We start from the raw sequence: 288,358 nt of genomic DNA, 5'->3' as shown, positions 1-288,358 counted from the left end.
TGGTTCATGTGTTGTATTGACATGGGAAAATAAAACCTGGCTATTTCATTGTCATCCTGTCATTCAATCAGGAAAAACATGTTTCGACTGAAAGGATGACGGGCTGTCATCTCCGTCACTCACAGGTAGAGTCTGTATCCAGAAGCTCTCCAGAGCTCTCATTGTTATTTTCAAACGAAAGGATCCACTCTGGCGTGCTCTCTGTAATTCTCAGAGTAATGTGCCTAGCGGTCTCAGAGCCAATAGTTAGTATATATTCTCAGCAAAACAGAACAAAAAGAAGCTCTCCTTTCTCCTGCAGATTGGCTTCGACCTAGTATCTCATCTGCACATGCCTATTTAACCCTGCATCCATGTTTTATTGTACCAGCAGTTGAAATTCAGACATTTACAAGCTTTCTGCCCACACATACATACGCTAGGTCCCGTAGCACTGGCAAATATCAATGTAGTTCCTTCATCCGTCCAGGGGAAACACATTATAATCGTCCACATAGTCCATAGCGGCTCCTTTCTTTTTACTGTCTCATTGCGTTTTGTTTCTGAATTATTGCAGTTGCAAAATTTTATTTGAAAAGGTAAAATTAATGTAATAAAAATTGCAAATTTATTGCAAAACCGAACCCGAGACTATTCTGTTTCGCAGAGGAGCAGAGCAGCTTAATATTTGTCTCACGCCTCGGACACGCTACGTACTACACAGTGACCACTTTGCCAAGCACAAATTTTGCCTTTGAGGTCTGTTTAAATCCATACTAAATGGGCACAGGAATGTCTGATTTGAATGAAGATGAATTTAGTAAAAAATTGTCTTTTACTATGAACTGTAGTGTATATATAGATGGACGGATCCTTCTAAGATACCAGCCAAGGGATTCTTGAAGAGCAGACTTGAAGCACAGTGTGGCTGAGCCAGACGACTCCTCCTAACTCCCAGCTGCTTGAAAAATGGACAATGGCACGAGTAATTCTATGGTAGCTGGGCGACTCTGAGGCACATAGCTGTCAACCCACCCATCACTCACAGAGAATACTCTGTAATTATGTATAACTTTAGGCTTTGATTCAAATTAATCAGGTGAGTTAAAAAGAGCTTTACAATTACAGTTACAATGAATGGAAAAAAAAGCTATACAGACCAACTCCCACCTCCAAAGACATGCTCGTTAGGCTAATTGGTGACTCTAAATTGACCCTAAGTGTGCGTGTGAGTGTGAATGGTTGTTTGTCTCTGTGTTAGCCCTGCGATAGGCTGGCGACCTGTCAAAGGGGTGTACCCCGCCTCTCGCCCGATGACAGCTGGGATAAGCTCCCAGCAACCCCTGTGACCCAGTGAGGATAAGCGGTATGTATGGAGATGAGATGAGATGAGATGAGACCCATACTCAGATTTAACATTTATTTCTACTATAAAATTGAACATTTTAACGTAAAGGTCAATAGAGATTGACAGCCTCAAGTGGCCATTCAAGAAACTGCAGCAAATTTTCTCTGCTTTGTTCAAACTTCAGAATACTTGTTATTTGGTCCAGAAGGGGATTTTGGCCAGTAAAAAGAAACTTGACTGTTTATCTGACCTTAGAGAAGACAAAATTCAATAAAAGTTAGATGTTCCACTCTCTTTCCTTCTCTTTTGTCTTTTTTCCTTGCTCGGGAAAGGGTCGGAATTCACATTCATTATTAAACACACATCCGCCCTTCCCACCGAAATACCAGCGCTGCATTAAATACTTTTGTGTCAGTAGCAAATTCACCACATTACTTATGTCCGGCACACTTGTTTATACATTACTCAAAGCGTTTGACTACAGTGAAAATACACTTCCAGAGGTCTTACTTCTTTCATACAAAAACCCAAGTAGAAAGCCAAGTGGATGGGAGCACTGATTCATGGGGCAGCTCTCGACATGTTTTGGATCTCCAATCCCCTGCAGTGATGATTGATCTGCATGATAAGCGGTGCATTGAGCGTATTCAGAGCATATCTTTTGCCATAGCGAGTGTTATGATGGTGCAAATATATATCTATACAGGCAACAAAACAAAATTTGAAATAAACATGTCTACAAAGTAATTAGTTCTCCCCGCTATGTATGTGTGTGCACTCTGCCACCACGAACGACCAAACTGCCCTGACAGCAGAGCTAAGAACCCTCAGTATCAAATGTTCAATGCTATTACCTCATGTTTCAATTAATGTTGTACATGTCGTCCTCTTTGTTTATTGCCCCTTACTCTTCATAATAAACCATGTGTTTGGTGAATAAAGACGCTGCCATGCCATGCTCGTAGGACAAAGCAAATAATGTGAGAGACATAAAAAGAATCTGGCTCGACTCATGTTAGGACAAAAAGACTAAACGCATAGACACACACACATGCACCCAAGAGGGCCAAAGGGCAATCACAATACTCAGCATTGACTTGCTCTCATTAGCTGCCGTTAATGGCTGTGCTGGGCAGCCATAGCAACCGCGGCTAACACCATTAATTATTGTCTTGCTCCTCTGACGGGTCTTTAATATCTGTTCAAGCTCATTTTTGCCTTTGCTTGTGGACTTGAAACAGAATCTGAACTGAAACCCAGGTCTTTCAGGGCTTTTTGTTTGGCTAATTTTAAATGATACAGCTTTAATGCGCTGCAATTATCCATCTCATTACAGCGGTGCCACAGACTTTGGATTGCAGTGGGCAGCTTTACAGTGTCAGCAAGTTTGAGAAACAGAGCTCTTTTTATAATGTAAACCTCACCGCTGATGTCTTTTACATTGATGTCAGCAAAGTGAGAGAGAAAAAAAAACACTAAACAGAGCATGAAAAACATAATTTGGGCAAGCAAGGCACATCTACAGGGTCTAATTTAACACAGACACATTTTTGACTCAAGCTCCGAAGAAATAACTGAATACTGCAGAGGATTAAGGGCACAAAGCACCGACTGGCTGTATATTTCTTACTGGTTTAATATTACTTCAAGTAATATTTTTCGCCTAGTGCAGCTTTAACAAAGATGTTACAGTCAGTTTGATTTATCACAATATGAAACACATCTCAAAATATGCTGATCAAACTCCTTTAGAAAAACAGAGTGATTTATACACAGTATAATCTCGCCAACTTTGCACAGTGTTAAATTAATTATACTCTCCTGATGTACAATAAAGAGAAAATTGAAACCGGAATAAAGTGCGGGATGATTCATCACCGAGCTGTCCATTTCTTTCAGGGGTAGGAGAGATGTACTAGCTGCGGTGCTGCATTATAGAGTCCTTCGCAGATTTATTGAAACATCGAGCTGAAACTGTGTAAGTGTAGTGCTTGCTCTGCAGGAAACGGATGTGGCAGCAAGTATATGATAGCGTGTATATTAAATGTTGAACATCTTTATGGAGCAGGGCGTTCTGCACTGTGAAATCTAAATGAAAGCGGAGGACAAGTCAGAATTAGAACTATAGAAACAATTTTGAGTTGATTTGTATTCTCACTCCTCTGTCACACAAACTGTTTGAATCTTTATTCTGTTTCTTCTTTCTGCTCTTTGTTGCATTATAATCCAATACTTTTTTTTGTTGTTGTGTGCATTTTTTTTTTTTTAAAGAAAAAAAATCTTTTGTTTCCTTTAAACCACTTCTTGACAAATCTGTTTTAAGTGCTTTGGGAATTGATTCAACCTAATTTGAGTTGACTGGTGGATTGGTAGCCCCGCGGGCTGCATTTAGCTCTCCAAATGAGAGTGAAAACATTTCATTGAAGGGTGATACTGCACACGGATAAACTCCGATATTAAATTGCATTCCATCGTTCGCCTGAATTGCTTGTCCTCTTCAGCCGCGGCGCGGAAATTAACGCATTCTCGCGAGGGTGGTTTCGGCACTGATCACACACATCCAGTTCAATTTGACTTCATCTCTGAAGGTTTTTCACATCTTGAAAAATGGACAAGGTTTCACCCAAATCAAATGCCTGCATCTCATAGACCGTCTTTAAAAGTGAATTACACATCGCATTCATGTATGTTGATCCTTTTGTTGTACTGTTAAAAAAGCAATAAAAAGTAAATTACAAAAAATAAATAAATGAATTACACAAAGTGGAGACCGTAGAAGAAGACAGAAGAAAAATTGCAGAGTTGAAGATACATGAATTGGACTGTAAATAAACCAAAATGTTACATAAAATGTAAACACAAGTACGGGCATGAGAAAGAACGTGAGGTATTATAAAAAACAGCTTTCTTCCTTCACAAGAGAACCTTTAATTGCATGCAATTAAAGGATAAGCATGCTCCACCTTGTGGGTGTTAAGTATATGACCACAGACTCCGTGCCGTGCAGAACAAGGAAATATGGGAGCACCTGAGGTTTTTCAATACCTGCAAATCACTGTCTCTGCGAGCGGCTCATGGACTTTCTGTCAACTTCTGAAAAGAAAAAGGCAAGTCTTTTATCATCGCTGCGAGAATTAACCACAACTCATGGCAATATGTGTGACTCTGATTTTTAAGAAAGAAAAGAAAAAGCTTTTCCCACTCTCTGTGGACACTTATCCTATATATGTGTGTTCCAAAAGTGAAACCGCTCCCACATTATGTGCACATCAGTGTTTTTTAAAAAAAAAAAAAAAAAAAGTGGAAGGGAATGATTTTTCCTGTGTGTCAACTTGTTTGTTTCTTCTTTTAGTGGATGTTAAATTGTATTGTATTATTTTCCAGAAACAGAACACACAGTCTACATACAATCTTACACACTACATGTTCCCTGGTAATTACTAATTCTGATGAGCTCTGACCCCTCTACAATATATATATATATATATGTGTGTGTGTGTGTGTGTGTGTATATATATATATATATATATATAATATTACAGAAGCACAGAATGATACAGACATGATACCAAGCTGTGCTGGTCATGTAACGTTGCATGCACTAGCGAGCATCAGTATGTCCAGCTGTTTATCCAGTTCACTTCTTATGTGTCAAAACCAATAGTTTGTAGCCACTCGCATCCCAATTAATATTTCCATTTTGGAAAGTGACCTGGCGTGTGGGAGGAGAAGCTGTTTTTAAAAGGTATATATGGATTCTGGCTTATTTGTCTCCTGACAATTCACGGCTCTGTGACACAGAACGAGAGGAAATTGCGACATAAACGCTGAAGAATATATTATAGTTACTTAGTATCTATATATTATAGTTACTATGGGTAACAATCGGGACCTGAGGGCATCATTCCGTTCCACCTCATGCTTCTGTATGGTTGCGAATGACAAATAAAATTCTATGAATCCTTGAGTGGGTTGCAAGTGTCACCTTTGCTTTTATTATTCAAGAAGACAGGGATACATGTAGTGCTGCCAGCTCGCAAATGTTCTCACTGACATGGGAAGAGTCAAAAAACTGAAGGTTCTGTTACTGTGACGACTGACTGTAGAGTTCTAGACCGTTAGAAATGTAGAAGAAACACTTCAAAGCTGATGTGTCCGACAGTCCACGTAGTCTGCAGGTTGCATTTCTCACACGCACTGTTTCGCCCCCTCCCAGAACTCTGAGACAGTTTATGGAAGAGTCAAGACGATTGCACGCAATCATCCATTAACATGTGCAACAAACGAGGCTGCTTTCCATGCATGTCAACGACTGAGAGAAGAAATTTGGCGAATCAAAGCTTTAGTTATGAAACAGTTTTTCATTCGGATAAGTTTGTTTTAGGCCACGGAAGTTCATCCTGGTGGGAGGTTTCAACTTTGGCTTCCTTGATTGTTGTTTTGTTTTATTCCATTGTTGAAATTACATGTTGCTGTATCTTGTTTGGGTAATTGCTTTTCCCACTCTCCTTGAACATCGCAAGCACACAAAGTAAAATATGTCCCATCTTGTGATCAATCCAATACGCCCCCGGAAAGATTTAAAAAAAAAAAAAAAAAAAAAACTAAAGACCTAGCACCTTATTCAGTCTTGTTATTCAAGTAGTTACGTGAAACCGTGATTAGATTATCAGTAGGAGGACGAAATCACATTGCACTGACTCCGAGCCATGTGAGCTCTCTGTGAATAAAGACCGGAAGAAGACCGAACAGTATTAATATAACATGCTACATGCTACATGATTTTTTTTTTTTTTTTGTCCTCTGTTTAGCAGTGGATAATCTCATTGCACACCTTCTGACTGCATTATATAATACGGGCACGCAAAGCAGTATTGAAGCTGAATTCAACAGAGCAGCTCATCTAAATGCTCCAGATGAATGAAGAGAAGCTCATTAGGGTCGTCGGGCCTGGAAAACCAAATCCTGTCTGCTAATTGACGACAGCTGTGTGGACGACGGTGCCATTTTATTATATATATTTTTAATTTAATTCTGGCCTCTATCATAATGAAATAAAAGCAAAGCCAACACTGCGGCTCGGAAATTCGTGAAACAACACTATTAAGTAATTATGAAATATAATTCAGTCAGTTGGAGCCCTCAGACGGATTTGTTTTGACGACAGTTAGAAGTGATACAAATGCTACAGGATCTGTGTTTGACAGCAGTTACAGTACAATATCATCCTTCAAGAGATGCTTTGGCTCCCTCAACAATGTCAACATCCTGGGTTCATCCTGGGATAAAAAGAAGAGATAGAAGGTGCAAAGACGGACTGAATCCACAGAACAGTCCTCCGAGATTCTTAGAGGAAGATCTTAACCTGACACAGCCATGAAACTTTTATTATGGGCCGTGTTTCAACTGAAACGCTGGATTGTCTTACCACTGGTCACCAGTCCACCTGACAAACATCTTGAAAAACTCTTCTTCATAGAAATATGAGTTGATAACATAGACTGTGTGAAGATGGAGAACGGAGCAACTCCTCAAAAGTGAAGCCAAAGCAAGTAGACCTCCCCCTGGTGACTGGCTGCAGTATAGCTCGTAAGCTCCACCTCCTCTATGTACAAATTAAAACTCGAAAAGAACACGTCATGTACATTTCTATTTTTTTTTTTTTTAAGATGGTTTCTGTCATTTTACGTAGTTAATATGGTGTTGTTGCATACTCAAGTTTCATTTTAGTTTTTGGAACATATAAAAATAGCATGTCACATTGTGATGACTAGAATTTGCCACACCAACCCTCTCAGTGAAGCGGTGCTGAAGGACTGTGAAAGTTGGAAACTTGTAACTGTTGGAGGTAGAGCAAAGTGCAGAATTAATTAATTAATTAAACAAAAACGCAGAGTGAGTCTAGCATCAATTTCGCCAATGCAAGGAAGTGGAGAAGCATTGTCCATATTTATGTACAGTCTATGGTTGGTAACATGTCATTTGGATGTGACAGGGTTTCAACCAATACAGAGAAAAAAAAATACCTGTGTCAGTGCTTCTCTTCTGTTCATCACTGCAGTGTCTTTGATGGGACATAATCCGTTGGCGCGTCCTAGACAAACTTTCCATTGGCAGGGGAAATCAAGCTGGCTTCCAGTATAGCGCTTAAAAGATTAATTGATAAATTTGACTAAAATATTTGCATTTTTCTGTGTGCATTGCATCTGAGAAGTTCATTTCATCATCATCATTTCATCTTTTGCAGCATTGTTGTTTTGTATTTGAAAGTCAAAGTGTATTTTTTTTTATCTCCCTTGAGAGAAATTTGTGTTGGGCAGGGGGCACAGACAACACATTCAACACATTCAACACATTCAACACATCCAACACATCCCACTCATGTGTCCAGACTCAGTTAAATTACATAATAAATAAAAACACATAATCAACGGGATCAGGTAAAAAGTGAACTCTTTTCTGTCCATCCTGGGCAAATCTGCCCACTAATGAGCTTCACTGACAGTAGGATGAATGAGATTTTGTATCTGTTGTGTTCACATAGAGAAACTCTGTAGCTCCTTACCGCGTTGCGTAAAACATATTCAGAGTGCAGTGCATGAGATGTATCAGGTAGAATATTGTCTGCAAGTATGAGAGTTGTTTGTTCAAACAGATCTTGGGAAGTTACTGGTGATGCCACACCAGTGATATTTCTTGCTGTTTTATCAGATTTAGTATTTGAGTTTTTGGTTTAACAGCAAAGTTGCCGAACCAGTTGGTAATGCTGTGCTGTAACACGGACTCAATAGCTGCACTGTAGAAAATCAACATAACATTCCTACACACAGCAAACACCCTGAGTCGACAGAGAAAAAGCATGCGCCGGTGGATTTGGCCATACACTTGCTACTTGCGTACGCCAGCTTAAGTTGTTATCAATGAGAATTCCTAGATATTTGTATGAATTGACCTGCTCAGTGTGTTTGAATTTACGGCCTGGTGCAAGGAATCCTTCTTAGAAATGAACACCTCAAAAACTAAAAAGATGGTTATTGATTTTGGGAAATCTCCCTCATCCCTCTACCCAACCGGCATTGGAAATAATTAAGCAGCACAAATATTTAGGTGTCATCTTCGATGATAAACTGACTCTTCAGCATCAGGTGGATGCTGTCTGCAAAAAGGCGAACCAGTGGATGCACTTCCTTCACAGATGGCACGGTTTTAACATGGACTGTACTCATATGGGAATGTTCTACTCATGATTTATTGAATCTGTTTTAACATTTTCTTTCATATGCTGGTGTGTCATACTCTCCCTGCGCAACAGATACATGATCCAGAGCATTAAAAAGGTATGCACAAAGATTATAGGGATGTCTGTTGATTATATATTGGACCTGTAAAACCACTCGTCTTAAAAACTCTTGCCTCAACAGTGATTGCATTATTGAACTCTCCTGATTCTTAATTTTAATTGACTTATCTTACCCTCTGTGTAGGTATTCAATCATTATTTGTTGTCTATGTTTTGTCGAATTGCTCTATTTTGTATTTTTTTTTCCTTATATCCCTCTTTTTGAGTATGTATTTATTCATTTATTTGCTTAGTCCCATGGCAGTCTTCTTTGTTATGCTCTGTATGGGTGACTGTGTTGTTTAACCACTGGCTGCATAGATAATTACTCCCTTTGGGGAGTAAAAGATTTGACTGATTGATTGATGTTACGTCCGTGTACGGCTAATGAGCTGCGGCCCCACCAACATCTCCACTGTTTTCTCCGTATTAATCTGCAGTTGGTGAGCCTCACACCAGCTCGGCAGTGTGGCTGCTTTAGCTGGTATAAGTTTTTAGCAGACTAAGCATTACAGTGTCGTCTGAAAATTTCACCACATACTGGTCCGGCCGGGCGCTGACACAATCATTAGTGAGCAGTATAAATATAAATGGCGAACTGACACAGCCCTGCGGGGCCCCTGTGCTGCTTAATGCAGTATCAGAAAGGACAGAGTTAAGTTTCGCCTGCTGTGGCCTGTTTGACAGAACGAGTGATACCACTTAATTAGGAGAGGGTTCTCGTCCAGCTGAGTCAGTTTTTGAAGAACGACGTGCGGCTGAATACAGTTATCAGAGCTAAAATCAATGAAAACTAATTTGGCATATGCAGAGGAACTCTCAATATGTTTTAAAAACTAGATGCATACCCCATTTCCTTCTGGCATCGATATTAATCCAGGTGTGGCTCCACCTCTGTGCGAAGCTCCTGAATTAACAGTTTCTCCAATTCTTTCATCAGGTTAGAGGTTAGAGCCACCAGCCTGAAGTCGTTCTTCACTTGGGGGCATGTTTTCTCTGGGACTGGAATAATAACTTACATGCCACTCACTACATTCTGTGCACAGGCGTCTAAATAAGATATATGTGTCTGGGAATAGGGCCCAGCAGCTGTCAGTCAGCCTCCTCTTCTCTCTCCCCCTTGCCTTGCAGTGCCTCGGTGGAACAACGAGCTTAGTGCGGCATTTTCCATGCCATTTTCAATTAAAGTCATCCTCATCAAATCTGGTCTGCTTGATTCTTCTTGCTCAATATCACGGTGCCTGGCAGCGCTCTTGTGTTAAAAGCAGACCTCCCCTGCTACGCATTGCCAGTTTCAAGAAAAATGTCTGTACATGTGTATTTGTTTTCTGTGTAATGGGCGACAAGAAAAGGAAAAAAAAAATGGGAAAGGGAAAGACTATATATCACAGCTTTAGTGTGGAAAAACAATTACTGATCAGTGGTGTAGAGTGCAGGATCTCATAGAAAAAGATAGATCTGCTTAGCGAAAAAAAACAAATGTTTCCTTGAAATTAAACAGCTGCCTGCTGGTGACTAAATTTGCTAATATGCTAAAACATTCAAAATACTCTCACACATCAAATTCGCTCTCGCTTCGAGTCCCGCTCTCATACATACACAAGTGTGAGCTGCGAAAGCGGCACACGGCTATAGTTTTTATCCACGACATTACAAGCAAGCATTTTAATAGAATTTAAATGGCCTTATTAAAAAAGTGAATGGTTGTGTCCACTCATGTGTGTGATGTATGTTGTATCCTAAGACGCCACTGCAAGGTGAATTTCTTTCAAACTGGCAAAGGTGTGTAAATCAGGGGGGGCTATTATCATTAGTCAGGCTTTGGGTCAGATCTTCAAAAATATGTATTTCAGGTTAGAAAAGTGTTCGTTCTTGTTGTAAGATCGGGAGGACCGATGGGGCCAGTATTACCACACACACCAGCTTGTTGCACATGTGCTGCATGACCATAACAACAGACTTTGTTTTATTACAGCAGGTGTAGCCTGGAAGTGAGAGCGAACTTCCCTCCCCCCAAAAATATTTGATGGGGGGAGACTTGGTTGGAAATTGCTCCGCTTGTAACTGATAGTACTCAAGCAAACATCTGCTGGGTCAATCAAATCCTCTGGGCAAGTTATATTCCCTGATGGACAGAGGCGTAACGGCGGCATGGTCATGGCATAGGCTGTAAATAAACATGGATGACGTAACAGTTCCTCCAAAGTGAAGCCAAAGCAAGTAGAGCTCCCCCTGGTGGATGGCTGCAGTATACGTCATAACGTCCTCCATGATGGTGGATGGTACTTCCGCCAAACAAGTGGACATCAAGTAAATAAATAAATAAATAAAATCAAGGATAATTTCTGTCGTTTTATGTGGTAAATATAATACTGATGACACTGAAGTGTCCATTTTTCTGAGAAGTTTAATTTTAATTAGTTATTTGATACTATCAAAACTGGATGTGACATCACAACAACTAAAAGTTGCTATGCAAAATAGGCAAAAGTAAGTAAATAAATCAGTACAGTGTATAGTCCAATTTTTCTTAGAGCAGAGCGCAGTATTAATTAAACAAAAATGCAAGTGAGTCTAAAGGGAGTGTGGACAGGTCATCAATATCGCTGGCTCAACAGGCAAGATGGCGACATCTGTATCCTCGGGAAAATAGCATCAGTTTGGCCAATCCAACGAATTCAGGGCGCATTGTCCACACTTATATACAGTCTATGAGTCATGGCTATAGAGTTGATTTTGATTTCAACAAAATGGCTGTGATCGGTTTTAGGACTACACAATTGCGTGCATCCTATAATAAAATCCAAATGGTGTGTTGCCAGACTCCACAACTGGTGCGTAGGACAGGATAAACTAAGCAATGTGATGGACCTAGAATGGTTTACTGAAAATGGCCTCAGTGACAAGCAAAATTTAGTCAATCAACAAGAGATTGTGAGATTAAATGTTTAGACGAGAAGTGTTATCACGGAGTGAAGTCCAAGACGAAGGTAGCACACAGGGAAAGGACAACCTGAAGCCGACACGCTTGTGGTGTGGGTAGAAGATGAGATTGATGGAGGCTCCGGATGAGACGCCACATCCCCACAACCAGGATAAGGTGGAGATTGGAAGGCAACATACGGTCTGCAAAGGCAGTGTGACAGGACGGCAATGGATTTAAAGGACAAAAAAACTCGGAGCTGATTGGCTCGGAGAACGCCGACAAACAGATCATTCGACAAGAGTAGTGGCGTTGCAATTGGGAATGAAGTGGTTTTGACAGCGTGGAAAAGGAGAAGTGATGGAAGCGAGGAGCAGCAGAGACGGCCCCGGCTGACTGGCTCTAGAGGAACAGAGACAGAACCTGTGGCAAAAGAACATTCGCCTGAGCCTAATTCTGTAATCTAAATATGTTCTGACTCCTCTGAACCTCTGCTTTTATTAACTGACAACCGTAATGAGAGCCACAGTTATTTTTTTTAAAACTTAAAATTGCGAATTAAGAGAGTAGGCTTTAAAAGAGAGCAGGGCATTTTCCAGATGATGATTCTGTAATGAGAGAACAGAGAAAATGTGCTGATCTGTCAGAGAAAACCACATTAGACAGTTAATGACTTAAGAGTCATTGAACACGCATCCCGCGGCGTTTGGTTTACATTTAAGCCATCTAATAAGGGACTGATTTATGCCAGTGGTGCAAAGTGAACGCACTTTGAAGGGAGAAATATGTTTTACCTATTTCTACTCTTCCCCAAGTAACTTTGAAGACACCGTGTGTGAAATGCTTGTGGCAGTAATTTTGGTAAAACCAAACCTTAAGAACTGAAAGGAAAGGAAAATATGTCACATTCTTAGAAGGAAAAAAAAAAAAGGAGACAAATATGTGCAAGCCAAATGTTGCTGGAGCCATTACACACTAGTGTGTCATTTTCTTAATTTCAGCAACCAAATAGACAATTTTAACCTTGTCACATTTTGACAGGTAACAACAATGTTCACTAAACGTTTCATGTTTGCGAGGTAGAACTTTCAATTTTACCCTGTGGTCAAAATGTTGAGACAGACGCTTCATGCCTGCTTTAAATAACTTTATTTCCATGCAAATGCTACCTGTACCAACGTGTAAAAATGATTCACAGGCATTTGTGTGACTCAGAAGCCGATGCAGACGCTGGATTTTTTCCTTTCAGGAGACAGAATTAGTCATCGTTCCTTCGCAATCATTCTTTAATCGCTTTTGAGGGTTTCAAGAGCTGTGAACAAAATCTCCCGACGCATTGCTCACAATATCAAACACCAGTCCGTGTGAGAGAAAGAAACAAAAAAAAAAAGACAAGACTATAGTTTTGTGTGTTTTGCACAGTGAGTGGTTTGGAAATCTCAAGTGACAGCTACATGCAACTACTATGATTAAGGTTTGGCTGGCTGAAGGCAAACAACAAGAGCTGGAGAGGACAAATATGAACAGTTAACAGCAGATTGCAAAATGAAAGTTCTTCTTGGACAAAACTAAAACATGAGAGAAATGAAGCAGCAGTGTAGGGCTGGTGAACAGAAAGAATGACAAAGGATCCAAGTGAAGCACACGAAGTGAACTAAAGAAGCAGCTTTTATTGTGTCTGAGGACACGTTGGGCTTTTATAAATAGCGAGTATGGCAGCTTCAGACTCTGGATGTGGTAGCTTGGACTTAACACATTTGACTTTCAAGTACAAACTGTGCTGAACACGAGGACACAGTGTGGTCAGTCTGTAAGTGGAACAGCAGTATAACTGAAAAAAACAAACACATAACTGTTGCAAGTCCACACAAATGACCTTCTGTTGCATTCCTCAATACCTAAAAGAGTCTACAAGAACACAGGTATGTGAACTTAAGACTTGGCAAAATGAAAATGGTCGAAATAAGAAATAAAAACCTGAATCATGTGTGTCAAAAGGGATATCGGGGAAGTTTAGTTGCAGATGAGGAGAAACTGTCCCTGTGGTGCAATGTTTTGGTCCTGTTGGACCGTAGCCTCTTTCCAAAGGAGCAGGAGCTCAGAAAGTTTGTGTCCGGGGTGAGAGGGGTCGGCTGCAATCTCTCCCTCCCCGGAGCGGACTTGGTCAAATGGGTATTTTAAATTGGAACAGCACTTGGGCAGCAACTGATGACTTTACACAAGTTCACAAGAACAGGAGAGCACAGGCGTAGAACACGTACTGATAAACACCCAGGCACGGACGAGAACGCAGACTGCTCCCAGTCGGACGTTCGGCCCTGTCCACCAATTACCTGCAGAACGAGCCACTCTGGTACACCTGCAAAATGTGGCATTATTGCAGTCCCAAGACACAAACAGAAATTTGTAAACCTTTCATTGAAAATTTCTTCTCAAATCATTTGTAAAATATCCGTGCGGGACAACGATCAGATGTCAACGTATCATAAAGGCCGTGCACCAAGCTCCACGTCCTTTCCATTTAATATAAAGTACACACATGCTTAAATATAAATTAAAATGTACACATGGGCTAAAGCTGATAGCATTTTATCTAGTTTAATTGATTGTAAGGTACATTATTTTTGACTATCACCACAGCTTTCAAAAGTATACAAATCAGTGTTTTTAAAAAAATTGATATTCTATTGTTTTTCTGTTTATGTTGCAGATATACATTCATGTGGAGACTTGGCTTAATTGTTGGTGACACTTTTTTGATGCTTGATACATCCGATGATAACCTGATGCTGAAGGGGTTTTAAATACACGCGACCATGGTTAGACCAAATGCCACTACCATTAATTGCAGGGTTGGTTGATTGGACGCTTTAATGTTTTTTTTTTTAGTTTGCATAATCGGTCATGCTGAGAGTTGGTGTGCTGTGTTTTTTTTTTGTTTTTTTTTATAGCTAAGCAAGGGAACAGCTTACCGCTTTCTGTGACAATGATTAAACAAAGAAAAAATGCCCAACTGGTCCAGCTGTCACATCTGGTCAAATAAAACAATGCGCTAATATCAATCACAATAACAGCCGCGGCCATGGCAGAAGGTTTTTTTTTTGGGGATGGGAACAAAAAGGCAAAAATAATAATAATAATAATGAACTGAGCCGGAATGACGTGTGTAACGTTGGGGCAGGTCATACATCAATTACAATAACAAATACCCCCCTTATGTAGCATTTTACAGCAGCCTTGGCTAATGGATAGTGACAATAAATAAATAAAAATAATGTTCATGAGCCACCAGTTGCTCATTGCAGCACAGGCGCAAGGGTCACAGGTGATGCGAGAGAAGTTCACAAGCTCACACCTTGCTATCATTAGTGCCTGATTGCTCCCCGCAGCCTGATACGAGGCAGACAGCTGAAGTCACTTCTGACCCTTCCCCGTGCTGACTGAACGTCCCCACTTTGCTAACTATGTCTCCCAGGCAAACGTCTGTCACCCAGCTCAATTGGCCGAGAGATGTGCAAGCGGGGCTCGCCCATACATGTTACCACGATTACATGCAAGGTGGAAATAGAGTCCGATATTCTGTTACAGTCTTCTTCTTTGTCCGGCTTTAATTTTTATGTTATAAGTAACTTTTTTTGGTGCGAGTAAGTACATGCAACTGCATGTAAATCACACATCTTCCCTCGCCCTTGCACGAAAGTGGAACACTGTGATGGAAATGAAGAGAGGAAAGAGGAAAGTGCAACATAAATAGAAGGGTTGGCTGCTCACATCACTTTGGTCCTGAATCAAATATTGATCACTATCAGCTAAGGAAAGGGGGAAGAGGGGAGGGGGGTCGAGGGGGTGGGCTGCAAAGACACTGATGGACCCTTTTAGGAAATGGAATTTTAATTCTGGGTAAACAGCCTGAAACGTTTCTGACAAGATGAATTGTAATAATTATCCCCCTTCGCCTAGCACAATGGGAAGGTCAAAATTTCAGTTGAGAGTTTCTGGAACGGGAGAATAATATTCGCACATCTGCTCCACTTGCATTCATTTTTAATTTGCATTTAGTGGTTTTCCCTGCTCACCCGTGCTACGCGAAGATTATACCTGCTACACATCACAATGCACGGTTCAGTTTCTCCGTTAGGGGAAAGAAAGGATTGTGAGGAGTGAGTACCAAAGTAGCGGCCTATACATCCAGAGGTGGTGGACTGAACACTCACCAAGCGGGTAGTGCTACCACAGCACAGGCTTCAAACAAGCGTTAAACGCGACGTGACATTGTGTAGTGTAACCGCGGTTAATTGAGAGATTCAGAAGGAGGACGTTGTCGCGGCGAGCGGGTTACAACCACAGCAGTTCATTGTACATGACAGCAAACAAACAGCCGGCCACTTTGATTCCACTGGAACCGCGGAGCTGCTGTTTTTTGATGAACTGATCTTGTTTTGCATCCGCTGCAGACTAAAACTTTCACGAGATACAGCAAACGAGCCACGCAGCGTGTTGATATCGTTGTGGGTCACGCAGGAAAAGAAGCGGCAAGGATTCTCTGACCTTTTGAAGCTTGCGAGGTGTTAAGAGCACAAAACTTTCCAGACTCGCCGAATGGTTTTGGGTTGGCTCCCCCGTGTGATTATACTAATTCTGCGATAAAGCATGTGAAAAAACCTGAAACGTATTTGTACGAAAATGTCATGAAATTCAATTAACTACAAAGCATAAAGTTCAGGTGCCGCATGCCCAGGTTTCCTTATTCTTGTCTCCTTTCTTTTTTACATCTTAGCCATAATCTCAAAGCTGAAGAAAAATATGTCCTCTTGGGGCGGAAAAAAAGGAGGGGGGGGGGCATTCCATCAAAAACACACACACACACACGCAGTAGCTTCAATATACACACCCACACACATAAAAGCCACAATGTTTATGGATGATACAATCTCGGTATGATTGAGCCATAGGTAAGGAGGAGAGGATTTAGAAAACCTCAATTAGGTGCGGGTGCCGTGTGGGATGATTCCGTGGGGAGAATTGCACTCGGAGTGGAGGGCTAATGCTTTTTACACTGGGTCACAAATGAAGGAGAGGGGAGGGCAAAGACGTAGGGGCCTGATGCCACTGATTGGCCTCAATCATCGTGGGTGATTGAGAGACGGGATGATGGAGAGCTCGCAAGAGAGAGCCCCGCTCCTTCCTCGCCCATCATTCCTTTGCCTTGTACAGATTAATTTATTTGTGACAGTGACATTCAGTGCACTGAGTAGGTTGAGTGGATGTATGGATGCGGGGAGTACAAAAGCAATCTCGGTTGTAGTTTGCAACATGGGCTGCAGCGTAGTTTAAATGCGCTGTCCTGTCAATACCGAGAAGAGCAATAAAGCTAAACTGACAAGAGGAGGGGCGTTTACAGAGCATGGTCACTTCATGGTCATTTCAGTCATTACGTTCAAACCGTTCAGTAATCATTGGCTAAGTTCTGTGGAACAAGGTGGTTGCACGCCTAATGGAAGACAATCAGCGCAGGAAAAAAAAAAGAAAAAAAGAACAGTGCAGACAGTGACCTTGATGGAGTCTGGGGAGAGCAGGCAGAATACACAACACACCCAGTCACTCCACAGCTAATGAGTGAGTGCATTGCTCAGCTTTATCTTCGTAATTAATGACCGAGACGTGACTGCTGGGCTCCTCGTGGATATGCTCGCGTCAACTCTCCGGGAGCGTAGCAGCAGCGGCTGGAACAGTGGAGCAGGACTTTAATTTGGAAACAAAAACAATTATGGGCGCAAGGTATTTTCCACTGAAGTGCAAATTTGGGTCTTGATTAATACGCGCGCGAGTGCGTTCGCACACAATTTGCATCTCTGTATTTAGTTTATTAAGGCGCACATATCCCAATTACAAGCGGAGCTGTGCTTGTAAACAAAAGTCACATGGACCTAACAAGGATCTTATTTATTAACAATTTTTAATATAGAAATTAGGGTTTGAGCACCCAGGGGAGCAAATCCACCTCCTGTTGATTACTGATGTTAAAATTTTTGCCATTAATTACCTTCTCTATGGAATTGCAATGTGCAAGTGGTATGAATAATTATGATCATTTATTGTACTTCTCGAGCTGACCCAGACCTAATTTTACTGTGACTTTGTAGCAAAAAAATAACATTTTTTTTTTCCATAATGGCTCTGCATCCAAACATGCTGAAGGTGACAATGCGGCATTTAGATAAGTCATCAAAATGATGAGTGGAATTCTCCAGTGTTATGCAGATGAGCCATATGTGTAATCTGAGATGCCTTCTTGCAGGGTTAGGTGTTAGTTGGGGCTGTCAGTACATATGGCTGAGCCTTCTGGGAAGGGTCATGAAGTGAATTCAGTAGAAAAATATTTAGTTCTCTACTCAGTGGTGCTTTTAGAATGAATAACGCGTTTGTATTATTATTATGATTCAGTGCATTTACATGCAATCGAACTATGCTCAAAATTCGACTGTCTGACTACAGTCCTGGTCCCAGTTTACGTGCAGTGCAAGAAAATCGATTAACTGTTCTCCTCCTCCACACTAGGTGGCGATATGTGTCTTTCCATAGGGTAAATACCACGTCAATACGGCTCGCTTTCCGGTTAACCAATTACGTCGTATAATGAAGTAAAATACTAAAGAGTCGTTCAGCGGCAGACCGACGTTTCAAACAACAACCAGACGGATAATACTACATTTTTTAATCTCATATGTAATGTGCACGTTAATTCTGGTGCAGGTAAGATATGCGCGTAACGTGTTTACATGCACTTAAGTTCTCCTGTTATAGTCCGATTAAGGCAATAATTAGTTTTTGTTTTTTTTGTTTTTTCACGTGCGTGTAAATGCACTGACTTGTTTCAGGTGGGGTGTAGAGTAGTCCTGCCTTTTGAAACGTTCCACATTCAAGAATTCGATTGCACAAACTGTAGTTGATTGGTTGTTGGACGATATAGTCGCACGCAAAGGTACACAGATCAGGCATAACATTATGACCACCTTCTTCCTTGGTCTTCCTTGTGCCATCAAAACAGTTGTGGCTCATCAGAGAATGGACGTGGGCCTTCTGAGGGTGTCCTGTGCCGTTTGGCAACACAGTGTTGTTATTGGGGGCCTTTGAGTGCTGTGGGTTGAGGGGAGGGGACTCTGGGTCAGACTTGTTCCAGTGCATCTCACCAATCATCTTAATCAGTTTTGGATCTAGTAAATTTGAAGGCCAGGTCAGCACCTGCTGTTTTTCATGTCTTTTGAGTTGTACCTAAACCGTTTTTGTGTGTGTGTGTGTGTGTCTGTGTCAGGCTGCATCCTGCTGAGGATGGCTGCTGCCACCAAGGAGTGTCATTGCTATGGAGCGGCGGTGCCTGGTCTGATCTAGGTGGGTGCTACACATCTAAGTAACATCCACAGGAATGCCAGGTCCAAAAGTTTCCCAGCAGAGCACTGAATTGTCACAAGATGGTCACTGACTTTACCTTTCAGTGATATATTTTTATGCTCTGCACCGGCGGAAAGACACCCAAATGGCTTTTTACCAGATTCATATTCCGACAAGAATTAAACACGTTTTTTCCAACTGCAACTACAACTCCAAACGGGCATAATCAGTTGCGAATGCAGCGATCCCAAACTGAATGCCTCCCCCCACCAACATGTTGTGGCTGTGGGAACTTCAAGCTTGCTTCCAAGTCTGGTATATATTAGAAGACAGTATTGTCAGTGCAGCAGGGTACACTGTCTCACAATCTGTTTCTGTTTCCAGAGCTGTAGAGAGGCAGGCACGGCTTACTGTGCCAAGCATTATTGCCACACATCTATCTGCTGCGGCATTTACTCTGCTTGAGTGGAACTGACAGCAAGTTCAATGTCAGCAGCACTGACTGTTCTCTCGCTCTCTCTCTCGCTTTTTTTTTTTTTTTTAAAAAGAAATCTCACTAGTTTCCACCTCTGTTTTACAAACTGATTCTGACTGGGCATTGAGTATGAGGCATTTCACACCAAGGTAAACACAGGCGTCCCCCGGCTGCGTTAATCTGCTTGGTTTCAGAGTGTGGGTTTAAAGTGGTGCGCCGCGTTATTTATTAGCCGCCTACACATAAAGCTTAGGAAAAGGTAAATTAGGTAGTCTATCTTTACGCCGCGCTGCCTGTGAGCCAGTGAGCCAGTGATTTTGCAACTGTCAGTTTCTTTTCTGCTGTTTCTTTGCTGTCGTCATTTTGGTGCCGGGTGGATGCAACCCTCCTCCACTCCTCCATTGTTATTTATTTATTTATTTTTTTTTTTATCAAAGCCTGAATCATGGGTGCTTCCACTGAGCTCATCAGAGGTGTTGTTCTATCACATCCATCCAGATCTCTAGAGACTGTGCTTCATTCCTTGAACAACCAGTGCTCAGACTTCATCAGGGTGAATGTCCCAGATTGTTGGGTTAATAATCAAAGAGTCCTCACTTCTCATATTTCTCCACCTTCCCCTAATGTGTACCCAATACCAATAAATTTATTACATTAATATTTAAGCTTTAATATCCTCTCATTCTCTCCTTGTCCTCAGTGTTTCAGAAATGCCTAGAGTATTAAGACTTCTTATCTGCAACAATGTCAGCGTTTAAATACGTGAATTATTTATCCTTTTCTGCTACTTTATTCAACACTGCACATTTCCCTACTTTGAGAGCAATAGAAGATGATCTTGTCAAAAACTAATACAAGCAAACTAAATGAAGAAAAAACATATACATGCTATTAATCTAACACAGATATATTGTTTTGTTGGTTTCCTGTTTCATTTTCATTTTCATACATACACCACTTTTCCAAACTTCCAAACTTGCTCAAAAATGTATATATTTGATAAACGAAGAGGGAACTAGCAACTAGAATATCTCTTTCCAGTAATGCAGTGTCAGCCCAGAACCTCTAGAAAATCCCTGAACAACATCTGAACCATTACCGTACCAAGAATACTGCTAATAAATGGGCACATAGAAGTTTGAGAGGGGGCTTAGTTGGGACAAAAACTTTGAAGAACCTCTCCAAATTTGATATTTTGGCACATTTTTGGACCACGCAGTTAATCTATAAGACTAACAATCTTCTGAGATCTGGAAATCTGCAGTGTGAACTAACCTCTGGGATGTTTTGTGTGGATGGGTTGTCAGTCATACATTCTAGAAAAGAGTGGGCTATTTTATTCTGTTGCATATTCTTGCAAACCCATTGGTCCATTTGAATCAGTGACGCAAACAAAATTGAGGGAGGCCGTCCAAATGTACACGTCCATGGATAGAGGCCACGCCTACTTAGAAAACCTCTCTTGGAAGGAACTGAAATTTGTGAGCTTCCTAGAATGACAACAACGTAGTGAAATTCAGTGGATCAGTTGTTTTGCAGCAGTGTTGTGCACTCTAAAGCAATGTATCATGAAATAGCAGGTTCAAAAAAAATAAAATAAATTGACTTCTCCTCAGCTGCTTGTTCAGCTTTTGGTCAAGAATGTTATGACAACTTGCATTGTTCAATGAGTTTTGTCCCAGTACTGGGAGAGCTAAGGAGGCTAACTACCTCAAGTTTCCATATATATATAATGTGTGTGTGTGTGTGTGTGTGTGTGCACCATGTAGCATTGTCAGTTTGGTATTTTGTGCTGTGCTGGAACACAACCTAAAGAAACTTAAGCAGGGATCATGAACAGAAATAAAATCTCGAAATGTTTGTTCTGCAAGGCGAATACGTGCTGAGCTGTGATCCTTCCTTGCAGAGCACCGAGGCACCAAAATAAATGTGAGGAACCCAGTGACAAACAGTGATTAAGGCAGAAAGTCAATATACCAACCGAGTGAGACACTTGACTCAAGTATCTTCTTTCATCTTTATTCAGCTGCTCGGGTGAAAATTCCCAATATGTCTATACGCCAGCAAGTCAGGTCTCTTCAACAATTAAATTTAAATTTCTGTTTATCGATTGGAACGGGTATCCAGAACTAAAACATGCCTGTTCTGAGAATATATCAATGTCTTATAATATATCAGTGTCTACCTGCAGACAGATAGAAGAGACACCATAAAAAGCTGTAAAATGCTTTAATTTTGTGCCAGCTGCGTTGAATAGAAATCACATTTTATCTGAATCAATAAATGTTCCACTGAGTCTTCTTACAGGTCTCAGTTACACCGTGTCCCCAGAGCAATAGTGCACTTCAGAAGTTGCACATAGCTGGCTCCCAGACTTTCCCGGCGAGAAAGTCAGACAGTTCGTAACCCGTATCGACGGCTCAGGCTTCACTATCAGACGTCATTTTTCATATCAAGTCAGCGGCGTAATGCAATATCACATGGTTACACTGTTTTGGATCTGCGTTAGTGTGGATTAATTGATCATTAAAATGATGCTGTGGGGAAAGATTAGCATTTATTCGCCTGTGAGAGATGATTAATAATACAAAGTAATGCCAAAAAAGGGTGAAAGGGTGAAGGAGACCTTCTATAATAATTTTTATATCAGGACCCTGTGGAGTGTATAATTGAAAACCACCTACACAGGTCAAAGCAGCTTTATTGCATTTGTATTATTTTTTTTTTTCTTTGTCAAAGGCATTTTATATACTTGTGACATCAGGGCCAGATGGTTCTTCGTTGTCAGATTTAAAGAAAAGGAGTGAAGAGGGAAAAGGGCGACCTTCATTGTGAATATACATCCTCTTTACTCAGTTTCTTTAAGACATACTGTACATGCATGCATATGGTGTATACCTGCCAGCCCTGTCAGCCAAGTTGCTTAGACGTGCAGAAGGAGGAAGCTGAGTGTGCAGGTCTCCAGCTTCTAAATATAACAGTTACTGAAATTTGAATACAAAAAGCGAAGGAAACAGATTTGAAAATGCACTCCTCGGTGTAAAGTAAACAATGGGCGGTTGTAGTGGACTACAGTGAATGCGGATGCGGTTCAGGTGGGCAGAAATCCAGGCCATCTTACTGAGAGGAGAAAAAAAAAGAAAGAAAAGAAAACTGGTAGAATCAGCCTGGAGTTGTATCAAATATGTTTTTACGGTTTCATTGTTCACACAGGCGAAGCAGCTGAAGTGGCAGTTGCTAGATGCAGGCTTTGTTTTGACGGCAATCCCGAAACCTTTGTGGAAATTAATTTGGTTGTGTGTTGATCATTTCCCAGATGGATTGAGCGACTCTTTCATCAACCTCAGCACTGCATTATGAGTCGGTGCATCATTAGAGTGAGAGCTTTGCTTCTTCCGTCGCGAGGTAATATTCAGCTCTAAAATAGGTACCACATTATGCAAATGGAGAGAAAGGACATCATCCATGTAAATCCTTTTTTTTTTTTTTTTTTGCCCTAAAACAACCTGAGGGTTGTTTTACAAGGAGCGAGAACATGCGCCCGTGCCGCTGTGCTGGCGCGCGTATCACCCGCTCTCTGTGCATTATCCATTCTGCTGCTGGATTAATGGGGCAATTGATCAACGGCAGACTTGTGTATCCCGGAGAACAGCTGATCACTCACCTACAGCAGGGCCTGACACGGGAGCACCAATCAGCGCCGCAACAGCCAGAATGATTACAGACGCATGGCTGGGCTGAGACCTGTCGCCGACTCCCTCCTCCTCCTCCTCCTCCTCCTCCTGCTGACAGCCTGACGTTGATAGGAGAAGGAGCGGCGGCGGCGGCAGGGTTCGCACGCGAGGAGCCGGGGATAGGTTCAGCAAGGCGGAAACCTGACGGGGATGGAAACACAGGTGTAGAGCTCAATCACGGAGCCAAGGGCACGCTCAGAGGGAGACGGATGCTCCTCCGAGCCGTCGATATAATGACGTGCACTGGAAAAGACATAGCAGCTGATTGTATAGATCGCCATAGAGATAAAGTTTGCGTCAGTGGCTCCTGCAGAGCGCTTATTCCGCGTATTGGCATTCAGCCGGCACTCGTGTCCAGCTGTCTCTTAAAACGCAGACTGCAATCAGCTCAATCACTTGCTGTCACGGTAAATAAGAGAAAAGAGATTCAGAGCGCTGGAAATGTGACTCATACAGTTGTTTCCTTTCAGCGCACACAACTGATAAGTGCTGATGGTCTTCCCTCCATTGTTCTGACAAGCCTACAGCTGTGGAGGAAGTGTAAAGGGGGGGTTATCATTTAACATATCTGCACGGCACTTCAGCAAACCTTTAAACACAGAAGCACTAAAACAGATTCCAAGTGGTCGCAAGAGTTTTTTGTGTGTATGTTTTTTTTTTCCCTTCCCGCCTCCCTCCCTGCTCTTTGCCGTGGTGTCCTTGCACTGCACTTCCCAGCCATCATTTGTCCATCACCCGTGAAAATATCGGTGCCCGCCGCCGAATATTGCTCTGAGACGCGAGGCAGAGAGCTGTAGCCCCCACAATGCACTCCTGTAATGCTCTCGAGTTGTCGGAGCGTTCAATCAGTGCGGGGAAAGGATCACTTGAATTTTATTCCGCTGTAAATCATAGCTCTCACGCCGAGCACGGGTGGAGACGGTGAAGCTGTAGGATAATGCAGCGTGATGAAGGTAACGCTGAAACGGGAGAAGACACGGAGGCTTTGAGCTGCAGACCACATTACCGCTTTGTCTGGGACCAGCACTTCACTGTAGTCGAGATGAATATTTAGCTTCAAGTTTTTTGCAGGAGATGAGGCTAAACAAAGGGGCTCAAGGACCTCTGATTCCAAATCAGGCTTGGCAAGGGGCTCAACTTTGTTTTCAGATTGTAGGTGCCACATGAAGGTGCATGACTCTGAATGGGGCTTTGGAGGGATTGGATCCTTATCAGATACGGCTGGTGGTTTTTCATGAGCTCGGCTGTCATATTTGAGCTGCACTAATTCATCTGCTGTGTGAGATGACCCCCACTGCGAATCGCCAGCTGACAGTTTTCTTCTAGTTTGCAAAGATTTTTTCTTTTTGCATCTTTCAGCAAAACTGGTTTCACAGCATGCAGCGTACTGTTTATTAGCCATAAAATGCAGCTATTTGAATGAACTGATTTATCTGGAAGTGACAGCGAACTTAGTAGTTCCAACACGGAGCATGGGAGCTTAAAGCTACTGCTAATTCTCAGCCCTCGTCCACAGCCTTGTAGCAATTACATACAAAATTAGAAATGTGGTAAAAATGTGTTCATTTAAAAATGCGTACAATCAATTACAAACATGGACGCACAATGAAATACAGATTGTACACAGGTTGAACCAGATAACAGTTAGCACAGATAGCTAAAGATGACCACAGCTTTGGTTTGATTTTAGCTTGTGTTTGCCTGTGACTGTGCTCTTGAACTATCTTGTGAAAGACATTACAACAATCAGGCGTAACATTGTGACCAGCTGCCTAATATTGTGTAGGTCTTCCTAGTGTCTCTCCAAAACAGCTGACTCATCAGAGAGTGGACATTGGCCTTCTGAGGGTGTCCTGTCATGTCTGGAAACACGATGTTGTTATAGGGCCCTTTGGGTCCTATTGGCTGAGGTGAGGAGTCTCTGTGGATCAGCCCTGTTCTAGTACATCCCACAGATACTTGATCAGTTTGGGATCTTAGCACGTTTTAATGTTGTGACTAATCTGTGTATATCCGAAGTTAATCTAAATTCAGTTGGCAGTGCTTTATAGTCAAAGCTGGCTAAATGTGGAACCAAGACGGGAGAGTTTACAGATCACTGTTCACTGTGCTTCTAGTCTCTCTGTGACTTACTGCCTTTGACAAGAGAAAAACTGTGATAAAGCCACTACTTCACTGCTCCAAATAGCACAAAGAGATAAAGTTAGTTGTGTGGAGCATAGTGGAGCATTTGGCAGCTGCAGTGTAGCTCCAAAGGATTCTCTTAATAGTGAGGTCACTAGTGCCAAAATATATAAATGAATAGGCTAGAGTTGATCCGTGTGTGCTAGGTAGCAGATTGCTTGCTTATTAGACATTTCGTTTCGAAATTTCGAGCAGTTTTTAGTGTTTCAGTGCCTCGCTTTTCATTTGAAACTTAAACAGTGGATGGTAGGAGGGATTCAAACCAGTGAACCTATATCAGTTGGTCTATGCTCTCTAGGCCACAGCTCAACTAGAAATTCTGTGTCATGTTTATATGTGTTATTAATATGTACGTGGCATGTATACAGCTTCCTAGCTGTAAAAGGGCTGTTGAAGAGAGAGTGTGTTATTCACATTCTTAATAAGGAATAGTGTATGAGCACCCTACAGTTGTCATTGATTCTTTAAACCCGCAAAACCCTCTCACACGGTCAGTATTGTGTAAACAATTGGCATTTGTAACTGAATCTTTTATGTACAAGGGGATGGACGTGGTTTGGTAATAAAGTGTGCTAAAGAGCAGCAGTATGGCTAGTAATACTAATGGAAATGGTCACTCAGAAATGATAGGCCCTTCGGAAACCAATCCTTAAGGCAAGCTAATATTAGTCAGGCAAGAACTTGAGCTTCAAAATTCACCAAAGATAAGGGAAGCTATTTGATTCCAATTCACCTGAGCACAAATTTCTAATGACAAACACTGTTGTGATTCTGTAATCTCATTAGCCGCCAGGGTAACAAAGACATACGATGCGAAAACAAAGATGAGTATCGGCTTGTTTTGTGTCAGATAAGAAGACACGAAGATTAATATAAATATGGAAACTGGAAAAAAAAAGGGGGGGGGGGGCTGGCTTTAAACATTGACAAGATAAGAAATAATTGGGAAGATGCAAAGCAGCCGTGGCCGAGAGGAGGATTCAGAGGCTGTAATGCGATGTAAAAACCAACGCCGTGAACATAAGTACATGCAAGTGAATGAATAAAAGGAGTAGAAATCAGGACCCAGTTTGCCACATTTCATATGGAATGTTATGCAAAAGCAAAGAACGTGTGAAGAGAAGAGGCAGAATAATTTGTTGAAGACGGAGGCACGGCGTGTCGAAGGGCAGCTGCCATAAAGAATCCCAGGTATTGATTAGCTGATTAAATAGAGTACCGCTGGCTGCAGTCAGAGTATAAACTGATTAGACGGACGATGAAGATTGACTCTGCATGTGCGCGCTGAGAGAGGAAACGAAAGAACCTCTTTAGCAGCTGCTGAGTGTTTAAGCTGAAGAATGCTTCTGTGTACTATCTAACCTTCCTCTGCCGCGCTGCTCCTCGCATAGCATAACTCTCGCCCTGCCTCCCCTCGTTACTACCCAGCCCAGCCTCGGCAGATACCCTCTGCTCCGCTCACTGTGCCGACCCAGCCCTTCAGTGGACCGTGCCATTTGATCCATGGAGGAGATGATTCACGCTCTGCGATCCGGGGAGCAAGAGCACCAGAGGAATCCCTTTCTCTCCCCCCGTCCACATCCATAATTCAGCATTTGCGCCTTCTTCTTCTTCTTTTTCCTCCTCCTCCTCCTCTTCCTTCCCCTTTTTCCTCCCTCCTGTCTCCCTTTTTCCTCCTGCTTCTGCTGCTGCTGCTGCTGCTGCTAACGCCTGCACTCCAGCACAGCATCCTGAGGTATCAGTCATCTGTAAATCATCCATCTGGAACTGTGCGTCAAGCTGAACAGGTAAGGTGAGAGGAGAAAAAAAAAAGTGTTACTTTGCCTCCATAAGTATCAGTTTGTGGTGTGTGGAACATATGCCGGGTGCATGCATATTTTTAAGTCTAGTGGATGACATATTTCAGCTTCTTTTTTTTTTTTTATGAAATTGGACGATTTTGGAGCAAAGACAGGGTGAAACTGTTGCTATGGCAGCTTAGTCAGCCAGCCTCAATAAAAAAAAAATAAAAAAAATAAATAACATCAGGGGGTACATTAGAAACTGCCGGCGCGTTAGTCGTTGGCATGCAATAAAGTTTAATGTTCCTGTGCGAGTTGCTAATCCTCCTGCCCCACCCCTCGCACACGCCGCTCCACCCACTCTGCAGGCTGCTCTAACCTCATAAAGAGAAACCGTGAAGCTTATCATGTGAGTTCAATCACTGGACTCTTGGTGGAGCTCAAAGGAAACTGGAAGGTGTTACTTTTGCCAATAGAAGCACATGAACAGCCTGGTGTACAGCTATTTCTTTTTCTTTTTTTTTTAAAGATATGTGCCAGGATGACATTGCACAAAAACATTTGAGCAGAAAGCTTTTTTTTCTCTTTTTTTTTGAACCATATTTTGTTGGTATGGATGGGACGTGTCCAGGGTATTAGTCAGCCATTTATTTTCCTTCTTGCAGACTGTGTTTAAGCGAGGAAGATTGAAATCACTTGCAAAGATTTGGATTTTGCCAAAGCTAACAGGCATAGTGCATGACGGAACCTTTATTCATTTATTTTCTGATGCCTCTAATTCTATCACAAAGCAATACGTGGCCCGGGGTTGATATGCAGCCCCAGACCATGGGGCTTGTCGAGTTGATTCGATGCTTTGTGGCATAGCTTTGAGTTGATTTCATGTTGGGCTTTCTTTTTCAAAACGCGGCGGGTGTAGAACAAGCCAGTGGAAAGAGCAAAAAAAGAAAAAAAAAATAGAAAATAAGGGAAACTCACAGAGACAAAGGCTGTGTAACATCTCAGTGAGACTGGCTGTTGATGTGCTCTTACATAAAAAAAAGGATTGAAGTGCACTGAGGCTGAAGTCTGACGCAAGATTGTCAACACAGCTGGATTTCAAAGAGGCTGGTGCAGTGAGGGATAACGTAGAGATTTTTGGAATGAGAGAAATGGAACTCAGAGAGCGATGCCAACCCATGAGAAAGCAGATTTAACTGCTCGCGCTCCATAATTGATTTGGACTCTTTGTCATCTTAGCTGGATTAAACAATTCCATTTCATTGTTTTCTGTGACATTTGTTCCTTCCCACGTTCGCTGCGCCTCGCTCGCACTGGAACGCTTCTCCACTGCTGGCGAAAGGCATCGTTTAAGGCTGATGCTTGTTGATAGATGATATGAATGAGACACAAGCAGCACAGCGGGGGGAAAATAGCGCGCTGCCTTATGGAAGATGCTACAGCAAGATTTTTGGTTAAGCTGAAAAACATTTATATTACTCAAGTGCTTTGAGTAGCTTATACTCTGTGTAATGAGGCAGCATCGGGATTTGTCACGCAGAAATACAGACAGCAAATTAGCCAATAAAAACAAAGACGTATTCTGTCACCATTTTGCCGATACGCTTTCACTGAGCTGCTAACCTGTGTGCTACTTTCAGTCAGCTGGTGTTGGAAGGTTTTGCTTCTATTTCCAGCATATTTTACACCACATCAATACAATTAACCGTATTTTCCTGTTCCCCAGAATAGTTTTAGCTTATCTTGTTATCTGTTGTCATGTTAATAAGATTGTTATACAGTAAAGTGACAGCAGTAGGGCCTTGTTTTTAGCTCACAAATAAATGTGAAGTAAATACGTTGGCGACAACCAGGCGGCAACCTCCAGGTCTGAACAATGAAGTGCAAAAAACTGCAGTTCATCGAGTGGCCGGCAAAGACCCCCATAGGCCCCCCATGTTAAAAAGACCATTTTACAGTGATATTAAACATGTTTACAGCCTGGAACAATAAAGATTTTGGTCTCAATAGTTTATTTCACTATGACAACTCATGCCAACTTTAAAGGGGTGAATTTTTTTCTAACTAATTTGTTTATTTTTTATTAAGGTTTAAAATTCTGCATAATTAAGGGCTTTCCTGCTTTGAGTGACAGCTGATAGCCTGAGCTAACAGATAGCAGAGAGTTGGGTGGGCCGGTCTTGGCTGCCATAGCTCCGCCCTAATACGACCCCCATGTCAATATGTAGACTATCTGAACGTGGGCTGAGTAAAGCTCATCCAACATAGTATTGTCCATAGTATATACAGTACAGTACAGTCCAGTTATCACAATCTTTATTGGTTTAAGCAACTGTTTCAACAATCAACATTTTAACTTCAAGGTTGCATAACTCGTTCCAATGCAGTACATTCATTCATGCATTTATTTTCTGTAACTGCTTGTCTTATGGAGGGTTAATGCAATGCATCCTTGGTCTTAATAGTGGACAACCCATGGTCTGCTTGCTGTCGTCTATGCGTGTGCACAACCCTCATTCTGTAAATGGAAAATAAACAAGTGGCTCTGACACATACAGGTGCTGGCCAGTAAATTAGAATATCATCAAAAAGTTGAATTATTTCAGTAATTCCATTCAAAAGGTGAAACTTGTATACTGTATACTTTCCTTCCACACATAGTGATATATTTCAAGTGTTTATTCATTTTCATTTTTATTATTACAACTGACAGCTAATGAAAACACCAAATTCAGTATCTCAGAAAATTAGAATATTCTGAAAAGGCTCAATATAGAAGACACCTGGTGCCACACTAATCAGCTGATTAACTCAAAACGCCTGCAAAGGCCTTTAAAAGGTTCCTCAGTCTTGTTCTGAAGGCTCCACAATCATGGGGAAGACTTCTGACTTAACAGTTGTCCAAAAGACGACCATTGACACCTTGTACAAGGAGGGCAAGACACAAAAGTTGATTGCTAAAGAAGCTGGCTGTTCGCAGAGCTCTGTGTCCAAGCACATTAACAGACAGGCGAAGGGACGGAAAAAATGTGGTAGAAAAAAGTGTACAAGCTCTAGGGATAACCGCACCCTGCAGAGAATTGTGACGACAAACCCATTCAAAAATGTGGGGGAGATCCACAAAGAGTGGACTGCAGCTGGAGTCAGCGCTTCAAGAACCACCACGAAGAGACGCATGAAAGACATGGGATTCAGCTGTCGCATTCCGTGTGTCAAGCCACTCTTGAACAAGAAACAGCGTAAGAAGCGTCTCGCCTGGGCCAAGGACTGGACTGCTGCTGAGTGGTCCAAAGTTATGTTTTCTGATGAAAGCAAATTTTGCATTTCCTTTGGAAATCAAGGACCCAGAGTCTGGAGGAAGAGCGGAGAAGCACAGAATCCACGTTGCATGAGGTCCAGTGTAAAGTTTCCACCGTCAGTGATGGTGTGGGGTGCCATGTCATCTGCCGGTGTTGGCCCACTCTGTTTCCTGAGGTCCAAGGTCAATGCAGCTGTCTACCAGGAAGTTTTAGAGCACTTCATGCTTCCTGCTGCTGACCAACTTTATGGAGATGCAGATTTCACTTTTCAACAGGACTTGGCACCTGCACACAGTGCCAAAACCACCAGTACCTGGTTCAAGGACCATGGTATCCCTGTCCTTGATTGGCCAGCAAACTCGCCTGACCTTAACCCCATAGAAAATCTATGGGGTATTGTGAAGCGGAAGATGCAATGCGCTAGACCCAACAATGCAGAGGAGCTGAAGACGACTATCAGAGCAACCTGGGCTCTCATAACACCTGAGCAGTGCCACAGACTGATCGAGTCCATGCCACGCCGCATTAATGCAGTGATTGAGGCAAAAGGAGCCCCGACTAAGTATTGAGTGCTATACATGCGCATGCTTTTCATGTTCATTCTTTTCAGTTGGCCAACATTTCTAAAAAAAACATTTTTTTCATTGGCCTTTTCAGAATATTCTAATTTTCTGAGATACTGAATTTGGTGTTTTCATTAGCTGTCAGTTGTAATAATAAAAATGAAAATGAATAAACACTTGAAATATATCACTATGTGTGGAAGGAAAGTATACAGTATACAAGTTTCACCTTTTGAATGGAATTACTGAAATAATTCAACTTTTTGATGATATTCTAATTTACTGGCCAGCACCTGTATATGCACAATGTGTCAGCAGATTTGTGAGTACGGCTGTCCAGAGCTGGCGTGCTGGCCCTGGGAAATCATATTGTCCTCTCTCCATCTTAAATTTACAGAAGTATCCGTAGCACCCTTTTGCTAACCTTCTGCCTGGCTACAGTATTTGCTGTGTCATTATTGGTCGTCTCTTTTTAGTGTTGTTATGGGCCAAGCAATGAGGCAACGTGGACACTGGAGTTTCTGATTGGAAAAAGTGGGTTTTACTCAACATATAGAGAAAATAAATAAAACGACCAACGTAATAAGCATGCCCATAATAGAGGGCAACCAAATACAATATAATTATAGTCAAACAGCAACAAAGTGAGGTGTGAATTTAACAAATTGACCTAACACAGTGGCACACAGGGGAAATAGGTCAATTATATCGTCAATAACTTGACAATGTAACCTCATAATGCTAATTTGTACACTCCATTTAACATCGCATTTATAAAAACAAGTAGAAGCTTAAACAGACCACACAGACATTGTGTATTGTTAAATGAGTTTTGCATTAAGTGTGGTTGACTCCACATGAAAGTAATGAGGTGAGAGCGTGGGCTGCGGTGGTTTTATGTGATAGCGTGTGTCCATGACGGTGTTGTTGCCTTGTCAGCGTGTGTCCATGATTCTTCAGAAGGAGCTCTGAAAGGGGGGGTTGTGTTGGATTGTCTTTTTTTTTTCAGGAAATGGTTTTCACAACCTTTGATGTATCCTTTTGGAAGCTGGCTCTTGACATAATACCTGGCCTCGTCGTCTGGTCTAATCAACCTTTCTGTAGGTTGTAATGTTAAGGAATTTGTAACATTTGGTTGAGGGTTACTCCGGCTTCTCCCCACCATCCAAAGACATGCCCAATAGGTTAATTAAGTGATTCTAAATTGACCGTATTTGTGAGTGTGAATTGTTGCCTATCTCTGTGTGTTAGCCCCGTGATAGACTGGTGACCTGTCCAGGGTGCACCCTGCCTTTCGCCCCAGTGACAGCTGAGACATACTCCAGCGTCTTCCAGGGGACAAGTGGTTACAGAAAATGAATGAATGTTTAAGGGTTGGAGAACTCTCACTTTCTGCTTGAACACAGAAGAAGCCCAGGGTGACTTGAGACATATTTAACCACAAGAGCCATTTACTTTAGTCCCATTAATTTTCTGAAGAACTGTTTTGAAGCTCAGTGTGGTGTCTCCAGCCATCGCCATCATGGCGCTCTGTCAAACCCTCGTCAGTCAAAGTGACCAAACCCATGCATAATTTTGCCATTGATTCTATGGACTTTTGCAGAAGTTAACTTGTTTTTAAAGCTCAAGTTTCCATTTGAGGGCGTAAAGGTTTTGGCATTAAATGTATGTGCTATACTTTTAGCCCCAAATCTGCAGCTTTCCTAAAGCTTAAATGGCCAGTGTCTGAATACAAGCTTTTTCCCCGGCTTTGTTGGGCCTTCATCCACCCCAACAACCTCCTTCTGACACTAATGAAGTTAATAAATATGATGCTTATCAATTAAATGTTATAAGGCCAGCATTTGTCTTGCACCTAAATTCAACTGGGAACCATGTACATGATCTATGTCTGATTCTGACTGGGTAGTTGTTGAAGTGGCTGAATGATGTCAGTATATATAGAAAAGTAATACATACATATATAGAAAGTAAATGTTTTCCTAGAAAACAGAAATGAGGACACAAATCATAAAATCTTGACATTGCACAGTGGTACACAGGCCATGAGAGGCTCAGGAAATTTAATTATGTGAATGAAATCACGAAACACAGGCTGAGGCGTAATTCATTAATAATAAACACAATGCTGCCCTTGTTTAAATAGGGCCATTACAAAAGCATGGTCTGCATCTGGGTTTCTGCACTAACTGGATTTCATTGTTGCACTCTCCATATAGCTGTTGATTAAAAATGCCTTGGGCAGATAGGTGTGATTACCCAGCTGCTACCTGATACTGGAATACAATAAGCATAATGGAGGCATTTCTGAGTCACTTTCATGTCGCAGATTGAACTCTGCTTGAAATGAACGTTTAAATGAGAACAAAATGAGACATTCAGTGTTCTCTGACGGCTCGAGATACAATGTGGAACGGCTTTCGGATTTTCAAGATTGTACGATTTTTGCCTCATCGGATTTTATAGTCGTTGACTAAAAATAAAACAATCTTCCATTCACACTGTGGTTATATTTAGTCATCAGTAAAGGTCCTATTGACTTTTTTTTATCTTCTACGTGCAATCACAGGACTAATGCTCCCTTGTCTCTCGTCACTCTGTGCACAATAGATGGAAAAGCTGCCAAACGCATTTCAACTGACATGTCAAACTGCATTCAGAAGGAATTCTAGCCTCTGTTTGAAAGCCTGGCTGACATCTGCTTCACTTGCCTGCTTTTAAAAATATTTTTATGGGTGTTTTCCCAGACATACTTTTAGAAAAATACAAATACGAGGACTTAAAATGCTTCTGTACTTTCAGCAGCTTGATGTACCATAGATTTGCCTTTAATTGTTAAGGGAAAAAATATGGTAAATGGTGACAAAACGTGCAGTTAATATTATAATTTCTACATTAAAAGTGTGATTTTGCATTTGATTCTGCATTTAAATACCAGCTGTCATATTTTCATTAATGTGAGGTAGAAATGTAAAAAAAAAACTGCAGGGAACTTAATAAAGCTTCCACAAGGATAAAAAAAAAATAAATAAATAAATAAAAGTCTGAAAATGTTAGCTGCCTCGTATTGTTTTCCACCTTTGAGGTTTTGCTCACTTTAACAGCAGGTTTTTAAAACGACATCAATATGTCTCCCCGGGGAGCGTCATGACACCAAATCCTCCGATTGTGTCTAGGGAAGTGCCCTTCAAGTGATTACTTTGATGGTGTTTCTTTATCATTAGAGAAGCGTCAGAAAAGCCGCGTGTGAGCGAGGGTAGGGTAACGAAGCGGAAGCTGTTCCAGGCTAAACCGAGATGCCACCTTTACCTTGTAAACACCTTCTCCAGCTGAGCCTCAGTGAATCATACGGCTGTTTGTCTCCAGTTTAGAGGAAACGTCGATGCTTAGAAATGAACGCCAAGGATTCTGTTTTTTAAACTTTTCTTATTAAGAATTTGAATTTGTTGGCTTTACAGCAGGTTTCTGACAAAATTCTGTGTTTTTTTGTGTTTGTTTTTTTTGTTTTGTTTGTTTTAGTTGGGAAACATTTCTGGCCAGAACAGAATCAACCTTTGATATTTACATTCTCCAGCCTGCTTGGTCTGATTCCATTGATCACCATTGATTCTTTCCACATGGGGCGTCTCCCTGAATGTGTTTGCTTTGATCAATGGGTCCGATGGGTAAATACAAACATCTGCTATCTTTCTCCCACTCCAACTACTCCATACTAATTTCCTTGTGTGGTCTAAAGGTGATAATACAAGTTGCTAAGCTACCGATTGCCCAAATATAGAGACTAACCATTAAGTTCTTCACATCTGTGAAGTCGTGTCCTCTTAAGATAATTCTCTTAGAGATGTCACAAGGTGGTAGTTTACCAAAGACATGTATTAGCTCAATGTGGAGGAAGAAAATCACAGTATATATATATATATATATATATATGTGTGTATATATATGTATATATGATGAAGTAAAAGTAGATAATTTGGTAATATTCCCAGAGAAGTTTAAGCTGTTTCAAAGTTGTACTTTTGTCTGTGGAGAGATCTAAAACCCACTGAGCTGTTTGAGGAGAAAAAAAAAAAATAGTAAAAAGAGCAATATAGCTATACATATATAACGTATATGTAAATATAGAGGAAATGGAGAAGAGAGACGGATGTCCCAAATGTCTTAGAAAAATGGGATGCAAACATTTTGATCTCAGTCTGTTATTTCATTAGCATTTCACAAAACAGCACCCATTCAAACACTGACAGATTGGGCTCATCCATAAACACAAAGTTGTGTTCTCTCTTCACAGTATGAAAGTGACGGCGGCAGTCGTCTGTGGGGATTCCAGGAAAAGTGACAGCTTTAACGTAAACTCCGGTTTCACAGCACAGGCTTTAAAAATAGTCCAGCTCATTGGGGATTTGATGAAAATGAAGAGGGTCCGCTATGATTACGTGTAAGGCGAGACTGTTACTTTCTTTTTTTTTTATTGCTTTTTGGGCTTTGAAGTCATCACAAAACACCTTGAACATGCAGATTGCCACTGAGTTGAATACTGCGTTTACTCCAGGTGCACTTTCGCATCTACTTGGAAATCTGAAAAATCTAGAAACACAAGGCCAGTTCACCACTGATACAACTGAAAGCGAAAGTGGACCAACACCATCAGCGTATGCACAAATTACTCTGGTCTCACAGAAAGCATTTATTTTTAAATGCAGCAAGAGAAGAAGAGGGTGAGCATGTGGTACTTAACCCTGCCTTAGAGACATAAAAGCTGTCATGATCAGCCTTGACAGCATAAGGTTATTTAACGTATACCCCTGACATCTCAAATGCTGCACCGGTGAGATAAAGTCACAGTATAAATTGCTTCCAATTCTAAATTAGCACGGATTCTCATGAGGACTTCCACATTTTCTTTTCTCCACATGAGGAAAGTTATTATCCAGTATTATCAGTGCAGCATGTTGGCAATATTGCCTCCGGTGGCAATGAAGCATTTTTTGGTGTGTGGTCAGGGGCTTTTGGCAGAACCTGGCTATCAGTCAATTAAAAATTGTTCTGGCTCAAAAATGTGGCAGGGAGCAAAAAAAAAAAAAAACCCCAGCAACAAACAGCAACACTTAGATGATATGCGTGACCTAATTTTATCATAATCTGCCCCGCACCGAGCCGGATCCCCAAAAGGCACCGCGGAATAACTACATTTGTGAACATGGAAATTGAAAGGCTGCCACATTTGGAGGAGCAAAGCAAACCTGCTCATCTTAACAAGTCACATTCTGCTCCCGCAGCCGAACACAAGTGACCGATGTCATCTTGTTTCCAAGGCAATTTGACTTGAACAAAGGGGCCTTGTGGATCAATTGGAGTCTTGAAACTAGTGGAGTGGTCTGCCTTATTTCAAGACACTGACATAACAGAAAAGAAATAAGAAATCACTGCATTGTAAATGCAGAGAAACTGATTTCCACTTGTGAGTGGACTTTCTTTTCGAACTCGAGTTGAGTGATTTGCTGTAACTTTCCTTCCTTCAGGATTTCAATATTTATTATGGCTAGGATATATTTTAAAAATATTTTGCAGTTCTCTCTGATCCTCCCCCCAAGACACAGATTCTCATGGATTCTCAGTTATTAAGTTAGTGCTATACCTACCTACTTCTCTCTATGTTCTATAACAGGGACATTTTTCAGGCCAAGGACCCACCAAAGTGATAAAGAGATTAAGTAGGGACCCCCTAATTACCATATGTGTTCATTATTGACCTCGACCCAGTGCTGTATCTAAATATACATTATTATCATTGTGCGTTCAATATTAAGCTATTCAAATAATACAGGTCCAAATAGCAAATGTGCAAGAGCAGGGTGGCTGTGTAACTCCCATAAACTTACATACCTTTACCTTGGAACATAAATGTAGTAGGGACAGTGAATCACCAAAACATTTTGGCCTCAGTAGTTGGCTGATGTGAGCGAGCTGGACTGTTAGCTTCTCTTCTGCAACATGCGTTTGGCTCTCAGACAACTGCGGGGAACCTGACAGAGTCAGCGTGCAATACTACTTTATAATGAGTAAATCCCCCTATATCCTCACTCATGTAGTTCTCTGTATTCGATAATATTTTCAATCATTGCATTTCATTTATTTCACAACCCAAGTCCCTCTGTCAGATGTTCTTTAGAATATTGTTACATGTCTCCTTAATGTATTTATACTCACTCTGTAACAGCAACACCCAGACACTAGTCTGCGCTGTGTCTTTTGTTGTCCGTCAGGTTAATTTTGTTTCAACCTCCTGCTTCGCGTTCCACTTCCTGCATCGCTTTCAACAACGACGACTGAAACTTTCATTGATATTTCGCCAAAGTCGAGTCATACATATGTTTGCAGCTCCGAACGTTTCTCAGTTAACCTTTCCTCTATGTGTTCCATCTGTACTGATCTAAAGCGATTCATTTGAAGCAACATGAAAGAGTAAAGCAGAAACATGCTGCTGCCAAGCGGACAAACCACAGCAGTCTGTGTTGCCACGACACGTAGTTACATTTCTGAGGTGGTGCGCGTCGGGCTACGGCAGAAGGGTCTGACGCAGAAGTTTAAATGACCTATTAGTCTCAAAACAAGCAAAACTATGTTGTTATACAACAAAAAAAATCCCTAAATGGATTCACAATATCTCCCAATGAATGAATTGACAGAATCTGTATTTCAACCTTTTTCATATTTATATAATTAGGGCATCAAATTAGCTGCTATTGATGGAACATTCCAATTTTAAGAAGCTAGGAAAGCTTTGACTCCTGTGTGGCCAATTTGTCACTATTGTTCTCTTTAATTCTGACAACTACAAATCAGGTAATTTCACAGGACCGCCGCTGCAAATAAGCCCAAACAGCCTTGAGTAGGTGCAAAGGGAATGCATATTCACCGCCAGTGTGAAGGTACAGTCTCTAGCCATGACCTATTCTTTTTTGGCCAATGGGAAAGAGAAGTGTGCCAGCATGATTAATGGACATGATTACCTACTCAGAAAATGTGGTTTTCTGGCCCAGCAGCTTCACTTTTATGACTTAAACCCGCGGCGAGACGTTTCATCATGCAGGCAAAGCTGCACACGGGGGCCGCACGGACAGCGTGCGGCTACGACCGAAACATATCGCGGACAGAGTGTTTACCATCATCTGTTGAGACAGCGGGGGGCGAAGTGTCCCGCGGACTCCTCCGTCGACGTTTAAGGGTGACGTTTAACATCAATACTGACCCCGGGGGTTTGTAGCCAGTGTCGGCCCAAATTTCAATCTCTCGCGCTCGCGCGTGTAGCTTTTTTGAGAACAACACAGACTAATTCAATTACAGATGGCACTGAGGAGCGAAGCGCTCTGAGGTTAAAACACTTCCAAAACCTGATCCGAATCTAGAGGGCCTGCTCTATATCGCAGAGAACCTACTGACCAAATAGTCCAAACGAGCCCCGGGGGATCCACTGATGAAACCGCACCGCGGTGCTACGTATTTATCAAATGCCTCATGGTGGTCGGGTGAATATGCAGAAACTCGCGGGCCCGCTTGCTTTTTGCAGCACTCGCGCGCCAAAGAGCTCCCACATGACGCAGCCTAATCATTAACCGAAAGTTAATTTCTGTCACAAACACCAGAGCGGCCCCCATTACGACTCGGCACTCCTCCACCTCCATCAAATGACTCTCCATCTCGCCACTAAGCCTCAAAGGTTAGCCTCTGTAAAAAGGTCGCGGCTCCCTCTGACATTTTCCTTGATGACTTATGCGGCTCTTTGTTTTTGATAAATATCAACGAGGTCGCTGTTGCCACTTGGATCTACTCGCTCGTTATGCCAGAGCATTTGTCCTGGATTAAAGTGAACTATTAATGAGGAAAGCGGACCTGTGATTAATCGATGGTGTAAATTAGCAGGCTTTTTCATCTGGGGCCCTCTGCGCTTGTGGTGACCTACTGCCGCGAGGAACGGAGGAATTTTGCGGATTTCATCAACAGCTTGCAGCAGAGTTCACCGTGAACCGCGACTGACATAAATATTAAAGTCACAATAATGAGAGCGGATAACACAAACATCAAGTGAAGAGGAAATATATCAAAAGCTAAGTACTCTAATAGGCCTCCCCCCTCCCACCCTCTCCCCTCCCAGTTCGCTGTTTTTGGCTCGGCCGCAACACTTCTTGTGGCACTCACACCATCATCCATCACTGAGCAGCTGAAAATATGAGCGCTGTGGAAGATGTTCCAACAGTGCAGGCAGAGATTTTTATTTTTTATTTTTTATTTTTTTTTTGTAAGTGAGAAAAGCTCAGTTCCTGGCTCGGTAGCGGCTGACTCGCTTGTTATGATCAACAGCCCCATCGAACCCCACAGATATATCAGAGTCATTTTTGTGCCTCGGAACCTTAAAATCTTCTTTATTGCGCCTCCAACGCCTTTAAATATGTCAGTGGAGTCCCATTACGTCTGTCGGGTTGAAGATTATGGGATTTAAATGCGGCCTGAAATTCACCTGGACAAACGGCGGCGCCTCCACTGCGAGGGAGGGAGTGGCTGCATGAATCACGGAGCGGAGTGACATGCCAACGAGGAAAGAATGTTCGCGTTTGGAGATATTTCATGTCTACAAACTGGATGGACTATGCGGTGCTATGCAATGCTACGCAAGTATGGTAAAGCTAGATGTAGGATCTGCGTTGTAGCTCTGTGGCAGGAGCACCCTGTGGTCGAAAAAGGCATTTCCTCGTTCTCTCACCCTTCACCCTTCTTCCGCCTGAATCAACCCGGCGGTCGTGTGACATCTACTCCGTGGTGTTGTGGTCTGGTGGCTCCGGCCGAATCTCTTTTAACCATTACATCCATTTATTAGTGAAGTGTCCTCGGATGTGAAGGCGGGGTGTTTTAGCTTTCATTAAAAATTAACTGACTCCTCACAATCACCTGATTTAGTTAATTGTAGACGTAGCAGATCCAGGGTAAAGAGCAGTGGCGCTGTGGCTAATAATGGGAAGTTCATTTAAACATTCTTGATTTGCCCGCTGAACTTATTCAGTAAGTGCGCTCGCAAAAATGACCTTGTATCCAACTTTTGGTCATTTCTCTTTCAAAGAATCAAGATGACCATTTGCCTCCCCTTTGAAATCAGCTTTGGAGAGCGTGGCCAGTGCATTCATGGCGGGTTGCATCTCATAGGAATGTGTCAAAAACAAACAAACAAAAATTAGTGTTGCATTACAACATCTGCAAAAGAGTGGTGATGATTAGCCACTGTGGTCAGTGGCTAAATCAGTGGCTATCACAGTTTCTCACTGTGGTCGAGTGCGGTGGATGTTTTTCCTTCTTTTCATTCTTTCAAACCACATATTCTCTTTTCTCCTTTCAGCGTGGCAGTGGTTTCAGGAAACTGTGGTTCAACATTTATTAGGGCCAACTCCAACAAGAGGAGTACACAGAGAAACTCGACAGAGTGGCCCAGAAATCACAGACGCAGACGAGCTTCAGTGGCGTGAACGATGTCGACGTAACCGGCACGCGCGCGCGTAAATACGCTCACAGCGGCGTAGGTCACCGTTGTAGACGTAGATCTGTCACAGAAAATAAGCTTAAGGTGTCGCGGCTGCTAGAGGTGGTCACATCGAATGGTATTTACTAGAATAATAGTAGCTCGTGATGCATCATAAATGCCTTATGATCCATGCAAGCAGCGTTTTCCAGCATCAAATGGATTCCTCATTAAAAATGTGTTTCAGAGAATAAAAATCCGACAGTGCGCATGGAATGTAGCACACAGAGGAGTGAAATGTGTCACGTCCCCAGTCCCCATCATTTTTGGAATGAATAAACCTGTCATTTCTATGCAGACTCAGTCATTTCTGTAATGACTGGCAGCTCCTTTGCTGCTGCCAGGAGACCCGCTGCAGCAGCAGCAGCAGCGGCGGCTCAGCTTTTGGGGCTTTTCGTGCTGCAGAGTCACTGGGGCAATGGAGTGCATTGCCGCCATGCGTCTGGTGTGTAACCCCAGCGGTGATGTTGTGGTCTCACTCCTTCCTTGCCAAAGATTCTTTGCCTTTCTCGCAGCTGTGAGCAAAACAAAGATATTCTAATAGCCCCCCTCAGTAGAGTGGCTCAGACACTGGGTTGTTTTAAGATTAAATAGACAAGGGGTTCCTAGATTAAGCCCTTGCACCGCGAGGAGTGACTCGTGTGCTTTTTGTGCGAGGGACACGTCCCAAAGTGCTACTCTGTGGAACTGCTCTGTGGCCTCGAGCTTTGTGGTTTTCCTAAAGAGCTCAGAAGCACTATATCGAGCCTGCGTGTGACTGTCGAGCGGGGCAATGCTGGAAAACAGGAATGCCTACTCGGCAAAAACCTTCCCTAGATTGAAAAACATTATTGAGGTGTTTAATTCTGGAGCTCATTGCACACGCCCGAACCAGTCAGCGATCAGTTTGGGGCGTAAATTGATGTTCCGGGAAAGTATTTGTTTGTTGTTTTTTTTCCCGTGAAGGAGATTAAAAACTGCACAGCAGTTTGTAAGTGTAGGTAAAGTTGTGTATGGATGCTGGAATTTATAGCCATCACCAATCAGAGGTAATTTAGCACATTTATCATAAAACTCGTGTGATCTCACCGTCGACAGCTTTCTTAGAAACAGAACACATCGATTTTGCCAAGTGAAATAAATTGCGATGCCTTCGCATTTAGCGCTGGGGTGGAGTCGTGCGTCATGCTTATACCACGGTCTCACTCGTGACCCACAGTCTTGCACACATCATTGAGTGCTGTGAATAGGTACATCTGAACAAGGCGTGCGGCGGCGTGCATGCTGATGTGGAATAAAAAGGTGTAGCTGGAACTCCATCTGCCCCACGGTGTGTTTGCTTTAACCGCATCACACGGACCGTGAAGTTGGAGTCTGTTGTTACAGCCTTGCTGTTACGCCTCTAATCTCGTTGTAGAGTGCGGTCACGTCCGAGGTGTTGAGGCTCATTGGGGCTTCGCGTTAGTTATGTGCCATCTATATATTAAAAATGTTTTACTGCACGGTTAAGAAGTTAGGACATCAGAAGAGATGCCATCAGAAGAATAGCTTACTGTAGTGAGGTTGTTTGATGAGGGGTTGCAAATCTCAGAAATGCCAGTATGTCAGGAGGCAATGCCCCCTTGTTTGTAGTTTATTAGCTGGATGAGCTATCTTCGCGGTTTTATAGGCATACTTATATGATTTGGTTGGCTTTTGGTTGGCTTTCAGTTCTCTTGAGCTACCTGAACTTTGGACTGTGTGGAATCTGTTGTTGAATTTTCTCCAGTACAATGCACGACAACACACAATTTAGTTGAACCTAGTATAAAGCTTAAGATTTAAGTCTGGTTGCCTACATTGAATTCATCTCCTTTTTACGTTCGGTATGTTCTGGTGCTGTCCTCGTTAAGCCTGAGGGATTCATCTAATTGCTGTGACTGTGTGGTCACACCCTTGCACCTTGAACTTTCCCCCCTTCGACTTCGCATTTGTTGCGGAGGCATCAAAACGCTGTTTGTGCTGTCATGTGTTATTGCCGTGGTTATCGTTGCGCTGTTGCCTTGTCCGTGCTCTCTGAACAGCTCCAGTCATGTGAAGTATCTCCTGCAGGGGAGATGGCAGGCGGTAAGAATGGCCGGAAAAACACGTTGGCTTAGAAACTGAGAGATGCGACCAGGTGAAGTAGGACGTCGTGCTACATACTTTGGGTGTACTGCATCTGACTTGCTGTGTTAGGACATAGTGACTAGTTTTCCTGGTGTATTAAATAGGATGGTGATGTGGGAAGCAGATCACAGTCCATCCATGTCTTCCCATCCATAACACTGAGGAAGTGACAAAAATCTCTGTCCAAGGTGCTGAAGCTGTGTAGTTCACTCAGTTCATGTGTCTCTATCCATGGTCCTGAAATCACATGGCTCGTTCTCTGTGTGTTATACTGTCCATGCAGCACAGTGTGTACACACTGCATATCACTACCTCAGATAATATAAATGTGTTTTTCAAATTAAAAGATGACATGACATGACACGGCTTGACATGTCAATTCCCTCTGGTATTAGACACCTCCTCAAATCCTCAAATGCAGCCGACTTTCCAGAAGTGACTGAAACAAAATGTTCCAAATAGGAAGAAAAGACGGTTTTGGCAGTTTGTGCAGTTCCTTGTGCGAAAGCGTGCTAACACTGGTGATTTACTGTATTATTGCACACTCAGTGAAACTGCTGGTGTATGGCGGCAAGCAAACTGCGTTGTCAGGGAACGCTGACAACACATTTGTTTGTCAGCATTTAACAATTATAGATTTCAACAGATGGAAAAGTCTGCGTTTTATCACGCAGGAATCAAAGAGACTGATGTTTATCTCACTAGTTGTGCTGGGGATTACAGTGTGTGTTATGTGCCGCACATATGGACGTCTGCAGGTTACAGTCTTGAAGGCCTTTATGGTGAAGGAGTCCTGTTAATTTAAAAGTCCCATTTGCTTTTAAATCTAAACCTCTCTTAAATAAAATAAAATAAGAAATAATGTATAAACATTATCTAAATTCCCATGAAGGACTGAATCCAGCTGAAACCTTTTTAAATGGCACTTGTAGCTTTGCCCTAATGAAGCAATAAACCTCTCGACAGGCACACTAATACACCAGATAGAGCATTGCTTTCTCTTGAATTAATACTTATCTATGAAAGCCACATTTAAAACTTTACAATTATAACCTTAGTGCAATGAAACTATATATTACTACTCTTGGTAAAATAACAAAATCCTAAAAAAGTCCCTCATGCAAAGATTTTTAATAAGCTCCGTGCACAGCACGGGCTGACTGAAATCCAAATGAAGCTTTATGGCTCCTTTCCAAGTGAAATCTTGACAAAACACTATAAATCAGGGGCATTACCCTTAAAGTGCTGATGATGCGTTTCCACCACTCTGAAACCGTCCTTTTGAGGTTTGAGGACCTGGGGTGGAAAATGAAACTGACGACCCAAACTTTAATTATTTGGACGTAATGTGGAGTCATTATAAGTCGTCTGTGTCTCGGACTAATGTCTGTGACAGGCATGCGAAAGTCAAGGTTACATTAGTGAAGATTAACCGTCAGTCTTGGGCGCAATGATCTGTTGGCGTAGAGGGCGCCATTAAAGTGTCCGTTAATGCTGCGCAATTAATGCATCGAACGCATTAATCATGGATAACTGATCAAAGCAATTTTATGAACAGATCTGCGCTATTTATTTGCATCAGTTGATCAATACGTGCAATACAGCGATGGTCTCCTACTGACGGCGTGCGTGACCACTCTGAGACAGAGAGTCTTTGTCTGTTTGAATAATTTCCTTGTTCAGTGATTGCCGCCTCAAGTCTTTGAGCAGCCTAAATATTTCCCACTTTATTACTCATGAAGCACTACTGATTGTATTGCTCATATCTGGGCAGACTGGATTAAGGTAAAGCCCTTTGACTCTATCACTGTTGATTTCCCTCGAGGCATTCGAATGAACTTTAATGAATCTCCATTTTTTAGCGAAACCCTCGCCGCGAGGTGCTTTAATTTCGCATGCCATGGGCAATAAATGAGTCAAATGCGCAGACATATCAAATGACTAAAGGTGGCGGGTCAGTAGTTTTAAGGAATTTGTCTTGATGGATCTGACTCCAAAACATTTTTATTTTACTAAAGGAAAGGACTCTGTGGATTTCTTTCCAGTGAGTTCTGACGTCTTGTACCTAGAAAGCGGAAAGATAGAGGATAGACATATTTTTTTTGAAAGGCACGTATGTGTAGATATTGAACTAAACATAAAATGTCCAGATTTGACAACTAATATCAATAAAATACATATTTACACGGTCAGATTCTTTCTACTTTATTCAGCCTTTTCTGAACAGACACACAGCTACCTAAATGTATTTATAAATTTTTTCGTGTTCCGTGTCTTAATAAAACAACAGAAAACTTCATACATGATTCATACTTGTGTATCCACCTTCCGTTTTGCCGTTTACAGACGGCGCTTATTTCGTACGGGATTGAAAGAAAATGTTTAAGTTCAAAATGCCTCCAGGGAACTGCTGGAGGAAACAGAAATGCTCGATGTGTTTGGCAGTCTGTGCAGTTCTTTGTGGAAAAAGCCCGTCAGCATTGGTGATTTGCGGCATTATTGTATCGAGTCAGTGAAACTACCGGTGTATGACGGAAAATCATGTTGTCGGGGGACTGTGGAGAATCTGTGTTGGTCAGCGTTTAACAATTATGGATTTGAGCTGATAGAAAGGTCTGTGTTTAATGACCAGTAAAGGAAAGACACATTCCACTGCTCATTTTTGGAGGGTGAGTGTATGTGGCTCACAGTTCTGCGGGCCTGTTTGGCACTGTTCACTTCAGACTGGCCTCCAGCAAATTCACTCTGTATCACAGGTGTCAAACATACGGCCCAAGGACAGAAAGTGGTCCACCAGAGGGTCTAATCTGGCCCGCACTGACCCCGGATTTACTAAAATAAATGGACAGAACACAACACTGAGACCAAGTGAAACTAAACAGCAGAGACCACAAAGATTTCTTTATTAATTGTAAGCGGGAGTTGTTGTTACTTATAGGCTTTTATGTTACTGTTCTTGCCTGCTTGAGATCAAAGTGAGCTGCACGTGGCCCCCTAACGAACCGCAGTTTGACACCCCTGCCTTTTATTTTCCTGTCATACAATACTTTGCATATGGAAGCTGGTGAGATCTAGATGGAATCCCCAAGCTGCAGCCATCATTCATCACCAACCACATTTTCACGGTTCATGCGCAGAGAGGAGGTCTGATGTATTCTCACTGGTTCTGACTCCTTCTGTTCGTTTTTCCTACTGTTGCTTGTCATTGATGAGGAAAGTCAGGACTCACTTTGTCTGCTTCCGTGTCCGGCGTTGCCATAATTCTTTGAGTTTAAAATGCAAAAATCCGTAACTGAAATCTAATCAAACAGACAGCAGTAACCTGAGATTATTCGTCTGCATGACGCAACGCGGCTGCAATGAGGCCTAAAATCGAGCACATTCTGACGACTGGATTACGTCAGCGCTGAGTGAACCATCGGTGGCCGCTCTTCCACTGACCTCCGCAGAGCGCGCTAAGGTTACGCCTTAATTCAATAGTTGAATCGTTGGCAAGTTGAATTTTTTCCACTTCTATAATCGCGGCATGTCCTTGATGTCATTTATAGTCGAAAGGCAGTCGATAGAAGATACTACACGATTCCTTGTTTGAATGTTCACCCCACAGAAATTAAATCCTTTAGGCAAATTTCACAGTTCCTAAAATATTTTACGGTTACAGAGAGCGGTGCTTTTGTTCTTTTTAAAAATATTACATTTTTAACAATCTTTTAAGCTCTTGACAAACACAGAACCAATAAGATTTCCTGGAACCACGCTGTCAAAGCCGAAGGTGTTCTGTGGCAACACACATTCATATGCATCAGTATAATGCCTACAAAAATCTTGGAAGAACAGGAATGATAAATAGTGAACAGTCTTGTTTTTATATAGCGTCTTTCTACCTTTTGGTACTCAAAGTGCTTTAGACGCATCTATCCATGCGCTCACACAAGCACACACGCATTCGCACACCAGTGCCACGCACACGGAGCGTCGATATAATGCCTACAAAAATCTTGGAAGAACAGGAGGAGGAGGCGTTCTTTATTTCAAATGCGAGACTGACTCTATTTATATCTAATTCTCAGCATTTCATTTATTTACCGTCTCTCTAGGGATTGCTGCTCTATCATCTTGACCTTGACACAGCTTAAAAACCAGACGCGCTACAGAAAAATATGTCTGATTTGCATAGAATAGGCACCGTATAAAGAAGCATCTTAATGATTACTTCCACCTGTATTCACCCGCTGTATGCTGATGTGTTTCAACCATTATGACCTTAAGCTAAATAAATAAATAAATGAAAAGCTGAGCGTCAAAATATATATATATATTTTTTTTTCCCCTGCATTTCCTGTGTCTCTTTTGAAACGCATTAATTTTTACAGATGCTGAACCTCGCTGTAGTTTGAACAAACCCCAGCATTTCTGTTTCTTTAGAAAGCACTTACTTTTCAATCAGATAACTTCATAGAAAATGATCATTTCGCCGACTTTCAAGGCTGAGAATGCGGAATTGATTGTGCTTTTTTTTTTTTCTTGCTTTTTTTTTTCCGCGGCACATTTGTTTATCTCAATGGAGTAGAGACCGGTCACGGTGACAGCATGTCAATTCCGAGATCAATTGTTCGCTCCTTGCCTCTGGCCTTTGCATTGCATTACCATAGTAATGACTTTCTGACCCTGCGTCTTAAAGCGGGAATCTACATGCAGAGCTGTGGAGACAAATGGGGTACCTGAAACTCATTTGAGGTGTGTAATAGATTATACTGTACAGGAGTTAGTATATTCACATATCAAGTGTCATTACTTACGTGCACCACTGAGTGATTATAATTGACTGAGAAGGTTGCGGCCTCAAAGTGTGTTGCTGTTGAATGTGCAATGTTGTTGTCGCTCCTGTTTTTGTTGTTGTCATTACCGCCCCATTCAGTTACGTGCTTGTATTTCCTCTCAGTTTTTTGACACTGAACTCTAATAAGTTTTCAAAACTTAAAACGTAAAGTGATCCGTTTGCCCCAACTTCTCTAGAGTTTTGTCTGTGTCATCAATGTTCATTTAACTCGTGTCTTTTAGTTCTGAGATGAAAAAAAAAAGTAACGGGGACGGAGGAAGATTTGAAATGCTGCGAAATATAGAGGCTGCTGCAATTTTCGCATTCTTTTTAATTCGATAGAGCTATTACAATAAATTGATGATACCTTTGAAACAAGGCTCCACAAAAGAGGATTAAAGCCCGCTATTATGGCGTCAGCAAAAATATTGCCTCCATAAGTGTAATGGATGGGTGGACTGTAGAAGGAAGGAATGAATTCCAAAGAGGCTGTTTTTGGTGGATCGAGCTTTAATTTCCTCCTTTCTAAACGGCCGAAATAAAATAAATGTTAAATTTGTGGCGAGATTTGAGTTCAGCTTTCTGAAGTTTATATAAACTTTAAAACTTGCCATTAGTCATCAAGATTAGAACATTCAATTAAAATGGCAGTTAATAAGAATATGGTTACATTTATCTTAACTCTCAACATTAACTTAATTGTGAGTTCATTTGGCGAGATAAAATTAAATGGATAATGTAATGTAATAAGTTGTTTTCATATATAATTGGTTACAACTTCTCTTCAGGTTGAGTTTATTCTCATTTTTAAGGCAGCAGGTGAACTTTTGTTTCTAAGTAAGTTACTCACTTGAAACGGTTTGGTGTACTTATGAGTACGTTGCGGTTCTTTATCTGTGTAGTGTCACTTTTTTGCACATAAGAGAACATATGTAGGGTTTTAGCCAACCAGAGAAAATCCACTCCAAATTGTTTGTGCGCTTTTAGCAGCTGACTGGCCATGGAGGAAAAGCTAAATAAGATGGGCACCTTTTCTCTGGATTCAATATGTAAATTAACAAAATTCACCACGGTGGACTGAGTGCATCCCATCTGGGAGCCTTATGAGACAAAAGACCAACATCCAGCCAGCACGCACCTTGAGTGAATAGTAATTTCGAAAAAAGATGGTCCATCGGTTTCAAATGACATCCAGCGTTGGTTAACCAGATTGAAGAAAGTGGTGGCCACCCAGGAAAGATGACATTAAGTTTGGAGGTGAATCATGTTAAAAATGCTAAATAAACATGTAGACAGATTAAAAGATCTCTTTACTCTCTTCGCCGTCTAAAAGTGACAATGGCGGCGCACCAACCGAGGACAATTTGATCAGAGTAAAGCAACCGCTCGACCAGGAGACTACATCCCTTAAATGAATGCCATGCAACATTAGAAAAATCCAACACTGAGCTACTATTATATGAGATTCCATTTTTCTTTTAGTCTAGATATTTCTCAAAAATGTTTTTCCTTTCCAAACAGGGCACCCTGCAGGTTTTGGAATTAGGATGCCAACCATTAACCAAATTCCCCCGTTTGCATCTGGCTGGGAGTCCTTGTTTCATACCATTCCTCACCTTTTAATTTCCAGACAGCTCCTTATTAATGACAACAAACTAAACGTACCCCGAAGAAGGTAGACGGTTCGTTTCAACCCAGTGAAACTAGGACAAGCTCTTGGTCCTCTTGGTGATTGCATTACCTTTCATTGTAGAACAAACGTGCGCATATTGTCTTGAGCAAGGCAGCAGTTGTAGGTAGGAAACTGCTTTTGCGTTAACATCCGAGTCTACGCGAACGATGGCAGCAGCCATCCCCAGCAGGAGCCTGACACAGGCACACTATTAGGCAGATGGCCATAATGTTAGGCCTGATCCATGTACATGTTTCACCGAATGGGCACAGAGCAAACATGGCAATAGTTCCAACATTTAGCCTCTCAGGAGCTCAGTAACGCTGTATGAAATAAGTCACGTAGTGAGTTTCCATGGGAGCTGTCATATAAGCAGGAACACTTTGTATAGTTTGGACAGTTGACATGTTGGCTGAGAGCGGGGAGAGAGACCCTAATTAACAAATAAATAAATAAACAAATAAGTAAATGGATCCCCTATTCACAGATGGCTGAGAGCCTGCCATGCAAAATGTCCCTCAGGAATGCAACTTGTCGCCAGTGCCAGGCAGATACTTGGCATTGTGAAAACTCTCAGCAAGCCTCATTTGCCCGCCCGCCACCCCGTGCTCATATACACGGTCACGAACCGTGCAGCCCCGGCTGGGTGAAGGTAAGTCCTTCCTCTGCAGAGCAGGGTGAAATGGTCAGGAAAATGGTCTCGCCTCAGTTAAAATCTTTCGTGACGTGCAGGAAGGAAGAAAAAAAAAAATTGGTCTGTGGCGGATATTGAGTCTTAACATGAGCTACTGATACACAACAGCTGGATGGAAATTATTGCCGCTGTTGAATAAAAGTCAACAACCAGCTCCAGAGACAACCAAATGTTATGGGGGATTTTATTGCACTGTTTCCAGCAGATTTAAAGTCTCATAAAACCTTCTTATTCTCATTGCGTTGTAATATTTCCCTAAACATTAAATGACAAATTCTGTTATTTCTTCAAAAGACGAATCATTTGCTCCGTGCCGCTGATCGGCTGAGCAAACAAGTGATATCGTTGATCAGCCAGACTCTCTGCTTTGGCTGAGTAGCAGAGAAGATTGGCAAAAAATTGCTTTCTTGTAATTTTAACAGCTTAACCGATTATCTGTCTGCGCTCTGTTTCACTTGGACAGTAATATCTGACGGTGCGTTGTCCCTGTGTCTCCGCTACCTGTTGAGGGTGAGCGACTGGAGCTGTATTTTCCGGGGCGTCCGGAGCCATCACTTTGTGTCGCCCTAAACCAGAACGACTGGCTGATTGATTTTCCTCTGGCAAATCGATGCTGTCCTTACCCGTCCAGTCAGGGTGAAAGTTACAAAAGAGCTGTTTTAAGGGAATGCTCACCTCAAAATTGAAACTCTGTCGTTTGCTGCTCACCCTGATGCAAACTGATTATCCAGTGGAGTTTGTGTGGTTACTAAACACACCATTGGTCATTAAACCATCGCAAGTCAACTGTAAAATGCTCCCTCTTTGACAGTGTCATGTTTTGGACTCCCTCACTTAACTCCTTAATAACCTATTGCTGCATTACCCCTTTAATATATACACTCAATAATGTCTTGTCCATCAGACCTGACATTATGGTTGGTGGACACCAAATACTGCACATCACGACAAACTCACCATACCCACCTTGAAGCATGGCAGTGGCAGCATCATGCTGTGGGGGCTCTTCTTGGGAAATCCTGATCCTGAAAGACCTACGATTTAATTTCCCAGGACAGCAATGGCTCAAAGCGTACAGTAAGAGCTAAGTCAATATTTAGCAGATACCGACTGACATTTAGCAATAGCTTGTTTACATTATATTATGTATATTCCATCAATTGACTTTTTTTGTTTTTGACAAAAAATTCACTTGCTGGCAAAGATGTTGATGTGTTTCTCGAACGCAGGTTTTGTTCTTTGAAGCAGATTCCAGGTTCCTTGCAGCCAAATGATTAAAGTGTACCCAAAGTTCCTTGTTTTTCTCATTAATTTGTTTCTGTCACCGGCATTTATCGAACTATCGTGAGTCTCACTGCACGGATCACCTGTTAGCAACCAATTAGGCCACCGCTGCAGCAACTTTCTTTTATTTTACAGTCATGATATTTGATTTTTTTTTTTTTGGGTTTGGCAGTTCAGTAACAAACCAGTTCCACTGGTGCTGGAAGCATAACAATGTTAATTTCCTGTGTGCCACAGGAAACCCTTCCTCTGAAAGATGCAGCAGACAGTGGGTGGTTAGAACAGTAAATGAAAGCTTTCGGAAAGCTTTGATTTACTTCAGTTCTGTGTTGAACTACTCTTCCTGAAGGTACAGTGGCTTGATAACAGCCTTGTGTTTGCCAGTGTCTGCATGTTTCCAACCATGAATAGAAACCACATCGATAGCACTTTGCCAAAAAAGCCAGAGGATTCATTTCTGTTTTTTTTAGAACTTAAAAATTCATTCAACATTTTTTTTTTTTTTTTTTGATGGGATTATCCTCATTGTTCCTTCATGCAAGTTTAAAATTACAGTTCTGGCCATGAAACTAGCTGTGGTCTAAACTAAATGAAGCCCCGGTGGCAATGTTTCAATCCACTAATGAAGCGGGTTCAGTGAATGACAATGAGTACACCTTTACTCATCTCAAATTCAACAGCACGTATAACCCAGGGCTTGTCTTCACAGTGTCATTAAAGAAATGTTCTTGTTTGCCGAAAATATTGAACAGTCTCATTACAAGTGCATTGCGGTGAGACTAACCGAGCACTATAGATACTTTCCAGCTGTGCCTTGATGAATATGGAATACATTTAAATTACCATAATAGCTCAGTTTTACTGAGCAATTTTTTTTCATTACAGTCAACTTAATATTTAGTGATAAATTAATATTAACTATGCCACGATGTTGCCACCGGTTCTGCATAAACTATGGCTCGCCGTCCTCCATTGGAAATATAAGGCTCAGGAACGTTCATGCTCAAACTAAATGCATTTGTTTTGTGCTTCTTCTGGGCTTGAGATGTTCTTTGAGAAAGAAAAAGTTTTATACTGCGCAAGTAATTGATTGGGGGGGGACAGTTCAAAGCAAAATTTTTAAAATTCAATATGTTTTAGTGCAATGTGAAAATAAAAAGATTTCAAATGCTTTGCTCTTGGCAATCTCTTTCAATTTTGATGCAATGTTTCAGCAAGTCTTGACGCAACATGATGGCGGCTGGAGTTTTTTTTTTTTCCACCAGCAACACAATACTTTTTTTTTAACGAATAAATCTGCATAAAATAGGAATCACTTTTATATGTATGGTGCATACTGAATTCACAGTATACTATGATAGATGAGAATTGATTTTGCTTCCTGTAATGATGATCATTAAAAAAAATCCAATATGTTTCTCCCCGATTCATGCATCACTTGAGCATCTTAGAAACAGGAGATAACAACATGGTAAATAATTTCCTGCTCTCTGATGCAAAGCTTTATTATTTTACTGCGTTTTAAATGTATTTTATTTTGATCCACGTTTAGTGACCTCGTGGGAGTTCAGAGAACGGTTTGCAGATTGCCGTCTCTGCGCCGGCTTCCACAGGAAATGAACACAAAAATGAGAGAGAAGAGAGGACAAAAAAAAAAGCAGAATTGCATTTTATAAATAAAAAAAAATAAAAAAATACCACCTCACAAGTTTGAGAAGGTAACTGCTGTTTCAGTTGATGAAAAATACGGACCATGTAGCAGGTGAAACTATAGAGGCAGTAAATATTCAATTGGCGGCAGCTGGGGAAGTGATGTCTCCCTCCATTTCAGTTTACAGCTTGCCTTTTCTCAGCTGATTGTTCCGGAATAACGGATGTTTCAAATTACACAGACTTTTCGTTTAGGTGAAACACAGAGAGTACTTTTTTTAAACTGCTTGACTTCTGTTGCCATTCTGCATAACCGCATTCCTTGGCTTTACAGTGCGTCATCTGCTGTATCATTTGCATATGTCAATGTTGAAACTAAACATACATATTAACACACTGATCAGGCATAAAACTATGACCAGTCCCTTATATTATGCAGGTCTGTCTCGTTCCTTCAAAACATCAAAGAATGGACATGGGCCTTCTGATGTTGTCCTGTAGTGTCTGGCAACGCAGCGTTGTTAGTGGGGGGCCTTTGAGTCCTACAGGTTGAGGGTAGGGGCCTTGGTGGATCAGGCTTGTTCCAGTGCATCCCACAGATACAGTGAATTTGTAGAACTACTACTGAATTTGTTTTTCATGTTTTCTGAGTTGCTCTCAAACCATTTTTGTGTGTGTGTGTTGCCTGTGTCGGGCTACATCCTGCTGGGAATGGCTGCTGCCATCAAAGAGCGTCATTGCTGTGGGGTGGGGGTGCCTGGTCTGGTCTGGGTACATGTCTAAACAACCTCATAGGCTCAAACATTTTCCTAGCAGAACATTTTCATTGTCATAAGCTGGTCAGTGCTATTCTACTTATCTGAAGTTCCACCATCCCAAATATTCCACAGCGAAACAAGCAAAACAGAAAGCCATTGCTAGTGTATGGTCAGAAATATCCAACATTTCAACAAGACTCAAGCACGCTTCTTAGATTTTTGGGAATTGTGAGTGGAAAGATGAGCTGCGTGAGTCAACATACGATTTGCTTCCCTCTGTGTCATGGTTCTTCCTTCTTGTCCTGTCTTACTTCTCGTGTTTTCCCCAATTGATTGGTTTTATTGGTTTCTCCTTGCATGTCCCGCCCTCATTAGTTTCACCTGTGTCTCGTTAGACCCTATGCCCATACACGCATATATATAGCCCTGCCTTGTCTTCTGTTCTCCATTTGTCTTACACTAGTGCTTCATTGCGTATCTGTGTCCTCATCCTAGTTTTTGTTCTTACCTGATTCTGGAGTAGTTCTTTTTGCATATCCTGCCTTTACTGCAGCACATTTTGTTCCCTCATTTGTGAGTTCCAACTCCGGTGTCCCCTTAATGCCTTGCATTTGACTTCTACATCACCAGAAACTGTGACACTTGCTCGCCTTAGATTAAGATGTGTTCAAAGACTGTTTTGTAGACCATTGGCAAACTCTGACTTTCATTAAAATCCTGTGGTTTTGTGCCACCGCGTCACCGCTAGTCTCACGCCAATATGACATTTTATAGCCTATTTTTGGATTCTCACTCACTCGATCGATTTATCCTTTACACTGCGTCATCAATGTGAGCTAGTCCGTGTTCCACTCTTGCTGGCTTGGCGGTGGAATCCTGATGCAAATTATGAATTCTATTTCAATGCAGCTTTGAGCGAGGCAGCCCAGCCTATTGTGTGCAGCCTCCCAGGTCGATCTCCACGGCCGTCTTACATTAAATAAATATTCTGCTCAGAGTCTGAACTGTGCGACCTCTCCTTTTATTTATTTTTTTTAACCCAAGTCGTGGGAACTATAGAGTCTGATTATGCTTCGGCCTGTGGTGGCACACACATTAGTGAACACCTACAGTGACTTTCGGTGCCATTGATTTTCACTTGTGCGCACGCCTCTGTTTCTAATAGGCAATCTCAGCTACCACAAGGAAAGGCGCATCATATTAACAGAATAATTCATTTATTGCTTTTCACCCGCTGTTATTTATTTATTCTATGTGAGGTTTAAGGCACGAGGGATGATCCTCGCGGTGTTTAACTCTATCTAAATGGAACATCTGACGGCAAACTATAGACTACACATCTGTGCATTTGATAGAAACATATTTCAGCAGAGTGGATGGGTAAAGATAGAAATTTTCATGTTGTTCGTCTATGGAGTGTCACACGTGGCAAAGCGTGTATATATATGTATATATATATATATATATATATATATAAATATATATATATATTCTGGTTATGATTACATTCGTGCCGCCCTTTCACCATCTACTGCGCCGCTTTAAAAATGACACTTTGCTGAGGGACAACAATCAATAGTACGCATTATGCACGCGGTGGATGACTGGGGAACAGCTCAAAGTCACTCGGACTTGCTGGAGACAGGGGAAACAAAAGCGTGACAAGTTTGTTGATTCATTCCACTCGGGACCCTCCTTGACTGTTGGAGTTCAGGACGGGATTAATGGCAATATTCTGTAAGAGTCTGGATTTGCAAAGCCTGTGCGATATTATAAGAAAGTATAATATGGAGCAGAGTTTGACAAGAGAAAATAAAAGTCAGTTTGCTTGACAGGAAATGGAAACCATCTCAGCATCCATCTTTGGTTCGAATGCATCATAAAGTGTTTAAGTGAATTTAGTAAATAACGTTGACTATCTTGTGACAATACAATATTCTGCTGGGAAGCTTTCGGGACTTGGCTTCCAAATTCACTAGATCCCGAACTCAACCCCCCTCGTGACCGTGTCAATTCCTTAATGAATCCCAACTGATTTGGAGGCACAGGGGAGACCTACACAAGATTAGACTGGTGGTCATAATGTTGTGCCTGATCAGCATGAATATTATTTGCACAGTCGTGAAAAAACTGACAGTGAAAGCTCCTGGCTGAAGTATTGATATTATTGGAGCTTTCCTGTGCAACTCAATGCATCTAAGTAAGAAAGCTCACAGAAGACATGTGGCGTCGGTCCATATTGGTGAAGGCTGCGTTGCGAAACATCAAGCTGCTTTAAATGACACCGTCTTCAATACGTATTTAACTGATTTAACTTCCACACAGACTCAAGTATTGACAGGCTTGTGGTTTCAAGCCACTGCTAGCATATGTAGTTTGCGGTACTTTTTGTGGACGTCATTTTAATCTGTTTAAACTTGAAAGAGCTAGTGAGAAGAAGCTGTTTCACATGCCGTTGGATCTATAAATCGACATTCATGTCCTGCATATATATTAACAATATTGTACATATGCTCCAGGGCTCAAAACGTGATGCAAAGTCCATCCACTTAAGTCTAAACGTTAGCTCTAAGGCAACTGAAGGCAAATGTAAAGCATTTCACAGTAGTTGCCTTTCTCTCTCTCTTTTTTTGGACTACTGCAAAACTTTTGTTCGGCTATAATAGCTCTGAAGTTCATTAAGTTGTCTATTGCAGGTGCTGTATGAATTATGAACCAAAGGGCAGTTCATGTTTTAGCTTGTGCTACTGATATTTTCCTTCCCTGCAAGTGACTAGACTGAAAAATATTGTTAGAACCTTGAAAGCAAAGGAGCGGGCGCGGTTAAGATAGATTAATGTCTGCGGTTTTCCAATGAGATGCTGTGGTCATAGTTCACAAGCTTTGTTTTGTCCGTGTAAATTTTTGTACGCACACATTAAAACTCGCTGGTACTACTGCGCCAACTCTTCCCCTTGCAAGCAAATTATCCGTCTTGGGAAGGGGCGAGTGAGAGACATCTCAACAAATTTGCACTGAATATGCCACAAAATCCAAAACACATTTGACCTGGATGAAAAGCTTCCTCTTCCTAATAGCTCACACTCAACAAGCAGCCGTACAAACAGCGATAAGTCAAAACTGTGTCAGGAACTTTCCTTCTGGGCCTCACCTTTTACTGTGATGGATTGTAGCCGCTGAGTTATGATCTGTCACAGCCGAGAATTTTTGATTTTTCCTGAGCTGCATTGGGTCATGCCCTACTGTCACTGTCTGCGTGAAATATTGATGGCAATTATCTCAGATGCTGGTGGCCACAGCGAGATGGTGGGCGTCTCGGTGACAACTTCTTACATCTGCCGCCGAGGTGGCTCTAGCTTTCTGCTCAGGCTGTTTTTTTTTTTTTTTCTTTTTGCCGCGGTTCATTTGTACCGTCTTCCCGGAGAATCACTTGTCAATTAAGAACAGTGTGGGTGGTGCTGCTTTGTATTCTTCTTCCTGTCTCTTGATGAAGTTTATGTTTCTGTGGGTGGCAGCGTTCTTTTCATTGTCTCTTCAGCATGTGTGGCTATTCCTGCTCAGGATAAACATGTCACCTCCTGCTTCAGTTCATGCAAAGCTGTGTACTGTGTGTTGAAAACTAGGTGTTATGATGAGAATGTGAGCTGTGTAAAAGTTAAATCACCAGAAACGCTGGAATGGTGCGGGATTCAGTGCAGAATCTAAGGACCAGAATGGCAAAAGAAATGATTTATAAGCAGATTCAGTTTGTACTTTAAGAATGACAACCAATTATGTTACATGTAGGCTAGACCATGATGAAGAATAAAAGAAGGATAACAATTACCTTAAGGATTTTAAAGCTTATGTAGTATACTTTTCCACCTGATAGAAATTATAGCAAAACCTAGTTATAAACAATTTAATTGTAAATCCAAGAACATTGTGTTACTGTTTTGTTTTATCATTTTGCTCATTAAACAAAGAACACTTTCAAAAATGGAAGTATTAATAATTTATTTTCACCAATTAACAAAACGCAGTGAATGAGCAGAAGAAAAATCAAAATCAAATCAATATGTGGTGTGACCACCCTCTGCCTTCAAGACAGCATCAATTCTTCTAGGTCCACTTGCACACAGTTTTTGAAGGAACTCAGCTGGTAGCTTCTTCCAAACATCTTGGAGAACTAACCACAGAATTCCTGTGGATGTAGGCTTCCTTAAATCCTTCTGTCTCTTCATGTAATCCCAGGCACGCTCCATGATGTTGAGACCAGGGCTCTGTGGGGGCCATGCCGTCACTTCCAGGACTTCTTGTTCTTCTTTACTCTGAAGATAGTTCCTAATGACCTTGGCTGTATGTTTGGGCTCTCAGCCCGCCTGACTTTTGTATTGGGATTTAATTATGGGGCGTGAAAAAAGACAAACTCTGTTTTGTTGTGCACAAATTCAACTCCATGGATGTCAGAGGAGCTTTCTGCTGTCTAAGCTGCATAGCCATGCCCAAGCAATATGAATGGTCCAGCATCTCTTTTCCATAATCAGACCTAGATTTACCCTCAAATGTCTCAAGAAAATCGCAGTTCAAGCTAAATTCCAGCTTAACAAACAACACTAACCTCACTGGTACATTAAAACAGCCTTATTCCCTCATATAACAAACAAAATTACAAGTATCCACAAACTCCACAACTACAACAAAGAACATTATGACGGTGTGTTTCCCACTTGACTTGCCATTTGGATGCATAATGGCCCATACTGGGGAAACACATATTGAAAATCCCCATCTTTTATAGAGATAAAGAATGGAGGAAGCTGCGAATGGCAACATTCTGCTTGCCTCGACGGTCCTGGCTCGTCCTATGACTTTAACGAACGGCCGAGAAAGCAAATTCTACTAAAAAAAAAAAGTTGAGGAAACTTGTGTTTGCTCGCACACAGGCGCACGAAAACACACACGCAGGCCGGAGGTCAAAACAAAGTAGTAACGCCGGAGGAAAAGATTAGAATGACAAAGGAGAATGGCACTGAGTCGGGAGAGCTGCAAGGAGGAGGAGGAGGACAACGGAGATGGAGACGCTAAATAATGACTCTCTTGTGGATAAAATATAACCTCTGCCGAAAGAGGGAAGTAACCATAACATTTTAAAAGGCAGTGTGAGGAAAAAGAAAACATGGCGTTCAGACTGTAAAATAACCCCTAAATCAACATTTTATTTTACTCAGTGCGATACAAACCAGCATGAGCAGCGTCCCTCTGAAAGCCTCTGCATAATCACATTTCCTGTCAACATATTCCATCCCGATCATAATATTCATTTTATGTAAATTTTTAAAGTTAACATATGATTCAAAACAGAGCCGGCGTGGATGGAAATCGGGGCAGGAGGTTCTTTATTCATGCCAGCAATTATTTCGTATGAGATTCACATATTTCTTTAATATTTTGGATGGAAGCTGTGCACATGCAGGTTTAATAGCAGACAGACACTCCAGGCTGAGAGCATCTAGTGCCTTTCATCATCATAAGCCCCATACTGCAGCCTGCACTTAGAGAACATAAATGAATTGGTGCCTGCAAATAAAAAAAAAAGAAAGAAAAGCATAATTTATTTATTTATTTGTTACTAACTGGGGATCTACCGTAATATTACAGCAAAACCAACATAAATGCGAGAGCCTGCAATACATTGAAGAACTTTTACTTTTAATTAATGAACACTGTCCATATATTGCTGAAGGCAGGTTAAAAGAAGGTCAGCCCTCTATTGTCTGCATGTCCAACAGGAGTAATAAGGTTATTAATCCCCTCACGTGACCCGGGAGTAATGAATGCTCAGTCGCACTGCTTTCAAATGTGAAGAGGAGCCGGGCTATGACCCTCGAGTCCTATGCCACCGGCAGGGAGGTGTCGTCAGGAAAAAAAGAGGCTGTGGTTGGGAAAAGCTGAAACAACTGATCCTGCATGGGGGAAAAAAAAAAGTTTCAAAACCGGTATTTGGCTTAACACTAATGGAGATTGGCTTATGACAAAAGAATCGGCGCAATTATCTGAAACACAATTTTATTCGGAAACAATGAAAATTTGCAGAATAGGGGAAGAACAAGCGGACCTTGAACCAAATTTAATCGTGCTAATGTTTTATTTTTTTCTTTAGTGGGCTTTGTGGGTATATTTGGAAAGCATCATAATAACATTCAGGCTAACATTCAGATGAAATGCCTGCTAATGTTTGACAATTAGTTTGGATATGTCAACTTTAACTTGCAGGAAATCTAGTGGATCTCTGAAATGACAGAAATGTACATATGTGCACGATGTATGTCAGCTGTTTATTTTATATTCGTATCATAGGAGAAAAAAAAAATTACTCGGCAAAAGATGAGTGTCTCATCACGCGAGAGCGCCTCTGTTTGACGGCCCTGTAAAGTCAGCCGATGCTAATCTGCACCTCCCGAATTCTCCCTCTGCGACTCAACGTGGTCCTCTGTGTCACTTCAACATGATTAACCGGTGACCTAACACATGACCTCCCATAATTGCCAGTATTAGCCCACCCAGGTGCAGACCCCTGACATGACCATGTGGACTCCATAGATAGGCCCCCACTTGGCAACTGGAGACCAAAACAGAGCCAGAGCGAAGGAATTAATAATATTGTAATAAAGTGTAAAAAAAAAAAAAAAAAAAGGAAAGGAAAAAAAGAAGCTGTGATATTATGCATGCGCGGTGGGAGCACATTTCCCCGTCGCGGTTAAGCCGCTTGTCAGCTCCACCCTCAGCAGAGCGGGGTGGTGGGAACGGTGAGCCTGTCTGGATACAACAACAACAAGGTCAACTGCCGTTTAGCGGCGCAGCATTACTCGAATGCCAGTGAAACACATCCCTCTGCCCAGGCTGCTGACCTTGTCTTGTTTAATGAAATGTAGTGACCATGCGTAACTTTGCAGCCTGTTACACAGTCCATAGACTCGCCTGCATGTGAGCAGCACCCACTGTGCTTCCTGCCCACTAGTCTGTGATAACAACCTGTGTCACAGAATGTAGCATGGGTAACGCTGACATGTAAGGGAAGTGTTTGACGTTTTGAAATGTTTTAAAATGAAAATGTGTCCGATGCTGAGGGAGAGAAGAGGTGTAGTCGGCACCGCTGCTGCTCACTAATCAGATGTTAAAAGACCAGTACATGAATGTTTTAACCTGCTTATTAATAATGCTGAGAATATACTTTTAAGAATACCCACTATGCTTTTCAAATACAATTCGTCTTCCTTGACATCTTCTTTACTCTGGAAACGTGCCCACACATACCAGAGAATAAGCGCTGCCATACTGTCATGTGTGTACTTGACAACAGGAAGCAATCCGATTTGATTTTGATTGAACAACTCAGTCCAAACTGACAATTAATCCGCTCACAATTGGGTCAAAAATGCCTCTGCACCACAGTTAGCACCTTCTGTTCAAGCGGAACGAACGGCTGATTGAACTGAAAGTCTTACTTTAAAAAGGATGTGAATTATTCATCTCTTCATCTCAGCGTTTCCTTATCTTGAGTTCCAGTGGAACAGATTCATGGAAATGGTGCTTTATTTGTTTTTTGTTTTTTTTATTTCTTTCTTTTTTTTTTTTGTTGAAAAAATGTATAACACTTAATTAGTAAGCTTAGAACCTCTGGTATAGGTGAAGAGATTGCCCTCGTAACTCTCCTGTTTCCAGTCTTGGCTAGGCTACACTAGGCTAGCCTAGGCTAGGCTAACTGTTGACTGGGCTCCATTAATCTACTCTTGTAAATTTAAGCCAGAAAATTAAGAAAAATCACAACCTGTCAAAAAAATTTCGACTCCATTGAATCCATTCAAACAACATTTATGTGTGACATTTTCCTGTACTGCAAAACAATTTGTTAAGCATGATAAGACTTTAAAGCAAACGTATGATCTTTAGTTTCATCCTGGAGTTCCTCAAGGACGCTGAAGACGTCCGTAGATTTGTACAGCGCTGAAAGTTCGAGCTGAAGCAGCAGTTTCACTTAGAACCGTTGTCCTCTCTACAGCTCTTAAATTCTTTGGCCTATATGCTCTTGAGTCAAATGATGCCGCCGTTTATTCACAAGTGTTAAGTGCTACATTTGATGAATGTTATAGAATTCTTCTTGTCCAGGTTCTTCTGACCACTGGGGGGCCTCGCCTTCACGTCCCCTGGGCTCTCCCCCCGCTGGTGTGGCAATCCATCAATGGATGTCGCCCGTGAACATCATTCAAGCATAAAGCATATATAGTTACCTAAATAGCCAATGAAGGAGGTGTTGACCAGGCTGGATGAATTTAATTAATTATGGATTATGTAAATTTTTAGAAGAGAGGCATGTTTGTTCTTGTGAGCTGATATTTTTACATATTTTTTTTCTCTGAACAGACAGAGAATGTTAGCCATTAACATCTGCACGCCTAACTCCAATCATGAGAAGAAGCAAAGACTAATTACGCCAAATATTAAGTATGAACCATTGATTAAATCAGATCTCGGCGCCAAACAATGAACTCTCTGCTGCTGCCGCCGCCGCTGTCACCTTCCGCCTTTTGAGATGTGAATATTCCCACGACATGTGCCTCATCCCATTGCAGCATTAGCCTTGAGAAGCAGTGGGGGAAAAAAAAAATAATAGTTTGAATGTAATGTAATTTTGCCCAGCATGTCAGCCTCATTGATGGGTGCATCCATCATTGTCAGCGAGGGCTGCATCAGTGCCTGCCCCAAGGTTTCGCCAAAGGATACTTGAATTGTGAATGTCTCACTCAGGTGTCTCAAGTCATTGCGGGGAGGAAAAGACAAGTCTAAGTGGAAGTGGCAGGGAACACCATGCCCTGCTTATTTTGAACGAGGAATATCTTAGAGTCTGGGAACAGCAATGATACAGACACGCGGGTTATGAAATACCCACAGATGGGGGGGAAAAAAAAGTTTAGATTTGCTGCGCCGTGACGTCACGAGAAACTTTCAAGTTTGGGTTTTTATGTAGTGTGGGTGTCAAGGTAAGATGGAATATTTCCATACCATGCACTCGGTGAGCAGGCTCATAGAAGAGGGGGGGAAAAAAGAAGGTCTGTCTGTGTTTTGTTTACTGTTGACATTTAAGCTGGGTAATGGCTAAGCCCGTGGTATTCAGTGGGATGCCATTTTATCATATTTCATTAGCATGGCTCATTAGGATCAGATGAAGGCTCCGGATCAGGCGGAGATTCCCGGCCACTGAGTGATGTCTGTGACTTCTCACCCCCGCCCCCCCCACCTCAGACTTCAAGTAAAGTGAAAAAGCATCAAAGGCTTTTTATCTGCCTTTCATCATGTGGAGGTAGGCAATCTCACAAACCAGTCAATTAGAGCTTATTACGGCCATCGCGCCGCCGCTGTTCCACATGCAACCATTTAACAGATAGCTGTGCGCGTGTGTGTGTGTTTATACCGCGTTGTGTTTTATTCATTTGAGTTTATGACATTATCGATGCTTTATGGTTATTGATCAAAACCGGAGAGTGTTGTGTTGGGGTCACATTTGTGGCCTCGGGCCGTTGCACAGAATGGAATGCGTTTGGCTTCCCGCAAATCCCACGTCAGCCTCGATTTTCGTGACGGGAAGGGAGGACGCGAAACTAAATTAACCCCCGGCCCCGGCCACCAACCCACCGCCCGCAAAATTGCTTGAAATAATAAAGAGATGAAATGATCAAGCGTTTGCCTTGCATGGGATTAGTATTATCAGGGGATGTCTGTCAAAAAGATGTAGTAGATTTACAAGTAGCAGGTATGGCAGCTCCTCCTCGTGGGATTGTACTAATCAACTCTTCATGATTATTATAAATCACTTGATCACCTTGGGGAATATTAGCCCTCAGCACATACAGATTCCCTCACTTTAGTAGCTTGTTTTGATGCACTTGTGCCGAGCATAATGAGGATAACTTTAAAAGAAGCACACCAATTCCTTTAAAGAGGCCATATTATGCTTATTTCAGGGGCTTTTGAAATGATGTTGGACCCCAGCGCTGCACTGTTGAAAAAATCGATCACATATGAGCGGTCTGTATGCTCCTCTGTTCTGCCTGTTTCCTGCTTTTTTCTGAAACGCTCAGAAACGCACACACCTTCTCCACCGGGCCCTCTCTGCTGAGATTGGTCAATGTGCCGAGGGGCCATACGTCTTGAACCCGGAATCTGACCCAGTCACCATGGCCTGACACAAAACTTCAGCAAAGTCTCTAACTGCTATCTACTGTGTGTGCCCGCTGCTTGTATTTATACTGAGAGCAATTCTTTAACCACAGTTCAGACCAGAGCTAGGTGAGTCGCCATATATGGAGCTTCCCCTGAATTCGTGATGTAACAAAATGAAACTTTTGAAAATAAAAAAAAAAACTCCAAATTCGAGTGCTTCCAGCGGCGTATATAGCTACCTGAAACCACCCTGGGATTACTCCAGCACACGCCTACCTCATGATATAACACATCCACGTCCTCTAGAACAAGTATCCAAAATTTTAAACACATTCGTGAGTCTGAAAAGCAGGAAAAGGTCCCCTTTAAGGTGGAGCAGAACATTTTAAACGTCTGCGTCTTAAATTAGAAATGGACACGCAGCATTTTCCCATCCAACTTTTTTTTTTTTTTTCTCCGCACTTCACCACGGCCGTCCTCCAGCAGAGCCAGCGTGTGTCGTCCCCTTTGATGAATGTTAATGTGCCCTCTGCTGGTTCGTCAATTTCTGGGACTTTGGTCTTATATTGGTTCCACCTTGAACTGGTTTCTCGGCCCAGTGCGAGACAGGAGGCAGATTAATGCCACTTCTTTGAAATCTCAGTCACATAGCAGAGCAGCAGCAGCAGCAGCGGCGGCGGCGGCGCCAGCTCAACCATGGAAATAAGTCTAGAGTTTGCCATCTGTCACTGACTAATGTCCGAGTCCAAAAACTGGGCCTGAGTTTTACCCAAATCGAAAAGGAGAAAGGAGACGGAGGGGGTGAATCTGCAAAAGCAGGAGTCATTCGGTTGCCTCGGTCAGTGTCGGCATATTTCATGAGACAGGTTTATGCGGGTTTCATAGCATTTTTACTCCCCTGGTTGCCAGAAGAAACTCTACAAAACTCTGACTGCCAGGGAGGGAGGGAATTTATGCAGCCACGTTCGGTTAAGTAGTAAAGAAAGAGCCAACGTCTGCTGTTGCTACATGTGTAATTTTTATGGTATTTACATAAAAAATGAACACGTATTCATATGAAATCAATAGGCTCCAGGGAGCTTGTCTTCATCTTCCAGGAACGCATAGAATGTATTAGCTTTCCCGTTCCTATATTTAGCATGTACGTATGTATTTTGATGATCCATATGCATGTGCTTTGACCAGAGGCATATGTGACTAATGTTGTTAGTCATTGTAAAAGAGATGCAGAGGACTACTAGGCAGACGAGAATGAAGGCGCTCACAATAAAACACGCCTTTGTTAACTTGCCAGCTGTTAGATGTGGTTACTCGCGCTTATACATATAAGTTCAGAAGGACAGAAAGGTGCAGAACTGTGGAGGCGTCTGTCGGTCCTGGTGCTTGTTTTGCCTACTTCCAAGATGTATGATGATACTGTACTGCAGAGGGGCAGACAGTCTTTATTTCACTGCTGCGGGTGCACATTACAGACCGCTGGAAAGCCGGCCGCTGACAGTTTTATGGATCCATTTGAAGGTCCTGTGCAAACCCGAGACGAAGCGAGCTTTATTTGTCCGTGGAAGCGGATGGCTGTGTTGCCAAACAGTCTTAAATGTGCACATTGTTTGTCTGCGGATCCTCTGAGAGATCTGTGCTGCTCTGAGACTCAGAGACTCCACAAACGGCCTCGTTCACAGCGCGAGAGTGCGAGTTTGCGGCGTGCGCGTCAGTGTGTGTCTCTTTGTACTTGCTTGCAGCACTCCTTCATAGCTACCGCGGCCTACCTGGGCATGTTAATGTGTCATACACTGTGCGATGATGAGTGTTCTGCATGTGCATTTGTCCGTGTAATATACCGTATGTTGGGTGCATGCTGATTCGCCCACACAGCCGGGACGTTTCGGAGTGCTGCGTGATGTGGCCGTTCATGCAAACGATTTGCACGTACCCCCCTCCACCGCACCACACCCCACCCCATCGCAAGTAGCGAAGCTCTTAATTATTAAAGACGAATGATTCACTTCATGAATTAGAAAACAAAGGCGAGACGTGAGAAGACTCAGCCCTGTGGTGTGAAGATGTGCGTTGATCCTACGCGAGCTGTTTTTGGTGGTTTTGCTGTCGGTTTTGAATCACTGAAATGAAACATTACTTCCTTGTTTTCTTCTGCAAGTCAATGGGTAGCCTTACCTGGTTTGTGAGTAAGTGAAAAAAACAAACTGTGACGCCAACTCTAGTCTTCTTTGTAAATCTGAAAATAGCAATATAAGATCCTTTTTTCAGGTGCCACGCATCTGAATCAGTTCTTGCATTTTGCCTGTAAAAGTACCCAGTGTGTGTCAGTGCTCAGCTGTACTGGAAATGGGAAAATGTGTCTCTACTGAAAATTTTTGCAAACTTAATGGCAGCGGAGAGAGCAGCTCATTTATTACCCAGCGATGTCTGCTCGAACTTGAGCCACGACACTTGAGCTCCTGTAGATGTGCAAGACATTAGAGAGCGTTCTGCGACAGTCTTAGGAATTAAATGAGTGATTAAAGCGAGTTCAGTAATCCAAATTTCACACTCATGAGCATTTCTGGAGCGATGTCTACAAGTCGCCTGAGGGACCAGATGGAGAATACCGAAAAATAAAAAAATAAGCTTACAGCGGCCTCAGTTTACTTTAATTTAATTTTGCGTGCCGCGTGAATTGCCTTTAGTTCCATAGTTCAGTTTATTAATGGGAACAGAAAACATTATGGCCAGTGTGCGCTTCATATTTAATGTATGAAATTACAATAAAGTACCATTGCAGTCATCCTTGCGAGTAGAGCCATTGCACTTGTCTATAATTATAGATGAGACTTCTGACTGTGATATCCATATCAGAGGAATAAAATGGGGAAAATAATTAAAAACCGCGTGCAAAGAACTGAGGAACGCACAACTGTTCGCTTGTTTCATCTAAAGTAGTTGGCAAACGAGACCCATATGTCCGCCCTAATTTCACCTGTCACCCTTCGATTTGCACAAATACAATTCACATTAGTTGCACATGCAACTTAATAAAGTTGCCGGATACAAAAATGTATATTAATCACTTGTGATTAACAATCATTTCCCGCACAGCTGTCAGGAAAGCTCAGGTGTTTAATAGACCTGATGGGTTGGTGCAGGTGGGAATAGAAGTTGGGGGAAAGTAAGATGCTGTTAAATTCAAGAGAATCCAGTGGTTACAAAGTACTAAGGTAGTCAAGTTAAGAGGCCATAAATCAAATGCATGTGTGACATACTGCATTGGAAGTGTGCACATGCACGAAGAATTTTAGTGTTCAGCACCTGAGATGCCAACGATATGTTTTTTTTTTTTTCAACTGACATTAACAGATGGCAGCATTATTAGCACTTTATTTATCTATTTACCAGCAAAGGCAAAGGAAAGTCAAACCGACAGTTAAGTGAAGCCGACTTTGGAATCGCACACGGACACCTGCAATTATGTCCGTGCTTCAAGCAACTGTGAAACGCATCCTTCCACTTAATCAGACAAAACAACCGTATTAATCTTTTTCCGCCATGGAGGAGTGTTTTTTTTTTTGTTTGTTTGTTTTACTATTATTCAGCCATCTGCCCTCGCGTTAGCTTGCTGAGTCGCAGAACCTCCCTCACGAGACCATTCATCTTCGGCCGGTGTGAAGGTTAAGGGCCCCGATCACCTGACCACCGCGTATCATTGATCGAGGCGCGACCGCGTGAGAATGCGTGTCCCGCGTTGGGTGCACACCGCCGCTTCAGCTGGCGTAGTGTGAAAACATTTACAGTTTAAGGGTCCGCTGGGAGCCCCACTTCTCAGAGCCGGCTTCATTTCCCTCTTATTTCGAATGGAAATTGGAGAGAGAAAGAGAAGCTCAAACTGCAAGTTTGCAAATGCGATTTGGTACGTTGAATCTTATATTTATGGATGACTGTCCATGTTGTGTTTTACAAGGCACTAGATTGAGTTTGCGGGCTTCAACTGTATATTCTGCTGTCACTGTCACACCAGTGCAAATGTTAGTCTGCTGGAGGATGCCAGCGACTAAACAAGAAACAAGAAAATGTAATGTGGCTGTTGCTGTTTTCTTCTAGTTTAAACAATAAAAATCACATCAACTCTCTGTGACTTCCGATCTCCATGACCCACGCTGCTAGAGGCACGCCGAACACATCAAGGAGTGCCAGTTATTCCTGTGGCGTTAGGTGTGTTTTCACATAACACGGTCAAGTGCCAGAAATTATGGTGTAAAAAAACAGAAAGAGGGGAAAAAAAGAATCAAACTTTAAGTAAAAGAGCATCACTATTCAAGCGGTCTTTATATAGTCGCATAGCAACCACGAGAGCCATTGGCACCATCGCTTTCCACATACAGCCCATTAGCACTGCTAGCTAAAAAGTGGCACCCTGTGGACACAGCCATTGCAGGAAAGGCTGCTGCAGGTCAAGGCCACATTTAATGGCGTGATTAAATAGTTTTTACAAATTGTATGTGCAACATGGATGGATGCATGGATGCACGGTTAGATGAATGGATATTCTGTGTGCTCTGTATTACCCTCTTCATAATCATGCTTTTCATTCAGGGCCACATTACCATGGCACACACCCTACAGGCAGCCTGATTTCTCAAAGGGCCTTTGCATATTGAATCAAATCAAGTGAAACAGCGCCAGCACAACTTAATGGGAAACGCTGCTCCTCCACACAGACAGAAAGATGCTGTCGTCACTTTATACATCACAGAGTCTTCTGTATGACCCAAATGTTATTCCTATTTTGACTACAGAAGAAGATGATAATAAATATAAATAAAACCATATTTATGGCTGTCGCATTCCGTCTGCGCTCAAATGTTGTCTGGGCATTTAATAGTAGAAGTGAAAATGAGGGTCTTATCAGGACAAATGAAGGCTTTGTTCTGCTTTCATCTTACTTAACTAGCATTATAGTTAGTCTGCCCCTCATTCCTACATTTCCCAGAAACTGTGACTTTACTTATAAATGAGGGAAGCTCTTGAAGTAAACATGTCACGATTACTGCTGTGCCGTCTCTTTCCGAAGAATTGCACAATATTTGACCTTTACCTTTGTTTTTTGATGCAAACATGGGCGAACTGTCTGGCAGCCCTTGTTTAGTAGGAGCATATTTCCATGGAAAAAAATAATATATTTTTTTTGTTATTTAGGGTGTTATTTAAAGCCAATTATTATCATTCATTATTACACAGGATAAGATGTTACAATCCCTTTTGCCAAGATCCAAGGCAAAACGCATTTAGAAGCCGAGTCCAGCTGAAAAACCGACCAGCAGGCTAGCAGTCAGCTAACAGCTAGCAACCAACAAGATGACACCAGCTAACTAGCCTAGCCAACAGCAGTAGGCCTACGTAATCCCTAGTATAATAATGTTGGCATATGTAAAATTTTAAATTATAATGTATCTTTGACAGGGAGCCACGGCCTGCCTCGTCAATCCAACTACACATTTATATGTCAGCAGCAGATCTGAGTCACTGTATCTTTCCATTGTGGTGATGGTGGCACCGCAGTATGACAGATTTGTCTCATTACAGCCCTTTAAATTGACACCATGTGCTCAGAGCATAGACTGTATGAAAATGGAGGTGGAACAGCTCCTCTAAGGTGAAGCCAAAGCAAGTAGAGCTCCTCCTTATTTGTGGACCTGTTGTCCATATTTATATACAGTCTATGGTTCAGAGTGGATATTTCTGTGAGCCATATCTACTTGTATTTTAGTTTCTCTTTAGTATTTGATGCTTCAAACTGTGGTTAAAAAAACAAACAAAACAAAAAAACAAAAAACAAAGAAGTCATCTCTACCTCTTTCAACCAATATTTCTCTGTGTTTGACTTCATGTGCAAACTTCACCAATTCAGTTGAGTGAATGTTCAAAAGCATTAATCAGGAAATGTGTGAAAGTTCTTCTGACATGAGATGAAACTGCAGGGATGCTGAGCTCCGCACAGTTATAAAGACAAATACTCAAGACTTATGGTCATATTTCTCACTACCTCGACTACCTCAACTAGACACCATAACTATTTAGCTGCCGTTAAACTACTAATTATTCAAGTCATTTGTAGAGGAAATAGCTGAAACTACTTTTCTAGGACCCTGCACTGCAAACATCAGCGTGAATACCTTTTGAAGTTGACTTCTAACGTCATAGTTATCAAGCTCTTAAATGACAGCGTGTCACTCTTTAAACCTCTTTTCTTCTTTCTCGTCCAGCTAATGTATCGAGCCTGCACAAGGAATAAAAAGAGACTTCAATACATGAGATGAAACACTGAATATTACAATAGTATGCCAAGTGTGTTCTTAAAACGCTGGACATTACATCACCAGATGGCACAGGGACAGTGCAGGCATGCCAGTGCTAAATACTAAATGTTCATATTTTTCTCAGTTAAATATCCATCCACTTGGTTTCATCACTGCTCCTTTTCGCTGTCTTTCATGGTGGCATTTATTTCATGCGCACTGCAGAATGCATTTGTCACACTAGGCAAACATCGGTGAAGACGACGGCTGAAATCTGACGTGCTGTTTAGAACTCAAACATCGCCCTTTGTAAAAGATTTATTTTTGTCTTTTACTTTTCTTTTTTTTTTTTAATTTACAGCTCACTCACCTGCACCTTGTTTGCACCTTGAGTTCCTGTAGGTGACATCAGCGGTGTTTAAAATCAACACCATCTCATAGCGTGACGAGATAGAATTTCATATTTTCTCTGAGGGGCAAGTTTTCTTTGTGCAGGGACTCTTTGAATCGAACTTCTTGAGAGACGGGTATTAAGAACTTTTCTCTCTGTGTGTCCTCTTTCACTCCCTGGCACTGGTTTATCTTCTCCTCTCCACTGCTCCCCGCTGTGTTCTTAAACATTGGCATCTGTGTTTCTGTGGCAGGGTCGGTGGATCAGCCCAGCCGCCGCGGTGGCGGTCGGAGCGAAGCTGTGTGCTCCATGTCAATAAGACCTCAGCTCAGCTTCGACACCCCAGGCTGTCGGAGCGCAATTCTCATCAGACCACAGTGGGACCAAAGAAAACCTCAACAGCTCATGCAAATGCCCTCTGGTTTGGTTTCTCTCAGCGGTCGTACAGTTTGCGTGCGCAAACACAGATTATAATGATTCTGAATCCTCACTGCGCCTCCGTGGTCCCGCAAGATTAATTCATTACCTGCTCAGAATTGACAACAACTAGTGGTCAGAGAGATGATTTAAACGGTGGACGAGTGTTGATTGAGGCAACAATCTGGGAGACAGAGGGACTGTTTCCCTTCCAGGTCTGTTTATGGTGCAGACACAGCTCAGGAAAAAGACCAAATCGATGTAGACTCCAATTACCCTAACAGGAGAATGATGATGGGGATCATCTGTTGTGCCACACAAACCCAGTGAGGGTCACGCCGGCCACATCGGCTACTCATTTTCTCATTTTTCACTCTGGATCTCATGGACTCCAAATTACTCCGAGCCGATGCTGATACTGAGTAATCCAGTCTTCCCGGCACCGTGGCCCCGGTGCTGATTTGGAAGCAGAAGATTGTTTCTTGTAGGGCTGTGCTTGTTTAATGAATGATTGTTTACAGAGCGTAGAGCAGCTGGTTGGCGGGGGGAAAAAAAATGAAATGTCACATTTTGCTTCCAGCGATGCACAGTCACAAGTCTGTAACGCCAAACCAGATGGGCGACATATACTGGAATAAATAATATTTTACATTCGTGCATGAAGTGGTCATGTGTTTTGGAAGTGAAGGATAAAAGGTGTCACACTGACGACCGGGCACACAGGTTGGAAAAGTGACTCACTGTACTTCGTAATTTGCACTTTCAATTTGTTGAATTTGTTTGTTGTTGCTCGAATACCATGGTCTGCCAGGATGCAAGAAAAGTTGGAATAATAATAAAAAAAAAGGTTTTATTCTGTTTTTATTGACCTGTTTTTTTATAGACAGTGTCGATGCTGTAAACTGCTTCAGCCATATTTCTATGGTTGGCAGTACTGCCTCTTCTAAACTTTATCATCTGGTGCACCGGGACTAGTCTAGGTTGTACTGAAAGTTCCACCAAGCAGTCTGTGCCCTCTAATGTCGATGGCATTTAAACTATATTAGCCAGCGGGGCAGTCACCAGGGGTGGCGCTCGCCCTCACATCTAACTCATGTCTCGAAAACCGGTGTCAGCTCCACGCGGGGCCCAAAGTCTGCTCAAATTCAGCTCCCCCAGTCACAGACTACAGCACATCTAATGGTTATACCTCCTCTACTGAAGTGAATTTTTAAGGACAACTTGAATACCTGACTACTGCCACTTGCCTGTGTGGCATTAATATTGTAATTGTTTGCTTCCTCGTGTAATTATTTGATATCCCCGGTAATTCTGAGGGGTCCATCTTCCAAAAAATTTGGGAAAAAAAAGTCACAACTGAACTAAATAGCTGCAGATACAAAGAATTAGTTTGAAGTGTTCCAAGTTTAAAGTGTGCAGTTTAGTACATATAAAACCAGGGCAACTGGACTCGTTTGTGTTTTCTAGGTTATTTCCAAACAGCTGTGGGTAGCGCCCGTCTGAAAAGCACACGACGAAGGGTCGCTGATGACCGAATCCCCGCTTGAGTTAAAGGGATGTTGTTCACATTAACCTGGGTCCTTGTCTTCTTTGAACCGTCGGTTCTCTAATGACCCATTAACAGACAGAAACTCTTCATGGCATCAAAGTGGGAATAGGGGGTGAAACTTTCTGGGGATTGATGTTAAGACCGTGCTCTAAGCAGCTGAGCGTCTCGGTCCACCTCCCACCGTGGAGAGAAGTGGTTTCCAATTTAACAGTCCTTTTACTCTTCTTTCAGACGAGGCTAAAATCTGTACGCTGTTGTTCTCAAGAAAGTGCCCCCCGTCCTTCAAGTGTACGTGGACTGATGTTGGGAACTTGGCTCTCCTCTGTTCAGCCCAAGAGTTTGGGAAGTGGTGGTATTTGCTTCTCCAGCGAACAAGTCCGTGCATTCTCCAAGCACTGCAGTTTTCTACACAAGCCAAAACATCCATTGGTCATGACCTGATGTACAGCCGTGCGTACCTTGCATTCAGCAGCTTTATGTGTCAACGAGAGCCTGTCCGTTGGACTACCACAGAGCAGAGCAGCATGTGCGAACAAATAAACTCTGCTTTTTTATTACACAAGTAACCATGGTAATGGGACATAAAGATGGCAACGGCAGAGAGCCTCGAAATACTGAGGTTTAATGAATTAAAAATGCGACAATTAAGCTGTCACTGGTGCTGGACAAAAAGCACACTAAAACTAACACACGATAGCAATTTGACTAAAACGAATGCACGTTCTTTCAAACGACAGCTAAACGATGTTCGTCAGAGAAGAAAGGCTGATATTATTTTTCTTTGCTCTGCTTATAAAAAAAAAATAATAAAAAAAATAGACAGAGAACAGAGAAACCTGACAATATTCTAAAGACAGCACAGCTGACATTAGCGGAGCGCGGAAAGTGGTGCCAGAATTCATGTGGAGCAAACCAGGAGGAGATTTCTTGATTTAACAAACTGTAAACACGACAGCTTGTGGCTTCTGTGTTGTGGAATGAGATGACATCTATCAGTAGGAGAGGAATTAAACAGAACAATCCAACAGAATGATTGCACTTATTTGGAGCCAACCTACTGGGTTCATAGCATGTGTCTGCGGAGCACAAACAAACACACACACACATACACACACACAGACATACAAACACACAAATTGCCTAGTGCTGTCACAGAGGTCCTAAGGCTAAGAAGCTTTCTGATTTACTTTGGTAATCCCAGCTGTAAGTCCCCTTATGACTGTCAGTGTGCACTGCAGATGCTAAATAAGAGAACGAAGTGGTAAAAATGTAATTACTCTAAATCTTTATTTTCATTTGGAGGTAATTAGCGATGTAACATCACAAACTTGGGAAGATTTGCTTTTGTGCCAATAATCTGAAGTGAAGAAATATTTACTGTACGTTTAAGGGCTTAGCCATGCCTGCTTACCATAACCAATTACATCTGATTAACACATTTTGCGCATGTGATATAAATTCCACTGTTGAAGCCACGGAGCAACCTAATTACTGTATGACTTCTGAAAATGTGTCAGTGGCACATATTGCCCTTAGTTACGTTGCTCGCTTTTCCGATTTTAAATGGAAAAAAACGAAATAAACAAACTACAAAAAATAATAGTTTTTTATGTTTTCATATGTGGTGAATAATTATAATGAATACAAATCCTCCATTCTCGAAGAGCACGGACGCAAAGAGGTTAATAAGATACAAAATGTTCCCTTTTTTCAATTGAGCGTTGTTACGTCTCCCCATGCAGGAACAATCAGGCTTGCGTGTAGGAAATTATGATTCTGAGATTGGAAACATAATGCACTTCAGCTATGTGCTGCACAGGCTTTCATTAAATTGCACTGAAGTTTATATACCGGTTATGATAAGCTCTGCTGTAGGAAGTGTGTCTCACTCAATATAAGGATCATTTTCTAATAATGCGTATGTAAAGGGGAAATTATGTCAGTGTGCGGAAAAGACAAAGTGACAGAAACTATTCACATTGTGCATCGTAAACAGTTGGCACATTTTACTGCGGCAAGATACAAACACAAGCAACCTAACTGTTTGCACAGTTTACCTCTCGTTGCACAGTGAAGCTTAATAAGTGTTATTACGAAGACCAGATGTTCAGCTGGTCATCCGTCTTCTAATTTGATTAGCAGATTGTCAATACAAAGTCAGGTTCTTTGGGGAGGTTAGATCGAGTTGCATTCAGCACTAATTTAGCTGTCTGGTAACCACTGCAGCTTGTAGCGGTGCAGGCACTGGGTCACAAGCATCTGCCAGCCTGTTCTTTACAGCCCTAACAGTAATTTCAAGCATATGGTCCAACAGCGGTGCTCTTGCAAAGCCATGCAGGGAGCAAACAGCGGTCACCCTGGATGCTTGTGACAGTGACCGTCCCGCAGTCAGTTAAAGTGCAGGTTCTTTTATTGAGAAGAATGAATTCCACAATTAAAGCTAGCTTTCCTTGAGATGCTGCTTCCACGGTTAAATTTTAACCAGTTAAATCAAGTTGACTTTCTGCCGGTTTGATTGTCAGTTACACAGCTTGCACTGGATCTTCATCAGCACTAACTGCACTTCAAAGAAGGTATACAAGTCGGAGATCCACCGTGACAGCTAAGGACACGGGTAGTAGGCTTGCATCCAAAACGCAGTAGTGGGAAGTAAAGTAAGAAAAAAAAAAATCTTTGCATGCAAGATGAGGCAAAGAAAAAAAAAATCATGTTTCACACTCCAGTTCCTCATCAGAAAAACAAAGAGGCATATCTGACATGCTCTGAGTGGTTAAAGCGATCTTAACAAGCCAGCCTTGGGAAGAATTACTAAATGTTAAAACACTTGGCTACCATTTGGACATTGTGAATTAGAAGCATCTCAATTACTCTCTGCAGTTCAGGAAAATAGAGGATGGATGGTTGAATCCAAAAGCTTTATGACTCAGTTTTGCAGTAAGGACATAAGTGTTCTTTTTCTGTGTTAGGAAAACACAATTTTTCCTACCAACATGCTTTCCAGAGCAGCTTCACATAAACCATATCTGGAGAAGAATTGATAGCGCCAAGGGTATGACATGATAACATGCAAATGTGCCACTCAGCTTTCTAATGCATTAGTTCCAAGACCAATAAATAGCATAGTAACAGCAGTGATTGAATGGTGAGAAGATGTAACTACTGGCCGCTAAGGCCAACTGTGACATCTTCTCACATTGCATGTATCTGCACCAAGAAGTTGCATTTGAACACACAGCAATGGCTACAGCCAACTAGAAAGCACATTTGGGGCCTGCATGAGAGGAGATAAGACGTGAAATCCAGGAAGTGATGCTTGTATTCATCATTCATAAGGTGAAACCAGAAGGCCTTTGACGAGCTGGGTCGCTATTAACAGGCTAGGCTAGCACGTTTCACATAGCTAACCTCTGAATCAAGCTCATTATTTAGTATTATTTTATTTGTTGCCGGAGACCACGTTATTCTGAAAATATTAGCACACTGAGAGGCTCAGATGACCTGAAGACGTTCCATCTTCGTATGTACAGTTGTTCCGCTCTTCAACTCTTCAACCCTATCAATGCTGGTTGACATAAAATGTGGTGCACAGAGTAGGAATGTTGCCTCAGACACCAAATTCAAAAGTACGACGTACTGTGAAAGGCACAAAGATTGGCCTGATGCCATTAAGCTTAGTTAGCACTGTCTTAACTTGCTTGCCAAGGGCTTGAATGTAACCAATGTTCCATTTTATGTAAAGGTGGTTTCCTCCTTGGTGATGCTATGCCAGGCCTTTGCTGCAGCTGTCTTCAGTTGTTGCTGGTTTTAGTATTCCTGCCTCAAGTTTTGTCTTAAGGCAAGTGAAACGCATGTTCAAGGTCGAGATCTGGAGAATGACTCGGCCATTGCAGAATATTCCAAATCTTTGCCAAAAAAATTCCTGGGTTGCTTTTGCGGTATGTTTTGGGTCATTGTCCATTGGTACTGTGAATCAAGCTCATTATTTAGTATTATTTTATTTTTATTTATTTACACATTTACACTTACACTAAACAAAGCAGAATGTATGTCCCTATATTCTTTAGAATTTATCGGGCTGGTTTTGTCTTCTGTCACATCAATAAACACTAGTGACCCAGTCTCATTAGAAGTCCTGCATGCCCATAACCTCACGTTGTGCCCACCATGTTTTACAGACGACGAGTTGTGGTTTGGAGTGTTCTGCATAATTCTCTATTCCCATCATTCTGGTACAGGTTGATCTTAGTTTCATTTGTCCAAAAAATGCTGTTCTGGAACTGGCTTCTTCAGAAGATTTTTTTATTTTTTTTTGCTAAGTCTAAGAGAGCCTTTCTATTTTTGCGGCTGATCGATGGTTTGCACCTTGTGGTGAACCCTCTGTATTTGCTCTCTATGAAATCTTTTCCATATGGTAGACTTAGATATTGATACACCTACTTATTCACTTGGGTGGGTGTTTCTTCACGGTCAGTCAATTCCTGAAGTCACCACTGTGACTTCTCTTTTCTCAGAATGTACCAAACTGTTGATTTGGCCACTCCAAACATTTCCTCTATTCCTCTGATGGATTTCTTCTTTTCGTTCAATTTAAGGATGGCCTGTTGCATTTTCCTGAGATGTTCCTTGTGAACCAGAAGTCAAATTCCAGCTGAAAGTCTGCACTTGAAGCCCATATTGAATATACAAGTGTATCTTGAACATGTTTTGGTAAACAGTAAATTTAACAAAACTGTCCAAATATATATGGATCTAACAGTAATTGGATTCCATTTAACTCGCAGCGCAAACTTAAGTGACAGTTTTACAAGTTAATTGGGGAAATGACATTGTTGAAGCCCACAGCTCAGATCACTAATGAGGATTTGGCTTTGTTCAGATTCAGGCATCCACGTTCTGAACCAAACAATCGCACATCAAATGGATGATGTTGTTTGCATTTGTCGCTTTGCTTGATGAGGGGGCAGGAAAACAACAGAATCTGTTTGTGTTTGAGTCATTTAACAGCCAATTAGTCATAAAGCTTAAGCTTTAAGCACAATTCAAATGGACAAACTGAGAGCTCGCAATTCTCAACGCCATGCCAAATTAAAAGAGCTGTCTAACTTCTGAGGCTATTTCATTGCATGCCAAAATAACATTACCATGAATAATAATAGACTCAGGCCATCCTATATAAATGAAGTAGCCACATGAGTGCTGTGCACACCGTATTCTGACCATTGTAGATGTCACGCAAGACCCTCATTCGGCTTCTATTTCAGAGTCGGTGTGACATGACTTAAATTCTCCCTCTTCATCTCAGTGCAGGGGATAACGTGTTAGGGCTGTCGCAGCAAATTGCAACTTTGTGGAGAGGAAACGAGCGTGAGCAACACTTAGGCGGTGTAGAGAAATAAATCAGTTCAACTCACTCATGTGGCAGGAGCACCCCTGAAAACAGGCGGTTCTGGAAATTACGGAAATTAAAATGTTAAAAAGAAAGTCACTGGATAGTGCAAACGCAGTCGTCTTCCTTTTTTGACGGTGGAAAATGTACAGTGCACGGACAGAAAATTCCATTTTTAAGCCTGACTGCGAGATGAGATTATTTTTTAAGTTGATTTTCACAGCTAAAGGCATTTGTTATCACTGACTCAAGAGATCTCTATCTCTCGAGTACTATCTTGTTAGTCTCTATCATGTTTCTTATTTGACAGTTGTGCTAAGTACAGTAGGAGCAGCAGCGAAAGAGCCTCAGTAAGAATTGGTGATGTAAGGCTCAATGAACATTTAAGTGTTGCTATGTAAATAGCAATGATGATGATTACTGTCGTTATTTTTTGCATTTGCCACCTCACAAATGTGTTTCGATGTTACGTTTAAAATGTTTTGCTGGCGGTATGATTCAAAGCTCCCCCCATTATCGCAAGGCCAAACGCGGCCCCTCTTGGGAGCAACCTTGGTGCAGTGCACTGTAATTTTTTATGGCCCCCCCCCCCCCCCCGTATAAGATCTTCGCCCAAAGTTCCTGCTTTCATTAAAATAGCTGCCACGTTCATCACAACAGATGCTCCTGCACTCAGCATATGTCCAAGGTCATAAATCCAGATTACCTACTACTTGTGTCGCTTCTTGAGCCATCTGGTGTGATTTAGGTGGCGACACCCGCTCCTCCCTGACCGAAGAAAAGAATGGCAGCTGGTCAGAAATGCCTCGGCCGCAGCGGTAGTCGATTAAAAAAAGAGCTGAACGCCATTAGTGGTTATTATTATCCATAGATTTAGATTCATTCATTCATAGATTGTTGATGGTGTGAATTAATATGAAATGTATCGTTGCTCTAAGGATTTCATTTTTTATTTATTTTCACGTTCTTTTAATTATACTATTATAACTATATGGATGATTTTTTTGTTGCTGTTTTTCTCACAAAAAGGCTTAAAGTTGAAGAATATGCACATTATGGATGTGCTGTGTTGATTGCCTGTGTGACTCCATGTATAGTAATGGTATTATAGTTAGAGCAACTGTGTAGTGTGCAGTTAACTGTTTATAGTGAAAACAGAATATAAGTTTTTTTTAAATGTCAATTAATAAATTATTGTTAATATTATTTTATGAACTTAAAAAGTAGAGAACCTTTTATTTAGAGACTCGTATTTGTTTCCATCCACCAGCTGTTCTTTTTTTCTTTTCACTGTCCTTAGCCCAAGCGGAAGTTATAATCCGCCAAAAATTCCTAGAAATTCCCTCAAAATCTCCTTGATGTGTTCACAGGCAGAAGAATTTTTTCGGCTTCGCTTGCAGATCATTGCAGATATTTTCATTCTGCGTGGCAGTAACATTTTAAGATAAACCCACAGAGGGACCTTTCCAAAGGGATTTTCTCAATGCTGGCCTGCGTGACATTTGTGGCTGCGTGTGGGACATTTCTATTGGATAGAAATGTGAATGTCATGGAATTCAAGACTCGAATTTATGTATTTTTAGTTTTTAGTATTTTTTTATTTAAGCTACAATTCTCGAAACTTCTTGAAGGATTTTTGAAGAGCACATTTGCATCCTCCTGCAGAGTGCCACATATGTTTCCCCCTGGCTATTGTGTGCTGACTGAGGTAGATCCAATGAATTCAAAAAGAATATATATATATATATATATATATCTGACAGCCGGTAATGTTGCCCTCACATATAGTGGTGTGTAATCTCTCTCTTTATTCATGTAACGGCATGTTTTAAAATAACTCATTGTGTGCATGTGTGTCAAGTGGAAATCCTTTCATTCCTGTGGAAACCTTTTTGATCGCCTGTGTGTCCGAACAGGCTGTGGGGACAGTCCAAACGATCAAATATTTATTAAAAAGAAGTTAGTTTACCAACACAACATGGCACTCGTCACGCCATGCTATAAAAAGATTCAAGTATTTAGTTTATATGGTCCTTTATGATGCTAGACATGATGGGTCGGGGTCATGTGCAGTTTATGCCTCTGTCTCAATTTGTTTTAGCTGTGGTGACAGCCCAGACCCTACGCCCCTCCCCAGAGATGTGACTACTGAAAGGGCTGTGATTGAGTATTTCACAGTATTTCTGACTCCTTTGCATTTATTGTTTTGGATTAATAAAGATTAGGAAAGGTTAACTGGGGAGGTTCGGAGACACATACATTAGCTTGACTTGTCTTCGGCGAAATTGCAGCAAAACTTCGGCAACGGTTTCAGTCGCCAAAATTAACCCCACTGCGTCTGGGTGCCATTGTTACAGAGCGAGCAGGACTGACAAGTGCACAAGTATATTGGCTCACACCGGCATTGGCTACATGCGTAAGTTCCGGCTCTACTCTATAAACCGTGCTTTAGCCTCTCTCCCTGGCTACACTGAGTAAATTTCTTTCCTCAAATTGAACACCAGGGGGTACACGAAGCGGAGTGGAAATGAGAAACACATCGTAAGACAGTTTTTTTTTCGCTCTGTCCTCCAACCCAATCTCCTCTATATAAATGGAGCGCTACCCCGATGCCCTCCTGGGCCTAGTTTCTGATCCTGTACCTCATGACACCGTGTCCTTGTTAAGTTACATTCTTGCTTAATGCGGCTTTAATTTTGGACTGACTTCAGTATAAAATCAGACCATGCAGTCAGCGGCTATAGCTGCGCCATGCTGTCTTGTGTATCTGCCAAGGACCACTGAGGATGTGGCACTCGTTCAGTGTTGCAGACCGGGAGAGCCACTGACACCTCAGTAACCCTAGGCCCTGTGATGGAGCATCTCGCCTTTCCAGGTGGACATGCTCATTGTCCGGCTGCCTTATCTCTTCAGGGCCATTCCTCCTGAAGATCACTGGGACTGACAGAGCAGAAGCATAGGCATTCCTACAGAAATTTCTGGAGCAGGCAAAGCCCTGGGGAGAGTGCTGTTGATGCAGGCGGGGCGAAATCTAAGGCGTCTGGATTAAAGGCTGCCTTGAGTATCCTAAACAGTCTCACTGAGATTCAAGATCCGGCTCATTAATTGCCATTGCGGGGATATATTAAGGGTGTTTCACCGATAAGGCAAGAGAGAATCTGCCCTCCATTCGGCATCCTTAACTGCCATAGTGCTATGTAAGGGTCGCGGAACAATTTAAAGCACCCTTGGGACCAGATCGATCAGATGGCCCGTTTGTGTCCTAATCCATTATATCTGACAAGTGATTCCATATCTCAGGATGGATTGTTATTTTGTGACCAGAGCAGGAGTGTCGTTTGATGTAATGGCGAAATCATTCCTCGAGAGCGGAGGAAAAAAAAAAAAAATAGAAAATGATGGAAAATTGTTCGACTTTGTGGCAGCACCCTCTGCAAAGCATTTTGCCTTAACGGTAATTTTGTACATTGGTAATAATAAAGTCAAATACATTTTCTAAGTGCGGTCAAACGCGGCGCTGAAGCAGAGATAAATGGTTTTTCCCGTAACCAGCAGATGTTTATGAACCCTAAGCCCCTTTCCAACCACACATGCTCCTTCTCATAGATTTCATTAAATGAAATTGCTGAAGGGAGTCAAACACAAATGTTTGAACGTCCGCACAAAAAGAGGCATGTTAGAAATAGCAATCTCTCTATATGTGTTTACATCCCTAAATTGATAAGAAGGGTTGATAAGAAGGGATTATCCAGCTATTAGCATAAAGCCTGGACGAGAGCGCATGGTCTTACACATGCTGTTCTGCTTTTCACACCTGCTGCTGCCCATGTGGGATTTAACCATCGCCGGTGCTGGCTGTAACTCTGGAGTCTGAAGTCTAAACTCATCGCTTCTCTGTCTGGAATGAGAATTTTATTGCACATTACACAGTGTAATGAGGTAAGAGATTAAGACGTCGCCCTCGCATCTCGATGGTTGTGTTAGCAAGTTGGTTTCGAAATGACTCCGCTCCGCAGCCACCTCTCGTGGCATTGTTAATGGTGAGAGTGATAGAGAGGTTTGTGGCTGCTCTACAAATCTCTAATTTAGATGTAATTTCTACCTGTGGACAGAGATTCCTTGTGGCCTCTTAGGGTGGCCAGAGCGCTTCCTTTTGATTTCAGTCAAAAATTGCAGAGTGATGCAGTTAAAGTATAGATGATGGGCCGGTACTTTTAAAGGAACCTGTACCATATGTAGGCCAAGATGAGTTTTTAATTCAATAAGATAACGGATAATGTAATTTTCATTTATTTAAGTTGTTTTTAATTTACATTTTCATTTTACACAATGTCTTGAGAAAAGAAAAACTTGGCATCACTTATTTTTTATTGCCTTCAGTTTTTCAATAAAAGCAATTCCACCTATTTCACACAAATTACATTAAATTGTAGCAGCTCTGATTTTTAGTGAATAAATAATGTGTCGAGTGCAAATTGTTGCTCTACAAACAGACCTGTTGATCTTATGTTGTTTTTCTAACAGTAAGGAGCCGCTGGAGTAATTTAATCTGTAATAGTAATCGCCACATGCTGTTACCACGGTAACCACAAATATCACCGACTTCACCCAGATGGAAATTTTTACAAGTTTAAGGATTTTAAGGACCTTGTGTGACAAAAACACTGTCAATGAATTTCAGGTTACAGTGAAATATATAGGGTCTATTTTTTTTTTTTTTTTTTTGCTGGAGTGTCAGAGATGCTACATTAAATCCTGCCTTTGTTTGTGTGTGAGTCGGAAAACGTGGATGTGCGTGGAAAGCGTGCTATTTCAGAGCCGTGGTTGTGCGCTGAAGAAATGATTTATTACAGCTCCAGTGTTAACCTAGGAAGTAATGGCCTCTGCCTCACCGGGTCGGCGTGCTATCTGGTGTCCGTGCTACCACGCTGCAGGGCTCTTATTGGTGGGCAGTATCGATCGCGCTTGGTGTGAGGGCAACTGGCATGGGAGTTCACAATCAAGATACTGTAATTCTCCCATCTTGATCCAGATGCTCACCATAGCCTCCAGTTTGACGTCTGGAGGTCGGAATTTCTTGTAACGGGGGGGTTGTAAGGAGACACTTGACCCTTGGGTCAGATGTGGATTCTTGATCCTTCTGACAGTGCGGAGGGGGATCTTGCATCTTTCCAGGAATCTGTGCGAGACTGTTGCTTGGGCTGTTTGACCTCATAAACCCACACGTTGGTTACATGTTATTAGATGTTTATAGCCTCTGTGAGTGCAGCACACACGCTTATGGAATTCCCAAGTGGCGATCGGTGATGTCAGAGAAGAGGAGAATAGTCGAATCTTCACCTGAAGGACCACAATAAATCTACTAGTGGATAAACCAACATAACCAGCTTCAATGAACTGACTTAAAAGCACTGCTTGTTAGGAACGAAGTGAAGCTTATCCCACCGGATTGTAGCTGCCATTCTGCAGCGCGCCGGCTGGAGGCCATATTTAGCAGCAGGCGCTGACATCCTTGACCTCTGCCAGTGAGACACACAAGCTGGATTACCTGGTGATACGCTCCTGATTCTCTAATCCCAGATCTGTCTCGCGAAGATTAGCGCTGAGGAAATCAAGCACATGCAAGTCTGAGAAGTGACGCGCCTGAACTGCCCACCCAGCAGCCTCCCAACCTGCTGTTTGCAGATTTTTGTTTCTCTTAAACCGCACTGAAACTGGCTCTTAGTAAATAGCTGCTGTAACTTTGAAATATTCGAGTTATTTCCAGCTTTCCCAAATATTGCTTTCATCAGATAATGATTTCTTTTTTTTTAACCCCTAAATACGCAGAGCAAGGAGGTACTTGTTTCCTGGGTTTCATCAGAGTGAAAACGAAGCATAAATAGGCTGATCTGCCACAACATTAAAACCACTGAGAGGAGATGTAACTGACAATGCGATGTTCTGCTGGCAAGTGGATGGTTTATGCATTTGCAGATCCCACCACCATGCGGTGTGATGCTGCGGTGACTTCGCTCGTGACACGGCTGGTGACTTATTTGCGATTCGAGTCACACGTGGAGAATGATCCCACACACACTTCCAGGCTGTGTAAGGGCTATTTTACATAAAGGGAACGTGATGGAGGGCCGCGTCAGATGACCTGGCCTCCACAATCGCACGGCCTGAACCCGAAATGAGATGGATCAGAACGAGCTGGACCACAGGGTGAAGCAGCCAACACGTGTCCAACGCATCTGCGGACCACTCTAGGTGACACCCATGTGAGGCTGATTGAGAGACAGATAGATTCTGCTTCTGGCAGAAATAGAGACAGTCTGACCTTTGTTTACTGAGTCGATGTTAGAGGACCAATTGTGATCCAGCTGTAGACCCAGTACAGGCTGCAGATGGGGCCACGACCTCCTGAAATCCACTACCGTCTCCTTGGTTTTAGCTGTTTTGATGAAAATGCGGTTCTCTCCACATCATCTACAATGTAGAAAATGATAAAACATTGAATGAAGATCTTTTTTGACAAGAACAGCGTGTATCATATCATATCATATCATATCATATCATCAAAACCTGTGTTCCTGCTATTGTGCTGGGAAAACAAATGATTTCACTTGTACATGAGACACATGTCCCATGGATTTGGAGTTTACTTTGGTGTTATTGAAGGTAATGAGTGCTACCTCCCGAGGAACGCTCTGTGTGGGAGAGGAGATGCTGAGGCAGGACCTGCATACAGATTGAGACACTTGCAACATTTGCGAGCAGCCTCCCTTCTCAGCAGGGCGGAGGGCTGTGTTGCTCCCAGATTATGAAGCCCTTACTCTCAAAGGGAGAGATAGCGTATTGTGCCAAAACAACCATGACTGAAGCAGAAAATAATTCTTCCACTCTAGTTACAAGGTAGATTTTAACCATGCCTGATTTGCACAAAAAATAAATTACTATGCACTGAAATAAACTTCCTCTGTGCAGGCCGTCTTCTTAGATCTAGAATTTTGCTCAAAATGCAAAATTATCATCACAGAATAAAGTGAAGGGGTCATCATATTAGTTTAAATATGAACCATCTTTTTTACATGAGAGCACCACGTACATAAAAGTGTGTTTTCTCCATTTTTGGTGCAATACCTGGTGCACACACTCGGGCGCCTTGTCTCCTGTGCACTCAGTGCAGGTAAGCTGACTTTGCTGTCCATCTGACCCTACAGCTCCTGATAATATTGCACTTAATAGACAGCTTGTGGTTACAAGTCAGTGAACTCTGCTGCTGCACTTTATTTTGTGCCGTAACTCAGAGGGGTTTGAGGTGTGATATAGACATGGTAGGCACAAGGTCAGAAAACACAGTTGATCTTGATACCCGCCGCCGTCACAGAGCCCTGGGTCTCGTTCGATAAACACTTACAGACACCGCTCTGTAATACCGCTGTGAATGAATACCTGTGAATGGAGGTGATTGCATGTGGCACCCTCCCAGGCTGACATACCAGGAGCCAAAACGTGCAGTTCCTCAAGCGACCACTTGAGCCTCAGCCACAAAGACCTCCATGTTAAAACTTGTTTGGGCATTTGTTATCCCTGATCATTGGTTGGATGAAGCACGTTTCGTTAATACAAGATTTCGTAGAGGCAGAGTTGTGCTGATGGTAGCAATAATCTAGTAGAGAAACTTGGTGTTCAACAAATTTGAAATACACTTTTTCAGGTAGTAGTAACGTTCCTGTTCCAGATTTGCTTCAGTCTAAGTTCACTACATTTTGGTGCCTCAAATTCCAACTTTGTATAGTATTTGTGTAGCAGAGACTCTGTATAACTGTCCGTCATCATCTCCCGCCTGCGGGCATCTATAGTCTTAGAGTGTAAGACAATCGGAGTGACGCAGGTGTCTCAGCATTGCTCCCTCTTCCTGTGAATGACATCTGACAGTGTTGATTTCCACTAAACAGTTTGGTTCAAGCTCCGGGCGCCTTTTGGGACGGCTCGTGTGCAGCAACTCCCTGTCAGATATTTAGTCGGTTCTGCTGCCAAAAACACACTTGTCACTTCACGTTTTATCAAATGCTCTTGACTCGGCATAATGAGAGAAGCACTTAAACCCACTACTAAAACACAGCTCGTATCCATGCCGGTGAGCGCCTTTGAACGCACCGTGTTTAACCAGCTCAGACCGCGTAAAAGATATTGAAAGTGATCCTCGGGCCCATTAGCGTTGGTATAGGTTTTTAGCAGTGACTGGGACACAATCTGACTCAGACTTCAGCGGTAAAAGGAGATTATTCTAATTGGTCCCTTGAATGCAACAATCCCCCATGTACCCTTGCAGTTCTAAGAAACGTTTGCAATTTCACCTGTCACAAAATATTACCTTCATTTTGTTTGTGCCACAAAATACCCATCCTTTGAGAAACCCCCCTTTATTCTGTTATAAGTCTCCCACATAAAAAGGGTTATAGTAGAGTTTGCATACCATGCAATTTTCTGTAAAATTGTGTTGACTTACACCATGTTTAATGAACAGTAATTTATCTGCAATATAACAAGTTCACCAAGGTTAAATATGTGTCCATCAAGTAGGCTTAGGGGTAAGAAAAGAATTAATCTATCTGGACAAAGCTGAGCTGCAAAGCCTATGGTGACAGAGAAATCTTGAATCTTGAATTTTGACGAGGGACTTTCTGCAAACTCCATCCATAAATATTACCGTACTGTGGGTAGATTCCTCTCCTAATTGCCTGTTCTAGGAATCATGAGCAATACCCTCTGTTTAAAGCCTTTAGAAAATAGGTCAGTTTCTGGATTTATATACTGTTTCAATTGTATTGGGCATTTTTAGTTTTATTCAGTGTAGTACACTTACGAGAAAGTGGTGGGAGATCAGTGGTTCCAATGACAGTGCAGATTGATCTCAATATGAACACCGTCTAATAGATTAGCGTCTTTTTTTTTTATCATAATTGGCGCATTTGCAAACATAGAAATGAAATGTTAATTACTATTTCAGGCATTTCTCAACTATAGTCGCAAAATGGCCAGGTTTAACTAAACACAAAGGTACTGAACAGCGGTGTTAAAGCAATTCTTCAACTCAATCTGATGGGGGGGGGGGCAAGAAGTTAACAGAACCTCCAAAGAAACTTGTGCAATCGCTCATGGATAATAATACACTTATTGATTTAGCTGCAACGGTACAAAACTAAAACTGGAGCAGGTTGCTCGGGGAGGCACAGAGGTCCATCCACAATCTGTCTCTCACCAATAGGCAGTCCATATAGGCTTTCAGGATTTATTCAGGCTGTCAAGCTTTGGCATATTTCCTCCAGGACATCCCACAAACTAAGAAACGGCTCAAACTTGGGCGTGTCTTGATGTCATGACTGCAATAATATTAAGTGATCAATCAGAAAATACCTGGTCAGAGCAATAACATGAAAGTACTTTACTGCCCATTTGATAAATCAAATAATCAAAGTTAGGCTCAGATGTTACACGTTGTGTAAATGTGAGAATGTCGGGATTCTTTATATATGGACCTTACATAGCTGGTGTATAGATCTAGTGCCCTAGCTCAGAGTAAAACCTTGGCAGCGCCCTTTAAAAGTGATTCTAATTCCATAAATCAGTCACCTTCAGCGTCACCACATCAATAGGGGAGAGCTCATCACACGACGTCTGATATCAATCTTCTCGTTTAATCTTCTCACGCTAATGAGCTAGCCTGGGTTGCTGCTCAGGCATTAGCTCAACTTGCTCTTTCTACGCTTTTCTTATACAAGTGCCCCAAAAGTGTGCACTGTGTCCACGCACATGCAGTGCATGGGTGGAGTCACCTCTCATCTCATCCGAACCTCGTCGAGTCATCTGGTAACAGATATGAACTATTACTGGCTGTCCCATGAGGCCGCTGACCCAAAAGATGAAATGAATCCATGTTTTCGGCCCTAACTTCATCTCCAGCATCCTTCTCAGAGCGCTGGTTGTTAACCATTATTCGCCATGCAGTCTCTCATCCTGCTATTATTATGGATGATTCAATGCCTTGTGGTCACCCTGCCTGCCCTGATATTAAAGTTCCGACTTGGATTTCATCCACAGCTGCAGCACTCGGACAGAGTATTGATCACATCAATGATTCAAAGGGCAAAGTGAGTCACAAGCAGCTGACAAATGGCTATAATAAAATAATAAATTCCATTGTTCTTAGTATTTAAACTGAGGCCGGCCCTTTTATTTTTATTTGGAGCTGTCAGAAATAACATAGCTATACTTTGTCTTTATGGCATTAAAAGATTAATTAAGTGGCGCTTAATGGATCATGTCAGAAGACAAATGGTGGTTGTTGTTTGCTGAGGCTGTGACTTCCCAGGAAAGTAATTGTCTAAGTTGTACAAACACTGAGTTTTTTTTTTTTCCCAATTCCATCATTCCTCAAAAAAGTACAGCCGTGCAAACTGTCCTCCAGTAGCTCAAGTAAGTCCTTTGTGTTTTTTAGGTCAGACACGCTCCTAAAAAAAAAAAAAAATGGAAGTGTAAGTCTCTTTATTCTGCAAACTGAGATCCATCTTCTTCATTTTCACGCAGCAGTACCCAGCAGAATTATAACCGAGAATTTTTAAAAAACAAAGTCATTATAAATCCACACTTAGTGTCTTTATAATTACAGTATAGCATATTGTTTTATTTGCAGCAAGGTGTGATCTACTATTTTTTCGTAAAAAAATAATTCTAACATAACAGGCAGTGAAGTGGGAACATCAGGCAGCACTGGTGTTGCAATGTGTGATTAAAAACCATCTCACATATGATCAGAATATTAGATATATATGTGGCTATCATGTTGTGAAACTAGGCTGGATTCTTTACATGACCAACACACCCACAGAGGCTAGTGTGGGTTGATAATACATTGGTGGACATCTGTCAGTCTGTGACCTACCTGTACACTGACCACGCTCTTAAAGATGTAAAACATGAAGCCTTAATATAATTTAAACAGCTGATTTATATTTAAGAAAAAAGCCCTTGCACAGTTCTCATGGGTGGAAAAACTTGCCACGGACACCAAAGCTGCTTGTTGTTCCAGGCTGTAAACATGTACACCTGTAAAGTTGGTCTGATGAGATTGAATTGCTTTTCCAGCCATCCTAGTGGCCATTTGAGTAACTGCAGTTTTTCTTTTTTTCGAAAAATCTTTGGTTGATTAGACATTTTTATATATTTTTTTTTTAATTTCCCCCCACAAATTTAAATTTCTTTAAATAGACATTAATATGAATCCAACATATTTTAGTAAAGGGTTAAATGGAGGCAGAAGATGTTGTCTTTCAGTCAGCACTTCACTCATTAAACGATACAGGAGCCGTCCTACACAGTTTCGCACAGAGCGCCACACTAGCTGAGCCAATGACAAGGCCGCATATTACACGCTGACTGTCAGGTTCCCCGCAATTAGCCAGATATTATTAATTTAAGTTACACTGACAATATGACTATGTATAAAAACTATGTGGCAGAGTCATTACTCATAGTCAAACCTATTGTATAATGTATAAAAGTCACATGCATTTCGCAGCTGCCATCCAAAACAGAATTGTATGTATTTTAGTTCAAGCAGGTGCCACTTCCCCTCTTTGAGCCAATCCTGATTGGTTCTATAAATGAGATCCATATGCATGGGAGGGCAGAGATCCTCGGGGCGCAGCCAGAGGCAGGAGCACACAGTGGAGAGGACTTTCCAACATTAACCTGCAATACATGTATAGTTTGTGACACACTGTTATCAATTTTTATTTTCATCATGCTGCCAACGCACTGTTATCCACTCTCATGTAGTGTGAGCCTGACTTGCAAGAGAGCAAGACGTCCACATGCAACGCCACACAGGGGTGCCCAGCACCACAGTGCATATATAATGGTGTATAGCTCACCATGTGAAATGTTAAATAATTCATCCAAGGCTACATTTCAGTCTTGTCAGACAGAAACTGGAAGAGACAAGTTTTCAACAAATCAATGGGTAAGAGCCGGATACCATGTAACAGAAATAACAGTGTGACCTTTCAATTTGAGGTGGAAAAGGAAAACAGTACAACTGTTAATGTTTGTTTTTTTTCTTTTCCAGACAGAATAAAATTTCAGACTGTTCACATAATACATCAAGGACGAATACATATTTTTTATGCTTTACTTAGCAAAAATAATAGTAATGCCACAATGTAAAAAAAATACCACAAAAAGTACGCACAAACCGTATTTACTGGGCCGATTGGACCCTTTCAGAGAACATTTTAGAAAACTCGTAACCACATGTGGCTGCGAGTATATAGCCACCACAAACTAAAACCAGAAAACCGACAGAAACGGTAAACATTGCATTTCAAAAGATGCACATTAATTTGCCTCCAGAGAGATACTACTCTTATGGGAGGGCAGCCCAGACTCAGAGGCTTTTTTTTTCCTTCTTTTTTTTTCATCACTCTGTGAGCAACTGAAATCTAATTCTATCCGCACATCGCATGAGTCTGGTTGGTTTCCTCCATAAGAAGCTGGAGGTGTGCAATCTACAGCAATCTTCATCGAGCAGCCCGCTATAGTAGATTCATTACTCAATCCACTCTGACTGCGATATTTCAAACTCAGCTGACGTCAAAAAGATATTACTGTAATGACTGTTGTATTGCTCTGTCGACACATTTTTGGTTAATGATAGCGGTGCATGCCATTCTCACTGACAAAACCGGTGACTACTGAAAGCGTTATTGCTTTTATTGTGACGCTGCAGCATAAGGGAACTTTCAGTTTGGGTCGTCTCATTTATTACTTTGCATTCCCATTCAGATATCGGCTCATAAACTTAAAGTGACATTGCTTTTGCAAATGTTGCCCAAACACAGTTCATAATGTCACTTATCTTGGGGCCATAGGTTGAAATAGGTTGTTACCTTATTCAAAAGACACTGAGCCGGCACTAACTAACTAAAATATTTTTGTTTTGATTCCATTCAGTGACTCAGCTGTAATTACAGAGCCACGCTGTCCTCAGTGGATGGAGCCAAATGCTTAAAACAGATCTTTACTCTTCTGATCTAATACCCACACTTGCATAACCGTGCGAAACTCTTACTGTTAGCATATTCTCATTTCCACTCCTTATGTTTGTGCAGCGTGTGCACAATTTTCACCTTTTCCCGTTTGTGCAGCAGAACACGGCAGAAAAAGCTGCTAATTACACATGAAATAACACAAAATAACAGTTGCTTTTTCGCACCTTCCCTGTGATCGGAGAATAACGAGATCTGAAACCCCACCCTCCCCCTGGGTTAATTGAAAATGGGGAACGGCATTCCGCAAATGTGTGCAATTCCACCCCGCCCAATGCGCAGGTTAATCGTGTGTTTATAAAGGTTACCATAGTATTTCCAAGGGTGGAAAAATAATGTCCTGCGGAGAGACCTCTGCACACTCAGTTAAGCCTTAAAATGGGTGGTTGAGAATGAACGAAAACCTCACTTATCATGGAGTTATTGAGAGGTCATTCTGAACCAACAATATCTAATTTTCCTCCATGCATTTGTGCACATATATTACACTTGATGGCTTAGTACAGTCAGCACTTTAAATGTGTAGTGACTCTCTTCGGCACGCACAAATGAAACTGGTTTTCTAAAACGATCTCCGTGATCTCTGTATTATATGTTTTCTATGACAATTCAGCAGACGGAAATATTCTACATAGTTTCTGCTTCTCGGAGGAGAGCATTTGCTCCTTTTTCTAAAACCAACATTTTTGGGAATTAAATGGCTGAACTGCTACAGCCTTGGGAATTATGGTGGATTTTTTCAACCTCGCCTTTGAAACGCAACATTTGTGTCACATGTAAGGGGAAATGGAAGATACCGCACAGTGTGTTCTCCTCCTCAAAGCACCGTGACCCAAAAACCAGATGAAGTAAGGACATATGCAAGGTTCTGGTTACGGTATTCGTACACTGCACATTGAAACACTGCCCTGCCTTGTGTCACCGTACAACTTGATATTGTGGAATTGTGTATAAATAGCATGCCCTTGTGGTACACATTACAAGCTTTTTATGTGCTATTCGGTTCCACAAAATGATGGTTATGGGTCAGGTTGGCATCGAGACTACGCGGCGTGAAATGCCACACCGAAACCACAAAATGCTTGCCGATACTAAGCAACGTTGACTTGGCACCTTCAGCAAAGTGCATCATCTTTTCCCAGAATCTGTTGCCTGAAATTATCAATAAAACTGGTCACTGTGTTGATGATTTTTACGGCCATCAGCAGATGACAGGTGATTTCAGCAGATGCTTTCCACTTGAAGACTAACTAGTATATGCCTGTTAAAACGAGTAGTAGTTGTAGGGGAAAGCAATTTACTCCTTACTGATACTTGCCCTGGTTTGACGCACATCAGTCATTTATTTGAATCATTTTCCACACTTGGATATAGGTTTTAAACGTCTCGACCCTCTCCCCTGATTGTACCTCTTGTTTTTATTAGCAGCTGGTCTACTGCTCAGTCGGAGAGCACTCGTCCCATTAGGAGCTATAACTCTTGTCTCTTTACTCACACCATTTCCTGTGTTTAGTCATCACTCAAAGCAATGGAGCCGAGCTGAGCCGCCACTCGATACACAAGTGCGAAGCAACATGGCTCTGAAAGTCAATGACTCCGTTCCATCGCACGATTTTTTTATTTTTGCTACCCCCTCTCCTTTTGTTGTTTTTTTTTTTTTTTTTTGCTCGCTCTTTCTCACCCGTTCCTCTGTTTACATTCCCACTTTGCCGCTAATATTTCACGTCGGACGTCGTGATTTCTTGTTCATTTCGGTTTCCCGTACTGTGTCTGAGCTGGATATAAGTAAGCCGCATGTAAACTTCCCCGTGTGTAAACAGACTGACTCCTGATCCGGCGAATGCAAAATTAATGAGAGTACAAATGTGTGAAGTGGGATGTGGAACCCTTGTGTGTTCTCATTACTATAAAGAGAGCGAAAAAATAGAAGCGCTGTTTTTTATTCATGCATTTAATTAGAGGCACTCTTTTGTTTATTCTAAACCAATATAGTCACCAATATCCTCCTAAATCTCTTATAAAGACTTTAGCAAATTGTTAACTGCGTTCCTTGTGCATATAGTCGTTGGTCATATCTAACCATTGCGCGTGAGGCAGTGTAGCAGCTTTTGAGAGGCAGCATATTCTTCAGCAGGACGTTTGATGCATTCTAATGAGGAAGAAATAGGCTTTCAGAGTCGGCGGCAAAAACAACGTTTTGTTTGATTCCTGAGCAGCAATTTGTTTTGGGTGGCTAAATGCTCATGGGTAAGAGTGCTCGGCATATTCTCCGCTGAGGGAAAGAGTAGTACATGGATTTTTAATGGCGGGGGCCCAGTGTAACCTTGATGCTCGTCAACCACATATAAATTAGATGTGTTGCGGGAGCCAAACAAATTCCCAGTCCTAGCCTGCAGTGGTGATATGTGTCTCCCAGGCTCCAACACAGCTCGCCGCCTCAGCCATTTGTCTGTGTCCACGGCAGTTCCCATGCACACACCCACCCAAACCAGCAGCTTGAAATGAGATTCACTCAAGTGCATAATCCTTCAGTTCTGCTTAGCTGTGATTAAATGACCAAATATCTCTTATGCACTATATGGAGGGTCCGTATTTCCACGATTAAAAATCTAGCGCGCCACAACAATGTCCCCGCGTCCTAATCGCCTGCAAACTTGTCCAAGGAGCACATCGTAATCTGGGAGTATTGTTAAAGGCTCGCCAGCAATTAGCCCCTCTGGCAAAATGATTTACTGACATGTCATTAAAAACCCGTCAGGGAAATAGACATCATGCAGAGAAATGGCCCTTTGGATCAATACCCAAGTAACCACCGAAGCACTGTGCAGCTCGACATTAGGGAGAGGCATTCGTGTTTCAAACTCATGTGCGAGGAAATTCTCTAGTGCCCCATTAATAAGCCATTAGTAAAATCATGCACTACTTATCTGTCCGTCTTATATGTTTTGCAGCAGCTTTCACGAAATTCATCCTACAGGCTTTCAAGTTGTACCTAAAGGCAACAGCTTCAAACCCACACTGAAAATTAAATGCACGCTAATAATAAACAGTGGGGTGACAGTGTCAGGTGATTGACGGGAAGCTGTGTGTGAAGAAGTCACAACGGATGTCAGCTGTCAGTGCGAGGTTTTCTTTTCTATCCATACAGGAGGCTTCCTCTGTGACACACACACACATCTTTATTTAACCACGACTGCTGTAAACCTTTGATCTTATTGACGTGCAGATTTAAAGGGAATAATGAAGGAGCGGCGGCCTCATACCTTAATGTGAGGTTTAGGAACTGAATAAATAAATAGTCGTTGAGAGTAGCTTACAGAATACTACACAAGGAACGGAATTTCCTTGCAAAAGGGGATCCCGCCAGAAAAAGATGAGATTGTACTTTTTTTTCCCCCCACACATGATTTCATAACATTGCAATCTTTTGGGAAGTTTGTCAAAGTCACCTTGCACATAAAATCTCAATTTTTGGCTTGTGTAAATTAAAGCAATATAAAATGCCAAATGCTAAAGGTTGAAGGCAGTGTTACCAGATGGGAAATGAAGAAATATCGTACTACAGTCTTAAAACTATCTATCGTAAGTACTAAAACTGGAATAAACGCTAAGGCTTGATCATTTCAATGAATGAATTTCAACTGCTTTATTCAGTCAAATTGTATATTAGGCCCAGAAACCATTGTATAAATACGATAATTATCATGTATCTGGTAACTCTGGTTGAAGGATGCAACAAATCACGCGTAGCATCTCTCCATCCCCCCACGCTGGACGTACAGTGTCGAAGCAATTTGTTTTCCCACTTATTGAGTGCTACTCCCCTCTGCAACCTTCACTGGCTTTGCAGTGCTTGTGCTTAATTACCTTAACCAGCCTCACCTGAGAAGATGTGAATAAATGGCATTGTTGAAGACGACCGCTTTTCACCTGCCGAGGCTCACCGTGTCTCATCGGTTGCTCTTTTTAAGCCCTTATTTTTGTAATTCCGTCATTTGTCCCCGCTTTATGTTGTTCCCGTCGAGCTGGGTCGTAACTTAAATGGGGTCTCGTTCTGGATATCTTTTGGAAATTATTGTGGAGACTGTATGCGGGAGTTCTTTTTTCTCACGTTGAGAATGGGGATTATCCAAAGCTTAACTGGCTCCATGGCCCCCTTCATGGACTCACTGCAGTTTGCCTATTGTCCTAATGTCGGAGTGGAGGACGCGGTTTTCTTCCTGCTACATCAAACACTTTCTCACCTGGAAGTGCCCGGCAGCACTGTGAGAATCACCTTTTTTGATTTCTCAAGTGCTTTCAACACCATCCAGCCGGTAATTCTGAAGGATAAACTCGAGAGGATGGGTGTGGACCGATGTCCAAGTAGATCCTGGACTACCTCACAAATCGACCACAGTTAGTGAGAGCCAGGAACTGTGTGTCTGAACTGCTCACCAGGAACACCGGTGCCCCCCAGGGAACTGTCCTGGCTCCCCTTCTTTTCACCCTGTACACAACACACTTCAGACACAACTACAACAGAGTGAAAGGAGCACTCCTGAAGACCTGCTGGAACAGTAGCATCACAGAAATGGAAAGGAAGAAGCTGGACAACATCATCGGGAAGTCCAGCTCTGTCCTGGGTGACCTGACAGCAATGAGGAGCAGCTTCAGTGACAGTCTTTTTCACCCTTGCTGTGTGAATGAAAGATGCTGTTAGGCTCCACAATGAACATTTGTAATATATGCAGTATTATTACACTACATTTCAAGGTTCAACACTTTCACCCTTCACTACTTACTATGTACTGCAAAATATGTGCAATATCCGATTACCTTCATCTGTGCAGTTTAATACTTTTTGTATATATGCCAATAGTTGTATTTGTTTTGTTCTATTTTATTTTATTACTTATCTTTTTAACAGTCCACTCTGTACTCTCGTGATTTTTCTGCCCCTTTGTATGCTGTTGCAAACTGCAATTTCCCGATTGTGGGACAAATAAAGGTTTCTCATTTCTAATGCTTTATAACTCACTTGGTGTAGAAAGCCTCCAGGTGTTGGCGTGACCATCACCACTCTATTATTTCTTTGTGGTAACCCTGGGGTGGCCCCTGGCGTGATTGAGAGAGCCGAGGAGGAGTAGTTGAGGTGTAGCTAGTGGTTCAGTGTTTCCGGTAGAGAGGAAACTAGGTACGTTTGTAATGGTATGTGGTAACATTCAATGGCCTTTGTTTTTACAGTGTTCTTTGTTAAAATGTGGATATTTTGGGTGAGCTCGTGGGAGCTTTTATGTGTGAACATGCCCACTGTGTAAACTGCATTTACAGGTGTGATCTTTGGTGTGGGAAGTCGGCCCGATTTTGATGTTACTAGCTGGTTGAAAACAGTAAATTTGTGTGGTGTAATTTTTGGCTGTGGTGAGGACAGTTCCCCATGTTGGGATTACTAGCTAACCTTGCTCTAAGGTAGCAACTTGGTGTACTTAATCATTTAGCTTGCGGCTTGGCTCATGTGTTCCTTGTATTTTCATAAAAGAAAGAAGTGGCCTCTCTACCACCCAACTACAATCAGCACATGTACGTAAGTGGTACGACTAGCGTCTGTGCAGAACATAACAAAAAGACTTTCTAACTTGAGTCTTTTCATCTGTCTGGCTTTCCCCAATGCATCTGTCTCATGAATTAATTCTGAGACCACACAGTGCGTGTTTGATGAAAAATGGGCAAAGAGGAGATTAAGCAGGAGTGTAGCTGCGATGACCATGTGACAGTCAAACCTGTCACGCAAAGCCACTGCACCCTTAATTATACATGACATTAGGCCATCATGCAATGAAGAAATCAGCTATGAAATCTGGTTGTTTCCCTACCAGGCTTCACATTTTCAGCTTTAAAATTGGTAGTCCGTGGGGGCTGACTCCCTTGTGGAGACAGCCTCAAGTGAAAATTCGAGGAACTGCAGTTTTTGGCGCCACAGCATTGGCTTCCTTTTTCAAGCCCAGAGGCTTTTTGGACTTAAGGTTAGCGAAATACTGTGGTTTTAGTTAGATTCCAAGAGTAAACTCTGGTAACTGGTGACTTCATTCACAGTATTTTCTGTGAGTTCCTAAACGTAACTTTGAGAAACAACTTAATTATTCTTTAGTGGGCACATGGGAATATTACTCTACAAAACCAGATATAAATAGATTAGAAACATATGACACTAAAATTGTTGTCTGGCATAGCGTAAGCTGAGCAAGTGTGCAAAGGTGATCTACAATGTGTTGCAAAATTAAATACTTTTGCTTAGTACTGAAATAAGTGACACGAAACTGCTTCAACTTTTTAAAGCTTAACCAGTTATAATTTCATGAAGAGGCGCTAATTAGATGACGTGCTCAAAGAGACACCAGCATTATGATTGCGCCCATGTAAATAAAGCCCTTATAAAATGTAACCTTAACATCTGGCAGTGCCGTGAATTTGAATGTGTGATTCTTTTTCCTTTTTTTTTTTTTTGTTTATTGCTAAGAATGAAAACACCTGTCTTCAGTTTCAAGGAGACTCATTACTTTGTTTAATACACCGAGCACATCCACTTTAGAGTGTTTTTCAAGCAGCATGCCAACTCTGGATGCGGACCAGAGACACGGTTGTGTTGGCAGGAAGAACTAGGTTTGGATGATAGATGAAGCTGGAGGCAGTGTGCAGAGAAGCCGCTGACGCCTGCGAGACCCCATGTCTCCCTGTGTCCACTTCCTTCTTGCTCTCATCTCGCCACTCACCTCCTCGCCTAATCTGTCTCCTCAGCTAGCACGCTCCCTCGTTCGCAGCCCCCCCCCTCCAGGTCCCCTTTTCCATGACGCATCAGCCTCCATTCCCTTCATGTCTCCTAGGCGGCCTAATTGATGGGTGAACACTAACAAGTTGCCCTCCCTCAATCTCCCCATCGTGTCCTGGTCCTGAAGGGCCTCTCTCCCTCACTCTTGCGCTCATCCTCCACTCGCACTCGCCCATTTCACCGCCCTGTTCATTATTCATTAAGTTTCCCTTCAGATCCAGAGAGAGCAAAAGCATGGCTGAATTCATAGGCAGACTCAACAGCTGGCCCAAGGGTACCTGAGTGATGTGGATGTTTGTCAGTCAGTCACTCTCCTTCCATCTCCCCCCACCTCCCCCTCCGCACAGACAAAAGCCAGACAGAGGGGGATAGGTAAGAAGTGAAAGACGAAGAAGCTGAGTGCATGCTTCGAAAAGGCTTTTGAAACACCGTAACGTCGCTTTAAAACAAATGAGCAAAGTGTAACCAAGGTCACGGAAAGGGATTGTAGTCCAAAACCATAGAACGAAACGGGTGCTTACACCCTGAGCTAGCTGTTAGCATCTGCTCTAGTTGTTAGCATCTGGTCTAGACGAGTCTTTGTTAAGTTATTCTCTTAAGCTGAAGACACGGATGCAGCAATGACTGGAAGGCACTGACCACCAATCAAGACTCTAGCAGACCGAATACTGACTCTGGAATCTTGTTTTATGAAGCCACGCAGTCCCAGCAGGATTCCTGTTGAGATGTTCAGACGTAGCGGTTGTGCTGCTATGGTAGGCCATTTCAGTTTTAGCTCTCTGTTCAAAGAATTCCCACCCTTTTGATATCAAATCACACACATCAATCAATTTACATGAATCATTTACATTAAGTCGTTGTTGCAGCCTTAGGTTATACGACGAAAAGTCAAAAACATCTTTTTTTTTTCAATCTAATTTGGCAATGACATCACAGTTACGGGATTTTTTTTTAAATGTCTGGCAATAGTAATATACACCAATCAGGTTTAACATTATGACCACCTTCTTAATATTGTGCAGGTCTCTCTTGTGCTTACAAAACTGTTGCGTCTCATCAGAGAATGGACATAAGCCTTCTGAGGGTGTCCTGTGGTGTCTGGCAACAGAATGTTGTTAGTGGAGGTCTTAAGGTCCTATGGGTTGAGGGGAGGGTTCTCTGTAAACTGGACAGAATGATATACATACAGTCAGTGATCAGTCATTTGAATATATACAATACATAAACTATACAGTTTTAGTCATTCTACATCCGAAGGCTGATGGTTTTATTCATGCTACATCTGAAGGTTGAGGGTTTTATTCACTCTACATCTTAAGGTTGAAAGTAGGACAGTGTAACGGTACCGCAACGATTCCTCTTTGGAATATTTCATGTTAAGAAAGAAACAGATCAACTATTTCTTTGAGCATATAAAATGTAGCCCTATAATGTAGCCCTGCAATTCATGAAAATGAAGAATAGCCTTCAGATTTTTCAATTTTTGCTTAAAACTTTCAGTGAAGGAAACATTCAGTTTACCCCTGAATGGAACGCTGCTTAGAGTTTTCTTTTCACCTAATATTTTACTGTGTCCGACAGCTGCTAAAGTGCAACTCCGCACAGTAACATTTTAGATATTCTACGGCTCCATTTGCCTGTTGCTACCATGCTTGCGAGTCTGCGCATTCAATCCCTGGTTTAGATTATCACCAGACACAGAACACCTAAAAGCCCCAGGGGAATAGACCCCTGTGACAGACTGTCAGTGACACGCAATGTGCAAACACTTGAGGACGGAGAGTGTTTTTATAGATGCATACATGGCCGCAAAAACACCTTTGAATTTCATTGGGGGGGAAAAAAAAGTGGTTCAAAACAAAATGTCACCTTTTATTGAAAGCTTCAGTGCACTTCGAAGCGAACTGACTGATGCATCCATCACATAGAGTGGAAACAGAAGCTAAAGTAGCTATATATTGTACTCAGATAGATAAATTTAGTTGATGTGGTAGCGTGGATACTGTAATGCTACAACAAGAGCTGGACAGTTTGATTTAGTTTTTGTTTATGCAGCTTAGTTTCAATAATGAACATATTTTATAATAAAATAGATCTGATTAGATGTACAGTATATTTATTTACTAAGTAAGGAAATAAAGATTATAGACCAGATTATTGTAAGTCCAATGTCTTTCGAAGACCAGTAGGCGCTTTTGACTTCTGTGTCAATTTGACGGCGTAGCTATAGCGACAGTGCAGAGCATATGCAGAGCTGTTAGAGAGCGAGCCAGACTGACGAGCGCACCAGTATAAGTGGCTAGCACTGATGTTGGCTACATACGTAAGTTATGGCTTTACTCTAAAAGAGCCTTAGCTCTGACTTTTAAGTTTCTGTTTAAAGAGTCTTACTGCTCAAAACCTTTCCGATAGCTACACAAGCCTCTAAAGCTAAATGCATGAATTTAGTAATACAAGTGAATTCTTTACTATCGAAAACTGCCAATTTTCTTCTTGAAAAAGGCCAAACAAGCAAATTAACTATGATGAATTTTTAGAGAGGGTTTTTTTTTTCCTCAGTTCCACTACTTAGATGTTGACCTCAGTCTAGCAACTCTTCTGAACTCACTGGAATAATTGGTGCTTCGCTGTTGGCGCTGTTAAGATTCAGCCTGATAAAAGTAACACTCAACTCTCAGAGACTCTCGACCAGAGAACCTGAAAGCCACTCTGTGTTTTTAAAATATGCTTTATTCTTAGACAGTGTTTTATTCTTAGACTTGTTGGGCTATTTTTAAAGCTTCTGAAAAAGGTTCCTAATTTCCACCTTAGGGGGGAAAAAAACAGATGCCACTGCTTCTCCCTAAGAGTTGAATGGACACAGGCTACTTCCATGGATCAGAATGAGAGTCTTTGCCCAACACATTTACTGTGTGTGTGTGTGTGTGTGTGTGTGTGTGTGTGTGTGTGTGTGTGTGTGTATGTATATATATGTAGATTGTTAATTAAGTGTCCATCAATGTGCTAAAAACTTCATTCAGAAGAAAATGTAAAATATTAAACTTGGTTATAATCTCTACTTGGGTGTGAATGGTAGCTGCACAACACATACATCAATAAATAACTCTTTGTTTTTAATGATTTTTATCGACTATCCACATTGATTGGATGGTGAAAGTGTGACAAAACATCCCAAGAGCATGCCAAGAAGCATTTGCTTTCATTACAAAATAGGAAACATGGATAACGAGGATTCGTACAAAAACATACATTTGGAAGGGAAAGGTTTTCAAACTCTGAATATATATAAAAAAAAAAAAAAAAAACTGTAACAAATTTAGTCTGTAGTGCCCACAGTCCTGAGCATCAGTGTGATTTGTTGCCCAGGATTGGATCCGGAGTCTCTTGTGGTTTTAAAATGAAACTTTGGTTTAATATTAAAAACAAAACGCCTTGCGCTGTATCATTTTGTTGGAGGAGAGGAGTGTTTTATACCATTTCCACATGGAAATGATAAACTGATATACAGAGCGAATCCTTTTTTTTAAGCTATTAAATTGTAAATTTCTCTATTTCCCTGTTTCAAAGCACATCTTTCTCTTGCTATGCAGTTTCCCCTCATTGTCCATGCTCTATATTCTGTTGGGACACTGAGGAGGAGGAGGTGGGTTCTGTCTGGCATTGTGCGTGTTCTTCCGCGTGTGCGTGCGTGTCCGGGAAAATGAGAATGGGATAACGTATCACTTCCTGATCACTATCTTATATAATCACGTGTTAACAGAGAAAGACAGCAGCAGCAGAGGAGGAGAGGGAGATAATGGAGAGAGGTAGAGGGGAGCTCTGGGAGGCTGGTCCCGAGCTCGGGAGCCGTGGATTGATCTGGAAGCCGACCAATCGGGCGCATTCCTCGGCCTGAGCCGCCGCAGTAACCGGGCGCGATTGGAGGATGCCCTCGGCGGAGAGACGCGCACACACGCACTGGCTCGGCTCGCTCCGTCCGGTCGGTCGCTCGCACGCACACGCATAGCGAGGCAGAGTATCCGTCTCTCCGCAAGCCGTGCAGCGAAGCTTCGCTCCGGAGAGGATGACTGGGGAAGGGGGAGGAAATTGACAGGTACGGACGAAGGAGGAGAAAATGAGGAACAAACTCAAAGTCGAGCGTCTTTTTCGCCGTTAATCAGCTGCTGTGATGTGCGCGCGGGGGGCTTCACGCGGACAGGTAAGAAGGAGAAGTTTGCGTGGCTTTCTCGCTGTTACCTTTACATGGGAAGTTGTTGTGCGCGTGTGGCTCGCGGTGTCGGGCGTTTGCCTCCTCACATACTGTCTAGGTGCTTGAGAGAAATTGCGAATAAACAGGAGTCTCGCGCGCATGAGCACGCGCTTTCTTAGCCTTTAGTTGGACCGTGCGCGCATTTGCAATTGCGCGCCACGAAATTGGGCACTTAGCAGAGAGGAACAGACATGAGTGGAAAAGAGTAGAAGAGTGCGCACCAGTCACAATTTGGGCTACATTTGATGTATTTGACTGCAAAACGCGTGTTATTGTTTTCTGATTGTTTGATTCTTTTTTGTTTTTTGGGATCTCTCGAGGTGTTGTTGTCCACGATGCCTCTATGGAGTTATGAATCATAGACACACTGCTATAACAGAGAGGGAGTTGGAGGCTACCCGATCCTTCTGATGCCTGTGCCGCACCAGTGTAGCCAGACTGGAATTTACGCGCACTGCAGGAAACAGGAGTCCACTCATTGACTGCAGCCTCTTTATAAGTCGAGCTTTCTCTCTCGGCAGTTGAGGCGGGGAAAGGGGGGGGGGGGGGAAGAAAAAAAATCAAGAACACACAGACGCGTTTTGAGCGAATGACATCTGAATTCTGTGAAACGTCTTGACAGTCGCTCGCGCGTGTGTATGTGTGCGTGTGGAAAGATGCGTGAGGCAAGTGCCAGCTGCTTAGCTGTCCCCGGTAATGTTGCATTGATTGGATTCTGGTGAGCGCAGGGGAGAATTGTACGGCTGCCAGTCTTGCGCGTTGCATATTTTAAAGGTGCTCACCTCCCTGATGTGTTAGCAAATGTTTTGGAAAAAGGATGCCAAGTGTCACGTAATTCAGCAGCATGTTATGGGCTAGGCAAAAAAAAAAAAAATAAAAGAGGGAAGAAGAAGAAAAACAGACCAATGGATGCTGCTTCCCCTATAGCTGAATAGTTTACAGTCTTCTACTGGATCCATTTGGCTGCTACTGTATGGGGCTTTGGCGCTGGTGCAGGTGAATCCTCTTTATATACACAGTATGTGACTGAAAAAGCTGTGCTGAGGGAGAAGTTGGATTTCCTTATTCTTTTATTTAATTGGGGCCTGAAGCTTAAATGGATTCCTGTGTATGGTCTTACTAAGCCAGGTGGTGAACTAGGGAAGAGGGGCCAAATTTTTAATATCTGATCACCTCTCCACTATTAATTATTTAGGTTCCAAATGTTCCAGAACATATTCCAGAATACATTTATTCAAAACTATATAAAAAAACAAAAACATAATAAACCTGTAAATGTGATATTTCTGCTGCAGTCATCAAATGTGTCGATTAGTTTCAGAAAAAGACCAAACCTAAGACCCTAGGAGACACTGTCCTGCAATATTTTAGTATCCCCCCCACGTGAAGGCTTGCACGCCATGCAGTGAAGATCTGAGCATTAGAAGGCCCTCTGCTAAACGTCCACCAATCATCTCAACCACTTCTCACCGTGCAATTCGTTTGACTGCAGAAACCATTATGACCCATTTTTCTCCTTTTTGTCAGAATATGGTACACGAGCACCATTATTGACCTCGCTTAACTTTGAATACACCATCAAGAAACCACCAAATGAAATCCAGAATGGAGTAGGTGTCTTTTCATGGATGTTATCATAATAAGGCAACCGTCTGGGTTTCCAGCAACCCTGGAAAAACGCTTAAGAGAAGCAGGAATATATTATCTTTAACAATAGGTTTTTGGTGTAAAAGCACAGTTTAATGTTCAACCTATAGGTAGAAAAAAATGTTATAGAGCTAGCCAAAGAGTAAAAAAAAAACACACACACAGTGACTTAGGCTTTTCACCTACAAGAACGATGGAGTACCCCAATATACAGGGGTCACCACCTGTGTGTTACTCCAAGATAAATAACCAATGTTCTGAAATGACACAGTAGCCTCAGTAGCCTTTATAAGGCCATCTCTGTTGATTTAATAGCATGCATGTTTGTTCATAGATGCCTTTTTGCCTGAAAGGGTCTCAGAGCTAACTGCACCATTATCAATGTCAGCGAAGTCACAATAATGCCCGTTTCACATGACCCAGGCTTGGAGTGTCTGAATATCACTTTGCATGTGATGCAGACATTGTGATAAGCGCGTAAAGGCCAAGCTATGTTAATCACTGGAATCCCGCTTGACACCAGTTACACAAACATTGCCCTGCAGTGTTGTGTCGACTGAAGTGCGAGCAGTTGTGCCAGTCATTGCAGCTGCACTCGCACCAGAGCAGACATCTTAAACTGAGCAAATTGATCAGTAGCAACACTACAGGATGGCAGAATCTCAAACTAGGTTTTAATTTTGTATCACAAGCGTGAATCATTGTAAAAAAAAAAAAAATATTGAAAATAGTCCGGTTTATCCAGTGTCACAGCATGCTAACCACAGACAACTGTACAAAAGATCCTCTGTGGGATGCACAGGCTTGTTCCAGTGCATCCCACAGATTTGAATTTAGAGGCCAGGTCAACACCTTGTGATGTTTTTCATGTTTTTTAAGTTGTTCCTAAAGCGTTTTTGTGTGTGTGTCAGCCTGGATTCTGCTGGATGATGGCTGCTGCTGTCAAAGAGTGTCATTGCTGTGGGGTGGGGGTGTCTGGTCTGGTCTAAACGAGTGGTACATGTCATCCACACAAATGCCAAGTCCAAAGGTTTCCCAGCAGAATGTGGGCCTAGCCACAGATTTCTCTTTATTTGAAAACTGCAAATTTGTTGCAAACAATGAAAAAATAACCAAACATCATGACACAATCAAAAGGGTTTAACCACACGAAGAGTTCACACCTCACAATTCCAAGTGTTATACCTCTTCTTTTTGTATGTTATGTACAACAGAATTCATTGCCTGGCATTATTCCGCACACTATTTATTCTATTGGGACACACTACGTTGTCACAACATTATCTTGACCTTTGCCCCTCATACTCTAATCTGTCACCACGTACAGAACCAGATTTAGCACCAATAACGACAACTGCCATTAATGTCATTACTGTTGGGTTGTCTCATTGGTGTTCAGCCAGCCGCTCAGTCATTTGACACATCTTTTGTTGCTCAGAGGATTGTGACTCAGAATAGCCAGAAAAAGTATGTGTGTGTGGATGTACAGCAGTAGGACATGTTAGCACTAGGTACTGTTCATTTATTGTAATTTACTTGTGCAGAGTTTTATTTTGTAGTATGTCTGACAAAGATATTGAATCTACTCCTTAAGCGAATAGTTTGTGTACATAAATGACCATGTTGTAATAATGAGCTTCTATTTGAGGGCAGCATTAGAGCTTGGTGGTTTAGCTTTCTCTAGAATTTACTAAATCGGTCTTTAAAGCAAGCGAGGTGTACGGAAGATTCGTAGTAGCTCCAGGTTTGGCTCATCCCAACTGGCGACCATGATATTATCAGTGCTATCACCAACAGACAATTCAGAAATAAGAATGTTGAGTTTACTGTTTCAGCAGCAGTCAAAAGGTCCATTAAAAAGATGAATCATGCTTTCCTCCAAACATTAATAATCTCCTCCCACATAACAAAGTGCCCCAGTCTGCCAACCAGGGCACAATGAGTTTTTTTTTATTTAAGTAAGAATTATAGCCAAAAAAAAAAAAAGAAAGAGTTGATGAGTCTTGTCAGTGGTGCCATCCAGTATGTGACAAGGTAAAATAATCCCCTGCCTCTAATGCAGCAGAGTGTTGTTATTGCATGGCTAACAGAGATAAATGATACATGGAGTTTTAAATTTCATATATGCACATCTCAAACAAAACTGGGTTCTCTTATTGAGCATTGAATACCCACTAAATTTTGTATCAAAATCCTGGCAGGGGCACCAGTAATTGCAATGGAATAAGTTGAAGAGGAAATGGGTGGCATAAACACAGCTAAGGGCAAAAACTGAGCACCACCGATTTGCAGCAAAATCAACGGAGGCCCTTAAAGATTTGACAAAATCAGCCAGAAAAGGAAAGTTTAACACTCTAACTCTTTTGCAATGCAGCCAAAAAGAAGAATTATCACACAGGAATCTTTCAGAATACAGTGTTTGTACACTACCTTATCGCTATCATTTAAAACTTGTCGGGGAAAAAGCTTCTCTGACCACATACAGCTGCTGGTGCCACAGTGAATCAAACATTGTTCGCCAACAAAACTGTATTTGTCACTGAGATTCTGATAAAATATTATCAATGTACCTGCCATGCTGTGCTATTAAGACTTATTAGTAAGTATTCAGTGGTATTGACATTCCGATACCGCTTTCTACTGGGCTACTTTCCGTGCTTCTGTCATCCGTTATGCAATTATGAATAAAGTGGATTTGTCACCATTATTTTTTTTTATCCCAATGGAAATTATTGACATACTCTGCTTTCTAAATGCCACCAACAGAATTGTGTTTCAAGGGGTCCTTTTCATACAAATTATTCAGTCTTCAGCATTTTGCTTTGCACCAGTGTGTTTAGAATTATTATCCCCTGTTGAGAATTTTTGCATTTAGTGCCATCACATAGAATAACAGCCCACAGACTGTATTCTCAAAAGTTCCTCTACCGCACTCTAACTTCCAAAATCACAGTGTTATTTGGCCACCATTAGAACTACTTACAGACTTGCAGACTGGCTATTTCTGTAGACTTAAAGCTGTTACATACTCGGCAAGAAGCGAGGAATTATCGTTCTCGCACCTTGTTCTCGGCACATCAACCGGTCAAAAGCTATTCTGTGATTGGTCAAAAACTAGAGGCGGCTGTGGCACTCGGTGAGCACCCAGATTCTAATATCCGCAGTGTGACCGTTAATCTCTCCTGGGAAGAGATTGGCATACTGTGTGTGGGTGCATGCTGAATGAACGGCGCGATCCAACAGACACGGTTGTCAAAACTACTGGTCGTAATGCAGAAATAATAAGAAAAGTGTCTCTCGTCGTCCATCTCCCGCAATTCCCACAATGCTCAGCCCATGTGACGTGTGGCGCAGTGGGAGGGCCCTACGGGACTTCTGCACTTGAGTTTCTTGTGAAGTATAAATGACCTAGCCAGAGCGGACTCTTGTTCATGCTCACCTTCGGGAGTATGTAACAAACTAAATAGATTTTGAAGAGGCAGGTGGATGCAAGGTGTTTCTCCTCATCAGCTGGTTAGGTGTGGTCAAGGGGCACCTATCACCAAGCGCTTACTTTCGGACTCCTGTATTTGGTAGTTCAGACTTGACAATTTGACTCTTAAGTGTGGACTCTTGGGTATGGGAGGACAGAGGACGGTCATTCTGTAATTTAGAACAGCAGTGTACTTGATGATGCCCGCAGAATATATTCTGGGATACCTGGCTGTCCAAAGCCCACACAAGTTACCTGGGCGGGGAAAGAACACATCTGGGAATTTGAACCGCATTCGGTCAGATGCTTTGAATTGGAACAGTACTTGGGTAGCAAGTGATGACATTTCACAAGAACACAAGAATGCAAGCACAGACTTGGGGGAGTTTGTCTTGCCCTGCTTTGAGGAGAACAAAAAGTGAGTCAACAAAACATAAGCACTGAGTTCATCGATGCAGTTTGGGACACAGAGTCACAAAGTCTTATACTTTTAAAACACAGTTCTAGGTTGCCATTTAGCATTTGGTTTTACATGCAGCGTTGTGTTGCTTAAAGTGGAACACTGAGGCGTCTATATCACACTGGCACTGTGGGTTTATTCAGCATGGGTGAAAGCAACGTGATTCATCCACTCTCACTGTCAGTGATGAATGGACGACAAAGCATTTCCTTAAAGAGCGCTCAGCACTATGTGGGCAAGAATCTAGGCCATGGCATTGTGATTTTGACCTCAGAAAGACACAATGAGTGATGCCCCTAATTCGCTGAAATTAAATAATCGTCGTGTTTTAACAACTCTTAAGGATTTCTTAATGGCGAAATTATCAGACTAACTAATTTGAAGATTTTCAGTTTTTTTGTGTTTTGTTTAGCTTGACAATAGATTTCTCAAAGTATAAAATAAAAAAGAAATACCTGAATTCAGAAATAGTAGGGAGTGGTAGGATGTTTTTGTTATCAACTACATGAACTAAAATAAATAATGTAGAATGTAAATAATAAATAAGTACATGAATAAAATAAAGTCTCACATAAAATAGGGAAACTGACACTGCAGTGGTCTGCATTTCGCCATAATTTTCCACTGGAAGAAGGATTTCGCAAACCATGAAAACAGAGGCATTAGATTGCCAATCTGCTGCATGAATACTTAATGTACTATTAGAGGAGGTGGATTTCCATCTCACATTTGTGAGTGTTTGCTCAGAGACTTTCCCTTTTTTAAATAGCTCTTAAGGGTGAACCGCTCTTATGTAATCGCTGTGTGTTTCTACCAGGGATCCTGGGGGCTACCTCCGAGTATTCTATTCTGTTCTCTGCTTGAAAGTGTCGGGGATGTGGGTATGCCTTTCGGTCACATTCGGGATGTTTCAGCATCCACAGCAAAGCTATTTTATTCACCTGGGCACAATCTTTATTAAACTTATCCCCCTCTAGATTTACATTCTCGAGCTTGAGGCGTTTCCCTTGCACTTTTGTTCTCTGTAATTTGCACGGCATAAAGAGGTAGACACTCAGCATTATGCTCAGGGGGAGTTCAGCAGTGTGTGTGCATGTTGATGGACAATATTCAGATTAAACTTGTGATGATGGGACAGCTTCCCCCCAGGGGACTTTCACTAGGACATCAATTTTACAAGGAAATGTGCAACGTCTTTAAAACAAATTGCTTTCCTTAACTAGTCCTCTATGTTTCCGTGGCTGACAGGCTCCCCATTTACAGCCTTACAAATATTACTTTCAGCGGAGTACGGACTCCTAACTCAAAAGTCGTGTTGCACCCTGACGGACTGGAAGGGCGAGTCACGTCAGTTAGTTGTCGATGTCACAGTGCAAAGAGAAACCCTGATGTGTGGCACTGATAAAACATTAGTGTGCTCTGTGCCTGTCAGACCTTTTCACCCCGCACGTGCATTGCAGAGATGCAAGAGACATATTAATTGGACCAGACCATGCCAACGCTTTACGAGAGAGGGAGAGGGGGGTAGGGGGAGTGGGGGGGTTGAGATGGACGGGGCATCCATACTGATTCACAGATCTGAGGTGGATGAGCCGCAGGGGGCTGTCCGGCAGAGTTAACACGACAAATGGAATTTTAATTCCACTTGGATGCTTCTGGAGAAGGTTAAATTCGATACAGTTTCATAAACAAGCAACTTGAACCTGAAGTAAATTGAAATCTAAATCCCAACATCCCATCCGGAAGCCTTAAATTATTTAAACCCGTGTGTAGCGGAGCCAGCTTAAGTAGACGGGTGGTGTGAACATGCATTTTTGTTTGCATCTTGTTTTAGACAAGGCATGGGGTCATCCAAACCGCCACTCAACACCGCATGCAGTCCATCACCAGCACGGCTCTTAGTGCTTCAGTTAAGTCACGTCGTGTATTACCAGATTGTCTCCAGAATCGTGATTGATCCATTCACACTGTAGCAACATCTGCCTTCTGCCTTCCTCCCCCCAAGGACGGTGCTGGTGAGCTAGCACGCCGTTGCCAAACTGTCAACCTAAGTGCCAACGAGTCAAATAGCTCTCCAAGTTCTGAAGTGAGTCTCACTATGCCCAAACAAGAAACAACAGCCCCGTGCCAGGAGGTTAATTTTACGCCTGACATCTTATTGATTCACGTGTTTATTTAGTTGTATGTGTTTGTTGCGTTGCACCAAGTGATACTGTATCCACTGTCCAGCTAAGTCGACTTAGCGTGAACATTTTCCAGTCTCACGATCAAAGGATGGATTAAAACTCGGCTTTACGCATAATGTACAAAGACTTCTCACCATCAAGCAGGGCTGGGTGTCCGTGCTGATTTCCCGAATCGTAAAAGTGACGGGCATTTTAAAAAATCAGTCTGATGATTTTAGTCGATATCAGATTGTTTTAAATAGGAACATTTAATTCTTTAAATCTGACACAAACCATTTCTCTAAAAGTGTTTTTATTGCCTAAATTGAAAAAAAAATTGTCTAAAAAATTTGTCTAAACTATTAAAAAACAATAAAGAATCTTTGGAGGAACAACAAAAACAAAAATGAGCGAGCATCAAGGCGACACTGGCAGTTTTGAGGTAGAGGAAAAACATTAGTCCTGAATCATAATCTCAATGCCATGAAAGTAATGATTCTCTTTAATAGATTGTCTTGTTTGTCCTTCAGCAGCTTTAACAACATTGGAAATTATGTTGAAGAAATTTAAATAAAAAAAAGAAATGCAGCCCTTGAAAACCTCATTGAGCAACACTTTTCTTTCCCTCCCTCTGTCTCTGAAGTCTGCATCAGTGATTTGGACAATGAGGTGGCATATTTGTCCGTTATCCAACCCGTCCCACCCCCCACCCTAACACACCACAAGTCTCAGTGTACACTTGAAAAGCTACGTGGTGAGCAACTGCCCCCCCTCACCAAATCTCTCACACTTCATCCACTCATAGGGGACTCCACCTGGCAGCGAGAAACCAAGCTTATCTGTGTATGAAATGCTAATGTGAATAGCCTCAGCCCTACTTTGTGCTTGAGAGCACAGAGGGACCCTCTCCTTGTTGTAAAAACCACCTGCACTGTGTGTTTTAGCATGTGTGAAATGACGAAGCCTGCCAAACTCCAGTAGCTTCAACCAGAATTTTCGACTTCTTAGACATGAAGAGAACCAAGTGCTGGAGGTGATGTGAATAAATTTCCACTCTGTATCCGGCTTGTGATGATTTCTCTTGCTCATTCAAGCAGGGCCGAAATGAGTAGTCAGTTCATCGATTACATGATCGATGGAAAATGTATTAGTTTAATGTTGGAATATTGTTTTGCATCGTTGTCCTGAATGCATATCCTTTCATACAGAACAGTTACAGAGTAGCATGGCATTATCAGACAAATGCAAACAAATCTGGACCCTGGGTTGGCTAGCAGCTATTGGCCTCGTTTATTCCTGGTTGGTTCATGTGGGTCAGTGTTTGTCATTTCATTTTGCAATTTCTTTGCACGTTCTCATCTCACCGATTTCCATTTTTCATGAAACACAGTGGTTATTGTCCGATTGATTGGGGCTGAGCAGTGAAAGCAATTCACTAAATGCTTTTTGAGAAGTATTCCAAAAATTGAAAGAGTTGAGTTGCACAGGCAGACCTTTTAACGGCATGCGTTATACCCACCTGTTCATTTAGAGGCTTCAATTGATGGCATTGGACTCTTTTTTTCCAGACAGTGTTGGACAGCTGTTCAACTCATCCTTACAGCTTTCTTGCTTATCAAAGTTCTTAGGGCATAGAACTTAATACTGTAGCCTGAAGGCTGGGATAATTCATTATAGCAATTTAACATTAATTAGGGCTGAAATTATGTCAGCCAAAATGAACCAGTAATCACAAGGCAGGTTTGGCAGAAGGCTAGATGGAAATTCATTGGAATGGAAGGCAAGTCGGCTATTTGTTCTGCCCACAACAAATGAAAAATGAGCTCCCAGATTCGTCTGGATCTCGGAACGAATTTGAAATTCATACGTACGCGTTTGCTTGCTAGCAGACGCCTTTATTCCCGGCCTTTTTGTTACATTCGTTTATAAGTTACTGCTGCCAAGAGTTCATCACACAGACGACAGGGAACCACTGAAAGGAATACATTAAGATTAGTTCAAATGACAGGGCAGCTGTGGATTAATTGGATTAGTTGATTAGTTGGATTAATTTCGATTAATCACGATTAAATATCATTCACTTTTAATCTACATTAATCACATTTCATTTTGCATGAGAAAAAAAACTCAGCAAGTCAGAGCCTGTTTTTCTCTTTTGTAAGCAAATATTTATACATCAATGTGCCCATTACTCTAGAAAATATAACTGAAAACTGAACTACCTTATTGACATTGTCAGAGAGATCTTGGCGATGCATTAACCGAAGTGCTAACAAGATGTTGGTCAACTGTTCCATTTTTTCTACTCCCATATTTCCCATAGAGATGGCCAACATGCTGTTTAGCATTTTCCATCTTTGTGATGCTACTGTGAGACTGACCGTCTGTGATAGCTTTTGGACAGGGGAGGGACTCACTGCAGCACCTGCTGCTTGTTGATGACAGTAACTGCAAATCAATATTTGCTTTCACGTCATAGTCTCCAAGACACCAGAAAAGTCTCCAATAACACCAGATAAAGTCACTATCAACTAATTGTCACTCCTCGCTATTGATAAAAAAAAAGTCGTCAACAGGATTTGGAAAGTCGCTGGATTGAGCGAGAAAGTCGTCAAGTTGGCAACACTGTCCCACTGTCTGTCGCTACCAGATCAACTGCCCATTTGTGCGTGCGTGACGGCAACTCTACATGGACAAACTGCACAAAATGCATTGCCAGAGACGTTCAGTATCATTCTGCACTGCAGATGGATTAATTGTTTTTATCAGATTGATTGATGATGATGGATTAATCTATGTTAGCACGTTCATTTTGGCAGACCTAATGTACCATGCAGTAGGCAGAAAGAGAATATTTATTGGTCATTTAACGTTAAATTCATGTATTGAGCTAACATGCTGGTCTCATCTATTCAGCTCTGATCCTCCCTTGCTTTTCATTGGTTTGTGTGAGTGTGTATTTATAATCTTTTTCATTTACTTTTGGTCAGACAGCTTAGAAACTGTGATAAGCATTTTCTTTTCCTGGCAACTTACGGACTAATTTAGTCCATCATTCACGGACGAATTAATGAAGTATGTCAACTGAGTGCCAATGCTACATTCTTTCATTTGCCAGTCTTCAGCATCTTGTGTGCATAATTCTGATGGACTCTGGCAGCGTTGCACTCAGAGTGGAGAGAGATGAGGATGATGATGCAAGTTGAAAAAGAGTGTTTATTTCTCTCTCTCTCTTATTTTTTTTATTTATTTTTTTTTACCCCGGCAGTGGCCAGCAGATGGGTGCTGTCTGCTCCATCTTGGCACTCCTGCTGTATGATGAGAGCTCAAAAATCCAGCCATTAAACACACAACAGATGGGACATTTTCCATCTTCCACCCAACTCTCATTAAACAGCCAAACAACATATAGTGGGGCTGACGAGTGCAGACATGTTTTCTAATTTGGCACAGAGAAGAAGAAAAAAAATCAAGTAAGAACTCCTCCTTCATAGATATAATTAAGGTTGTTTTACTTGGCATGCGAACGTGCGGAGATGAAACCATCAGAGGCTTCCCGCTTTTCGTTTTGCCAACCTTTGCCTCGCAGAGCATCGTGAGGAGAGGTTTGAGGTAATCAAAGCTGAGGGGTTAGGACAGATGGTGTTTGGAGGGTAGCGTACCGGAAGGACAAGTCACTGTTGACTTTGGGAGAAATGGTGGGAGGGGGTGACTGACACACCATCCTCCCCACATGACTCAGTGGGAGTCATTACTGCAACAGGCCTAATTACCTTCGGGCCTAATCTGTGTTTAAAAACCTGCTGCTTGTTGCTTTTAATTACCCACAAGTGTTGGGAAAAGATGGAAGGGCAAGGTTGTACCATTCGTATGTGCATGAGAGAGAGAAAATCGGTGCTGGAATGCATTTATTACAGTATACTAAATTACAGTTTCACTGTAATTCTGTATTTCCTGGACTGTTTAGTACCTTATCTCTCCACATACTCTGCAGCACAAGTACGCCTGACAGCCGAGTACATTCTTTCTTCTTTCTCGGGTTACACCTTCATTTTGGATGTAACTCAGGCGGTTGTTCTGTCAGTACCCTGAAAGTTAAATTACTCTCACCTTCCTCGTTTTAGGAAAGAAGAAAGGGAGAGTTGACTCTAAGATCTTCACGTCCCCGATTTGACAAGGAGACGAGCCGAGGGAGACATTATCTGCGGAGCCGACTCATGATTATTAGATGATCTTGAGGTTGTTTTCTGCCGACCATTCTTGGGTTATGTAATGTGATCAAAGTCTTGGGGGCGTTGGAATACGTGCTTAAGTTAACTGGGAGCGGAACGGATCTACCTCTGGAAAGGTACACAAAAGGAGGTCGGCGTTTTTAAGTTGATCGCTTCTGGTGTAGCAACTCTTTTCCCATGTGTTTGTTCCCTTTCCATGTCGGTGCAGTTTTGCCGACTGAGAACCTCGAAGGTTAGAGCATCGAGTGCGCGACAAGGCTAGTGGGTTGCTAGTCTGAATCTCAACCCCTATTTCAGGCTGAGCAATCACTCTCAAGGTGCTCTTGAGCAAGACAGCTCTGACGGAGAAGCTGTGATATTTCAAGACATCCTTCATCTGTCAAAACTATTTTAATGCTGCTGTGCGGACGGAACATTCATCACACCAAGTGGGTGGGTGGTGCTGATTTGTCAAATAAAAAGTGCCAAAAACAGACTTTGCAGCTATCTCGTGAAGCTTAAGCTAAACCGGAGTGGAAAAGGACTCACAAGCTTAAGCAGTGTGTGAGCAAAAGCTAGCCACTAAAACAGTCCGTTCAGCCGTGACTCGCTGTGTTTTTCCAGTGAAATGGCAATGTGGAAATACGACAGTCTGCTTGGCTAAACCTCTCGATTTGCTGGCATCTCTCTCAAACCTATTTGTCTCCTCCAATTTCGTGGAACCTCCAGGGTGCGCCACACATTCAGAGGATTGCCCCGCTTGTGAAGCTGATCAGACTAATCTGCTTTCTTTCACCAACAATGAGCCGGGTCAAATCACCCAGCAGACTCTGGTTAGAAAGCTCTTATTTTTAGCGCTGGTACACATCATGCCCGTGTGTTTTGTCATCAGAAACTTCTGAGCAGAATGTATAGTTTGATCTCAGCTGGCTAAAAACTGGTCCATTAACATCATTGTTAAAAGGTATAAAAATAGTTATAATCTCAAAGACCAAAATGCATTTAACAGAACAAATCCAAAGTCATCCTTTAGATCAATACAAAACAGTTTTAACGCTTTTGGACAAAAATACGTAATTCACATAAGCTCACAGGATAGTGAGTACAAATGTCAGAATTAATAATGTATTTCAGCTTCAGACACTATGCTATTTTTTCTGTTAAACAAAGCTGATATTTGCATTTGCTGTTGAGCAAATTTCACAGCAGAGATGCTGACACCGCTTAACATAAAGCCAAAATCCACTTCTGATATGGCTAGTTTTGCATCACAATATATATATATATTTTTTTTTTTTTTTTTTTTTTTTTTAGATAAAACAACAAGGTGATTCATTACAATTCAAATTTGACCAGATCCTACTGGCTACATTTACATGGATATATATATTTTTGCAAAGTGAAAAGATTCTGATTAGAGATTCTGAATCAGCTGTCACAACATGGATGCAACCTGATGAGATACACCGATCAGGCATAACATTATGACCACTTAATGTTGTGTAGGTTTTCCTTGTGCCTCCAAAACAGTTGTGGAGTCATCAGAGAATGGACATGGGTCTTTTGAGGTTGTCCTGTGGTGTCAGGCATCAGAATGTTGTTAGTGGTGGTCTTTGGGTCCTATGGATTGAGGGGAGAGGCCTCAGGCATGTTCCAATGCATGCCACAGTGCGGGATCTAGTGAATTTGGAGGCCAGGTGTTTGTTTTTTTGTTTGTTTGTATGTATGCCAGCTATTAAGAAGTGTCATTGTTATAGGAAGGGTGTGTCTGGTCTGGTGTGAGTAATCCACACAAATGCCAGGTCCAAAAGTTTCCCAGCAGAACATTGTATTGTTACAAGATGGTCAATATCAATCACTCCTCCTGTCAGTGGTCATAATGTTATGCCTGGTCGGTGTATACTATGCGTTTACTCGCTCCAAAAAATCAGAATATAACATTTTTGAATCTGATAGAAACGTACCTGAAGACAACACTGGATTAATTCAGTGGAAGACAGACCAACATTTCCGGCTGTGCCGCCCATCGAATCCATCTTTGTCCCCCTTTTTTTTTCTCTAACTCTTGCTTGAGCAACTAGTTTCCTGATACCTTATTTTTTCCTGTCTCTCATGGAAACTCACAATATCACTTAGTGTCAACCCCGTGTGGTAGAAACACATGGAGCGAATGTATCAGGCGGAGAGAAACGATTGGATCGAGCGTTTATGAGGTTATTAGGTGCTGATATTTTCCTATTAAACAGATCATCAATCGATCTGATAAAAAATCCCTCCCCATCAGTTCAGTCTGTTCCAAGTGAGCTGGTTACATGAGGCGTGTTTATTCTGATTAGGACACCTAGTGTACTAATTTATGACTCATAAGTGCTCATATGATTATATTAATTAATCATACTTTAGACCACACACTGTGTCTTTACATGCCTTTAAACTTGCCTTTCATTTAAGGGACACGTTCAGGGAGGGCTCCTTCGTATTCAGCAGAAACAACAGACCCACAAAATAAATTCATGTACAAGCCCTGGGAACATTTCACAGCAGTGCTGTGGTTGGATTTCACATAAATACATATTGCTGTGTCACTATTTTTTTTTTTCTTCTTCTGCTGTTTTTTTTTTTGGACTTACTTCCACTCTCTTGTTTACTTACTCCGCCCGAGACTGCAGTCAACATTTGTTTCCTGTAAACGGGCGGGGGAAAATGTTTGTGTTTGTTTCTTGGAGGTGAAATGTCAAGAGTCTCTTTTGCCGCGGTCATCTCTCTCCTCGGCCCTTTTTCGTCTGAAGACACAACAGTGGTTCAGTGAAGCGTTTCAGCTCCCGCCGTGTCATCAGTGGCTGTGGATACGCGGAAGAGCTGCGGACACCGCTCCGGCTAAAGTCTGATGAAATTTAAGTTGTTCAGCTGATTCGCTGTGATTGACTTTCCCATGAATAAAACATAAGGGGATGGAGACATAGGATTTCTGGCTTCCTGTAGAGTTTGAGCCATAGCTTGGACAGACCCGTAGCAGAGGATGAAGTATGAAAACCTTCGAGTACGACCGAGGGATCTGGGAAGAAGGCATAGAGAGGAAAGAAGTATATTTCTTGGAGGAATCTGCTTTTGGGCAAGTGTGCAAGTGTGCTTTCATACCATGGACAGATACTTTGTATCTGCATTTTAGTAGTGGGCAGTTGATTAGCTCTGCCATACATTGGGAGAACAAAAATATCTTGCCTCTTCCTTAAAGAGACATAAACAAATTAAGAACCAGTTGTTTTTTTATTTGTTCAATCTAATCCAATCATTTTAAAAATGAATTGATGAACACCCAATTAATTAAAATGAGCAAATCAGGACATTGCTTACTGTTTTAGTGGTACTGCTAGGCAAATATGTTGAATTAATTCGACAACGGGTTTGTTTGGTTTTACTGACGAGGGCTCTAAGCTGTTGTTATGTTATTCTTGTGGCGCTGAACAAAAATGGAAAATTCAACCTGTTTGTAGCAAAATTTTCAAAATTTTCAGTGCGAATGTTAAATAGTAACTCATTAAAATGTAATGCATATTGGCACCTTTGTAAGCATTGCCTTTTAGCTCATGTGCTGTTGTTGACTATTACACGTTTATGGTTTTAAAAGTTAATATTGAATCATGTTTTCTCAGGAAGGAAGGAAAGAAAGGAAAATTTCTTCCACCCCGAGTAAGGAGGATAAACTTAATTAGAACTTTTAATTTCAAAGCCTCATTCTTATTATAAATAAATAAATCAGGGTAGATTTTTATTTTTTTTTGTAATACAGTACAAATTTATTCATGATAAAGTAATCAAGGTATGACATTAGCATTTTCACATTCAGGCAAAAATTGCGTGGTCAGACAAACGCAGCCGCTCTCGAACGCGCCCTGCCAAAATATTTGCTCCACACAACGCGTCCTGTTAAACACTGCACATCCTGAATAGAAACATGCTGTGGGCAGAAGGCTGCTCAAAACAATAGATTAGATTAGATTTAACTGTATTGTCTTAGCATCTAGTACAGGTACACACGCAACAATCATTGTCAAAACAAGAAGAAAAAAAAAGACAAAAGGGGAAATTATTTCCATTGAGGGAGCCAGATGCTGTTGATTTCATGGCTCCCTGAAATTTATTTTGGTTGGAATGAGCATGATAATCAGACAATTAGGAGACTGATTGAAGAGGGCCCCAGGGGGCGAAAGTGAAACCACTGGAAAAGATATTCTGACACAGTCTGACTCACTCAGGTACCACAACTGTCTCGGCGATGCTCTGAATGCGTAGAAGAGTGTTTCACATTGTCGTTGGATCATGTTTTTCAATCAGACAGATGATTCCGAACCGGGAAGAAAGACCTTAACATCTCTAAGACAGCTTATTCGAAAGAAGCACTGTTCCAGGGTTCTCTGCAGGGCTTGATAACATTATCTCAGTCATAGGTAAAGAGCAAGGAAAGCAGGATTTGGGCGTAGCTCTACCTATGCAGATGAGAATCTCTCCTCAGATTACACATGTTCTGTGTTTGGCTGAGTATTTATCCTCCCCTGATTTAATCCAAGTCGGCGTGGAAGAGACTTTGTGTTCCATTTCACTGCGCAGGCTGGCAGTAGGAATTACCCATTACAACCGCTGCACTTAGTCAACATGACCAACAACTGTGGTTGAGCCGCATAAATTCCATGTAGAGATATTTGAAACACAAGGATTAGTCAAGGAGTTCTGAGCACATCTTAATCCATATATATGTACAAATATTTATATTTATGAGAAGAAATAATTCAGCGATTATCCTTCAAAGTGTGCGACAGCCGTAAGTTGCATTAATGTCTCGTTTCAGTCACGCAACATAAGAAGTGGAGAGCAGAGAGGCTTTGAAGTCTGTCAGCTCTGTATCCTGTTAAATATCAAATGCATGTATTTGTCCTCTTAATAATCCCGACAAAGCTGTCTGCTGTAACTCAGTCTTTAAGGCTTTCATGCAAGGGGCACAAACTTTTATTTTTTGTACTTTTTTACCCTGTTGACTTACCAAATACATATAGTTTTGATTTAAAATACATGCGAATTTACTTTTTGGGTGCAACTTCTATGCAAAAAAAAAGGTACACCCAGTTACAAACAGGCAGCTTCTGTGCACATCCATTATAAATAATGCACCATCATGGATGGTTTCCATCATTTGAGCTAGTTAATGTTGATTAGGTAGGAAAAATATCGATATGGCAATATATCACAATATTTTTCTCCCGATACAATATCGATTTTGAATGTCTTAGTATCGATTTTAAATCAAAAGGAAAAAGTCGCATTTTGGGTTGATCCTGAATGGCTTCTGCACCTACACCACCACTTTTGCTATACAAGTGCAATAAATTAGAAATGGATCATTATGGATCCAATCATATTGGATTAATATTGTTTTTTGACTCGATTTGTCCGATGAATTATCACTGTCATCTGATGTAAATATATACAACAGGTATTTTAATCTGCATTTAAAGTGAACTATGTAGAATATTGCATTATATCACAATATCATAATATCGCAACAGTGTACCGTATTGTGACTCAAGTATCGTGATACGTATTGTATCGTGAAGTCCTTGATATTGACTCCACTCTCGGACTGTACTGCGCAAACTCTGGTTCCAATGTCACAAGGCGATACTGCCCATATCCCTTGTGAAAATAGCATCAATTTGGCCAAAATACTTGTGAAACAGTGTGTGTTTGCGTATAATGATATGGTGGCTGGTGATATTAGCAAGAACACAGATTCCGAGCAGGCTGGAACTTGACATCCTCTATTTTGAGAAAGGACAGAATATCTACTTGGTAGACTCCAGTAAATCAGATTCTGAATTCTGTTTTTTTTTTTGTGGCATGAAACTGAAGGGCATCTCAGAATAGCAAGGTCAAATGATGCAATTTCCTCTCATGAAAAAGAGAGCAGCGAGGGCTGATTTCATGCTTCAGCTCCACTTAAATAGCATATCTAACTTTAAAATCCACCCAAGACCAGACAATTCATTCGCTAATGCCTCCTCTCTAAAGAGCACAGAGGTGCAGGTGCGCTTGTGTTGCGCATTCTTCTAAAGAGAAATGTGGGGTCTGACAGGGCTTCACTTGAATGCCCGCTAACATACTAATTCAACGGTGCTTGCAGTTTTATTTTGTTTTTTTTTACCGCCTTAATTCCACTTTCAATGCTGTGTTTAATCTGGATTTAGAAAAAACATTCCTTCTGTCTTTTCCGTTCCACTGCCTCCTGTAAATCACCTCATGCCTTACGTCTCAGTGGCTTCATGTCTTTCCTTATCGTAGTAAATATATTTCTTCCTGCCTCACTTATTATTCACCGAGCATGAGGCACACCCTAAGCCTCGCGGTATGTTGCGTTAAAATACCCAAATCAAAGCTTGCTCTGTTATTTTTTTAATAAAGGCAACTCATCGCTTGAGTCACGGGGGCCGGCACTACGCCGCTGTGATACATGACTCTGAGCCTGCAGTGCAGTATCAGTCACCAAGCAGCACTCTGACCTTATAGGCATGGACAACCTTTTAATAGTAATGCAGCTCCAAACAAGTTTGGATTATCTGTATAATGGCAGATATGACCGGCATACTGAAGGTTTTCTCTCTGTTTTTGTAACTTTATCACAGCCAGGCAGTTTTGACGTGTGCACCCTCATCTGTAAGGATTTATGAGTTGCAATTTAATTGGAAGGAATTAGTGGACATTTAGCTTATAATATCCATCACGTTAATCTCTAACTCTGTGTTTCTCTTTCCCCTTCTTCTCTCTCCTAGGACGTTGAGAATGGCTCTCGGGATTAACCTCTGCTCTTGGTAGAACTACCCAGAAGTTCGCGTCCGTTTACACAGCCTTTATTGACTGGGAAATTCCACTATGTAAATGTGTCCCGCTCTTTCTTTTATTAAACCTTCGGCCTTGGCCATGAATACCAGAGGATCTCCTCGGATAACGCCTTCCCTATTTCGGATCTAGACTCCTCCTCTGCTGGGGCTACAGGGCGGGTCTGCAGCAGTGGCTGTTGGTGGCGGCTGCGGCGGCGGTGGCAGGACGACCTTGCCACCTTGGAACACGGGGATAACTTTACAAAATCAGGCACCACCATGAGGATATCCACCACCTCTTGTCTCTGTCCCTTTCTGGTCTGCCTCTGCTTCATCCAGAGGTGCTATGGGGCGAGCCACCACGTCCCCACCAAAGTGCCCTCAAAGAACCAGACCAAACTGGCCAATGGGGAAACGGAGGTGCACCACAGGCCCAAGCGTGGCTGGATCTGGAACCAATTCTTTGTTTTAGAAGAACACATGGGACCAGATGCACAGTATGTGGGGAAGGTAGGTTTTTTATTGAAATTACTCCCAACTCTGAGAAGAAAGAAATATCTTTTGATCCTGGGGAACTTCCTTTTGAACAGCTTGCTTGGCATTTTTCTCCCTCCTCTTTTTTATTATTGAGGAATAGGTTACAAAGCAGCAAGCTGTTTTACTTAGGTAGATTGCTGCTTCCCCCCCCCCTTTCTATTGATGTGGAAATTCGGGTCTCATTTGAGAAGGTGTGTGCGCTTTTTTACGACGTTACAATGTCCGACAGTTCCTCTCACGATACTGTTCAGAAAATGTTTTATTCTCTATAATTAAGGAGTGCCTCTCAGCATGTCTGCCACTATGGGAAGCCAGCTATGCAAGAATGGATTAAGTCTGAAAAGTGAGAACAGCCCTCTACATCGAGCTATCTCTGAACTGAAATATTAGATTTGGTCCCTCTGTGGGGAATGAACCCAGATTTCATCTCTTGGTGGGAAATGAACCACCACAGTAGGAAATTGGACACTAGCACAGTAGGGACATGGTAAGTCAGGGTGCCTTGTAGTTAGAAAGTTTTCTGAATGTAATTTCAGTGTCATTTTGGGAATGACTGATGCCCAGTGAAAAATATAAGAGTGGGTGTTCCTTCTGTTTGTGCAGTTTATGGTGTATCCCGGTTGTTGGCGGTCGGTGGTGACTTTTCTGTTAGCTCCACAATAAGCCACAGGGAGCTGGTTAAGTCCTCTGCTTGCAGATTGCCTGGCCTTATCTCCCGAAATGTGAAAATGTGTTTCTCCGCTGCAGTGATCATTATTCTAGGCACTCAGGCACAGACTAATCCTCAACTGCACTTTGAGCGAAAGAGAATGAGAATGGCAGGCTGCTTCTCCGACTGCACATACGTCTGTATTTTCAACAATGCAGCCATTCGAAGGTGGGGAGGGGTGGGGGTCGGGCTCAGACAATGCTCGGACAAAAGATGAGAGGGGGCAAAAAAAAAAAAGAAAGAAAAGAAACAGCAAATATCACTTTCCACTTCAAATGTCTGCTTATTGAACCAACCTGGGGTCACAATCAAAAGGTCCTCATGGGGCTGACACAGAAAGGTTATTTATCGGTGGAACGTGTTATTGCTGCAGTCGCTTGATGCAAGAATGAACCGTAAAAAAATCCGTCGGCGCAAAAGCGGTTTCGTGCACTGATTGTTGCCCTGAGTATGTAAGCAATACCCGAGATGTTTGCAGCAGATTCTAAGCAGTGCTTGCACATTTCGATCGTGCTGCTTTCACATTAGGCCTGTCCGCTGCTTTGAAGTTTATGATTGTTAGGTTTGCTGGTTGCTCTGTGCTAGTTCTGGGCTGCGGTACCTTAAGGGAACCGTTGGTCTGGGTCTGTTTTTTTTTTTTTTTTTTTTTTTTTGTGCGTGTGTTTGTGCATCGGCCGTTGCTGACGAAAGCGAAATAAACATGAACAGTTAATCCTGCATGATAATAGAGCACTGAGAAGAGACATAAACATTATTAAGGAATCAATTTGACATGCATGTTTAAAGAGATGAGGTCTCCAGATGGTACGCACAAAAAAACAAAAAAAACATTTAATTATGTGGGTTGGGACTAGTGCGCAGTGTCCTAATGTGGCCAGGAGACGAGATGACCCTTAATTAGAGGAAGACAGCAGGAGGAGGAGGAGGATTAATGCAAGCGGCATTCTTTTCTTTGCTTGATTAAAAACTCTGGACATTAACGAGCGGCAAGTGAACAGTCCCGCTGCCGGGAAACAGCTTCTCTGTTGGTAATTGCTTCATGGAAAAACGTGAAGTTTGAAGCAGATATTCAATGACAAGATAAGGTGTGTGCAAACTTGTCAATTACGCATAGAAAGCATCAAGATAAATAGAAAAATCTCCACGGTCAACGAGTCTTATGTGTACTCTCTGTCAATACTCTCAAATAAAAAAAAAATAAAAAAATCCACACAGTGACTCCTGAGAGTAAGTGAAGCGACCAGTCTGTCAAGAACATTTTAATCCCCCTGAGGTAGCCCATAATCCCCAGTGACACCTTCCAGGAGGGCGGACACATTTGGGAAATGACAGCTCTGTGCATGAGTGAGACGCAAATGCGTGGTCGGGGACTGGGCTCATCCCGATACTAGACGAGACAGCCCATTCTCCCAATGGGAGGTGTGAATGTCTTCGTGTCAGTCAGCTCAGCATGGCGCTTTGAAATAGTCAATCGGGTTGCAGACCGGATGGTGACTTTAAGAAGACGATGCAAATCCGCAAACCTCATGTCCACTGTTGGCATATGGGATACAGGAGCGCGATGCTTTGCTCATAATACCCTGAATAGATCTATCATTTTGAATTTCACTGCTGCTTAAATATACGGTAAACCATGTGTTATCTGACAGAATGGGTGCTCCAGCCCAGACACCACGGAATGCCCCTTGTCTTATCCTGTGTTCATTTGCAGAGCAAAGTGGCAACCTCTAAGAAAGGTGCCCAAATGTTTTATTCATGCGTCTAAAAATGGATTGTGCTGTGACAGAATCAGGCAACTGTCTTGTTGTATGTACAGTAATGGCTCAACAGTGAGAAGGAGAATAAGAAAAAAGAAAGAAAAGAAAAAAAACGAAGCGAAGTTTTGGTGTCTTCGGTGTCACATGAAATAACAAAGACAGTTTTACTGTCAGTATTACATTATTAATGTGCATTGTAGAGAAACATTGTAGAAATGGCAGAAAGAACACTTATCAACCACTGAGACATAAGCTTTTGAACGTGGAAGTACATCTTTGTATGTGTTTTAAGGCCGCAACTAACAATGTATTTTTCATTCATTTCATTGTGCACTCTTTAAATCGCTATCAATATGAATAAAAGCACCGTGGGTTAATCGGTGGCTCTAAATAGGCTGTAGTTGCTCTGTGTTTCTCAGTGTTACCCTGCGGCTTGGTTGCGAGCTGTATTATAAACATTATTATTAGAAAATAGAAAGTGAGGTTTTAAGCAATCCAATGTTTCTCTTCCGCTTGTTTTCCGCCAAGTAAACGGTGGAAAACATTATTGTTTTTTCCAATGTTTGCCAACTTTGCCAGTGGCCGTGCATTTCAGCAGTAGCACAGGAAGTTGGTAGGAGCCTTCTGGTCAATTGTCAGAAGGCCAACAAAAGGTCAGTTTGTGCTTTCAACCCTGACATTAGAGTCAGTGACCACCATGAATGAATGAATATGGAATATTTTCCGGCCCGCTTGCTTTCTGTGACCATCAGGGTTTTGTAGTGTTGTAGTTAGTTGTAGAATGATTTAAAACGAAATAAATGTGGAATCATACATTAAATTACGTATGTTTGGATTTTTGTTCATTTGGGGACGTCCCTCAGCCATAGTAATATTTTTAAGCGATGAATTTGATATAGTGAAGCTGATGGTTGCCTAATTATAAGTCAAGCTGAAACCAAGAATCACACCTTTGTGGCCACCTTTGTGTACCTGTTGTTTTTTTTTGTTGGGCAGGTAGCATTTTGCTGAGCTACCTCTAGTGATGATGCTATACAAAATCAAAAGAACAAGCTGAAAGACACTACAAGGCTCCATAGAGAGACAGGGATGGCTTGTGGAGCAAATTCCCCAACATGCATTTGATCCACTGTTAACTTGACACATGGCCTATTGATTGGTGCAGATTGGAACATGGACTGTATATAAATATGAACGATGCGGCCCCAGTCCCGAGTTTTCGATGACTCGTCCCCACGTGCCTTTACACACATGGCAACTAGTTGTCCTCATCAGGTCATATCCTGTTACTTATAATGTCAAATGTCCAATAATGTCAAATTACTAATTAAACCTAAACTTAAAAGAAAAAAATGACACTTAAACATGCATCAGTATAATATTAACTTAAATAAAGGAAACTATTATTGGAAAAGAAAAAAAAAGACTAACATGGAGGAGGTGGAGCTTATGACCTTTACTGCAGCCAGCCACTAGAGGGAACTCTACTTGCTTTGGCTTCACTTTTGAGAGCTTCTGCCTCTTTATTTATAGTCTATGGCTGAATATCATGAATATTGCATAAATAATTCTTATGGCACCAACTTGAATGTTCAGTACATGCAGTGTAGTAAACTACAGTGTAGTAAAAACAGATCAGCTGATCTCACTATGTTTGAAGCAGTTTGGATCATCAGAAATAAAATTATGAAGTGCTGCCAAAATCCCTAATAAAGTCCCACTTTGTCCAAACAAAAAGATGACATAAAGTGAGTGAAGCCAAGTGAGTTACTGCTAAACTCTCACGGATCCGACAATTGCGGGGGAAATAACACGTCTGCTGTCTGGGCAGGCATGCGTAATTTCCAAAGTGCATTCCCCTGTCCTTTAGCTGAAACGTTCAAACATATTAGACACTTGAGACTAAAACCATTTTCTTTCACTGCTTTCACCGTCTGAGCATGAGGCTGAGGCCTCGTGTTTTCTAAAGCTGCTCTTTTGACAGTTCCCTTTCTGTCTCATTCAAAACATGCAAATTTTTAGCAGCATTTAGAGGCAGAGCCATTAGATTAGTGTCAGAACCGCTTCCGGGACTCTAATAATCTCATTAACGAACATCAAGAAGTCAACCATCGTGCTGAGAAGACAACAACTCGTTCTGTCTCTCCCCGCAGAGGACAACGACCGGGGCGGGTCTCCGTGATGTGCATGTCTTCAGCACGCCCCTCATCACTTCCTCTTGATGTATGGTCATTAGGCGGGCGCTCCATCATCAGGGTTTACTGTGACTGTTACAAATCAATCGGTGAGAAGGTGCTTGGAGGAGTTGATTGGGAGGGAGCATGGCCAAAATGTGGTGATAATCAGACAATCAAGCACACCCACATAAAAAGTGATTAAGTCCTCTTGAGTGAAGTGTAAGAGCGGAGATTTAATCAAAAAAACGAACCCACCCCACCCCCACCCCCCGTCACTAATTACAAATATTAAGCCAAGACACTGATCATCAGCTAGGGTGCATAGCCTCTTCATTTCTCTTTCTCCTCACCCCCACAGCACATTGTTGATGGAATAAATGCTCCTCTCCCCCGGACTCTCACCTTCAAATCCTGTTTATACATCACCAAGACCTGCTTTCCACATAAAAGCGAGGCAGCTTTATGAATCTCTTTTGAAACGGCACGAAGTAAATGTTTGTCCTGTGCTTCTCTTCTGACTTCAAGAGTTCTGAAATCTCAATAAAGCGCACACAGAGATAAACAACGGTGTCGAGCTTGCAGCTCGCGGTGATGCACATGCAGCTACTTGCCGCACCTGTGCCCCAGTGCAGCCTCTAGGTGTGTTTAGCCCTGTCCTCGAGTTAACGTTTCGCTGATGGATACACGGGGTCGATTCGCAGTGATGTAGCAGATGTGGTTGTATTTCAATCCTGAGCCTAGATTTCATACACTTCTCATAATCCTACATTTAATCTCAACCGTCTTCTCAGGGAGATGAAACGCCATTCTTTTGGGAAACAGCAGCTCACGGTAGAGCTGTTTCTACTTCCTAGTCTGTCTGTTGTGTCCTTGGGCTCCTTGCTCGTGGTGTGAACTCCACTGGTGTATAATTGCGAGTGAGTGATGCACGTCAGTCTGCCCCATAGTCACTGCCCCATCAGGGTAGCTGTGACTACTAAAGCAGAGAACAAACTCTCAGAGCTAGGCACAAACATTATTTTGATCTGTACACTGAATGCGGCCAATTTATTCCAAAGGGCATTGACTAGTAATGCGATCCAGCATGGGACATACATTTTCAGGATCCCTGCAATGAAAAGGACAAAGCCAGGGAAGAAGAGCAAAGTACAAGAGTAAAGCAGATGAAGGTCAAACGTATCAGGATGGCGCTTAATAAAGCATATCCACTGCGAGCCCCATGTAATTTTGAAGACTGTGTTACATGTCATGTAGTCCCTTCCCAGAAACACTGTTCAAGCTCCATTAAGGTTCACAGACTTTGTCATTTTCTACCTGAAATTGGGGACAAGCTCTGTCTGTTTGAATTGCAGCCACTTCTAAACCTTTTGGGTGATTGCTGCAGAAGCTGGTCGCCACTCGGCTCTCAATTTGTTCAGCAGAAAATGTGGCAGGAACAGAATAATTGGCATGGTGGTTACGCCTAAACCAAGACCAAAATGCTCTCATCCCATAAATGGAGACTTTTATCTTCTATGGTTGAACAAGGTGGATGGGGACTGATACGGACATCCGTTTCTGTAACTGCTCTGTTTGATGTGGTTGTGTGTTGTTTTGTCGGTTGCTACAGCACATTGGTGTACAGTGGAGAGGGCTGCTTTGATATTATTGACCATTTCAAGTAAATGGGTTGTTCAGTTGAGAGACGCCTTATCAGGTGAGGGGTTGTGAGGCTTTTCGCTGCCATAGTAAGTAGATAGTAATAGGTGGTTGCAAGCAAGTAATGAAATGGTTAATCCAACAAATGATCCCCGGATTAATCCAAAAATGAAAAGAAAATTATGACCACTGACAGGAGTAAGTAAATAACATGGACCATCTTGTGACAACAAAATGTTTGGATGGGAAACTTTTGGAACCTGGCATTCGTGTAGATGTTACTTAGGCATGTACCCCCCACCTAGACAAGACCTGGACCAGAACAGGCTACCCCATCCCTTAGCATTTACAGGCACTAAAACGGTTTAGGAACAACTCAAAAAAACAAACAAAAAAAACAAAACATGAAAAAGGTGATGACCTGGCCTCCAAAGTCACTAAATCCCAAACTGATCAAGCCTCATCCACAGAGGCCACTCACCTCAACCCATGTGACCCAAAGGGCCCCACTAACAACATTATGTTGCCAGACACCACAGGACGCCCTCAGAAGGCCCACGTCCATTCACATAATGTTATGCTTGATCTGTGCATGTGGTGAAAATATCAATTGATAATGAACCTATCAATCTGATCAAACAACGCAATGCATCGCTCACAATTTGAACTGTTTTTTCATCAGATCCCCTCTTGTAATTGACACCTGACAAGTGGCACAACAGAACCAAAGGTAAACAGTGCGACTGTGCATACCAATCCACTTGTGAGCACAGTTGAAAGCGGCGCTGAGTGATGAGTATAAACAACCCAAACAGTGAAAACAAAGCTTGTTGACAACATAATGAGAAGATACACTTTCTCCCAGGTTGCTCCTGTGGGCATATGATGAAATTATGAGTCTGGTCCTCTTTGCGATTGGAGTGTTTTTATTTTGCCATGCAGCTTTAAAGCCCCAGACTCTGCTGATCTCTTTAAACTCCTCAGAAATGCATTGCCAGCTGCCAGCCAGCAGCCGCATGCCAGTCATCTATTCCACCAGTCTTTAATAAAGTCGCCCATAAAGACAGGGAGATATACACAATCCCTTGTTTTGATGCCCTGTGGATGAAAAGGATTCCTCAAAGGCTCTGTGGGGAGATGACAAAACAAGGTTGCAGAGGTCATATCTCACCTTCCTCATAACTCCTTTGGCTTCTCCGATCAGTATGTGTGAAAGATTTTCATATTTTTCTATCCATTATTTACTGCACAGCTTGGACAGCGCGGGCATTTTCCTTTCTCTTTCTTCCTATCTTTCCTGCATTGCCACACATGCTGCACACACACCCCTGCTGTATTGTATGTTAAACTCGCATCGGCCCGCTCTGTGGTTTAACAAAATCGACGCTAATTGCATTAAGGCGGGCCATCATGAAATTTTCTGTGTGATCAAAATGAATGAAGTATAAATAAACCATCTCTGCGCTGGAGCCAGAATGCGCCAGCAGCAGCTGCCTCTGCAGAGAAATGGAGCCCTTTTTTTTTCCTGAGATTGTGTGACAGAAAATTGCCCCGAGCCTGTTTTTTGTACAATCAGAGAGGGAAATGTGTGAAATATAAATGGCCCTGTTTAAAAGCAGTGTCGGGGCAACAGCAAAGCCAGGGGGTCTCTACCCCAGATTCAATCTAGCAAGTTACACATTATGGTTAAATTGGTTATCATGTTCGTGGTGGTGGCAGTTTCATATTGTTGTTTATATGTCATTAAGAATATGTTCAACCAAAAACATGCGAGGATGATGGTAGCATTCTTAGATATTTTTACCAAGCCGGCAGTGGTGCTAACAACGAGGCGCTTAAGTGTTGCCTGCATGGTGTCAGAAATGTGAAACCTGCTCCATATGGGCCATGCCAGGAGTGCATGTATAATTAATGCAAGCATTGTACCAGTGTTGTGATAATGTGTTACAGTCTGAAGACGCTAACACATTTACTTAGCTTTATTTTGACTTATATTTAGTCAAATGAAATAGCAAAATTCCAGAGGACCGATGGTGTAATTGGCCTCTTTACCTCTTGCCGCCATTTATTTTATTATTTCATTTCATTAAAACATGAATATAATTAGCTGCTTATAGCTTTGTCTGTAGAATATTTAACATCATATGCAGACCTTTGAAGGTAAAAAGGTAACTTTGGTCTGTAATTCTTGTAAGAAATGTTTTGTAGCTGGGTCATCTATGGGGTTCTGGATTGTGGATCATCTGTTCCTCTCTGTAAACCCTAGAAACATGTCAATGAAAGATCAGAATATCACATCAAGTGATGTGATAGACACATCTATCATGAAATCTGTGGTCTATCCTAGCAGCACTAACATAGGAAGAGTAACAAATCGCAGTTGGTGGTCAGCAGGCCCAGGTCCACAGGCACAATCTCAACAACAAACGTTATATTTTCACCACTCCTCCATTGATCCGAGGCTGAAAAGACAATGACCAGTGAAAACCTGGGAGAGGCTGTATTTCAGGATAAAATAACATGTTTGTCAACCCAGTACCTAATGTTAGACAAAAATATTTGCGTTCAGTGACTTTGTAGCTATCGGTACTGTTCAAGTGTAATTTAATCTTTTCACAAGCCTCAAAAATATATAGGTTAACCACAGATTCAGATTACATGCTTCACAAAGTGTGTACCAAGAATTTTACACTGAGTATTTTTTGTGGCATGAAGAGGTTGGCCAGGAATGCTGGTTTGTTTTATTGCCGTGACATTACTGTCAGTGGCTCAGTTAATCGTGAAAGCGCATTACTTTAGTTACTCTTTAACGTTGGCGTAATCCATTGGATTGATTTCTCATCTGACTGCTGTCGATTCCAAACGTCATGTTGGCTAGCAAACATTAACATAGCAAACCCTCAAAATTGTGAATTTTAGCTCCAATCTAGTTGCCTGTATTTTCCTTTCCATTCCAACACTTGATGACGTTCAATGTTCCCCACCTCTCAGGGTAAAATGGCCACCATGTGAATTTTTAGGCTATCTCATTTTCCTAATAGCTTAGTTAGCGTATTTCTGATTTAAAGATCCCGTATCCTGACATTGTTTTACTTTCAGCTGATGTGACACTGCTATATCCTCAGCTGGTAATGTTTGTGTAATGGCCCGCAACCTGTTGACACTTTTATCACCCATAGATTTTGAAATAGGCACCGTATGCATCATTTGCTCAGCATGATGTATTGAGTCCTGCGAAGGAAGTCAATGGTCAAATTAGCAGTTTCACTGGAGGCAAAATTACGTTTATGAGGTGGAGCAGAGTGCTGCCGGACAGAAGTGGATCTATGCTTGTAGTTGGCCGGAAAGTGGACTGTTGTTAAGCAATAACTCTAATGCCCTGTCTTTAAATGATTAAATGTATTGGTCACAATTGATTATCTAACTACAGCTGCCCAACCCAGGTCGACAAGGTAATTGGACCTGGACACGCAGCTATTGATGTGTAAATATATCTAATATATACTAATATATAACATGCCATTATGACCACCTTCCTAATGTTGTGTAGGTCTCCCTTGTGGGCAGAACAGTTGTGACTAACCAGAGAATGGACATGGACCCTCTGAGGGTGTCCTGTGGTGTCTGACAGCACAGTGTTGTTGGTGGGGGCCTCTTGGGCCTCTGGGTCCTATGGGTTGAGGGGAGGGATCTCTGTGGATCAGACTTGTTCCGGTGCATCCCACAGACCCTTGATCAGTTTGGGATTTAGTGACTTTGGAGGCCAGGTCAACACTGTTGACTGTTTTGAGTTGATGATGGCTGCTGCCATCAAGGAGTGTCATTGCTATGGGCTGGGGGTGCCTGCCTGATCTGGTCTAGGTGGATGGTACATGTTCAAGTAAGATCCACATAAATGCCAGATCCAAAGGTTTCCAGCAGAACATTGTCTAATCACAAGATGGTCAAAGTTATTTACTACTCCCGTCAGTGGTATTAATGTTTTGGCTGATTGGTGTTGCTAATAATCATTATTACTATCATTATTATTATATTATTATTATTCATATTATTTATTGCTTTGCAGGTTGTGTTTCATATTAGTACAATCTAACAACTGATTAACTACCAGATCCAAAAGGATCTTTGACTCCTTACCTAATTACAGGCTTGATATTTGCCACGGAAAAGACAGTCAGCTCTCATCAAGAGTCAGCCCTGCAATCAGCTGAGGCTTTCTAATTAGTAATTTATTTGCGAGTCCAGGGTTTGATTAGACGTGGCCTGAGGACCTCCGCTGTTCGACATGTTAAATAACGCCTCTCGGTGCATGTGTGTGGCCGTACTTTTTAAGACTACTAGTAATGGGGTGCTTTGCATTTTTGATATAGATTTTTACTCCTGTAATTGTGCTTACTCTCAAGTGACTAGAAAGCACGCACAGTTGGCGAAAACAGAACCTTGACACAAGGTTATTCCGTGGGTTTTTGCGTCCGTACGTTTGTGCACCTTCTTAAGTATGCAGGTTTTTCTAGTCGGGTCATGTCTCCTTGGAGAGGTGTCTGATGAAGGGGCCAGTGGAGGATTACCAGTGCAGAAACAGTAATTAATTGCATGACACAATGACAGAAAAAAACACATACACATGTAATGAAGCTTGGTTGACACTGGGTGCAGTCTTTAATTCTCTCAACAAACTAACCAGCATAATGATGAATTGCTTTGGTATTTAGGTTACTGTGAAAGTAGACTTGTCTTGTCTTCACCTCTAGTTCACTCGAAAGCAGTGTCCCAGTTCACAGACTTCACAAGTGTTTACGAAAAAGAAATTGGTTGTGGGCTGGCCTATTATTAAACTCACTACTAGTTCATTTCGCACTACGCACATGAATATTTCCAGGGTTATGACACGCAAGCCACAAACACTGAGTAAATAATGCAGCAAATAGCCAAATGATTTCTTCTGAACCCGTATGAATCCCAGAATTAGTGCATTAGACAAACTATGTTGAGTCACCCAAGGCTTAAACTGTCTCTGTGCTGCATCACTGCAAATGTTACATCACTGGGATCAAATGAGTCTCAGCCTGTGATTCCGTTGGCCCGTGTTCGTCATGAATTTTTTAAAACTTGAAATCGCATGAATTTATTTGTTTTGGATTGCACCTGCAGTTCGGATGATTCCGTCTCTTTGTGATGTGATTGTGCTCAGCTGAAATTGCTTTGCGTCCGACCTCTTTTATATCTGACAGATGCTGCTAATTGGCTTTCAACGAAATTGAAGCCACCGTTGTTATTGTGATTTATTACTTCAGAGTTATTTAACTTTGATGTGGTGAACCAGTTCCACCGGTAAGCGTGTCGTTTTGCATTTGTATTTTCTCTCCCCCAGTACAGCTTGCTAGTTTGCAAACATTGTCTTTTATAATATCCGTGTCTTTTTCCGTGTCTGTGTGTGGGCTTTATTATATTGGGAGAAGCTGCAGCATAATGTCTCCATACGCGGTGTGAATTGTTTCTTCGTTCAAAGCAGGCATGCACATCAGATTTTCTCCAAAGACCTGCACGTATCTTGCCCGGAACGAGATTGCGGCGTGCTTTTTGAATTCAAAGACGCGTTCGCAGCGCCGGGTAGATGTGGGTCTATAGATGTGAAATGTAAAAGTATCACCACTAGTATGTTATATGTTCCCAATCAAAAATTGATTTTCCCGTTATGTTCGACTGTGACGTTTCCCTAAAGATAAGAAAAAATGCAAAAAAATGCAAAGAGCGTCTTGACATGTTTTATTCATGGCTGAAAATGAAATTGTTTAAAATAATGATGCTGCCACGGCGCCTTGCTTTTGAAATACGGTGACGTTAAATATTTTTCATAAAGTTCAAAACTGGAAACTGGCTGAGCGATTGTCACAAAAGACTTAATCCTCCTGGTATCAATTATGGCTGAACAAGTGGCTCGGTCTTCCTCTGTCTCCGGGTGAGAAAGAAAGGCGGCACTCTTCCATCTATAACAGCCTTTTAAGGATTTCCCCAAAAACCCTTTAATCTCCAAAGATTGCATTACTTCAGTGATGCTTGGGATAAGTAATACCTGAGAGAGTAATAGTGAATATTGTAATGCCTGAGTTAGATGTTGGGAGTTTTCTGAAGCTGAAATGTGGGATAAGGGCTACCAGTACAGTAATGCTGCAAAGGTGAAACTACAGATGTTTTTAAATATCCTTGGCAACGAATTATTGCTACTCCATGCCTTCGTATGGATTACGAATTGAACTACAGATAATTTTTATGAGAATTATACATTTTCTGTTGATTAATCTGTGAAAAATGCACATCCACATTTCCAAACTCCCAAATCGATTGCTCCACAATATTCGCCCCTTATTTAAAATTAATTGGGGGACCCTGATCTGTGGTGTGCCCACTGACTATCAAACGATCATTACGGCACTATTATGAACGGCACATTGATCCGAGTTCCTTTTCATGCGGGTTCTTTTGAAGAACAGCGGTGCACTGAGGCCATTGTGAGCCGTACAACTGTGAATCATACTTTGAAACCTTTAACTAGATCTGCCATAAGAAGTGGCAGGGTTCCTTTCTCTGTATTCACACACCTTCTGTCTGGCTTTCCTTGCAGCTTCACTCAAACTCAGATAAAGGTGATGGATCTGTCAGGTACATTCTGAGCGGGGAAGGAGCTGGGACTATATTCATCATCGATGAAGTGACGGGAGATATTCATGCCACTAAGAGTCTGGACCGGGAGAGGAAATCACATTATGTCCTGCATGCGCAAGCCTTGGACCGCAACACAGAGGAAGCCCTGGAACCAAAGTCGGAATTCATCATCAAAGTACAAGACATCAATGACAATGCGCCCAAATTTCCAGATGGACCCTTTGTAGCTACGGTGCCAGAGATGTCTGAAGTGGGTGAGTAGTGCTACAAAATAAACTGGGCCTTCAAATGATTGCTCTCCGCTGTCAATAGCACTGAGGCTTCATTTGAATGGTTTGAGAGATGAGAAAACCGTCTGAGCGTCTGAGTGTTGTGTTTGTTGCTTTTTGAGATATTCTGCGTGTGTGTAATCCCTTTTATCCTAGCGGTTAAAGAGAAAAACGGCATGGCGAGACCTTTGACTCCCAAAAAGACTCTTGACCAACTGCTGCTGCGAGATGGATTAAAAGACGGCATTAGCGCGAAGAACCGCAATCAGACATGTTATCACCCTGCGCAGCGTTCTGGTTCGCCCTCAGTGTGATAATGTTGCCGCAGAATGTTTGATCCTCTGTAAGCCAGCCGAGTCCTCTTTTTCATCTTTGTTTTCTGGTTGCTGTGATGGTTTCCCTCCCGGGTGGGCAGGTCTTTATAAAGCACTCAATAGCGCTTCCACAGCAATCCCTGCCATCGAGACAGTGGAGCCCTTTCGGAATCGTGCCGGAAAGTAAAGCCTCCATCCACCTCTGCTGAGACTCAGAGCGGCTCCTCGTCTGCACAGCGTCATGTGGCAAACATCTATGTTTTATTCCTTTACTCTCCCGTTCTGTTTTTAGCTCGGGTGAACAAAAGCCGCCCAGTCCAGTGGATTCTGCCTCGCAGCACAATAGCTCTAAAGTGTGACACTCGCGTATTTCTCTGTGCTCTTTCAAAACACAGGTTGTCCAAGTGGTGGCCAAACTGCTGTCATAGTGATTTTCCTTCAAGTATACCATAACACAGTGGATTTATGGCGCTGTCAGCTCGTAGGAAACCTTCCATACATATCACTCTGTCTAGGATAACCTCAGCAGTTATTGGAGAGAAGTTGAAATACTCACTGAAGAATATCTCAAATGGAAAATGAGCGGCTTCATCAGCACCGTGCGGGAAGAAGATGGAAATGTGGAAAAAAAAAAAACATTAAATATGCAAACCCCAAAAGACCTGTAGGCGCCTTCTTTATAAACAGTCAATATCTCTCTGGTTGCATTCATGAATATTCATGAACAGACAAGCCTGACACACATACAACTTTGACAGTCATTGTGTTTGTTTCTAACTTTGGTCTGTCACGTACGCGGCTTAATCTCTTCAGAGAAAGCTGCACTGTATGTTCTGGTGGCTTGTAGAACAATATTTGCTGTGGCATAATAATTATTCTATTTTCAGATTCAGGTGTGGTTTCTTGGCACCCCATTTTTAAGTCCTAACGAGACTACTTATTTTAAAGTTTCAATATTCGCTGCAAACTTCAACGTCAGTTGCACGAAAAGGAATCAATCACCATTGATGACCCCGAGGAAGAAATCAAGGGCTGTGACGGGGAAAATAATTAGCCTTTTTTTTTTTTTTTTCCCCATATTTTTTTTTTGCTCACGTCCATTAAAGTGATTCCTCTTCGGTTCGGCGTCTGCCGCGCTAAATCGGCTGTAACAATCAACTGTCCTCACACTCCAGAGCACTAATCCCCCCGCGTTTGTCAATACCGGGGCTCCCAAGTGTAGGAAGGGGCTGTCTTGGAGTGTAGCAGCTAATTGGTTGTGATGTTCTTTTTCCTGCCGAAATTGATTAGCTGGGCACGTGCCAAGTAGCCCAACTGTTTCATACCTCCATATTCGAAGCTACAGTTATATTTTGTGAGTGCTAGATGAAAGGAGTATCGGTTTCATACCGCAGGCTTCCCAGTTGAGACGTGTCTCAATGCAAATGGTAACTCTGCTTTCCAGTCAACCATTTCACTTCTGGGAAACCACAGCTTAATGGTGGTTTAAAGACTCAGATGTAGTAGCTTGTTTAGACAGATAGTTAAGATTAAATGTGTGTTATTGGACCTAACGTTGAGTGCTCACACATGTAAGTGTCAAAGTCTTTAACACAATGCAAGTGAAAGATTGCATATTTTCAGTATGCACCATAGACTGTCACCTCACTTGCAATACTATTTATTTATTTCAAAGCTCATGATCTTGGAGCCTTTGGCATGGCATCTGGTTGTCATCATGATGTCACATCCTGTTTCAAACTAAAACTGATCTCAGAAAAATTGACTCAAATGCTTTAGCTTTGCTGTTTCATTATATGAACGACAGAAATGACAGAATCCTTAAAAAGATGATAGATTAATAGATAATAGATTAACAGATGATAGATTAAGCATGAGGCACCGTTTCAAAAGTACCAATTTGGCACCAGTATCAGATAAAACTTTAACGATACCCGTCCCCACTTTTGAGGAGCTGTTCTTCCATTCATCTTTATACGGTCTAAAACAAAATGTGCGTTGTCAAATTTCACAGTAACTTACTTTTACCCAGTAGTTTGTGCCTAGTTTTTGCATCGACAACCAAATAAAGCAGGGAGGAATGGGCTCACGCCCTTGTGATGTCCTAAGGAGCTGCGAACCTAGTTGTTTTAATTGAGTTTCAGAGACCATCCTTAATCTTTTAAAAATAATGTTTTGCAGTCGCAGCAAAGAGTCCATCGAGGTCAGATGAAGATATACAGATCGAAACACACTGTGATTGGGACACAGTGTGTGACTCTTAAATCATAACAGCAGGACATAATTTCTCAGGCTTTAACTGATCAGCTCAAAGAAACGGAAGATGATGTAAGCGTCTGAATAAACAGCTAGTTTAAGATACTATAAGTTTCGTTTTTAAGCTATGAATTATGAAAAGATACTCTTTTACACAGCTTCCTAGAATAAAATAATATAGATGGAAATAAGCATATGAGTTCCCCTTTAACACTTGACTTCTATTGATTTCGGATGGCAACTGCACAAGGGCTTTACTGTTGGAGCATTGAAACAAGTCCAAGAACTCCTTGGTCTGCAAGGATTTGCATAATATTAACTAATGGTTTCAGCTGATAGAAGTTAGTGCTAAAGTGGTTTCCAGCCTCCTACTTAGTCCCGAGCTCCTGCTGGGCTTGTTAGCTTGTGGTTACCTTTTGAGTCTTTGTCTATTTGCGGCGTGAAAGTGACTGTAATCTGACAGAGTGCACAGCCTGGATCATGAAAGTGACTGCAAAGCACATTCACCCTCGGAAACCACGTTTCCAGCAGAGTATTGCCGCACTTGTAAAAAAAAAGGACTGCGCTCTGAGTGTTGTTCACTTTTTAATGAGTACAATCAGACCTTTTAATGTTGCTCTCATCTCTTAAATGCTTCGAAATATGTATAGTGCATTTATTGCACTTAAGCTGAAGTGCAATCTGAACAAAGCCAAGAACGTTTTACAGTCGTTTAGAACTGTACCATGATATGAAACTCTTTCTGCAGTTAAATAAAAAAGTTATTTCTGTAATGTTGTTTGTAAAATCAACGCTTAATAAGTATTCCTTTATCCGTGCCAATAACGGAGCAATTTAAGGTTGATGATTTGGCACCAGGTAAGCTTTTAAAGGTCCTAAAATCTGTCGAAAAAAATTCCCAGTGCAGTTTCTTGACAGCACATTGTGTTGTGCATGGTTCATTATCGGTGACATTTCACTCTGCTCCTCATGCTTTCCAAGAAAAAATAAATCATGTCTGGTAAGACACGGTGGAGTGAGTTTCACTTGTTTAATTTAGTTTAATTCCCAAAAGAACACAACAAAGCAAGTGTCCAGAAGATTTACTGGCTGCGAGATGTATCACATTGCTCACGGGTCCCCTAACACAATCATACCACAGTCCGTATATATACTAATGCATTAAATAACGCTGTAGTGCAATTACAATGCACTCATTATGTAATTACAATGGGTTAATGAAGCCTGTAATGCTGTGTGAGCAACACTTGAAGTGTTAAATTGAACCACAGAGGCTTTTTCACAGATTTTTTTTTTTTTTCACAGAAGAGTGAGCCTCATTGGAAGTTTTTGGGGGGAAAAAAAGAAAGAAAGAAAAAAAATCAGCAATTTTTCTTGCAAAACATTCCCATTTGACTGGGAAGATTAGAAACTTGTCCAGTAATTATCCACATAGCTGCACGCTGCATTTAAAATATGAACATATTTTGGTATGATTTCTGTCTTTTATGTCATGTTGACAGTTCATTGGTGCAGTTATTTTGTCATGACATAATTGACCACGGTATGTCATGTTAATTTTAACCTATATTCTTTTTCTTGTGCAGAGGGCAGCAAAAAAAGACCATCTGAGTAGTTATAAAGTGTGCTGGATCAGCATGTTTGTTTCTTTGCATTATATTCTTAAAGCTGTGAGTCTGTAACTCTCTTCTCTGCCCTTTAACATTCATATTTTTGGTTTTATGCAGAGCATAAACCAAATCCCTGGATTGGAACTCGCCAGACTCGGCCGCTAGATACACGTCAACGCACTCGCATTAACAGCTGAATGCCTTTTAGACGGACGGCATTTATCAGAAAGTAATTTTTGCTGTGTTTGTTTTCAGGCACATCTGTGTTTCAAGTCACGGCGAGCGATGCTGACGACCCCACCTACGGAAACAGTGCCAGAATAGTCTACAGTATCCTACAAGGACAGCCATATTTCTCTGTCGACCCCAAAACAGGTGTAGTATAACTGCAAGCTCAGGGGGAAACAAAGCAAGAGTCCGTCCGCTTGCTATCTTTGTAAATGCAATTAGAAAACTGGAGCTAAAATGATGAATTATAAATGGGACTTGGGTGTTGATCTCCTAAAACAATGTGCGTGTCATGCTGTGAAACTTGTGCAGCACAGACCCGGTGAACATCCTGTTCTGTTATTGTAGCACGTCCAGCATCATAAAAGCGAAAACAGCCGTAGTGGAGTTATGGGCTACTCATACAACTGCCATATTGTTGAGCACATGATCCACTCTTTGTTGGCCGTAATTAACTCCTCTGGGTTTAAAGGAAGAAAAGGAGACCTTTTGCTGTGGTGCATTCAAAAACCCATTGTTTGCTGCATTTTGAAAGGGTGTAAAGCCACAGCAGGCTGTTCTCCATGTTTTCAAAATCCACCTTTTCTCTGAGAGGCCTCGACTAGGATCTATTAAATGTTAATAAGGCTTCCAAAGTGCAAGGCATATAACTTTTATATGCTGTGTTGTTGCAAGAGTGCGAAACCCTGTTTATTTCTGATCTGCCTTCAGATCTGACGAAGGAGTGTGTGCGTGCACACATTTCTGAAGTTTTGCATGCTTGTCTCTTTTGCCGGTGTCGGTTAGCATGAACAACAATTCACTTGTAGGAATTGATTCATTGCTGCCTGCAACAACTATTGGTCCCTCTGAGACTGTACCGCCCATGTAAAACATGAATTCTTTGCTGAATGAGCAACACAAATGAACTGCTGAATATTTTGACTGTACCTCCGGGGAAAAGGCTGCGTGGATTGATGGAGCAATTTCACAGTGGCGTGGTGAGGCAGAATCGGCGCCGTATTTTGAATTAAAACTGGACTTTCTCGTGCAACGCCGCGCATTCTGGATATATCAAGCATACGCCGCTGTTGTTGAGATGTATTTCCAGTCACTGTTCGCCAGTGATTTAGCTTCCTTTCCTCCTTGTGCAGTGCGTGTTTTTGGACACATCACATAGCTCGCTTTGCTGTAGTTGACTCAGCATCTTGTCTGAATTGTAATTCAGCATGGGGTGCGCAGAGGAATCGGGATGTGATCGAAGGCCTGTCCAGCTGCACTCTCAACACAGCACTATTCCGCCCGCCCATATTAATTTATACAAGTCGGCTGTTGTTTCCTCCTCTAACAAACCGCCCTCAGTTCCTTAAATTAGGACAAGGACCTCCAGCAGTCAGTGGAAAATGTGCACATGGAAGGAGCTGCACTTGCATGTGATCTTTCTAATGCTAAGCCCAAGTCCTAAAGCAGCTGTGTTGCAGGCATCACGCTGGGGAGATGATCAGCTCTCGTTTCTGTCTCGCAGTGCATTAGCTTGCTTACCCCTCCACAGAACCACGTGTACCTGGCTAATTCCATGCTGCAACTGCAGACACATTGTCATGGGAAGCCCACATAGGCTATTAGTGGAAGGGATTAAAGAACACACACACACCTTTATTCACCTCGTTTGAGCTCGGTCTGGTGGCCTGAGAGAAGCAGTAGCAGGTTTTATGGGAGTCGTGAGATGGAAGGAAAGATCCTTTTGGGACAAAGGGTAATGATAGTATTTGGCCTGTGCTGAAGCAATACCCAGTGGATTGTCCCAGACTTGACCCACATCCTCAGCAAGAAACACTTCTAATTTCTTCTTCCTAGTGTCATCATTTCGTTAACATCATCCCAAATGTGCTAACGACTGAAATGACCATTTGAAAGTCGTAACTCACCATAGTTGTAGTATATTGAACAACAAAGTAGACATCTGGGGTAGAAAAGTGCTGATATAACATTTTGCCTTGGCAAAGAACTCATGATGTTTTGTTTTAGCTCATAAAGTCTTGGCTAGATATATATATATCACTTTGTTGGTGTTGCTGGAGGTGAAATATCACATAGCTGTATATTGAAGGTCCCACGCTATACAACTTCTGACAGTTAATGTTAGTCTCACACATCCCCAGAACGTTAATTGCTTCAGTTTCAGCTCAAAATATTGGACCGATTATTCATTCTCCCCTCCCTTGACGCCCCTAGTTTGAGCCCAGATCCAAACAGGCCGTTTCGGCGCCTGCGCCTTTAAATGCAAATGAGCTGCTGCTGCCCACACTCCTCTCAGGAAGAGGGCTGTTCAGTTAGTTTATTATGAGCGTTGCTAGTATGATTTATGTGTGATGCTCTGACTAACAGTAACTTTAGCTTTATCTGCAGTGAATCTGTTTGTCAGCGAGAGACGGGCTCACGGCCTTATGATGTCCTGAGGAGCTGCAAACCTGAGTGACATGTTAAGACGCATCCCTCTTGATTGATGTCCCCTTTAAATTACTGTGCCTGAACATTCTTGATCAAACTAAAGGACACCGGCAGATGCTGCTGAACCATGCTAGTGCTCAAAATGTATTCTGTGTATCTTCTCTGCTGCTCTAAAGCAAAAGTAGAGGCAGTGTTTATTGTGAGGCATCTTGACTATTTCAGGGAGATCACATATTCCGTAAATTTAGCCGCATTTCTTCTCTATACCGTATTGTTTCTTTAAAACAAATTCAGACTTAAGCAAGCAATGGCCAGACACCTCTTTTTTTTTATCATACTTCAGTAATTGGAACATAATTGAAGCCTCGCGAACTGTAAATTCTTTTCACATTTTCTGCATTCCCACACCAGAACACTAACACACTCTAACGTATTTACCAAACCATTACTGAATCACTTTCAGAGGCAGTCACTTCTAAGACAAATGTGTTAATAGTCTTTATACTTCTTACAACAACAGTCAGGAATCTACATTAAGGCAGCTGCTTGTCTCCACTGGAAAATAAGGATTCAGTCATGGACTTGGCGCATCTATGGCCGTTTCACAAAAGACTAGGCATTTGATATTAGATTTACTTTGCCGAAAAAAAAAAGAAGAAAAATAGCATGAAACATACTTTGTGAAGCCATAAATTTAACCGATTCAGCTGATAATGATGTAAAGCCTGAAGGGGAAATGTGGGCAGAAGAAAACAAATGTGGCAGCCTCATTCTAATAATTTCACTTTCCAATATACGTTGTGTGTGGCCATGGCATTCTTTTTCATTACAAACCTCTTTGGTTGTCTAATAATGCTGTTATGCGGCATTTGGTCGTGCTCAAGTCACTAATTAAAAAGTTATTCTTTCTGTGAAACAGAGACTACATAAAAGAGACTAGCGTCTGTGTCCTTATTTTACCCAGATTTACCCAAAAACCATGTTTTGAGGAGCAATATCCCCACTTGTCATACCCGAATATATAAAAACTTGGATGCGACAACAAGTGAGACCGTGAAAAGTGACAATCAAACACATTAGTTGGAAATAATTCGCAATATGATACTCTGAAAGAAAACTCCTTCGAAGAATATGACACAAAATGGTCGCATTTTGGTTTAAGCCATCCAAATACATGTGTGATTTATATACCAAATCATAGTGAAATTACACGGTGTCCCCAGCGTTATGAAAAAAAGTCCCGTGAAATATAATTTAGAGGTGTGTCTGGGTTGTTGCGTTGTTCAAGCGCAAAATGGGGAGAAAAATAGTGACTAATCAGTGGGACCGCCCAGTTTGTGGCTGGAGTGAAAACCTTTTTAATTGAACACCATTTCCTACACCCATTTTCATTTTATTTTGTTGTCGTTTACCTGCTGTTACTGCACGGCTGCAATTTAGAATCAAGTCCAGTTCTCAGCAGTCTAAATATTCATCATTAAAAAGTATTAACTACATTGTGATTTCCCAGAAACGCATTTAAAGGAGGTCTTTGGACAATTTTGGGAGCGCATTTATCGAGTGTTTGTGTTACATGATAAGACTCGCTTCACATGATGGTTTTTCGCTGTAGGCCACAGTGGCTTTCATGCAGTCTCTACTTGTTGCTTGGCAACCTCACGGTACCAACAACACTTCAGGAAGTCACTTCCTGCCGAGCAGATACACCGTGTTATTATGAACTTTAGAGATGCTGATAAGTGGATTTCACCTTTAAGCGCAGAGGGGATTACTGTTTCATATCGCAAAGTGACGGCCCATTCCTTTAAACATTTTAAAAGAATATCAATAGTTGTGCGGTCAAAAGCTTCAAAGGGCACAAATGGAAAAATATAAGGACCCTTAAACCTGATGCTTGTGTTATGCTTTGTATTGAGAGTTTAGGCGAATGAAAAAAAATAAAAGCAGAAGGACAACAAAGAATTAGACAGATTCAGCATCAACAAATCAATAAATTTAGATCGCTCCGTAGTTTGAAATTAAAAATGTGGCGCAAGTATAAGCATTTGCCGTTTGAAGTTGTTGTTTTGTTGTTGAGTGCCATAGTACGAGGGATATTACTGGTGTGATGTGGTGAGCTCACTGGCACGCTAACTGTATTAAGAACATTCACTGCAGTGGATTTACTTGATTACATGGTGTGCAAAGCTCAAAACTGCAAGCCAGCAAATTTAATATGAGCTTTATATATCCCGGCGAAAGTACGTCTGCGAAGGCGACTGCATTCATCCTTTTTATAGTTGGGTTGTAACTCCTGTCTTCCCTATCACCACTGTGCATCTGTCACTTACCCGCAGAGACGTCAAGGCTGTTCCTCCAGAGTCTCACAGTCCAGTGCCCCCAAAGACCACCTCACATTTGCACTTGCACACACACACACACACACACACACAGACACACATGCAAAACCGCACCACGCTACCGAACCCCCAAGTCCCCGTTGCAACCTAAATAGGCTAATTTCACTGCTGATCTGGGATTTGTGAGTGTTCGAGTTTACTGAAGGAGCTGACACAGATCAAGGCATTTTCCTAGTTAATGGATTAAATCTTACCTGTAGTTAGATAAGCAGATATGCTGCTGCTTTGCCAGTCACTTGTGATGTGCACCTGAATAGCTATACTCAATTGCACGAGAGCCAATACATAAAAAGAAAAAAAAATGTTTGTGCAGCACAATCTGTGTACTATTATGATGTCTACGATTAATATTCCTGCTTTTGCTGATGTTATCTACCTCTATTTTTCAGCAGTGCTGTAAGAGTGCAGGCACACAGGGATAACATCGTATTGCCTTGGCCAAAAACCAAGATTCCTGGAGCTGGAGATTGAAACGCGCTTTAGTAATCTCCTATAATCCTTTTTGTTCACCCAGGAGATTGTCCTTCTTTAGAAGTTTCCAGCCAGACAAAGAGGCGGATAGTGTGATGGTATCAACCCTAATAGACTGGGGAGGTTGAGGAAAAGGCTAACCACCTCACTGTGTCAAATGGGCCCAGGTTCAAGGAAGTCAGCTTCTTCTCAATTATTTTCTAAATTAACTGACGAGCTCCATAGAGATTTAGAAGAGAGTATCTGAGGTATTACAGCTCAGAAGTGGTCAGGAAAGGGAGTTCAGAGGTTCGAACGTAGTGTCAAAGTACTGACGTACCTCTCAGGTATTCGCGCTTTCAAGAGTACCCCTGTGGATTTTTCTGTATTTTTAAAAAAAAAAAAAATTCATTTAAGAACGAATGCCGCTCTCTGATTGTCTGTTTGTGTTGTTGCTGCATTGCGTCAGCTGTAAGGGTATTGTTACAAGTGTTACATGACTGACAGCACATCATTCTCGCTTGTTGTGGATAGCATCGCAGTGAAAACCTCAGTCTCTGGGTGTGTGTGCCCATTGTTGCTAAACACGCTGCTTTGAAATATTTCTTGGGTTTGATCCACCTTCATGAGAAGAAAAGAGGTAATAAGAGACTTGAAAGGTCAGATCGTCTGTCTTGGTGTGGCTTTAATGGAAAAGTGTGGCCACTTGCCAAGGCCTGTGTGTCTCAAGGACCCCAGGTTAAGTAATGCTAAGACGGCAGTTAATAACAAAGGACTTCCAATGGAGTTTGCGGACCCTGTATCATTACAGGAATATGGCTGCAAGCACTGTAATTAGTTGAGAAACCAAGAAAAGCAGCAGATCCTTGCTGGGACTTGGCATTTGAAAAGAACGCCAGGATAAAAATAAAACATTGGTGTTTCAATTCTTGGAAATATTGTGTTGAAAACACAGACTGATTTTTTTTCCCTCCAGCTTCCTGAAAAGTTTCTTGTTATATACCTTATATAGTGTTTTTACAATGCTTTAATAATTCACAGTGTGTGTATCTTCAAATGTGCAATGTGAGCCTCTTGGATTTGGTTAAAGAACTGAAGGCAAGAATTCTTCCAGAGTGTCCACACAGCTGTCACATGTTGTTAACTTAGGACAACTTTGAGATCCCTGGGAATCCCGGTATTCCCAATATAAACACTGGTGTGCATTATTTATGTGGATTTTACTCTTAGCTCCAGCTTGTCCAACACAGAGGGCAGCATGAAGTTAATGTGTCCTGTCAACTCAGCCACAGATCAAACAGAGCACTGTCTGTCACTGCCTGCTTAGTATTTGAAAGACAGGATGTAGACAGAAAGTGGAATTCACTGCCAGCTCACAACTCGGTTGACTCGGATTTAATTAGGGTAATCATTCAGCTAGAACTAGCGTTCAAATTTATACCTATCAGCTATTCCATGCTTTTGTGTAGGTCTCCCAATATTGGGCTGCCAGAAAGCTCTCACCCGTCATTTTCGTGGAGTCCTGACCTCTAGTGATGTCCCGTGGAGTCTGGCACTAGGACACTGGCAGCGGATCCTTTGGGTCCTGTCGATTTCCGGATGAGTCCTCCGTGGATTTGCCCTGTTCTAGCGTATCCCAAGGATGCTCATTTATATCGAGCCTTGGGCTCTTTGTCGAATTTTTTTGAGCTTGAGCAACTTGTTTCTTGGTGTGGCGGGGTGTATTGTCCCCACAAAAAAATTGATTTACGCATTCCAGACAGTTGCAAGAGGGGTGGATTTTTAAATCTGGTTCAACTTGTGTCAAGGCACACAGTTATGCAAAAGCAGTCAGCATCTATAGTCCCCCACCAATTTCAGTGTCGCTCAGGCCTCCTATCTTTGACCCTTTCTGAATTAGCGAGTTGTTAAGGGGAGTTAGGGATGCGAGTCAGGCGCTGCTACGATGGCAACCGCCTGTGTCGCCCACACGTAGCTTCAAGATCACTGTTCACATAATGTACATGTGATGTCACAGACCAATTTTATATACAGGACAGGCTGCAGTTGCCGAGGTGGAGGGTATGCTTTGTCTTTTACGATGTTTATGTCAGTGATACATGTCAAGGTCCAAGGTTTTCACAGCATGATGTTGCAATATAGTGAAATGGCTAAAGCTATACACTTCACCTCTCAGTGGTTATAATGTTGTATTTGACAGTTGATTAAAATGTGTTCACACAGAACACAGTGCATATGTCGGTTTTATAGTCCCCGAGAAAGCTACTGGGGAGCCACAGCATATGTATTTGCTGTGGTATAACTTGAAAACAAATACCTTGAAAGCTGGCTCACTTTGCAGTTTGCAAACAGAACTAATCCATACAAAATTACACCAGAAAAAGACGTAGGCACCGTCAGATTTAGTGCATAATGCAGAGCAGATTGAACCGCTGCAATATTACCAAAAAAGTGTCCAAATCCAGTTTTACTTTATCTCACATTTTCCAACACGGTGTCGGTCTGTTGCGACCCCGAAGTGGAGCTTAAGGACGCCGCGCTACGCCGTGACATTTCATGTTGGAAAAAATTATTTTTTAACTTGTTAAGTGATCCTGTGCTTTTTTATGAAAGAAGTCTGGGGACCACGAGAGAAATATGAAGGGGGGGAGGCAAGGGTTAGAGTTTATTAATGCCACTGCAGATGTAGCAGCAGAAATGCTATTCGCAGCTTATTCATGACAACGTCCTCAACTTGCCGAGATTATATTTTTAAAGGTTACACTGAGATCACAAAATCATCTGATATCCTAGGTCAAATCTTGAATCCACTTCTTGGCAGACACTGAGTGCTTAAACACCTACTACTCGTCAAACTTATTTGTTTTAGCGATTACTTTTCCGATCTGTCATGTTATTTGTAGTGTATTCATCTTTTCTGTTGATGTACTACCAAGTCTCTGTGACTGCCGTGTGACAGATAACCTAAGATCCCCTGGATCGTAATGCTGTTGGCAGCCTTGACCCACTTTTAATGATTAGTCAGCCTGAGTCGAGTGGTTTAGTTTATGTCTATAGAGTCCTAAAGAAAGTGATCGAGAGGGAAATCACCCGTCGTTTGTAACATAGCTACGCAGCCTTTTTAGCGAGATGTAAGAAATTGTAAAACTGCAGCTATTTCCACTCCAGAATTGTCAGCCTGCATCAGTAATCAATGTTCAGCAACTTTCCTCAGTTGTAGACGTACTCTGCAACTTTCATGGAACATGTCAGTAGGAAAAGCCAGTGTGTGAGTGAATGGTATTTTCCTAAAATTATTTATTTCATTATTTTTCTTTAATATCCCACTGGATGCGCCTAACTAACCTCACATCTCTCTGTTTTTCCGATCACTGCTTTTGTTGACATGCTGAACTGCGTACAGTTCTCATCCAACAGACATCTTAATACCTGTCAGTTTTAGCTGTTTTGCTTTCAACCAGGCACTGAGAAAAATGTCTCTTTAGCTGTTACCTAAGTTCTAAGCTAAGCTCTACATGAAATTGCATCTTCCCATGTGAGACACTCGGTACTCTATGCACCGACTATGTAACAAGATAAAATGGCAAGCATAGAGGTTGATTACCATGCGGTGTTTTCACCCTGTACCTTTCCCAGCAAATGTACTTTGTGGTACACTAAGGAAGCAAGTGAGATTTTGCATATCCCAAAGCTTGGTATGAAACCATCACTATGTGATCTGGGCTGAGTAGCTTGTACTAAAAAAATATATACTATTGTTTATTCCCAGAAAAAGTACCTGGAATGATAATACGTATTTCATACGTCGTGCATAGGGTGTGATTTTCGGATGAACAATCCTACTGACAACCAGAACAGATGACTCACATTCACATTAACGCTGCGAATGTGACCACGATCTTAAGCACAACGAGACAAAACCAGACAGGTTTGGGTTCATCTTTCAGACTCGACCCGCGTGAATTGATTACGTATCATTAGTCGTGTGTCTGCCAAAGCAGAAAAGTCAATTTCGCGCCATCATCAACGCCATGCCATTGACTATTGAGGTGTCCCTGCTCCTGGACAACCATTGTGTATTATTGCCGGGTTCACAAGTTCACAAGTCCAACAGTTGCCAGAGGGTCTTGGCTCTGTGGAAAATCCCAGTTTAAAATTAACACTGATACAGCAGGTAGAAAGTATTAAATCAGGCTCGGTGTGGTGATGTGGTTGCTGGAGCTAAGATGGCCAATTAACCCTCTAGCACAGGTATAAACACACACAACAAAACTAATATAGACTAACAGGCATGTTACGGTGGCACACAAACACACACAGACAAATATATGGTCACGACATGAGCCTATTACATTCAATAAATCACCTACCACCCAGGAACTGTTCCTGTTTTTTGTTTGTTTGTTTTTTTTTATTTTTCTTACTATGTTGCAGTTTACCTGTGAGCAGTTTCCCTGTAGTGGGCAGTGGTGCAGTCATATATCACGCAGCTAACATTGTGAAAGTTCACGGCTGTGTTTGCTACGTTATAGTAGTAATAAATATGATAGAGCGCGTGCCTTAGAAAGCTGCATTCCGCCCTGATCCGAGGTTGCATAGTCGCTTTAAATACATTGAAAAGTGGAGAAAGGCTGTCCTTGACAATTAGAGGCCTGGAGAATCAAAGATGAGAGCGCCGCAGTGTTAGTCTTTAAAGGAAAACGCTGGATCTGGTTCATGTGTGTAGCCCGTAACTGAGAGATGTTTTCATGGCAACAGTCTTTTCTTTTTATCCACATTTAAAGCGTGTTTTTTTTTTTTTTGTCCACATGTTCAGCGTCTACTCTCATAACATAGTGTGCTTTTCTTTGTTGTGCTTAGCCGAATGGTTATTTTATTTCACGTCACAAAAACTACACGTGGACACTGTTTTTTTTTTTCTTCTCTCCGCCTGTGCAGGAATCATCAGGACTGCCTTAGCCAACATGGACCGCGAAGCCAGAGAACACTACCCTGTTGTTATCCAAGCCAAAGACATGGCTGGCCAGGTTGGAGGCCTCTCTGGTTCCACCACGATCAACATCACGCTGACAGACGTCAACGACAACCCGCCCCAGTTCCCCCAGAGTACGTGCACGAAGGCAGTAGACCTGACGAATTATAGCATTTGAGATATCGCTTTTCATGCTGTATGAAGTTGCAGATCTATCATAGGGAGAAATTAAATTCAGTTCATAATTTAAAAAGATTGCTTTTGTTGGAATAAAGTACATTACATTTAAGAAACTGGAAGACAGGGAATTGTTTTTGCTAATAACTACCATTAGAAATTTGTTGCTTCTGGACTCTTTTGCTGGTTAACCAGCCGGAAGCCTTATTTATAAAAACACATTCATAAGATATTTTAAAATTATTTTCACACAGTGGAACAAAAGGCCTTATTTGTACATGAAAGAGTAGTATTATTTTTTAAAGTGTATTCTCCGATGTGTCTTATTTTCCTTGAATACTAATCATTTCTAAATAATTTGAATCATATTTTTTTTTTCCGCTATATATCTATCCAGGAATCCTCACTGAGATATATAATGCTTATTTTGTCACTCAGTTGTCTAATACTGCACTCGTATTTCTCATAATTAACAAAATTAGACGAGCATTCATCAAAACCCTCTGTTCTGCACAGGGTCTGGATTTATTTTTTTTTTTTCGTTTTAACGATAAACTTAAGTAATGATAAAGTTGCGACTCGTTGTCTTTGAAAGTGCCTCATCAAGTGTTATCCCCCTTCGGCTCTGATTTTTTCACTTGTGCCGTGGCAGGAAAAAAAAAGAAGAAAAAAAAACTATTTCAAAGCCATCAACATTTTCTGAATAATCGTCTGCCTCAGAGTTTGATCTGCTCCACAGCAGCGCTATCAACCTCGGCTTAGCATTTAATGTCATTTGAAGCACTGCAGAGTGTTTTTAATGACATACCCTCAGGAACAAATGGTGACAAAGGCAAATTGCTTAGCTAAGCCCTTTAAGGAGATGGCAATGTGGGGCAGAGGAGGTTCGGTAATGTGTGTAAAACACTTTCTCTTTTCTTTGTTCATCCACAGAAAATTACCAGCTGTACGTCCCTGAATCAGCTCAAGTCGGGAAAGCGGTGGGGAAGATCAAAGCCAATGATGAGGACCTTGGCATCAATGCAGACATCAAGTACAGCATCATTAACTCAGAGGGAGCCAACATGTTCTCCATATCCACGGACAGAGACACAAGGGAGGGAATCATCAGTCTCAAAAAGGTAAGCTTGTTCTAACTTCATGCTTAAGCACTTCTCCAACTAAAACATGATGACCTAGTAGTGCCGCACGGCCTTGTCTTGATGGTGGATGTATATTCCGTCAGTGTGTGTGTGGACTTGCCGCAAAGTGCCAAACGTGCAGTTTTTAACGAGTATGCTAATCTCACGGCCCTTTGGTGCCTGCTCCCAACAGCCTCTGAACTACGAGAGGAAGAAGACCTACACGCTGCACATCGAGGGGACGAACACACACACGGATCCTCGTTTTTCCTACCTTGGCTCTTTCAAAGACACCGCCACCCTTAAAATCACAGTCGGGGACGTGGACGAGGCCCCCATCTTTTCTATGGATTATTACATACTGGATGTTTACGAGAACGCGTCGAGCGGCACGGAGGTGGGCGCGGTAACGGCCCGGGATCCCGACAGCAGGAATAGTCCTGTCAGGTACGACATTCTGACTTTCTATTGAGGCATGAAGTACTTGCAGATATGTTCGCAAATAATCAAAAGGAGAAAAGCTCTCTCGGCTTATGGTCTTCATGATTTTTTTTTTTTGTTATGAAATATAAGACATTTTCCCTTTTCAAAGGGAGGGTGAAGAGGAGATTGCTAATGTTATGAGGCTTATTTTGAGGCTCAGCAAACGGGCAGCCAATGTAACCCCGACGCACGGTCAAATACTGTTTCCAGATTTTCATTTATTTCTTTTGAAACACACCAGTCTTAGCCAGATGCATTCCCAAGAAATGTGTAAAATGCCTGCTTACCATCTCTGTGTGCGAGAAGCATATGCAAGAACTCTTCTGTTATTAATTCGCCACTTGAGTTGGAGTTTTTATTTATTCGTGTGTTGGGCCTTCAAGTTTACCAGGCAAACTTGCACATTGAGACTATGATATAATTACTGCAACAAAAAAGAAAAAAAGAAAAACACAATATTTTAGATAATGTAGAATAGAATCGTAAAAGGTTATCCTCAGTTTCCACACATTGCCATGCATAACATTATGATCACTGACGGGGGAAATGACCACTATTGTCCATCTTGTGACAATTCAATGTTTTGCTGGGAAACTTTAAGACCTGGAATTTGTGTAGATGTTACTTAGACATGTACCACTCGTACCACTCACCTAGACTAGAGCAGGCGCCCCCACCCCATAGCAATGACACCCCTTGATGGCAGGGTGAATGCACAAACACAGTTTAGGAACAAATCAAAAAAACATGAAGAACAGCACAAGGTGTTCCCAAACTGATTAAGTATCAGTATTGTTCTGGAACGGGCCTGATCCCCTCAGGGACCCAAAGGTCTCCACTAGCAAGACTCTATTCTGGGACACCTTCACAAGGCCAATGTCCATTCTCTGATATGTCACGAGTGTTTTGGAGGCACAAGGGAGACCTACGCAATATTGCGCAGATGGTTATTCGTGATCAGCGTATATGTAAAAACAGCATATGGAACGACCCGACGTTTTGTGTCTCGCACTACCGCTCTCAAAACACAGTTATCCTATGCTACCCTACCTGCTAATCCTCTGCTACATTGAGGATTATTCAGGTGGCTTTAGTGTAAAGCTACATGTTAAGTGGAGGTGCTGTGATGTATTTAATAGCGTTTACAGGAGCTGCATGCATGACGGTGGTGAATCACTGTTGTGTTCCGCTATCGCGATATAGCTGGTCATTTTGTCTGCAAGCTTGTGGAGTCACCTGAGGCAACCTAGCTGCGTGGCACATTTGTATGCACTATAAACACATGCTTGTGTGCTGCTGAAAAAAAGAGATTGATATAAGCCCCAGGCAGCGTGGGCTAATGTTAGGCGCTGGGCTCTGAACAGGTACTGCGTTTCATGACTTCACACTCAAGCGCTGCTCGCGTTAATTTGAATTCTCGCCATAGCCAAGACCTAACTGATGGGTAGCTGCAAACATGATACTCCTTGTGGGGTGAAGTATTGCTAATACTGCCTGTCAATAAGAAGCAATTTCCTGTTGCGGTTACAACGTACTACTGATGTATATATTAGTGGCATGTTATTTGCTGCACAGGCTAGCAGGCTACGAGTCTGATGTAACCCCGGTACGTGGACCAATTGAACCAACTCCAAAGCTCCCAAGAGGTCTGTTTGGTATGCTTTGGCACACAAGCATGTACGTGATGTGGAGGGGAGTGAAAACCTTTGACAGCTGGTGTCAGCGTCAGGCGAGTAGAGTCAAGCATACGAGTTTGTGGCACTCTGAGCACAGCAGTGGAAAAACATGTACCAGCCACTCAGCTTCCACACTGCTCAAGCAAGGTAAATGTTGTCGTGCGGTACTCAAATGTATTTGAGTATATAGTTGGGGGATGTAATGCTCTCACCCACGTACGTACGCCGATTAGGCATAACAATGGACTGAACACCCATGGGTTAAGGAGAGGGGCCTCTGTGGATCAGGTTGGTCAATTTGTTGTATGTTTTTTGAGTTATTCCTGATCCGTTTTTGTGTGTGTGTCTGTGTCTGTGTCAGGCTGCATCCTGCCTCCATCAAGGGGCGCCTGGTCTGGTTTAAGTAGGTGGTACGTGTCTAAGTATGAATGCCAGGTCCAAAAGCTTCCCAGCGGAACATTGCATTGCTACAAGATGGTCAATGCTTCTTACTTTTCCTGTCGTGGGTTTTAATCTTGTGGCTGATCGGTGTGTATATGACTGAAACTCGGTTTGGAAGAACCAGCACAGTACCAGGGAGATGGCAAGGAATTCTTCAGTGTCCGTTTAGTGGATAGAGCTACTTCCTGGAGCTTATATTTACAGTGACTTGCGTCTATGGTGTAGAGTCGATGTATATTGAAGTCACGAACACAGGAGAGGTGAAAACATAAATTTGCAATTACGATGAAATTTAAGGGACATTGTTTGTCACAAAAAACACCGCCGAAGCATTTTTTGACGTTCTATCTTGTACGTGAAGATTGATACTTTGCTTGAACGCGTCCCTCGTAGACACAGACAGAGCACTGGAGAAGCCGCTGTGACTGTGAGGTGCAGTAAGAGCTGCTGCTCAGCTAACACGCTGTTCAAGCTATGGCTTCTGTGTAGACACGGTGTACTAATGTTTAAGGCACAGTGTTTGACTGGGGAAAGCGCAGAAATCCAGTGTCACTACATGTTCCCCTCTGTTGACCACATTTGACAAGGTCTCTTTTGAAGATTCGGTTTAAAATATTTGGTTTAAAACACTGTTTTATAGAAACCATTTTTTATCCTTTTTTCCCCGACTAGACCACATTAGACCATGAGGCTTGTGCATCTACTGTCTTGTGTGTGTAGGAATAAATACCATTTATAACAATTATAGGAAATCTATACACTCTTTAGTCTGCATTTGACAAGTCTGTCTCTTGCAGTTTCTGGTCTGAACTCCAATCTGGATGAGACGAAAATGAGTTTGATGGCCCTATTTGTGTGTTTTTAGGAAAAAAAAGGTTTCAGACATCTTTTTCGTTTTAAAGTCTACTTGTCTAGTCAAAGTACAGGTTCTAAACGTACGGTTTTCAAAGCTCGACTGTTTGACGTGAGTCTAAACTACAGCAAAATCTTTGAAAAAAAAACAAACTTTTGAACCGCATTAATTTAATTAGCATCCTAACACTACCTCGCAACGATAATAAGCTGCACATTTTCCATTTCCTTGACTTTCCACTTCACTCTCAACTGAGAAACTGCCTCTTCAGCCACAGAACCATGTTCTACAGACTCAACATGGCGAACTGTGATAAATAAGCTACAGATGAACACTAATTAGCTTTGTATCCCGAACGCGTATGACTCTCGAGGAAGGAGGATGACGGAGGAGAGAAGAAGAGATGCTGTGGGGCTGTTTGCCTCTTTGCTGTAAAGGAAAACTGTTCATTTGTGATATGTTTGATGTAGTCTGTGCATGTCTGTGAAGGTTCTCGGTCATCATTTTTTAAAACGCCTTTTGGATTAGTCTGTGCGTGCTTCTGAATATGGAGGTCTGGTTAGTAATTAGGTCATATATCAAGAAAGTAAACACGATTATGGAAGTTAAGGGCCTGATTCGAGGGTTTACGGGTTGAAAGGCCCCTTAACATTGGCATTGGTAATTATACAGATATATATAAAAATGTACCTCTTCATGTTTGATTTGTAAAATTGATATCATCAAGTTTTGTACTGATATTGACATCGGCGAGAAACGAGAAAGTGATGTGCATATGAAAGACTTTGCATGCTCTCCTTGTGAGATTCCTTGTCCATTCCTATAGTGCACCGCTTACAGGGATCCCTACATATAAAAGAAGCCAGCAGAAAGCATTCTGATGACATCCACTTGAACCCAGAATGTTAAACAACTGTGCCGCTGCCGCCGCTCGTGTTGGCATGTGAATGTAAAGCACAGCAGGGATCAGTATTTGACTGCCTTTGATCATCCAAAGTCTGCGCGTGCGTGCAATGAAATAAACATGTCACTGAAGTGACATTTTAAAGTTTGAGGAATACTGTGAAATTGACATCTAAATAACCAAACAAGGTCTCTGTGGTTGCTCTCAGATAGTAAAATTAATTATTGCCCAGATACTCAAAAGGACTTCTTTGACTAAGATCTTTTTACCTCCTGGTATAAACAGCAGGGCTGTAGTTAACCGAAGAAAATCTTAGTCAAAACTAATAATCCACTTCCTGTCTGAACAATTCAGTCTGCTGGCAGCACGGCACCGCTAGTGATGTGCGGATCAATACTGAAGTATCGATACTTCATAGCAGGTCTTTATGCTCTGAAATCGATTCTCAAATCAAAATATCGATACTTTCGATACTTCTGTCATCCGAGGTAGTGTAGGAACGAAGTGGAAATTAACTAAACACTTGAGCTGTGGCAACACAACAAACCTTGTGAAGCGACTCGGGTTAAACCACAACACAGAATATGAGGTATTTATGATGAGGAGGACGGAAGAGGAGAGCACAGTGTCAGAATGAAGATGCAAGTTTTCATTTTATAGTAGTTGTCAGTAGTTAAGCAATGATTTACTAAAATGGTCTTATTATTTTACTTATTTCTTTTTTCAGTGTTTGAAACGGCAACTGTGTATGACTGTGTCCTCTGTTTGGTTTTTCTTTTATGGTATTAGCTCAGCTATACAGTAAATGAGGCCACTACCTCAATATATGTCAGAGTTTAAAATAAATAAATGAAATAAATATGATTTGAAATACATTACTTTCTATTTAGGTTTACCAGACACATTAGGGTGTATTTACTCAAAGTATCGATATCGGATCGGTATCGCCGATACCAGCCTGAATTTTACCCCGTATCGGATCTGAAAGGAAATTATCGCTGGGCACCGCGCTTCTGGGTGCTCCTACTGCGGAGTCTTGTGGAAATCCAACCTTAGAGATCAATGTGCATTCTCGTCATTAAAACCACTAATGCAGGAAAATTCACTCGCTCACCTGCCCTGCCAAATGGATTTGCTTAGTTGTTTTGTGTTGCATAGGTTGCAAATGACTGAAACAGCATTTAATAATTTTCTGTACTTTTGACATGGCACAACTGCACTTTTATTTTCTTTTGAAATTTGTGCTATTTGGTGTTAATGGATTTTAATTTGTTATGACGGATAACATTACTTTGTGTTTGTGCAGTACATTTAAAAATGTGTGATTCGTCAGGATTTTTTTTGGGCCAATTGTGTCCGGTGGGCCTTGAAAATTCCCCCTTGTCCAAAGTGAGGAATGGCCAAAAAAAAGTTTGAGAAACGCTGCCACAGGCAGACCAACTTCCTAATACTGCGTAGGTAACAGTTGGGACTCATCAGAGGTTGGACAAGTTGCGCAAATAGTGTTCACATGCAGTCTGCACCTCCCGTTGTTGAAAACTATGGATTAATCCTGGAAGACTGTTGATGAAAGCAAGTGTCCAACCACTGAGAATTTATCTGGAAGAGTGTATACCGACTAACCAATCAATCAGACGACGGGGAGACTGCTACTGCCCGGGGGCGCGCCGTCATGACAAGCAAACCAAGCCAATTGCACGGATTTGAGTGTGAACCGCTACGTGCTCTAGTGTCCCCAGATGCTAGTTATGAGAGGTAAATGGTATTTGACTCATGCTGTCTTGCATTTGTACCTCGGATTAAGCTGGTCTGGGCTAATTGAAGAAAACCAATAAATGGGAGTGTTCCATTGCAGCTATTGCAGTGAGAGCTTTTGTTCTGTTTTTTTTCATACTAAAATTCTTCTACAGTTTTATTTCTTTTGGTTTAGTCGTGATGTCTTATGTTAGAGGTCCGAGGACCCCTAGAACCAAGGATATCTACCGCCCTATTAAACCACTGTATTAACAAATAAACAGATTTTAATAAACTGATGAAATACCAAACAAGATACTCGATTACGCTTCAATTTTAATACATCTGAACATTTTTTCTACATATTTAAATTTTAAATAGCAATCTACTTCTTACAACAGATTTTTAATTTAAAGCCACAGTTTAAGGAATGTTTGGACTGAAAAAAACAAAGATTTTCCTCTACAACGGGCCCTGTAGGGTGACATCTTGTTCTAGTTATCTGCACAAAGGAGAGAATTGCCGCCGACGAAACAACACTAATACAACAGAATGCGCCAGATTTATCACCAGTAGCGGTAATTAACAACAATGAAGTGTTTTTTTCACTGGCATTTCCCTGTAAGCCATAAAGTAATGTGCTTTTCTGCTGCCGACAAAGACTCTCACGTTTACGGCCTTCATGCTTTTATGAGCCTGAATATCAATAAATCATGACAGCATTTCCAGCGTTGGCTGCCGGGTGAACTGGCAATCTGGGATAAAGAAAAAAAAATAAAAAATTGATCATTATTTCCAATAAGTTCAATCCTGACATTTATATTCCTATACCGCCTCCTTCTCTCGTGTCAGTTGGAGGCATTCGACTTAGGGCACATTATGCAGAAGAATAAATGGTGGATTAAAGGTGTAAATAGGCCATTAAAAGATAAATTAAGGAATACACAGTCAATGCTCAGTCAATGCTCATTTTGTGCTTGAACTCATGAGAGGAGCCCATTTCCGCTTTGTATTCCAGCGACTGCTTCACTTCTAGTTTGATAACACTATTGCCGGAAAGACATTACAAGAGTGTAAACATTGGCGGCAGAGCATCGCCTTTTGTCATTGTTAAAATTTGAAAATAATTGCTCTTAACGTACAAATAGGTATTGTGAGAACGCTCTAGTCCGTTTAAAAGTGTCAGGGATTATTGTATTCATGTACCTCAGAGGTGGGACAAAGCTTTGAAAAATCACGTAAGCACACATGCATCCCCTTCGGCTTGAGCTGCTGCTGCACCTCTGTCACAGTTGACTGGTTGTTATTCTCTTAAGGCTTTGTTTTCCGGTTATTCAACCAAATATGACGTAGAAAAATGCAAATAAGCGTTTGTTTCCGATTCCTCAGAAGAATCTGTGCCAGTCGCGAAACGCATCAAGTGATTGTGAGTCATTTAATTGGTTATGGAAAGTACACTAGACACATTAGATTATTATACAACTGCTTTCACAGGAAACTTTATTTAAAAAAAAACGTTTTCTGATCCAGGCTATGTTGGGAGTAGCTCGGTAAAAGCGTTATTAGTTTTTATCATGGGCAATATAAGATCCAGTATTTTTTAAGATTGACCCAGAGGAGCTGTAAATTTGTATAGTCCAGACTATTTTCCCGAGAGTTTGACCATTCTCTTGTTTTATCTCCCTCTTATGAGCTGCCAGTCTTCGTAGAAGTGCAGTACCTGATTGTTCGACGCCTCTCATCAGTATATGCTGATTTTTTTCTTCCATTCTACTGTTTTTTTACAAATTTTTTACACAAGAACAGAACACAACAGAATGTGACCCCGTGGTAATGTTAAAAAGGCGGCAGTTTGAAACACATAAGCCTCTGAATTAATATTTTCTTTTTAGCGTGTTTCATTTTTCATGATGGTTGTATTAATATTGCTTAATGTTGTGCTTCTAACTGGCGTGGATTAAACAGCCACGGAGTCGATGTAATGTGTCTATTTAGCCTCTTAATGATAAGACTGAACTATGGCACCTCATTTTTCTCTAGATACTTCCTGGACAGCAAAGAGGACGGAGTGAGGTACTTCAGAATCGACGAGAGCAGCGGAGTCATACGTACGACGCAGCCTCTGGACAGAGAGGACATGCCCTGGCACAACATTACTGTGATGGCTTCGGAGGTTGGTAGGTACCCAGGTTGCTATTCATAAACTGAGTGTTTGAGTTTGCGACGCATGTGATGCGCCTGTTAAGACACCTGTTTTATGAGTGAGCAGAGGCGAAGTCAGTCACGTTTTTGCTGAGGTTTTCTTCAGTTCGTGTTGGATTCCATCTTAAAACTTTTCCTAGTTTTAGGAAGGTACCGGCACACTCCAAACGTCCAACACCAAAGAAGTACTGTCCATTGCCGTTGCCGTACGTTGATTGTGTCTGAGTCAAAAAGTTTCTTTTGACCACACTGCAAAGACTACAGTCAGCTGACGAACATTCTGCACCTGTGTGAAAGGAAATAACTCTTTATACCTGCAGCTGGCAGTGGTCCGTATGTGCACTTGAAAAGGAGAAAAAAGGAAGAGCAAAGACCGTTTAGGATGCTAGGAAGTGCTACAAATCCTCATGCTGAGCTGGTCCATCCAGCGGCTAACCGTCGCCTAGCTTTAAAAGTGATAAAAGAAATCTAATTTATTTTAGTCTGTATAAAGTTTATGGCTTTGTAAAAGGTAACAAAGCAGATGGGAAGGTGCAAACACACACTTCTCATCCTGAACTGAACCGCAGTCAACACATGAAACGCTGTAAAGCAGTCGGCCGCAAGAGGAGGTTGGTAGATCGATCTTTCATTCCACACTCGCTTTCTCTGGCCTCCAGCTAATCGTAGACATTATAAATCAGAATTGCATTCAAATCATGGGTGACTGTGGCTTGAGCCTGCTCCATGACAGCATGATTAAAAAAGCAGGAACGAGTGTACGGTTTAGCTCGAACCAGAGATTTATATTTATTTATTTATTTCCAACATTACTGCCACCAGATAAGTAGACGCCCTGAGGGGATCATATTGTTGACAGCAGTCTAGGTTCAAATTCATAGAGGGTAAAATTGGAGTCAAAATCAATATCAACAAAAGAAAGTTTCCATAAAGAGAAATGAGTACATGGATCTGCACTGCACCTTCTTTATACCGACATCTAAAACGACGGGTGTTAAAGAAGAAAAAAGTGCTGCTCCAGGACTTGCGATGTGCAAATTATGTAATAACAGCTGCCTTCTTTTTTTGGATTCTGCCACAACATCCTATTCTCCTTTAATGACTAAACAAAACTCAGTTGTTAAGAAGTTAAACTTTCTAACCCATTCCATGAGTTAAACAGAAAAATTAGCACCGTATAATCTACACATCGACACGTGTGAGCGTCTCGTTTTCAGCACAGCGTGATTTAAATAAGACAATTAACAGCACAGAAGAACCATCGCTAACTGTATTTAAGAACAGCTCAATGCCAAGTCTCTTTATAATTAAATTCACAAAGTCTGAAGAAAACAAGGATGAAGGATACCATTTACATAATGATTGGATTGTATTCTGATAGGTGCATGTGTATTTTCATCATAATTAAGTACAAAATTAAATTAGTCCCAATTGTTTCAATGTCCTTTTCTATTCTGAAAATTAATTAAATCAATACAGCCCCTTCCAACTCCATGAACTGCTATCACGTAACTTGGGTAATTTGTAATCACAATTAAGCAAATCTCTCCCCAACCAACAGGGGGGCTGCATGCTAATGTTTCTTTATCTCTTCCCCTTCTCTTTAGCATTCAAGGAAAGAGTTACATGCAGAGCCACTGTCAAAAGGCAGAATGATAAATTTTTACCTCTCTGAATGAGCAAGGACACACTGTGTCATAGAGAGAGACAAAGCACCCAACGCAGCTGGGAAAATGATCCCGCAGAGATGTTATCCTGCTTTCTAATGGCCAGAAGGAGTAGACAGACTCTCCACAGTGAGCAAGTAAATTAGAGATGATTGAATTTCTTTGTCCGTGGATTATCACAGTATTATTATTACTGGATTATCATGGATTATCACAGTACCCGACATCTAAAAAACATGGTGGGTACAATGTCAGACCTTCATAAGGTGCTAAAAAAAAAAAAATCTGGTACGTATAGCATCCTAAAGCACAAGATAAAGTAAGTGCAAATCTTGAGTCATAAATTTAATTTAAGGACTCGTGCACCTGTGTGACTTTCTTTTTTTTTTTTTTTTTTTTTTTAGGTTAGCCAAAGGTTCTGCAGAGCATGCAGTCTATTTTTTTGCACTGTAAAGTATACACACACCTGGATGCTAACCAGTGATAATTTTCTTCTGCCAGGAGCAAAGGTGTCGAGGGTTAAATACCTACATTAGTTTAATATTCCAATAATGAATTGAAAGCAGTACCTTAATGGGCCAGTGTAGCCTTTGTTCATTATTAATGTTGTTTCAGAAAATCCCCAAACAAAAGCCGACGTCTCTTGACTGATGGAACTTTAACATCCATATTGGTGTCCATAGCATGGCAGAGAGTCCACAGTATCTTTATTGAGATATATTACATATTTCAGTAAAGAAAAAGATAATTCAGGCATGTTTTGTTTTTTAAACAGCAGAGGTTTTACTTGATAGCTGAGTTGCATGCGGAAGGGCCAGGTGATGTACTGTATTACAATTGAGAGCACCAACTGAGACAAAATAAAGCCACGCAAAACACAATCAGGTTAACATTAATGAACAAAATTGCTTTCTACCACGCTGCATCCCTCTGTGCTTTTATGATGGCAAAACCGAAGACTAAACCTATAAACAGTCTAACAAGAGGAGCACAGTGTGCCCCACTTTGGCGTCGCAGCAATGAATGTTTTATTTCGCTATTAAGGTTTGCATTTGGCATTCATTTTCTTTGTCCTCCTTCTCCTCCTGCCCCAGACAACCCCAGCCTTCTCAATCACGTTCCTGTTACCATCCAGGTCCTGGACGTGAACGACAATCCGCCAGAAATAGCAACCAACGAGGAAGTCATTGTGTGTGAGAGCATAGGGCCAGGGCAGGTGAGTGTCTGAGAGTCACCTGGAAAGGCACTCAACGCATATTTCTGTTTTTCTCTTTGTCTCCGTGCTCGTGCACATCCAAAACATCCTTCACGTCAAAAACACCTCACAAAGTAAGTGCTGAGAGCTGTCCATTAACCACAGTCATTTCCCTGACTACATGCACTCTTGCATTGAACTATTGTTTCCCTCAGCAGTTTGAGTTGCTCAGTAAGAGCCGAGCGGTAGGCGCCTGTGAAGGAACTAGAGAGAGCTGCTTAATCATCCCTCATTCAAAATGAGTATCTCAGCAGCAAACCATGACGGCTCTAAATCGAAGCTCATTCCAATTTGCTCTCAGTAGTCTTTGATTCATTCAAATTAAGAAGGTTTTTGAGATATAGAGCAATCAGCAGCATGGAAATGGCTGAAAGTGTGGTTCGGCAAAAGATGATGGAGTAAAGACTGGGAAGTCCTAACTAAATACATTTTTAATAGTTTCACGCTGGTGGGAGAAAACTTTAAATAGAAGTTTGTATTGAATTTGAATTAAGGTTACAATGTAGCCTCAAGATTCTTGGCCCCAGAAGATTAAATGGAAAGAATTACAATGCATTGGATGTGACAGTGGTACACCGCAATGTATGTGAAAGAACATATCTACTCATTTATGTTTTAGAATCTATTTGAATTTCAATTATTCCACCACTGCTATGGAGAACTTTCTGTGCATGGCAGGCATCAGGGTCGTCAGTCTGAGTGGTCTGACTCTTGGAACTGAAGGTTGTAGTATTACAAAAACACTGGTGTGATGACAGCAAATGGGTTCCTAATACAGCCACGGTGCTGCACTGGTGTATCACTTGAAATTGTGAATTACAGATATAATGCATTAATAAACCATTGGTAACCATACTACTATATCGTCGAGCACACGGATGTCTAAATATATTCAAGCAAAATTTACCAAACACGTTATTTTCATGATTACACTGTGGCATAGGCATTTCAAGCTAACAGCCACTTGTGTTACTTTCTTGTTTCCAAACATCCCATTATCCACATTATCCAGTCACACTGATGCAAAACCAAAACTTAACACTGAGACCATTACTGAAACGGAGATGCTCTCCTCACTCACCTTACCAATAACGGCATCAACAAAAGTAAACCCAATCATGTACGAACCACCGCTCGGTCAAACAAAGAGTCTTGACCAAATACACCAGGAACACAACAATGCCCCAAATCTCACACTGAAGAGTAGAACTTCCAATGGTGACAGAGGCTATCGGCTCATTTTCCCTCTCAGTGCCACCTCCCTCCTCTCTCTCGCTGTGTCTTTTACCAATTAAGGGTAGCAATCTGACAAAAGTGGCAGTAAGGGTGCCCTGGGAGCACCCTTGTCATTGTTAGATGTCAGCCCCCCCCCCCGGCCCAAGCCAAAAGCTCTCAAATCCAAGTGTGACAACCAGACACTGTCCTTCAGGGACCGTACACAGGTAGAGGAGGAAATGTTACACCGCCATTTGGCTGTAGGTCAGAGGAACCTCTGACTTTGACGAATTATGATAAACAAATCACGGGACATGCTTCAGAGGCTAAATCAGCTCCTTGTCCCGCTTGTAATTAGAGTGCACAATTCTAAATGGCGCCGGGGCTAATTAAATGTTGCATGTGTTGCCTCTGGAAGGCAATTTACGACGTGTCTTCCGAACAACAGGTGATCCAGACTGTCACAGCAGTGGATAAGGATGACTTTGCCAATGGACAGAGGTTTTCCTTTGCTCTGCCGAGCCAGCTACCACTTAATCCCAACTTCACCCTGAAGGACAATGAAGGTAATTAAAGTGATCAATATGTTTGTTTGCATTTCTTAGGAGCATTGCACTGTGTCTACAGAATTATCCTCATTGCTCCCATTCTCAGATCCAATAAGCTGCACTGATTTCCTCATACCTTGGAGGTGCAATAAAAGTATGCTGTCTGTCAATGGGGTATGGCAACCATTCGAAGATACGAATGCCACTGGGGGGAAAACACAAGAGTCAGAGAGGTTCAGCTTGTTTGCGCATTGTGTTGTCAAATGGATTACCCGCTCATGCCCACCTCTCGTTCCACCCCCTGCGTGCATTATTTTGTTCCGGCTTAGGGCCAACAGCGGGTGTTGCCATGGCAACCGTTTCAACCTCAGGTGAATACCCGGTCCACGGTTGGTCTGCAATCACAGGGCTTTTTTTTTTTTTTTCAAAAGCTCTCAGCGAGAAGATCTCACAGATGCCCACTGAGAAGGGGAGTTCACAGCACTCCAGATGAATCTCTGCGCCGGAGAGTGGCATAAAAACAGACAGGAAGATAGCATGAGAGAGATTAAAAAAAAAAAATCAATGTAATAACAGAAGATAAGTCTGCTTAGCCGTCGGCCCAGTTGCTTCCAATCCCGAGCGCTCCCTTGCCTACTTCAGCATTCATTTAAGTAGCACTAAGAGATATTACTCAGACCCCACCCACCTCCACTCCTAAGGGACAGATGAATCTAACAAGCCAAATATTTGTGGCAGGCATTAAGCACCTACGGACAACATTTGATGACGATGTAATATGGTATAGATAGATATTTTTGGCACTGGTTTCTTTCAGTTTTATACTTAAGCAACTCAGAGCAGGTTGAAAGTCAACTACTGAACTTCCGAGAAGTTACTGTTCCATGTTTTCATGCTCAAATCATTCATCAATCATTAATCATTCTTGAATTATATCCGTTATAGTCTGTTGCAGAATTCCACCAAGGATCCAATCATTTTACCAATCAAAAATCCATAGAAAAAAAAAAGAAACTCCATATCAAAGGACTCACAGTTGTGTGTAAATCCCTCAGTCACACTTAGCCTGGTTTTATCCCAACTATTTGAGAACCGGTATTTTGGCATCTTCTCACGCGTGACAATATGTTGTATGTGAAACGGCTTTTCTTTTTTATCTTTGTCACGTTGTTACTCTGGGGTATTACCGAGAAACACACCAAGGTACACCTCCGCTGCTGCATGCGAACAGCTCTTGCTGATTTGCCATATGCCGCGTTAAGGGATGACAGTGAGGGAAGATAACAAAAGGAACAACAACAAGCTGCTGCTGTTGTTTTCTCTAGATCCGCATTGTTCTTTCTGGATAGTGTTGCCTGCAAGGTAATGCAGTTGTGTACTGAAACTTGGGATCGACTGTTTCATTCATTCATCGACTTTATGATAACGGCAGCTTTTTTTTTGGTCTTCTGGGTCTTGTGAGACAAACTTGGTTTAGATGAAAGACTGTAGCCAGAGCAACTCAAAGCTCATCTTGGATCAGGGAAGTCAAGGGATCCTCCTGTAGCCTCGTGGCAAGGTATGTCACTGGGGATGGGGTGGACGGCATCCGCTTAGTGGCTTTAATACTCTAAATGCACAACCATTTAAAAAACATTTTCCACTCTTGCAAAGTCTCCCTCTCAAAAGTTTTATTGCGGCGGAACCATCTGCAGCAAAATATTCCCAAAGCATTCAGTAAGGGAGTCCTTATTACTTGAACTTTTTTTTTTTTTTTTTTTTGGTTCACGCTGTTTCTGTAATGGTTCTTTTCAATTCGGGTTTAAGCTCCTACTGCTCACCATCCCACAGGCTCATGTTTTTAATTCTCAGGCTAGATCTGTGATATAATCCCATGTGGCATGGGCGAACTGCGTTTTATGACATGCAAATAGAAAACTGTTCATTCTTTAATTTGTTATTTAATTTTTTACATTGTACATGGTAGAAGTCGTGCTCTTTAGAAGTTTCAGCAGCTGATTCCACAGTGTTCTGACAGTCGTGTTAGCAGGGGAGTGGCATTTGAACAACCATTCTAACCTACAGGGATCTTTGTAGTTCACTTACCTTTTCAACAGGAAGTCTTCCCAAGACTGTTTTGATTCGGTGAAACCACTTATACAGTTAGTTGAACAGAGGACAGAAAGGGAGCAGCTCAACAAAGCCTACAGCTTGTTCTTCACTGGAGCAGCTAAGTGCCTTTCTGTTCACTTCCAGACAAAGAAAATGCTTCAAAAAACAAAAACTCAAGTGAACAACCATCATATTAGTGTCTAGCATCAAGCATACGTTTTGCTTCTGATGGTTTTTTCATGCTACGGATTGCCATCCACCTCGAATGATTCACTTTTTTTCCTCTCTAAATTCTTTTATCGTCTGCATAAACCTTTACTGTGAAACGTTGAAGCTGCAACTCCCACAGTTCGTGCAGCTGCAGCCGTCTGCAGTCACCTGGAGTCTGCATTTGCACTTGAACTGTAAAGGTGCACACAGATCATGCGTTTTTTTTTTTTTTTCACCGCGTTAGAAGCTACGTGCTGGGAGAGAGAAATACAGAGAGAGAGGCACAATGCGGCGTGCTGTTGACTCCCGGGCCTGATAATTAAAGTAAGCTCTTCACACTCAAAGCAGCTTCTTTCATTGCTGTTGTAGCAGACCAACAGTTGGTAGCTGCTCCGTGCCAAGGCCTAATACCTCCCTCTGTTGTTGTGCGACTGACAAAAATCCTTCTCAGTCACTCACACGACTAACTCTCCGATGACCTCCTTTCCCTCCTCCGCATTTACAGTTTGCTCACAGCAGATCCTTCAGGCGCTTGGATTTCTTGTGCCCGTGTGCCGTTTGTTTTTCCACAAAGAAAAACATCATTAAGTCTGGGGCACTGATATGTTTAATGAAGAGGCAATTTCATTGGTGACGGAGAATTCAACGATCACAGCCTCTTAAAGGACTCATTAACAGAAGTGTTATGGCCTTTTCAGGAATCTTCTTACTGTAGTGAGACGTATCTGATTTTGCTGCCGATCTTGTTGCCGTTGGTCCTTTTCATCCCCTCCATAAGATCTTTTTCGTGAAATCAGATCAGCATAGCGGCTCTGTGTTGATTTTTCTGCCAAAAAAAAAAAAAAAAGAGAAAGAAAGCACAGACACAGATTCAGTATAAGATTTAGATCAAGGCCTTTTTCTTCCTGTGGAATTGCAGTCTTTGTGTGCTCGTATGAAGTCAGGCTGCCTTAGACAGAGTTGTCATGCAGAAATGTTGATCCGATTAAAGCTCCGGATGCGCTACAATAGCTGCAGGTCAGACCCCTGCAACATATTAGAAACTATTAAAGCTGAAAAACAAGGGGAGGACGCTTCTGCTCAGCTGCTCCGGGAAAGCACTTTGTGACAGACCTGCACTGTTAAAAGCACTTTAAATACATTCAACTTGACTATATCTACTGTACAGTAACTGAAGAGTGAATGCCTCTCTGATCTTGTGAGCTGTCACATTGCGATGACATTTTCTTCTAAAAAGCCAGCAATTATACTGTGATCCCAAAATAACCCGCACACTTAAATAGATCAGTTGATTTCCGAAGGCATCTCTTTCCAGTCTGCATACAGAAGACCTTATAATATTACAGCTAATCAGCTGTGTTGAAAGAAGCGCTGCCAAGCCATTGATATGTGGGACTTTTAATTAGCTTTTATGCCATTCACACATCACTTGCAATGGGTGTTAGACTTCCAGGTTCCCAAACACCTATTATCTGCTGAAACAGCGTGATTTATGTAGAGGGCAGAGCAGTCTGTCACATGCGGGCTTTATTAAAACTTGCGCAGCAAACAGATGAAAATTGTCACAGTCGCGTTTCGGAGGATTTGATTAGGCTTCACATTGTTCAATCAAAGTTTTGAATTTCCCCTAATTGCTCTGTGTTTATGATTACGGAGGAAGCTGTTTGGAAATTAAACGCTGTTATGAATGAGCTTTACATGTGCGCGGGAAGGCTTCCGCATCTGCGTCGGAGCCGTAAGCCCATTTGTTCCTGTGCGGGCGAGGAACGCTACAGTGTCGCAGAGTCCCTTTCGACTGCTACTGCAAAAGTGCACGGACCAAATGCAACCCTTAAATACAACCTGATGTCGGGATGATTAAGCTCAAGCCAGTGAGGGAACAGGAACAGTTTTCTTAAAAGCAACACACATGGCTATCTGTTTTTGTCTGCCGGGCATGTTGTGTCTAGTTAAGCCTTACTGAGTCAAGCTAATCCTTATTGAATATAGGCGCTGCTTTGAAAAAGGGTGATAGAACGTATGTCTTTTGATGTGTTGTTAGTCCTCATGAAAGGCATTTTTTTTTCTACGCAAAACGGCATTAGCGTCGGAACAAAGCCGACGATTTGTCAATCAGGCCGCCTATATGTGTTGTCGATGTACTATTCTGTTTGGTACAGTTAGGTTCGGGTTGTTTACTGTTGGCCAGGCATGCTAATCCAGTTAGCCTGATAAGGATAGTACAGTGGTGGACGGTATCCCTGGTGAATGCAAGGAAGTGCGGATCCGTTGTCCTTATTCATATATAGTCTATTGTTCACACCCAGTCTGCTGTGGACCTGGCCCATCTGCCATATTTTAATTTTTCATGGTCCTTGAGGCAAACAGTTAAACCTCCCCTGGTATAGCACGTGTAAATGGAAAGTCAAAGCGTGTAAGCGCAACCGCATTGCTTCGACGGATGTCTTTTTAAATACTTTATTTTAACAATGACTTTTTTCATTATTTTTTTTTTTTTTTTTTCATTCTGGAACGTATAGGGAACTTATCACATGTAACCACTCTTCACCCTATAGGACATCTCCACATTCTGTCTTTCCATAGAAGCTCCACAACATCCTTGATCTCTGAACCTTCTCATATACAAATTAACCGGAGTGAGAATAATGCTACACAGCAGCATTCAGTGTAAACTGTGAGAGTGTCACAGTCTGTGACTAAACGGTCAGGTTTGACTCCTGTACCAACTATTTGGTTTTGACATAACTGACACATTTCAGATAGTTCTTAAAACGGGTCTAGTGTCCACAGCAGACGTCTTGACAAAACTGTCTTGTTAAACATTGACCTGTTGGGTAATTATTGGTGTTGGTGATGGTGCAAAATACATGCCTGTTGAACCTGCTGGGGATGGCTGCTACCATCTAGGAGTGTCATTGCTATGAGATGGGGGTGCCTGGTCCGGTCCAGGTGGGTGGTGCATGACTAAGTAACATCCACACAAATGCATTGTTACAAAATGGTCAATTTTGTTCACCTCCAAGGTATATATCTCTGGCTACATTTACTTGTCTGTAGAAACACAATGCAGAAAGTTCAACCCGAAAATAGTGGCGCCACAGCACTGTATGCACGATACGATCCAAGTGGCAACTGGAGGGAAGCATTGTGCCGAATCCCATCGGCGGCACCTACACACACCCACCAAGGTTCACAAGGAATCCAGCTAAGTGCATGTGTGGGCAAGTGTGAAGTCTGCAGAGATGTGGTTGCGACTCGTGCGTCTCTTGTTGATTTATTTTTGGTTTGCTTCTTTTTCTTTTTTCACTCACACCCTTCACATGTTCTGCAGATATTAGAAAGACATTTCCATCTTAAATGCATTTTAAATACCATGAATATACATACTGTTGTTCATTTTTTATTAGATGTTACAGCAATACGTTTCCGTATATGATTGCCTCCACAGTGCTCGAGGGGAAATGCAGAGCTTTAAAAGGCTTCAGCGCGGCACATTAAGATGAGTTTTGACCGTCAGTGAGTGTTTAAAAACTAACCCAGAGATCATATCTATATATCATATGTTTCCAATTTAACACGCCTATCAGTGTCTTTTTTCTTTTTTTTTCCCAAGCTTAACATCTTCAAATGGCGATGCATGAATGCATAAGTGACAGAAAAGTTACGCAAGCGATACTTCTCGTCGTGTTAACGCTCTCAGGAAAAGTGAAAAAATGAGGCCATTTGCCTGTTAGTGGCTCATGCTCTGACTCCGGCTTAACAAACTCGGTGCAGGGAGGAGTTCCACAGGACTGCAGTGCCGGTCATATGAATGTCTTTGTGATTTATTTTTCCGACGCTAGAAAAGGGCAGGCAGCTTGTCTTGAAAGTACATTTTCTCTTAGTTCCCACTCGTGCAGGTGATGTGACGTAGCGAGAGCAGTTAGACCGACCGCGCTAACTCGCGCAGCCTCTCCTGTTACGTGGATGCAGCGCGGATGCAGATGGCCCGTCTCGCTGCGGCGTTAATCGACAAGCACGCGGCTCTCCTCCAACCCGCCCGCGACGAGAGCCTGTTTAATGTGAAATTAGCATGAGATAATTGATGTGAACTTCCTCGCTGCGGCCCGTACAAGGACCTGTGCTGCTGCGGTGTTGTGCCTGGGTGTAAATGATGTGGCGGCAAACATCACGTACACAGACCTCGTGGGTCTCTCCCTTCCTCCATCTTCACTACTCCATCTCTTTGGCTAACACACAAACACACACTCCCCCTCCATTCACTCACCGCACCTCCTCCCCATCTCTCCCCATCTCCCTTCATTGTTATTTGCATCTCTCACCCCCCCTTCCTCCCCCCAACCCCCCTCTCCCCCCACCCATCTGCCTGCTGATACGCTGATACCGCGAGACTGACTTAATAAAGCTTGAAGTACGTGTTGTCATTCCAACTGTCGATCATTATAATTATTCATAGATGGAGCAGAGATTGGAGTGGGAGGCGAGGTCTCAGAGCAGCACCGCTATAGTACGGAGGTGTTTTTGCAGCGTGGAAAGGAAATGTTGCCCCGTGTGCACGACTGAGCATTTTCAGAACTTGAGATATTGCGTGAATGCGTATCAGCATGCGGCGTGTCATCTGCGGGTTTCTTGTTAGTCATGTGAGGTCCAAGTTATTCATCCAGGTACCTGAATCAGCCAGGCGTGTAGTTAAAATGAGCAGGGATGATCGGGTACCTAGAGCTTTACAAGCAAGTTTTATTTATTATCAAACGATGATTACTCTTTATTCCTCATTCACCTACTAAATTTACTTCCAGCTTTGTGCTCTAACAGCCTGTGATTTTACTACATTGTCTGTTAAACGTATCCTTGTCAGTATCGTCTGAGATCCTCATGTTCTTCTGTGCAGATTAGCTAATGCACCAGTAAGCATGGTATGTCATGCACTGATCAGGCATAACATTAAAACCACTGACAGGAGAAGTGAATAACATTGGCCATCTTGTGACAGTACAATGTTCTGCTGGGAAACTTTTGGACCTGGCATTCATTCATGTGGATGTTACTTAGACATGTAGCATCAACCTAGACCAGACCAGACACCACCACCCCACAGCAATGACACTCTTTGATGGCAGCAGCCATGCAGTCTGACACAGACACACACATTAAAATGGATTAGGAACATCTGAAAAAAAAAAAAAAACATGAAAAACAGCACAAGGCCTCCAAATTCAGGCCCAATATTGACCTACAGTATTAGGAAGGTAGTCATAATGGACTATGTGTTGGAGTAAGCCTCATGGCAGGTTCTTCTCTCAATAAAAATAAAAAAAAGGCTATTTGCAATCATTTAAGATTACAATTCTAATATTGTCCTCAGTAATGTGAAATATTAGGGATAATCAGCCAATTTGTGTCCACTGACTCAAATTTTCCTTCCCTTGTGTGACTCAGAGGGTGACTTTTGTTCTTGTGGCAGTTTCATTCATGCTCACAAAGTTGGTCGCAAAACGCATCAGTTTATGTGCTCATAGATGCAGATTTTCTTTTTTTCTTCAGGACCACTTGTATGAAGGTGCAGCATCAGCAAATACGAAGCGCAGGCTATTTTCTCTCACTTTCACATGCCACTTGGTTGGGTTCAGGCGGCGAAAACCTCTGGATTGGGTTCAGAAAAGGATTGTGGCTCGGGTTAAAATGCCTCTCTTCAAATATGTGGAGCCAGTGCGAATGATACCGCTAACTGAAATATATTGTATTCAAAGATGTGCTCTGTGGCCCAGAAAACAGGTGTCCAAGGACGCCGGTGCCTTTAATTAAATTCTGTGACTGTTGTATCAAATGAGACTGAGCCTGAAATGAAGTAAAAGAAAGGCATCCATGGAAAAACAACAGCCGTCTTACACCCCGAAACGTCCTTGGTTCAGCCTCAGAAAAACAAATCATCATATTGTGCTACACAATATATAGCAGTCCACGTGCGAACATCGATTTAGGTTACAGATTATCTAGTGAGAGAATTTATAGAGCACTCTGGTATGAGTGCGCTGATGTTGCCAGCGTAGTTAAAGACAAACAGGCCACGGTGGAAGTCAATACAGCATGGTGGCTCAGTTTTTGGCAGCTGGAGCTTAAACACCACCAGATGGCTAATGGTCAGCAATATTGTCCATGTCGCTGCCCAGACGATCTCACCGTTGGATCTTTTTTTTTTTTCCTTTTAACTGTCGTCCCTGGCTCAAACAAACACAATCTAAAATGATCCATAGCCGGTATTCCTCCGGTGCTTCCACAGTCAGGTAATGTCAAAACAAACCAGGCTGCTTCATTTGACTCCAACAGCATGTCAGAGGAAGCACTGTGTGGATTCGAACTCGTGGGTACGGGGGCTTTGAGTACAGACCGTTGGAGATCCTGCATTCGGGTATAATCCACCTGGGAGAGCACCGGGAACCAGTGAAGAGTCATTTAGCAGTGTAATTTTCAATTCAAATCTTTATGTACCTCTGTGTGTGTGTGTGTTCTCCTCTTTCTGCAGTCTTCACCAATCCTCCCACTAGAGATTCATCTCATTTGCTTTTAAATCTACAAATCCAGCCTCTTTTTTTTTTTTCTTTTTTTTTCTGTTTATGTACATGACATGTTCCATTAACTGGAATGTTTCCGCGGAGGCCAAGGTGAACTGCTCTTTGGTGGCACAAAATCGTAAACAAACACCTTTGAAATTAATTAGCGCAGCTCAGACGTCTCGCAGCTCGAGATATTGTACTTCAAAAGGCGGAAATCTGATTCAAATGTGTTAAATGTCAGGTTTTTTTATCCTGTTTAGCTGATAATTGTTATCTGTAAACATGTAATTGCAGATTCTGCTGAGATGAAAAAGAGGAAAACATCAGTTAGTGTTTTTAAAAGCGAGGATCCCGTATATATTTGATTAATTTGAAATGTTTTTTTTTTTCTACCGCAGACAGCACGGCCAACATTGTTGCCAGGCGGCGGCGCTTCAACCACTTGACGCAAGAGCTGTACGAGCTTCCCATCGTGGTGTGGGACGGTGGGGAGCCGTCGCTGAGCGGCACCAGCACCTTGACCCTGCGGGTGTGCCCGTGCCGGCGCCACGGCAGCATCCGGATGTGCCAGGGCGAGGCGTTCCTCTCCTCCGCGGGCCTCAGCACCGGGGCCCTGATTGCCATCCTGCTGTGCATCGTCATCCTGCTGGGTAAGTTGGCACAGGCGCCGCGGGGACTGCAGTGACTGCAGCGGGGGGGGGGACATGAGCTGCCTGGGGGCAAATATCCCGAGGCCGTGGGCAGAGGAGATGGACCATAGAGGAGCAGGGACGAGTGGAAGGCTTTGAAAGGATATGACAAGGGCAGAGGAGGAGAGAGCGATGAATAGACATGCAAAGACTCAGGTAGAATTTGGAATGAGGAGAGGGAAGGAGTGGAAGAAGAATAAGAGGGCATCAAGGACAGAGGAGGAGGAGGAGGAGGAGGGTGATGCTGGAGGAACGGCGGCTAAAAAAGAGATGAGGACAGAAACAGAAAAGATGAGGAGAAGGCAGAATGCAGGGTTAATGTGATTCAGAATGGAGGCGCGCACAGCTGAAAGAATGTTGAAAAACCTCCGTAGAGCAGTTGGAGGAAGGGAAATATTTTGAAGTATCGCAGCGCAAAAGAAAAAAAATATATATATATATATATTAATGGAACCTACACCGATCAGGCATAACAATATGACCACTGACAGGAGAAGTACATAATGTGGTAACGCATTGTTTTACTGGGAAAGTTTTGGACCTGAAGGCCCCCATTAACATTCGGTTGCCAGACACCACAGGACACGCTTAGAAGGCCCATGTCCACTATCCAATGAGACAGAACCGTTTCGGATGCACAATATTAGGCAGGTGGTCATAATGTTATCCCTGATCGATCCCTTCTTCTATGAACCAGAATCTTACTTTTTTTCTCCACCCCTCCCTGCCTGGCATGCGTTTGACACTGCACGTTGTGCCTAGAAGAGCATAGGACAAGCATGGAGGAATGTGGTGACAGCCAACACAGATACCACTCCTGTTGATTTCAGGTGTGAAGGATTGGCGGTGCGCCACGAATACAAAGCGCCACCAGACGTACTGCGAAAGCATACGCAGGACTTCTTCGGTTTCACCAGCTCGTCAGAGCACCCCGAAAAAAAAAAAAAACACTCATTCCAGTCAATGAGAAAGCATGCCTTGTTACTATGGTAACCAGTCTATGCAGTGACAGCGCATGATTATACACACACATATATATATATAAACTTGCAAATACAATCTCGTCGCTTTGAATTTGTGAAAGTGGACGGTCAGCATTACAGGTCAGATCAGAAAAAAAAAAAAGAAGAAATAAAAAAGATGTGGCGGCGGAAAAGGGCGGCACAAACTCAAAGTAAGGGATCAAAAAGGAACTCATTAAATTCAGCAGTGTAAACATTCCCCCGTCAGCCGAGACATGAGAAGTGCTGCAGACAGACAGGAAAACCACACTGCAGCAGGAGACGATTAAACAAAGCGGCCTAATAACACAGCCTCACCGTTGCTCCCCTCCCCTCCCCTCCTTCGCTGATTGTCTGTGGACATTAGTGCGTGAAGGTTATGCATATTCATACCGGCTCCTCTTTCTCCTCCATGCCAGAGCCTCTGGCTGGGGCCGAACAAAAGGCCATCACCAGCGTTTGGAGAAAACACTTGAGCGAGAGGCACATGCCGAATCGCTAATCATCAGCACAAAGCTGATCCTGGTGAGAGAGCAGAACAGAAAACAGAAAACAGAGGCAGGAACTGGAGGTTTTTTGAGTTCACACCTTCTAGTTGTAGGTTTACCGTCTCATGCATGGCTCAGACAGAGGCTCGCCCTAAGAGATTTGAGATTTTGTAACGGGGAAAGAAAATCCGATTCCACTCCATTTCACGTCACTGCGCCTTTTTCATAATTAACCACCTCGCAGGTGTGAGGAAGAAACAGATGAATGTGAAAATGCGGTCTAAGGCCTATGTGTGCGCAGCATAAATCCCTCAAATCTTTCAGCGAATATCTGTTTAGTCATTAGCTTTCGCCGGCGAGGTAACAAAATGGTATTTGAGCCTTTGACACACTCATTAAATTATAAGAAGGGCCTTGAATTTACAAGTTTGGGAAATGGGATCGGCCCGCACGGTTAGCGGCATCTCAGCCAGCAGTTGTCCTTCTGCCAAAGACAAGATAGATCTAGTGATAATGTTTAACTGGCGCACACGTTTCGATCTCTGAGAAGTGAGGTTAAAAGACAGAACAAGTGTGTGGCACTTTTGTTGCACGCGTCGCGCCCGTCTCTCCCCGTGCTGTCATCTCTCGGTGGAAACTCTTGTCTCAGCGTAATGAGATTCATTTGATTGATGTCTGGGTCGCGATTATGCATATGTCCCACCCCAAATGTTTGAGAGTGAAACGGCAGAAAAATACTGCGAAATGAAAGGAGACGACTCTCCTTGCTGTCACTTTGTATTTGAAAAGGAAGAAAAAAAAAAAAACTTCAGACACCAGGCCTTTTATCAGCAGCGGTGTTTCCCCTACCATTATACTGGGGGGGTGCCCTTCCTCCGACGGGACCACGCGTCCCCCCTGAGAGTCAAGTTGATTTCATTTATAGAACCAAATCACAACAGAAGTCATTTCAGGTCACTCTTCCGATAGAGCACGTCTGCTGAACCGTGTCCTTTCAATAACACCCCCTTACCCTGTGTCCTACGTGCGTATGTGTTTCTGTCTTTTGTTTCTTGCTTCACGTCCTGTGTTCTCCCACTTTTGATTGTTGGATTGGTTTCTCCTCGTGTGCCTCTCATTAGATTCACCTGTGTCTCATCAGCCCCTCAGCTTGTGTGTGTGTATATATAGTCCTGCCTTTTCCTTTGTCACGTCATCTGCTGAACTGTCTCTGTTGAATTAATGCTGTGTTTTTTTGCTCTACCTGTTTATTCATGTTATCACTTTATGTCACTATTTTGTTTCATCCATTCCTTGTTTTTTTGTGTTTTCTATACCCCATATCAACTTGAATGGGTGGATGAATGAATAAATAGATTGTTATTTCGAAACAGTTGAAGATATTTAAGAAAAAAAAAGACCAATGTCCAGTTGTTTCCTTAGAGAGTGACAGTTTTATGGACTGAGGAACAAACAACCTCCTCAACCAGTCCATGGAGACTGCAGCTTGTCACTGAACGAGCTTCTCTGCCTGACTATGGTGTTGTGTAGAGGGTGTGGGACATGGTGTTCTTCATGGACCGAAGTTTGTTCAAGGTCCTCGCATCTGCCACCTGCGTCAGGGACTCGGAGCCCTCCTTCTGTATCAGTTTGTCCAGCTGCTAGGTGCTCTTCTACTCGGTGCTGCCTCCCCAGCACACCACAGCATAGAAGAGGGCACTGGCAACGATAGCCTGGTAGAACATGTCCATCAGCTTCCAGCAGATATTAAACGACCTTAGCCTCCTGAGGAAATACAGACGGCTCTGACCTTTATTGTACTCTGAGTTTGTGTTAGATGACCAGTCCAGTTTGTGATCCAGCCGTTGACCCAGATACATATAGGTCTGAACCACCTCTGTACACACCCATGTTGATGGCCACAGGCTGCAGGTGGGGCCTAGACCTCCAAAAATCCACTACCATCACCTTGGTTTTATTGATCAGAAGGTGGTGGTTTCTGAAAATGTTATGTCCATCGTGACATCCAATTCAGCCATGTCTTGAATCATTGTGCTCTCAATGGGATCAGATATACAGTAAGTCTGCAAATTAGGCAGAGCTGCAGTGCTTTTTTTTTTTAATACCCAGATTTTCCAAGTACTGGCGAAGTGGCCTTCAATTTTTAATATTAGCTGATTTATAACTATAAGCTGATGTATAAAAGGAAAGGTGTCTTATATTTATATATATATATATGTGTGTGTGTGTGTTTGTGTATATATATATATATTTTTTTTTTTTTTTTTTTTTTTTTTTACTTTGAAGGCCTTTATTTATTGCAACGCAAATGCACTAATTCATCTAGAATCGTAGTGTGGTAAGACTAAACATTGGTTGTGCCCACACTGAGATGTAATCTATTAATGATGAAACTGTGAGTTATGATGATGAACACCTCACGAGACATGTACGAGGAAAAAGTGATTGGCAGTGTTTTTTTTTTTGTTTTTTTTTATGAATGCAAATCCATTTCCCGATGCTAATTTGCTGACAAACAAACAGTGCATGAGTGTATCACTTACGCGGACATGGCTCACGTTTTCAATTCTCGCTCGTCTTTGCTTGTCGGTGTGATTTCCCTGCGCCTGATTGTTTTCCGTTTGTCCGATTAATGTCCGTGCTTTACATCTGTGCCCTCCAATAACCCATCTTAATTAAGTCCGCAGCAAAACAGAGAGGGATGAAAACTATCCCTGGGCCAACTCGGTCGATAATGGCCTTTACACATGACTTAAATAACTTAAAATATTCATGGAAAGATCATTATTTGGATTTAATTTCAAAGGAAATGCTACAGTAATGGCAGTGCTAATTGGGTTAAGTGGGAGAATAGATTAAAAATACAACCGTAATAAACCATAATCATTATGTCTTTTCGGTCCCTGCTTAATGCAGGACGAGCTCATCCAACTTTGTATTATCAACACCGAACCGATCTTAATGACAGCTGTAATGCCATGCCTTTTGTAAAACATAGCATTTTTGTTCATTTGAAGAGCTTGTTCTATACGGTAATCCTTGGCAGTTCTTTCTTATTCTCACAGCTACTTAAGAAACTGCTGACATTCGTCTGATTATTTTCCAGGGACCACATCTATACAGTTGATTTAAAACCGACTAAACTGCAGGGCTTCTACACTTCTCATGGAAAGCAGTGTGTTTTTCCTTTCCCAAAGCATTACGAACAACTGTTATTGCATTCGTGTCATTTTAATGTGTTCTAATATATTTAGTTCTCTTTTGTCGTTGAACCCCTAAGGCACAGTGTACAATTCAATACATTTGTGGTCATTTACCTTTCTCTGATGACTTGCACTGGCTGTCTTTAGTCGATATAAATTGGGAGACTAACTACTTGATTCACCGTACATGCATGGCGCGATCTAAGACTGGCCACCCATCAATCCGCCATTGTATTATAGGTCAACGAAGGGTCAAATGCCATAGTGTGAATGAATGAAATGGGATCTACCCATCGGTCGTTTGCAGTCAATGTATTGGGAACCCCTCACGTAGTATAGTATGTAAATTGCATGGGAAAATAATACAAATGCAAATAGGGCACGCATTGATGAAAGTGGACTTTCAATGGTTTTCAATGGTCACGGTAAAGGTGCATTATCTCAAACTCCTTTCAACACTACTAATTCTTTTTAATGTTTTTAATGTGTTCTGTTATTATGACCTCGGCCTTCTCCTTCGTTTGAGAATTCAGGAGAAGATCAAAGCAAGTGGGAATGCCCCGGAAAGAAAGCAGGATTTGATAAGCAGTCGCTGCATATAAGTCTACCCTGTAGAGGGCGGTAATACGCCCTGCAGAGGAAAGCAAGCAGAAACAAAAGAGCACGTCAGATGCTTGATGAGAGCTAAGCTATGAAATAATGCACTGAGCGGGGAACTTCCTGGCCAGCTGTGACGCTGATAAGAATAATTGAAAAATATCCCTTCCAGGTACGTTTAAAACAGAATTGAAAACAGTGTGGGGAAAGTTAATGTACCTTAATGCATGTTAACAATGACTCATTAACGACAAAACTGTGACTGAATATAATAATCTACTCAGAGCCGTCATTTTTACTTTCCGTATACCCCGGTCCAGTCCGGTTTCACTCTAAACCACAGTGAATTGAAGAATGTGCACCAGGACCTAAAAAGTGAGAATTTCCCAGTCGTGCTCAGTTATCGACCTCGGCTCACCTCACACACACTCACATTCCTGCATTGTGTAATTGGTTGCTTTAAACAAGGCGAGCGATAAGCACTGTTCCAGACAAATTGCATTTTTCGCCCTCAGTAACCCCACTTGGGCAGTGCCGGTGCACCTGGTGGTCATAAAGTGAAATTAGACTTTTTTTCGCGTCAATTAATAACATGCAGGGACATTTCATTAAAACGGAAGCAAGGAACTGCACTTAACAATGAAATATATGTACAGTAGACAGATGAAATTATATGTAATTACTTTAGTCACAAGGTGTCTGTTCTTTTTTTTTTTTTTATTTTAGCAAAGCTATAATTGCAAATCTTACTTTACATGGCCTTTTTACTTTTAACTTGACATTCTGTTGCAACTCAGTCAGTGCCCGCGGCTTCAGTTAAGTTAGAAAGTTGGTAAGTTAGATTGCACCCCGCAGATGCAATTTACAGAAGAAGACATAAAGAAATGGCGGTGATAGTTTGAACCGAGCCTATTTAATCCGTTTTATTATTTGAGGCTCCAAGCATAACTGCTGGCTATGAGACGCCACTGCCTGTCTGCTCATTCCTGGGGCTGGATTATCAGCTCGGCCGGTGCTGCTGAGATGATTGAATTTGACTTCAGAAGGTCAGTGTACGTCATCCAAAGGTCTGATCAGATTGAAAAGCATTGTAGTTTATTGTACTGCGAGGCAAAGTGGTGGATTATTTAATCTGTTAGTTAAAAAAAACAAAATCAAGACAGATGTCAAACCGGGAATGTGTCGCATTGAGCCGGGATGAACTCTGTTGCAAACTATCCAGGCCCTTTGCCAGAGCCCTCTGGTCTGATCAGTGCAGTGACCCCGTTCAAATGCATGTGACTACCCCACTTTGAATGTGGTTACACTCACCTATCCAATGGACTGAAAAGGTTTCCAGTGTTCACCTCAAGCTTGGTGTCAGTACAGCTAAAGAAACAGCTTTAGTGTGTGTGTGTGAATTTGTCAGTGAATGTAATGGCTGAAGCTCTTCTCTTTATCTAAATGTAAGACTTTCTCGTCCTGCATGTGTTTCAAGGATGCTTATTTAATACGGTTTCTTTTAAATAAACACAGAATTGGGTTGTAGGATGCCAAAAATGTCACCTTTGGGGGGTGGAAACAAAAAGCTTTTCATTAGTTGGATCTTCCGTCTTTGTTGCTCTGGATGTTCTTTCTCCTGCTAACACTCAACGCGGTTTCATTATGAAGCCACAATCCCTCTGTAGGTTCACTGATCTATCGCTGTCGTTACTGGTAATGCGGCGTAATGAACTCCTCTTATATATGACGCTGCTGTAAAAGTGTTCCTCCCTCGCTGGTGCCATTTTATTAAATAAATGTTACCATCTTCGCGAGGCGTCATCATTAACCCACGGAAGCATATCTCTCATTAGCTATAGGAACAAGTTCCACGCTGTAGCATGTCATTAAATATTACTCGACTTCATTAACAGTCGGAGCAGATATTCCACACCCGTACGCAACTTATGATTGGAGACGTTTTTGCAACATCGGGGCGTGTTTTTATTGATGTGTGGCGCAGCTGGCTCTCGCTGTCCGCTCACCTAAAGATTACTGCCGGAGAAGTACCTCCATATGCCTTCTCCTCTCCTGACGTATTGTGTTGTGGTTGAATGTGAAGCTGTGTCTGCTCCGCGGAGGAATCTAATGTGTAAATTGTCATCATCTCGATAGCTCGCGTTCAGCTAATGGTGGCTAATGTGCATTATTGACTTATAACTTCTCAACGCTTGGACAGTTTTAGTGTCCTGATGGAAAATTGGATAAATACGCACATAAAATTGCCTTGTGTTCGTTTGATTTGCTGTTTAGGAGCCGCAACGTGTTTTTCTGTCTGGAGTTATGAATTAAAAAGCACGGGCGCATTGGTATTAGCATAAACAAACCACAGTACACATTCATTTTTGGAGAAATGACACTATCTTTCCATCTTCCTGTCTTTTTGTTGTCCTGTTCGAGGTGTTATGCTCAAGACTCAGATATATATGCGTAGGTGTTACAAAAATGTTCTTTTGTCTTACAGCAATCGTGGTTCTCTTCATCACGCTGAGACGGAGCAAGAAAGAACCCCTCATCATCTCTGAGGAGGACATCAGAGAGAACGTGGTCACCTACGATGACGAGGGCGGAGGCGAGGAGGACACGGAGGCCTTCGACATCATTGCTCTCCGTAACCCGGCGGCTGCAGAGGAGCTCAAGTTCCGACGGGACATTCGCCCCGAGGCAAGGAAACATTGCGGCCCGCCACGCAGCTGCCGGAGCCCGTCCGTGGAGCTGGATGAGGTGGACGTGCACGAATTCATCAAGCAGAGACTGGTGGAGGCCGACTTGGACACCAGCGTGCCGCCTTACGACTCCCTACAGACCTACGCCTACGAGGGTCAGGGCTCGCCCACAGGGTCCATCAGCCCATTAGACTCTACCGGCACACAGTCGGAGCAGGATTATAACTACCTGGACGACTGGGGACCGGAGTTCCAGAAACTTGCAGAACTCTACGGAGAGGCAGAGTCAGATGTGACGACCTAGTCTGTGATTTCACCCTTGTTGGAACCAAATCTGTTTGTTTTTTTCAGATTTCCAGCGAATGATACGAACAAACAGACTTTCAAACTGTTTTGGTGGTTTTCGACTTCTACTGTTGAACTGGGAAAAAAAAAAAAAAGACCGCTCAACTTTTTTTGTTTCGTTTTTGTTTTTCCGGTTTTTGTCGCATCGGATCATGGGTTGTTCATCTGGAAGTATGAAATCAGATTTTAAGATGAAAGAACATAAATACAGGGGAAAAAAAGGAAAATGATATTTCCCTTGGTGTATATTTTTTAATGCTCAATAAAGTCCTGAAATCCATTTGAGTGGATATGTGAAGAAAAAATGGTACTGTTGTTTTCTTTCTCACAGAATGGATCTACCACCCAGCGAGTTAGCAGATATCACGGTGGGAAGTATCACCAAAGGTGTTCATGATTTAGAGGATGGTGCTGAGGCAGCCATATGCACAGCAATGACACCTTCCGTGTGGTCGCTCGCTTGGAGACGCTTTCTGATATCACTATGCAAATCCTTCTCTATTGTTAGCTGACGGTGAAGCAGTACATACAGCATACACTGATCAGCCAGAAGATTAAAACCACTGACGGTAGAAGTACGTAACATAGATCATCTTGGGATAATTCAATGTTCTGTTGGGAAACGTTTGGACCTAGCTTTCGTTACTTACATGTACATGACATGTACCACACACGTAGACCAGACCAGACCAGACAAGGCACCCTCACCTGATAGCAATGACAGTCCTCAATGGCAGCAGGATGCAGCCTGACACAGACACACACACACAAAAACAGTGTAGGAACAACTCAAAAATAACACAGCACAAGGTGTTGACCTGGCCTCCAAACTCACTGATCAAGGATCTGTGGGATGTGCTGGAACAAGCCTGATCCACAGAGGCAACCATCACCACAGGACGCCCTCAGAAGGCCCGTGTCCATTCTCTGATGAGTCACAACTGCATTGGCACCTACACAATATTAGGAAGGCCGTCATAATGCCATGCCCGATCGGTAACATAGAAGGCAAAAAAAACAAAAAAACAATACAACCTTGGCTTCTGTGGTGTCTGTTCATGGTCAAGCTTTCAATTTATCGGGTATTTGAGAGGCAGTAATAAGATTTCATCTCTCGTGGGGTGCTGGTTAATTAATTTGTTCATCTGTGATATTTTTGTTTTTTTTTCTTTTGCAACAGCACCACTTAGGGAAATATGGGTAAACACCCATTATTTTTATGCTAAAGTTTTTAAGCGTGTTATTGCTGTTTTCTGTCGTCCTACAATGCAGAAAGGGAACAGAACTTCACCCACCACAGGATAAGAACGGTGATAAAGCTCCAGGGACGTCATGGAGAACAAAACTAAACTAAAAAAGAGAAACATTTAGGCCTTTTTACCATTTCGCATTTGCATTGCATCAGCTTTGATACACATCTTGGATGCGAATTGCCAATAGAGTGTGCATCAACAGTGAGTTGTACACGAGTGTACAGTACTAGATTTGGCGCACAGCTGACGTAAAGTGTAACAGAAAAGCATCAACACTGAACTCTGGTATGTCTGTGGGTTGGTGCTTGATATTTTTCCACAGTACTCTACTTGTTTTTTAACTGAAAGGGCAAAGTTTGTGTCAGTTTTGTAATTTTACAGTGATTTTAAGCTTGTTTAGTGGCTTTCATACATGCAAATTAGAGCATTAAAATGAATACGATAGACTGTATAGAGATGGATGACGGAACAGCTTCTCAAAGCAAGTAGAGCTCCCCCTGGTGGCTGGCTGCAGTATAGATCATAAGTCCACCCCCTCTATGTCAGTGGATGGAATTTAAAACACAAAAGTATACGTCAAATAACATATTTTTTCAAGGACGGTTTGAGTCATTTCAGATGCATATTGACGTAACCAAGTGTCCATTTCTCTGAGAAGTTTCGTTTTAGTTATTTGATCATAGAGAAATAAGATTATTAAATAAGACATTCTGATGACTGCGAGTCGCCATGCCAACCGCTCCATAAAGCAGTCACATAGGGCCATGAGATTCGGAAAACATAATTAAATGAATAAGTATTATGTTTAATCCAACATAATCCAAGTGATTCTGGCGGATCATGAATTTTGGGGCCGACGTGGCTCCACTCTCAGACCTTACTGAGCAGACTCTGGCTCCAAAGTCACAAGATGGCGCCGCCTGTATCCCCAGGAAAGTAGCACCAGTTTGGCCATTGTGAAGAAGAGGGGAAGCATTGTCAATGTTTATATACAGTCTATGGCCCATGTGTAGTGCTGCATTTTCCTCTGAGCCATGCTTTTGTGAGGTTAATTACAAAATCAGTCTCATCAGATAAATCTCATTTGATCTACAGCACCCTTTTTTGATACTTTGTTTTGACACTAAATGGAAGAAACTCACGTGTGACGTCCATTAAGGAGCAAAGGACCCTCTCACGTGTATCACCTAATGCATTTAAGAAAACTAAACTTCAAAGTGGTGTCACTTTGTCAGTTACAGTAATCTGCTCACATCCCGAATGCGCACTTTGCTTTCATTCTGTGCCCCGAAGCATTTTGTGAAACAGGGTCATCTCCGGGAGGTTCAGTAGCTGCCACAAACGATGAATGTCTCATTTTTTCGCAACAAAAAAGTCTTTGGTTCTTCTGTGTTTGGTGTCGACAGGAAAGAAATTGTAGAAGATATCTCCTCTTTTGTGTCGGGCTATCTCGTTCAGCGTTGGTTTCTTCAGAAACTCATTTTGGTCTTGAAGGAGACAAAGTGGGTTTTATGAATATTTTAAACTCACCACTCCTACCATGTGCTAATGTGGATCTCTATAACAATTCGAAATCTCTCTCCTTTTCACACATTTCCTTGCTCCCTTTACTCTGCTTACAGAATTACGGTGCTTTTGTCTTTCACAATTGCGGTGTAGAAATTCTTCCAACATTTGTCAAGAGCCTGGGGCTGGCTCACAGCAAAGGTGATATAAGTTAGCCAAAGGCAAGAATAGAAGTTGCTGAAATTGTCATTCAGCTCTGATGTATTTCTTTTCTATTTGGAGACACTGTGCATTTGCATTTTTGAAAAGCACACCTTGGGTTTGATTTGTGCCTAAAGTATTTGATTATCACACGAACGCAGAAGCCGTCAGTCAACGCTCCTTCTCCCTTTCACTTGTTAACATTCCCACGATTCTTCAAAGACACACTCTCCTGGCGGCAGTTGCCAGGGGAAACAGCCCAGAAAAACTGCAACTTTCTGATGACTCCCAAGCTCTTAAAGCGACAAATTTTCATCTTTTTTTTTTTTTTTTTTTTTTTTTTTTCCAGGAAGCAAATAAACCCGAATCCTGTGTTCATAAAGAGGCAGGAACAGGAAATTTGAAATAGTTCTGCATTGCCCTCAAAGATCTACCATATATCTGCCTCCAACTGACTGCAAGCTGAATTCAATAATTCAGTAAGGGTCTTAAAAAAAAAACATCTTGAATGAAAAATAATTTTTCTTTCTACACTCACAGCCTTGATTATCTCTTTGTGTTTGACCATTCTTTTTGAAACAGTGTCTGTGCCAAACCACTGGAGCATTCGCCTACACTGTTTGGCGTCAAAATGATTTGTTGATTAATCCGTTACTTCAGGGAGACATGACAATTTGCTTCATCAATGAGCCATGTAAATGATCTGTCAATTGTTCTCTGGTTCAAGCGTATTCTCAGATTTGAGAGTTTTATATAGTAAAGTATTATTTTGACAAAAAGCTATTTCTCATTTTATAAAAAATAAATTAAAAAAGGTGGAAAAAAATATAATATTATATTCACAACTACAGTATATAACTGTAGACATCATTTTTGTATGTATATTTTTGTCGTAACATTTGGGTCATTATTATGTCAGAATTAAGCACAAATTCAAACTCAATATTCTAGAAAATATCAAGTTTTTAAGCTTCATAGTATCTACACACTGACTTTTGAACAGCTGTTGATGTTTAAGTCAATAAACACCCCTCAGGACAGGAAATCATTTCCCTCCCTCCAAATGATTTAGCTGCAGATCCTATTTTACAGTGTGTATTTAAGGTTACCGTTCGATTTGACAGCACTGAATTTGACCTCTGTGGGGCAACACTGTGTGTTTGCTACGCCGCAGTCCCTCCTCGCCAGACTAATGACGTGAAATCAACATAACATGATCTCATCTCAGCAGAGGCGGCAACGTTCCATTGTGCGCAGCATGTTCTTATCGCATCCACGGGCATGCAATTTGCGCAGAAGATAAATCTAGTGGAGAATAAAGCTTTCCACTGGGGGTGGGGGAATTTTTTTTTTCATCCATGACTGGAAAAACTAATCTCGAAGCAATTAGTTACTTGTTAGGAAAATTAAGCAAACATGACACTTACGAGGCAAGTTTTAGCTGAGAAATGAAATCAAATGTCAGGTAATTAAAAAGTGGTGTAAAGTTTCCGCTACGGTGCCAAATTGCGCTTTTGGATCAAAAAGGAAAAAAAAATAAAAAATGGCGTGAGATAACACAGGGAGAGGTTTACATGGATTAAAACGTCCCTCCCTGATTTCTTCCTTATAGAGCCATAATCTATCAAAGCCCTTCACATATGTTTCCCAGATAAAGCAGGGGGTACTATCTCTCAGGCCGGATGAGGATATTTGTTGGGAAAATAGCTTTCCAGGTTTTATCTGTTGTCATAAGGAGAAGCATGCATTATCAAAGAAAATATTTGTTCGGTTGCGTGCTCATGACGTTTCACTACCTCCTTCACCTTTAACGCCCTCATATCTTTCCAGGCAGAGTAACCAAGCATCACACAGTTTGTTTGCAGAGCATGCATGCATAACAAAACGGCTTTAATTACGCTTTGCATATCAGATCAAGGATGGATGTGCATTTATAGCTTAGCGTCCGAGGGGTATGGAATATATATTTCTCGTTATTATTTTCCAGTGGCTAGTGTAAGCAGGACCTCAGATCCAACAGAGCCAGCTGGTACACCTCTTTTTTTTATTTTTTTTATTATAGCGTTTGAGGTCAGAAGCTTCTAAGAAGGTTTGAAGCTTTCCCAGAGAGTGTGGTTTAATGGAGGAGGGCTTTGCATATTATAAATGTTCATGACTCTGGAGTACGTGAAGGTGAACTGGAAATAAAAGATCAAAGAGAGTAAGAATCCTTTCAAATTCAAGCCTGTGATCATTAAAGTTGTTTTACCCTAAAGTCGGGGCTGCACAGGTTTGTTTGCTGTTAAAAAGTACTTTGCAGAAGTTTCAAGTTGAAGATGCAAAGCGGCTAATCAGAGTCACATCTTCTGTCACGGATGTTTGTGATAGTTGAGGGGACATAATAAGAAAACTGGAGGCCTTTAAATCCAGGCTTTTGCAATGTTACAATAAGAACAAATAAATTAAAAAAAAAAAAAAAAAAGAATTCTTACATGTGTGGCTTTCACACACCTTCACCGATTTCAGGAAAATAAGGCTGAAAATGTGTTGATTTTCATTTTCTCCCTTATACTTCACATCTGCCAGAGGGCATCGGTTCCAATGACTTCAGAGAATTAACAATGACGAACTTGAAAATCATGGTTTAGCAAAACACCATCAGTGAGACAGCTGACCTAGATAGCCTTGGAACATTGTGCAGGGGAGAAGTGGGAACAGGCTGCTGCTGACTTTCTTTACCAGTGTGTGACTAATATAATCTGCATCCCGAAACTGAACTGAGGCCTGTTCGCGGATATGAGAAAGATTCCTGTTCCGCTTAACGCACACAGAATTAGCTGCAAACTGTCTGTCTTAAGGTATAATTCAGTCGTCGAGTTGCAGTAGCGATTGCTTTTGGAAAATTCTGGTAAATGCCAATTTGGATTACTCACATTTGGTTTGGACAGCTTCCTATAAATGTCTGCACATACAATATGCGCAATTGTTCAGACTGCCAGCCCACGCCTGTATTTGGGCATAATCAGAATGTATCCAGAGTGAGTTCGGACAGCAGAAATCCATATAAAATGAGTTGTGTGCAAATGGAAGCCAGACCATATTTGAGGGTGTTTCTGCAGACGTGACTCAGCCTGGACAATGTGGTCACTGAAAGAGGAAATCCATGTGTCTTTGCAATGTGACAAACACAGCTAAGAAGCCAAATCCAGATTCTATGCAGCTACTGGGATATTTCTATGGAAGACAATTTGAAGCTGTGTCTTGCTGCATTTCCATTACCCCTGGAAATGTGCAAAATCTAAATATTACAACGGAAATTGAAACGCTTACATTTTGAAAAACCATGTTGCTAAACCAAATTTACACTCTCATGAGGTTGTTTTTTCAAACGTACCGACATGAAAGTGCAATGGAAACACTTTTTTCGAATTTCCTCGTCACCGTCGTCACCAGAGAGGATGCAGGGGGTCATGTGACTACCACTACTGAAAGAGTTTTGAAACTAATTCTGAAACTTCTTTAAGGTCTTTGTACTGCCTTAATCCAATTTGTTCATTTGTTTTTGGATGAATACGTTGTCTTGGGGCCCTTTCAGGCCTAATTTATTTGGCTCAAACTTGCCAACTTTTCCGTTTGATTCAAGCCAAATGTACAGGTGTAAACTCTACTGTTCGTAACTAAAAGCCAAGGGCTAACAAATGTTACCTATTGACCTGCATGCATGTTTTTGGTGAAGGGTTAAAATAAAATATAAAACATGGATTCTTTAATACATGGATGCTTCAATTATCCTCCAGACTCCCTCAACGAATCAGTCTCATAAGGTCTCATGATAAAGAAACACATTTTTTCATTTTCCTTAAGGTTTACATTGATCGTGTTCTCACTTATATACGTAGCAGAGCAAGCCGAGCTAAAATCGCTCAGTAATTGCCTGACCTTAAAAACATGCGTTGCCCAGCTGTGTTGAGCTGAGTGCAGGGAACACAGTGCACAGGTGGGAAGTGAGATGCAGATGTGAGGTAGCGCAGATGAAGTTGTTTGTCTTTTGATGGAAAATGCACAGAGAATAGTTGTCTCGGCCCCACATCTGTTTCTGGTATAACGTCAGTCTGCTTCCACTAGCTATGCTTCAGCAAGCTGCACAATAATAGAACATGTGGCCTTCACCTGGTAGGTTCTGAAGGTATCTAAAAAGATCCAACAAGAAATCTCTAAAAGTTAGTTGTTCTTAGCATTAACTTAAAAAAAAGTTAAAAAGTTGTCCCGTCTTGCTGGGAATGAATCTTCCTTCTAACCCCACAGGGGATGATGGCCCTCTGTGGAATGAGGCAGCAATACTCTTTGGAGTGACAAACTGATGGTGTGCAACCACCAAACGGGTAAAACAGACTGAATACCTGAACAATTCCTCTAACATTAGTATTTATGCGCTAATTAGTCCCTGATGTGGATGTCTCTTCGCTTTTAACTGAAAGCTGGAAGTTTCAGTTCAATAGATTTTGTGAAAATTTTGATTAATCAACAAAAAAAAAGGCTCTATTGAAGAAGTTTGAAAACTGATAGCCCCCTTTCAGGTTACAATGTCCTACTTCTGCATTGATGAGCTGTGATCATTTGGTTTGTTTTTTTTTTTGGACCAATTCCTCGCATTAGCGCCATCTCACACATAACTCATTTGGTCCAAACTCTTTTCAAAATCTTTTCACTTTCATCTAAACTAGAATTTCGGGTGTATAATCTTCCAACCACAGTCTGAACCAAACAGCCTTGGTTTGACTAAATGAGGTGGTTTACAATTAGGACCCATTAGAGGAAGTTAAGGGGAATGATATTAAGTATATGAGTGTGTGGGAGAACGAAGAAAGTAGTTATATTGCTTCATAAAGCTGCGGGACGCCATATTAACATTATTACAAAATGAATGTGTTCATGTTCAAAGATGTCGGAAACACGCACATCTACAAACCAACATGTTGTCACATGAGGATATATGAGTGTTCTATGTATTAATATGGAATTGCACATCAATAGCATGCCAGTTCTGTCACATTTTATATCTTGGAGTCTAAGCCCTATCCTGTGCCCTTAGGTGACACGAGTATGCAGTCCTCCATCAAGATTACATACGCCTTGTGCTCTTAGGCAACGTCATGCTGCTGTATCTTGTGTTCTTTAGCACACTCTCATTTGCACTCCCAGTTGCAAAGTGGAACCAGGATCATTGGCAAGAAAGGTACACCACACAAGTAGGTGTTGAGGTGTATGAGAAAGGGGCCTCCTTCATACGGTTTCCTTATGGCATATTTTGCAATGACACTCATAAACCCCCTCTAAACCTACAAAGACTCCAGAGAGCATCCACAGTAGCATCCGCAGTACTCTACAACTTACCCAAGAATACCCGCTCTATCTACCCCATGACAGATTTTGTTAGTTTTGACTGGGGGGGATTGCACACTTTTTTTTGTGGGCCCCAAATAATCTAGGATCGCCACTGTGTGTATACCTGGTCTGGTGAGTTGTGGTTTCAACATGGCATAAATGTTGGTTCGGGCTTTCTGCTGTGGAGTAATGTCCACTCCATATACTGAAGCATGAATAATTTAGTCTACTAGCAAACTGTTGTACAATTGTACTGATGTCTCCACCACCGGTAACAGCATGGGTTATTGTTGGTGTATCACGAGCACTGACAGTTCATCTAAGTGTTATGGCATTCCCCACTGTTCTGATAGGCGGGAATCACAAATTCACAACGGTCTAAATGATTAAGAGTAAAAGAAGTCAGAAGCGCTGCGCCAACGGGAAGAATAATCTATTTTTATTTACGATGAGGCGTTTTAACTTGATTACTTTGACCTCTCGTGGGTGTAGTGCAAGGCAGCCAGCACCATATCAGCGAGCTGAGATCAGTGTTCATGGACTTGTTTATACATATCGCAGCTCTCACACACTCAGCTAATCGCCTAAAGCTTGCTGTGTTATTGGACATTGAAAAAAGGAAAAATCGCACAATAAAGAATTCACGCAGGAATAATCTGCGGCCAAGATTTGTGTTTGGCCAGGAATTTGAGGGAATTACTTCCTAATTTGTACGTAGGCATGACCAACAATTTTACCCTCAATACCGGCGGCATGTACGTCCGTCTCTCAGGTGGTAACAGAGCTGAGCTTAATGACCATGGGTAATAACACAACCAAGCAGTATAATAGCCTCAACTGAGCAGCTGAACCACGTGACACCTCCACTGCACATGTTAGGAAGCACTCAGGAGATCCTCTTTCAGTTTTTACCAAATAAGCTGCCCCAACAACAGAGCAGCAGGACATGGTAGATATATCACATACTGTGGCCCTACCTGTGAATGTGCAAAAAAAAAGGCAAATTGTGGAACATGTGAGGAAAAAAATTCAAATTTTAGCCTAGTCGGAATAGGGGGAGAAAAAAAAGCTTTTGATCATCAGCCCATTTATCTCCACCGAGAGAGGCAAGGATGGCACAGTCTCCCTTGTTCATCATCGACAGGATAGCATGGGATGCCAGGTGTACTCATTTGTCTTTGAAATAATTGGAAATTAAGAGGATAATGAGGTCTTTGGGGAGACACAGATGAGTGTTTCTGACATTCAGCTGAATGAGGGACAGAATATATAAACCACTTTGATTTGCCTTCATAAGAGACAAAACTGACGCTTATGAAACGAGGCCACCGCAGTGTTTCGCTTCTGAGCGATTTAAACGGGACAACTGGGTGCTAATAGTCAAGTAATGCAGTGCACAATGGAGCATTTTCCCTCTTTTTGCTGCGTTTTAATGTCCTGCTTGAAAATCGAGGTACACTCTCGATCCCCACTGCCAAATTGCTGTGATGTTTTTATAAAAGATATGGGCTTTCTCACGTCAGAAGACTGAAAGGTTTTATGAGGGAAATATTGTTGGAAAGTGTAAAAGCGTGTGCAGCAGCTATTACAGCAGTTATTTTTAGCGACTGCTTTTATTCTACCAACTTTTGCCTGGTATGTGCAAATCAGCCATCTGAGCCCAAACTGTCCTTGAATACTTATTATACTAATTTTTATTTCAAGTACGTACAGGAGCTGCCCTCACAAATTATGTACTGCTACGTGCAGTATGCATACCAATAGATATAGAAAGAGCCATGTTGGTGAATAGCACCAAGTTTTTATACTGCTGACAAAATGGTTGGTGCTAGATTTCTTAACTTGGAGATACAAGTGAACGCCATTTCAGCTGCCATTATTGTTCTTAACTGCCCGCCCTCTTCTTGGCACCTTGGTCATGTGATGTACACCGATCAGCCACAACATTAAAACCACTAAGAGAGAGAAGGAGAAGAATAACATCTTGTGACAATTCAATGTCATCCTATTAATAAAAAACATTATTTTGTTATTATTATTGTTATTATGACCTGCTCTTCACCTGCCCATCCATCTTCCCCATCTCATCCCCACCGTGGGCCTACCTTACCCACCCAGGGAGAACATACAAACTCCACACAGAAAGGGCCTGACAATCAAATCCTCCCCGCCCCGGGATTCCAACCCAGGACTTTCTCACAGTAATCTGTTCTCCAGATATAAATTCATTTAACATTTTGGGAAGCACTGTGAACATTAAATTATCCCACTTTTCCACCGTAAAGGGCACAATCCTGTCATGTCTCGTCAGTGATAAAATGATACAGCATATGGATTTTTTTGTGCACAAACTGTCCTTTTACTAGTTTGGAAGTGAGGCGGAGGTCATATTTTTTTTTTATCACAGATTTATAGGTTAAGCAGAGGCCCCCATGCAATAGAGTATTAAGAGAATAAGTTTCGTAGCTGCAGCTGAATTTAAGAAGAAAAAGCACTAGGAACTCCTTTGGGTGACAAGAACCCCAAAGCAATGTTTGCACTGCGGTAACATTATCTGCAGACTGCAGGAAGAGCAGCAGAGATACACGGAGCGATCTGTGAAAACCTGCTGAGGAACACAGCGTGTCATGCAAGGGCACCGTCTTCATCTCTATTTTGCCATTTCATGATTATGTATATTTATGTGAGTCTTGAGATTATCCTGTATAATTCTTGATCTGGAGATAAAAGCTGAGAGAGCCCCCCGGAGGACATGCGTCTGCTGCCGGTGTCCATGTTTCCCGTGGCGCTGAGTGTTTACCTGACGCTAAGAACAGTGCTCAGACACTCGTCTTTGAGCTGAAGTACCTTCTTAGTGCTTCCAAAATGAGCAAGATGAAAAGCACAAGGGATTCAGAAGGAACATCAAACAGTTAGAAATTGGGTGGTGATTGTTGTTTCTTTGAGAAAATCTCTGCAAAAACTGATTTTAGGAATTCATCAGAAGGCTTTTTCTTCTTCTTTTGCATCTGTCGCCACATGAAAACACTTTAACGTCAGCTTTAAGTGAATATCTTTGCAAGAATATGACGGGATAAAAAAAGAGAAACGTGCACAAAAGCAGAAATGAACAAAGACAGACTGTCTTTTTTTGTTTGTTTTTTTTCTGCAGAGAACTGGGCAAGATCATTTTCTTCATCGTGTGTGTGTGTTGCGGAATAAACACAATTGTTCAGACTCCAATTCCATGGCTCTGGGGAAATGTTTGCGACCTACATGTACGGGTGACATATTGAAATCATACAGCAGTGTTGAATCTTGTCCCAGTTCCTCAAAAGCTAATACGGTGTGTGGAGGCTGCACGGTGGCTGCCTCATAGCACAGTCGTGTCCCAGCTGACTAGACAAATCTCACAGGGAAGTTTATTTAATATGATGCTTGAGAGAGAAAAAGCAAATACATAAAAATCCGGCCGCGCGACACTTTTATTACCGCTCCCACCGTGTTCCCTCGGCGATGGCAATGTTTGTAAGCAAACACAAATGAAAAGGACAAAAGAAACGAGGCAGCCGATGATGAGACAATCCACAGTCTCCAGATTGTCTTTGATATTCTTCTACAGATTGTATGAAGTGAAATTGCTTCAGTTAAGCCTTTAAAAAATAAACATCATTTGAACAGGACAGCTTGGAGGGTTGGTTTCGCGGCTTTTTGTGAGGTGGGAAAAAAAAAGATTCTTGATAAATTACTTAAGTGCAAGTTTGTTTGGTACAATGCATCATGTAAACCCAATAAATATTGTTTTGACCCTTATTTTGGACACATCTTCAACACAAATTCGAACGTCATATCATAGGTCTTCAAGATGGGAGTATGGAGTATATTGGCAGAAGAGAAGCTGACGCTAACGATACACTGAAGACCCTGCCTGATATGATAGTTTTAGGGCCTAGATGATACACGATCAACACTTGAAAAAAAAAATAGTAATAATAATTAGTAGTAACAAGATGGTTACTACTAAAAAACAAGAATTCTTTTGAACTACGCCAACACCCACACGTCACCAGAAACTGCCATCTACCCGATCAGCTCATGTTTGTTTGAGCAGCTGCAATGGCACTGCAACAACAGTCTTAAAAAATAAGTGAACAGGAGTTCGGACTCAGCGGAAAAAAGCACTAAAAGAAAAGAGTCCGGCAGCACAGACAGCGCTAAAATAACAGTTCAGTTTCTCCTCTTGAGGCAATTCGGCAAATGTCCGGGCCTGTGTTTATTCCTTAGGTTATTGCAGGTTATTGCATGATAGCTACAATTCGTTCATTTTAAGGCAACAATACTATATTTCTTCATTTCCCATCTGGAAAAACTGCTAATCGCCCTCACGCAGGCGACGACAGAGGCAGAAAATGTGTATGGCCAAGAGGAACATTTCCTCAGGGAGATGAGGAAGGACACTGGTGATTGATCGGAGACCAGCAGTAATGTCCCAACATAGAGTGAGGCTGGGCTGTCAGAGCATCATCAGCGACGGTGAGCTTCTAAGGGAGTATGTACGATATCACGTATGAATCACGTCTGAAGCTGCACGAAAACACAGCACTGTTAAAAACTGCAAGGACCCTAGACAAGAGGCTGAATCGACACTGGAAAGCGACAATATCAGCTGTCGGTGAACTCTGAACCAAACCCACAAAGGGAGGTGAACGTGCAATTACCTGGAAAAGGGTCAAAGTCATTTGGTTGGAAGTCAGTGGTGAAAGTTCAAAAAGGCCATTCGCATTCAACCCAAGAGACAGGGGTTATAATCTTCCCTACAACCATGAACTGCAACTAACACTATGCCTAGGAAGTGAGCCAGCTCCATTTGCTAAATAAAGGTCAAGAGACGCTCTAGGAAGCCTCATCACATTTCGATTCAGTGAAACGATTGCTGTATCGGTGTGATCCTGGAAAAAAGGTTGACTCTCAGTAAAACCACCACAGACAAATAAATTTTTTTTTAAATCCTTATGAAATATATGTGTGAAGCTTACTCCTTATCAGAGTTCAACACTTCTTTAGAGTGAAAAGAAGAAACAAACACAAGTTGTAAAGTCTTTATCCTGCACAATTGAGTTGCTAGCAATCTGATTTTTAATATGAACTAGAAGTTATGTGAATAAGCACTGAGGCAACACAGATTGACAAAAAGCCACCAGAAAAAAAAAGTAACATGCTCTTGATATGCTTGGTTGTTTCATGTAATTCATCTGGCTGTCTTTCAACAGGTTTTCAAACTGTGTGATTGCTCGACTGATAAACATCTTCCCTGGTCTGATTACTTCATTAGGAAGCTAACATATTTCCGCTGCCGCATGATGGGGTATCTCTGCCGCAGGATGGAGGCCTCCCACTCAGAATACTTCACAATTCAATGTCTGGGAAACTAATCTCTGGTTGAGCGCCATCAAATACATGCACCGCGGCGGCGCATTCAGCTCTATTCACGAATCAAAGAGAGACAAATTGAGAAGGAATGGATTTGAATATGCGCAGAAACTGAAATATATTGTCTCCGGGTCTGAAAATATGATAGAGCTGCGTTGGTGTAGCACTTAAGAGTGAACCTCTTTTGGCTGTGCAGCCTTCATCAAGAAAGAAAAATGTTCAGTGTTGTTCGGTATCACCACCAGGGAAATGGAGGCTCATAAACCCACCTAAGCTTGTTTCATGGAAGGTTTTCACCACCATTTTACGGCTGAAATAAATCTGTACAGCGGAAATTAGTGGCATTCCACAGAGGGAGAATAAGGAAGTGTCGTTTTTGTCTCCGTACTGGAAAAAAACAGCCACAAAAGACAGTAACCAAACAATTACGATAGAAATGAGGAGGCAGGGATTAGAGGCAAAAATATATGGACACTTTGTGTATTAGTGGATCTTTTGTTTGGGCCTTATTTTCATAGTTTTCAAGTTGATTTTGATATTGCACTAAAGTAATTTAACCAGTCAACATTTCACTTAAAACTTTACCAGCCTCTTGTGGACTGATCTGCACAGGTTGCCTATCCTTGTTAATGCTCCTCAGCAGAGCTCTGCAATTCCATTTAAAGCCTCCACTGAGAAAGCTTTAAACAAAGCATAAGTACATGGATCTTTGCGTGTCCACATACTTTTAGCCAGGTGATATTGCTGGGAATTCTCATCACGCCTCTAAAAAATCAGTTTAAAACCTGTTGAAATCATTTTAATGCTTATTAAATCACTTTAAATTCTATTACAGGCAGCTGGAGAGTCAATACACAGGCAGCCAACTCACAAAGGGCAAATAAAACACCCAGTATGTGCCCGGCCAGACTGTAAACTTAGCCCCGGTCGTCTCGTGATTTTGTGCAGTCACTATTTATTTATGCAGCAGAGGAAAGCAGATGATTGAGTACTGCTGGAAAGTCCATCCTTTAATGCTAAAATACATCACAAACCCAAGAAAATCAAAGACACAATGAGGCCGTGATTTGACTCAGACATGATTTGATGAAGTTAGTACGGGTATAAAATGCTAAAGTCCATTCAAATCTCTTTTTTTTTTTTTTTTTTTTTACCATTACAGACTGATCATATTTAATCTCATATAAAATAAATACACAAAGAGCATCTTTTTTCCTGCTTTTCCTGCATCCTATTGGTCATGCGTCCGTTTGTCAGGGATACTGACGCACTTCCATTTGGCCGCATATATGAAAAGTTGACTCATTTATTGACGCCGGCATTTATTAAGCAACACTGTTAGCGGCCTGCGCCCTAACCATCTGTGCCGTGTGAGTAACATCCACATTTCACAGCTGGTGTGCGGTACTGACAGCTATACCGTATGTATGGTTGGGTGAATGCATCATAGAAACAGACAAAACAAACTGAGACTAAACAGCAGAAGCATTTCAGTGTGATTTACTGTATATGGGGCTGTATAGGTTCTTACATGCCATCTTTCTTTCTCTGCCATTGTTTCCACTCATCTGAAAACACTCCCTCTGGCAAATTCCAACAGATGGTGTATTCTGAAGGACTTGGAACACCTGACACCAACTTGATAAATTTTGATGAAACAGCCCTTGAGATTTGAGCTGATTGTCAAATTTAGGAAGTCAGAACTGTTGAGAAGGAAATGACCCTACAAGTCAGATTTTGGACTAAAAAGTTGGACAATCTTCACCAACCCCGACCTCTACCTCCAAGATGGATGCTCAGTGTATCTTGGTTTTCTGACTTGTTGCACTGGATCTTTGGATTGCTTATCTCTGGTGGATCTCATTCCTAGCTCCGAATTCTAATGTTCAAGGTGAATGGAATGAACCATTAGCCAACAAGTTAAATATTGCAGCATTTGCGTAACATATCTTTGCTGATATTAGTAAATGATTTAGGGCAAGTATTATTTGTGGTAGCCTTTCATATCCTTCATTTATTTGATGTTGTTCACTTTCCGGTATCCAATTAAAAGTGATGGACGGAAAATATACTTTTGCAGCCTGCCATGAGTATGAGATCCTCAGAACCGCTTGGCCATGTGAAATCTTGAGATCAGAGTTTGGAATACTGCAAATGTTCTACCATCAGACTGAGTTGAACTGACAACACAGGCTAGACATGGTAAATGAGTCACTAGGAGGATGTGTGGAGGTCTTTTCGGCTTTAAAACATGGTTTTATAAGTTAAATATCAGGTAAAAAATAAATGCTAGCTTAAAGCTACTCGTGTCAGCCAGTATACGATACATACGTAGACTTTTACAGGATTGAGCATGACGCTGAAACAGGTGAGCTGAAATGAGTGGGTATGGGTTGAAGTTGAAACTTGCAAGCTTGTGGTTAGGACCCGGGAAGTTGTGTCAACCGATGGCATCTAGAAGCAACCAAGGTTAACGGTTTAGCAAGCTAACGACTGGGTAGGTTAATGAAGGGGAAAGGCAATAATAAGAGGATGTGACCATTTGGGAATATTAAAGTATTATCAAACATATTATTAGCTTACAAAGAATACACCGCTGTATGTTATCTTACCATTCACTTTCATTGTTTCTCAGAACATTTTCAGCACGTGCATCATATCCTGAGGACTTGGTACTTGGACAGTACCAAACATTTCACTATTTTCAATCAAATATATTTAAGTCAGGTGTCTTTACGGTCCTGTTTATCCTTCTTTGTGGTAGATTACCTTCTTCCACCTGCATAATGGAGGCTTTTGCACATTAACCATCCTTTGCATTTCCTTTTTTTTCCTTTTTCTAAGCGGACTTCTATACTCCTGTAGGAGATCCATCTACATTATAGGATTTTTTATGGTGTCTTTAGTGTAATGTACAGATGTAATTTCCACTGCTTATTGTGTTTTCTTGTTTCTTTCTTTCCCACAGGGCAGGTACTGTGGGTTTACCTGTGCAGCTATTTGGGTCGATGGGTGGAAATTGTATGACACTGTTTCCGTTACAGCCTTGTGAAAACAAGGGGGTCACATAAATAAATGATTATGTTCTACTGCAAGCAACAATCTGGACACCATAATAAAACAGAATCAACTCATAAAACAGAAATTAGCCAGGCTGCATTTCGCTTACAGCACTGGAATGTATCATCAGTCACAGAGTTATCCCTTGAGATCTTGTGAAGATCACAAACGTCGGGGAAATTTCAAGTTAGTTAGAGAAGGACAGAGACATGAGGGTATGTCTTGAGGGATTAAGAGATGAAGGCTGCGGTGACAGACTCATGTCCTCTCTGCCTTGTAGGCAGCTGGGTGCTCGTGTGATGTGCTTGAAGGTGTGAAAGATTTTTGACTACAGGGTAACATCACGTGAAAAGAGCTAGAAGAACTAGTAGAGTTGTGGTCAGCATTTTGTACTCCAACTGTTTGCAGATACAGTACAGATGCATGTTCATATTCTCAGTAGGAAGAAGAACTCACCTATTCTTCACTCATTACAAGATATATGAATATCAGGAAATTGTGATTTTTAGAGTCAAACAAGTGGTCAGATCCTGTGATCAAATCCTGATAATGGTGTAAACGGGGATATTTTGGTAATAGACTGTTCTTTTTTTTTTTTTTCTTGCCAAGTAAACAACTTGGTGGGGATATTATCTCTTTTGGAGTAAGAGCGAAACAGAGAGGAGTATTGTGTGCAAATAAATGCAGTCAAACTGTGAATCACTCAGTGTAAGACATTAATGGCTGTGAATTTGTGAAGCGTTTTCTGTCCTTGACTCCGACAACAAACTATCTATAAGGATCCAAACATGAATAAAGAAAGAAATACCTTACTTCTGCTGAGTTCAAACCCAGTGGTAAGGTAACAGCATCGAGCTACTCGAAGGCGCTAATGTGTTAGAAATACCCACGGGCCCCTCATCAGAGCAAAATTGAAAATACCAGCCGTAACTCTTCGCCAGGCACTTAGGGGGGAAAAAAGCCTGTTGCTCACACTTTGTGACATGTGGAGTTTTAATGGTGTTGTTATGATGACAGGTAAGGGAGGCACATGTATCATTTGAGCCGGTGTTGCATGACAGAGCGCCTCCAGCAAGGGGGACAAGAAGCATAGCATGCTGTTAGTCAGTTACAAAGTCAAGATCAGAATGTGTATGCAGAAATGGAACCAGGCGCAAATGCAAATAAAAATGGGACGGTTTCACCGAAAATGTGCTTCTTTGGAGTGCTAGAAATTACATCCACACAAACACCTTTCTTCTTGTTTTTGTGATAGTGAATAATAAAGAGAACTGTTTGGAACGACCATATGAACAGCTTGTTACAATCATATGTTTACTCACTGTGTGCCTAGTACACACAGAAAATAACCAAATTATTGTTTATGTGAAGAATTTGCTACATAACGTGTGCAAAGATGTTAGAATCCGTGTTTGTTAATTCTTCAAACTGACTGCGTCTTCCTCAGACTGCGTCTTACTATCTATAAAACATTTATTAAGATATAGAAAATAATTCATGTACATGGACCTCTGAGTTTGACACAGTTCCCCAGAGTGAGTGAAGTATCCAAAATTCCAATGCGTTATAAACAAAACCAGAGAATGAATGTGTTTGGTTACCTATGGTTGGGGAGGAGCCATGGTTTAGACTTAGCCTTCCCATTGGTGGACGGGCTGGTCGAGGTCCCGCCCTTTCTGATTTGAAATATTTGGCTGTAGCAGAAGACAGTTTGTTCGACGAAGGGCAGGAGAGAGCTACAATAATAGGTGTCTGCAGGCAACAGTGAAGCATGGTGGAGGCTCCTCGCAAATTTGGGGCTGCATCTCTTCAAATGGAGTTGGAGATTAATGGTGTCCTCAGTGCTGAGAAATACTTATCCATCATGAAATATACCATCCAGGAGGCGTATGATTGGTCCCACATTTATTCTGCAGCATGTCAAAGACCTCAAACATACAGCCAAAGTAACCCTGGAAGTGATGGTATGGCTCCCTCAGAGCCCTGATCTCAACATCATTGAGTATGTCTGGGATTACATGAAGAGACAGGAGGATTTGAGAAAGCCTACATCCGCAGAAGATCTGTTGTTAGTTCTCCAAGATGTTTCAATCAACCTACCAGCCGAGCTTCTTCATAAACTGTGTCCTGTGTACTGTGAACCTAGAAGAATAGATGCTGTCTTAAAGGCAAAGGGTGTTCACACCGAATATTGATTTGATTTAAATGTCTCTTCTGTTCATTCACTGCATTTTGTTAATTTATGACATAAAGTATGTACACTAGTTTGCAGCAAACTTTTGCACAATACTGTATATACTGTATATTCTCGGAATCCAGCCTTACGCACATTTGCACATGCGAGCAGCACCGTGGCGCACAAACATGTGGGAGAATTATTTACATCTGTCAGTGTTTTTATACGATTATTTTTCTTGCGGTCGTTATTTATAGTGCAGGGCAGAGGTTTTCGCACTCCATTATTTCCGACAGGCTGTTCAATTTCTGCAGGACGCGCGGCTGCGGCGATCAGGTGGCCACATTGTATCGTATTTATGTGTGATTGTAGGAACACGATGCCTCATTAGACCTTTACTGCCCTGGCTCACTGCAGTCCCATCCAAACACAATAGCCCTTCTTATTATATCTGTCCCTAGCCCACCTGACCACTCCATGGAGAGCACTGGCAGCCATCGTCAAGCTGTTCGAGATCAGGGCCGACTGGGACCTTTTGTACATTGTAACATCTGCACACTGTGACAAGGTCTGGTGCTGTGATCTCCCCCAAAACAGGTTTCCATATTTTTTTTGTGTCTTACCTCCCTCCGTGATCTCTCTCTTCTCTCGTTTTCCTCTCATGTCTCTCTTTTTTTCCTTTTTCTTCTAAGGGCGATACATAACCTCTACTTCACTGGCCTTTCTTGGAATTACTCAACATTATCCCCAAATGTTTTTTATTCATTTGACAGGCAAAAGTACACACAATGAGACATAAGAACTTTTTCCTTTTCCATTATGTGGAATTACTCAACATTTTCTCCCATTATTATGTTTCCCTGTAGTTTTACAGGCTTTTACTTTTGCCTCTGCTTTCTGCCCCAGTCTAGCTCTCGCGTTTTTGGTCTTCCTTCCTCGATATAACCCTCTCCATAACCTTCCCTCCTGGACCACACACTGCAAAGCTAAAGCAGTCTCTCTATCCATCTCCATAGTACATAGTGCATTCTGGCCTGGACTGCAGCATGGAGGCTTTTATATAAGAGTAAGAAAGGCTACACTTTCCCCGTGTGTGACTATTAAATGACTGAAGGTTGACATGGGCCATTTATGCCAGTGTTATCTGGTTTGCTTTTGGACAGCTGGTTTCACCACAGTGTTCAACCTCAAATGATTACACTCAAGTTAAAAATAATAATAATAATAATAATTACAACCACCAATACCGAAGAGTGAGCTGATTCAGTCCTCTCCCGAACCGACTTAGAATTTAATGGTTCTGAAACAGATGTTAACATCAGACTCCGAACACCTGCTCAAAGCCGTATAATAATGCGTTGATTAATGTCTCCTTAATTGGTACGAACACGGGAGACGGTAAATCACAGCAAGGAGCTCCGACACTCCATCATGTTTAGCTGAACTGGGGTTTGTTGTGACACAACCCCGCTGACAAAAACCTGTGGCAGGATGACCGATTACCGAGACTGCAGGTAACAAGCAACAAGCTCTTTGTGAATCCTAAAATTTTCGAGTGCGGCTGTGCTTATATGTCACTAAGTTTATGTTTTGGCATGGCCGCCAGGAAAGTCGAGGTTGGAAGCAACAAAGGTGCAGCTGAAGAGCAAGACAAGCTCAACATGGGAATAGTTCATTCTATATGCAGCCAATATGTGGCTGTGATATTAATAGTATCCAGTCCATCAACTTTGCAAAGTAATCCTGGTTTAGGCAGACAATTCTCATCAGAATGAGTCTGGTAGCACACTACAACGATTTTATCTCTAATACAGAGAAAAAAAAATCTTCCCTCAATTAGACAGACCTACAACCAATCATATGCCACCTGATCTCTGTTGAGTTTGATTAATTAACAACAAAATGGCTCTATGAGTAGTTGTTGTTACTCTTCTATCCATCATCTTATAAATCCCCAACAAATGATTGGAGTGGGCGGGGCATAATCAGTTCTAAACCTTCACATTTTGTGAAAGTTTGAGGCGGCTTCCAGGCTAAGGTAATCCACCATGAATGTGATATTAAAAGTATTCCACAAGACAATGAGAGGAATTATGTAATTAGTTTTTGTTTGTGTGTTTTTTTTTTTGTTTTGTTTTGTTTTGTTTTGTTTTGTTTTGTTTTGTCCAAAGCCCCTTTATCTGGACCTCTTTTGTAAAAGCGGTCTCCTTGGGAGTGCACGTGTCAGCCCACACATGGGTCCATGAAGACATGTGAGATGAAGTGTGACAAATAATCTTTTTAACACTTAACATCTACAGTATTGCCCTCATTTAAATCAGCGGTCTTCACGTCTTTCAGGCCAAGGACCCCAAGACTGATGGAGAGATTAAGTATGGACCTTCTGTTATGTGTTAATATATATTCAACTCGGCCTCATAAATATATATTATTATCATTTTGCATTGAAATATTAAGATAAACATACCTGACATAACTGACAACGTCATCTGTCTCCATTTATCCCTTTACTGAAATATGTTGGATTGATGTTAATGTGTATTAAAAGAAAATTTAAAAAAGGTGTGTGTGTATATATTTATACATATATACATGTATAGTCAAGCAAAGATTTTGCAACCCCCCTGCAGTGTATCCACAGACCCCCTAGGGTTCACGGACCCCCCGTTGAAGACCTACAATTTAGATATAGCAATAGAGTGACATAATGATAAACTGCCAGAGGGAAGAACGCTTCCATAGAAGGACTGATCCAGTAGACAAAAATACATCATCATCTCTGCAGCGCATAACAATTACCCAAAACATACAGTCATGAAGTCATGCAATAAACGTCCTGTCTGACACGGAGCACTCTCCTCAACATAATGTGCTAACTGCATGAAACCGCAAAACACTGCTTTAACAACATTACCCGCCACATACAATGAAAGGTTGTCAGAAAAACAACTATTTTAAAGGCAATTTTTTTTAATAGTTTTTAATTATCCTTTTTTCAACACTGTTCACACCCACTATTATTTTTGAGTGACTGTGTGCACCTAACTTCTCCACATTTGTTTTTTTGTTGTTTTTTTTAAGTCACTGTTATTACAGGAACAGCATAAGTCATTATCACTTAATCATACTGTTGTTTCGCTGTACCTTTAATTTTAACGCCTCATTACACAGTACTGTATGCCCCGTGCTTTTCTGCATTTCTTGTTTGTTTTTTAATTAATTTTACTATTATTACAGGAATATCTTATCTCATTATCGCTTTTTCATATTGTTGTTTCACAATGGGCCGACTGTTGTTAAGTTGATTAGCTGCAATGCACTGTATATTAGTTTGTTTACCAACAGTCTGGACTCTAATTTGTATTTGTTATTCCACAGGATCACAAAACTGGCAAGTTTTTTTTTTTCTTTTCTTACACCTACGCACTGTTAAGCCGCGGAGCTCAAATCCAGGTAGCGTGGACACTGGCGCATAATTAGTAAGCGTGTAGATGGATGTCAACTCCAGGCTGACACTGATGCCATCAAGCAGACATGAGCTTATTTGCACTTCAGCTGCTGCATTAGCAAACAGAGCACACAGAGGAGGCGAGGCTTTCCCGCGGACTCCCGTGCCATTATGCTGTTGATCCTGCATGTGTACACTCTTAGCTGCCTGTCATCCCACTTTCAGCACACTTCATGATTAATGAGTCATTGAGTCCGGGAGGGAGGGAGGGGGGGTGTTGGGGCCATCTCGGCTCAGCGACACCGACTGCGAGCGCTTTCGCTCCCAGCTCACCATTACCACGTCCACACCGGCTGCTCGGACCAGCTGAAGAACTTGTCTGCAGTAGATGTTACAGCCAATTACCAACTTGGAGGGGGTTGTTAGGGCGGGAAAAAAAACACACCACTCCCACTGGCAAGGACCCAAATTAACTACATCAACCATGGACAGCGTGAAGAGAAAGGTCTATCCATCTCACTTTCTTCTGTCTGATAATGGCACCCAGTGTCTGGTGGTAATAGTCCCTCTATGCCACGCAGAGAGCAGTCACACATTAATGAATGCAGCCATTTGCATGCACAAGCAGCTTCTAAGGGTCTATGGAAGCAAACTGCTTTATCTGGAATGAATGTGACCTCACCAATGACTGGGTTTTTGTAAATAAGCCATTATCCATCTAAAGCATAATTACATCGTTAATGTCGGTATGTTGCAGGGCGTTACTACTGGCCCCGTCTAGACGCATACCTGAGCCTAATTGAAAAAACTGCCTTTCCTTTGAACGGACACACACTGGAGCATGGAGGGATTGCTTTGTACGAAAAGAACAGAAAGAATTGGAGAAAATTAGCCGCGTGATCTCCTGCTGGAATTCTCCAAACAGTGTGCAGTGCATGTGGTGGAATATTTTCCAGCAGCGCTTAATTTCCAAACCACATCACATGCTAATTTGGTTGGACTAAAGTGCAACCCATTCAGCGGTAAACTGAAATTTTACGATAGACTGTACTAGTGATCATTCCAGTTAAATTCTCCCCAAATCATGCATGTGATGGACGCACTCCCACAAGCGAGTCTTCCCGGCATGAAGATTGGTGCGTTTGCGGTGCTCACAATCGTTGGTGTACAAGTGCATTGTGGCTGTTTTTTGAAAGGTGCTATGTAAATAAATGTCTGTGCACAGTTCCCTTTTCCACTGTTGAAAGTAGAGTAGAGTAGAAAATAAAGCAGGAAGTAGAAACACAAATTCAGGCTGATGAGGCACAAGTATAAATGGATCCCAGCAGCACTGGCCACGTGCATAGGTTATGCTGCCTGCGTAAATTAAATATTAATAATAATCATATTTACTGTATTAATCCCTCATGAGGAAATTCTTTTTCTGCATTTGACCCTTCCAGTTGTTGACACAGTGGTGTGTACTCTCGGAGCAGTGGGCTGCTTCTTGAGCAGCGCCCAGAGAGCTCTCCGGGGATTAGATGCTTGCTCAAGTCACGTCGGCCATGGACACGGGAATGCAACCCTGATACCGCTGGGTCCCAAAGCAACTTCGCTAACCACTACGCCCAAGCTCCTCCAAATCTACTTTAACCTTGTTCTGTGCTCATTATCATCGGAAGAATATGGAAGATGGAATTGGTGGAAGAGGAGAGTAGACGGATCAGGAGTCCACGATGCAACGGAGCCACTGTGTGGATCGCTTCATTGATATGCTATAAAAAGGCAATATTCAAATGGGACGTTGTGTTTTCCCACTTTCTTGCTTAGAGTAAGCATACTTAAAAATCCAAGGGTGTAATTTGCCTCTAACACCACATCAAACACAAACAACACATCCAATTTAATTGTACATCCAGCAAATGCGCTACAAGAGAATGTTATCCCTTTCTTTATCCAGCATTATCCATTAAGACGATTTTCCCGAGGCACGCCCTGTTTTCGTACAAGTTAAGAACTCACGGTGTTACCGCACATCCAGATGCTTCCTCCAGATCCTATTACAAGCTTGCAGCTCTGACAAGAGAAACGCTCCGGCGGATTAATCTGAGAGAAACCTGGCTGAGAGGGGAGGAAGGAGCGAGCAGTGGCGCGGTGTTTACACGTGTTGGAACGGGCCATGAATGAATGAATGACTCATCGCATTATCAGGTGAGTGTCAAAGTGAGGGAACACAGCAGGCGGAGAGAATCTTGAATGCAGTGTGTCGATGGCGTGGTAATCGGCGTGCTTTCACGCAGGCTGTGTGTTCAGAGGTGTCACCGCTAATTAGATGTTCCCAGCTTCAATTGTTAGTATATTCTGACTGCCAGTACTGTGAATTGTAAATAGTCTAATCACACTGCTGACGTTAAGATTGTCTTTTAGTTTTCTGTCCCGCCTTTGCCATGATGGGTATTAGCCAGTGTTTTAAGATGCAGTTCATGAAGGGGACCTACTTCCTCAAATGTCTTTTTCCGAGTCCATAATTGCCGCAAGTAGGGTACCGTCTGTGTATAATATTAAACTGTGATCCATCATGCGGCTATCGCTTCTCATCGCTTGGGACTTTTGTGTTATTCAATCCCCGTCCCTGGTCTCTTTGCTGTCTGGAGAGGTAATTTTCAAACTGTAAAGTTAGACATTTGCCTTTGTGAGGCCATGCCCTGAACATTTATATATCTGTTTCCCATTCTCAGGTGTAATTTCAAAGCTTTTGTGATTTCAGCGCAGTCATGCAAATTACAACAAAGAAAGAAACTCCACAAAAATGACTTCTCGTGCAGGTGTATTACATAATTTTCCCTGGGCAGAAATGCTACTTTGGAGTTCCACCGTGACTGCTGATGATTTTGTAATGGTGAAAAAAAAAAATGTTAGCTGTAGTCTTCGGAATGAACACGCTACAGCATTCAATTTCTGACTGAGCAGCGAACTAAATTAACATGACACTCCGGCGTGTATACATCTGCCTTTTATTGTACAGACCGTGTTGTGTGAAAAGCTTTGACGAGCTTGGATAAAACAAGGCGTTTGCATGAAAAGCACTGCGCAAAAGAAAACTGGCTCACAAGCAGCTCAGGACAGAGATTATGGGTCAGAAATCAGGATCCCGGCTGGCAATTAAAAACGCGGGTATGCAAAGCATGCCGCTTGATGTCGTCTGCGGATAAAATCAAGAGAGGGGAATAGCACGCGCACACCGTCTTCGTGTTATAAACAAAGTGATAATACCCTGGACGTGGCTTCACCTGCGTTTAATGTCTTTGCGGGCAGGAAGATATGTAAATGTGACGTGTATGTGGGGAGTATGAACAATTGCCAAGCCAAGCCCTTCTCCCTTGGGGAGGGTGCTGCGGCAGAGTGGTGTTCGACTTCCTAGCTTTTTTGCAAACAGTTCTGCGGCCAGGGTGCACTGAGCATTCTGAAGTGGTGGGTAATTAAATGCAAAAATGGGATTAGCACAGTGCACTCCATTCCCTGGTTCCATGTGATTCCGACAACGCGATACGGGCCCGCTAAAGCCAGGGATAAAGAGAACCGCTGTGCAGCGCCGCAGTGTAGATTACATAAGATTAGGACACACACATTTTTGCAAATAATTACCGCCCACTGTTTTTTCAACAGGCCCCTCAAGCTTTTTTTGTCACTCTACTTTATTTTATCTCTTAGAAGTGCTGTTCAGTAACTGTGTGCCCTGAAAGGAGAAAATGGCAATAATAGTGGGCCACTTTTATGCTTAGGCTGCACTATCACAGCTGGAGCCTGAACACGTCGCCCGTCTAACGCAGAAGCATGCAGCACAGTGACATTGTCCTTCTTTCTTCCCTCTATTACGCTCGTCCCTAAATAACCTTCACATGCTGCCGTTGAGGGAGAGAGTAATTTTAAATTAGAATGGAATTCCTTTATTACAAACCCATTCTTTGAGGCACAACAAAGGCACCAGGGTTTTTGAGTGTGTAGTAGATGTGATTAATAAGAGAAATGTCCAAGTATCCTTCCAACTCAAATGAAAAGCAGTCTTCTGATCTAATGAAGAAAGAGTCAGATCTTTTACTATTGGGATACAATTTGATCAGACAGAAAAAAAAATCTCACACTGCTGGACTGGAAAAAAAAAACACTTTATGCTTTCTGCACGGTCTGACTTGATGTTCCCTGCAAGTGTTCCCACCATCATCGAAAGCAAGAAGGTCAGAATTTGTGAATAGCAACGCTCAGTCCTGATGATTGCTCATTGCATTCCTGCCCTGTTTCCTCTCGCACTTTCGCTGTTTCGCAGTCAGGCAGATAATGTCCAGCCTCACCTTAGTTTCCTTGGTTATATGTGCAATGATAGGATGGCCCCCGCATTAGAGAAGCTCTGTTGGGCAGGATACAGATGCACACTCCCCTCATCCATAAACAAAAGCCTCACGCAGTCCGCTGTCTCCAAGTTTAAGGTCAACGGGAGATGTTTCCTCCAGCATGTAAAAAGGGAGAGGCAAGAATAGATCTGTGGCAATGAAAGGTGGATTTCTACCTGCCAGTTGTGTGAAGTAATATGAAGGAGAAGTTTGAAGTCATCCAAGCGCATAATCAGTAATCAAAATCCATGCTGGCTGTAATAGCCTTTGCCTGCTGGTAGATTGAATTTAAATGTGTCATAATGACTGCATTTGGAAAGCCTTTCACAGTGCTTAATCACCTTGGATAATTAAGACTACACTCCTTAAATGTACAGTGAGACATTTCTCTGGTAACAGCGTGCACATTAGACAGAAAACAAAATTAACAACACTAACAAAAAATAGCTCGGAATATAGTAATGTAGATGCTTTGTGAATTAATCTTAAAAAATATTTGTTTTCCCGTCTGACTTTTTTTCATGTTTACCAGCTTTGAATGAGAGTGATGATATAGTTTTTCTGCTATATTCAAGATTTTGCACATAAGGCTTCCATAATATGAGTTGCGTAAGGCACATGTAATGTATGCCATATAGACATCAAAGAATGAAGATATCAGTGGATAATTACTAGCTATTTTCCATATGGTAAAAATCATATGCATAAATTGTCACTTTCTGAGAGCGAGCAGCTTTCTTTACATCTCACGAAGACATCAAGAAGTTATCCCTGCATACAAATCCACATTTATTTATTTATTTATTTATTTATTTATTTATTTATTTTGTATCAGAAAGTTGGTCTGGAACCAGTCCATTGGGAGCTGATTATGCTCTGGCATAAGGCAAAGATATGCCAGCCAATCAAATTGTTTGTGCAAGCTTTATGCAGTTATTGACACAAGAGTAGTAATGCAGACGTCTGAGCGCCATGGGGTTGAATGTGTTTACATTAAATTGGCTCCTCCAACTGGTTGTAGGGCTGCAGAGGTATTGTTTTTTTTTTCTTTCTCTCTGTATCCGTTAAAACACATCCCAGCTTGGAATCCAAATGGTGTGCTGCCAGATTCGTATTCTGATAAGAATTGAGTCTGGCCAGGTTAAAAATGTCCCACAGTCAACAGAAATAGGAAGGATTCTTCCAAATCACTTTCTAAACAATGGCAAGGTTGACAAGTAAACATCTGCGTGTGCTACATTCATTGTTAATTATTTTGTCAGTGCCTCAGCTCACATGAGAACAAGTCTGTGTAAAAGACATGCACGTTCATGATAAAAATGATTAGGCTGCCATTTTCTGGTGCATAATCATCTTAAGCTGGACTTTAGTTTGGCGAAGGGGAAGGGTTAGAGGGTTAGAGTTAGGGTTAGGGTTAGGCTTAAAGCTTAAGTACTGAGCTCCATAAATGTCCTTGTGGGCCACAAGACATTCTTATCTTTTAGGCAGGCAGCAGCAGGAGTTCAGTTGTGTTTTTAGTTTCTTGTTTGTGCTGCTAACAGAGAATTGTATTTTGTTTCTGGTGTTCCACAATCGAGGTAAATTAAAAGACCACTGTGTGGTATGACAATATGCTTTGTTACTGTTCTTTTTCAATTTGAAGCTGCACAAGCAGTGTTTTTAACATGTAGTGTTTGGACAATCAAAGCGTTTATTCACATTGTGCCGGGTTACCATTATGCATTTCATTGTGTGCTTGTTGGCGGAATCACAAACAAATTACAAACCGAGTGCTTTTTCAAGAAAAAGAAGAAGGAAAAAGAAACATCTGGGCCCTGCAAAGGCACTTTAAGTCTTGGATAATCTGATCTCAGAATCTTACACTGGCACTGAGATCATCATTGCTTTAAGATCCCTTTCAGCCACAACGACAATGACAATGTTCACTATTGACTTTCCCATTTGTTCCTCCAAGAGTTTGTATGGTAATAATTGAAATATTTCTAACATAACTCTTTAAATGCTTGTTCCCCTCAGAGTGAAGTAGGATCTTTTAACATAATACACTGCCTGGCAAAAAGAAAAAGTCCCCACCTGGATTTAATTCAGCAAATAGGTACAAGCTTTCTATGGATAATTACTGCATGGGCGATTATCTTTCAGCTGGCAACAAGTTATTTAACTCCAACTGATGCAATGAGTAGCTTCTCATTTCTTAAACCAGAACAAAGTCACACACTAACATTTTGTTGAACCACCTTTAGCTTTGAATACGACACACGTTCGCTGTGGCACTGTTTCGATAAGCTTTGTTTCCATCAAGTGTTGCATTAATATTCCCATGCAACATCAGACAGAGATGACTCACGATAAAGGCCACAATTATAAGTAGGATGCAGGAACGACACAGTTTATATCCACTGGCATTGCCAGTTTGCCAGAAGGGAAACAATCAATCAACCAGAATCTGAAATCTGAAGTCTTGCGTAGCCAAGAATGTGAAGAGAAGAGGTGGAGTAGCCTACGGCAACTAGGAGTATATTAAAGCCTGTGGTTAAAGGAGCAAAACCAAAAACAGAGTTCGGACATAACCAAGGCTCTATGAATTAATCTCCCCTATGGTGGTCAGAAGAATTACATAGAAGCTTGGAAGCATTCAAGAAAAGTTCCTGAGGATCCACATCATATTTTCTATAATTTGTTTGACCTTCACCTCTTTGGAGAGCACAAAAGAAGACCCCGAACATACGGCATAACACGTGTGCAATGTTTGTGTAATTGCCCTCACTACCAAAAGAGGGAGACATAAATTAGAGCTGTACCTTTAAGTTCATAATTTAATCAACCAATGAACTTTCTATAATTCTCAGTTCTAGCAATACTAGACTTAGATGGTGAAGGCAACATACATTATACTCACTCAGCATCAGTATGCTAAAAACCAGTGTAGCCTTTTCATTGCTAATATGAGCGTCTATTTAGAAATGTGGCCTTGAAGGGCAATTCAATTTCTACAGTGCAGCATCTAGACATGCAACCATTCACGCAAAAATAATATATAGCAGGAGCAGAATGAGTTTAAATACAATTAATATAAGGAAGAAAGCAGAATAAATAGTAATAAAGGAGAATAGCAAAATGACAGGTAATGTATTTTTTAAGGTCAGGAAAATGTCAACATGTCATAGCAATGTCATGAAAAATGAAAGCGTTTCTTATTTGACCTACAACGCAATCATCTTTAACCGTCAGTCACATTCTTAATTCTAGGATGGATACTCCTAAACAACAACAACAACAATAATAATAGTGGAATAACTCCTTTGTCTCCATTTATTTCAAGGAACATTTTAGGTTTAGGATTTATTATTTTCTTTTCTCTTTTTTTCTTTTTTCCACTGTGTTTATGAGTTCACTCGCACTGTCTCACTGTCCCTGTGGACCTGGCTGATAAAATTTAAATTCTGTGAACATGATTCACAGCACTCGCGGCAAACAATTACTGTTCATCCTGGGCTGCTCTGTGGGAACTGGAAAAAAAAAAAAAAAAAGATTTGATGAAGAAAACTTCAACCTCAGCGCGCCAAGGTCAGTCTAAAACAGAGGGAGAGCTACTTTCTGGAGGGCGATACCACACTGCTCTTTCCAATAAATGCTCGAATTAAAAACCCATTCAGGCGCCCACAATTGCATCCTCCCATGTTATCAGCTGCTTGATGCGATGAGTGACCCTGTGGTCGTCACCCTTGCCACGGAGACCATCGATCCTGCTATTTCGGCGGCCGGGGACGAAGAGGGAAGATGGCGTTCGGCTGATGCTGTGTTTATTGCCATTGCATCCCTCAGAGGAGAGCTTTAATGAGCGATGAGGACAATAAACGCACACACTCACATCAGCGACTAGGAGCTGGTGATCATTCTGTGTGAGTCACCATAGGGGAGAAATCCTTTGTAGTCAATGGGTGGAGAGATCGAGTCAGAAGGAGCAGAGGCTAACTGTAAGTCTCAGGGGTCCGGAAAATCAGCAGCCCTGGTGAACTCAGTCCTCCTTTTGATTTGGGAGAGTTGGAAGTAGGAACAGAGACCTTTTAAGCTTCAAAAACTTCTCATTCTCTTCACATAAAAGCTCTTACCCAACGCCTCAGTGTGAGACGGTCACAATCAATACCACCATAATCAGAAATTATCACAATACTGATGCACAAATGTGATGATAGGGGATCAAGCTGAAGCTGGTGATGGTATTAGAGTGTTAAAAATGACTACCAGATATGCACGCCTTGATGGCAGCAGTCATTCCCAGCACAAAAACGGTTTAGGAACAACTAAAATAAAAATTAAAAAAAACATGAGAAACTGACTCCAAATTCACTAGATCCTAAACATTTTGTTGCCATACACCACAGGACACCCTCAGAAGGCCCATGTGGTTATGAACATTATTATCATGCCTGTACTGTGATGTTTTCTGGGTATGCAAGGTTTCTGAGACAGAAAAGCTTTACTCTGTGGATGTCGAACACACGAAACTGCCATCGAACAATTGCCAGCAACAAAGGTTAACGGTGACGTGCGGCAAAGACTTCGACCACCAATGGCCAGCTGGCACATACTGAGCACCAGCCAGGTTGCACTAGTCTACATTCGCCATTCAAAAGAGGAAACCACATGAGCAAAGGATTAGCCGAGAGGCAAGGAAGCTAAGAAGAGCTGCAAACCGTCGTAGAGAGCCGGCCTCTCTTAAATCACGCAGATCAGTTCAGGGTCAGCAGTTTATTCATTGTAGAAAACCCTACTGCTGTTATAATACGTGCATTTGAACTTTCCGATTAGATGAAGATGTAAAACGAGAGGAGCCTTCTGCGGCTGACTTTCTTTTGCTTACTGCTATGCAATGATCTCTCTCAGCGACTTGCTCCGCACGCCAGTGCTGACTCGGCTGAAAAGCTGCCAACAGGGATCCCGCTAATTGCAACGATGCGGCGCACCCAACGATGAGCCGACACCAGAAAACGGTTGGCGTGTCAGAGCCCTTAGCGGCGTGAGGGGGGAACAGAGGCACAAGTGCTGTTAATGATCACTTACAATCTAATCATTTTGTAGTTTGTGCATTAAAAAAAAAAGGAACAGTCGCACATTAAGGGATGGGAGCGAATTAGGAACGAAGGGTAGGGGGAGTTATTAAGTGTGCGTTTTTCCAGCGGCTACGTTAACAGGACGGGGTTGCGCAGATAGAGACGCCCTAGAAACAACCCCTCGACACCGCAGGAACATCAGCCTATCACCCCACAGAGAAGGGGCCTGTCACGTCGCATTCTCGGAGACTCGCTGTCACAAAAATCAAGGGACACGCTGTCATGTTTGAAGTATGCCGAAAAAAACGTTATTGCGTTTTTCATCCTGACAGGAAAAAAAATAAAAGAATCCTGCTTATTTTTAGAGGTCCTTTTAATAGAAGTGAGAAGATTTAGATGAGGGAAAACATCATTACAGAACATTATACATTTGCTTTCTCCAGTATATCCTTGTAAACACTGATAAGCAGGATTACAATTTATTGTACTGGCATTTTAATTAAATTATGATTCACATCAGCCAATTGGATTCAGAGAATATGGAAGAAGAGAAGGAGAGAGAAATAAAAAAAATATATATATAAATAACACCGAATAGATTCCATCGTTTCTTTGTGTGGGTCTAATTAAAGATTTTGTCACACCGAGGTGGCAGCTTTATTCTGGGCTGCCCTTTCTTAATTATCACATCCTTAAGAGTTGTAAATTGAAATCTCTCACTCTTTCACACATAGGGTAAAAGCCTTTGCACCGTGTGATTTTGAGGATGAGGCAAAACCAATGAATTAAACTGATATTTAATTATTTTTTTATGTGGGAAAGCGTTTCGTTGTCATTCAAGGATTTTTATTTGTTATTCGCAACCCTAGAGAACATGGGATGGAACAAAATTACACACTCAGGCCCTGGATTATTACCCATAGTAACTGTAATATTAGACACTAAGTAAACAGTATAGATGTAAAATATGTTTTATTAATTTAACCCGGTGATACAAATCCATCACTGCTTAGCCTTTTCATTGCAGTTTCAAACCTGTCAAATGGTCACCTAGGAAGCCTAAAGCTTGTTAATTCCTGTGCAGGAATTCACCAGGGCTAAGTAAACACAAGGCATTAATTATTCAGACACACTCAATTATGATGGCGGGCGCCCGTCTCTGCTTCAACAACCCTATACATAGCGTTCAAGTGCGTTATAATGAAAGTATTAGGAAAATGGCTGCTTGTAAATTAGCGTCGCCACTTTGCCGTTTCCATCCATTATTGTGAAATATTCCAATCAACTCCTCTGTTTAAATGGCTCACAAATGGAAACACCTGTTTCTCCTTGAATTAGCCGCCGCGCATCTGTCTGAGGGGTTGGACGCGGGGCTGCTCACTCAACACCGCAGGGACGAACGCATCCAAAAGTGGGCTTTAACCGGGGCCACACTCAAAGCGGTGAACGTCGGGGCATTTACTCTCATTTACCCGACATCCAATACGACGCTCCCATGTATTATTAAACTGGCTATGTGCTTTTGCTGGGCAGCGTTCCCAGCCGTAATGTGCGGCTGCGCAGTCAAAATTAATGGTAAAGTCAGCTCCTGTTAAATTCTCCCGACTGCATGTCAACATCTAAAAATTTACAACCTGTTTATTGCATGGACTGAAAGCCCTGTACACTGCACATGTCTAAAGAAATATCCTAAAACTAGACTAATCTCAACACAGGTTGCCATTTTCCTAATACCGCAGTATAGTTTGATGGCCACCAAACCGACATCAAAGGACTTCTGGGACCAAAGGCCAACCGTGACATTACCTCGTATTGCCATGCTACAGCAGACTGCAGCAAATGGCCACATGACACATACACCGGTCAGCCACAACATTAAAACCCCTGATGGGAGATCTTGTGACGATATAAAGTTCTGCTAGGAAACTTTTGGACTTGGCATTGATGTGGATGTTATTTGCATGTACCACCTATCTAGACCAGACCAGGCACATCCACCCCAACAGTGCAGGAACAACTCAAAAAACATGGTGTTCACCTGGTTTCACAAAGTACTGAAGCAATCCTGATGCACAGAGGCCCCTCCCCTCCACCCACAGGACCCAAAGCCTAACAAAATTCTGTTTCCAGACACCACAGGACACCCTCAAAAGGCCCACGTCCATTCTCTGATGAGTCACAAACGGTTTTGGAGGCACAAGGAAGACCTATACAATATTAAAAAGATGGTCATAATGTTGTATGTTGCTGTATGTTCTACCCCTGTGCAAAAGGAAATAACTCTTCTGAAAGATCTTCTAGCTGGGAAGACCCAGCGTCCACTGTATAATGCTGATCAATTCATATATTATAGATCATAGGTGTTCAGCAGGGGCTCTGGAGGTTCTGCGGAGGGGTCGCAAAATCTTTATTTGATTAGACATTTTTTTGTATGTTATTTTAATTTCCCAAACAAATTTAAATTTCTTCAAATACACATTAACATGAATCCAACATATGGTAGGAAAGGGATAAGGAACAGCTTGATACTGAATGCAAAATGATAATAATAATGTATATTTATAAACAGCACTAGGCCGAGTTTAATATAGAACACATATAGTAGGTAGGGGGTCCCTACTTAATCTCTCCATCAGTTTGTGGGTCCTCGGCCTGAAAAACATTGAAGACGCCTGTTTTATAGATGATTATGTGGTTGTGGATATAGTTGTATATTCCATATGAGGTGAAGATGTAAAGTGACAAGAGCCTGCCATTGCTGAATTATATAATTTACTGTCAGTAAAGAGAACATCCAAGCGTTTCTCAAGACAGTGCCAGAGCAAAGTCACTCCAGAGTGGACAAAAATCTTCTGAAATGTGGAAGAAATCATTAAACCATAAATGTAACTAATCTATTTAAACGTAGCTGTGAATTTTCCCAGTTTGAGGTGAATAAAGCATCTATCTATCTATCTATCTATCTATCTATCTATCTATCTATCTATCTATCTATCTATCTATCTATCTATCTATCTATCTATCTATCTATCTATACTGAGACACCGCACATTTTTTCATTTTCTTGGCTCAAGTGCAGTTGTCTGCTGATTGTCACTGAGCAGAATGAAGATATCTGTCACAATTAATGGCTTTCATGGCTGCCGAGTCTAAAGATGTAAAGAGAATACCAACACAAGCTGTGCATGCCTGAAAATGTAATTAGCATCGAAAGGTTAATGTATCTACTTTATTTTTGTTACCTAAACTTAATTCTTGCAGTTATTACAAAACTCCTCACGTGTAAGAGGCTTATCATATTAAAATATATTTCACCCACATCTACGCCACGTCTGCTCATTTTCTTATTAAATGTTTTTTTAGACTTTCGGAGCGGCTTCTGAAATTAGGTTTCAGAGATAAACAGTAATGAAAGCAAGAGAAATAACTGTCCAGGGGTGGGAAAAAAAGAAAAACAGAAAGTTAAAGATGACTGGAGAGAGATCATATCAGAGTTCACTGATTCTTCGCTCCGATTTCTTCTGAGTTAGAGGGTCAGTGAGCCAGAGCAGTCCGATGGTCTCTCATCAGCTCAACAAAAGCTCCACCGCTAACAGCCAGGGCATTAGCGGACACGCGAGAGCGGGCTGTGCGCACCGCGTGTCGCCATTGCCCACTCACACCAAAATAAGTATTCTCTCCGTAGGTGCGAGGTGTCGCGCTCTCTGCTAAACACATTAACTGTGCGACTGGGCTAGGAGTGCCACGCACATCTGCATTGCGACCCCCTATAATAACTGGCTAATTAAAAAATGGCATGCACAATTAGAGCTCAAAATTCATGATCCAATAAAGTCGGCGCATCAAGCATGATATTATCTTCCTCTAAAGTAAAAGGGCAAAGGACACATATATTATCCATGGCAGAGTAATTGTGATGATGAGAACAGGGTAGCGTTTTAATACAGCAGAGATGGCAGCGCATTAATGTGAGGAATGATACAACAAGCCCCCACATGGGTGGATCGTATGCTTCTCATCATATTTTTTTAAATTTATTTATTTGTAAATTAAACGCAATGCAGTGAAAGAAGCTGTGGCAACGCAAAGACACAGGGCAGCTAAAATTCAAGGCCTCGGACAACTTCAGCAAAGCGGCTAAATGCTGAAGGTAAACACAAGGTAAACACCTCAGCTGGTTTCATACAGCAAAGGCAATCAACGCAATGTGTTCGGGAATGAAATATGTTTCCTGAGGTAACCGAGGAAATTTACCGCGTTTATGGATGCCAGATCAGCTTGCACAACCTTTCCAACTGGCCAAACACAAACTATTCATCTTGAATAGGTTTAGTGTGAGGGCTGCAGATATGTGATCTCTCTGAAATTGCCTTGTTTTACAGGTGCAGTCCCACCGGGTCTCACACACACACACACACACACTGACTGCAGCACATGCACATGATGTATGGCGCTTGATATGTCCGGCGCAAAGGTAAAATTGTATCATACTGAAATGAGCAAAACAAGGATTCGACAAGGAGTCTGTTTATGTTTATTACTCCCATTACTTTTTTCATTTTACAACTGTGTTCTCAAATCTTTCCTGCAAGAGCTGAAATTTTTGTACATCTAATTCAGAAATGATTAATTGTGCCAAAAAAAAAAAGAGTGGTCATACTGCGATCAGTATTATGTTGATTTTGTGCTCCTCCTCGTACAAACTCCTGACAAAAATATAAAGACTCTATTTGTTCGGTGATTTATGACCGTATGCATCCAACGTGTAAAAAATCAAAAAGCTATAAAAGCAAATGTCGAGTTTTATTTTGTGGAAGACAGTTCACTTTTAGGTTTTTCTGTAAATGAGCAAGTAAAGTTTTACAGTCTGCAATTATTTCTTTCACCCCACACTGATGTGGTCCCGCTTTGTGTTACAGCCAGAGGGCATCTGTCTCTCATCACACAGTGTCTGGTCCACATAGGTGGGGGGAAAGAAAAAGTTCTGGAGTTCTAGTTATAATTGTGTAGAATTTCTTCTGAAGATAAAAGACAAACTATGTTCGTATTAAATCAATAATATCAGCAATTCTGACATAATATTGAGTTTTAAACCTTTTTCTCTTCATTTATGGCAATGGGTTTTGGATCTTTTCTCTTTTTCTTGTTTCCTGTTTTATGTTGAAATCGTTGTTAGTTCCACTTCCTGTCTTTGTATTTTTCCCCTCCATGTGATGTTTCTCACCTGTCATGCCTCGACTGTAAATGACGCAGGGGATCGTGTGACCAGTTCATATGAAGTCCATCTTCCTCAGGGTGAAGTCTCGCGTGATGAGAATTTAAGAGAATTATTGGATATTGCGAGATGAGACTTTACAAGAGTTACAGCTCATTCGCCAAACACTTTTCAATGGAAGCACGTACAAAGCGCAATTGTGCTTTATCGAAATTTCAGCCATATCGCTTTTATTTCGTGAAAAACTTTAATGCAGCGCAGCTATTACAACTGTGCTCCAAGTCATATTAAAGCAAGGTCGTTCCACATTTCTACAAAATACTGTTTTAATGGTTTTAATGGTTTTACTTCATCCTAATTACATTTATAAGGAAAGTTTCGCTTTGCTCTCCCTTCGGGCTGAATTCATTTAAATAAAGTAATAATAAAGTTGTGTGTTTGTCTGTGTTGTTAGTAGTGTTCAGGTCAGTGCCTCAAACGCTTTTTAGAAAACTTGCAGATTTACAACATTTAATACTTCTCGTTCTATTCTGGGAAGTCTTTCCTCGCTGCTGTCTTGACAATTTCGTCCACCATGTAATTTCCCCTTTCCCGGTCCTTTTCAGTTCTGACATTACCGTATATGGATTGTTCTGCCTGCGTTCCACAAGCCAGTGAGCCTGCTGAGGCTGTTCTTTAAATATCACCGTGCTCCTGTCTTTCAGACCTACAGTTTTACAACCCCATCTACCGCCCTTCTCATCCAGCAGGAGCAAATAAAGTTCCATCTTCCATTTTCTGTCTCTGCGCCACCGCCAGGCTCTAGGCCCTGGGGAAGTCTTCTTACTCGCACTGACCTTTACCTTCCGAGGTGCATAACATCTTAAATGGGTTTAAAGTCCCTCCTTGTAATCACCATTGTTATGCATGCTCTATTGATCACTACCTGCCCTGCCTGCAGGTATTTCCAACACGTGGTAAAAAAAACCTAACCCCTTACTTTTTCACTTATTTTGAAATAACTGTATTCCTTTGCTTTAATCCGATTCGTTTGTATCTCATTATGGTGGAACAAGCACTCCCGTCCCCGCTCTCCCTCTCCCCCCTCTAATACCTTCATAATAATAATGTAAACAAAATTATGTAAACCAATTATGTAAACAGAGCCCCTTGGAAATGCCTGCTGTGGAACTCAGCTTTGACTGCAATTAAATTTTGATCACATTCTAACCTGAAGGCAGACGCACTAACACAGCAGAGTAATACCTTTGACACTCTCGGTTCCTTATGTTGTTGGTAGATTAACGATATTGTGCAGCACCTGACTGATTAGCCAGAGCTATAGAATGCTAAACTAGCACATTTTATCCACTGGATCCTATACCGTGTCTTTGCAGGTCCCTGATTATGTGCAGGCAAAAGTGGCTTCTCTGCATTACTCACTGAGCTACTTCCTGAATCTTATCTACCTTATCTTTTGTCGTTATATTAATGGTGTGAATATGCAAACATGAAATATGTTTTTTTTTTTATGAATCATATGGATAAAAAAAGACAAAACATTCTTTGCCATCAGTGTTGCCTTATTGTTTTGTTTGAATAAAAACATTGTGACACCTTCAATAGAGGGTGTCCACATGATGTCACCGCAACTTTAGTCTCCATGGTTACGGCCACTGAGTGGCAAAAATTGACAACTGAGCATGGAGATTAGCTGCATTAGTTTGAATCCTAGTCTTTATTAGTGTCTAAATTGTAAAAATTTGTTTAAAAAAGATGTGGAGCTGTTGTGCGATGTATTTTTGAAATACAGATTTGAAAAGCAGATATATTTTTACAGATATCTGCCAAAGAAAAGAGAAGTAAATGCATCCCTGCATTAAGATTAAGATTAAGAGTAAGATTAATGTGTGCTGTATTTTTTTTTTTTTTGATGTAGTCATGCTGTAATAATAAATAATAATAAATAACAATAAAACAATAAATGGAATATTTGCGACTTCCTCGGCGTCCTTTTAGCATCCTTAGCATTAGCATCTTTTATTTAGCTACATTTATTATAACTGAAATTACCTAAAACTTGCCTAGACTAACTGTAACTGAGACTAATCCACATTTCCAAATCCATACTAGTTCGTATGGATCACTGCCAAGTTAGAATTGTCCTTAATTCAATCTGATAAGCCACATTTTCCCCTGTCTTGCTGTATTTACTGATACATTTCACTGTGTTTTTGCCACTCAGGGGGGCGTGGCCCCAGGCAGCACTGACATCAGTGCTTGCCCTCTATATAAACGTCAGACGGTGAAAGGCTCTCACTTGACAAGGTGTAAGCATGGCATGCATTGTCACACAGACATTAAGCCAACTTCCATCTTTATAATAAAATATCTTATTTAAATAAATTTGCATATAACACATTAATGAATGCATTGCAGTATTTATGCATTTGCTTTAGTGCAAGCTGGATGTCTGTCTGGGAAAGGGTGCGATAGCCAACAGGTTCAGACTTTGCTGCCAACAGAACAGAACAGTTCCAGCTGCTACAGCTTTAAATAAAATGTGTTTTATTGTCAAAATATCTTATTATGAAGTCACAGTAAATAATTAGCAATAATTAGCAAAGAAAAAAAGCATCTGTACAACAAGACAGTTTTGTGACAGTGGATCAGTTTGCGGGGAGTAATGGAACAAAAAGCGGACCCAGTGATCTGTTATATGAAGAGCTGCAGGTGTCAGACAGAACAACTCGTCAACTTAATGGCCAAGACTTTTCACTGTGTCTTCAATTAACCATTTATTTACCAGTGGTTGATTCATTCATTTTCTGATCACATCCTTATGAAAATGTTAGCTATGCTTCATTAAGCCACGGTTACTTTTGCCGCGAAAAGCTACAAATGTCCTCAAATCAACTAGCACTGGAGACATGAAGTTCCCAAATTAAGGCAGGGTTACGTTTAGAAAACTTAAAACACTTGGCTAAGGTTAGAAAGGGTTCATAGTTGAAAAAAAAAAAAAAAAAAAAAAAACTATTCTGACTTTGTAGGAGACAGAATGTGAATAATGGTCCCAAATGCCTTGTTGACCGAACCAAAAGTGTGAGAGTCATTATTCACACATTACGCGAAGGTGTCTGGCAAGAAGAAAATGCTCCCAGTAATTACCATAATGCAAAAAAGTGTTAACTTGTGCCATTTTGGTGGTTTCCAAAGAAGCCGTGACACTATTCCAGAAATTAAGACATCTTAAGCAACAGTAAAGGTCACCTCAAATTCCTGTGATTCAGTGACTCGTTAATGACCCAAATTAATTTGGCTGACTTAATGCCGCCCTCCGAGACACCGCGAGACATACTTGAATGAAAAATGGCCCGGGTTGCGCAGAGCCAGGTTGTCATTCCACAAGGATGAACCCCAGACACTTGGCTTGATCTAAGATAATACCTGTAAGATCATTTTCCTGATGGCAGGTTACCACGTTGCAGTAGGTGCCAGCAGAGAAATATACCCTGTCTCTCCGCACGATGTGGGTGCAGTAACAGCACTCTGATGTTTTGGTGTGAGTAAAAACAGCTCCAGCACCGACTTTCTTTTAACAGGGAAACATGCAGCCTGGGGCTTGACGCCTTGTTATTTTGACAGAGCTAAACCAACCTTACTGATGTGAGCGTGCAGGATGACTTTGAAAGCCATAAATCAGTCATTTCTTTCCTTGTACATGGAGAGCACGAGTAGGGAGTAGCTCAGTGTCTTTCAGTGTCATGGTTCTAAAATAACATTTCTATGAAATATCAAATTCTCATAGCACCCAGGGCTTTTTAATATAAAAAAATGCTCCCTGACAAGGTCAAAGTGGCCACTGCGTTCCGTCCAAATGTTCACACGAAGGAACAATTCTTGAAGGTATCACATTTCAAGTGCCCTATCTCCTCTCACGCTGTGGTGTCTCCTTCTTTGTTTTTTTTTTTGCAGCTGCCAGGCCGGAGCTGGAGAATCGACTGAGTTTGAAATCATCGTCTCAGGGAAGATAATGGGAAACCCAGGGGAGAGACGATGCAGCCCGCGCCTCACAAGTCATTCCATAGTGGGAATGCACATGTGCTGTTCTTTTATCTTTTCAGCTGAGCTCCAAGGCCGTCAAAAAGAAGGAACAGAAATGAGACACTCTGCAACAATTTGCCACTTACCCTGCTATGAAATCGTCAGGGCAACCTACATACAGAGGGTGCAAGTGTCGGAGAGGAAAAGATTCACAATGAACAGCTAAAGCAACAGCTGTCGACCAAACCATTTGCTGTTTGATGTATTTTGATGTTGCGAGCATGTCAAATTTAAATTGTGTGCTCCGAGAGGCATTTTCGTTGGTGAAGCAGTTAAGATATCAAACAGCAACCAGAATGGGAGAAACATATAGACCAGGTTTGGCTGGAGTAATAAGGACCGCATTGATTTGTGATTCATTCCTTTGTGGGTGTGGGAGAAGGAGTGGATGTGCTTAAACTAAGCCGATTGCATGATGCAAGCTACAGGAGTTGTGTCTTGTTTCAAATTGGAGGAGGAGAGGGATAATTTGTCAATGAAGTCGTCTTCCTGATTGAACTTTGGCTAAGCCCTATCCAACGGTGTCAGGATATCCAGGGTGGATTTTCCTTTTAAGCACTTAGATGGTGTTCTTATCCGGAGCGAATTACAATTAGAGGGAGAAGGTAGGGGTCCCACATCTCGTTCAAGTGCTCCGCTGATGACTGACTGGTGATAGGTCTTCCCAGTTCTCATACAGTTTGAACCTGCTGCCTTTTGCTCATGAGATGCTCCCTCTGAACACTGAAGCACCCTGCAGAGTGATGAGTAAAGCAGCGGGGCTTACGGCTAAACCACTTGATTCAACCTTTCATATCTTTCCCATCCTCCGCTCACACAAGGCTCCTAAGCATATCAAACTTTTATGTCCATTCGGTGACCACTCATTTATTATTGTGCAGAGCAGTCTAATGGACCTCTGCTCCCTCCACCACCACCACCACCACGTGCCCCAACGTAATTCGACATTCATGACTTATTCATGGAGTAAACAAACAAGCGCTCCTCGAACGCTTCCCGCCACAGCTCCCTTTGCAGTCCTCACCGCTTACTTAATTGGAATTCCAAGCTCCAAGTTTCAATTGGTCAAGCTCAAGATTCAAATGTGCAATTGGCCTACGACTTTGCATAGGACATGAGTCCCCAAACGGAAGGAGAGATCCATCTTGGCCTAATTAGTTGGCTGATGGGAACGAGCTACACTGCTAGTCTTCTGTTCTGCTAATGTTGCAGCATGCATCTGGGATTTCCCCTGGGGACTGAATAGAGTCAGTAACAGAGTCAGTAATATCCGGCCCCATGATTGGCCCAGCAGGGAAAGGGGCGGCTTCTACTGTGCACAGGAGGCTTAGATTGACAGGTGTGGCGCTCTGTGTGAAATGGCGTGCGGTTCAGACAGCTCACGTATCGCTGAATGAGTGAAGTGATGACTGAAAGATAACATCTTCTGCCTCCGTTTATCCCTTTACTAAAATATGCTGGGTTCATGTTAATGTATATTTAAAAAAATTCAAATGTGTGGGGGAAAATTGTAAGGAACATTTTAAAAAATGTATTTAAAAATGTCTAATCAACCAAAGATTTTGCGACCACCCTGCAGCACCTTCAGGGACCTCCTAGGGGACCTAGGGTCAAAATTACTCTCCCTGATGTGAACCTTGAAAGGTCTCCCAAGATTTCTGCCAGCAAGATTAGGATGGCGTTGCAGTACTCTCGGTCATGGCTTGTGTCTGTCATACTGTCATGGTTCTGTGTTGTGTCATTTCCTGTGAAAATAAAGTTTTATTTTGTAAAGTTCTTCCTTGGTTTCCTGCCAGCTGTTACTCCCTCCTCTTGTCTGCTTTATTGGTTTCTCCTTATGTGCTCCTCCCTAATTGGTTTAACCTGTGTCTCATCATCTCTCTGCCCATGTATTTATATGCAGCCCTGTTTTCTTCCCTGTCGTGTCATTTTTGTTGTCATGCCACGTTTTCGTCAACCTCCCATGTTCTTGTCTTCATGCCACGATCTTGTCATCCCTCTCCGTTCATGCCTCGCTGTGAATTTTTTCTCTTCGCGTCGTGGATTACCTGTAGCGCTTTCTGCTTTTCTTATTTTCGCTAAATACATTTTACACCCCCGCCTCATCCCCTGGATTCCTGCACTTGGGCCCTGCGCGACCTACAAACCCTGACACTCTTTCTCCCTTAACATGCCAACACCAGGTGGGAGCCGCACGCCAACTGAAGCTTTCCAACTCTTTCCCCGGCATGAAAAAGAGATGTAATTGTTTACTCTGCGTGCACAGTTGGATAGCTAGGAGGGCTGATCCTTATTATGTAGCGAGTGCTGCAGCAGAGGCAGAGAGAAGAGAGGCCTGTTTGCCCTGGCTCCCCAGAGGGGGCTCTACTCAACTGCAGCCTGATGGATGCTCATGCTTTTGTTCTCAGGGTTTTCCACGGGCTAACGGCAACGCTTTTCCACCGTCTAGCTGCCATCTGCATTTATGAGACTGCTCTTTTTCAAGCTTCTTTTGATGAAATAAAAATACACCTTGCAGACTTTTTCCAGCTTCAAGAAGTGGAACCATGTGTGGCATTTTAATTTGTTATTTGAGATGTAAGATGTGCTTAGTCGGAATACTAAGATGTTATATGATTTAAATTTTGATGGCCTTTTTTTTTATGTTTCTTTGTGCTGAAAGGAATGTGTAATGAGAGTATTTGCCAGGCTTTCTTGTCGTAAAAATGCAATATAGGCGCATATGCATAACAACAGTCCTCGAGGAGCCTAATACAGTGCAATAATCACATCATACAGTGGAGGCATATGAACAGAAGGTTGTTTTGCCTTTCTGCTCCAATATACAAAATGAATAAATGCTTATCGTGTTAAAGCGCGGAACATTAAAGCTAAGAAAGTGTATTGTATTTGCAGACTTTCAAAACTAACACTTTCATTCTCTGACGCATTCTGCTCCAAACGAAGCCTCTGTTATTGGCAGAGAAAACACTGAAGAACCCCGGTTCGCTTTTAAATGATTCAATTTCTCCACGAGAAGCTTCAGCCTCATCCTGGTTCCCTTGCGAGTCGTGCGCTTTTACCACTTCATTATTTTCATTTTCTCACTTTTAATGAAATATAAATGTAAGAAGCGATATGTATAATGGAAAAGGATATCATACAACATGTATATTACACGGTCAGATGAGTTGATAGGCAGGGTTCGATGAAGAAAATATTTCATTAGCCCTCAAAAATGAGTTGCGTTGTCGAGATCTATATTTGGCTGATTAGAGCCTGATAGCTCGACTTTGACATTTACCAATGATTTCCGCTGTTTCTGTTCCTCAGAAAATGCAATTCGACCTTTAAATACTCAATTGAACCTGCAGAAAAAGATAAAATCAGTCATGGGTTGAGCAAAAGAATGGAATATGACAGTCGCTTAGAAAGACGAACATCATTAGTTCCTTGTGGCCCGTCAGAAAGATTTGTCCACGGACTGATAGCCCCGTTGTCAGAGAGGCAATATCACTGAACAGATGACACTGCATTATAGAAGCACATAGCAGGGATTCATTAACATGATCTTATTGTCATCTCAATGTGGAAAGTAGGAAAAGAGAAGAACATTACGATCGCCTCAGATCGGTAACTCGCTGATAGAGTACCCTTTAAATGCTCTGGATCGTTCCATCTCCACTGTCATTTCATAAATGGCGTCATTTGTCCGACGTGCTATGTATGACAGCTACAGCGCGGTGCCCTGGCTGCACCGGCTCCCGTGCGTTAAGGCTATCAGACAGTCAGCGGTGACATTTTACAAGTCGTTGTGCAATCAGCATCTCGGGTTCATCTACCACACAGATGTTCCACGGAGCAAGCGGTCTAAGCTCATGACAAAAAAAAAAAAAAAAGGGGGATGTGAATAATTTCCATGAGAGAGGGACCCCGTGCTCCTCGGATACGAACTCGCATTCAAATGCCAACAGCATGTATCCCTCGCAGCTCATAACAGAATGAGGGCAACATTTCTTTCAACAGTTCCTCTTCGAAATGGAGGCCTGCTGTGGCAACATGCTGCTGTCTGTCTGCATGTTTTTTTTTTTTGTTTTTTTTTTATCCCCCTCCAAGATGGTGACTGCTGGTTCGGGGGAAGAAAATATGTTTCTAGTTGCGGAGTCTGCAGAGACCGGCTTGCCAAATGAGGCATCTGTAGCTTTCAACTGTACACTGTCTGATTTATTTTGGTGAAAGTAAAACTTTATTTCAATCAAGAAATACTAACAGAAGCCAGGATTTGTGCGTGTTTTCAGTCTGCAAAATGAGAAAAGATGCACCGCCATTGGATTCGAGATCATTTTGGCGGTTGAGGTATGAAAAACAGCCTAAGATCTGGAGAGATGTTAATGAGTTTCTTCTTCGACAAAACCTACTGGACAAGTCTGGAAAAAAAAATGACATGAAGTGATGTTGGCTGCATCAGTCTCCCGCTGAAATGACAGCTGACACTAGCAGAGAAACGGACAGGTTTGAAATGGCTGACAGCAACAAGATTGTGTGCTCATGGAGTCTGGGTAAAGTGTGAAGGATCTTAGTCAGCACATTGATTTGGAGCCACTAAAAAGTAAGAAAAATAAATTAAACATTGGATTAAATTGCGAAAGATAGCCTTTTTGACTGAACTCCCAGTAAGCTTACCATAAAAAATGATCATTGAGTTCACTCAAGTTTCGAGGTAACATTTGCTTATTTACTCACCCAGCAGTTGCATGAAGTATGTTCCACCTGATGAATGTAATTCCAATATTCTCGCTGCCTTTAGCCCTGGTTTGGTCTTCGCCAACTACTCAGGGAAATATTGACCCTTAAACATTGCACTATGTCCACAAACTTGTAATTTCTTCCCTGTCGACTCTTGCCTGCGGTGCAGTATCAGTTTGAAGTTGCAGAGCATAACACCAAAACAATGAGCTAATAGACACTAAAGAGTGGAGCTGCCGATTTCAGTGGTAATTATTTGGCACAATTAAGTAAGACCTGTCAAACACATTAAGTAGTTACATCCATTGTCATTGTAAAATATTCATCATAGTGGGTTTAAGGTTTCTGTAAATTAAGTGTGGCTTTATAATTGCATCATTTTTCTTTGTGTGTCTAAACTACCATCTAGTTTGATATAATGTGTAGAGCCAGCAGTGAAATATAGTAACAGGGACACTATAAAAGCTATATGGGCAAGACTTTAATTTCGTCGTACATTTCTTTTTAACTTCCAGATCACGAAAACAATGATTACTTGTCATCATTTAAATGAATAATTCTCCCTAGGGGGCGTGTACACCGATCAGGCATAACATAATGACCACTGATAGGAGAAGTAAATAACATTGACCATCCTGTGACACCGCAAATTTCTCCTCGATTTCTTTTGGACCTGGCATTCGTGCGGACATTACTAATACCACTTTCACATCGAAAAGCCCATTGGTGCGCTTTCACATCGGCAGAAGTCCTGGGTCTGTTTTTTATCGCGTCGACGTCATCAATACACATTTCACAGATAAACAATGGATAGCATGGTGTATTTTTTTTAGAGCCTGACATCTGCCGCTGAATCTCCACTTTTTCATGGATGCAGATCTCGCAGTCGTTTTTTTTTTATATGATTAGGTCAGTCCACATTAATCAACATATCAGCATATCTGCTAAATTTCATCCGCTGTCTTAAGACAGGTATCTTAAAAAACAATACACATGACAATACACCATGACGATTGCCGGGTTGTTCAATGTGAAAGGGCCTTTGGACCTGTAACACCCACCTAGACTGGACCAGGCACCCCTAACCCTAGCAATGGCATGCTTTGATGGCAGCTGGATGCAGCCTGACACAGGCACACATACAAAACCGGTTTAGGGACAACTCAGACAACATGAAGAACAGCACAAGGTGTTGACCCGGCCTCTAAATTCACTAGATCCCAAGGTGATCAAGTATGTGTGGGACGCACTGGAACATGCCTGATACACAAAGGACACACACAATAACCCACAGGACCCAAAGGACAGCACTAACAACATCCCGTTGCCAGACACCAGAGGACACCCTCAGAAGGTCCATGTCCATTCTCTGATGAGTTGCAACTACCTGATCGGCGTACGAGGCACTGAAGAACATTCACATAACATATGTCTAAGAATGAAATCCTCCATTTGCAAGTGTCAAAGTTATCAAAGTCAACATTCCTTTTTATGATTTATCTGCTGGAGACCTGAATACATCAGATACTGACAGCACAGGGAGAAAGGTTTCCCATATATCCTTTGCTCAGGCTTCAGTACTGTCGGTCACTGTCTCTCTATATGATCCTATAACATCCAAAGCTGCTGCTAACAAGCTGGACAAGTGGGTCTTCCTTATTAGCTTCAGTTTGGACATTGCTAAAGGTCGGCTCTGTGAACTTCGGAAATCTGCTTTGCACGGGCAGACTATGCTCTTGACTGCGTTGAATACAGAGAGATCTGCCAATGGGTTATTCAAAAGGAAAGCCCGGATAAGTCTGCTTCTGGAAAGACATTTTCATCTTATCAGAGAGATTTCTGAGATTGCCAGTTTTCATACTGTTCAGTTTTTAAAATAAATACCTTTAGCTTTCCTATTAGATTGTCATCTGATTTTATCCTTCTGGCACTTACGGATGCTTTATGTAAGAAAATAACGAATCAATAAAATAAAAATCCAGTTCAGCACTGGAAAAAATAAATAGCAACAAGCTTTTATTGTTCGGATGAGCATTTCTGGTGGATGAGTCAGAAATTATGCAGACGTTTCTGCCACAGTCCAAGTTGCTCTAGCTGCCCGCTGTGAAAGAGAAGAAATCTCTTGCTTATCCCGGTAAAGGACTTGTTGACATTGCAAACCGGGGCCAATGCTGCAGCTCAGCGGATATCTCACCACACCGAGTGAGTGAGCAACTGAATCCGGGCGTTGGCAGTGGGAATATTTGCGAAACTTCAGCTACTGTAGGCTTATCTGACATAAGCTCTAATCACACAGGACCAATTATGAACTACCTAGGAACATGTGGTGATATTTTTTTTAGAAAAAAAAAAAACTGCTGAGATTGTTGGAGGTTTTAATCCTGAACAAATTAGCTGCAACCCAAGATGCCTACTTGATATAAATGTCTATTGAGAATGAATGAATTCCTAATTGGCCGGCAGTCACTCACTTCCGCTCGCTTCTAATTTTTTGTAGGCTTTACAAATGGGAAGGACTTGAGGTATTGTACCTCCCCGCGCTCTCACCGGCGTTTCATAAAACACACGAGGCTGCCGAGTTGCTCATTAATCAAAGGCGATCCCTACATAATACCGTTCCTGTGCTAATAGGGCTAACGCCTGCCGCTGCTGAGGTACAAGCAAGAACAAGCCACATCCAGAGTGAATTTAAGGTACAATTAAAGAACATTTTTGTTGCTTCAGCAAAAAAAAGAAAAAGAAACAAAAAGTAATATTTCTGACCTGATTTCTACCAAGGAAGGACAAAGTATACAAGGTTCTGAGAGAACCTAGGCACAGGTGACTCAGCCAAGTGCTCCGTGGAATAAGGAAACTGAGCTCAGTTTCTCCTTTAAGCTGGAGTTTCTCATCCCCAGGTGCTGAGTCTGATATGCTGACTCTCAGGTATTGCAGGTATTGCTGGTGACAGCAGCTCAGTAGCAAGAAAAATGAAAGTGAGAGTGAGTGAAGATTTGGCGAGCCCAGGAAAAATTGGGTGTGACACTTAACCCAAAATGTGCCCCGGCGGAGCTTTTCACATGCCGGCATTAGACTGTTGTATTTCCGAGCAGCTCAGAGGTAATAAAAAAGATTGAAAACCAGGCTGTTGCCGAAGACTTGTTCAGAAAGCCTCCCCCAAGTGCATCAAGGATAAAAATGCGGCAGGAACGCATTGTGCCATCTGTCAGGCAAATTAAACGTGTAGGACTCTTATGTCTAGATTTAGGAGCAGAGAATAAACTACGAATCTCCAGCTGATCCCAGTCTTTAACGATAACCACACAAGCTGAGAATTAAAAAAAGAAAAACAAAAAAAAAACACCGGCTTCTGATGGTAGATTTCAGTTTACAATCTGAAACGCAACAGTCTGACCAACAGCCTTATTGTTGTTTTTTTCTTGTCTTGGTTGACTAACGATGGGTTTGTAGGTAAGAAGTAGAAGCTTGTCCTTTCTTTTCATTCACATGGAGTCACTGATGGAGTCAAACAACTCCAGTACTGTGTAATTTTTATTTCATTTTTTTTTATTTTTGCACTTGAATGCAGGGTTGCTAATATTCTGAAGGGCCATGGAACACCATGGCAACAGACAGCCAGTGTTGGGCCATCAGAAAGCGTCTGTGGCCCTAATTTGGGTCCTGCACCACTGCAACTACTCAGTTTTTCAGCACGTTGAATCAGCAATGGAACAAGTCGGTCAGTCTAATCAGATTAACAAACGTTTGAGCAGGAAGAGAAAGGGAAGAGAGAAGAAATTGATTGCTTAAAAGAAGGCATTTCTCTTTGCATCCTTCAAAAACTGCCAGGAGCCCTCTTCTGCTCTATATTCCGCTGGCCACCAGTACAGACGAGGTTTAACAGCATGACTGTGGGAGAGCCCGCCAGCACAAGCAAATGTTATGCAGCAGTGCTGTTCCACACTTCTTCACACGTTGCCAGCAAACTGCTGAGCAATCTACCAAGCCTGAATACTGAGCAAAACTCACCTCCACAAATTATGCATTAGTTTGGAGAGAGAGCTTATCGCAACACGGGCACAACACGCGGGCGCCCATTATTAGAGCGGTCGACAAATGAGATTCCGCGCGGAGATCCGCTGTCATGTCCAGGATCATTTTTCAAAGCGGCGGGGCCTTCGGGGCTCTGCCTCCCACACACTGGGGCTGGTCATTGATTACGCTGAGGCGTTCATTACGGACATGCCATTGTGCTGCATGAAAATCCCCGCAGCCAGATGTTTATCACCCTTTACGTCACTGCGTCCTGCAGACTTTGCTAAACCAAAGCAAAAACAATCCTTGGAAACGAGCCGAAGGGAAGCAGCAACAGAATTACATGACGTTAGAGCTTGATTGGGTTTATATGCTTTAAATTGGCAGTGTTTTTGTCTTTGTACTGCAAAAGGCTACATTTGGCATATTTGTATATATTTTTGCATACATATGGTCACAGTGAAACACAGATAAACTAACCTTACCAATCACTTCATTATGTATTCCAATGTGGCAGTCCTGTTCTAATGTTCTGTTTATGTTGAAACAGCCAAAGGTGGTAATTCAGCTGAAGGATCAGTTTGGAGGATGTAGTTTGTGGTGCTGTTAAAAAGGACCGAATTGAACAGAAAAATGTTTGTTGTTGTCGGCCAAGCCTCCTCTGGTTCAGATTTTTGGCTACCTCCAGCTTGTTTTGCCTATTAGTTTTGGACCCTGGAAATTGCAACAATAGAAAAAAAAAAGTACAGCTCAGCTTGCTGCGTTCTGCTTCTGGCTTCAGTGGTTAGCCTTCACCTTGGCAGCAACATAAATGTTTTCACTGACAATACACAGATCAGGCTCAACATCATGAGCACCTGCTTAATATTGCGTAGATCTCGCTCGTGCCTCAAAAAAAAAAAAAAGCTGTGACTCATCGGGGAACGGACATGGGCCTTCTGAGTTGGCCTCTGTGAAGGCATCGGGCTTGTTCTGCACCCACTTCAGACTGGGCAACAATTAAAAGGAAAAAGCCTTTGTTGCCTACACCTCACAGACCAGAGACGTGATTCTCAGTGCGGCATCATCAATCATTTTGTCATGATCCCACCACCTCCTACGTACTGTATGTGCTGCATCATAAATGTGCTAGATTTATTTAAATAAAACATTACTGTGATCCAGTTATTAGGCTGCACCCGAATGTACCTGGGAAGGCAGTTTAGTTGTATAGAAGCACACTTTCAAGATGACATTGTCACCTTGCTTGATTTAAACATTTGTTTGTGCTTCATAGTTTCTGACTAAATTGAGACATCTCTCCAAGTACCAATTAGTTCAGCTGGGTTTTTTTATGTGTTTTTCTTCCCTTGTTTGTCTTCTGGGCAGTCAAGCTGCCAAGGGTGCAAAAATCAGGACATTCTTCTCAGGTTAATTATGTAAGATTTATGTATGTTTGTGGAGAAGCTGGCAGATTTGCGCGCCTCAGGTTCCATCTTTGCACCGCACGTGCAAATCAGAACGGAGAAAAACAAATGTGTCTCCTAGCATTTTTGTGCTTTTCCCCTACGTCAGGTCCGTGCCGCAGGTGATGTTGCGTATCTGAATTGGGACTCGGTTAGTTGCAGAGTGAATGTGGAGCCGTGGTTATATTAGTTTAGACTGCTGGCATGCGGACAGAAAGCGTTTATCATTGTTTTCGTACAAGAAGAAACCAGTGAGGCCCAGTGGATTCTACCGGCTCTATCTGGAAGAGAACACCCAGAAGTCACACATCTACCAGCTGCTGCGCTCCCTTGACCTCTGTCAGTGTACCTCCAGAGACTCCAGAGAAATAAAGGCTAAGACAGAGTAGACTGTTACACCTAACAGTGTTGAACTAAGTATCTTCCATGCCTATACGATTTTGTGGAGGCAGAAAGTTGGTCTGGGAACTGATTATGCTCCAGCAAACATCTACCAGGTAAATCGAATTGTTTGGGTGGGCAATAGAGCCGCTTGCTGAGAATGCTTTAATCCCTTTATGTCACATACTGTCACGGTATTAACCGCATTTTTCAACGTATGAGATGGAGTTTTGATTATTGCCTCCTTTTTGTCTCCTTGCATTTCATGCGTTTATTTTGAAAGTTTTTTCCTTGGTGTTTCGCGCCTTCCTTAACTTCCTGCGAGTTTTCCCTCCTTTGATTAAGTGATTGGTTTCTCCTTGGGTGTTCCTCCCACCTGTGCCTTGTTAGCCTTTGTGGGTATATGAAGGCCGGTATCTGTCCCGCTTAGTTGTTTCACCACTTCTTCTGTTCATTTTGTGTGTGTTCCGTTTCCCTTGATATCATGTTTCTGTTTGGCTCTTTGTCAGTCCTGGTTTTCAGATTTTTTTTTCCTTGCTTTTGGTCTTTTGGACTCCCTGCATTTTCACGGCAGCGCCTTATCTCACCACCTTGAGTACGCTCTCATTAAAATTTCACTGTGTTGGTGTTATAGGGAAAATAACCGTCTTTTTATGTTGCGTTTTCCTTGCGCATTTCGGAGACGAAAATAAAGTCCGCTGTATTGAAATTTTCAATGTGAATGGCGACCATTAGCATGCATTTGCATTAGCAGCAAACATTAGCATGCATTTCATCGAGCCGGAGTGTCATAAAAAAACATTTTACATTGAAAAGAATTTTCTCTCACTCTGGATTTGCTTATGGAAAATCAACACCAGCAGAGAGCAGCTCTTAAGTCGATGTAATTGTGACTCGTTCGGAAGGGCAAAATGTTTACCCTGAATGAATTCAGCTTGGATGTTATTTGCTTTCCCTGTTACGCCACTGTCTTGGTGGTACAAGCCCTGCGGGATTCTAATGAATATTTCAGTAAGAAATCCCAGTGCTGGCCTGTCTCTCGGCTTCACAATGAATACAAATTAACAAAGTGTGAAATCCTGGTGCCTACTTAACTTATGATTACGGCTCTGAAATGAGAGCACGCTGTCCATCTGTTCCGTGAGCAGACTTTTACCTTTTGGGTTGTTTTGTCACACCGTTCCGGCGTTCTCGCAAAAATGCCAGAGTGTTCTCGTCAGTTTTGGAGGCTATTTTTGGGATGGCATATTTTTCACGAAAACGGCCCTCTGTAGCGGCGAGGAGACTCTCGATTCTGCAATTACTGTTAGTGAGCCTTTGATAGAGAAAGTGAATAGAAGACTGGAAAAAAAAAAGAAGAAAGGACTTTTTGCAGAAGTTGCCCTACCCTTAGCGATACACTTGCAGGATGATATTCAATAGGTCTATCATCATGAAAATGGCCCAATTCTACATCTGGAAGGAGTGCACTTAATGCCAAAAACCTAATTTCCCACTGACCCCCCCTCCCTTTTTTTTTTGTAGGTACTTCCTACAGCTGGGGTCCCGATACGTTCAAAAATTGGATACCCCAGTGTGTGATAAAAGCTCCAATTTGGCTCTTTGAGCTGCGCTAGCAAGCAGATAACCGATGAGAGCGGAGCCCCGTTCTATCTGCTGAGGTCACATTGTCTCATTAATTGCTCGTGAGTTATCGCCGTACATATGTGAAACAGCTGGGGGCCATTACGATTTGGTTGAAAATAATACCCTAAAGAGCTCACTGCAACATCAAACATCTCTGCACACGTATCGAGTAGTCCCCCGCCTAAACAAAGTGGAAAATCTCTCTCTTCCACTCTCTTATCGGCGAGCTCAACAAGGCAGGTGACTCATTAACATTCCCTGGCCGCAGCAGGATTAAGAGCTTTGCAGGTTAAAAAGGGAGAAAAAAAAAGTGCCATAATCAAATTATTTAAATGACCCTTACTCTGTTTCGACCTTCATCGTGCCATTTTGGAGACAATTATACCACGGAAGTTGTGCCTGAAACCGTTTCATATCGGCGGGTAAAAGAAAGCATGAAAGAAGGGAAGGGGTGGGGGCTGGCAAAGGAGGCAAAAGATAGCGAAGACAAAATGTCTAAATGAGGAGCTAATTAAAATTGTTCCCTCAAAGACGTAGAATTTCCCTGCAGTGGATAAGGAACGTCCTCGCACTGTGCAGGGGGAATATATCTTTTTGGCTCACCGGCCTCACAGCAGGCCCACTGCTGTCTAGCTGTCACGACTGAAACAAGGCTTGAACCCAAAATTCACGACTCGGGGACTACGTTCAAATTCACCCGGTCTTTATTTCTGAGAAGAACTAAAAATCACTCTCCGAGGGACAAAATCGCAAAAAGAAAATCAATGGCTAAGGTAAAATAACAAAGTATTCAATAAACCTGGTCAGGACAAGGCTGAGACAGAGCTGATTCTACTGAACAGCAGCACAACAGCACAGACAATATACACTCACTTCCCACTTTGTTAGGGGCACCTGTTAAATTGCTTGTTAACACAAATAGCGAACCAGTCAATCACATGTCTGCAAATCAATGCATTTAGGCATGTAGAGGTGATCAAGACAACTTGCTGAAGTTCAAACCGAGCTTTAAGTGACTTTGAACGTGGTATTGTTGGTGCCTGACAGGCTGGTCTGAGTATTTCAGAAACTGCTGATCTACTGGGATTTTCACCATTTGAGCGTGGTTGAAATGCCACAGCCTTACCTGAGTACTGTTGCTGACCCTGTCCATCCCTTTATGACCACAGTCTACCCATCTTCTGATGGCTAATTCCAGCAGGATAATGCACCATGTCACAAAGCTCATATCGTCTCAAACCGGTTTCTGGAACATGACGATGAGTTCACTGTACTCCAATGGCCTCCACAGTCACCAGGTCTCAATCCAATAGAGCACCTATGGGATGTGGTGGAATGGGAGATTCGCATCATAGATATTCAGCAGACAAATCTGCACCCACTGCGAGACGTTATCCTGTTGGTATGAACCCAGATATGGTTAAACAATCACAATGGCGTGAGCACGCAGGAAAGGCAAATGCAACACAGTTACTTTCTTAGTATGACACTGACACTTGGTAGACAAATTTTCCGTGCAAGTCATTTCTTCGTTTTATCACCTCACAGGTGCTAACCTTCAATTTCTATGTGCAACCGACGCAAGCATCTGCATTTGCAGCAGCAAAGCAAAAAAAAAAAAAAGAATTTCACTTCACTTTCTCTTTGTTTAATAGGCAATTAGAGGTGTTGCTTCTAATCATGGCTGCAAAGCCCTTCTCATCAAATGGAAGTGCAGATGAGACGCGATATGCAACAACACCGTCCCCATTTATGACTATTTTTATCTTTTACTCATGTAACTCTTCATCTTTCCATATTACTTTAGAGCCAATTACCCAAAAAGGTGTTTTATTGCTTTGTGTCGCTCTTGGCGCTTCAGGGAAATTTAAGGAACAGCAGCACGTGTTTCATGATTTTTCAGCAGCACTCCCGTTAGCCTCCAGGTAATTAGCGTTGGGCCTAGCGGGGGGAAAGCCGGTGGGCCTCCATCGCCAGACGTGATAAATATTGACTTAGTCATACTCTTTCTTCTGCAGAGTTAATTAAAGTGCGGACTGTTTATTTTTTTCTGGGCCTGCCAACCTGAGTGTGATGCCCCTGTATTAATCAACACCAACCGTGCTTTCGATGTCCACGAGAGCCACCCTCGCCCTCTTCAGTGGTAAATAACCGGAAAGTGTGAGTGTTTGCGTGCAGGCGTGAGCCACTGATTTAGACTTTGAGTCACTGGGGTGACTCAAAGTTTAAGCTTAGATTTAAGGTCAAACATGCCCACACTTACAAGTCCACACAGAAGTTCTCATGAGTGGCTCAATGGTAAAAGTGCACAAAAATGTGATGTTCACATCTTGTATAGAAAAGGTGCATCCAGATATTTAACTCAAGCTCAGACAGGAAGGCGCCTTTGTCTGAGCACGAGTCATTTAGCCCCACAAATCTGCATTAATATAAAATGAATGGAGCAGCTAGCTCTGTGCTGCCACAGCAGCGGAGCTGATGAGGAAGGGCGTTCAAACGCGTCTTTGAGCCACCAGACAACCGAAACAAGACGCTTTTTGTTTCTCCTCGGGATCATCAAACCGCACTTCTCCCCGTCCGTGTTTGTTGTTGCCGGGTAATTGAGTTGCGCTGCTGTCACGGTGTGACTCATCAGTGGCTCATTATTCCAAGCAGCTGCCGGAGGACGAGGCAACTGCTACGTTGTTCAAGTTCGGTCATTATAACGGCACCATACCTGGAGCCGTACGTGGGGTGGAAAACAACCGGACCCTGACGAGAAACACGGCCAGTCCACAGTCATAAATGATGCACTCATCCCTGGTTAAAATATTCATCAAGAATGTCATACTATGCTCTTTCTTTTGCATTAATAATTCACAGGGTCAAGTAGATGTTTTTATTTATTTATTTATATTTTTTTTTTGTACTGCAACTCTTTATGTGCTCCACTGTTACAAGCTGCTACCCAGAGGTGTGGAATAATGATCCAGGGATGGATTCATGGAGTCAAACAGGCTTTTGTTTTTACTTTTTCTCAGACCTTTTCATCTTGCACTGCTTTGCACCGCAGAGCTTCTGTGTGCTTTTAATGTGCATCGCATGCCGACTGCAGATTGAACATATGACAGTGAATATGAAAATCTCAGATTACTCAGATCAGTGGAAAAATAATTCACACCGTGTTGAATAATGTAACATGGCACCATGGGATCTACAGTACAGCGAATGTCTGAGCAAATGCGTGTCCTGTGCTCTGTGTTAAATGAAAACTTTGAAATGAACATTCTGACACGGACTGTCAAGAAAAAGAAAGCTTCTTTTCTTTTTCATTCCTTTCATAGCAGGGCGACAAAGCCAAGTCAACCTCAATTTCCAACCTTGATTGTTACAGCGAAAGGTCATTCTTGACCCTGGGAATCAAATATGACAATAAGTCAAGGTGCACTACTTATCTTTCTCTTGTGATTTAAGTCACATTTTCACTCTCCTTCTGCACCTTCGATTAACACATGACATGTATAGATAGCTGTGTTTATAATAAAGAAAACAACTCTAATGTATTGCAACATTTGCATGACGGTTGGATTAGGACAAATAGGGATTGTAGATCTTTTGTATTGAAATTCTTTCTATAAATGGCACTGGAGTCAGTATTTAACATCATTCAGATCTATTTTTCACTATTCTCTCTAAGATGATCTGAAATCATGTTACAGATCTCAATATTTTCCCTAATACATTCGGAATCTGCACTTCTCCAGCAGCTAGAGTTTACATTACGGTACCTCCCGCCGGCCTTCTCCAAATCCCCACCACCAGCTTTCTCATCCCCTTTAGTCATGCGTCATATTCTTCTCTCTGCAGAATGATTCATTTTTCATTTGATCTGGACACTGGAAAAGGAGCTAAATCCCCAGACGGATTGTTGCTTGTCCCCTCAGAAAACTCCATCTCGTCGGCGGCGGCGGCGGCGGTGGACATTTCTAAGAAGCCAAAGCCACTTTGCAGCGTGGTTAATTTACACTGGAGATCACGAATGGGACTAAGTGCTGGGTGAGTGATGGGCCCTATCAGGTTCTTTGTCAGCGGCCATCAGCACTTTATTTTTGTGATTCTTGGCGTGCCGTTATCTCCTCTTGATATGGAGGCACGCGGCTCTGCCCCGAGAGTCCGTGATTAGATATCGCGATGCAGAGATAATGGGAGAGAACAAATGGGATTAATGCGAGTTTGCCAGACAAGATGTGCGATTTACACCACACTCAAGACTTGTGTTTCACATTTTCTTCGCCACCTATAATGTGACACGCAAGTCAAATTGCCTTGTTTCTAAGTTTTAATGGTGAAAAAAATAATAATAAAAATAGATAAAACTATAGAGCAGCTGTCAGTGGGAGGGGTAAGATTTTAACTTTTGCCTCTGCAAATGCACCAAATGATATGCTGCTGGCAGACGCAGTCATAAAATAACACTATCAAACATTCAATCATCCTTGAATGTATTTTTAATATTGGGTGTCAGAGTTATGATAAAAAGCGACTGGGATCTCCATTTGTGGCGCTGACTGCCAGGCACTTCAGGTAATGGATATGAAAGTCTACACAGGGGAAATATCCCCACATCTAAAACCCAATACACAAGTCCTTCACTCTTTCTTCTTCTCTATCTGTGCATTAATAACATTACTCATACAGAACCAAAAAAAAAAAAGAGAAATCCACGTATTGTACAAGACCCCACCCAGTAATGATGACGGCCTCGCCACTCCTGTGCGGATCCCTCGCCTCCGGCCATGTTATCGTCGAGACAGGCAGCCAGCCACCTGCAGGATTTCTCCCTTGATCAACTGCAGGACAGGCCCCTTTGATACCATCCGCTCCCCCCAATTTCACCGCCGCTGACAATACCAGATGGCACAGAATCCCGGGGGGAAAATAAAAGCGAGGGAGAGGTGTAGAAGAAAAGCATGGGTTGTGTTGTCGCGTTGACCAGGAGCTAAATAAGATAATGAGCGTAATCATTTCAGTCACAGCGGAGGAACTGGACCCTGGCCAGTCGGGGCATGCTCATTTGCCTGCCACGTACAAGCCCATTAGAGAAAGAGAAAGCCAGCTTCTGTCCCCTGTGACTTCTCTTTCTGCGGCTTTCCCCGAGCACGCCACCTCCCCATTAGAGAGACCTGCCAAAGGAGCCTTGTTTAGCACTCCCCATCGCTCCTGCTGCCTGCACCCTTTGCACATGGGCCTGCCTCCTCCGTCGGTAGTGATCAAGAGGTGTTTATAGGAGTGACAAACAAGGGAGAAGCGGGGCAGAACAAACACAAGTGAGACCAGGGTGGGAAAGAAGAGAGGGAGTTGGATGTCAAACTCTTTCCACTCCCTGCACGGGAGTCGCTTTGCTTTGACGTCTCGGTTCATGCCGAGTGCAAAAAATGAAGCAACGATGAAGTCAACTTGCTAAATGCCCAACTTTCGAAAAGCCTGACATGTTCTGAGAAAGCACCAGGCATATTTTAGCATCGGTTTTAGCAGTGGATTGCTCTCCCAGAAGCACATGCAAGTGGGTAACGCGGGTCGAGGCATCAGTCTTTTTTTCTCGACCTATCATTTCTCTCAGCTATGAGAACATTGTCCTTCAGAGAGAGTAATTGCTGATATCCGAGAACACGGCCTTTGACATGACATCGACATAGCTAAAGACGTAGTAAAAGGCAAAACAGAGCACTAGTACTAGTGTAGTGTGGCCAAATCTTTCAAGAATAATGTTGTACTAGGATCACAAGGTATTGATCCAGTGTTCATTTGAGATCAAAACCTCAGTCAATCCATTTTAGTTCCAAATTTAAAAGAAGAGGTTGGCGGTTTCCATAGAAGTGAATTACTTTCTTTCCCCCACTTGCCAGCACATTCCTAATCCCAGATCTGGAAATACCTTTTTTGGGAAATATTCATCTTTGATTTCCCTTAATGTAACTGGCTGACCTGGGGGTTTGTTTGTCATTTCTGCCCACGTGGCTGCTGCTCGTGCTCCAACTTCCTTTAAGTTAAGTTCCTGCGTTCCCCTGAACTTGGTAATTAATGTGGAGCATCATTACTGAGAGAAATTATGTAGTGTATTTTCATAGCTTTGGCCCAGTTGCAAAAATATCTGATCTATCCCTTTTTAACATGCTTATTTTCTCTTGAGCGGGAATATATTGCGGACCCTCATTAGCAGTACACCCTTTACTGTCTCCTCAATCACGGAGTTAGCAAAGGCACAAGGAGGAGAGCTTTCGAGCAGGATTGGTGGCATCTCACTCCGTGACCTCAAAGAGAGGACGGCCGACAATGTGGACAAGACAACAGACTGCGGGATCAAATGAAACAGACAAGAAGGAAGAGGGTGCGGAGGCGCACAGACGGGAAATAAAAAGCTTTGCGGGCAAGTCATTGGCTGGTACGTGTAGGTCATCTGCCTGCTCTTGTAGCTTACTTAAAAAACGCACCGAGAGAATGAGAGAGATATGGGATATGAAGAGACTGGAGTGGGAGGAAGTGATAGAATGGGGTGTATGCAGGTGACAAGCTGCCACAGGGAGAGAGGAACAGGGCTTCGGCGACGCTCTGCAGGGTGAGAGGCCTCGTAACTCTGCAGCAGCGATATGGGAGCTGACAGGTCGAGGGGGGGAAAAAAAGAAAGGGGAAAAGATTCCTGCTGAGGATGAGTCCAACAACTCTGACATGACACTTCCAAAAGCTAATTTAGCGCCGCTGAGAGATGATGCGTCGAGCTTCCTGCACCTCACTGTGCAGCTCCATACGGAGACACTGATGTAATTACACTTCTGTACAGGATGGCTTTAAGCCTGCAGCAGTTTTTTTCTTTTTGACATTTGTGAAATTCTTTGTGTTGAAAGGTTTTTAAACACAGTGCTGTCACTGCAAAATTTCACACTTGATCACACCGCCATCAGAACGCGCTGATGTTCAAATGACAAAGTATTAGCTTCCTCGCAGCGATGTCCTCTGGCAGCTTCGGCAGACTTCCGACAGCGGGAGCGTTTCTCGAACGGATCACAAATTAAGGACGCTTGCTAATCAGACCCTTCGCCAAAGTCAGACTGCTCCCCGTGGACAAGGTGTATACCCATTCCTCTTTCCCTCTCCCTGTGATTTTTATCACGCTTCCTCCCTCCTCTTCCATCTCTCACCGTCACCTTGACTCTGTGGCTTGGTCCTGGGGGAGGAAGGATGCAGGATGCAGGGTAATGAATCGTCCACAGGGGTCACGACGCCACCAACGTCTCTTCTCATGCGCAGTAATGAGCCGAGGTCGGTGGAGTGGAGGCACAGGACTATAACCAGAAGAAACAGCATCACACTGCAGCGCTTCCACCCCTACAGCCCTGGCGTTTGCCTAACTGAAGGCGTTGAGGATTGAGCCTACTTTAATTAGAATAACTAACAATGCACCGAGCTTACCTGACTCCATTGTTTAATTGGTGACAAACACAAAGAGCTTTGACTAAACCCACAAACTTCATTTTGAATGTATCTTTTGTTCCAAGATTGTTTGTTTAATTTTCCATATCCCCAGGTCCTACAACCAAAGCCAAGATAACAATTAACAAAAGGGTTAGATCCTGAAAAAGAATCAAACAATTTATTACGATTACTTCTTTGTTATGAAAAAATAATCATGGGTATTGATTCTCAGCATAAACTTCAGGTAAGCTTCAGGTTATTTTCCTCTTCAAGGATGTTTTCGAAATGTTTCCACAGTTGTCCGCTGCGCATTGAGCAAAACCCCGTCGTTCCCAGATGTTCCAGCGCAGCTGGGCTGACAACACATCAGATAATGCCTGTGAAGTTCTTGGCGAGAAGTCAAGCAAGATATTCCTGGACCAAATATGTATTTGTGCTCTGCAAATCTACATACAACAAGTGATCTCAAACACGTAGTCATGATTGCGGGAATATTCCAGTCCGTGCTTGGTGTGCATAGCTTTCATGAGGCTTGTTTCTAAATTTGACCAAACAAAACACAAACTGAACAAACTCTGTGCAAACTCAACAATTCCTGTGAGGGATCTTAAAGGTTTTTTTCACGCATGTCAGAGAGCATGCACTTACAGTATGTCTTTGACACACCAAACAGGAAAACAATGTTCTTCATTGCGGGAGGCTGTTAAAAGTTGCTACGTCATGGCTGTGTGGTGCACTAACAACAGGGTAAACAATATAGATTTTTTTTAAGCTCTTTCAATGGAGGCAGGCGATATGATGCAAAGCATCAGCAGGAAGATTGAGAAAACTGTGGGATACTGACACTCAGTAACGCTCTTACACATAGTGAAATGCTGTGAATTCTAATGTTCCTAGCAGGCATGTTGTTAGCACTTCAGCCAAAATTGTGGTGTTGAGTGTTTTTCCGTGGGTGTGGCTTTCAAAGTATGACCTCCCGAGCTGTGTCTAAATGCATCCTCAAGTCCTCAAGATAATATTCCAAGACTGAGAAGAAACGGGTTTACAGAAACAGGACACGATCGCTAACCAAAGTGGAGCCCAAGTTCTCAGCATTTGGAGAGTGTGGTCGAAGCGGCAAGTTACGGTGTCGCCAAATGAAGTTTATGTGCAAGTGGCCAAAAACTGCTCCTTTAATGACCAACTGAGACTGGCTCCAAAAGACTTCCAGAGACGTTTTAAAAAACACATTTTGCTCTTTCTGGCTTATTATCCATTGTTTAAATTCTATCAAGCGTTAAAGTTATATTAGTTATAATTAAGCTTCATGGTTACTCTGATTGGCAGCTGGGTGCCGTCACATGTCACACTCCTGTCTCAGACTAACAAGTGGAGAGCGAGAGGAGGTATTTTTGTAGTTGACTGTGTCAGGCACTGCCGGAAACACCACACTGAACTTCAAAGGCTCTTTATAGGAACCTATGCGTGACATCCATCTTTATATACAGTCAAAAGTCCGGTTTTATTCTAAATCCCAGCTGTCTTCTGTACTTTGCTTTGTGCTACCTTTTTAAATGCAGGTACCAACCGTGGTGCTTAATAACCCGGTGTATTATGCCTGTCAGTTGGAGATCATTACTATACTGCTGTTCAGTTCTTGCAAATGGCACAAAATGTCTCGGTTACTTTTGAAGAAAAAAATGTGAAACATCTAACTTTAGGAACGGTTAATGATTTCACCTGAGAAAACCCGAAAACCAAGTATTTAGAACAACGAACAAAAATGATTTTGTTACAACCTCCCATAACTTTTTTGCACCTTAAATGCCTTTGTGCCATTGATAAAAAATGTTATAATGCCACCCAGATAACGTATGAAAAGGGGCCCAGAAAAAAACAGAAGACCAGAGTCCTTGTGCCTTTCTTCTCCTCGAGCTCCGCATTTCTTCACAGATGGAGTTAAATTATGCAGCACAAACTGTCTGGGTATAATGTTCACAGAGTGAGGGGGTGTATGGAGCTCTCTCCCTTTCGCACTGTGATGGGAGTGCTGTTCACACTTTGCAGCTGGGCTAGAAAATCATCTCGGAAATGTATTTGACACAGTGATAAACAAAATTTCCCACACCATCTACTGTTAAAATAAATATAAATACCTCCCATGAGCAGAGACGAGGGTTGGCCACATAGGCTCTGACTATCTCCTCCCGATCTTGCTTATGCAAGAGTTTTCCAGATTAGCTGATTATCATGATGTTACAATATACTTCCTTATTTCAAAAATAGTGACACAGGAGGAGGCCAGCAGGGGAGCTACACTCGGTACATTTGAAATTGAAACCGCTTTGATATGGCTTTCTATCATATTCTCGCGTTCCAAGGTTTTTCTCCCTCCTATCAGCAAAGCCTCGCCAGAGGACAGGACGAAGCCTTCTCTGCAACTCTGATAGCCTCTGAATAAGCGTGAGAGGGTTTCACGCCACTGAAAAGTTGAAGAACAATTGCAAAAAAGGCAGAGCGATTATCTTCTAAATGTCATGTTTCCCTGAATGAGTCACAGCGGTGACTTTCTCCCTGTGATGGCTACTGATAAAGGCATGCAAAATCTCAGCCCCGGAGCACATTTGCATTCTAATAAGCCACCAACTTCCTGTTCTCAGTTTTTCTCTCTTTTTTTTCTCTCTTTTTTTTTTTCAAACTTTCTCAGACAGAAAACAAATTGCATTTCAGCCGAGACAGAGAGGTGATAATCTGAGCGCTCAGAACAAGTCGTTCACTCTGAGCAGCTGACGCTTTATTTCATACTTCACTAGTGGCTTACAGCTGTATAAACCCCCCTCCCCCTGCTCGACGCAACCATATTCCACATTGGTGTCTTGTCGTGCTAAATGGTGATCTGCGAGACGTTTGCCAAAAAAAGAGAAAAAGTCATTATTATGCATGGCTAAATAGCTGCATGATTTGGCATATTACGGTAGGCAGCCTCATTGTGCTAAATAAAGTGATGTGTCATCAGCAGGTAGCTCTAAGCTGAAAATAATAAAGTGCAGGTGGAAATAATAACAACCGCTGAGATCTGTAAAGCATAACAGGATGAGAAAATAAATGTGTGAATTTAAAGATGTTGTTCACTCATCTATTAGAATAAGGTTAAGTTAGATGGACAATCGTTAAAACTCCACAGTATCCTGCAATGTAAACAGTCTATAAGTCATGCACATAAAGGTACGCTACTATTGAGCGTTTGTTAAATGTGCTAAGAGAAAATTTTAATACACGTGCCTGGCAACTAAAAAAGTCGCCACCTGAATTTAACTAAGCAAATAGCTACAGGCCTCCTATTGGATAATTATGGCATGGGCAATTATTTTTCAGCTGCAACAAGAGAAGGGTCAAATCATTGGCATGCATCAAGCACAGAAAACATCTAAGGAGACTGAAGCAGAAACAACAAAAACTGGGTCTGTCCAACACAGGAAGCAAACATTATCTGTGAGGAAGAAATGTGGTTGGAAAAAAAATCCTGATCGGTAATGATTAACGATCGCTTAAATTTTTGGTTTCAATAGAAGAAAAACAGCAGCAGACCTCAGAGCTATGTTTAATAGTGAAAGTAAGAGCATGTCTACATGTATTATGTGAAGGGAACTCAATGGATTGGGACTGAACATTTGTGTAGCCTTAAGAAAACCACTAATCAGTGAAGCTAGGAAGCATAAAGTTTTGACTCTGGACCAAACTTCTTCCAGCAATGGAAGAAGGTCAGATTCTTCTACCATCAATACAAGATCCTGGTGAAAAATGAATGCAACACTGGATAGAAATAAACCTTGTGACATTCCAGAAGCTTCTTATCGAAACAATACCACAGCGTATGTTGCTGTAACCAAAGCCAAAGGTGGTCCAATGAAATATTACGGTGTGTGAGCCTTTTTTTTTTCTTTTTTTTTTATGGTGAGCTTTTTCATCCAAGCAGTGTTATAATTCCACTGAGTCAAATTTCCCTTTGGTTGTTTTGTTGGGACATGAACGGACATGGGTCTGCTGAGGATGTCCTGTGGTTTGTGGCAACAGAATTTTGTTAGCATGGGACTTTATATCCTATTGGTTGAGGTGAGGGGCCTCTGTGGATTAGGCTTGTTCAACTGCATCCCACAGATACTTGATCATCTTGGGATCTACTGATTTTAGATGCTAGGTCAACACCTTGTGCTGTTTTTCATGTTGTTATTGGTGGTTAGGTTATTGCTCATGGCTCCTCAGAGAGCGATGGCCCTAGGGGGATGGGAAACATTGACTACCCCACAGTTCCCCATTAACGTGGACTCCTCTGTTAAGGTCAGAGGTCAAATGTAACCATTTATTATTGTTACTGCTGCGTTAACTTTGGTGGTCACACACAATTCACATGGGTTTCTCCATCTATAACTATAGAATGGGTTCAATAAATCAGGGAGTCTATGTTTTGTCTGTGTGTGGTTTTACAAAATGGACACTGATTTTTTATTTTTATTTTTTTGACATTTCAAACTATAAAAATCCTGAAATGAAATACATCGCTGGAGCAAGCAGATAAAGCAAGATGTCTTTTAACGTCCTGACACGGAGCCAGATGGTCTGCAACTTCAAAACTTTGCTTCCATTTAAACGAGGAGACCGTTTTAACCTATTCGGGCTCCCATCTTCTTGTTTTTCTTGTAAGCACGTTCAACTGATTTGTTTTTCAGCCTCAAATATGGCTGACTGGGGCATTTTTGTCCATCTGCTCAGGGAGGCAGATTCTTAAAACCCCCACGGGACTGTGGACTGCATTGACAAATGATTGTTTCTTTCAGTTATTCAAGCATGTTATTGTTAATATAATAAACAGTAACATTTTCCAGTAATCCAGTAAATTGTCGACTAATAGCAGCTGTGATTCATTGCACCCAATGATGCCGCGCGTATAAACTGAAGTTCTCTCCCATTTTGGATTAAAAATTAAATAAATAAATAAACAGCCTGTCACGCAAATTAAAAAAGACAAACCGAGTGATGCTACATCACTGTCTAAGGACAACATATGAATATCTGTTCTGTCCACTGCAGCTGTTTCCTTTCTGCCAACACTGCTGCTGAATTGTTGCCCTGCTTGCATTTTCCTCTGCTCTCTCCACCAACGCCACAACCAACATCCACCTGCGGACTATGTGCTCCTAGGGCCTCGTGGGTAATTTGCATTGATCACTCCCGGCGCTCTCATTTGCTGCTCGCTGTACTTTACAAGGACTGATGAGTTGCAGAGCTTTTATGTCAAAGTTAACCACATGTCGGGCAGCTAATCTGTCACACGGAAGCTCTAAAAGGTGAGTCATCCGATGATTACATGGCCTCTACATGTTGTCAACGTCTCTTCTGGCAAACCGTGCACATGCCGGGGCTAACACGTTCTCGGCTTTGGTTTTGTGTCATTAACACGAAATACACTGAGAGTGCTGACACAAAACATGGGATCTCTCACGTTGCTGGATTCAAATTTAGCCCTTACACTAAAGAGAGAGCATCAAATAGAAGCAATAATGTTTTCTCTCCAATCTCTTGTACTGTTAGCGCAGTTAAAGCAATGTCATTAGCATTGGAAACAGCTGAGTAATTACTGCACAAAACCATTATTGATGACTCATCAGACTCGCTGTTTGCAAGGTGAGGGTGTATTTAAACACGGAGCGCGGCGTAAACATATTGACGATCTGCCGGTCAGTCGTCCCGTCTTTGACAGAGAGTGTGTATTACACATCTGATGCAGTGTGTAATTATGCGGCAGTTCATCGGGGGGAGTTTTCAAAAAATTGTATTTTCCCGTCATCTTATTAGCGAACAATGGTTTGTAATTGCAACAGCAGATTACCGCGCGATCACTCGAGCTGTCTCCTGAGCTGCTGTGAGGCAATTAATTATGAATTCCTGTTTGTTGTAGTGATTCCAGACAAAAATAGGAAGAGCGTGCTCATAAATATTTAATTATGCAACCAAGAAATTGTGGTGACAGTAATTAGTGATGGACAGCGAGGCACTGTATCAGTCTCCATGAGCCAGTGACTGCAGCACTCTTTGTTTAACATCTGGTGGTAACTTTACAGAGGCTGGGGGAGGGCATGAAAATTATTAATGAAATGGAAACTGAAAAACAGGATGTTTTTTTTGCTTCTAATAAAAGCACTTCATATTTAGTGTTTAATTTGTTACATAACCATCAAATAAACGATTTATATTATTATTGGAAGGAGTAAAAATGTGCTACTTATAGAGGCCTAATTATCATGTGTGTGAAATGTTTAGGGTTAGGGTTGTTTTAGCCCTGCACCATTTAGTGTGTTTAGATAAGAGTGAAGATGTTGCCTTGAAAAGAATTAAACGATGAGACAACCAGCTATGATCTTTGCCTAAACCCATTTGAGCATTTTCGAAATGCCTAAACCCAAAAAGACAACTCCTCCGACTCAACTTTGTTCTCCAGTAACACTGGACCCGTGAAGTGCAGAGCACATAATGAAAGAGTACTCCTCCGGACTTGCAAACAGACTTGGATGTGTGAAATCAGCAGGGGTTCTGCGTCTTAACAAGTTCACGAAACACATCTCTGTCTCCTGCAAGTGCTGCACCCAACTATCTCTCCTATATTCTCACTGTAAGGAAGCTCGACCTCCCAGAACAAAAGAAACACCACAACCTGCAGCGGATAAACACGGCGCTGTAACAAGAAACAGCCCAATTTAACCTGCATGAAATTAAATCAACCCGATATATTTATGTATATTATAAAAAGGTTAATTTGCTAATGTATTATTGCACCCATCTGGGCCACAGTTCACAAAATTATCCTTCTGATTGAAGTGCAGTGCTATCCTTAAGACTCGGATGTACTGAGCATGCCGGGCTACTGCTGACATTATGAGCGAAAACACAATTTTCCTGCAGGGTTCATTACCCATCACAGTATGAAACCCATACAATACTTCTTGCCATGGTTGGCAGATCCTTGTGGTTGAAAGAGATTCGGCTTAAAAGTGCAGAATTTCACCAGAAATAATACAGCTTCGTAACATTTATGTGTAATAAGCACAAACTCTGGGATGCAGCTTATGTGCTGCGAGTGTGGTTATGTTCAGAGTGGCATCCTCTACTGCGAACTAGACTCAGAATTGGGTATGCCACTTTCACCTTTTTGTTAGATTGTTTGGCATAGCTTTAAATTTAGGAAAATGTGTGTTCGAAACAAAAAAACTGCGCTAACAATTTCACAGTTTGAATTATTTTGACTCACGTGGAGGTAAAACCATCCAATAAAATGGTGTCATTATCACTCACGCTGTGACATAAATGTGCAGACAATGGTTTTACAGGTTTCATGGAAGAATAGAGCAACTGTTTCCTTCTTATTAACAGAAAGACCTTGTGCTTTATTCCCCGGAATGTGCCACATGTGTGGACCAAGTGTCCTTGAGCAAGACACTGAACCTCTGTGACTGCAAAGTATATATTATATTTGACAAAAAATAATGATGCAGTTAAGTTGTGTTTCGTCCAGTCAGAGCCTCCTCTCTTACGGAGTCGTATTGTATTGTATTCGTAAAAAACGAGCTATTTGTGCCATTCCTAATACCTTTTGTCTCCTGCAGTCGTGTGAATAAGTGCATGTATCATCAATCACAGTAGCCAGAAAATGGAGAGGAACTCGCTGCAGACCACGCAGGCTAACACATGGGCTGAAAAATGAGACATGAAACGTCAAAAAAAATCATTCTGGAATGGACCTTTATCGTAAAAAAAAAAAAATTTTGGTTGCTAATTTCACTGTGGTTACTGTACAGGGCTACATTTTTCCAACACTCATTATGTTTCATTTATGTCAGTGCTTGCATATTTAAGAGGCTGGCCCTTTGAGTGACAGGTGAGCGCTGCCGTTGCTAGCTGTCTAGGTCTAGGCTGATTGTAGAGCTAGCTGTGACCTTTAAAACCGCTCCTCAGGAATCCGTTGGGTCACGTCAGGGATGCCATTCAATTCCAGTCAATGATTTTAACCCAAGGCGTGACCTTTTTCAAAATAACCCACTAAGCTACTCTATTATAATGTCAACATTATAAGAAAAAGTAATGCTCTGACATGGACACAAACCCCAGTCCTATTTTATGCAGCAACAGCTGATATGCATACTGTATTTGGGGAGACATTAGCAATCAGCTAATTCTGTGGTTTAGGCAGTGGTGATCCTAGTTTCTGGGTTAGGGGGCCCATTCAAAGGAGTAATGTTGTTGCACTGTTGGGCCTTTGTAAATTGAACAGGGTTTATGTTTTTGGGGTTTTTTTGCCTACATAAATTGGATCCTAGTACACCTGCTGAGAACATTTTGGCATACCAACAGGAAACTACCAAAAGTAAATGGAAATGTGAAAACTGGGATTCCACTTATGCCAAGTAAGCATTACCCTTCTTTTTATTTTTAGAGACTGATTTCCTCAAATGTTTGGAGCCCAGCTGCAAATACCTGCTCCTATTTGAAACGACATTCGGGAGGTGGTGTTCCGGTTCGTCCCCGGAGTGCAGGATGGGGCTGAAGTCCGGATTCTCTCACAAAATATAGAAAAACGTTTCTTCACGGCCTTTGTCTCCAGAGACTTAGTCATGACTTGAACAGCAAAGTGTCTCGTCCAATGTGTTGGAAAGATCTTTGGTGATCTTTGTGGTACACAAAAGTAAGGGAATCATACACTTTTCACACTACAGCTAATATCGCGCTGCAAATTGAATCTGAGAATTTTAAAAGCTCTTGGTGCGTTGTTGATTGATACAGATTTTGTATCTGGGTCCTCTTTTCTTCCTCTGATTCTACTGGATCTTCTGCTTAAGGTAATTTGAATCAGATCCTGTTTGACTCTCCCACCAGAGGAGAAAGGAAAAAAGAAAAGCATGTGAGGTGATTGCAAAAACCTTTCAGCAAATTACTTTAATATTCAAACGACTAACTCAGCTCTCCTCTCGCAGCCTTTCGTGTACATTTGTACAGCCTTTGTACAGTCCCACATTTGACGTCCCCAGTGTTCTTCTTCGTGTCCCTTTGGCGCAGCTGTTAGACTTTACTAGAAGGCATGCCTCGGACGCTGTTAAGTACGCCAAGACGAATAGCCCCTTTCTCTGCCTTTCTTCCTGGCTTTTAATTCTTTGCCTAACGCTCTGGCGATATATCATAATGATCACCAGGGTCACTGCTGTTCTCGTTCTATTGTACATCCAGGTATCCACTCTCTCAGCTGTAGCGCTGATCATTAGCTCGTGTGAATGAGAGCATGTGCTGAATTCATTTAGTCGTAAAAGGGTCATTCCTTCGCTGCAGATAATCTCGCAGTATCCTGTTCCGCGCGCGGAATCACATGTTCACGAGACAAAGCTCAGCTCTCCGTTGCCTTTGCGTCGTCTCAAGGTTCTACCGGAGCATGCACAAAACAGGCAATAAATAAACACAAACAGGGTAAGACAAATAAAATCAATGAGCTACACATCAAGACAGACACAAGCTATTTTCGCTCAGATTGTTATTCTCTGCTGGTATTTACAAAACTTCCAAAGACCACAGCGGGTCTTGACTACGAGCCCAATTATGGTTAGCCTGTTAAACCCCTTTGCCATTGATTTCTTTTCAGGCTCCATGTGCTGGTCCCGGTGTGGGTGTGCTGAGTTGGAATCAGTTCCCCCGAAAGACTCTGAAATGGAAAGCCTTGCTTCAGCCTCCCTGCACCAAATTAGATTGCGTCCTTGTGTCAAGGGGAGTTGTTTGTTTTTGTCGAGTTTCTCTTTGTCGAAAGGTCAAATGAGGAGGCCGAGGATTGTCCCACGCAGCCTTTTGTCACACATTATTTATGGGTATTCCACAACAGATGGGCGCAGCAAAGGCCTCGGCCATACAGTTGATATAGGGATACGAGGCTGCTCTCTCTCTGCCAAGTGGCATTTGGGGACGGGTCAGAACGGGAGCAAGTCTTCCAGACTAACTGCAAGGAACTCATGAGAAAGTATATAGAGGATAAAAAAAAAAGAAGGAAAAGAGGTGAAGTTTTTTTGTGGTTTTAAGTGGAAAACAAAAAATTCAATATTGGCAAAAAGACAGTTTGGCACGAACAACAGATGCTGACTGGATGTTTACTTTCGCCCCTCTGCGGCTGAGAGGGAGGTGGAATAAATCAGCGTCAGGCTCGGAGCTAATGCGAGACACGTGATGGTCAGTGACAGCGTGAGTGATGACTGCATTATTGAGCTATAAACTGCAGTCTCAATTTGACAACAGCGATGGTATGCTTCCTGGACAGATTTTTGTCAGGCGTGAAAGGAAGCTATACGTCAAATGTAGCCCGCTACGTCTCCAGGACGTACAGTAGCAGTCAAAAGTTTGGACACACCTTCTCATCACGTTCAGTGAGAAGGTGTGTCCAAACTTTTGACTTTTAATGTGGCGAAAAGGAAAATATATGTATATAGATTTTTAATCATCATTCTGGAGATTTTGTTCTCAAGTGTTATGAAAAAACAATCAATCAGTAAAAAAGAAAAAAACAAAAAAACAATGACATGCCAGAAACAATTATGCTAATTATACTGACCAATAAAATCTGTTAAATTAATTTAATAGCGCAATTTGAACATTCAAATTTTGTTAAATTGCTTGCACATGATGCTTCTGCATGTGCGCGAACAAAGTTGATTGCAAATTGAATTGATTCCGAGCTGCAAATAATAATAATAATAATAAAAGAGTAATTGAGCATAATTTTGCATACATATTTAATCCACATCGGGGCAAATAAATCCATTTTCTGCAAATGCCCCCTTCCACCCCCCACCCCATAACAACGCATTTCATTTGTTGCGCTGCATGGTGATAATTGGCAAAACTGGCAAAATAAATGAAAACCAAAACACGGCGGCGAATGCGATTTCAGAAAAATATTATAAAAGAGCATAAAAGTGTTCATTGCGCCGTGAGTATAATTGTGCGCTCGTCGATATACTCAGCAGCCAGTCCCATTTGGACCTGAAAATTGACCATGCCAAATCGATTCCCAGATCCACAGGTAGCCGGCGGAGTGAAGCAGAAATTGGGGTTACACATACTCTCTTATTAAAATTAATAAGGAGTTTAGCAGATACATTTTAAATCAACCGAAGTCTGGGGAGGCATTTTTAGCTTAAGCCTGAGTGAGTTACAGCAAAGTCGACGGGATGTGATGACTGACGAAACAATTTCCCCGTCTTTCGTCGAGCCCTGATCCTGGAGATTCTGTGCAGCTGTGTGGACAAACACTTTCACGTGCCCCAGGTGGAGATGCGATGGCACGTGTCGCCTTGGCTCATGATGAATTACCGATTTGTGGATTTGTGTGTATTCGGTTGAAGGAAGTCACTCGAGCCAGATCTGGACTTAATTCAAGGCAAGTCGCGAGAGTGATTAATTGGTTGTTACTGTCGGGGGCTTGAGTGAGAGATAAAGCTGTGTGTCATTAAAAGCGCGATTAATGTGTTTGTGGTTCTGTTTTGGCAAGTTAATATTTCCTTGACCTGGTGCGTGATCGTCTTGGTTAGCCACTGAGACCTTGTCCCTAATCCTTAAAGTGAGTCACTTTCTTTGAAGCGGGGTAATATGAGGCACTCATCCATCAGTCAGTGTGTTACCCGCAGTAGATGGAAGTGGAGACGCGCCAACTTTGGAGGAGCAGAGTGTTGCCAGATCAGTTGTGATTGTTTCCCAATTACTTACTAATTAAACCAAAGTGAATTTAGTGCATGTACAGTAGTTTTTGGGCAACTTTTGGGCTGGAAACCGTGAGCTGTATCTAACCCTAACCCTAACCCTAACATTAGAAGCAGACACGAGTACCAGCATGGGAAATGACACAATAAACCTCTATGGACGGGGTTGAGAGTGAAATGTAGTTTAGCCACATGAGAGAAATCATTTTACGTCATCGAACACAAACATTGGCTGGTTAGCCTGTTACATTGGGTTGTTAAAAAGTGAGTTTAGATCTGAATGTACGTTAAATAATAAAACAGCAGCAGCTCAGCAATGTTTTACTTATTATTTACTGTAAAGTTGGTCTTTTTAACTGATTTGCATTTGGAGCACTGCAGGTAGCTTCATTTTTATATGTTTTATTGGTGTGTGATTAGCACTAATATGAGAACATGTCTCATAAAAAAATGTTGTGAGACATGGTGAATTAGTGTTTAAATCCTAAGTTAGTGTTTTGTGTCAAATCACAAGCCTTTTTTTTTACCTCAACCACCGCATAGTCTTCAGCTCATTCAAAGAGGCTTTAAATGCACCACTCTCCCTCGTACGGGTCTTCAGCTGAAACGTAAAATTAACAAGATTCGAGATCACTTTATTGATCCCCGCAGGGAAATTACCCTGAGTCCTGAGATAAGAAAGAACATATATGAACCAGAAGTAGACATAAGAATAAAAATAAAATAAAATAATCTAAAATAAAATGAGGATAAGAATGAGGTAGTAAGGAATTACAAAAAAAATGTACAGTCCTATTTACATGAGATTTACAAACATTTACATACAGACATTTTAGCTAAAGTGTCTCAGTGAATCCATTAAATCAAATCCCATTCAGTTTTTCACCTGGCTGTTGTGCATTCGTTTTTTTTTATTACACACAGAACAAATTAGTACTCCATCTCAGAGGTGCGTCTTGTTTCCATTTGGTAAACACTGAAAACTGTCGCAAAATCAGCTGGTTCGATCTCCACATGTCAAAGGTCTGAAGAAGTTCGAAAAATAAATGGTACATAAGGTGAGAGTAAAAAAAAAGTGACATTTTCACTGTCTGCCCGTGACATCGGATTTAAAGGCCAGCTGGTGGCCTCTCATCCTGGAAGAGCGGGTCGAGTGGAGCCGCGCAGGACGACACTGGCTTCTGAGCCTTAAACCATGAAAACCTCAGCAAACATCCAGCTGTATCTTTACGGCGACTCGATAATGGAGACAGGGATCATGAGGGTGCAGCGAGATTGAGAAGTAAAACATATTGGGTTGCATGTTAGGAGGGCGATAAATGACAAACCTCTTGCGTGGCAGACAACATGCGATAACGGCTTATAGTGGGAAATTTTTATATATATATATAAATAAGAGAAAACACAGCGAGAGAGAACCAGAGACTAAAGATAATTATTTTTGATAAGGTGGAAATGGGAAAGGGCTAAGTTGATAAGCGCAGTCTGGGTGACTGAACACTGTTGACACTGATATTCTCCTGTAGCTGCAAACACTTTCCTACCTCCCCGTGCAGGAATGTTGAACTCCCGTGGCTTTACAGCCGGGAACGGCCACCTATAGGTACGCAGTACTCACATACAATATCATTTGTGGAGAACCTTGTGTCATTTTGAAAGAGCCTTTTTTTATACCGATAGTGTGTGAAAGGCCATTCTGCGCGGCCAAAATTGACTATTAAGAAATGAGAAGATTAAAATGGCAGCACTGAAAACTGCAAGCGGTAAAGAGTATAAGGGTCGTGGTGAAAGCTTCTGAAATTACGCCGCTGTTTGCCTGGAATTATTCACATATGAAAAAGCTGGAAGGATAGTAAGACGATTGTTGAACACGGAGGCTGCACTATTTTTTCTTGATTGTAATTGTTGCACTTTAACGTTTAGAGAAATACTCACTTTGCTGCTGAGTGCGGGAAGACGGTGATGCAACCTATTTTAAGGATCTAGAGAGAAGAGCAATTTGCTTACATTAGCGCCTGAACCTACGCACTGTTTACATTACGTGTCTGTTTATAAAATCTCAATTTGTCATCCTTATAATTGTGTTAAGGTACCTTTTTTTTTGCATATGCACTGATTCTAGCTCCACACATGACACAAGCGGTACCAATTTACACAGCTATCGAGGGAATGTAAGAAAATTTTTAAAACTCACGGTCTGTTCGGTCAGAAACTTTAACATGTGACTCATGATTGCATCCTCAGATGATTTTCATTTACTGACAATCAAAAGTTTGGATTTTATTTTTTTAAATTTTTTTTTACACCGTCCTGATTAAACTAAAACCTGAAATCAACAATGACAACTTTCAAAAACCTTGAATGCAAGAGCTTAACATTGTTTGTTTTAGACTCAGACACCGAGGCCGGCCTTATTTGTCAGATTTGAAGCTAAGCTCCTCAAGCGGTGAAAAATGTGCACCCATACATTTGATAGAAGCCTAATGTTGTGACTACACATATTTTAAATAAAGGATAGTTCACCTTTTGTCTCTGCAGATACGGGGTAATTTATTCCTGCCTCTCCCTTTTCTTCTTCCCTGCGTGCCTGTCAAATATTTTCTGCACCGTGGGATAAAGTGGAAATTATTGAAAAGCAAGCGTTCAGGCATCCTTTTTCAGACTTTTCTGTCATGGCAGTTCTCCTGGGGGGGCGAGGAAAGAGCCCGAATGATGTAGAGAGATGCTGTAAGAAATGTCATTAACAAGTTAAATGTACGCGACTATAACGGCAGATTCTTGTTACCTGGAACAGGAAAGGGGTCAGATCACGTTGACATCGGCTGCATGTGCTTTTCAAGGTGGTCGATACGAAACAGAAATCAACCATAAATAAAAAGGTTGTAATGACGCAGCTGCACTTATTAAAAAAGCGAAAGATGGGAACTTGCACAAAAGTATCACGTACTGGAGTGCCGGAGCGAGTGAGTTCTCAGATTTCCCGCACTTCCTCATGTCAGCCCGCCGCGCCACCTCAGGACCCGGCGTGATGCGTTAAAGTCAACCGGCGGGCATCATCAATCATGATGCGGCTGTAATCAAAACGGCAGAATTATGAAAAATGGAGGCTGTCACGACGACGTGCCTCGGTGTGCGGGATGCCGCCGAGTGTCAGAGTGACGGACCACTTCCACTTTATCAAAGACATTCCTCTTTGGAGATTTTAGGACTCAATGCTGGATTAAATTACCGGTTAAAATGCAAATGTTTTTTTGTTTTTTTTTTGCACCGCATTCCCAATACCTGAATAAACTCTGCGTGAGTGACACGGAATTAGATCCAGAGAGGGTGGAGTGTAGTAAACAACTTTACCTCCAGCCTGGCCTTGTTGGGACCACAGCGATAAATCACCGACGCTCTTCTTTCCCCGTTTCCCTCTGCATCTGTAATCTGACTCTTGTCAGTCCGCTGAGCTAAGCACATTTGCGTGTTTAAAGCCCCCACTGAAATCACTGTGGCATTATCGCATAAATGCAGTGATTTGTTTTATTTTATTTTTATTTTATTTTTTCCTCAAACTTCTCCACGCTAAGGGGATGGGCAATTACTGCGAGCTTAAAAATATTCCCTTGATTAATTAGTTTAATCTGATATTGGCTCGCCACGTGAGACCACAAAGCAAGATTTATTAACGCGGTTCAAGACTCCTGTTTGAGTTCCCGTAGCGTGCAGGAGCACTTTATTATTTCCAATCCGTAAAAAGTGTATTAAGACGCGCTGCTCTTTGATCTGAACCACAGTGGGAACGTTAAGCGGTTGCAACACTGTGTTGTCTTTTATTATGCTGCTGCTAGCGCTACATGGGTTCACGCGAAGGAAAGCTTCTATGTTTTCCATAGATATTGTCTTTCTTTGCTCCAAGGGGAGCAAAAGCAAATCTTCACTTTCGCCCTCATGGGCTGATTTTACAAACTGAGCATATGCCGTCTGCAAATGGGTTCGTGTTCGATGCAAAAGTTCACAGAACAGCCCTCTTGCGTCGTAAGCAACCTTGTAGCTGGAAATTTTCAACAGAGTCGACGAACTTTGTTTTCTCAAAAAATGAAAAATGAATGGTAAGTATATCATACGATGAGGGTTTTTTATTGTAGTTTTACAATATGGACTGATATCAGCCCTGGTTCCATCTGAAGGCAGTAACATTTCACACATGTGGTTGAGACTTGCCATCAACAATCATCTTTCAAGACAGGAAATGATTTAAACGTGCATCATTCCATCAAATGATAGTGTTTCAGACGCCGCGCGCCGAACTTCTACATCACGAGCCGGCAGGATTTAAAACATGAAAGACTTTGGAGTCAGGACAAACTTTTTAAAGTTATAAACCCCACAGCTCCCCGGGAAGGTCTGCGCAGGATGTTTTTGTTTTTCTTCTGGCCTTTACAAAAGCCCCGCACACCCACACAGGAGTTTTCAGTTGAGCTGATTAGATCCCTGTCCAGGAACTGAACTTTAGTGGAGCTGCGCTAGGTATCATCAACAAGACAATAATTAAATAGTCATGAACTAGAAATGAGGCTTATATAAAACTAATTTGCACATAAAAGAAAACGTCTTTCAGGGAAAATAAAATAGAGACTGGATCACTTTTCCTATTGCCATGAAACAAACAATTCCTTGAATATATAAATGATATGGTAGTATATATATATATATATATATATATATATATATATATATATATATATACACATAGATCCAAATTATTTGTAGTGGTGTGTCTAAACCCCAGTCTAACCAAAACCACAATCTTTCCGCAACCATAACACAGGTGTTTTTGGGAAACGCTTCATTGAAAGCGCAGATACTTAAAAGCGTGTTAGAATGTTAGAAATAGGTCTGTGCTTGACGCCTTGACAGCTTGTAGGTTTTGACGGGGAAGCTTTTCCATATGCATTCTTGAAAGCGTGGCCATGGGGATTCTCCCTCAGGCTGAGATTCGCGAGGTTTCTCGCGGATGGCGCCCGGTGTGCACTGAGCAAAGCCTGCCCTTTTACATGCACCAAGATTAAGTGTGTGACGGTGGCTGTCTAATTCTCGTGAATGCTGCCATTGCAGTTGGCAGTTTGCAGTGTTGGTAGTGTACACAAATACACATAGAATTAACTGAACTACATGAGTCAGCTTCAAATGAGGAAGGTAATAAACCTTCCAGCAAGTTACTGCAAAAGTTCACAACTACTGAACAAAATACAATTATTCCATCCTAGCAGTGTTCTCGCATTATTCCTGCGCTGTTATGCCCACTGCTTCCATCTTGATATCTCGTTTAAATTGAGGCATTAGCTTCTGTTGCAGTGTTATGGAGTTATTTGTTCAGTAGAAAAGCTAGAAAAAAAACTGTGAAAAGTGGCCACGTTTAGCCTCCAATATTTCTTAAATGTGAGCGAAATCATTCTGATGAATATACAGCGATCAGCCCCAACAGGAGACAGGAAAGGAAATAACATCGGCCATCTTCTGCCAATTTGATGTTCTTCTGGGAGACGTTTGGACCTCGCATTTGTGTGGACGTCATTTAGACATGTAATGTAACACCTACCTAAACCAGACCAGGCAGCCCCACCTCCATAGCAATGGCACTCTGTGATGGCAGCGGGATGCAGCCTGACACAGGCACAAAACTGGTTTAGAAACAGCTAAATAAAACGTGAAAATCAGCACAAGGTGTTGACCTGATCCCAAACTGATCAAGTATCTGCCTCCCCTCAACCCACAGTACTCAAAATTGAGAGAGAAGGTGGTCATAATGTTATACCTGATCGATTCCAAATAGCCATTTACGTGGACGCAATAAAAACTAGTTGACAAGGTGTTTACATGCACCAGTTAGAATACATCTTTGGTGCAAAGTGATTGTGCCTAATGTGATAGCTGCTTCCATGTTTCTCATCCTGCTGGAAACTTAAATAATAAATTGCTTGCAACTGGAGAGAAACATTCTGATCATGCCTCTACATTGTAGTTTATTTATTTATTTTTTTGATTAGCTTAGACATCTCAATCTGATTAAAAATTTGTTCCAGTTGGTGGTAAGATAAGTGTTAATATTGGATTAATATGGATTCATGGTTTGGTATGACTTGTATTGTGCATTTTAGCAAGAAAATTTTAAATATCTTAAATAAAAAAATTTATATATATATATATTTTTTAAATGAACTTTAGTGGAAGACTCATGTGGCTGTTTCTCCCTCTCACGTTCTTACACTCTTACTCTTACTATGCATTAAATAAAGCCAGTAAAGCTTGCTTGGATGGATTTATTTTCACTTGCATAATGTCTCTGAGGAAACAAATAATAAATCAGGAAAATGTCCTTCAATCTCGGCCCCTACACACCTACACAGACCTGAGAAGATCTCTAATTAGCCTGTAAGTTAAAAAAAGGCAAAAAAAGGCAAAAAATAGCAGTGCGGGTTGATGATTTCATGATTCACAACTGGGAGCCGGCCGGTGCAGCTACTTTGAGGTGAAACAGTTGGAGGGTAGTGCATTTTTTTTTTAAGCACGTTTTTTATTTTTTTTCCATTTCCACCCCCCAACAGGTTTCTATTTAAACCACCACTTTAAACCACGAGCCACAGTCAGCCTGGAAATCTTCGCAGGATCTCTCCTCTTGTGAATATTTCAGCAGGCATCTCTATACCAGGCGCTGAAAAAAAAAACTCTGACGCTGATCCAATCTCCGGGCCAATTACCACAGTTCTACATGCTCTCAAAATATACACGAGGCACAAAAGAGAGGACATTATGTTAGAGAGATGTGTGGTGGGGGTTTTTTATGCTCAAGCCGGAGCTCGGTGCCTTTACTCTCCCAAAAACTTCTCAGGAAATGTCATGAGGCATTACGAGTTAAATGATGATTCATTCCGTTGACCCACAGTGAAAAATATAAATATATATGTATATATATATTTTTTTTTATTATTTTCCTCTATCTTTTATGTCATCACCAGGACCAGAGCCTTATTTGCGGGTTTGCATTTTCTCCACATACTCCAAAGATCTGCTTGTGAGGTTAATTGAATTGCTCTTTAAATATTCAAAACATACATACATGGGAAATAATATATGCAAAGTTCCCATTTTTGTTCCCCTAGTGTTGTCTGGACTCACATTGGTCTGGACTGGATAAGGATTATGAAAGATCCTAGAAGCTTTTGCAAACGTGAGGAGGACAGAGTCTGCATTTTTTTTTTTGTTGTTATTTTATTATTATTTGGGTCTGAATCTGAGCGTTAGTGAGCGGGGCTTCAAAGGCTTCTGTACCCCCCACCCCCCAACCCCTTTTCTTCATAGCTATTTCACACAGTAAAACATGGTTTGCCGAAATCAGTGCAGATTAAAGTGACTTTCACAGAGTCAACTTCAAAGTGAGCACAGGCGTAAAAAATAGCACTGTAATAATGGGAATACGCTTATAAGCCGGTATTAGTTTACAACGTGTACAGCAGAAAGTATATTTAGGACTGATTAAATTCCTCGCACCGTTTTGGTATAAACGCCCTGAGACTTATTTTGTCCCGTGGTGCAAATCTGAAAGATGGCATCAGCACTCCCGCTGAGTACTGAGGAGCCGAGGAGAAGACCGAGTCTGGTTTGAGTCAATACAACCTGTTTTCTGTTGGATAAATACATCATCTTTAGTGCACAGCGTTTGACTGTTATCAGCCAATTTCTTCTATTCTTCTCGAGCGTTCACTTGAAAGATTTATTTTGAGATAATGAGTTTTGAAGGAATTATTTCCTGAGTGAGTAATTCTAATTATCCAGTGGGTGTCAAATGTGGAACGAAATGTGCACTGGTGACGTGCGAATCGATACTGAAATATCGATACTTTCGATAAGAGATCTTTATGGTCTAAAATAGATTCTCAAATCAAAATACTGATACTTTTGATACTTTGAGGTAATGTATGTCATTAACAGGAACACGGTGTAAAGTAACTAAACCACTGAGTTGTGGCAACACAACAAACCTTGTGAAACACCTCAGGTTAAAGCACAACACAGAATATCAGGCATTTATGATGAGGAGGACAGAAGAGGAGAACACAGGGTCAGAATTAAGATGCAAGTTTTAATTTTTATAGTAATTCTTAATAACTAAGCCTGGGGTCTTCAAAGTTTTTCTGGCCAAGGGCTCCCAAACTGATGGAGAGATTAAGTAGGGACCCCCTACCTGTTCTATATTAAACACTGGTGCTATTTATAAGTATACATTATTGTTATCATGTTACATTCAACATTAAGCTATTCAAATAATATTTATTTTTATTTCCAACATGTGCAGCAATTGTCTGGCCATGCAACTGCCATAAATAACTGGCTCAGGGCCAATTACAGGGAACCTGAGTCAGCATGTAATATGTAGCTTCGTGATTGGCTTAGCAGCGATGGGGGCGTGGCCTACTGTCTAGCTAGTGTAGCACTCTGGATAAAACTATGCACTGTTGAGACAGCTCCTGTATCGCTGAACGGGTGAAGTGCTGTCTTCTGCCTCCATTTATCCCTTTACTAAAATGTGTTGGATTCATGTTGATGTGTATTTAAAGAAATTTAAAATTGTGGGGGAAAAATAAAAAAATATATATAAAAAAAATGTCTAATCAACCAAAGATTTTGCGACCCCCCTGCAGCACCTCCACAGACGTCAATATACTTCAAAGCTTAAAATAAATAAACTACTCTGATATTTTTTATTCATTATGAAGCTATGATTTGAAATATTACTACTACTACTACTACTTTTTTTTTTTTTTCTATTCACCAGACACGCTAGATGCATTTGCACAAAGTATCGGTATCAACCTGAATTTTACTCAGTATAGGATCAAAAAGGAAATCGGTGGCATGGAACATCACTAGTGTGCACACTGTTAGAGAACAACATTTGATTCAAGATCACAATAAACAGACAATAGAACCGCAACACTGACAAAACCTAATCAAGGCTTTCGTGGTCATTAAGAAGGATTATATTTCTTAAGTGGTTTTTTGTCAGTTTGTTTGTTTTTTCAAGTCAGCAGAAATGAAATCACACCAGAGTAAGTGAAAGGAAATGTGAGGTGCCCAAACATGGGCCAGACATCTGCACAAACAGAGCAAATGTTCCATAGATTTTTTTTATTATTATTATTTTATTTTAACACGTCATATTTGGAGAAAAAAAGAGACTCTGTAAACATGATCAAAATCAAGTCAGAACATGCAGACAGAATATGCATTTTACATGAGCACGGTATTGTCAGCTCGAGTTATATCATGTTGATCCCTTACAGACTGAGCTTTCTTCTCTTTAATTCTTTAAAATGTTGTGTGGAAAACATCGGCTGAAGCACTGCAAGACAAGCCAATACCCAAGAGAAGTCAAAACACAAAGCGCTGCTTCTCAGAGAACCACTCGAGAACAAAGGAAAGTTCAGTCCACGCTCGGGCCATATTATCTCTAGACTTTGTCAGACGCAAAAATGTGTGGGACGGGTCTAATAGTGAGAACAATGTAACCAGCAACATTAAAAAGGATGCAATTTATGCCGCATCCGATGTTCTTTGTTGCAGGAACAGGTCTTGTTCCTGCAACTTGTTCCTAACAGTGTTAGAACAGGAGTTGGAACTTAGCTAAAAGAGTAAAAACAACACATGTGGTGTGGCCATTTTGACCAGAATGAACTCTGCCAGTCAAGAAATTCTCCATCAAAGTGGAGAAAGAGCTGCCTGTGTGTAGGTTATTAGCAGAGTTATTTTATTGACCTGGCAGCAGTACACATAATGTGAGGAGAAAGCCCCAGGTTTAAAAATACCAAAGTGATCCTTCAACTTTCTCTATCCTCCAGCCAAAGCTGTAGACTCAAGACTTGAGTTAGTGTTATGAAAACATATGAAAGGAAAAACTGTGGGGCAAAAAAAGAGAGAAGAAAAAAAAACCTTTGCACAGAATCGCATTTCGAAAACACACTGATAAGACACAACATTATGAGCGCTGACAGGTGGAGTGAATAACATAGACCATCTTGTGACAATGCGGTATTCTGCTGGGAAATCTTTGGACCTGACATTTGTGTGGATGTTTCTTAGATCAGACCCAGGAACCCCCCTCCAGATCATAGCAATGACACTCCTTGATGGCAGCAGCCGTCCCCAGCAGGATGCAGCCCGACACACATGCGCACACACAAAAGTGGTTTAGGAACAAAACCTGAAAAACAGCACAAGGAGTTGACGTGTCCTCTGAATTCGCTAGATCCTAAATCTGTGGGAGGCGCTGGAACAAGCCTGATCCTCAGAGGAACCTCCCCTCAACCCACAGGACCCAAAGTTTCCAGACACCACAGGACACCCTCAGAAGACCCATGTCCATTCTCTGATGAGCCACAACTGTTTTGGAGACACAAGGGAGACCTGCACAATATTAAGCAATATTAACGTTATGCCTGATCTGATTTATCCAAGACTAATTCTAAAGGAATCTTTTTTTTTTTTTTTTTTTTTTTTTTATTCTACCATATGTTCCCGATTTTCTATCAACCCCCCTGCAATCCATTCACTAACACCTTTACTGGTAAAACCCTGATGCGACTTATTTATCTCTAATACCTTATGTCATCTTGAGTTTAATCTGTTGTTTCCCTGCATCTACCCGGTGTCACACTGAATCTCAGTCAGTCTGCCCTGTCTGCTCACGACGTCGATTAACTGATTAACATTAATTGGGAAGTTTCAGCGGACGAGAGGCAGCTGGGCCTCGCCTTGATCAAAGGGGGAGAGTTGATGTGGCTCGTCGGTCGTCACGAGGAGAACCCGTGCGAGAAACCCCGCGGCCGGCCTCGTCCTGGTCGGAGAGGCTGGAAGAGACGCCAGGGGGAAATGGCAGCGTCGCAGGGCACCAGCTGGTCACACATGCAATAAAGGGTGTGAATTCACCTGGACACTTAGCGCAAGCGTTTCATCAGCCAAGGCTGGCACGCTCTGGTGTCCCTCTCATTAGAGAGCAGCAGCTCTGCCGTTCTGGCAAGAGCGGACCGAGTGCAGAGAGACCCAAGGAAATAAAAGTGTTCAGACATCCTGCATGTGCGAGATACCATTTTGCCCACATATCTGAAGCCCACATATCTGACGTATACATCCACATTTATAGTGGAATTTGTTTAACTATGCTCCATGTCCTTCAGGTCTTATAAACACTGCAGCATTTTGAAGAAGAACATTTCAAACATTTTACTGGGATATATGCTCTCCTTTTTGTGTATCCCCATCTGTTCTAATATTTTTTTTATGTTTCTGGATTTGAAAACATATTTGAACATCAGGATCTTTGTTGTCCTCTTCGACCCAGCACAAACACGCTACTTGTAATAATTAAAGTACTCCCCCAGCTCCCCTCCCTGACCTCCTAGTTAATAGAAGGTCCTTTGGTTTCCCCATCTGAATCACAAATACAAATTACTGCTACTTGGAAGACTGGTTTCCACACAGAACATATGTGCCAGCTGGACATTGAGAGGTTGTGCACTGTAGTCCCAAAATCCTAATATGCTCGGTAAGAATGTCTGCTAAAGTGCAGATAGAGGTCAATGGCTATGTTAAGATGGGCACAATTATTCCCCTAATAATCTGAATAATAGCCCCTTCCATCTGAACAGGCCGGTCTGACATGAAGAAGTTTTGATGGCCTTTTTCTGTATAAAAATAAATTTATAAAATGATCTCCTGCTATAGTCCCAGCAGACCCTTACTCTGTATCGGGTTTCAGAGGCAGTTAATCAGATTCATTAGCCACCCATGTAAACAGTTAGGTCACAATCTCTCTTAATCAATCTGATTTTAGTTGGGATGAAGAATGTGAAATGTGTGAAGCCAATTTCAATCCAAAATATTAAAATAACCAAAGATTCCCATTAAATTGTAATGAGAAATACATGATTGAAGTGAGACAAAGCTCATCAGCCTTATCAAGAGTCTCCAGTCAGTCAGTAATTCAGTTAATTTAGAATTGAAAAGTTAGAGCTGAATAAAGGTTCCACATCTAAAGATCGCGTTAGTGGCGAAAAATGAAATATTTACATGCAATTATTCTTTCCACTGGCTGCACAAAGCATGACAATTAATTTACTATCAACACACAAGTTTTGGGGGGGAATCATTTTCTTTTGCCGACAGTTCCATAACAGAAAGTACGCGTGGATATGTGGATCCTTTGGTCATTAAACAAGATTCGGAGCAAAGCAGAAATCTAATTTACTGGTCTTGGGCTCTTGCAAACTTCCACACAGACAGCCAAAAGGCATCAGGAGTAAGTTTAGAGATTCACTTTGCCGTTTTGGGATTTTTTTTCCCCCTTTTCTGACAAGAGTGTGATTCTTTTTGTGTGCCCGCATACATTGGGCTTCAACATCCATTTCCATTGGCGCTACATGTGTGGCACAGGGGAACACCAGCTGTGCTCCCCAATCTGCTGTCGAGATAGAACCAAACATTTAGACCCCCATAACACCAAAAGGAAAACAACAGCAGGTTACGAGATTACAGTTTGTGTGTCTGCCTGCCTGAAGGTGTGGGTGTGTGTGTGTCTGTTTCTTTCATTCGCCATATTATGAGCTTGGACACATTTGCCGGGGGCATGCTCTATAGTATGCTGTTCACATTCCATCTGTAGCCGTCGGTAGCATGTAGCTGCAACACACTTTGATCAGAGGTATTTTAATGAAGATCGTGCGAGCAGGCTGGAGGCGCCGCGCTGTGCACATGTTTGTTCTGCATGCCACAGCCCCCCCCCTCCCCCCCTGAAATGTTACCTAAACCTGTCTTGATATCGCTTCACAACAAATTAACCCAAATTCCACATTTGCACACACTGAACCGAAATGATAATAACTCCTGACAAATGCGCGGCTCGTGGTGGTGAGGAAACTAAATGTTACAGCAGCAATTCTGAGGAATAACAATCATGCTCGAGCTGTCAGCGCTCAGCCTTTCAACTCAGAACCGGAGACAACAACAACAGCGGCAGGAAAACAAAAAGCTCTCAGTCTCGCCACCGGCCATGAGAGATGTGTAAGGTGTTACTAAATCATGAATAATTCAGGTTAAAAATAATAATAATAATAATAAAAAAATTTGTGGACGCATACTGTATTTACTTTGCGCGTAACAGTTCTGCCTTTGTTATGCAAACGCAGTCATATTTCGTCTGATTGCATTTAAATCAACATGGCATGTAAATGTCTTCAAAGAGACTCTGGGAAATATTTCAAAGGCTTTGAACTTTGACAGTTGACACGGAAGAATAACAGAAGGAAATGCATATCATTTATGACTATGTATGAGACACAGAGGCTTGCAAGAACACAAATTAGAATACTGCGAGGAGTTTATAAGAAACGGCAAGGTTCACTAGCGTTGCTGTCATCATGGTGATGATGTCATTACTGTGGAGTGATTCTCTTTTTTCTTTTTTCTTTTTTTTTGCATTCTAATATATCAATGTAGCTGCCACAGCAAAGTGACTTTATCGCTGTCCCAAACTTACACATATGTGGAAATTCAATTTATGATAAGTTACAATATTATAAAGTATAAAGAGTAGACGGTATTCTCCATCGTGTGAGCATATCTGGTGTTTGTCATGCTCCAATACGTCCGCGGAGCCTGCGTGTTCGTCGACAGCCTTATCTCCCGTGCTTGTGTGCTCTGATTAAACAGATCATGCATTTTACATGTCCCACTTCACTATCTCTACGTGGCTGCGGCCGAGCGAGTTACGAGGCATTCTCCATGCAGCCCGAATATCAAAAGTCAAACATGCACGTGCATCTATTTGATACATTATGAAGGGCACACCAGATGGGATTTTTGAGAGCTCTCTCAAAGCAGATTTGATAAAAAAAAAAAAAAAAAGTCTGGAGCATGTCAGCATTCAGAGAGCTTTGTCCATCTTGGCTTTAGATGATGGAACAGTGTAGATGAATATCAAACCTGACTAATCTCTTCCCCACTAAAAGCATCCAGCTTCCATTATCATTCTGTGGAAGATTATGCCAACCCAAATACAATACTCAATGGATGTGTATTTGTGTGTGTGGGCAATGGCTTTTTTTCCCCCCCAATACTTAATCAGTGCAAACAATAAAACTGAAACTCTGCATGCAGACACACAGGTTTCCTCTTTATATACACACAAACATCATAATGAAATATCTGGCATTGTAACATATTGTATAATAAACACAGATTTGTAGTACAATGCTGCTCATTGTTCATAGTTGTTTTGCAGGTGTTTCATATGAACGCGAACAGTTTCAATGCATCTTGTAACACAATATCCAAGTATATGCACAGGGGATTTTGTTAATAAATGCTGAATGTATTAAGATGTCTCTTAGCAGTGAGAAAGGGTTTTGGAATTAATTTAGCCTCCTTCCTTCAAACCTTAAAAAAGCAGAAATGTGGTTATTATAATTTGTGCGGCTGTATTCCTTAGTTTGAAGCCTGAAAAAGAAAGGGAAACAATGTCCTTTACATAATGAGTGAACAGAAAAGGCCTCAGGACAGTACCTTGTGGGACTCCTTTTGCAATTTGCACAAAATCAGAAGCCAGTTTTCAGGGGTTGACTTGGCATCAAAATAAAAATAAAAAAATATATATATCTTTAACCATAATCTCAGGCCTCATGTCTATTACTGGAGGGAGCTACATTCAGTTCATATTTACAATATATTCAGTTGTTGGGTTTCCTATTTCCAAATCTAAATATGTGCATGTTCATGTTGTTTTCCATGCATCCATCTCAGATTGGGTCCAGAGATGTTGTGTAAGCTATCAAAAAGCAGTTTCAAACTAATGGTTCGTCTCAGGCACTTAAAACACTGGATATTTTTAGATGATAATTTGACAATTATACTCACTTATATTTGACATCATGCCAGTGCCTTTGTGATGCTAATTTCCTATAAATGCTAAAACTGACAAGGTGTTAAAATTCCACCATCCCGAACATGTAGTCAGACATAATGAGCAATGTCTAACAGCCATGTAAACACACTCACTGCCAGAGCATTGTTGTTGTTTTGAGGAGTTCTGCTTCATGAACCTCATAGATGGAACATGGAACAGTGTGTGACAGCTTCTCTGAGCAGGGAACATTATTTCTCTGTCAATAGAAACAGCGCTGAAGGGGTCACAGTCTTAATAGAATGCAGAGCACAGCAGGAAGAAATGGACTTGGATATAATTAGCAGCAGTGTTGTCATCAATATACAGAATAATCAAACGCTGTCTGAGGCAAAAGAAATAAGTGTTATTTGTTAACGCAAAGAGAAAATGGTGTCGTTTGTACTATTCACAGTTGAATCACAGAAACACTTTTACATTGTAAAAGTTCTCTGGACTGATTATTATACACCAATTTATTAGTTAAAAATTGATATCGCACAAATTACTGACTTCTGCAGTGAACCATGTTTTCTTTTTAAGAATATAAATATAGAGAAAAAAAAATTCAATACTGTGAGTAGAAACTCCTGCTATAGCTGAAATGAATACAATCAATTAATTAGCTCAATGCTCACTGCAGTGGTTTAAAAATCAACATGTTATATCCGACCATTTTTCATGACCAATTAACAGTAGTAGTCAACAGTAGGGTCTATAGGATCTTCAGCACAGTGAACACATCTATCGGGTTAATTGCACTGACCCTTTGTTTTCCCTCCTGTTGTCATTTCCTTCCTCTAACCACGAGTGCCATGTGTGATCAGTCACAGTGGTGATGGAGCTATGGGTTATGTGTGCTAAATCACCACTGAAGCCTTCATAAGGGCAATGTGGTCATTGTTAAACAAATGGTTCATTATTTTCAGATCAGCCTATCAGCTGCCAACACTCATGTAGTTAACAAATGGAGGATGTATGAAGTAAATAAACCTCATGTGGCATGTTAACTGCTTAGCATTGCTGAATTTTTGAAGAGTGTGATGTGTGAAAGTGCAATGTCAACAAGAATACTATTGGTCTTTCCGCTATGAAGTAAATTAACTTGCATTGTGTTCCAGAAATGAACTGAGTTTTACCTCTGCTCAAGTAATTTTTACATAATTCAACCTTTGTTCTGAGGTGCATAATATGAGGTGGAGGCCTCATTTAAAATGCACCTGGGTAAAGGTACCAACAAATAAAACACGTAGACTTACAAGTGAGAACATCTCGATGCAAAATAGCATAATAAATATCTTAAATATAATACAAATAATTGAAGTAGTAGTTCATAGTAATACTGATTAAGAAAATTACTAATGTGATTTTATTTTATGTACATTGTGGACTATTTTAAGCAACTTAAAATAGTGCAACTTGGTAAAGCACTTCTGCAGGGTACTGTGGATGATGGGGATGATGTTGTATCATTGGCGTAAAGATGATTACACTCAATTCCACAAGAAACAATGTCCTTTAGGAAAAAGTGAACAGAACTGGTCCCAGGATAGAACCTCGTGGATTTACTTTTTTAATTTGTGTAACTTATGAGTTAAACGTCATAGCTTAAAATAGTCACACACTGCTGTCTGTACAGGAATCTCTGAAATACCACTTTGACCGTTGTTAAGCTTCACTTTCACACATTTCAATAATAATAATAAAGATTAATTATATTTAGAGTCACCTCCTGAAATTTTACAATTTACATTGTTTTGTTAACATGGACAGTTTTTTACAATAATTGCATGACTAACTTCCCAAGAAAGGAGAAAAGTTACTTGTGTCCTAATTTGCTCTTCTGATGTGTATATAGTTTGTGTGTGGTTTGCATCATGGAAAACTGTAAATAATCGAATAAGTGCTTTTTTGTGTGGGAGTGTCTGCACTGCATGCATTCATTGTCTAGGTGAAATACTCAAACCAGAGTCGAGGACAAACCAGCATGGGGGAAAACTATTAATTAGTGACTATTATCATTTTATTAATTTACATATGGCTTGTAAATTGAAGAGGACATTTGGGGCCTCACACTCATTGTCATTCAAAAAGTGATTTCAATAAAAATGCCCGTCCAGACTGAGGCATATTGTGCCCACCTGTCAATTGCACCTTTCGAAAACCTGCTGGACCATCATGCAGCTGTGGAATGGGAGGGCATATTAAAAAGGTCATATTATTTGAAATTCAAGGCACTTTGAGCAAAATGAGAATCCATTTATTCTCACACCGCCTGATTCCTGACAGTCAAAGTGAGGAGGGGAAAAAAAAAGTCATGTTCATAATCACGTATAATTTTGCAGGTAGAAGAATTGGTTTTTGACAGAAATATCATAGCATGAAATGTAGTCCTACATATCAGGATGGATAACAAAATGAGGAGTGCTTTGTAAGCATTTTGGTCCCTACTGATGAGTGGTGGTTTAAAACTAAGTGGTTACCCAGCACTGTAGATGTGTCATCACAGAGAACAAACATCATTAAACTTATTATTCATTGCAGTAGCTTTGCAGAGGCCCCTCTTGGCACATTAACAACCGTCTACTGAGAGACGCATCACTCTTCAGTGACTCTAAAGAGGAGAATGAAAAGCATTTCCATTGACTTGCCCTCCTCCCCCAAGCCCATTAATGATAATCATTATTTTCCCTTTGTTCATTATGATCCTCACTCCTCCATTAACAAGGACTCTAATATCCTCTTTCAGTGTGTGGAGATGTAAGTTTTGTCTAACCTTAGAGTGCCTCTTTCACCATGATACTTCAAGACTCGCAGCGGGAGGCTGACATGATAAGTGACAAATGAACACTCGGTTTGGATATCGCCCCAATCTCTGTCGTCATTATCTCCTTTCACAACGTCTCGAAACCACTTTCTCTCTCGCTTTGGATCCGAGTCAATCACATGGTTCAAAAACGCCGGGAGGGAGATGCGGTTCTAGTACTATAATACAGCGAGCCCAGTTATCATTTCTCCCTCCCTCTCCCTGTGCTTCTTTCTCTTCTAATGAAAGTAGATCATTTAGATGAGCAGACGTTTACACCTCAGCGGGGCTATGTTTCGCTCAGGTTGTCTTTAATTTTTTTTGAGGGAGGATATTGATCTAGTTTTGTAATCTCCATTTTCTAAATCTTTTATTTAACAAATTTGAGAATTGAAAGATATGCCATGCATTCTTTTTGCCATTTATAATCTTTTCAAGTAGATAAAGAGTGTAGTGAATAGGACACCAAACTGAAAACTCATTCATGTACTTTACATCAGATTTTGCCAATAATGCTCCTTTCAGGGGCTTTTTAATATGGTGTTGGACCCCAATGGGGCACTACTGAAAGATTTGATCAATAATATGCATATGCGATAATTATCAAATTATAGCTATTTTGCCTCTTTCCGAATTCATCAATACAACCATACACCTTGGACCCGGAATCTGACCCAAACTACGACAATACACAACCTGAACCTCGGTTGCAGCAACAGCTTTTGCAGGATAAGAAGTGTTTGCACCCACTTTCTGTTTCCATTTTGACGACAACACCATACTAATCGAATTGCATTTCCTTGGCTTGGTAAATTCCACCTTTACAATGGGTTGATATATTAACACTCGCATTAGCAAGATTCTTAGTCAATAAATGTTTTCTAAAACACTATTTTCAGCCAATCCTCCCAGTGAATAATTCCAAAACATCCACATACATCACACCTTAAATGCTGCACCAATGTTTTAACAAGTGGTTGCCCATGTTTTTGAGGAATCACTGACAATCAGCCAGCTCTTGTGTTTTATCTCCCCGCCACACACCCACACACCGAGTCCCCTGCCAGTCTGTGATAGTACACCGAGTGGAATACGATGATTTTGGCTAACCTTTAAAAGCTACACAAGGTGTTAGGTAAGGAATGCGAAGGGATTCGTGTTAATCCAATGAGCTGTGGTTAGAAAAACGAAATGAAACATTGAAAGCGGATAGAGTATTTCTGAGCAATTCCTGAAAATGTTGCTGCACTTATTGATTTAGTCTAGTGTATCTATCGCAGTAAAGGAATACATGTTGCCTGATGCTAAGTGTTTGTCAGTCAAACACAGCATTGCAAAAGGCCCTGAATCTGGAGGATGCCAATCTCTTCTTAACACATCAGTGCCTTCTAGTTGACCATGAAACCCAATCTGGACTCTGATGAAGCGCCTGTCAATGCAAAGACGTGCCTTTGCCTCTTTATAAATCACTCCCCCCTCACTGCTGTGGAGTGAACCTGGAGCTTTTTACCTCTACGTGAACCTCCTGGCAAAAGGCAATTTGTCAATGGCTCATCTGCATTCAAGCCATTCAAGTGTGATGTGGTAGAGACTGACAACTCCATCAGCTTATTCACGAGCAATCTGCAGAGTCTCTTGTATGCGTTCGATGGGAAGGCAGGTCCTCTTGTTTTCATGCAACAGCAAGGATGCTGGGAGGGAAATGGCAGTTTGACTAGACTGACCAACTTAACAGTACATTGTTGTTTCTCAGGTTCCACGGTGCAGAAGCCGTGCTGGGAATATTCATCCCTCCGCTGCTCTGTAATTGACCCACGCCACCTACTGCTAATGCTCGATGTGACACCTGCCCACCCTGTTTCTCACTGGCAACATCAGCTAACAGCCTCCATTATTTATCACTTCCTCTCAGCATGCACTCGAAACAAGTGCATGTTGAAAGCAGCGGCAATGAGATCATGGTGCTTCCCTGATAGCATGTTCATGTTGGCATAGTGATTAGAGTATTTTCTTACGGACTCGCATTCCCATTTGTTACAGATGTTTAACACCATGTCTGAAACACCCGGCGGCGACATCAGCTGTGTTGACTTTTTCTCCGTAGTTCACACAACTAGAACTGAGCAGCTCATGTCGGAGTTGAAGGTAATAAAATGTACACATGTGCTATTTTTCTTTTACTGAAAATCACTGTAACATATAACGTGGAGAAGCCATTGGAGTTTATGGTTTCTGGTTGAACCAGGGACAATTTCCTGTGCTTGTTCAGGTTCTGAGATGCGTGAACAAGGAAACGCTTTTTGGTCTAAGCCGCCCCTGTCGCTGCTGAGCCATTCACGAGGTCTCGCACTTACTCTGTCAGGTTCCCCGCAATTGACCCCACACACCACAGTATTAGCAGAAGAGTTACTAACAGTGATGCTACTGAAGCCAAAATGTTTTGATTTTGATTCGCTGTCCCTATTACATTTAGCTATGGCGTCCCTACTTAATCTCTCCATCAGTTTGGGACGAAAAACATTTAAGACCCTCAGTTTACGTCATAAGCTACAACGTAGGCTCCAGAGCTACGTCATAGCACCGTAGATATTAAGCTTAACTGGGAAACCAGGCTTTAATGCCGGCGGCTTCTCCTGCCGCTATCTTGGCTATGCCTGACTCCACCTCACTGTTAAACTAATCCATGTTAAAGTCACGCATTTTAACATGACTCACCATAAGGGGAAGACAGCCTCAAGTGATCCTCCTCTAGTTAAGTATAAGAGAACAATGCATCTCCCACTGCAATATGTTCAGGGGTTTTGTTCGCTAGTGGCCACATTCCTTAGCATGATAATTATTGCAAGTGTTCCACATTTACAGAATAATTAACACTATCTTTGCGAGCTGTACACCAAAGTGCCGCCAATCATTTCCCCTGTCTCACTGCAATTGACTTGTGCGAAAATGCAACTGTTAATCGATGACGACTGTTACGGTGCTCATGCTTAAGAAACTCACTGAAAAGGTTGATAAGAGCTTATGTGAAGGTATATGAACTTAAGGACTTGTTGGAACGCTGAAAGTGCTGCTAAAGCTGGATATGTATAAAGCATGCAAAGTTGTTCAATGTTGCCTCCAAACAATGAGACGTATGAGGCCCTTCCTACAACAAATGTCAGCGCAGACACGTCGCAGGATGGCAGGAAGCTGTAACAGGCACTTCATTATGCTGGAGGATAGCATCTCATTCTGCATTAGAACCCGAGGTCGGAGCAGGAAATGAGCAAGGCCCCCAAACAGAACGAAACAAAACGCACACAAAAGTTCCATTACAGAAAGGTGTATAAATCAATTCTGCGTAAAACAAAAAGCCCATTACGTAACAGCGCACTGTGCAGTAGCGATATGCACTGGAATGGATAGCGACTGTCATAAACAAAAACCTCCAGGGGGATCATGACATCCATCAAAGCCTGGGTACGCTGCCTGAGATGCAAAACTCTGAATGTCTCCATACTCCTGTTGGAAGAAAAGACTCGCACACACGCACAAAAAAAAAAGATTCCCCAAAGAGGAACTTGTAAAGACCGCAGCCGGTGCTGCAACAAGAAGAAAACAGGGGACCCATTAGGTGCATTGGAAAAGAGAATCATGTTCCTGTTTCTGTGAAGGGACAGGACTCCCAGGAACTGTGACACAAGCGCTATTTGGGAAATCACTGTCGCAGCGGGGTTTGGCTCACGCTGAGTGAGAGAAAACAGTTGTGACGGAGGACGGCTACGGAATAAAAACACATAGCCAGGAAATATATCCCAGATAGCCGCGCTCTTATTGACGCGCAAAAGAAACGCACTCAAAGGATGCTGATTGATACCAGCCGTCGACGTGACATCTGAATATATCGTGCGTTAATGCTCTTTCAGTTTCCATTGAGATTCATACATTGTATTAACACAATATCAGATTTGACATTTACATATTTAACTTAAAGGCACATGTGGCTTCTTTAAGTTGGCTAATGAGAGGTCCGCGTCGTCGTCATATGCTTTCATAGAGCTGGGTTGAATTTCTCCATTTACGTTGTTCGATAGAATTCATCACAGCCGATCATCTTGCGTGTACCGCGGCCACTTAAGGTGGCAACAGACGAGTGTTTGCTTTAACTTATCATTATAAGCTGAATGTTGATTGCGCAGCATAATGGCTGTAGAATAATGACACCATTTAGATGGGTCCCCTATTAGCCTTGCCATTCCGTCTGCCGCAGGATATAAAATCTCTCAGGAAAATGAAGGCTCAATTTACAGCATAAATTAAATGAGGTGAGAAAGAAAACAAGAAGATAAGGATAAGGATTTTGTTTTCCCTGGAAGCTATTGGTAGTTTTTTTTCTCAAGTGGCTGACTGGAATAAAAATTGGGCAAACAAAAAAAAAAGGATGGTTGAGGAGGCAGATAAGACAATGAGTGTAAAGGTCCTACATGACCTAACACCAGATGGGCTCTCGCTTGATGAGAAGGTTCCACTGGCATTATCCCCACAAGATCTGATCTGCCTATTAAGAGCTTTATCCTAACACTCAGATCTGCAGTTAAAATTGGGACTATTTTGGTGGTTTCTTGCTTTCAGACGGCACAGGTTTGTTGTATTTCAATAAACCACAACATAACATGAGACCGATCCAGTACGCTTTCACAACACATGAATAATTCCTCTTCCACCCACTTTCTTCGGCTATCGGCTACGTGACGGGTTTTTCTCCCCATGTTTCCTTTTCTTCCTCCATCAACCACAACGGCACCGCGCGCAACGACTTGTGTTAAGTTATTAATCTGCCCAAATCCTGTTGATTATTTTGTGTCCTGTGGTAATAGACTTTAAGAGAAAGTGAAAGCTGTCTGGTTTTTGCAACAGAAATTTGTAATGGCACTTGGAACAGGATTCTGTTCAACAGTTAATTGAACATATTTCACGAAAAGTTGGTATGTGGAGTTAACGTTTAATTCTTATTCGTCTGCGCCGATCAGCCACAACATTATGACCACCGTACTGATATTGTGTAGGTCTCCCTCGTGCCTCCAAAACAGAAAATGGACATGGGCCTTCAAGGCAGCAGATAAGACAGCTTGTACTGTTTTTTGAGTTGTTCCTAAACCGTTTTTGTGTGTGTGCCTGTGTCACACTGCATCTTGCTGGGGATGTCTGCTGCCATCAAGGAGAGTCATTGGTATAGGTTGGTCTAAGTGGGTGGTACATGCCTTAGTAACATCCACACAAATGCCAGGTCCAAACATTTTCCAGCAGAACACTGGCTTGTCAAAAGACAGTCAATGTTATTCGTTTCTCCAAAAGATTTTAATGTCATTTGTGGTATAACAATATCTTATCTCTGTTGCTACGTCTTTTAAACGTTGCTAGCCAGCTATGAAGTACGAAAACTTCACTATTGCTCATTTTCCACCATTTCCATTACTACCGTTTAACTGAACAGTTTCTCCATTGATGTGTTTGAGCACCTGTACAGTGGTCGTCTGCAGTTTAACGCTCCTTATGCTGTGATTTTGAGGTGTGATATTACCAGACACCTGCCATGTTCTGTGACCATAAGAGAAAAGTAATAACAGTCGTCAATTTTTCAGCTTTAATAAGAGCATAAACATTGCATTCAAATATCACACTGATACGTTGAGACAGCTGTCTGGTCCACAGCAAGACTGCAAGTTGTATACGAATGAAAACCTGCAGCTGGTACAATACCTGGCTTACTTACGTGTAATGTATGGCTTCATAAGGCATGCATGTCTGCTCTGACAACCCCGTTGCATATGTTGCTGTAATGTCACGTTCCATAAACGTTACAGCATGTTTTATCAGTGAACACGAGGCGCATTACACAGGGTGCGCTCGCAACCGTGGAAGTAAACACAGATTTAAAGGTGCCATGTTCAGCGTGTCGAGATTCATGTCGCGGAGAGAATGCCGTTGCTTTCCCTGCCCATCCCCGTGCCTGCCGGAGCTCGGTGTATATTTCTTTTGATGAGCAAGGAGATGAATAACAGCTGAGCAGCCCGCGTGTTTACGCAGAATAAGATAAAGTAAAAATGGAATGGTGGAGTTTGGAATAGTGGGAGGAGGTGGGGTAAACTTTGGCAGTAATAAAGCATTTTAGAAAGCCTGCCAAGATTCGTTATATCACACTCGGTGTTACAGTTACCTGACATCGCGGAGGAACATAAGGATAATTTTATATACTGAAAAACATTTCCGTAAGAAGTATTTACTGTGCCTCTCTACAGAGTGAGACATACTTACATATATCAGCATTAACAGGCGTTGCCAAAGGGTTCATTTATGCCGTTATATTGAAAATTTGATCAAAGTAAAGGATGAGGAATACTTAAGTATAAATGGCAGCAAAGCTTATGATAATATTTATTGGCGGTTCCTTAAAATAAAATGATGTTTAGGGGATGTGGCGACACCTGTGGCGACTTTTGGTAACAGCAATATAGTAACATTAAAAATGACACAATGACAGGTGCACAGAACTTTTCTGTTTTTCCCGGTATAGAAGACCAAATAAATCAACGAATGACTGAATGTTAACTTCTACATTTTGTAACAATGGATGCATCCTACACCATCATCTCATCTTCTACTACCGCTTATCCTCGCTAGGGTCGCGGGGGTTCGCTGAAGCCTATCCCAGCTGTCACTCGGCGATCCTACATTTTTGGATTGCTGCTTCTGTCAGAACAGCAAATGCCGCAGGAGTGTTACAGGGAAAAAAAAATATATTAACACACTGGCATTAAAACCATGGACTGTATATGAAGATGGATGAACCCTCTGTCAAGTCGACCATATGTTTCCTGAAGGATGGTTTTGAACGTGGGTGGAATTTTGCAAAACTTCCAGCTAATTAAAAAACAGGCAAAGAGGTGGAGCGTGCGTGGAGGCTGGCGGGTGATGCCTAGGCCTTGTGCACTAGTGTAGTAGTGCACAAGATACTTTAGACAGATGTAATTTAATTTGGAGCACCCCATAAAAATCAATCTATAGAGACCAAAGCAGGTGCAAGTACCAGGCTATAAATATGTTTATTTTTGCTGTAAAGATTTTCAGACACCTTAACATCTATGGTGATTGACTGCCTCGATATAATGAACATGCGTATGGTGCAGTACATATCTTCAGTATATAGCCTATATATGCTAAATGTGCATGTAGAAGATATACACTTCTTTAATAAGCTACAAATATCTATTAATACTGTTCACAAGCTGGAAATATGCAGCAGCGAATCCCCAAAAGACTTCATGGCTTTTTTTTTTCTTTTTTTGTAAATGCTGTTTAGCTGAACACACCGCTGCTCTTCATTTAGAACTCTAAATGTCATGTCTGGTGCAGGATAGTGCATGCATTGCAATCTCTCACTTAGCAGCAATCTGTCAGCGGACCCCTCCATCTCACCCCGCCTCCTCTCTTTTCTTTCACCCGAGCCTGCTGTATTTCTCTCATCTCTCCTTCGCCATCTCAGCCCTCTATCCCTCCTCCTCTTCCTCCTCCTCCTCCTGTCTTCTTCTCTCAGGTTTCTCTCCCTTTCTCTGCCTCACCTTCCTCCTCCTCTTCCCGCAGCACAGAACAGCCGGCGTCTGAGCTTCAACTCATTTGCTCCCCCCTCAGGCTTTCTGATACACAGCATCCGCAGAGAGAGCGAGGGGAGGTGAGTAAGGAGCTGACAGCTAACATTTGGGCACATGAATCACCGATTTATTCCAGGGTGTGGGAATCTGTGTGATTTTCTTTGAGTATGTATCTCTGGGCACAGAAGCATGTGTTTTTTATCTTGCTGCCTCACCTTCTTATTAATCATCTGAACATACGGAATAATGTGGGGGTTTTGGAGAGCTTTCGCTAGACTATATGCTCTTTGTATCACAGTTTCCATCCCGGCATTACAAAACCTTTCACCGATTGCAAGCCTCACGCAGATTAAAAGTATCTGATAAATGCTTTAACCGAGGAAAGTGAATTGGTTGTATTTGACTATGCTTTTACATTACTTTACATTGCAGCTGCCCTCTGGCCAGGGTTAACCCATGGGTAGAAGTATGAATGTGTTGTGATGCTGCTGTAGCAAATACAAGGCACGTATATTTTTAATAGTCGTAACTAAAAATGGCCTTTCTTTGGCTCACGGTTGGCCAGAGCTTTTGATTAAAATAAAATACAAATACCTTAAATAATACAAAGACCAAAAACCTATAAATGTACATGTACCAAACAAAGCAACATTAATATTGATTTGGAATCAAATATCTGGCTGGTGAAAATTGTTTTTTGATAGGCACCAACTCGGATAATCATCCCCTTAACAACGTAGAATTTGCTGACAGGACTGCATAACAAACCTTGAAGTCCTGGACTGAACTGACAAGACCAGCATCCAGTTGGTGCTAATTAAGGCCCTAAGCAAGTAGGAAGGTCACGTTGCGTGGACATGCCGTAGATGAGTGTCACGTGGCCTGCGCTTGAGCTTGCAAGCAGAAAAAGACACCAAAATATACACAAAGATTTGGTCAGAGGTGAGCTCCGTGGGTGTTAAGATCGGGGCCAGGTGGGCGACCTGCAATCCTGGCATGTGACAGTCCGCAAAGCACCTTCCAACTTTGAGGAGTCATTGCTGCACATGAACGGTGCCTCAGTCCGATGCCGGCAGCGATCGCAGTGACTCGCTTTAAAGAGCCACTTGTGAGCTCGGTGAATTGCATCAACCTAAATCCGTCTTTGAGTGCGGAGGGTAATGAACTCTATGAGCAAAAGCTGAAATATATATGTCTTGGGTTAGTTTACTGCCTCGTGAAGTTGTTTTAGCAAATGTGTTATTACACGCATTGCTAATTCTATGCTGAAAGTTTATGTGGTGGTTAGATTAGTAATGTAATCTAGTACACACCTTTCCTTAGGCTCACGTTGGTTTAGTATCAATCTACGCTATATTGCCAAAATTATTCACTCACCTACTTTTACATGCATATGACATCCCATTCTTAATCCATTTAGGGGTTTAATACGATGCCAGCCCACCCTTTGCAACTATAACATCTTCAACTCTTTCCATAGGCTTTCCACAAGGTTTAGGGATGTGTTAATGGAAATTTTTGACAATTCTTCCAGAAGTGCACTTGTGAGGTCTTCATCTAATTCATCCCAAAGGTGCTCTATTGGGTTGAGGTCACAACTCGTCCATGTCTTTGTGCACTGGTGCACAGTCATGTTGGAACATGAAGGAGCCATCCCCAAATTGTGTCCATAAAGTTGGGAGCATGGAATAGTCCAAAAAAAAAAAAACTCTTGGTATGTTGGTATGCTGAAGCAGATTATAGCACTGCCAGCACAAGCTTGCACCGTAGGAACTAGACACGATGGGGGCATCACTTCATCTGCCTCTCTTCTTACCCTGATGCCCCATCACTCTGGAACAGGGTCAGTCTGGACTCTTCAGACCACATGACCTTCTTCCAATGCCCCACAGTCCCATCTTTGTGCTCCCTAGCAAACTGAAGCCTTTTTTTCCCTCCCAGTTTGCCTCATTGATTAGTGATTTTCTTAAGGCTACACAGCTGTTTAGCTCAAAGCCCTTGAATGGCCTTCACACTGTATATGTGTAAATGCTCTTAGTTTCACGATTAAACGTAGCACAGAGTTCTGCTGTTGTTTTCCTTCTATTTGATTTCACTAAATGTTGAAGTGATTGCCCATCGCAATCAATCAGGAAGTTTTTCGGACCACATTTCTTCCTTGAAGAATCTGGTTCCCCGTTATTCTTTCATTTTATTAATAATGCGTGAAACAGTTCTTAACCAAACTGTAGTAGTTTTTGCTTCAATCTCCTTAGGCTAACATCTTTTCCACGACCCCAGGATGTGTCTTTCCACATGCTTGTTTAAGAAATGAGAAGTTACTCATTGCATCAGTTGGGGTTAAATAACTTAATGCCAGCTGCGAAATAATCACCCATGCAGTAATTATCCAATAGGAGGTCCGTATGTAATTGCTGAGTTAAATCCAGGTGGTGACTTTTTTTATTGGCCAGGCAGTGTATTATACCTTGATCAAACGAAAAAATGCTTGCATGTACAGTAGCTTCAAGTAGGTAAGTTTACACATGAATGCTTCTGTGGCCACAGTAAAGCTTTATCATTGCCATAGCTAGGAAATCAAGGGATTTTCTTGATAAAGGTGACTGCTACTTTTCCACACACAATTGATTTTTCTCAACATCCTGTAGCACAATCGATGTACCGACGACAACAAGGCCCAGTGGTCTGCAGTCTATATGGCAATAAACTGAAAATATGCCGTGGCCCGTGGCAACTTTCATTAATGACGCCTGAAAGACAAAGAAATCTCACCCTATTCAAATGACTCTTGAAGCATGACTGTCGTCCTTGAATACTAATGGTGATTTTCCCGAACACGCAAACCAGAGAGGGTGAAATCAGTAAGTTGCTCACTCCTCAGAGGATCTCCTCGGGGCACAATATGTCTTAGCGCTGTCAGACGGTGACCTTTGTGTATCCCTCCCTGATTTCTGAGTTTGTAGAGCTGTGCTGTGTGTCACACTCTGCTGAAAGAGGGCAATAGTCTCTATGCTAAGGAGACACTGGTGACAGCGTGAATCGCGTGGGAATCAGCCATGGAAGGGCTATGATGTACGATGAACATGTCCTTGTATGCCCACGAAACTCTGCCTCGCAATATGATTTTCCCGCCTGGTGCTCAACTAACCCTACAGTTTGATGAACAGTTGGGGCACAGCTTAGCAAAGATGCATGTTAACCTCTGCCATTTACGAAACTGTATGTCAGAATCCATAACGCCGTGGCTGTGACTGGTTTATTAAGGTGCATTAATCTCCGGGACATTCGCAGTACGGGTCAAATATCATGATCCTGACCTTGGTCAACCGGTTTCATCAATCACAATCTGATGAGACAGAGACGATGCCACGCCGAGCCTGCCGGTCGATCTACATATCAATCATGGCACGTACAAGGCTGTAGTGACCCCCCGATAGCTGATGTCACTGATCACATTCAACAGCGCCGGGATGCAGTGTCGAATTGAGTTGCATATCAAACCAAACAGAAAACAGATCATCTTTCAAACAGCTTTGCTATTAATGTTTTGAATACCAGCTGACACATCTTGGAGACATTGCCGAGCATGGTGTGGTTTTTGCAAGCTAAAAAAAAAAAAAAAAAAAAGTGTCACACGGATATGAAGACAGCAAAAGAAATTCAGCCACAACCCAGAAAACAATGATCAGGCCCCACACTTGTCAGGTCCTAGAGAAGTTGTACTTGCTTTTCCAGCAGCCTCTCTCTATGAAATCAATAGTTTCATGGCCATTGGAGTGTAACTTTTCTCTCTGCTCTTTCTTCTTTGTGGGATTGAGATCGCTATTGTATGAAATGGTGCACTCTCCTGTGACTTTGCCTGACATTCATAGCCATTCACTTTTATATATATATTTTTTTCCCTTTCCCCTTTCCCTTTTCTTTTTTTCTCGAGGAGCTGTTTTGTTCTCCTCCCATCTGGTTTCATTTCATCATTCATTTAGCCAAGAATCCCACATATCCACTGAAGCACAGGCATGTCACACATTTACAGACCTGCGCCCGGAGGATGATGTGATAGAAATGATCGGTTGCAGCATTTGCACACATCTGGCAGTCCTTCATTCTGTCCCTGCCTTGTCCTCTGGCGTATATAGCAGCAGAGAGTCGGGCGCGTTCACGCGGCGGCACGTGTGTTGATACGGCATCTGCATGTGTAAATTACAAACGCGTCCACGGGCATACACGCCGCGAAAGACGTCCATGTTCCGCATTCGGAACATAAGGGCATGCATTTTCATGCACGTCCTTTAGAATGAACATATTCCTCCTTCTGTGCAATGTCAACTGATGTCTTGTGGCTATGAAGTGGGGTGTAAAAAAAACTAATATTTGAACGGATTGTTATCTTTATAAGGTCTTCTGGTTTTATTAAGTTGTAAACCCTGGACTTCATTGAGCGAGGACAGTATGGAAGTCTAGATAAGGGGAAAAGGTCCGACTGAAGTCAAACAGCCATGTCCTGTGTATTCACAGCATAAAAAGGCACAACAAAGTAAAATATGACATGGTAGAAACTGTGCATGCATCAGCCACAACACTAAAACCACTGACAGGAGAAGTAAATAACATTGACCATCATATTACAGTGCAATCTTCTGCTGGGAAACTTTTGTACTACCACCTAGACCAGACAAGGCACCCCCCACCCCATAGCAAAGACACTCCCTGATTTCAGCAGGATGCAGCCTGACACAGACACGCACAAAAGCCGGTAAGAAACAACTCAGAAAACATGAAAATCATCCCATCCCATAGCACCATGAGTCAGAACTATTTTGGAAGCACAAGGGAGACCTACGCGGTGTTATTATTTGTTTTTGATTTGGGTGTTACTCTGATTATCAGCAGACTCAACACAGAAACACTGGACACGCTGGGATTCGTCGTCTTTGCTCAAGTTTAAATGCGCAGGAAGTCACAGAAGCGAGCAACCCTTCGCATTTTAGATTTGTAGAGACTTCTGAGGTTTCTGTTCCTTAGTGGCCTCTGAAAATAATAGTCGGCACACACAAAATAATTACTTGAAATATAAAAGCGATGAAGACAAAGGAGACTGACAGGAAGAACTGTTTCTTCTTTCTTTGCAATTAAATTATTGTTGCATGGCCTTCCCGCACGCTTTTCAGAATCATAGCACTTCATGAAATTGATTGTGAATGCTTCGGTTTTTGAAGTCGTACCAACCAAAGCTAGTCTGTCTAAAATCCAAAAACAAAAGACAGAAACATTAGTTGGCAGTGACTCTATCTGTCCATGTGAATGGGTTTGTAATTTATCAAGAGTGGCAAAAGTCTGCCTTTTCAGGGGAGGTTTTGATCAAAGGTTAATGTGGACAATACACCCCCACATCTGACTTATTTCGCCAGTCGCTGAGGAGGGTAAGTTAATGGTTGAAGGAAGATAATGGGATAAAAGGTTTCATATGTGTGGAAGGTGACTAATGACAGACATCACCTTCAACAGGAAGCCCTGGATGTTCTCAGTGACCCGTCACATATAAATCCAATAAAATCTGTGAGTGGTTCCAACACCAGACCAGAAACTGGATAAAGTGATTTTGGTTTGGTTCTGGTTAAGCTCTGGACAGGTCAAGGAAACATCCGGCATTACCGGGCTTTGTTCCTGCAATACATAAAACTCAGACACAGTTTGAATAGCCATAGCTTCAGCCTCCAGGGCTAAAAGAAGCTGACATATAGTTTCCAGCAACTGCAATACCTCTAATGGCCACACGAGGCTGGCACCAAAAGGGAGTCAGTTCCATAGACTGTACATAAATATGGACAACGCTTCCCCACTTCCTTGCATTGGCCCAACGGACGCTATTTTCCCAGGCATACAGGCGGTGTTATCTTGGGAGTCTGCACAGTACAGTCTGAGAGTGGACCCGGCTCTACCTCCACCAGTTAAAAGGAAAAGTTGGATTGCATACTTTTTTGTTTGTTTGTTTTCCCACTCTCACAGTCCTATGGGACTGCTTTGCAGAGTGGTTGGCATGGCAACTAACTATTTAACTATTTTGTCGTGCACCCAAGTCCCATCCACTAACATGGAGGGAGCGGAGCTTATGACCTATACTGCAGCCAGCGGGATCTCTACTGCTTGCTGTGACTTCACTTAAAAGGAGCTGTTCCATCATCCATCTTTATACAGTGTATGGTCAGTTAACATAGACCTCCATGTTAAAATGTCTAACAAATTTACAGCCTGGCACAAAAACCTGCTTCTCTTTAGCTAATTTCCATGTATATAACAATTGTCTGGGGGCCAACATTTATGTAGCTTTAATTACATCAGGGTAATATTTTAGACTAATAGTCTATAATTTAGTGTGTCCTAAAGTTACTTTTACATCCCCACACAGATCCCCACTGTCTTTTCTAGTGCCACCTCTTCGTCATTCTTTTAATTTGTCAGGTGGATTGCAGAGTCAGGATTGTCAAGATGGCAATGGCCACACTGAGCATCAAACCAGTTCTTCTGGAATCCTACATTTGAATCCACAAAGGATTTTTATCCATCTTAATATACAATATAAGCTTGAAGCCTAATGGATAAATGTTGCTTGTTTTTACCTCTCTATGGGCTAAATTGATTGCAAACTGTTAACAGCTATGAAACTGCAAATGTGTTTTTGAGAAATCCTCAAAAACAAGATTACAAAAACTGCATTTAAACATTTTAAGCCATTCGACTGAAAAAACAAAAACATAAAGGAACTTTTTCTGCATTCACACCTTTCACTGAAATAAATATGAAAAAAAAGGAATCATCCAGGGAACTGCAGTAAACAAATGTGAATAACTGACTAGTTCAGTCAGACTGAACTAAAAAAAAAAAAAAAAACAGCTTTAGAGAAGAAGAAAAAAAACACTCCACAGAACGGAAAACTGTTTGATTGACAAGTAATTACTGGGGAGTGTGTAGAATCACAATAAACCACTTCTCACCAAAAATGTTGACAATGAAAAAAACATGTCTGTGATTGCCACTCAAGCTCTGTTTGTCTTGATGGCAACTCTATTCTCACAGATCACTCTGATGCATCCTCTGAATTTTAATGTCCGGAGTGATTTCCCACTCTTTCGCACGACTTTATCTGAAAAGTATTAAGCTCAATTTGTCATGAGAGCAGCCGTAAGGTCACATCTGTTTGCTGTTCTGAAATCTCATGGGTTGTATAAATCTGTAGCTCTTTAATCAGAATCAGAATCAGCTTTATTGGCCAGGTATTTGACTCTGGTCCCTTTGCTATAGAACTTAAAGAATAAAACTATACAACATAATTAGACTTAAGAGCCATTGATCATGTGGATGGTCTCTCGCTCTGTGACTGCTCGGAGTTCATCGGAGCGACAGTCCAGAGGAAGAAACTGTCTTTGTGGCAGGTAATTTTGCATGGCAGTGCTCTGTAACGCCGGCCTGAGGGAAGGAGTCTAAACAGGTTGTGTCCAGGCTGTGAGGGGTCTGTGGAGATTTTACTGGCCTGCTTCCTGACCCTGGTCAGGTACAGGTCCTGGACGAAGGGAAGGTCAGTACCAATAATCTTCTCTGCAGACCTGATTGTTCTCTGCCGTCTGTCCCTGTCGTGTTTGGCGGCAGGGACAGACTGCAGAGAACAAAAAAAGGATCTTTGGCATTGAAAATAATATTTGGCATTGTAACAATCTTTTTACAATGCCGGGTTTTTTCAGTCTCACTGGTTTTCAGGGACCAATTGCGGCAGACACTGCTGCCTGTCACTACCAAAAGATGAAATGGACAGAAACAGTTCGACTGATGTTCCCCAACCACCAGCAAGTCTGTTGCTCTGTTTTGCTGTTATTCACATGGGACCTTGCGGCAATAAAATATCTTATGCCGTACGCTGTAAGAAGAGCAAAGTTAGCTAAACTAAGCTAGCTAAACAAAGTAGTTTCCTAGTTGCAGTGAGTCTTTCATTATAAATCAGGAATCAATAATGTATATGTGGCAATATGTATCATGAAATGTGTGCTTGCTAATTTGCTCATAAAGACAACTTTTGTTACCATACCAAATATTATTTTCAAGGCTAAAGATTCAGTTTTCACTGTCAAATATTAAAGTCAGTGTTCTGGCTCCATACAAAGCTCCTGGGGCAGGTTGAAATTAATGAGCTGACACAGGAAATACAACCTCTGCTGGGCCTTCTTCTGAATAGTGTCTATGTGGAAGTGCCCCTTCAGGTCCCGTGAGATTGAGGACCTTAGGAACCTGAATGAATCCACTGTAGGGGCCGTTCTGAGAGGAGGGTTTTATTGGGGTCTCTTTTATGAAGTCCACTGTCATCGCCACAGTTTAGCTCTGGGTGGGTCTTACTTTCCCTCCGTATGCAGATTCGGTGCCATCCTGGATGAGTCCAATGACGGTGGAGTTATCTGGAAACTTCAGGAGTTTCACAGAAGAGTCCCCTGAGGTGCAGTCAGTAGTGTAGAAGGAGAAGAGCAGTGGGGAGAGAACACAGCCCTGCGGTGCGCCAGTGCTGAGAATCCGGGTGCTGATTGTCGACGCTTCCCAGTTTCACCTGCTGCCTCCTGTAAGTCAGGAAACTGGTGATCCACTGACAGGTGGAGGGAGGCACAGTGAGCTGGCACAGATTGTATTGAAGTCTTGTTAACCTTTACATGGTGATATTCATAACTATGAAGAAAGAACATTTTAATTGACAAGCTTCTTGTATGACATTTGCTAGACATTTGTTTAAAAAAGAAAAAAAGCTCGATACAGATGAAAAGATTCGTTTTCAGGAGCAGTTTAACAGCACTGTTCATTCAGCCATTCTCTGATTCTCTCTCTCGTGCATACACATGTATAGTACAATCGGGGGGTGGCGGAGAGGCTTAGAATTCAAGATTCATCTCACTAACCCTCCAATCGCTTTAACAATAACAGTATGCCTGTCGCTGTGAAAATGACTGTCATCCAAGATAGAGATGTCACCGAGGTCCCGTGTTGCATGGAACGGGGAGGCTGCCTGCATCTGCTCCAAATGTCAGGGACTGGTTGATTTA

General features: G+C 41.9%; 1 protein-coding gene across 2 annotated transcripts; it reads left to right on the top strand.

Annotated features, from left to right (window-relative positions):
* The first annotated feature begins 81,629 nt into the window (after positions 1 to 81,629).
* On the top strand, positions 81,630 to 181,639 carry LOC124995911 (cadherin-18). 2 transcript variants are annotated; one of them, XM_047568671.1, is made up of 12 exons: positions 81,630 to 81,755; positions 120,744 to 121,301; positions 134,232 to 134,526; positions 138,977 to 139,096; positions 149,167 to 149,334; positions 150,311 to 150,498; positions 150,692 to 150,945; positions 158,630 to 158,766; positions 161,553 to 161,674; positions 163,377 to 163,494; positions 172,730 to 172,981; positions 180,795 to 181,639. In XM_047568671.1, the coding sequence occupies exons 2-12, from the start codon at positions 121,071 to 121,073 to the stop codon at positions 181,298 to 181,300; spliced, it is 2,391 nt and encodes a 796-aa protein (XP_047424627.1). In that variant the 5' UTR covers positions 81,630 to 81,755; positions 120,744 to 121,070; the 3' UTR covers positions 181,301 to 181,639. The 2 variants fall into 2 exon arrangements, with proteins under 2 accessions (XP_047424627.1, XP_047424626.1); XM_047568670.1 differs by lacking the exon at positions 81,630 to 81,755 and adding an exon at positions 101,542 to 101,916.
* Positions 181,640 to 288,358: the final 106,719 nt, after the last annotated feature.

The sequence above is a fragment of the Mugil cephalus genome, chromosome 18 (genome assembly GCF_022458985.1).
Source record: "Mugil cephalus isolate CIBA_MC_2020 chromosome 18, CIBA_Mcephalus_1.1, whole genome shotgun sequence".
Taxonomy (NCBI): domain Eukaryota; kingdom Metazoa; phylum Chordata; class Actinopteri; order Mugiliformes; family Mugilidae; genus Mugil; species Mugil cephalus.
Note: the sequence above shows the minus strand (reverse complement) of the source record. Positions and strands in the feature narration are given on the sequence as shown.

Bases quoted from the DNA above. Each gene is read 5' to 3' on its own strand.
- LOC124995911 (XM_047568671.1), top strand. From the start codon at position 121,071: ATGAGGATATCCACCACCTCTTGTCTCTGTCCCTTTCTGGTCTGCCTC. The intron at 149,335-150,310 runs GTACGTGCACGA...GTTCATCCACAG, and splicing joins CCCGCCCCAGTTCCCCCAGA to AAAATTACCAGCTGTACGTC. The intron at 163,495-172,729 runs GTAATTAAAGTG...TTTCTACCGCAG, and splicing joins CACCCTGAAGGACAATGAAG to ACAGCACGGCCAACATTGTT.